Below are 249,093 nucleotides of genomic sequence, written 5' to 3'. Positions count from 1 at the left end.
ATTCTGATTTTACTCCAGACTTGAAAGGCAATAGGGGCAAGCAGCTGATCACAGCCGGTACGTGCTAATGAGTCCGTTCCGCAGAGGCTGACAAACTAAGGGGGCATCCAGACCGACTCCTGTAGCGGGCTGGTTACCACGGCAGTGAGAAGTAAACTCAAACCTGGAATCCTAAAAGCAAGTGCCAGTGTGAAGTCAGGCCGAGACAAAGTGCTTTTCCCAAGCATATTCTGACAGGATAGTGGACTGATAGTGTGGGGCACCCTGTGAAAAAGAAGTGAGTGAACTGCAGAGGCAAAACCGCAATTAGATCTGCCACTTGTGCAACTTGTTTTCAGCGCAGTGACTCACCTGGTTCACTTGGTCATGACATTATCTGCTAGTGGAAATTTTTGAGCTTACTCAAAGCAGTGGGAAATTCAGAGCAGCAGGCAGCTGAACCACATTTCCAGTTATTCTTATCCCGAGTTATTTTCTGCACTCTTTTGCAGGAGTCTCAGGAAGACAAGCTCTTTGCATCATGTTACAAGCAACAGACTCAAAACATTCCTATTTTACCATTTTCCACCTGAAAAACACAAACATTCTGCTGCAGTGCCTATCAGTGACCTTTAGAATTTCTACTCTGGAGCGGAGAGAAAGCACAGCAGCCACGAGAGGAACCAACCTGTGACTAATTTTGAGATACAAGAAGGGATTTAACTTGCATTTTTTCCCTTGGCACTCTGCGTTTCTAAGCTATGTCAATTTCTAGCAGCTCCAAGGCCTGCACTTCTCACCTGTTACTGCTGCAGCCGAGAGAGTGCGCTAGAAATGAACAGGGCCAATTCTCTAAAAGCTAGAGAAGAACTGAGAAAGAAAGGAGAATAAGAATGGAATGAGGTAACGGGGGTGGGTGGGGGAGGTGGATGTTGAATACTACAACAGGAAAATACTAAGCAAGGCACCTTATGTGAAAAGCTAAGTGGGGAAAAATACCATCAAATGAAGGGTAAATTAAACTTTAATAAATTCCCCTTTTTAAAGAGCACTGTGATCAACTCCACACAATACAGGGTATCAGTGCTCCCTTCTTTCTAAGTCTCAGATCAAATTCTTCCATGAGAACCACAAGACACACACCACAGGTGGCAAAAGGGAAGTCCCGAAGAGGAGGTCACGGTGGCTCCACCAGGATCCCAGAATGACCTGATACTTAGGATGTAGCTGATTTGGGTCCCCGGGACCAAAAATGACCCCTTGCTCCTGGCCTCAGCAGAATTTGCTTGCTACTTGTGTTAAGCAGGATCCCCTCATGCGGTGAGGATCGGGGTTAGACAGCAGCCCCTGGGCTGCAGCTCTGCTGCTGATTCAACACAGAGCTGTGGCTTCATCGCAGAGGACAGACACCTGAACTGTTTAGGAGACACCTGTGACTCAAGAACCATAGATGGTACCACTGCTAGCCATGACTCAATGCTCTTACAGTCTGACGTGCAGCCTGGAGGGGACTTTACCTTCAACTCTGAGAGAATCCCAGGTCTGGCTCTATGTAAAATCCAACAAAATGATCACATTTCCAGTTTCCATTTCAATGGCACATGGGCTTACTAAAAATATCGAGCCTACACTATATGTCTGCAGCACTTGTTTAATCAAAACAAATCCCAGACCAGTAGAAGCTAGAAGAGTAGCAAAGCAAGACACGAATATGCCTTTTAAATAGAAATTAATTACAGTTAACTGTGCCTCTAGAAGCACAGACACATAGAAGCAGAAATGGAAAGCAAGTGAGAGAGGAGATGGTCTTAAAACCCTTCAAAGAAAGGCAGAAAAATCAGCATTTGAAGGCTCATGCACCCCGCTGAACCCAGCAGGTGCCTCGGTAATGTATACATCAATAGCCAGCGGTAATTAACGGCAAACAGGATTACAAGCTATGTGAAACATTAGGTGTGCCAAGTGATTAACTTGAATTATCTGTTAATTCCTTCCAACTTCACAAAATAGCTGGACCCATTAAGATCAAAGGAGATAAACCAGCTACGTGACCCCGGTGATCTCCCCCTCTCTCTGGTTCCAGGCACAAATCCTGGGGCAGACGGGAACAGACCTTGGCACAGCGCTCCCCTGCAACCTGGGCTCATCTCTCCAGGAACAACTGAAGCCCAGGCTCCTAATCTAAGGCCGTCTCACTTTCCCTTACAGGAGAACTCACAGAACCCAGTGCCAGACCCTGAGCAGTATCCTGTAACGTCGGAGGGATTCTGTAGCTATTAATTCTTTAGCTGGGCCTGGGTGTTGGCACAAACCACGAACTGGCTACAGAGTCGTGAATCTTCAGTGTGATTTCTATTTGGTATCACTTTATGTTCAGTCACTTTTTCTGCTGAAACATTGCTCTTTTAAAGGTTGTGTTTCCCACTTTTACGTATGCCTTTCCTGGTTTGTGTTCGTTTGTTTGGCTAGCAAGGGTCTATCTTGCATTTATAGCATAAATATATTAATCATTCCCCTCAGCAAAAGACTTCTTGAAGTCTTGTCAGTGCGACTCCTATTTCTAGCTTGGTTCCAGTCAATCTCGTTACATGTGGCACAAAAGTGGCACTGTGCCTGTGGCTCTGGGGCTTCTCAGATTGCCCTTCTTTCACACAGAAAAAGAATTAAGATCACCCCCACCCTGCATGTCAGCTTTGCAGGTTTGACCCTGGTGCACAGCATGAAAAAAAGACTGCTCCAAACGATTTACAAAGCCACTCGGAATATTTTCATGTGAGAATTTTAAGCAGAAACATTCAAATCTTTTAAAAGTTGACTCAAGACAGACTGTCTGCTGCGTATTTACATAATTAATTGCACATAAATTCAGATTAATCCAGGTGGTTTGGCAGATTCCAGTTCATCCAAGTGAAGTAACCCCAGCATACTTCAAACGCCAGCCACAATTTGTTCAAATATGATTTAAAATACTAACCAGAGGCTTATAATTCAGTTGGGTCAAGTGAAGCACGCAGTTCGTTTCACCACCAAACTCTGCCTATTTAAACTGACAAGGCTATTTTGGTTGCTGCTCTGGGAGGCAGGCAGAGAGAGCTTTGCTGCAAGCACTTGGTGATCTTTAACTGGCACATTAACACTTACAACAGCAGTTATCAGGACAAAAGGGGCCGATACCACCCCAAGAGTGTGAGCTGGAGAATGAGAACCGGCTCCTAAAAATTAACAGAGCATTCACTCGCTTAATTGCACAGGAAAATAATTTCCATTCTCTGTGGTCAGTTCCTTGAAGGTATTTTTCATGTCCATCTTTGTGGCAGTTGAATAGCCTGAGAAATTTAACCTGTTGTACGAAAAAAAAGTGTTTCTGTTGTGCTGTGCTGTATTTTATTGGCTACACAACCCCACAGCCCGACCCCATGGATTCTTGTCTTCCTCTTCCATTATTCCCTACATATATGCCTTATTTCCGTCACCTCCGTGTCTCCTACCTTCCTTAGCCTTTTTTCTGTAGCTGATTTGTAAACCCTTAAGCTTTCACAAATGTGATGGCAACTGTCCCAGTACACTCACAGGGATTTTCCCGGACTCATCAGGCTCTAATCTTCTCGTGGTAAGAGCCAGAGTTATTTTGGCTGTAAAATGTCTAGCATGTTTTGGTTGCTAGGTAAACAATCCAGTGTGTACAGGACGCTAGGGTGAGCCATTCAGAACACAAGTATAGTTATCTGGTTAGTCGCTTCTTCACCCGGTCACACGGCAATGACTGCCACTTGTGAGATAAGGCTTTCACTGCCTCGCTTTACTGCCCAGGTGAAACCAGCAGAAGAATTTGACCTCAGTGTTTTATGTTGGCCTCTGATAGAATCACAGAGTTGTTCGAGTTAGAAAAGACCTCTAAGATCAGTGAGTCCAACCTTCAACCTAAGACCACCACTGCCATTAAGCCATGTCCCCAAGTGCCATGTTCACACGATCCATAGGTTCACTGGTTTCTTGAACACCTCCAGAGATGATGACTCCACCACCTCCCTGGGCAGCCTGTTGCAATGCCTGACCACACTTGCAGTAAAGACCCATCTCCGAAGAGCCAACCTAAACCTCTCCTGGCACAACCTGAGGCCATTCCTCTCATTCTACCACCATCAGCGCTGCATTAGCACAATGTATGGCACACGTGGCCATGCATTACTGTGGGTGTGAAGGACCTGCCAAAGGACCTGCCATAGAACCTGCTCCTGTGCAGAGTAATGCAAACACGAAGTAAAGCAATCGTTGCACACCTGGGAATGCTTCCCCTAACGCTACTGCAGACACCAAGCCTGCACCTGAGCTCTTGGACAGTGCCCTAGAGCCTCAGGCCGAGGGAACCTACCGCCACAATACTCGCCCAAGGCAGGGCTGTGAGTGGGAACATGCGGCGCACGCAGCGAACGCTGCCTTGCGGTCCACCGCGAGATGGGGAATAGCATCCCGGGCCGGGCAGGGCAGGAGCTCGCATGAGCAGCGAACCCTCCAGCATCCCGCTCAGCCTTCCACCAGCGGCATCTAACGCAACGCCCCGCGCTTTCCCTTCTCACGGCGCTCGGCGCTTTCTCCTCGCCGACGGGAGCTCCGCTGCCGCCAGCGACCCGTGCGGCTCCTCCCCCGACGGGGCTCCCCGCGCCGGGCTCCCGCCCCCGCCGAGCGGAGCCGGGTGGCGGTGGGCGGACGTGCTGCCCACGGCCGCGCTGGCAAGGCGGGCGCCGCGCGTCACGGCGGGGCGGGCCGAGCCGGGCCACTGGAGCCATAAATAGGGGCGAGAAGCGCCGTGGTGGCAGAGCTCTCTGGAGAGCTGCGGGGTGTGCACCGTCGCGGAGTCCCTCGCTGCTTCCCTCGCTCAGTGGCGGAGCGACCCGGAGCCAGAGCTGCTCGGCAGGACAGCCCGGGACAGCGCCGGCCCTCCGCTGCTCTCCGGCCGCAGCCCGGCACCCCCATGACTCTGAACCGCGGCGACAAGCTGCGCTACCTGGACAAGCGGCGCGGCACCATGCCCGTCTCCGTGCACCAGCAGCTGCACCGCCGGAGCATGCCGGTGGACGAGCGGGACCTGCGGGCTTCCCTGCCGCAGGGTGAGCTCTCCGGCTTGGTTCGCTGCACCTCGTACAACCCCGGCGAGCCGCAGCGGGAGAGCTGGGCCTCCGACTCCTCCGATTCCATCACCTCCTCGGGCAGCGACTCCGACAGCAGCCTCTACAAGGTGATCCTGCTGGGCGAGCACGGCGTCGGCAAGACCAGCCTGGCTCGCATCTTCGGCGGCGTGGAGGACTGCGCGGACGCGGAGGAGGCCGGTGAGGGCGCGGGGCACCTGCGGCTGCGCCCCGGCGAGGGGAAGCGCGGTCACAGTTCTGGGGATCCCGGTCGCGCCTCCTCGGGCAGCTCTTGCAGCCGCCCTTTTCCAGGCTGCCGGCAGGGATGCAGGAGAGTAACTTCTTTGTTGTGAACTTCTTTTCCCCTAGGAAATACATACGACAGATCGATTGTGGTTGACGGAGAAGAAGCTTCTCTCGTGGTGTTTGATATTTGGGAGCAGGTACTTGCAGATCTTTTTTTCTTTATGGTTTGGTCAGTGGTCTAAAAAGACCAATAGAAATGGTCGCACTGCTATTTCATGGCAATAGCTGTGGCTGCCTATTGCTTTGATCCGATCCTACTGCCTCTCCTCTCCTGCAATGCTTTTCCTGTAGCTAAGGCAGGTAATTAAAAAAACTGAATAGTGTTGGAGTGTGAATCCCTTAACGCTTAGAATAAGCAGCAGCTTTTGTGGCCTGAAATTGTGTTGAGGTTGGATGTTAGTAAAAATGTCTTTGCTGCAAGAGTGGTCAGGGATTGGCACAGGCTGCCCAGGGAGGTGGTGGAGTCACCATCCCTGGAGGTGTTCAGGAAACCTGTGGCCATGGCACTTGGGGACATGGTTTAGTGGCCATGATGGTGTTAGGTTGAGGGTTGGACTTGATGGCCTTGGAGGTCTTTTCCAATGGAAACAACTCTATGATTCTATGAGCAGCCCAGGGAACTGCTGTAAAATGAGAGATTCGCCATCTGATCAGCGCAGAGCTGGTATTATTTCTGGGAGCAATAGCAATCCTACCTACAGGGAAGTTGCTTTACTTGTGCTGACTCTTTGTAATGGAGTTTAAAAAACTACCTCGAAGGCACTTACAATAAGCAAATCATTAGTCAGTGCTGAGTAGATTTTTCAGTGCATTGTTGCCTTCTGTTCTAGGATGACAGCCAATGGCTTCAGAACCACTGTATGAAGATGGGAGATGCCTATATCATTGTGTATTCAGTGACAGACAAAGTCAGCTTTGAAAAGGCCTCTGAGCTACGAATCCAGCTCAGAAGAGCAAGGCAATCAGAAGACATTCCTATTATTCTTGTGGGCAACAAAAGCGACCTGGTGAGGTCCCGAGAAGTCTCAGTTGATGGTAAGAGACACTCTTCATTTACAGGAATGTCTGAATTATGAAGGGCTGTGGAGGGTCATGGCCAACAGAAATAGAATGGTTCTGATGTAGAAAAATGTATGATTTGAGGCACACTGGAGACATCAACCCAGCTGGTTTATACTGGAGCCACAAAAAGTAGTGGAAAGGATGGTGGGAGATGTGTGGCTGAGCAGAGCAATGCTCTGAACTGCAGTCCAGGAGAGGAAAATGCATCAGGGCTGCTGCTTTCTGTAGGACTGTGTTTTGGTCAGCACCAACTGAACAGGTCTAACTGTTCTGTGCAGCAGCAGCACTTGCTTGGCTCAAGATGTGACAGTTCAAGCTGTGTGTTTAAGGAACAGGAGTGCCCTGTCACAGAACCCAGGAAGCCTTTGGAAAGGGTGGTCCCATACAATCCTCTTCCTTCTGGAAGTGATTCCATCATGTTTGAGCTGAGCTAGTGGGAGCAGGCTCACACAATTTAGAGTCCTTTTGTATTTGTCCTCTGGGGTCGATCGGTGAGAATTTTCTCAGCTAGTTCCAGCTAGCATAACCAGAACACAGTAGCCACTGCCAACACCTCAGTATTCACTCATTGAAACCTTTGACGGTTTAGGTTTTGTTTTCTTTTGTTTTATTTCATTCTTTGCCCCTTTTTTTTTCTCATGGGCAAGAATGCTCTGAAGCATTGGTGCCTTGATGAGGAACCATCTCTGGTGGCCTGTTTTTGCCATGTTCCTTGTGGTAAATGCCTGCATAGGGAATTGACTGGAGTTCAGCAGGAGATGAGCACACTTTTTTCAGGCTAGTGGCAGTGCATGGTTGTCCTGTCACAGTCATGACATGACTACTTTGCTTAGCTTTGCTGTTAGTTACCACCAGCTGACCACAGAAATTTGCACTGCAGCCATGTCACAAGGTTAGGTGCTCACATTGGAGCACTAAGCATCTGGTACTGTGAATGCACTCCTAGGCAAATCCAGTGGTCTACAACTTCATGACCTCTAGCAGCCTGTTCAATGACTTGACCTTGTGGACTGTATCAACTTCACTTGTAGCTAGTGTGGAACACTCTCACTTGTTACAGTAAGGCAGAGGGTTTGTAACTGCTCATCTTCCACAAGAACTAATTTCTTCCCATCCCTCACACTGTTTCCTATCGAGCAGCAAGTATTTGTACAAGTGCCTCTTCTATATCAGCTTTAGGTCTCAAACAGTACTGGGATGGTCTGCCTAGAGTACTGTTGTTGCCTTGTATTCAATACCATTGAGCAAATGAGATTCCTGGCCATACCATCCCAAACTCAAGAACAGTAAGGGGGCAAAGCCATAAGTGCAAATGTGGAGTCTGGCTACCACGTAGCACAGCTGTCTTGTGGCATTGAAGGCACTTCCCTTACCTAAAGTCTGCTCTTGGTGTGGGGTTTTTTCTGCCAGTATCTATGAAGAGAAAATGTTCATTTCCACTCATCTCCCATTTTCTCTTTCCACCCAGAGGGACGGGCCTGTGCTGTTGTGTTTGACTGCAAGTTCATCGAGACCTCAGCTGCGCTTCATCATAATGTCAAGGACCTGTTTGAAGGGATTGTTCGGCAGATTCGGCTTCGCAAGGACAGTAAAGAAGACAATGCCAGGAGAATGGCCAACACAAAGAGAAGAGAAAGCATAGGCAAGAAGGCAAAGCGCTTCCTTGGGAGGATTGTGGCAAAGAACAACAAGAAGATGGCTTTCAAGGCAAAATCAAAGTCTTGCCATGACTTGTCTGTGCTTTAGAAGCTTTCAGCAGGGACAGATGTTGCACATGGGGATGAGCGAGCATTTGACTGTTGAGAAGCGTCTGGCTGCTCCTCATGGTGATAACAAGGACTTAGCAATCGAGACTCTCATTAATGCCTTAAGATGAGCAAGCAAGCCTGGGAGTTACACTACAATGACTGCTTCCTTGATGAACGGTTCCAGATTCAATGTTTGCTAGTAAATGAACTGATGTTAAATAGGTGGCTCGACATGGCCACGTTTTCACTGTGTACATATGCTGTAGATCCTCTTGTCCTGTGGCTAGCAGAGACTCCAAGCTGAAGGATGATGATGAGTATCACCACAGACTCCCTCTTTGCAGAGCAAAACCTAACCTTGTACGCAGGCTCGTACACCCTTTTTAGCTAACGCAAGCGACGGTCGATCTTTTTAACAGTGGGGAGGGGAGAGCAGAACCACACTAGCAGGGGAGAAAACAAAGTCTATATATAGTTAAACCCAGAGCAGATAGCGTTTTATGAAGTTAATTTGCACTTCCATTAACTGTTACTCAATTAATTTGGTACTTGTTTACATGCAGATTTTATAATAAAGTGTTATTTCCTGTTCTAACAAACTGTGCTTTCCTCAGAGTATGGAGCAATAAAGAGAGCAGTATTTTTGTACTGACCTTTTCTTTTTTCACTCTCCAAAACATGTTACACAGATTATGCAGATTTACATAGGAGGAAGCTCAAGAACAAGATGAATGAGGACTATCCAGTGCCCTTTTCTTTAGCAGACTCTTTAAGAGGTAGACCCTGCTTTTATGAACGCTGCTTCAACAGTTCCTCTTGGGAAGAAACACCGTAATCCCTCATACTGTTCACCTTCAGCCTGATTCTTGTCAGTTCTGACAGGAGCAGGCCTCTGTCTAATGTCCTTAGTTAAACAGACATCTTGTGTCTGTACAGTTAGATCAAGAACAGGCTGATAGAGTTGGGGCTGTTCAGCCTGGAGAAGGGAAGGCTCTGGAAAGACCTTACTGAAGCCTTTCAATATCTCAAGGGGGCCTACCAGGGAGTTGTAGGGGGACTTTGTCAAGGGCTTGTAGCGATAGCACAGGCCCCAGCCTTGGAGATACTCAAGGTCAGGCTGGACAAGGGGCAATGGCTTTAAACTGAAGGAGTGTAGATAGAGATTTCAGTGTGAGGGTGGTGAGTGACTGGGCAAGTTATGCAGAGAGGTTGTGGATGCCCCATCCCTGGAAGTGTTCAAGGCCAGGCCAGATGGGGCTTTGAGCAACTTGGCTAGTGGTCTCTAAGGTTGCTTCCAATCCAAGCCATTCTATGGGTCTGTGAAATTACTCTCTGGCTGGATGTCAGGAGTGTGTTGCCTTTAGAAGACAGAAGACAATGGGAGATTTTTTTTAGCTAATGTGTGCGTGAAGAAAGACAAGAAACACTTATGCAGTCTGACAGCAGCCTCTCATTTTTACCCTATAGTCAATTCTAAAATGGAAGTCTTTTGGCTGTGCAGTCTTGTTGCATGTGCTTTTCTGCCCTCTGACTATTCAGAGAGTTCTTGGATCTCTAACCTTTCTACCCAGTCGCATGTGGAAATTCTTGGAAGTCTGTCACATGGAAAACAAGGTAGGTGAAAGACCAGAGCAATGGGGAAGTTTCCATGAGTTTTGCAAATTACTAATGAAAACATTTTATTCATCAAATGAGCATTTCTCTGCAGGGCTTACAACTCACATGAAATTCAACAAGGAAATGAACAACCTGGTCTAGTGGGAGGTGTCCCTGCCCATGGCAGGGGCGTTGGAACTAGATGATCTTTATCACAGTGTCACAGTATCACTAAGGTTGGAAGAGACCTCAAAGATCATCGAGTCCAACCTGTCACCACAGACTTCATGACCAGACCATGGCACCAAGTGCCACATCCAGTCCCCTCTTGAACATCTCCAGGGACAATGGCTCCACCACCTCCCTGGGCAGCACATTCCAATGAGGAATGACTCCCTTGGTGAAGAACTTTCTCCTCACCTCCAGCCTAAACTTCCCCTGGCACAGCTTGAGACTGTGTCCTCTTGTTCTGGTGCTGATTGCCTGGGAGAAGAGACCAACCCCTTCCTGGCTACAACCAACTTTCAGGTAGTTGTAGAGAGCAATGAGGTCTCCCCTGAGCCTCCTCTTCTCCAGGCTAAGCAACCCCAGCTCCCTCAGCCTCTCCTCACAGGGCTGTGCTCAAGGGCCTCTCCCCAGCCTCATTGCCCTTCACTGGACACCTTCAAGTGTTTTGATGTCCTTCCTAAACTGAGGGGCCCAGAACTGGCCACAGGACTCAAGGTGTGGCCTAACCAATGCAGAGTACAGGGGCACAATGACTTCCCTGCTCCTGCTGGCCACACTATTCCTAATGCAGGCCAGGATGCCATTGGCCTTCTTGGCCACCTGGGCACACTGCTGGTGTGGTCCCTTACGGTCCCTTCCGACCCAAATGATGATTCTGTGAATCTATGAAAAGCTGTTTACAGAAAGAAAGAAAACCCAGAGCTCATTAGCCTTTATCGATGATCAGTATTTTCTATGTTTGCCTTGATACCCCACAGCTGATCCAAAGTTTTATGCTCAAGCTTCAGGGAATTAGTTGTAAATTGAATTCTTAGTTAAATTCTACTGATCCCAGCTTGGTTAGTAATTGGTTCATTTTTAATTACAAGATACATGATTAAGTAACACATCTTTATTATTTCACTCCCAAAGTAGTGTTCTGCCCTTCAGGTGTAAGATGGACTAAAGAGCATTTTCATTTTAACCAGACAGATTGGAGCTGGTTGAGTTTTAGTTTTATTTTTCTTGCTGGCTTGGCCTCTGAGCCCTCTAAACCCCCACTGCTCTCCCCTGTCCCTCCAGCCTTCAAAGTCAGCCCTGCACTCGTGAGCCTCTTGCCTGCTTTTCTGCTTCTCCAGTTCTTTTTGAATCCCTGTGCTGAGATATCTGCTAATTCAGTATGATTTTGAAGAGTGTGATGCAGAGTAGATGTCGAGCCCGGAAGAAAAAACCACAGACAAATTTTGACAGGAGTCTGGGTGCTGTGAACACTAAAGGCAAAGCAGTATTCTGGGTTGTAACCTCAGATCTCTCTTGGCTGAACCAAAAGTTTTAATATTCTCCTCATTAATAAAGGTCAGTACTTTGTTTTGAAGAGATTTTGAAGCATTCAGACACTCTAAACCTTCATTTTTGTGCTGGATGTGGAATGGGTGGTGGCAAGTATCAAAGATAAAATTATGCCTCTCAAATCACATTTGGGGTACTCTGAGTTTTCTAGGGTTTGGGGGTTTTGGGGTTTTTTTGTTTTCATTTTTTCCTTTGGGTGTCATATGAAGACTGACTGCACCTCTGCTGCAAGGACAAGTTGAGGAATCTGGGGTTGTCCAGCCTGGAGAAAAGAAGGCTCCAGGGAGACATTAACAGCAGCCTGCCAGTACCTGAAGGGGCTACAAGAAGGCCGCAGAGAGACTGTTTGCAAAGGCCTGCAGGGACAGGATGAGGGGCAGTGGCTTGAAATGAGAGAAGAGCAGACTTAGATTGGATGTGAGGACAAGTTCTGCACTATGAGGGTGGTGGAACAATGGAACAGGTTGCCCAGGGAGGTAGTTGAGGTCTCATCCCTGGAAGTACTCCAGGTGAGGCTCAACAGGGCTCTGAGCAGCCTGCTCCAGTGGTGGATATCCCTGCTGACTGCAGGGGGGTTGGACTGGCTGAGTTTTGGAGGCCACTTCCACCCCAAACCATTCTATGATTCCATGGTTCTATTTATGAAGCAAACCACCTCTGGCCTCACTGCTGAAACTGCAGGTGAGGGACAGAGTAGACAAACAGGACAGAAGCCCTGTAGGTCTAGATGCATCATATGATTTTTGACTGTCCCCTGATGCCAGCTGTTCCTTTCCCAAACTCTGCAGCCAAATGCAAAGGTTCTCAGGCTGGAGCAGAGGAAGGGAGAGCAATCTGAGGAAGAAAAACCTCAGCTGTACTAACTTATTGCTTCAAGAAGGAAAGGCAGCTTGGGCATTACTGACTTCAGCAAAGACCTGTGCCTGAGGAAGACTGAGTGAAAGACTTCTGAAGTGCTCAAGAAGGAGTTTGTCCTTGGTGGGAAACGACCTCAAACTCAAAGCACCACCCCCCCACTTCCTCCCCTCCCTGCTGCCCCTAGCAAGGGCTGGGTTTAATCCACTGATTGTAAAGCATTTTTTTAATAACAGCAGGCCAGAGGTTTAATTAAAACTCTACCTGGGAGTAGCTTAATCCTGCAAAATCCCATCCATTTCAGTAAATAAATCCTTGCTGAAGTTGGTTAACCAAAGCAGTACAGTTTAGGCAGGTTTTTGTACTCTTTCTTGAATTTGCCTGTTTCTGTGAGGAAAGCTGCTCACACCATTTAAATCTCTAAAACATTTTACATGACATTGAAAATGGCTTATTAAGGTCACTTGGTGAATAATAATGAAGAGCATGAACTGCATTCCACAAGGATGAACAGAAGAAAAAATAAATCCATCTGCAATTCCTCATACTGCTGACTTCATCCCTGTCTACATGGCAGGGAGGGCACAGCACCTTCAGTGCTAGACTCACAGCCAGCTTTAGAATTCCTTACTGACCTGAGCACTATCCATGCAAATAATGCCATTCAAATCACAGGATGGGGATGTCTTTTCTGGAGAGTCAGCAGATTTGAGCCCTGGTTTTGGAAACACTAACACATGCCTAATGTCAGCAGGCTACACTGAAGGTGTCAGGAGGAGTGAATAGTTAAAAGGCTGCTGGTTTGGAATTATCTTCTTGCTATACTGTGGGGAGAACAGAAATAGAAATAGCATTGTGAGAGTGTCTGTGTGATCTCATGAAAATGCATGGACTCTGTTCTGAAAACACAAGAATTGCAGGGCAATTTCTGTGGGACACCATCACTCTGTGGCAAACACACACACAAGCATAGAAGGGAGTCAATGGAACGGAACTTCACCTTGTCTGGAGCTTCTCTTCTCTCTGTCCACATGTTCTTTTTCTTCTTGTGCTCAAACATCAGATGCCATTCCTATCCCTTTGCAATACAGGAGAAGAGACCCAAGCACATCTCAGGCACTTTTAAGTCCCCAGTCCTAAACAAGCCACCCTAAAATGTCTGGTGCTTGGGTGGTTGGAGCATTGAGCTTAATCAGAAAAGACATTTCACTTGTCTTTTGGAATTCAGATTTAGTTGAGCAAGTTTATCTTGGACTATGGATGGATCTGGATCCAGTTGCTCTGGCTTCAAGAGTCATTGCTTGATGAGATTCCTTTTCACTCCCCTTCCACTACCCACTTTGTGGGTTTGTTCTGAGGCTGAGACTAAGAAAAAACTTGAATGCCTCTAAGAATCAAGTGGTAGGAAAAATTTTCCTGGCAAATATGAAGGGTTAAATGCTAGCCCTGATGAAGCCACAACGTTTTCCTTTAGCCCTGGCTGTAGCCAAGAGCTGTATTTCCTCTCTCATCAAAGATGTAGTAAGTTGAAACTGCACAAAAAGGAAAAGGAGTTCTATTTCAGGTGGGGTTTGTACCAATCAACCAACTGTGCTCAGAAAGCATTCCAAACCTGTACCTTGTAACCCATGTTTTGCACAAGAATGTTTGGACAGATGGATGCATTCAGACAGAGAAATTAAGGAAATGAACCCAGAAAAGGTTTCCTGATTATTTTTGTTTCCAGCATCCCAAGTATCTGAATGACTAAATGCAGAACTATGTTTCTATGTCTGGGAGGCAATTTAACAACAACAAAACTGTGGAAAAGTTTTTCATTTTATCTGATTAAAAATGGAGCAGAGGCCAGAGTGCCACAAAGGCATATGCTCCTGCCACACTTTGTGCTGCAGGAGAACTTCATTGAGTTCAAAGGAACAATGTTAATTCAAGAAATTAAAACTATGCTGGGAGAGATTTGGAGAGCTGACCTTCCCCAGCCTGCTCTCCCCAGCAGCTCTTTGCCAGAGGGTTCCTGTCCTGCACCCCGGGCACCTTGGCTGACCTAGCTCAAGCCACCAGGGAAGGTAGAGCTAAGCTAAGAGCTGGACACTCTTCACCCATATTTGAGAACAACAGTTTAAAGATCCACAGCAGAAGTCATGGAAGTTCTTTTATCACAGCTTTCAATAAGTAGGGCCCTCCTCTACAAGCTGCTGTGTATCAAAGAATGAGTCAGAACTAAAACTGCTAAACTGCTTGAAAAAAGGCAACTTTAATATTGCTCCTCCCCTGAGATGATTTAGATATGTGCTTGGGACTGCCTGCCTACAACTGAGAGTAGCATGTGCACCTGTTTGCAGAGCTCCTGCACTGCTGCCTAACTGTGGTACCAGGACATCCACTGTGCTCCTGCTCTGCTTTTTGTATCAACCAATATTGTTTTCCTCACAATGATTTATTTAAAAGACAGCAGGACAGTCCTGATAGATTAACATAGTGCCTAAGACTTACACAAAAATGAGGGAGATCAAACCCGTTCATCCACAGTTGGATTTTGTGGCTTTTTATCATGGGTGGCAATTAAATTCAGTTAATTGTTTTAATGCAGTTCATACCAGGGATGCAATGAAGCCAATCCTCTGACTCTGAGCCAGACAGCAGGCATAGCTGCCTTCAAACATCATCTTTCTGCATGTAATGTTTCACAGAATCATCTCATTTGTTTCACCATCACCTTTCAAGAAACATAAAGGTTGGCATACAGCTTGACTAAGTATCTTTAGATCCAACCTAGCTCTTTATTCCACCTATAGTACAGCCATTGGCTTTTCTTCAACGTCCTGCTTTGATAAAACTGCTACTTGCATTTCTCCCGAATCAATGAATTTCTCTTTTCCCCTAAAATCCTTTCCCCTTTTACAGGGCTATTTAAATGTCAGACTTCTGTTCCTCTGCTTGTGCCTGCAGAGCTACCACTGCTCTAGCTCATGGCTGAAGTGTTCCAGTGACTGGTCATGACAGCACCAACACTATCAGAAGCTCATCCTCCTCATTAAGGAATCTGTGTTACTGAGCTTCCTGACACATGCATCACTAGACAGCTCTGTTTGCTGGGCTCTTGACTGCTTTAAAACCTGACTATGGCTTTTGCAGTTAAAACTCATAGAATGGCTTAGGTTTGGAGAGACCTCAGTGTTTGAAGCATGCAACTGCCCAGCTGTATGTGCAGGGTTGAGTTTCTTTGCACTGAAATAGATATGAAAGGAATGTGCAGAAGTATTCATAGACATATTTGGAATATTGCTTGAAAAGCAACTGAAAGGATGCAAAACCCCCCCAGATAATCACCTGCTTGCTACCTGTAGGCAAAGAAAGCTTTAAGTCCATACTCTTGTCCTTGGGAAATTGCTAGCAGCCATAGTAAGACCTGGAGATCTCAACTAGGAGCCTGTCTTTTGTCTCCCCATTGGGGTATGAGTGACAGAAGTCCAGATAGGAGAGACAGAGGCAGCTTACCTCCACACCTCAGTTTGTTTCTTTCCCCTGTATTTTAAACATCTTATGTTTTCAACATATTTTAAATCCAAAAATCACACCCTCTATCAACAGCAGCTACTAGAGGTTTTGCTACACTCCACTAACACCAGGAGCATTAGAAAACATGCCTTCAAAATTGGCATTTGGGGAAGCTGAAGGTGAGCACTCAGAACTGAGCTCCATAACCATGGCACTAAAAGAACTGGAACAGGCTGCCCAGGGAAGCAGTTGAGGATATATATCACCCTGGAGATATTCAGGGTGAGGCTGGACAAGGCTCTGAACGACCTGCTCCTGTGGAGGATGCCCCTGTTCAGTGCAGGGGGGTTGGATTAGATGACCCTGGAGGGTCCCTTCCAACCCAGACCATTCTAGGATTGTATAAAAAAGGACAATGTATCAGTGGTGGCTGAAAATGCCTCCTCTGCAGCTCTCAGCAGACTCAGCAAGGTAACACCAACCTTCCTGGCTCTTTTCTAAAAAGGCACAGGGCTTTGTCTCCTCCTGCATTCAGAGCCAAAGGTTTGTCAGACCAGCTGTGCTAATGCTGGTAAGTGAGTTAAATGTTCCATTAAAACTACCCAAGGTATATTAATTACATGGTGTTTATGCCCCAAAAATGCAGAGATTATTTGCTGTCCCAGAGCAGAGCTATCAAAAGAGCAAGCACAGAATGCCTTCCCATCCCCAAAGATAATCACAACCATCCATGTGGGAAGGAGAGATACCATGCCTTACTCTTTGGGTTAGGGCATTCTTTTAATTTGCCATTTGGCATCATGAAGACAGTAAACAAAGAGAGAAAATATAGAAGCCATGTGACTTGCTTGTTCCATAGCCTTCTGCACGCTGCTGCCCCTGCAGACCTGCTTTCAGAGGGCAGGACAAAGCTGCCTGCTCACTGATGCTCGGGAAGAAATGTCAGGGAAGAGATAAGCAGGCTAAAAGGAGACTCTTTTAGAAACATGGACTGGTCTATCATTAGTTCCACAGATAACCTGTCCCACGTATTTCTGACCAGCAAATGGTATTGCTTGGCCAAATGTACAGTCAGAAGGAGACAGTACTCCAGTACGGAAGGAGGGGTGAGTTCAGGACCTTCACACTGGGGCAGATGCTTTGACCTTGTTAGGCTGCTGGTCTGCTCAACTCTTGATGTTAAAACGATTCTGCTTCTCAGAAAAATGGGGAAAATAAGTGAAAACCTTCAGGATGTATGTTGGAAATAGGAAGAAAATGAACTCCTGTCTTCCTGTGAGCGTTACGATGCCATGGGATGGCACATAAGGGCCAAAATCTTGACAACCCTCTGCTTTGCAGCAGAGGGCATGAACAGACTCACAGAATGCTTTGAGTTGGAAGGGACCTTCAAAGGCCATCCAGGTCAACCCTCCCACAGTGACCAGGGACATCCTCCACTAGATCATGTTGCTCAGAGCCTCACTGAGCCTGACCTTGAATGTTTCTGGGGATGAGGCTTCTCCCACCTCTCTGGGCAACCTGGGCCATTGTTTTCCCACCCTGAGCACAAACCCAAATGAATTCCTTCTATCCAGTCTGAATCTAGCCCCTTAGAGTTTAAAACCATTGCTCCTTGCCCTACCACTACAGACCCTACTAAGCACTCTGTCCTCATCTTTCTAATAAACCCTCTAAGTATTGAAAGACCAAAAAAGGTCTCCCTGAAGCCTCCAACCCACCAGAACAGGGCTGTTCTCAATCTCCTCATCCCCCAGCCTGTCTTGATACCAAGGATTGCCCTGACCCAGGTGCAGGACCTTGCACTTAGTTTGTGTGGGCCCAGTTCTTGAGCTTGTCCATTGTTCTGAAATCCCTTTGAACTGGGACTGGTGGCATCTGATGAGGTACTTTGTGATCACTGTTTTGGCACATGAACAGTGATGCTTCAACCACTAAACAGAGGGCATGGCATTCATGGGAACATTCTGGGAAGTTAAACTGAAGGGATTTGCCCAGCTCCAATGCCAAAGTGTCTCCAATGCAAATTAGCTCTGTGCCTGCTTGTGGTCTACCAATGTCAGAAAGCAGCAAAATCAGGTGCATCACATTTCACTTGTCAACCAGGTTTATAATGCAGAAGGGTGTATGTGGACCATCAAGGAAAAGAAGTGGGTTTAGACCACCTTATGGACACCAAAGACCTGAGTGGTGCCGGCTGAGATAACGTGCCATTTGCTTGAGGGGATGCTGCAAAGACATACTCAATCTCCAGGTCACCTTTACCTGCAAACATACATTCAAATGTTCTCTTCTCCCCCCCCTCCCCAGTATACTTTTTCAGCATGTTAACATATTTTTGGAAGTCCTCTTAGTCATATCTAAATGCATCCCAAAGGGATTTAATTTAGCCTGCAATTAATTTTCCTCTCCCCTACACAGCAAGTACAAATGGCATCAAAAGCTCCCACATGGAACAGGGAGTGTTTCAAAGGCAGCAAGAGATGTCAGGCAGACATGATGCAAGCAGCAACCAGCAGAGAACTTGACCTATTTGGTGCTATGTGCCTCTTACATTGTTATAAATCAGGAGTAGCTCCGCTGCACTCTGGGTGATTATGCTGGTGAAAGGAGGTGTAAGCCAGAGAATGAGAGCCTTGATTAGTTCCAAGAAGTCCTTTCTGTCTGAAAGACTGAGTTGTCTGCAGCACGGTGGTTGTCTCTTTTTTCTTTGTTTTGGCCTCTGCAGATTCTACACTACAGCACCTTGGGAGCCTGGGAAAAACACTGCCTGATGCACTGTGTGTGCCCACATGCTGCATCACCAGTAATGACAGGTTGGGCTCATTTGTATTTATTCTTTGTAGTGCAAAGAAAGGGCTTTGTGCTCCTGCAGTCACTGTGTGCTGCATCAAAGACTCTCCAAAGGCTGGGTCCAGACTGATGCAACAGCCAGGGAAGAATTTGGAAAGGGCAGCTAAAAAGCCAATACATATGGGCAGGGGATTAATAACATCTATAAAGACTGGGGGGGTTAAAGCCTTAAGGTGGAATTGTGTCAAACTGTGCACATTATTTTTACCTCAGTAGGAAAGCAAAGGGGAAAAGGAGCAAAAAGACTTAGGGAAGAGAATTACTCTCCTTTAAAAAGCTACTGCAACTGAAGTCATCTTGAATACTGCAGGAGAGAACTACAAAGGCTAAAGATCTGCTCCCTCCAAAGAGAACACCCAGCCTGAGAAGTTTTAGTCACCCCTTGGCTTGGGCTTCAATGGGCTGGCTCTGCAGTACCATCTCCTTGCTTAGACACTTTGCAAATGGCAACTGACACAGAGAAAAATCTCCTGGGAGCAGGACAGCAGAACATGACAACTCAAACAGCAGTCATGGAATGGATCAGGGAGGCAAAGCAATCTTGCCTGTTAAGAAGCTGACAAAGGTCACACTGCTCTGTTTAAAGAGATGTCATAGAATCACAGAATGGTTTGGAAAGTCTAGAAAGAAGGAGACTCCACAACCTCTTTGGCTGTCCCTCAATTGTCACAAATGTTCCAAAATAAGCAACAAACTCCAAAAAGAAAGATTCAGAGGAAGCCAGGTTTTTTTCCAGACTTACAGTCTGATATTGCTCCTCTAATGCCTGGAACACAGCTGTCAGGCTGGTTTTTCCAGGAGCAGTTTGACAGTGAGACACATCACCCATATGGATTGAACACCAGGCTTTCCTAACTTCTCTCTGCTGGCTGCTCTTACTTTTGTACTGGCATAGCAACCTGACCTCACCTCTAATACAAACCCCATAGCATCCTCTGCCTCCCTCGTGCCACCAGAGGAGCACATCTGTCCTCCTTCAGGAGCTCAGAGACATGCCTGTGGCTTCCAGGTATTGGTCACTACAGAATCAGTGCAGAAAGCAATACACCCTTCTACTCTTGGCATTGTAGACTCCAGTCAACAAGATCCCTTGTGTAGAGGAAGCAGGAAGGTAATTCAGCAAGGCTCTGGAACTAGAGGAAAGGTCCATCCAGAGCAATCTGGGAAGGGAGCCCAAGGATCATCTGGTCCACCCTTTCTAGGCACTAGTCTGGTTGAAGTGAGCTGGCCCAGCACCTGGCAAGCTGAGTCTTCAAACTGCCTTAAAATGTCTCTCAGAGAAGCCAGACAGAGCAAAAGGTAGGAGGTGGCCTGCAATTCATTGACAAATTGCTGGAGTTCTCAGGGGCCTGAGACTGTCCTCAGCCAAGAGACACTGGTCATCATGAGTCAACCTGACATCACCTCTGTCCAGCCTTAGACAACAGTGCCCACTCCACTGGCACTACGCTGGGGCCTAAGGATTTAGGAGCTGGTGTAGCTATGTTTGCTTGTCTGAATGAACCTCTTCACAAGGAGTCCCATGGAAAAGACAAAGGGTAAGGGATACAAGTTACTCTGGGAGATCCTGGTTGGACTCCAGAAGAAAATGTTTCCCCATGAGAACAATCAGACTTCGGAATCATCTCCCAAGGGAAGCAGTGGAGTCCCCTCCATTGGACAGTTTGAAGATGCAGCTTGGCAGGGTGAACATGTGACCAAATATATACTCATATAAAGTAATTAAGGTTGCAAAAGGCTTCTAACATCGTGAGGTTCAACCTTCTACCCAACACCTCCATGACCACTAGACCATGTTCCAAAGGGCCACATCTATTCATTTTTTTAACACCTCCAGGGATGGTGACTCCACCACCTCCTGGCCAGCCTGTTCCAATACCTGACCACTCTTGCAGCAAGGAAATTCTTCCTAATGCTCAATCTAAACCTGCCCTGGTGCAGCTTGAGGCCATTACCTCTTGTCCTGTCATTAGTTACTTGGGAGAAGAGGCCAACACCAGCCTCACTCCAACTTCTTTCCAGGTAGCTGTAGAGACCAATGAGGTCTCCTCTCACCATCCTCTACTTCAGACTAAACAATGCCAGCTCCCTCAGCCTCTCCTCAGAAGACCTTCTCTCCAATCCCCTCACCAGCTTCATCCAATCAGCTCAGACCAGATGAGATTCTCCTGCAGCCTTAAATCTACTTGGGGTAATTCCTTTGGATTAGGAGCACTGCCTTTGATACTGCCAACCTGGGTTTAATTTAGGTTTATGAATAATCCCATTAAATTCAGCCTTCTCTTGTGGATTTGCAGAAGCTCTGCCACGTGTGGAAAGCTGATTTGCTGTGTATAGCACATTGGAAAGCAAAAGGGAAATGTGTGTGGCCAGAGGCCAGTTCAAACTGGCAGATCAGGAAATGGATCTCAGGTATCTGATCTCCAAGTGACATCTGTGTGTTTCATGGACATGGATTTACCTGCCTGTGTCTTGGACTGACAGTCTTGTTTTTCTCCCTGCAAGGTTAAATGCCACACTTTCACATTCTTACCCCTGTGCACTCAGGAGTACCTCGAATCAGAGCTGCATTTCCCCAGCTCTTTGCTCCAGCCCTAACTGCCTGCTCAGCTCTCACTTCGAGCACTAACAGAAACACAGGGCTGCCCAATGAGGCTTTTCTGTTTATTGGAATTCCAAAGGGAATCCCTCAGGCATGCAAAAGGGGTAGGAAAAGGTCACTTAAAATAACAATCTTATTTTAAACATGGATGAGAGATTGCACTGTCTTTCCTCACAGCACAGGAGTGGTGCAGCGAGGGGACTGAGTCGCATGGCTGTATCCACATACTCTGGGAGTAAGGTCAGAGGGGTTAAGGGGCACAAAACCCAAAGAAAATCACCCAAGAAACACATTCATGCCAGCATAAACAGATGGGTGTTTAAATTAGAATGAGGGCTCCACAGTGGCTTTGCCCTGTTATTTTGAGGACTGCTGAGGCACTGTGCACATCCCTTCTGTAACAGTCGCCTTCTCTGTTCTCCTTGTTAGGAACTGTTTCGCACTCCTGGAGTCGAAAGGGTTTATGTCTTACAAAAACAACTGACAAGCTGTATTTCACCAGGACTATAGAGTCTAAACACAAGTGATTGTAGCTCCATTTGCAGCTACATTTCCATGGTAACAGGGGGAAAAAAACCCCAAAAGAAAAGATTGGTTATAATTTCTTTCAACACTTGCTGTCCATCCTTCCTCAGCCTATCGGGCATGGAAGTGTTTATTCTCTCCAACAGTACTGCAGGGATATTTTTAGCTTTCTTAATTCAATTTCATATTTAAATCAATATGAAAATGAGGTAAATTTCAGCCTGCCAAGGGATGTCAGGCAAACCCTTCACTGATTTGATTTGGCTTTGGCTTGTGATGCTGGAAAGCTTACACCACGTAGCAAGGAAATGCGTCCCAAAGTTCTACAAGAGCTTCATTATTCCATGGTTTCATTTCCATTTCATTGGTTAGCCTTTGGAATTTGTCTGATAGTAAATGCTGCTGTTGGTTTGCACTGTCTCATCACAAGTCTGAATAGCAACATAATTATATATTCAAAGGATGTCAAACCAGACTGAAAACCCAGACATATCCAAGTCCTGCAGTATTGCAGGAAGCAGGCATAAATGATCATCTCTTACAGTAACTGAGGCAGAGATTCATGAGGGCTGGTTAGTTAGGTGTTCATTCTTAAATAAAGCCAGTCAAAGTCAATAGAAACCAGTTCAGAGCCTACTGATGTCTGTCAGAAATGAAGCTCCAAGCTCATCATTTCTTGATTCCCAGCTGCCTTCTGTAGCTAGTAGACCATGCCTCAACAATTTTTGCTAGTACAAGTTGTTTAAGAAGCCTATTAAGGCAAAACACATTGGCAGAGTCTTCAACCACAGCTGCTTTAAGAGCAGATACAGTACCACAGCTAGATGCAAGAGCAATGCTGTCTCCAGTTTCATCCTCCAGAAAGAGTAACTGATAAAAAGGATGAAGTTATTTTGATAAGAACCAATTCTGGGCTCCCTGGTTCATTCTCAGGAAGGGGAAGGAGCTGGAATGACAGCACAAGGCCTTCTTAGTGAGCACCCAAAGTGCCTGGACAGCATTCTGAGCAGATGATTTTTAAAGGGCAGTTTCATTTCTATGCCTGCTTGCTCCTAACAGCAACCTTCTGGTAGCTGCCAGCAAAATTTTAATGGGAGGGACCTTTGCCCTTGAGCCTGAACCATTCCAATATAATTCTCTATATATCTTTTTAAATAAACTTGGAATATTTGCATTTAGATGAATGTTTTCCCCATGGCCTCAGGTTCAGTGGCAAAGCAGAGAGGTCCACTATTTAAGGGGAGTTCCCCTCAGGGTCTTTTTCTCAGTAGGTCCAGCTGGAAACATTTATGCAACACCAGAGCTTGACAGAGGTAAAGATAAGGAACAATCAGCCTGAAGTTGTGGTAGGAATTCTTCAACCAGTACTCAGAAGACTGCAGTCCGCAGGAGATTGTTAATACAGACTAAGGAAACCTCCCACATATGAAAGAATTGACAGGATTCGTAAAGAGAAAGGAAACCTCCCATAGATGAAAGAACAGGATCTTTAAAGATAAGACCAGAGGGGGGAAAAATCTTTTGCCTGCTAATAGAAGAAGGAAAGGCACTAGGCAGAGTCACTTGCCCAGATTCATGCAGGCAGCCTTATCCATTACTCTCCTCCCTTGAGGAATAAGTTTCTAATATCAGTTGCAGAATATAGTTCTGCCCATGGCAGGAGGGTTGGAACTGGATGATCCCTGAGGTCCCTTCCAACCCTGACAATTCTGTGATCTGATCTGAAGCATTAACTCCCTTTAGACTTTTACATCATTCTGTTCCTTTGTACTTCCTCCACAGTTACTTTCCTGAGACTAAACCTCCTGATCTTTCACTATGGAATTAGTCAGAATTTCCCCCCAACACCAGGGAAACCAGCTGCAAAGTCAGAGTGGAACCCCCAGCCTCTGGCCCACTGAGAACAGAAGCAGGTTGTGGGCCAAAGGTGCTGCAGGGAGACCTTTGAAGGCAGGGTGAGCATAGAAAGCAGTTTGGGCAGTCCTGTAGCAAGGTGGGTCTGGCTGCAGCACTGTTGAGCACATCTGTGCTTTAAATCCTGTGTGTCATGTCTTCTAATCAGGATCCCAGAATCCACCAGCCCATACCAAACAATATTAAGGAAGAACACCAAGCTGAATGTTGAGCTGGGTAGACGTACAGTAGAGAGCTCATTGTCAACACTGTCTGCTCCTGGGTTTGTGGATGTCCTTACTATGGTGCTACTGTCCCATTTTTCCAAAGGGATGTGCCAGAAAAGAGTTTACTGATGTTTCAGTGATGCAGGAACATATGGTCCTAGATATTTATAGAAAGAGCCCTGGGACTTCCATGGAACAGGAAAGCCCACAAGCTGCCATCTGGGATGCCAAAGTCTATTTTATGTCAGTGAGAACAGACTCTACCTTTGGGTAGAGTTCATGCAGTGAAGTCCTATTTGAAGATCTCTATAGACAAACCCTCATTTGAAATGCTCTAATCTGAAATCTGATCAATACCTGTCAGGAATTTACAAACAGAAAGTCATTTCAGCTCTCTTTTTGAGGTCTAGCTCATGGAAGACCTTTTCAGCTTCTGGACAAGGCTGACTACTTAGCTTATTTTGGTGATGCATCCCTTCCAAACCAGCCAGCAGTTCACAGCCTAGAGGCTGCATGGAGTAGCATAAGAGTTAATTTTCATGCCTCTCTCTAGCTGAAGACACATTTGGCAGAGGGGAAAAAAGAGGACTCTCTGTGTGTGTGCACAATAGCTGTCCACTATTGTATTCTCCTGTCCTCTTCTTGTGTCCCTTAGTTCTGCTAATAAAACAGCAGGCTTTGTGCAATCATAAAAACCCCTCCTGAAGAGTTTACGTAACACAAATTACAAGTAGCCAGTGCAGCTCAACACAGAACTTTCCCAGCTTAGCCCCTTGCACTTTCTACATCCTTATAATTTTCCCAAATACATATTTTTGGTGTGTGGAAGGGGAGTTGAATGTCACAGCGATGTTGCAGACCATAGCAGAGGTTTGATAGGAATGGAAATGTTTATGCCAAACTCTACTGTGAGTAATAATGAACACTCCAATCATATTACTTAAATGTTTGGGGTATTTGCATCAGTGTGAACTGTATCAGCATGAGATTCAGGGTTCCTGGTGGGAACAGGCTGCTGTACATGATCCACTTACGCTGCTGATAACAGTGATGGATGAGAATGACAACTTGCAAGCATTTGCCCAGGAGTTTTATCAGATGGCACTCAAGGAGAACAGAGCCAAATGTGAGAAGCTCCTCAGGCAGCAGCACAGGCTGTACAGTTATGACGAGTCCACCACAGGCCTGAGAAAGGAAAATCATTTACTTAGGACTCAGCTGCACCATGCTCACTCCAGGGAGAATCTTACCTTAGTGGCTGGCAAATGAAGCAATTAATTTGAAACCACTCTTTTGTATTTTCTTTTTTCCACAGAACTTGCAAGAGCACTTGAGAGATTCACAGGGTTTGATCTAGAAGAGGCATGATCACTACTAAAGCAACAACAAGCCTTTGAGGAAAAGGTTTAGGGATCAGCAGTGAGTAAAAAAAATTACTACAACTTTATGAAAGCCTTCCTTAATCTAATTTGACATGACTCTATAGCTACCTGAATGTTCACTATTCTCATGGCCTTCTGCTTTACCAGCTTGTTTTAGTTGTAGTCTTGTGAGACAAACTCATTATCACATTCTTCAGCTAATGTAGGTGAAACAAAAGTTGTCTCAAAGCACTGAAATGAAAAGCAATTGAATTAAATTCTAAACTACTTTTTTTCCTGACTAGTGGTAAAAACATATTCCTCATTAAAACAATCTTTTAAGCTGCTGTATTTGTGTGAGCTGTTTGGTTTTTTCAATTCCCTCTCATCTCAGTGTTTTTCCTGTTAGCAGGAGATGAGATCATCACAGCATAAGCAGAGAAAAGGGCAAAGACTAATAATTCTGAAATTGCTTATGTGATATTGAGTGAGGAGCCTCAGGCATCAAATGGCTTTTCATTTCATATTGGCAAAGAAACTCAAATGATAAGCAAAGAAATTGCAGTGATAACCTTGCAGGATCACAGTTTGAATGGCAGGGCTGGGAAGCACCACCAGCCTCCTTGCTCAAGCAGCAGCCCTTCTCAGTGGCTTTAGTACAGCAGCTTGTCCATTTTCCACAGGAAAGAGTAACTGCCAGCTTCATCTTCGTCACACTGCCCATCACCATGATTCACAGAATCACAGGATTGGCAGGGCTGGAAAGGACCTCAAGGATCATCTAGTTCCAAACCCCTGCCATGGGCAGGGACACCTCACACTAGATCAGGTTGCTCACAGCCACATCCAGCCTGGCTGCAAAAACCTCCAGGGATGAGGCTTCCGCCACCTCCCTGGGCAACCTGTGCCAGTGTTTCAACACCCTCATGGGGAAGAATTTCTTCCTAACACCCAGTCTGAATCCACTCACTTCTAGTTTTGCTCCATCCTCCCCCAGTCCTATCACTCCCTGACATCCAAACAAGTGATGCAGTGACAGCACCACTGCAGCTTCAGTGGCATGTGGATCTCTACAGGGGCTTTACAAACACCAATTGCACTCAGCCTGAAGTGACCAATTTGGCATAAAGATCCATTTTGCACAGAGTATCCACACACACACCAGAGATCATTTTAGATCTAAGACTGGTACAGAACATCACTTTCTGGACAGATCACTCAACCTTTGTTATCCTGACTTCCCCTGCAATCAGATTTAGAACAGATCTCTTGAATCCTAAGAGATTATCTCTTGCCAAATCTGCACCACTGCAGACTGGCAGCTTTTTCTTGCAATTTCAGTAGTTCTCTGTTGGGTTTAGAATAGCATGTGAGGGCTTACAGCTGAGATAAGCACAGGACAAGACACAGAAGTGATTCCAGGCTTCTTTGATAACTATCTGGCCCGTTAAGATGTTGTCATTCTTATTATAGAAGGTGCAATGCTTGATCTCAGAGGGGACAGATTAACACACCAGACTTGGAAACTTTACTCTAAGAGGTAGCTGCCAAAGGAGTGCTGACAGCTTGGAGAATTGCACTCTGGGGTATTGAATAATGCTCAGTTACTCAGCAGCTTCGTCACTTCCATATGTAGACAGCTGTGACAAGGGCGTAAAGGCAGATCTAACTTTGTTCCCACTGATGTCCATAATAAAAGTTGCACTAGTTTTACTAGGAGAAGAATCAGGCTAAAGCAGTCTGATTCTCACAAAGATTACTTCCTTGATTTGCAAATCTAATTAATCTTGCATAAATAGTGCTGGGAGGGAGGAATGGATTCATTGCAAGCACAGAACATTAGTATTTCTATGCAAAAATACTTTTGACACCTTCTTCTCGCTACTTTGCTGACTTTGGTTTTCCTCCTTGATTCAACACCTTCTCTCTGCTGCTTCCCCCTCTTCTCCCTCCTCTCCCTGCCCCCCCCGATTCACACAGCCAATATACCTTAAATTGTGATTCTAGGACTGCTAAAACATGGATAATACTTGGGACACATTGGCAAAACTCACAGCTCAGCTGGATTGTTGACCACTTGGACTTCTACATGTTACAACAGTGCTGTCAAAATAATATTAACTCATTCTAAATTTAACAAAAAAAGAGGGGGCAAAAATGTCCATCAGGCACTGTACATAGGTAGCATAGTGATTATCATAGCTTATACCAACCTATTTCCTGTTAAAAAGGGACATATTTCAAGATATAAAGCAGAAGTCCCTTTAAAAATGTATTGTGGTACTTAAATGGTTCAAAATTATGTTAGCATTGCAAAGGTGATATTTCTACCTAGGATCATTCACGGGTCAAAATGAGCTAACTTTACATTAAAACATCTGGGCTACAGAGAAAGATCTATGAAGGAGAAGGAGAAGGAGAAGGAGAAGGAGAAGGAGAAGGAGAAGGAGAAGGAGAAGGAGAAGGAGAAGGAGAAGGAGAAGGAGAAGGAGAAGGAGAAGGAGAAGGAGAAGGAGAAGGAGAAGGAGAAGGAGAAGGAGAAGGAGAAGGAGAAGGAGAAGGAGAAGGAGAAGGAGAAGGAGAAGGAGAAGGAGAAGGAGAAAAGAAAGTTTCATTTAAAAACAATAGGAAGCTCCATTAAAAAACCCACCCCCAATCCAGAGCAGCTATGAATTTTGTCATTCTGGGTTTCTCTGGAAACTGAAACCACAATCTCACAGTTTGTGTTTTCACCTCAGACATCAGACTAATTCAGCTAATAAATTCTAGGCAGCTGGTAGCAAACTGCAGAGCTAGAAATACACTTTCTAGCAGCAGATGCATGGGAAACTAATAGGAATGTCTGTGTGATTATTTTGGGGGGGGTTTGTAATTCCATTTTTATCCAGTCAGCACCGTCCATAGATTGCTCTTCCTGTGGTACCATATGACAAGGCAAGTATAATTAGCACTGAATTGCCTGAATATGATGCATTTTGACAAACTAAATTATATCCTCAACCATTTGCCAGTCTATGGACTAATCTTGTAGAGCACTCTTGTCTTTTGGTAAGAGAAGATCCAATAAGGATTATTTAGAAGCAGTCCAATCTGACCCAAAAACCTGAAGACTGAAGGTAAGCAGGGGTTCTGAAAATGCCTCCATGACTGAGCTGTGCTTTCACTGCTAGAAATGCTTTTTCTCCCTGACTATACAGCGAAGAACACAAGCCCTTCTGAGGTTTAAAAAGAAGAGAGAGAGAAACCAAACCAAACCAATGGAGAAAAGACACTTTGGCCTTACTGAAGGGGACCTCACCTAGAGTACTACGTCCAGCTCTGGAGCATTCAACAAGAAGGACATGGAGCTGATGGAGCAGGTCCAGAGAAGGCCACAAAGATGATCAGGGGGTGGAGCTCCTCCGCTGCAAGGACAGGCTGAGGGAGCTGGGGGTGTTCAGCCTGGAGAAGGGAAGGCTCCAGAGAGGCCTAACAGCAGCCTGCCAGTATCTGAAGGGGCTACAGGAAGGATGGAGAGAGACTGTTCCCAAAGGCCTGCAGGGACAGGCCCCATCCCTGGAGATACTCCAGGTGAGGCTGGACAAGGCCCTGGGCAGCCTGATCTAGCTGAGGATGTCCCTGCTGGCTGCGGGGGGTAGGAGCTGCCTTCCAGCCCAGCCCATTCTATGATTCTATACTAATCAAGTTTACCACTACACCTCACACAGAGTGTACTGGATTAAGCTTACCCCTCTTCAGTATTTTCTACCTCTTATTTAACTCACATATAATTACCTTACAGTAAGGACCACACATTCACAGGTGTGCAGTCAGAGATTGTTTTACCTGCCCTGTGTTTTAGCGAGGTTATTTACCATGTCTGGCAACTCATGATGAATATCTCAGGAAAAAAGTCTTAAAACCAATTCTATCACTTTACACTCCTTTTCTACCTAAGATAGAGACCTACAAAAAACCCCAACAAACCAAACAGACAGTAGACTACTGACAAAAAACCAGAACTCCTCTACTCAAACTTCCTGTATCACTTCTTCCACAATTAATTCTTTACTGAAGCACTTCCCTCCTCCTACTGTCACAGCCAAAGTGCCAGCCTCACTACTTACTTTTACCACATTAGCACCTAGGAATATGGTCTTCAGAGAGGACATTGTTATACTACTCCCCTGCAAAGACAGAATGGGACAAAAGCTCTCTGTTCCATGCAATCTAGAGCACCACTAAGTCTCTAGTAGAGTAAACGAGACACCATCATTGAGTGGGTTCTTGCAATATAGACATAAGAACAGGATGAAGCTCCAGGCTGGAGCTTTACATTTACTAGCAGTACTTACAACAAAGAATCATTTGGGTTGGAAAAGCCCTCTAAGATCATCCAGTCCAACCATCAATCCAACACCACCATGGCCATTAAACCATGTCCCAAATGTGCCATCTCCACACACTTCTTGAACAGCTCCAGGGATGGGGACTCCACCACCTCCCTGGGCAGCCTGTTCCAATCCCTGACCACTCTTGCAGGAAAGAATTTTTTCCCAATGTCTACCTAATGTCTACTTTTCTCCCCATGCCTGCTGGAATCACAGGCACCCATTAGCACTTTCCATGGAGCCAAAACAGTAGCAAAATGAAAGAAAAAAAAAATCTCAGTTAGTTGTAATTTTGTTTACTAGCTACGTCCAGTTCTCTATGAAAACCAGACATTTCCCTCTTTTCCTGCCTGGAAAAGCTCAGCACAATGTGATATAAAGCTACAGAAGGGGAAAAAAAGAAAAAAAAGGGGAAAATATATTTATTTATTTATTTAAATTAAATGATAATTAAATTGTCTCCTTCCTAAAATACAGCCTTAAGCTCTTGGCAATCAGTGTTTCTCCTCAACTTTAACAAAGTAATTTGGCTGTAATTGAAGTGGGAAGTGACCTTACAGAGTAAGTGAACAAAGAAGTCACTGCACGTGTGAAAATAACACGAATTATTTCTCCAGCCATCTCCACTGACAGAAAACAAGGTTGTTAAGACTTGGTCTTACATTCCTTATGCTAACCTTTTTCTCACTCCAGTGGGAATCCTGCTTGGTAAGGGCTGTGAAATGAGCTACAGGGATCCATTTTTCTCCAGCTTTGAGAGGTAACAATAGAAGTCATTAAAACACAGTGTGGCTTTTGTCCTGGGACCATATGAGTCACTAATAAATAAAGGCAATGAAAAAAAGGGGGAAAAATTATCTGTTAGTAATTGCCTAATGCAGCACATCCTTATTGGTTTACTTCTGTGTGAACCAGCCTTACCTTTCTGCTGACGTCAGTGAAGGGTGAAACCTCAGCTTCTTCCTGTCTTCCGTGGAAGTGCTAATAGTCCTAAGCAGGCAGCCATGTAAGTGATAATATCCTTCCAGTGAGGTCAGCTACAACAGTAGGTTTTTACTCACTGCATGTCAGAGGGAAAGCTAAGCTTCTGACTAAAGTGGCATAAAGTAAACCAGAATATTCCCAGCTAGTCCCACTGTGAGTTCTCAGTCAATAAGGGAACAGGTACAGACTTGGCCATTATCAACAAGCAGGGATTCTAGTACAGACTCTGTCCAAACCAGAAGTGGAAGGTGTTAATGCAGAGTCAGGCTTTAAAATTATTTGTTTAAATGTGAAAAGATTACGAAAGTAAGGAGCCTGGTATTGCCAGCTAAGAAGACATCTTGTCCTTAACACCTAGCACAACCTATTGCAGCCCAGCAGGGGCTCCAGGAAAGACTTTGAAGTGAAGCAAGAGGAATATGGCAACATTATATTTGAGGTACACAGCCTGAGCTCTTAAAACCTTGGGGAGAAAAAAAATGCAAACCAGTTTCAGTCTGGGAGTTTTGCTTCCTCGAGAGACAGCACTCTTCAAAGTCCTGAGAACTGGGGGTTACCTGCACTTCATGGGTCCCTCTGGGCTTTAATCTCTCTGCTCAGCTTGATGCCACTCTTGGATGCTGTCATCCCTTAGGGGCTCTCTCCCTTTCACATGATGAACATATCTAGGGAGCAGTGAGTAGAGCCACTCAGTTCCACTCCACCCCATCCAAAAGCATCTTGAGGAAGCAGTGGTGGAGAGGGCACATTAGCCCCTGGCGTTTTCATGTCTGCAGGTCCAGACACACTGAATCTGAAGGGGCTTCACATACTGCTAGTGGGAGGTAAGTGGCCAGAGTTTGAGAACTCTCAAATGGAGAGAAATGATTAAGCTGGTTTCAAAAAAATAGTAATTTTTAAAAATATATATAGCAAATACTAGTGTTGACTTAGGCAGATTCAACCTGACTCTCCTGAGTGCTTAGCTCCTTTGATTTCAAAGAGCTAGGCTCAAGTGTAGGTAATGTGAAGAGTTAATTCTTCATTTTCCCATAAACTGCCAGTTCTCTCCCAGTCAACAGATCAGTCACATTTCTGGAAACAAGTTCCATAGGGCAAATGCTCTCAACTCATCCTGCCACTGAAAGCTATAAAAATTCATTTCTGTGTCTCTGGGTGAGAGGTGGAGAGCTGCAAGCAGGGCAACAAGGGCAAGCCAAGTCCTCACAGTGTCTAACAGGGAGCCCCAGCACCCTGTTACCTGTTCTGTAGCCATTGGTCATGGAGCTGAGTTAAAGCAAAGAGGCACAGAGCAAGCACAAGCTCTGAGGTACCTGCTAGTAAAACTATGGCTGAACCAACGAGGGGACCAAGCAAATCACTGTTTTTTACTATTTCATCAACCTGTTCTGCAGAGGGACACAAACCCAGAGGTGACTGTGGGTAATGACAAATATCATCACCCAGGAGAGGCCACAGATCCAGAGTGCAGCGCAGGGGAGTGCTTCAGAGCAGGGCTGTGTGTGTTTGAACTGTGTTTATACAGAAGCCCTTGAAGAGTAATGATGATTACATTATTATAATCTGATTTTAAACCTTGGAGTTAAACACTGACTTTGGTTTAGGGGCTGGTAACCCATCAAAGTTACTCATCATTTTACTCTGTCTCTGCAATTCACTGGAGTTGGTGCACTGTCTTGACATAAGCCAGGCATGTCTGGAAGCCAGGCACCACATCCAAGACAGCTGGAAATTGAGGTGTCTGCCAAATTAGTGTTGCCCTTACTATTTCTGATCAGAGTTTTGCTTAGGTGAGAGATATTCATCCAAGTGCCTTACTATTCAGCCTGAAGAAGAGGAGGCTGAGAGGAAATCTCTGCTCTCTGCAGCCATGGAGGTGTTAGGCTGATGGTTGGACTTGATCTTAGAGGTCTTTTCCAACCTTAATGATTGTAGGATTTTTTTGTTTCTCTTTCTAAGGGATACTTTTCTGGAAAGGGTACAGGCTGGGTAGAGGGAATTCAGGTGTTTAATTGCATGTGAAGCTTTTAATCCTTAACTGTGACCTATTGACTAAAACAATACTAAAGCAGCTGAACTACTAAAAGTATAAACTACATCCAGAAATGAAGAAAAAAGGGTCCAAGGAAAAAAGAGGTCTCCAACCTTGGCTCTCCTCTGTATCTGTATCCTGCCTCAGTTTTCCCCTTTGGCAACCAAGGATAGCTCTACCTACTAATTCTCTGGAATGAGTGAAACATCCTCAAGTGCCACTCTTCTGACTTCTTGGAGCTAGTGTGGTGAAAATGCATCTTCCTTTCAACGATCTCATCATGTCTTCATTACTGCAGAGGCCACATGCCAAAAGCTCCACTGGCTCCATTTGCTATTTGCAGTACAAATTAGATGCTTAGCAGGAGAGAGCAATGCACACTTCAGAAAACCCACTGGGAACTGTGCCCTGGCCAAACAGGGGGAAGAGGAGATTTCCACTCCCAGGGAAATCTTGCACGTAAATCTGAGCCTGTGCCTGCTGCCTCCTTCTATCACCTGATACTAGGGAGAAGAGACCAACCCCCACCTGGCTCCAACCTCCTTTCAGGGAGTTGTGGAGAGCATTGAGCTCTCCCCTTATGTTACTTGTCCCCTTAAGTTACTTGCTGATTTCCAGTCAAAACTCTGTATCTGCTCTATAAACTCTTGGGAAGTTTCAGCATTATATTGAGAAACAAAACCCAATTACAACCAAATCCAAAGCAATTTGCATAAAGGTGTCCTGTTAAGAACTTTAATGTGAGAAATACATTGTGGCTAGGATCACTGATGTGCTGTGATAGCCCAGTGATATATTGCTGCTGTGCTATTAGTTATTAATTACACACATCTTCACATGCTTCACTGTCAGATAAACATAAAAGCAGACAAAATATCTGCAAGGAAAGCTAATGGGGAGATAATTTTGTTTCAAAGGACACGTGGCCTTTGCTTCCTTAACGATGCTGGAGAGGTGGTCAGATGAACACAGGAAAAGGAGCTGTGTGCAACAGCATCTGAAGGCTACCTTTTGAGGAGAGAGTATGGAAAAGATGTGGATGCTTTGAAAATGCCCAAGTGCCTTGTGGCCAGGCTCAGAATCTAGAGGTTTATTGACAGGGGATCAAACTGATATTTCATGCCTTCTGCAGAACTCGAAGTGGGCATGGCACTTGCTTAAGGAACAGCCAGGGTAAGAGTGAGAATGCTGCCCATGCTGTGAGTGCACCAGCCTAGAATTGGGATTAAAACTGAGGCAGGAAAGCAGTGAGATGCTCTGGTACCCTGCCAGTGAGCAAACAAGCACTGAAGAGCTAATACAGAATTTCTTTCAAGGCACACACTGCAACTCAAATGAATTTTTCTTTGCCGTGGCACAGCATCAGCACGAGAGCAGAGATCCTTTTCCAAGGAGATAAACCACAGCATAACTGGACAGACCAGAAGGGAAGAGCTCACCTTCTGCAGGCTATTGCCACCACAACCAAAAAAGGCTGGATTTGTTTTCTGCCAGTGCTCACAGTACAGCTTTTCCTGTGTCACCACATCTGTATGCTAAGTTTGTTAGCATTGATGTTTCCTTTCCTAGACTGTTTAGTACAGCTCCTTCCTTTTCAAGCCTCTTAATTCATCTTCATCCTGCCTAAGACACTGATTACTCTTCTCTCTGCCATTTCAGATATCCTGGATGTCTAAGTTCCAGGTAAAAGAGGTGGGCAAAAGATCTGCTTATTTTGAAGGCAACATGAAGATAGAGAGATCTGGCTTCAAATTGCTGTCCTTAGACTGAATTGTCACAATTGATCCTTCCTCTTGCCTAATATGAAATAATCTGTCAAGGAAACTCTTCTTTTGTGGTCACTCATTAGTGAAAGGCAGATAACCTGCACACTTGGACCTGTGGAGGGGATTCTGTGGCACAGGGTGGATACCTCAAGGGTTATTAGAAACCTGCTGTGATCCTGCAAGATTCAGTTGGTGACTACAACAGAGGAAATGTACTGTCAGCTGTCACAGCAGGGTGACAAAAATCCTGTGCTGTCACACAACCCAAATCTTCCCAGGCTTTAACAGCAGCATACCCTGCTTCCAAGATGCATGCATGGCAGCCTTGCTGAAACAGAAGAGCAACTGTCTAAGTTTTGTGCGTGTGTAGGGGACTGCCAACCAGGCAATCCAGTTCACACCTCAGAGAGCAAAACTTTCTTGTGGCTTTTCTTCCTCAAGAACTACTTTGAAATCAGCAGAGTGTAGGAAGCAATCAAATTCTGCAAAGCAGCAGGCTATTTCTAATGGCCAGAGCTGTTAGCTCCAGCAGAGCAGCACACAGACACCAGACATTTGTGGCTCTAGAAGCTGCTTCTCTGCAGTGATTCACACTTCAGTGACGTCACACCAATGTACCCAAAAAAACCTCTCCAAGTAAGCCGCACAGGAATGGTTCTTTTTCAGCCTGGCTGAATCACACCTAGCTGTGACAGCAGATGGGGAATCTACTCCTGCCATCGTGAATGAAAGAGCCATATGTGAAGGCAAGTGCTGGTGTTTAACCCCCCAGCAGAGGCACAGGAAGCTGTGGTGGACAGAGGCTGGCGCTCCCAGCACCCTGAGGCAGCCACAACTGCTGAATGGTAAATCACTGGCTGCATCAAGGAGGGCAAGGTCAACGAGATGATCACATTTCTTTAGAGATGATTCCAGTCAGAAGCAAATGGGATGATTCATTCCTATAAATAGTCTCAAGCACTCCAAAAGCCCAGGCCTGAACAGTTTGCAAATCAGGACAGGAAGTTGCTTAGCCTCTCATATGGAAAACCTTGATAGCTTCTACTGTTAGGCTTTAACACCTTTGCTTCAGGTTTGCTGGTGTCAGAGGTGGCATTGCCAGCCTGCCTCCAAGAGTGCACTGCCAATTTGGGTGTTGGGAACAGGATCATGCAGACACTGCCTTGTTGCTTTTACTAATCCTCAACTGCCTGCTTGAAATGTGAATCCCAGCCTGAGATTCAGAGGCCAGCAGTACATTACTCCTTCCATCATTTGTTCCTCTAGTCAAGGATGTCCTGGTATCAGGTGACAGAATGAGAGGAAATGCCCTGAAATTGTGCCAGGGGAGGGTTAGGTTGGATATCAGGAAAAATTTCCTTGCTGCAAGAGTGGTCAGGGATTGGAACAGGCTGCCCAGGGAGGTGGTGGAGTCACCATCTCTGGAAGTGTTCAAGAAATGTGTGGCCATGGCACCTGGGGGCATGGTCTAATAGCCACGGTAGTGTTGGGTTGAAGGTTGGACTTAATGACCTTGGAGGTCTTTCCCAGCCCAAACTAAGCTATGATTCTCTGAGCCTTTGAATATTTTTCTGTGCATTCCCTTTGGAAGAGATTTCTTAGGCACATCATTCAGATTTGGAATTTGAGAAATGCTAAGAGGAATTCTATGCACCAAACCGATTTAACAAAGGGGTTTGTGGGGGGGGGGGTGTGGGTGAGGCTAAAACTATGCACATTTCCTTAAATGAAGGTGAACCAATGCAGCAGTAAAAGGCATCCTATTGCTTCTGCTTCAGAATCTGCTTTGCAGACGTGACATGCTATCACCTGAGACATGAGTCACACAGACTTTGTGACATTGCTTTTTAGCACTGTTTTAATGACACAGCAGGGCCTGTGCTGCTTCTAAATCCCTGCTAACAAATCAGCAGACATCTGTGCATGCAGGTCAGGATGCACTCTTGCAAACTTGCTATTCTACACAAGACAGTGTTTTCCCTCCATGCACATCATCTACAGTTGACAGTTTTGCTCTTGGAAGTCTGCACTGATTGCCTGCAAGGAAAGGGGTTAGGAATTTTGATTACAAGACTTCAGTATTCATGGTTGGAAAGGTTCTCAAGGTCGTCTTTAGGTCAGGTCCAAACCCCTGCTCAAAGCAAGGCTGATTTCAGAGTCTGGTTTCTCAAGGCCTCTTCCAGTTGAGTTCTGAGTATCCTCAGGAATGGATTTGCCACAAATTTCTACCTAACAAAGACATTCTGCTTCCTAACATTATGAGGGTCTTCTAAGGCAGAATGGCTTGAATTGCCTTCCAAGATCATGACTGGTTCACATTCTCTGAAGATTTCATACAACACCTAAGGGCTCCTGACCTGAAACATTGTAGTCTACATGTTCCCTATGAACCTGCTTTGTTTCACATCTCTCCAAGTCAGCCCACTACTATAAAGGATGCCACTTTACCACATTAAAGTGTGTCACTGGTCACACAAAGATCTTCCTCCTCCCTCCCTTCAGAGAATTGTACTTTGCAGCACTGACTGCCTGCAGCCTCCTGTTAAGGCTGCCCCATGCATTCTCACTCTGCTATTTTTGCTTCCTTCTTGGTGCCAAAGCACACTTTCAGGAGAAGCAGCTTTATTGCTCTGACAAGACTGACATGAAAGCTATCTTGTGCCTTGTGCCAAGAACAAAACTCCTCATTTTGTTTTGCTGCTGAGTTGCATTTGGTAGCTTACCTGCACCTTCAGCAGGATATAGACAGCAAGTGATTTCCTTGTCCTTGTTTCTGTTTCAAGAAGAAACAACTGAAGAGAACAAAGATTGTTCAATACCATTTCCCTTTGCACCTCTAATCTGGATTAAGTGCAGTCAATGCCCCAACAGGACCCCATTCTAATTAGCTGCTTAGACACTGTATTTTAATGGGGGGGGGAATTGCATTTTACCAACAAAAACTGTTTGTGACAATTATTTCCTCAATCACTTTGTTAGCAAGCAGTTTCCTCATACTTGCTTCCATACCATAGACTCAAGTACACCTGGTGATTACTGGGTGAAAAAGCAGCTCCAGGATATCTGGAAGAAATTGCTGGCATAATGTCAAGGGTTTCCAACACAAGTATTCACTTTCAGAGAGGGGCTGCAGAAGACAAGTGAGTTTCTAAACAAGCAGAGAAGGAGAAATCAAAAGTCTGCTGTCTGTTGCTGGCTGTATCCTTGACACAGGAATAAGAGACTAAATCACAAAACTAAGAGAAAAATATGAGCTGTGAAAAACAGGTTCACATGAATAGCAAACTTTGTTTGACAGACTTAGTGACATTTATTTAAGGACTAAAGCAGAGGACACAGGAGGCTGAACAAAGTAGGAAATAACATAATTCACACCCAGGAAAAGACACCTGCTGCCTTGTAGCCTGATGGGCAACCAAGTGAAAGTAGGAACCATAACAACACTGAGCAAGTGGAAAAGGAGTCACAGGAAGAATATGGAATGAGTGATTAGGTGGACCTGCAAAAGCAGTTCTCAGCATTTGTATCTTATGAGTCTGAGGAAAGCAGCCCTCAGTTTACACTGTGGTGATCTTTGCCTCGGGCCTTGAAGGGCTCAGTTGCTGTACCTGCCATTGAGGAAGCTATGGCAGCTTAAAATAGAATTAAGAACAGATTGCCAACCTTTTGGTGGTTTGTTCTTTTCCTGCTGTTGTCAGTGACCTGCAAGATCCTTTTATAAGTATTGCTCACAAGTTTCTCCAGGCCCTTAATCACCAGTGTGGAAAGGCCAAGGACTGTTACTGCAGCAGCACTGCTGAAGAGAATTATTTCCACCCAGAGAAGAGGGCAGTGCCCTGCTTCGCTCTTCTGTTAGCCACATGGCAGCTGTGCAGAGCTTCCTTGAGTGTCCTTGGTTAAGACCTCAGGTCTGCTTCTGTTAAAGGTAATATTAAAGTGTCAAATAAGAAGGACTGACAGATAAGTTCATTACACTTTGAAGCTAGAGAATAGGATACTCCCTAGCCTCAACAACTGTTCAAGGCAGGCTGAGGATTGTCCATCTAAAATGTTATTTCCTACCTAATTTCCATAGTCTCTGTTCTTTATTTCCAGAATCTTGCTTATTAATGCTTGATTTCTCCACATCTAGAACAGTTCAGTTCACACAGACATGTGCCAACCCTGGAGTCTGCTCTCCCTTGTAGTCATCAACACCATGATGCCCAGAGCCCTGTCAAGCCTCACCTTGAATATCTCCAGGGATGAGGCCTCAATCACTTCTCTGGGCAACCTGTTGCAGTGTTCCACCACCCTCATAGTAAAGAACTTGCTCCTAACATCCAGTCTAAATCTGCTCTTCTCTATCAATCAGTTATCAATGAGTTAGGATGATAAAGAAAACACTGACAGAAGGCACAGCAGTTCCTCAGGGCCTGACCTCCAGTGAGGACCCATTAGCTTTGGTGACAATTTCATGAGTTCATGAGATACCTTCTGCATGAGGGTCCTGACCCTGTTGCCAGATCCTGCACGAACTGGAGACAGCTCAGTCTGCATGATGGCCTAATACACAACTGCCAGTTTAATGAGGTGGGGTTTTTTACCAGCTAATGCACTGCAGTGTGTTTTGGCTGAGCCCCTAAGATGTTTCCAAGGCTCCATTATATAAGGTCAGCAGGCACTCATTTTTAATTCATGATTCAGTAGGTGCTTGGGTTCAGTACTCCCTATAATGTTTTGATGTTTGCTATACAGATTGCTCCAGTGACTCATTTGTGTGTTGTTCTGCTTTGTTTGGAAAGGAATCATTCAGAGGGGGCTATTTTAAGGGCTGCTAAGTGGAACATCCCCAGTGTGAACACGGAAAGGATAAATGGAGCCATTTAATATTTATGCTGTGTTATTTTGCTGTGTCTCAGTCACGTAATATTAGATCACTTGAAAAGCTGTAGGATTAGAAACAGCACTAAAAGCAACAAAGTGTGGCAATAATTGACTGGTTAACACAGGTGGTGATTTAAAGATGAGAAATTCTTTACACTGAGGGAGGGGAGGCCCTGGAAAAGGTCACCCAGGGAGGCTGTGGATGTCCTCTCCCTGGAGGTATTCAAGGCCAGGTTGGATGAGGCCTTGAGCAACCTGGGCTGGTGGGAGGTGTCCCTGCCCATGGCACAGGGGGTTGGAACTGGATCATCTTTAAAATCCCTTCCAACCCAAAGCATTCTGTGAATCTGTGAAATTGTGCAGTGTTTTGTGTTTGCATTTACCTTGGTATCTTCTCTTTTGTCTCCATTTTAGAGAGGCAAGAAAAAACCAAAGACCCTGCCCACCTGAACCATTCTATGAATCTATGAATTCTAACACACTCACAGTGCTGGAAGTCTGCTGAAACAATGCAGAAATGGAGCAATACAAAAGTGAAGACCTTTACCCTCAGGTGATTTAATTGTTCCAAGTAGTTCCCTTATGTCCAGCAGTGTCTGGTATTGCCCCATATTAGGGTTAAACCTTCACTCTCAGAACTGAAACTTGGCTGCTAAGTATAAACTTGAGCCTAATCCAAGCTCTTGCTTCAAGAAATGTTGGTTTATACAGCTGATTGTGCTAAGTTGGGATGGAAAATGTTATTGCTGAAGAAGTTTCTTACTATTTTAAAGCAACTTTCCCATCTGTTTCTTTGTTATATCTCTCACTGCCACATTGCTGCTCATAACTAAAAATACTTTTAATATTATTTCCTTTCTACTGAAAGCAGCAGGTGAGACTGGTGAAGTGCTGAGGGGTTTGCACAGCTAGCATCCTGCATGCCCAAACACATACACAGGCAAGAGCAAGGCTAGGTGAAGAAACACAGGCAAAAATAACCTGTGAAGATGAAGCTGAAGTTAAACCAAACTCTTAGCTTGCTAATAAAGGTCTGCTGGAGCACTGAGAAAGACTCTGTGTGCTCCCAAAAGAGGGGGGTGCACCCACACCACCTGGTGTGACACTCAGTTATGTTACCTGCTTCCTCTTGGGACAGCAATGTGCCCAGGTGGCCAACATGGCCCATGGTATACTCAGGTGCACTAAGAGTGTGCCCAGAAGACTGAGGCTCTTCTGTATCCAGTTGTGGGCTCCCCAGTTCAAGAGGGACAGGGAACTGCTGCAGAGAGTTTAACAGAGAGCTACAAGGATGGTTAAGGGACTGAAGCATATCTCTTATGAGACCTGGGGCTCTGGAGAAGGCTGAGAGGGGACCTTATCAGTGTCTACAAACACCTGAAGGGTGGCTGTCAGGAGGATGGAGACAGTTTCTTTTCCATGATACCCAGGGACAGGATGAGGGGCAATGGGCCTAAACTCAGTCACAGGAAATTCCATCTCAAGGGATGCCACTCCTCTTTTCTGTTCAAGCAACAGATCCCAGAAAGCAGGAAAAGAAAAAGGGGATGTTTCACTCTAGTGCCATCTAAGTGAAAGGTAAGACTCCTCTCAACTGGGATGGAAGTGTGCTCAGGCCAGAGAGGATCAAGACAGTTCATTTGGTCTCCATGGCAGCCCAGTGCAGCAGAATTGTTCCCCCTGTTCCCACATAAGGTGCTTATTCTTAGAAAATAGCCTTGGGCCCCTGAGGAGCAAAGTGGCATTCCTGTGTGTGGCAGTCCAATAGAACATCCTGAGCCCACTATCTATGCATTCCTCCAGTCTGTGACTGACTGCACTGAGAAAAAACCAAAACCATTTCTGCAAAAACTTTTCACCCCTGCTTCCTCAAACAGAGATTTCTTCTCCTTATTCCCTTACTTCTTGCTGCCTGGAGAAGAGGAGGCTCAGGGGTGACCTCATTGCTCTCTACAACTACCTGAAAGGTGGTTGTAGCCAGGAAGGGGTTGGCCTCTTCTCCCAGGCAACCAGCACCAGAACAAGAGGACACAGTCTCAAGCTGTGCCAGGGGAGGTTTAGACTCGAGGTGAGGAGGAAGTTCTTCACCGAGTGAGTCATTCCTCATTGGGATGTGCTGCCCAGGGAGGTGGTGGAGTCGCAGTCCCTGGAGGCGTTCAAGAGGAGATTGGATGTGGCACTTGGTGCCATGGTCTAGTCATGGGGTCTGTGTTGATAGGTTGGACTCGATGATCCTCGAGGTCCTTTCCAACCTTAGTCATACTGTGATACTGTGAAAAAACCCTGCTGTGCTCTTTGTGCTCCATGGTCTACCACAAGTGGGAAATGAGGGCACTGGCTGTATGAGAAACTACTTCACCGAGCTGCAGATTTGTCTGCAAAGCCTTTTAGCTACTCTGCACCCACTGTGAATTTAAGGGACAAAGCAATTCAACAGTACCTGGTGCTCAGGGCTTATGAGTGCTGCTGTTCTACACACTGCAGCAGTCCAATAAAGTTTATTCAATATGGCAGTGAAATGACCCTTTGATTTTATCTGGTAAGAGCTCTGTAAGCTAAGCTGTGCACTGAAGTATTTCCCAAGTCACTCCTAAACTGCACCCAGGGCAGCAGCCTAAGAAATGAAGGCAGCTCACCTCTTATCCTCATCCTTAATAATGAAATCCAGTGAGAGGAAAGTTCTGCTGTTCCATACTGCTCTCTACAGCTATAAATCATCAAGAAGCAAACCACAAATAAGCATGACAATGGGAATTTTCTGGAGCCATGTACTAATCCAAAGGTTTACATGGCCAAGGAATCTTCCCTGTACTTGAAATCCCTGTGTGGGTGCCAGACTTCAGGCTTGTTCACACTTAGTCATGCAAGGCTCTGCCTTTCATCTGAACACCAGAAACACTTTTGTCTATCCTAACCTATTCCTTACAGTGAGGGTGGTGAGACACTGGCACAGGTTGCCCAGGGAGGCTGTGGATGCCTCCTCCCTGGAGGTGTTCTAGGCCAGGTTGGATGAGGCCTTGAGCAACCTGGGCTGGTAGAAGCCCTCTTGTCCTGTCACTAGACACCCTCATGAAAAGTCTGTCTGTAGTCTTCCTGGAGGATCCCTTCAGGTACTGAAAGCAGCTCTAAGGTCCCCTCAGAGTCTTCGCTTCTCCAGGCTGAACACCCCCAGCTCCCTCAGCCTGTGCTCACAGCAGAGCTGCTCCAGCCTTTGGATCATCTTTGTGGCCTCCTCTGGTCTCACTCCAGCAGCTCTGTGTCCTTCTGCTGGGGACACCAGAACTGGAGGCAGGATTGGAGGTGAGGTCTCAGCAGAGCAGAGCCAAGGGGCAGAATCCCCTCTCTTGCCCTCTGCCTACACTCCTCTGGCTGCAGCCCAGCACACAGCTGCCTCCTGGGCTGCGTGAGGGCACTGCTGGTTCATGGGGAACTGCTCCAACACCCCCAAGGCTCTTTCTTCAGAGCCACTCTCAACCCACCCTGCACCCAGCCTGTATATTGTAGATAGAGACCTTTGGAGAACACTGTTTTGTACAGATAGAATCTAAGAGACTTTGCTGACATTTTAAAAGTCTCCTCAGGAGCTGTTCAGGTCTCCTGTTCATTGTAGTCTTGCAAGGGCTTCTTTCCTTGCAAAGAGCACTACTGCAAGGATGTCAGTATATTTAGTTGCATAGCACAGCTTGGATTAAACAGGCAATGAGCAACAATCTAATTTGTCATGAAAGATCAAGAAAAAGGTAGGTAGGAAGTCAGTGGTAGGTAAGAAGCAAGTTAGGGTTTTATCATTCCCAAACCAAGATCCTTCCTGCACAAAATGTAAAGCACAGGGCCTCAGCTGGTGAACCTGACGAAACAGAGCTGATATTATCTGATGATATTTTCATGGCTCTAGATTTAAGTAAATCCCACTGATCAGCCCTGTGGCATTTGCTCTGGGCAGCCAGGTGCTGTTCATTCAAATGTAACAGGAGTCGCCTGAACTGCTTTACCAAAGCATTCCAGGACATTAGCATTCTGCTGCAGTCATTAAGGGGAAAGTCCTATTTTTAGCAGTCCAGAAAGCCTATTCTGCCAGAATTACCTTCCCATTCAAGCAGCAAGCAGTTAGGGCAGCTGAAATGGTATCTGCTGAGATCTCAAGCCTGACAGTTCAGATGTCAAATGTTTACAGTGACGTGCTGCTGACTTTGACAAGTCCTCTCAATCTCCCATACATCATTTTGAGCATTCTTGATGGAAATGAGCAATACTTACTCAGAGCCAGAAATAACACCAGCTAAAAAGGGGCCAAATGAGACAAGTTTCCAGTCCAAAAGCAGCTTAAAAATGAGCAATGAATGATTAAACAAACGAACCAAAAATGAGAATAGAGCCACCAGAGCACAAGGAATGTAAACACAAAGTGTATTTTTAAACCTTTTTCCATCCCCAGACTGGTGCAACACCTTAAATAAGGCAAATGTTTGCTCTGCAACTGAAGGAGAGGTTTGGAGGCATGAGCTTGATCCATTGCAATTGACACACAGATGTACCTGTAGTGCCAAATGCTGTTAGTCTAATCTGGGTGCACCAGTAGTGATCCATTAGTACCCAGCTGGTGGAGTTACAGCACATTCCTAGCCATACACATGGATGCATATTCCTGGCTCACCAGAAGCCAGCAGTGCCTTCATGCAGCCCAAATCATGTCCTGGGCTGCAGCCAGAAGAGTGTGGGCAGAGGGCAAGAGAGGGGATTCTGCCCCTTGGCTCTGCTCTGCTGAGACCTCACCTCCAATCCTGCCTCCAGTTCTGGTGTCCCCAGCAGAAGGACACAGAGCTGCTGAAGTGAGACCAGAGGAGGCCACAAAGACAACCCAAGGGGGCTGGAGCAGCTCTGCTGTGAGGACAGGCTGAGGGAGCTGGGGGTGTTCAGCCTGGAGAAGAGTGGAGAAGGTACCAGCAGGGACCTTCTAGCTACCTTTCAATAGCTGAAGGGATCCCCCAGGAAGGATGCAGAGGGACTTTTCCTGAGGGTGTCTAGAGACAGGCCAAGAGGGAATGGTTTGAAGCTGAGGGAGAGCAGGGTTAGACTGGAGCTGGGGAAGTATGAGGGTGGTGAGTCTATGGAACAGGTTGCCCAGGGAAGCTGTGGATGTCTCCTCCCTGGGGGTGTTCAAGGACAGGTTGGATGAGGCCTTGGGCATCTGAGTCTACTTGAGAGGTGTCCCTGCCCGTGGTGGGGAGGTTGGAGCAGATGATCTCTGAGGTCTTTTCCAACCTGAGCCATTCTCTGATTCTGTGATTATGAATACACCTACACAAACACAGATAAGTTCCAGTTTCACAAAGACATGATTAATTAGCCTACTAACTACACTCAAGTACAAACCTGTGGTAAGAAAATTCAGTCTCAACTCCTCTGACAAATGCAATGAAGAACTAGTGAAGGGCAGCAGAGAACCCTAGGAAACACCAGTAGTCAAAAGCAAATAATCAGACATCAAATTAGAGGCTAATGGATCCCCAGTGTAAAATCAGATTTACCTAACTGCTTTTGTTTTCAGTGCAGCTGCTTTTCTGGTCACAGTAGGATTAACAGGAAAGAAACAATTACTGCTTAAATGTGAGGGCTCAAAACCTGAGCAAACTTGAAACTGTAATCAGCAAAAGCCCCAACTCACTCATTGCAGTTTATAAATAGCACTTCAAGTCTGTCCTTTGGGATTTGCTATTCAAATGAGAAAGGAAGGAGGAATGTAAAAATCAATGTGAATATGCAGATGAAGAAATGAGAGACAGCACATTGGAGATCTTACACGAGCCTTAACTAAAGAAAACTTACAAAGCCAAGCCATCCTCTCCTAATGTCTTCATCTGTTAAGCTCCTGCTACAAGTAAACAGGAACAGCAACAGATGCTTTAATCCACTCTAAAATGTCCCAAACCAAGGCAGAGAGGTTACCTGCACCTCCTAGCCGTTGGACAGAGAGATATTGTTTTGCTGACCCACTTACAAAAACAAGATGAATTTTGGTTTAGATTTTAGGACAAAGCTGAGGATGATAGAAGCAAGGGCTGGCAATTGTCATCAGCCTCTGCTAGTGCAGTATCAGATCTCCAAAGGGAGTGATGCCAGTTAAGCCACCCACAATTTGTGCCTCCTCTTTTCTCCCAGTGGGTTCTGAATTCCCCCCAGTGTAGGTGGGAGTTCCCCCTCTGAGTCATAGGGTAGCCTGGCAGCCTTCCTGACTTCATCCCACCCACAGCTCCTCTCCCAGTGGGCGCTCCCTGAGCAACCTCTCTTACCAGGCAGAGCTGTCAGAGTTTCTCTGCCAACACTTGGTGCCTGCAGTGCCTTCATGGGTGTGAGGCCTCGCACAGGAAACACTCTGGCAGCTGGCTCCTTGCAGCTGTTCAGCAGCCCTTGCAAACAGGTGTGGACATGGCACTTCAGGACATGGTGGTCTTAGGTTGAAGGCTGGACTCAATGGTCTCTCCCAAGCTAAACAATTCTGTGATTGTATGGCTGTGTAGGCTTAGGCACTACAGCTATGGGTAACCTCCCCACACTGTAGAGACAAGGACCACACATCAAGTCCTAGGTCATTAACTTCAAGAGGTGATTCTTCTTATCCACACACCACAGCTGTATGGCTGTGGCTGGGAAGGCATCCCAGTGGAAAGCAGGATTTTGTGGAAGAAAGGAAGGATTTTGTGGAAGGAAGGCAGGATTTTGTGGAAGGAAGGAAGGAAGGAAGGATTTTGTGCTTAATGCTTCCCCATGTAGTGCACATCACTTTGTCCCCAGCAGCTGGTGGAATTAAGAGAAAGCCCCTGCCAGCTTAGCAGAGATGATAGGGGCTAAGGAGCTGCAGGGCTGTGACAGAGGCAGCTGGGTACAGTACATAGGCTGTGATACAGGAGCTCTTCATCTCTAGAGCCCTCCTTACAACACCTTTAACCAACAGCCAGGGATGGCAATGTTTGCTCTGTAAAAATTCACCTGGTCAAATGTTTGGATGCTGCAGGTCTTTGGGCAAGATGTTTCTTAGCAGTATTTCAGAAACAGCCCCAGCTTTTATTTACTCTCTAGCAGTCCATGTTAATTTGGCAAGTGCCATTACATAACAGCAAGTAATTACATGATTCCTTCATTACTAGCTGTGAGCAGAGACTGCTTCCACAGTGTGCTGAAATGTAGTTCTGAAGCTCTTCTCCATAGCTCTGAAGGGGAGATAAATGAGGACAAGTAGAGTGCCTAGATTAACAACAAAGGACAAATCCAGGCCCCTTCATTGAAGCCAAATGAGATAGTCAGTTGTAGGCCTTGACCTAATTCCAACTACTTCTTATTTTTCTTGTACTTTTTCAGTAAACTGAATTTTAACAATACCTGGGGCAGCCTTGTGGACAGGCTCTGTACTTCCTTTACACAGATGGGCCTTCAGAATTTATTCTTGCAAGCCATGGACAACTTCAGATGACCTCACAAGTTGCCACTAAATTTCTGGAACCACAATTTCATTCTCTGTCTGAAGAGGAAAACCTCCTGGTGATAAAAATAGGCCTCTTCCTCCCTTGTTTGAAATACTACAGGCTATAGCTGCTTGCAACCAACTCCAACAGTTACTGGCAGGACACGATTCTTAAACCATTTCTGCTTCCTTCTGGTTTTTACCTTTCCTTTTGCTTCCTTCCTTTTTTTACCTTTCCTTTTGCTTTCTTCCTTTTTTTAACTTTCCTTTTGCTTCCTTCCTTTTTTTAACTTTTCCTTTGCTTCCTTCCTTTTTAACTGCTGCACACAGGAAGAAGAGAAAGTGCAGCTTTAATCCTTCCTACCATCTGTAAGGTTCTAAGGGAATATCAATTCTTCCAAACCCAGGCTTGCAGCTGACAAACAGGAACTTCTGAGGAGCTGTTTGGGTAGAATGGGCAGTGACAGGACAGGCTTGAAGGCAGAATAACCTGATCTTTCTCTGAGATGGCATTTCCAGCAAGGCTTTTCACATAGGGGCCGACAACAAAGGGAAGCTTACCCTGATTCTTCTCCTGTCATAGGAGTTATTAATGTGACATCAAATACAATTTACCCATCTAATTGAAAGAACCCCCAAGAAATCAGTTCATAAGCATAAGAACATTTTTAGGCACACTTAGAGTAAGCACTTCTACCAGGTGTTAATTAGACTTCCAGGACTGGAAATAAATACAATCAGATCAAAGTTAGTAGGTCCAGAGCCTGATCAGAACAAACAGAAGCTGTGATCTCTAACTATTCCCTGTGGAAATACTTGGGGTGTCTTAATTTGACATGTCAGTATGGAAAGGAAAAATCCTCTGACTTATGACAGCAGTGAATGCATACTCCACAGTCAAAAGGTCTGGAAAATCTGTCCACTGCTTGAGGGGAAAGGAGACAGTGAAATCACATAGACTGTGAAGATCCATACAAATTAGATAAGCAAATTCTTATTTTTAGCATTTGCCCAAGAGCAAAGACAAGGGAACAGGACACAAACAACTCAGAAGGGAACAAACAGCCTAGGCTAATCCAGGGTATGCTCAAACAGGCAAGTTCCAGATGCAGGCTGCTCTCATAGAACTGAGGAGCAAGTAGCTCACATAGCTGAAGAAAAATGGTAATAGGCAGCCAGACTGGGAGGACAAACCTCATATTTCTGCCCCCAAATTGCCACTCCAGGAGTGACCTTGTAAAATGCCAACTACCTTTTGCTCAAAACTGAGGGCCAGAGCAAACCAAGGACTTCTTTTGCCCAGATTTATGAGAGTATCTTGCCACATAACTCTCATTAAACTTCCACAGAAGTCAGATGGGTGGCAGGAAGATAAATCCCTGAGTAATACCTGGCTTAGTTTGAAACCCAGCACCAAGGGTGCTTTTGGGTTTGTTTTTTTTAACTGCCTCAAGACGACTTATGGCTTTAGTTATCATTTTCCCTACTTTTCTGATAAAGGCATAAAGATAGCACAGCTCTGTAGCAGAGGGAATATGGAAATCAGTCTGGAGCTCGTTCACTCTAACATATTTTAAGCAAAAGGAATGAATAACACACATTTCCTCCTCCCTCCTCTGTCTTTACCAGAAAAGGAGATACCACCAATACATTCCTTCTCAAGGTAAAAAAAGGATGCCCTGCTCTGTTGTGTGAGTGATTCCTCAGGAGTGAAATCAGAGCTGTGGAACCTGAATGGACAGAGGATCCTCTCTGGCTGCAGCAAATGAAATTGCTTGTGATGCTGAGTGCAAGGCCCAGCTTGTCTCAATCGCTTCCCTAGGATACAGCTTCCTCTCAGCACGCAGCTCCCCAGATCCCCTTCTGCTTCCTCTCCCAAATTCTGCTGTAGCACTGCATTAGGAAGTCTGCTCCTGAGATCAAGTGCTTAGCTTTAGGAGCAGATCTGTCACTGAATCTGTCTTTGGAGGCCAGGCATAATTCCACACAGCTTGAAGCTCTTGTGGAATCTCTGGTAAAATACTATCATTGGATACTCACATTTCCAAACGGCTGCAAAAGCAGCTGGATAAGACTAGGCAGAAGCAAGCAGCATCTCAGGTTGTGTTGTTATGACCCCACCACTCCTTACTGGTTGGCAGGTGTCAGCCAGAAGGGGAAGAGGTCAGCTAGAAGGGGAAGAGGTCAGCTAGAAGGGGGGTTGTCCAGGTAAAGCTAACATTTCTTTGATCACCCATGTACTCTCTGGAGCCAAATAAGCCATTCCCTGTCCCAGACAGAGTACAACTGCAGTTCATATTCTGCCATATACAGGAGAGCATGGGATGTCCCTCCTATGCTGCAGGAGAATACAGCATATGTTCTCCTGGGAGCTTATCTTGTTTAAGACATGAGCAGGATTTGTTCATGCTACAAACTGAACTAAACTGTAATCCTTTCCACTGATTCAATTCTGTTAGTAAATAAGGACAGCAATCAGAGCTGCCATTAGCCTAGTGATGAGCATCCTCCACATGACTCTTCAGCATCTGTGTTCTAGTGAGCAATCCTGTGATTAAATGATCTCTCCACAGATAATCTCCTAATTTCTTCATGCTTATTTTCTCTGAAAAAAAACAATACATGCTGATCTGTAGCTTGAAGACCATACAATGAAGTGGAAGTTTAAAGCAAACCCACTTTTGCCTTGTGTTTTTCTAACTTCTATAAATTGCACTTCTGACTGCTGTTCTCTATTTGAGACAAAGATTTTTGTTAGGACAGGCAAAGAGACTTCCAAAATGTTATTGCTTCAGGCTAGGACTAGATGATCTTTGGAGGTCCCTTCCAACCCCCAACCACTCTGTGATTCCGTGAAAGGAGCAACTGTGAAGCAGTTCCACAGCTCATGATTATTCTCTTTAAAAACTGGTACACAAAGCTACCAACTGGAAATGAATAAAGGAAGAAACATTGCTCCTGTGGAAGAAAAAGTGAAGGAGTTAGAAATGGGAGTTAGAAATCATGCCTCTTCATTAACATCCTGGACTAAACCTGCAGTATCTCCAAACACATTGGGATTCAAGCATGTGGGAAACCCCAGAGAGTCACAGGCATCACAGATTGATTGAGAACACATTCTGTCAAGGCAATCTAAGCCCCTTCTGCCCAAGGTAACAGGCCCTGGGCATGGAGAAGAAACAGGAAGAGTAAAATGCCTTGGATCTAGCAAAGCTTTGGTCATTGTCTCATACAACATAAACAGAAAGGAGTGTCCTCTAGATGAAGCTGCTGTAGGGTGTGTGCAGGTCTGCTGGAAACTCTAATGAGATTGCAATCTTCAGTGATTCCTAGTGAAAGCTGCAGGGCTTATCAGGCTGGGTTCTGCAGCAGCCTGTCCCAGCCAAGTGCTGCTCGCTGTAGTGGCTTGCAAGATGGACTAGAAGCTGTGTTTAGTAAATCTGCAAGTGCTGGCATGCTGAGAGAGACCCTAGGTGCATGGATCAATCTGCAAAGCAGTCCAAGAAGAAATGCAAGTCGATAGCAGTAAGTGCTGTGCTGCTCCAAACAGAAAGAGAAGGGATGGGGAGTAAAGGATAAGGCAACATCAATGCTGAACCTGAGAGCCTCGGTGACTCACAGGCTGAACATGAGTCAACGCTGTCAGCGCAGCCACACAAACCCAGGAGATAGCATGCTGAGAAGTTCAAATGCAACTGTAGTCCAGAAGATGTGGGCAGTGGCTGGAACACATTTTGGGCCCCAGTTTTGGGGGCCATTCTTCAAGAAAGCTGTTGTTGAGATGAAGAAAATTCAGAGGGGGGCTCCAGAGAGAGGGCTCCAGGCAACTTCTGCTGTCTGTAGGTGTTCCAGAGGCACTGACAGAGAGAGATGGAAGGGAAAGTTCAGTCTGTAGCGTGGGAAGATTTTCTGGATCCAGCTCTTGCTCTCTTTCTGTTTTTTGACCTTTCCTGGATATTGATGGAAACCAGAATAAAGGTCCCCAAAAAATGAGTGATTAGATATAAAAACTGACCACTGCCTGACACTAGCATAAAATTAAGTGCCTGTCCTCTGCTAATTTTCCTGGGCTCCTCCAAAATGCTTTTTACCATTACAATGTCCTACCTAGGGACTTCCTTTCACAAATTCAAACAGAATTTGCTGTGACCTCTTCTGAGTTGAACAGCTTTCTGACACATTTTCATTAAGCCCCTGACTGACCCAAAGTGTATTTTGATGTAACATTTCTTCCTCTTCTGCCTCACAGGAAATCATTTTTGCTGATGTGGTTCACTGCAATATGCAGCATGCCTCGAGCTCTCACAAGCCTCTCACAGGATGACCTTTGAGGGTCCCTTCCAACCCACTGCATTCTGTGTGACCTTGTTTCAGGTGCATCTCGTAGGTAGAACAGAAGTGTAGGCAGCTGAGGTTTACTGCACACAAGCAGTGAGTTTCCTTCCTCAGTACCTCAGCCTGCCCTTCTTGTACTGTGGGGAATGTTTTCCTGCCTCTCAAAGGGGCTATGAAACTTCTGAAGGAGTGGGAGCTCATCAAAGCAGACACCTTGGGAAGGTCCAGCTGTGTGAAGTGGTTTGCCCCTATATGAGTTTCAGAAACGCTAAGGGAACTGAAAACTGTTCAAAAGCCTCTCAGCTGTTTAGGGAGTTGGGTTTTTTCTGAGCTCAGCTCCATCCCCTAGTGCTGTTTTAATATACCTTTGGTACTTTGGATCAAATTCAAAGCACTACAGCAATGAGTAAGAAAGAGAGTAATCTTCCTTCATTACTTACTGGAAGCAACAGGGAGAAAGGTTTCTGACACTACAGCCCCCATCTGGGTTTTTTTAATGAAATGGTAAGAAAAGAACAATCAGACTTCCCAACAGCGTGGTTTGGTCAAGGGGCTATTTGATGCTAGCTTTATGACCAGACAAACTGGGGTAACACAACATCAGTGGGACTTTCTGGTTTGAACAGAGGACATCTAAAGAGGAGGGCTGACTGCCCAGACTGAAGGGCTCAGGAGATTTGGCCAGTGCTCGTAATGGCTCTGCAGATCTTTCCTGGGGCTTCCAAACCCTCAAGCCAGTGAAGTATGTACAAAATTGGAAATCATACTCACTTAAGAGCCAACATTCACATCTCTTTTACTCCAGTCACTCTTTCCTAGTAGCTTAGAATTGTGCTTTGTGCACAAGCTCTCCTTCCTAGAGGCGGAATCTGCACAGGACTCGTTTGAAAGTGGCGCCTGATTCTCTGTGCACGGGAGCACAGCACTGAGCTGGGACAAAAATACCCAAAGTCCTCCCAATTGCAACCAGTTGGTTTCCAGTTAAGAAACCATTCCCAAACTTATTTCTGGAGTTGACATGTATCTTGTAGCACCATCCCAGAAAGCCAGAGCAGTCTAGCTCCCATCTGAGCAGTTTTGCAGCAAAGGCCTTGTGTTCCCACTCGAGCTGGACACATGCCCGAAAGCACCCAAGCATAGGGTGCAGTGGGATAAGGTCTGCTTTCAGGAATACCAACTGCCAGTAAACTCAAGAGGCCTATTAAAAATAGAAATAGTTAAGACAAGTGGTGTAGCCACACACAATTTTCCTGGCAGGAAAGAAAAGGGGTGCACTTGAGCTGTGACATAAATGTCAGGGTCAGAAGGATTCCCTCTACTGTCTGGGTCTCAGCACGAGGGGCTGCTTTGTAGTAATGGTTTAGCTGCATTTTACCTCTTTCACTGAGGAGGACAGAAACCCAGATTGATTTGCCTCTGCTCTTTCCTTAGTTTCACAATTCAGGCATTTCAGTGACACACTCAGAGAGCCAGGATATGGGAATGAGTTTCTGCTTCTCCATCTCCCTGTCACACTCCAGCCTGATCTTCACTTCAGCAGGGGTTAGGATGAGGTATTTTAATATATTGAAGCTCTGCAGAAACTAGGTAAGGAAGGCTGAGGGCTTCCCCCCCAAAAAAAACAGCTTACTGGGAATTAAGACTTTGCAATTATTTGATGACCTGACTGAGGAGCATTCACAGAGGAGAATGAGAAGGAATCAGCTTTCACAGAGTGAATAAAAAGATGCAAGCTATTTGTATTGCAGAGCTTTCCAAGGGGCCAGCAAAAGCAAGTTGTCCATAAGGATTCAGACAGATTCAAAAGAGCAGAGCTAAAGAAGACACAAATCCTGAGGAGATCACAGAAAGAGAGAAAGGCTTTTCCTCCAAAGTGCCCTCCAAACATTGCCCTGTGCAAAATGAAAAGTAAACAAGCAAGCAATCGAGCAGTCTGAAATCTGGATTGGACACTGGCTCCTGCATTGCAGTTGCATCCTCTCCCTGTTCCTGCCACCAGATCTGGTAAGACTCAGATAAGAAGCCTGAGGAGGAGTGGAGTCCTCCTTGCTAGGAGCTGCACCTCCTCTTAGGAAGTGGTGACTAAGAAGGTTGTAGTGGTTTTCACATGGCTCTTCCCTGTGCAAGACATAACCACCTCTCCTGTCAAAGGAGTGGCTGTGAATGACACACAGAAATAGGGTGAAGGGACAGTTGCCCACTTATTACATCCTCATTACTCTACATGTTGCAAAGGTTCAGCTCTCCTCAGTGCCAACAGGGACCCAATGGAGACCGTAACTCAGCACAGTGTCTCTCAGACCTTCTCAAACCATCAGTCTGACCTCAGTGTGGGGAGTATCTCAAACTAAAGATACAAACAGCCTGTTAAAAAGATTGAAACCAGTTACTCAGCAGAAGGGAAACCTCCTTCCTCCCCCTCTCTCTTTAGTCTTAAAAGTCACCTTGCACATTGCAGGAGGTTCCTCTGCCTAGCCGACAGCTTGGCAGCCCTGACAAGATCAGCTTGACTTTGGACGGAGGCTGGATCTGCGGCAGGCAGATAGCTACAATTTAAGTCACGCTTCCCCTCCATCCAGTGCTTGTTCTATTTATAGCACATTCCAGATTATGCAAGGATTCCCAGAACACTGCAGACTCCAGTTGAAAATTCTATCTGCATAGCATGGGCTATATCAAGCAATAGTTTTAAACCCCCATCCTTAGCAGAAGGAGCATCTTGCAGTGGTATTTATAGAAAAGCTGGGGTAGATCTGGCAAGCTCCCATCTAGTAATGAAGAGCAGCCACAGCTCCTTGGGGTTTCTTTGCCAGATCAGCTGGATAAATTGTGTCTTTTCAAAAAGCAAAAGGGTAATTGCACTAAAAAAGCCTGAAAAGCCAAGGCAAGTAGATCACTTGACTGAAAAGGGAGATTTGTCTGATGTTTGAGAGAGGATTTAACTTGGAAAATACGAGGGAATGTTTTAGAATGTGAAGGGTTTAGGGCAAGAATATCTGAATTTGTCAATATTGGGGTTGTTTAGCCTGGAGGAACCTCAGGGGAGACCTTACTGCTCTCTACAACTACCTGAAAGGAGGCTGTAGCCAGGTGGGGGTCAGTTTCTTCTCCCAGACAACCTGTGACAGAACAAGAGGACACAGTCTCAGGCTGTGCCAGGGGAGGTTTAGGCTGGATGTTAGGAAGAAATTCTCCACAGAAAGAGAGATTGGCCATTGGAATGTGCTGCCCAGGGAGGTGGTGGAGTCACCATCCCTGGAAGAGTTTAAAAAGAGACTGGATGAGGCATTCAGTGCCATGGTTTAATTGATTAGATGATGTTGGGTGAGAGGTTGGACTTGATCTCAGAGGTCTTTTCTAACCTGGTTAATTCCATGACTCTGTGAAGTACAGTGGCTCTCAGCAACCTGCTCTAGTTGAGATGTCCCTGCTTACTGCAGAAGGGATTGGACAAGATGACCTCTGCAGGTCCCTAGCACCCTAGACCACTCTGTGATTCTGTAACCTTGCTACCCACTCAGCTGAGTTCAGGCAGCTAGAATTAAATAGCTTCCCCTCAACCCCACCTTCTGTGCTTGCTTTAGGAACTGGGGGCTAGCAAAGATCCTTTACAAACTGATAATGCTGTGCCCCTGTCAGCAGAGCATTCAGGTCTTCGTACCCAAGTATCAGGTTGTGCAGTGCTGCAGTCCACTGAAAGCATAAACTAAATATGGGAAGAGAGGAAAGGAGGAAGGAGAGGATTCTTAGACCCAAGTGTAAGGTGGAGGGGCATCTGGGGGGTATTTCAGTGCAGTGACATCACCTATGCTCTTCATGTCATTTGAATTTTAATCTCTGAAGGGCTATTTTTCCATCAATGACCTATGGAAAGAAGGTGATGTGAGCTCCTCAGTTGTCTAATTATCCATCATGAATGGGCTGAGTGGCAACGTAAACCCTCGGCGTAACCTTAGAGTCAGAAAGCAGCCAGATTAGGCAGCTTCAATTACCCCAGAGCCTTCGCTCTAGCTCTCTCTTCTCATAGCCTTTCATTTTTAAATCAAACCCCTGCTCTCACATGTGAGTCTTTGCACATCCCTCCCTTGATACTGGAATAATTTCCCCAAGGTGTGAAGCAGGCTGTTTTTAGCTATCTGTTACAAAGTTAGCAGCGTTGCTATTCCTGCCGGGCACAGCGTGCGAGATCTATTCCCACACCAGCAGAGTATTTAGTAAGGTCATAAGGATGCCCAGTCCTTATCAAACACATTCCCTGGAAACTTGGCAGGGCTTGAACTTCACCAGAATTCAGGGGCAAATTAATGGTATTGGGTTGAGCCTGATCTACCTTTTTCAGTGCTCGAGCAGAAGGAGATTTGTATCACCAACCTGTCACAGAAAATTGAGTGTCAGCAGCATTCCAAGTCTAGGTTTGCTGGCAGTGAATTGAGTTGGAATTAATTTAATTCACTCACTTGGGTAGAATTGCTTTAGTTTTGCACTAGAAGCAGGCTGTGTTTACACTACCACAAGGAAAAAACCCTGAGCTTTTCCAGTTATTTTAAAGCTGATAACATCAAGGCTGGAGGCAAACGCAGAGTGACACACACAAGCACTGGATGCAAATACTTTCAGTCTTTACAAAGGATTTTGTGGAACCCAGAGAAACATAAGCAATAGAAGGGTGGCTCTAAATGGAGGCAGAACCCTGCAGAAAGGATGGACTTGGTCAGAGAGCTATGTCTCTGCTTCCAATAAGCCATGGGAAAGAGGCAAGTTCCATCCCTACTTTGTTTCTTGTTATTTTTCTGACATTTTCCTTAGCTGCTGTCCTGCAGAAAGTGTTTGTGCATGGCAGGCATGCTGCCAGGAAATTGAACACAACCAACCACTGAAGATCCTTGCAAAACTCTCAGTCTGTGTGATCACAGAAGGCTCTTCAACTTCTGCTGCCAAGTCTGACCAAACTGTGTTGAATAACACATCACAGTCAGTGGGAAAAGCTGGGATCTGCTGTGCTCATGAGGATCAAAAAGGACAGTGAGCAGGGAGAGCCTGGTTTGAAAGAAGAGGCTGGCTCTGTAAAAGCTTAAGAGGAAAAAGGATCAGGAGCAAAGTTACCTACTACCAGCAGCAAAAGCTTAACATAGTCTCAATAAAGGAATGAGAGGACTCTGATACCTCTGAGAATCCAAAAATGTGTGAAAAATTCAGGTGTGAAACTTGGAAAATACAAATGGCTTTGAGCTGGAGATTTAGACTGGAGATTAAGAAGAAATTCTTGACAGTGAGGGTGGGGAAACACTGGAACAGGGTGCCCAGGGAGGCTGTCGATGTCTCCTCCCTGGAGATGTTCAAGGCCAGGCTGGATGAGGCCTTGAGCAAGCTGGGCTGGTGGGAGGGGTCCCTGCCCATGGCAGGGGGTTGGAACTGGATGATCTTGAAGGTCCTTTCCAACCTAAATGTTCCCAGGATTCTCTGTATCCTGAAAGCAGAATCCAGAGCACATGCACTACGAGGCATTTGCTGTGACATCATCAGGTGGTTTTTGCCTGTTTGCTGTGCCTTGAGGCCTGCCCAAGTTTCCCAGTCTCAGCAAGAAATTGGGATTTTAAGATGGATAATTAATTTCAATGAGCAGGAAAAGGAGTAAGGCCTAGATCCTACCTCATACTACAGCTGTGCCAGGGGAAGTTCAGGTTGGACAGTAGGAAAAAGTTTTTTCTTGCAGGAGTAGTCTGGGACTGGAATAGGCTGCCCAAGGAGGTGGTGGAGTCACCATCCCTGGAGGTGTTCAAGAAACGTGGGCACATGGTTTAATGGCCATGGTGGTGTTGGCTTGATGGTTGGACTCGATCTTAGAGGGCTTTTCCAACCCAAACAATTCTATGACTCTATGAAACAGAGTCTAGGGTCATCAAGGGTCCCTTCTTACCCAGACATAGGGTGTTGGGCAACACACACTGTACAGCAGTGCCCAGGAAGCACAGCTGGCTGAGCTGCCAGCCTGCCCTCTGCTCTCTGTTATGCCTTCGCCCCAGCACACTGCTATGGCACCTTGCCATCTGCAGCACGCTCTGGCCAGAAGACAGCATTTGGATACAGCTGCACCTCACAAGTCCAGCAAAACAAACTGGCTCAGCCTGTTTGTCAGAATAAAGTCTTCTACCAAAGGATGCCCTCTGTTACAAGTTGGCAGTGCTGCAGAGGACAACCACACTTCAGAAACTTGCTTTCACATCCTGCTCCATCCGAGATTTCTTCTGTGACCTTGAACAAGTAATTGGGATGCCTGTGCTTTGGTTTGCTGCCTGAAAATTATTTGCCCGGGTTCTTGAGGGTAAGATTGCAGAGCCCTCCAGTGCAGCACTGCAGAGGGGCAGAAAAGTGAAGAGAGACAGAATTGTTATTTTTTGGACACAGAGCTCTCTACTTCAACGATCAGAAAACCCAACCACACCAGAGTTCAAGTATGGGGGCAAAACAGGCTGTGATAACAGAGAGCCTCCAAACCCTGCCCTTGGGTAATGAACATGTCTTCTGACACTTAACCCCTCCTGACTGATAAACAACGCAGCATCTTGTCCTTCCAGCCTACAGAAGGGTCAGCACACACACAGCCTTTCTGTGCCGCCCTGGCAAGCGCAGGACTTAGGAAGACTTCACCAAGAGCGATGCAGCTCTGCATTATATAATCATCCTTCTTGTTTTAAGAGACAAAGCTCTCAGACAGTCACCTTCCCTGGCTTGCCCCACGTGAGAGTCACAGTGCTCTTTGTGCAACGCTGCTCCTGGAGCTCACGCTTCACTAACTTTCTATCTGCCTTGATTGTAAGTGGCAGTGTCAACGCTCGGGCCCAAAATAAACCCTCCTGACGAACGACATGGATACTCCCCAGGCTTAGAGGCAGCTTTTTATAGCAACCCTTTGATTTCAGATACCAAACAGTTGCTATTTTTGGCACAGGGCTTGGGGAAACTTTTGTGATCTTTAGCCTACATGACTGCTTCTGCACACGCAGCTCAGGTGCTGGCGGTGGACTGTGGCTTTTCGTGAAGATTAGGAAATCTGTTCATTCTACTGGCTCTTTGCACAGCTGACCTAGAAACTGAGATTGTGCCATCACATGAGTTCTTCCAAGCGTTACTGGGGGGTTTAAGGACTTGGCACTTGCAGAAGTTCTAAGTTGCCTGCTAGTTTGATCCTTGGTGTAGCTAAAAAGAACTGAATTAACTGGAAATTAATTGTAATCATGGGATGACTTTGGTGCATTTTCTCACTGAATGACTTGGGGAGGATAATTATTTGGTTTATTTATTTCAAGAAGAGGATGTGGTGTTAATGACAGATGCCAAATTCACCCCATGGCAGATAGAAGTTCACTGTTTATTCATAGTGCAGATCAAAGATGTCCTTACCCAAGTGTATCACTTCAAAGTCATAACTTAGCTCGAACACAGCTCTACTGACCAGCTCTACTACCTACACAGGAGCTTCTACAATTGGATAACAATAACATTTTGGCAGCACCACCTGATTTAGTCCTTGCTTTGATCAAGGAAAAAAGTCAGGGTTAAGAATACTTTACCAATACTTGATAGCACTTGAGAAGTTAAGCCTGTGACTGGGCCCTTGTTGCTCCTCTAAATAACTATGCCCCTAAATACCAGTGCATTAAGGCTGCTTAAGGCTGCAAGCAGGCTGATTCCCACTTGTCCTATTTTAGCAGGCTATACTCAAGACATAATTTTTAAGACTAGCAAACGCAATTTCTTTGACAATTACTTTGAAAAGATTGAAAAGTCTGACCAGATTAGGCTCGAGGCCTGCACAGCAATTGCTGTGGCTGAACCCAGAGCTTTAGATACCCATCCCTTGTAGCAGTTCACTAACCTCAACATCCTCTGGTCCGTTAAGTAAAAACCCATCCCTTTAGACCTCTCCCCCCCTCTTCAAGGCATGCTAATCCAACCAGCAAATTGTTCCTCTCCCCCTGTAGGTAATCTCCCTCTCCTTTGACATTTGACCATTTAAAATGCTGAAAGAGAGACTGCACCAGGCAAATTTTGAGCACGTTTAGTCACAAATGTACCTCTATACTACAACACACAACACTGTGAAGAGAGAGTCTCAAGCTGCACCAGGGGAAGTTTAGGCTTGAGGTGAGGAGAAAGTTTTTCACTGAGAGAGTTTTTAGCCATTGGAATGTGCTGCCCAGGGAGGTGGTGGAGTCACCATCCCTGGAAGTGTTCAAGAGGGGACTGGACATGGCACTTGGTGTCACGGTTTAGTAGTCATGAGGTCTTGGGTGACAGGTTGGACTTGATCATCTTTGAGCTCTTTTCCAACCTTGTTGATTCTATGGCATCACCATGCCAGACACAGCTTTGCTGCTGTAGAGCTGGAAAACCTGCTGGGCATAAACTAACTCTGGCAGCAGAATCCTGTTTGGACATATCCTGTAGACCACACATTAGCTACCTTAAAACTTGGTCTAACGAGTGCTGTTTCATACTGTGCCTAGGACTTATCTGAGAGTTTGGGAACTCTTTGGGAAGCTTGGTTAATAGTTTCAGCAGGGTACATGCATTTTCCATTAGTTAGCCTACTTGAGATACTGAAAGAGTTCCATGTCCATGAATCTACTTCTCCACTTCAGCACCAAACGTTGCCAGAGGAGGCAGAACTGCCTCTTCCAGATGAGGAAGCTAGAGGTTAACTTTGTGTGAGCCTCACCGAGAGACAGCTTGGCACACCAGAAGTCAGCAGAAGCCACTTGTTTATCCCACAGTACACATTTCATATCCTTTCCTTAGTATGACCTATCCTAGTTTTTCCCTCCTTTCTCTCCTTCCAATATATGCTGCCTGGGCTCTCTTTTCCAGATGGCTTCTATCACCCTTAACAGTAACACCAAAATAGCCCACTGGTAATTTAAGCATTTAGAACCAATTAGCTACGGCTTTGCTTTCATCTCCTCAGCTCCAAACTTCTGTCTATCAGATCACATTGTTCCAGCTGAGATCCTAATGAACAGGAATTTCTCATTTTGGTGCCCCCTAAATTCTATTTATAGAGTCCTTTCCAACAGTGAACTCATCTGTTTGGAAAACAAGGTCTGACTGCTCAAAAATAAGTCCTAATGAGCCACGTCAGCATATACCAGATAGAGGTAGAGCTGAAAGAGGGAAATGAATACTTGAAGCTCATTTATGATTTATAAGTTGAGGGTTGCAATGGAAGTGGAACATAATAATGAACAATGGAAATACCTCTTGTGTGGAGGGTGAGGAAGAATGGAACTTCAGGCTTGAATAGGTTATTAATAGGTTATTGATCTAATCTATTTCTGCTACAAAAGAGAAAAGAGAGCAAAGTTCAGAACCTGGTCAGCAATAACCAGAACCATCAGCCAGCAGCCAAAATAGCCCTGCCCAGCTATAGGCACATGGATCTGTGAGCAGCAGAGTGGTGAGTATTGCACATCTGCACCAGCAGCTTGTTTGCAGATCCAAGGTACACCTCAGAGGTGTCACACTCTTGTATGTCCCAAACTTTCCAAGGAAAGGTCAGCTGGCTCTGGACCAAGTCCCAGGTTGTCACAGCAGTGAAATTTTGTGTGACCTCAAGGGAGAGCACAGCAGTGTGGTCTGTATTCCAGGCCAGGGAACCAAAAATCCCATCATTTTTTAGAGATGGACATTTTATTACTCCCTACTCTACCAGTTCCATTCACTGCCACAGGTCAGAGGATAATGACCATCAGAAGCAGGACACAGAACTGTTGGAGCAAACCCATGTAGGGCCACAAAGATCACACAGACTGGAGCTCCTCTGCTGTGAGGACAGGCTGAGGGAGTTTGGGTTCTTCAGCCTAGAGAAGAGAACATTCTGGGCAGACCTTAGAGCTGCCTTCCAACACCTGGAGGGGTCCTACAGAAAGGCTGCAGAGGGAATTTTCATGAGGGTGGCTAGAGACAGGACAGGGGGGAATGGTTTGAAGCGGAGGCAGAGCAGAGTTAGACTGGAGATGAGGAAGAAGTTCTTCAGTATGAAAATGCCTCCCGTGGCTGCTTCCTCCCTGGGGGTGTTCAAGGCCAGGTTGGGTGAGGCCTCAAGCAGCCAAGACTACTTGAGAGGTGTCCCTCAGCTCCAGGTTGGAGTAGATGATCTCTGAGGTCCCTTCCAACCTGAGCCATTCTAGGATTCTGTGATCTTACTGACTGCTGACTTCAGAGCTGATGGCTACAGCTGCACCAGTCCATACCTCTGAGGTTTTAAGGGAGTCTAAGGACAACCAGTCTGTGCTTTGGTGCAACACTGGCATTCTGCATCAAAGCCAGAAAGTGAGGTTCACCTGTTGCTACCTTCACTAGCTTGCATTCTTTCTGTTGCTCTGGTTGAACAGCAGGACTTTACAGTTCCTAACTGCTTCAAAAATGAAGTAATAGAGAATTCTTACCCTAAGCTGAAAAGGGATTTTTTTTTCATCCATAAGCAGAAAGTTGTTGAACTCCTTCAGCAGAAGTTTCAGGGCAGATTGTTTTCATCAGCAGGATGAATAAAAGATGAGTTGGCAGGTGAATAAGGTAGAGATATTTATAACCAGCGTTCACTGAAGATGACACTGGAATGCCTCTGAAAGCCTGACTGCAAACAGTCAAAAAATTCATTGCACTCCAGAAAAGGAAAGGAAGGTAACTGAGCATGCCCACCTTTATGTTAGGTGACTGGAAAACCACACAGAAACTGAAGTACAAGTGAAATTGAGAGCCCTTCTTCCTTTTGTAACACAGCTGGGGAAAGGCAGCAATATTGCATTGTTTTGTGGGTTTCACAGAGCCTTCCACACTCTGCTGCAGAGTGTCACCAGAGAAACATTTGGACTACTGACTACTTCAATCTGTTCTGCTGCAGCCAAGGATTTCAGAGACACTTGACAAGGCCATGACACAAACAAGGAATGTTTTCAGCACTGTTAGGCACATTAAAAAAATTAAATAGTTGGGGTCTGTAGGGAATTTCCTCTCTACTGTTGTCAGAATTTTAAAGACACAGCAATAATCTCTCAGTCATAACCACGGCTCTGCAAGTCAGCCAGAGGTCCTGTCTGCATGCCTTAGGAATCCACAGGAGACATCACAGCAATGAGAACCTCTGGCAAACCATCAGCTCCTCAGTGCATGGCAACACCAGAATTAGGGATGGATCCACAGCTCTCACTTGCTTTACATATGCTTGCAAACAGCAGAATCATGAGAGCATAGAACTGTTTCAGCTGGTAAAGACCTCTAAGATCATTGAGTCCAACCCCCCAGAGGTAACTGTTTTATTTGAACCCAGATGATACAACATGAGCCCAAACTCTGGAAGATTTGACTCTCTGAACATGTAGACAAAGGACTGCATTTAACTTTTGAGAGAGAAAGCAGAGCAAAGATCTGATTAGCAAATATATCCAAATGGGTTTGTGATCAGAACCTGACCCAAGTGTATGTGTCCATGGAAGATTAAGTCTGAAACCCAAACACTGCAGCTTTATTGTATCCTTTACTCATCTACGTGCAGAAAAAAGAACTACAGGTAAAGGGGGGGAGGAGGAGCAGAAGAAGCCAAAAAATCTCCACAACCTTCACCATTAAACAAACCAAAGTCTCATCTATTTCTCAAACCCTCACCCCACTCCAGAATCCCAGCTGGCAGCAAGGCTGCACCAAGCTCTCTCTGTGAACACCTAGGTCGAACAGTACATGTCCATCTCCTCCAGGAGCATTTCAGAGTCATTGCCAGACTCGAAGTTTGTCCAAATGAAAACAGTTTTACCTAACCCATAGCGTAGCCACCAGGCAGCTGTGGCCACCTGCAGCTTCTGAGCTGCATGACTACAGCAACTGGGCACTGCAGTGATGGTTGAGCAAAGACTTCCTCGGCTTAGGAAGCATCTTTAACTTGTGCGACTGAAGATTCTTCAGGAAGCTCACTCAGATGGGTGCCTCTTGGCTACACTTCCATGGTTTGGTACCTAGCAGAAAATGTATCCACTTAAGGTACTTAAGCCATTACAACTCGGGTTTAGCAAGTTAAAGTTAATCAAAGCCTTGCTCAGAACACCCAGTCGGAAGTAATAATAAATCATGTCGTATTTTTAAGCCTTGTTTAGGTGACTGGTGGGAGTTTCCAAGTTTCAACAGCACCTGCAATTGGTTAAGGACAGGCGGGTACCAGCGAGGCGATCCCACAGCTCTCCTGCTAAACTCAGCTGCCATCTTCTGGCCCACCTCGGCTCTGCAAGTGCAAAATGAAAGCAACGCACTGAAATGCGAACCTTGTTTGCACAGGAAAACCACCCCGGGACACTGGAGCAGGAAGCAGCGATGCAAGAGCCACCTAGGCGCAAAGACCATTTCAGAGAGCAGGAAGCAAAGCACGCTGAACACGAAAGGACCGTGTCAATGGCTCCACCAGCAGAGCCCAGCACGCCCCTGAGCTGACAGCAAGAGTAATAGAATAGAATAACAAACCAGGTTGGAAGAGACCTTCAAGATCATTGTGTCCAACCCATCAACCAATCCAACCCACCTAAACAACTAACCCATGGCACCAAGCACCCCATCAAGTCTCCTGCTGAACACCTCCAATGATGGTGACTCCACCACCTCTCTGGCCAGCCCATTCCAATGGGCAATCACTCTCTCTGTGTAGAACTTCCTCCTAACATCCAACCCAAACCTCCCCTGGCACAGCCTGAGACTGTGTGCTGCAGGTGTCTAATGCACCTCAGTAGCCTAGAGGCAGGGAGAACTATTTCCACCTCTCCTGACTGACTGAAGAAAAACACAAACAGTCTGAACTAACCAACCCACACTAGAGCAAGTCCAAAATGCTGGCAGAGTCATGAGCAGTATGCTTTATGATCTACTTACCTGCTGCCCAGGGCTCCAGGACCCTTGTGAGTGTTGCTTATTGACCACGTTTCCACCAGAGGGGAAACCCTCTGCACTTTTTGCTTTCAAATAGCTCACCAGAAGGCAAACCCTGGACTTTTATTCTCTCTCAGAAAAGACAAATGCTCAGCTGTTTGCTTAACCCAAAGAGAAACCATAATTACACTTCCTTTCCAAAACTGCTTGGCTCCCTGTCATCTTTCTCCTTCCAAGTTGTTAAAGAGCCTCAGTGAGAGCATTCTGAGAGTCTCTGACAGCACAGGCTCAAAGAAGGCCTCAAGCAGACACCCACCACTTGTTGGCTTGGTGCTGCAGTCGAGGTTAATAGCTGCAAAGTCACAGAGCAGCAACAAATGCAGGGAAGAAATAAGACTCTTACCTGACTGCCAAGTGCAGAGAGCTGACAGGAGCAGTTTGAACCAGTTCTGTAGGGCAAAGACAGAGCTTTAGTAAAATTTCAGGGGGCTCAATGGACAACAACACTTCTTTGAAGGTTAACCTCTCAACCACAGACAAAGATGAACAAACTTTTATTTTTTCCCCATGTTACAAAATGCTTTGACAGCACAAGAGAAACACATGCCTTAGGCTCTTCCTTTTCTACTTCCTACTGAAGTGTGCAGCCTGTGGCAGGGCAGTGCAGACACCACCAGGGGGGCCAGCTGGGATCTGACAAAATCACAAGCTGTGCACAGTCCCCTTTTCTATTCTCAGTGCAAAACCCCTCCTGACATTAACACAGGGCCTGACCCTCACTGTTGGCCTTTTTCTGGCCAATGAAAGCTCAGTCTCCACAGTGGCAGCCTCGAGAATGAGGACACACTTAAAAGTAAGTTGGACCCAAACAACCAGAATTTCAGCAACCTCTGTAAGGTTGTGGAGTCTCCACCTCTGGAGACATTCCAAACCCACCTGGATGTGTTCCTGTGTGACCTGCCCTACATGATCCTGCTCTGGCAGGGGGGTTGGACTGGATGATCTTTTGAGGTCTCTTCCAACCCCTAACATTAGCATACCTAAACTCTTCCTGCACTCCCTGCAACCGAGATCCAAGTGTCAGATTTCTTCAGGCAGACCTGTTTGGTTGAATCAAGGGGAACAGACCTGTTCATTTTATCTTAAACAGGGCCACCTGCCTCCAGGTTGAAAAACCCAACTTAAGAGCATATGACCTTTCCAGAACAGAGGGCTTTTAGGGATGCTTCCAGGGATTGCAGTCATAGTACTGAAGTCAGCCTTGAAGAGCCAAAAGCATGATGCTTAACACAGTTCTAGTTCCCCTCTAATCTTCAAAAGAGGTTATTTAAATGACTGGAAAAGTACACAAAAAACCCCAAATCCACACCTACTACCAGTTCATGGCTTGAGATCTCACCCTCTTAAGAAAAAGTGAAGTACTTTTTCAATCTGCCAAACTGTGGAAGGGTATCATTTCTAAGTGAAATTCAGAGGGAAAAACCCCACCAAACTGATAGCTCAGCTCAAGTGCATCCACACCGATGCAAGCAGCACGGGCAACAAACAGGAGGGATCACAGAAAACCACAGAATGTTGGGGGTTGAAAGAGACCTCCAAAGATCATCCAGTCCAAACCCCCTGCCAGAGCAGGATCACCTAGAGCAGGTCACACAGGAACACATCCAGGTGTGTTTGGAATGTCTCCAGAGAAGGAGACTCCACAGCCTCTCTGGGCAGCCTGCTCCAGGGCTCCAGCACACTCACAGTGAAAAAAAATTTTTCTGTTCCCATGGCACCTCCTCTGCCCCAGCCTGCAGGCAGTGCCCCTTAGCCTAGCACTGCGCACCCCTGAGCAGAGCCTGGCTCCGTCCTCCCTGCACATCTTTATCAACAGCAGTGAGGTCACCCTCAGGCTCCTCTGCTCCAAGCTCAAGAGCCCCAGAGCTCCCTCAGCCTGTCCTCACACAGAGGATGTTCCACTGGAGCTTTGTGGCTCTGTGCCAGACTCTTTCCAGCAGTTCCCTGAGTCCTTCCTGACCTGAGGGGCCCAGAACTGGACACAATATTGCAGATGCAGCTTCACCAGGACAGAGTAAATAGGGAGCAGAACCGCTCTTGACCACTCCACTTCTAACACACCTCAGGATGCTCAGTAAAGAAAAAAAAGGAAAAAAAATAAAGAAAGAAAAAAAGAAAAAAAAAAAAAAAAAAGAAAAAAAGGAAAAAAAAGAAAAAAGAAATCAGGAAAAATTTGTCTGCCAAGGGCAGGGGAAGGTTGAATATTTTCTTTATTGAATTCAATTACAGTGCTTCAATAGGATGCTTCCCCCCCCCCAAGAGCAGAGCCTTTCTTACACTCCATGCAGCTACAAGGATTATCCACCTCTCTATTTACTTGTACCAATCTTGCTGAAATTTGTCTTGTTTGCTCATCTGGAACGTTTTACCAGCAGGTCCCATGGAATCAGAACCAGCTCAGCAATCCTTAGCTCAGTCACATTTCAGGGAACTTGTATCAAAACATTTTTCTTCAGCCTGTACAGACCTGGAAACCCAGAAAACTTTCACCAAGCCTTGCTTCTAGGAAGTTATTTTCAAGATTAGTAAGTAACAAAAAAATTGAGGAACTTCCAGACCAATACACTGGCAGCAGCTTGACTCTCAGAGCAAACCAGTGATGGTTTCAGTGTTGAGGACAGCAGCAGTGCAGGGCTCTATTTACTGTTCCCATAGTAATTTTCAATGCTTTCAGAATTAAAATACACTACAGTCACTGTGATATCATCTCTGTACATCCTGGCAAGGTCTTCAGGCAGCGTCAGCATTGCAGCAAGTTTCTCTGGGTCCACCTCCCCGTACTCGTTGCTCCCAATTGCATGCCTTATTAAATGAGTGGCTATGTTCTGGTCCAGTGAGGTAGTGCCTCTGTTTTTCCTCTGGAGTAACAAGCTGTGCATATAACCCAAATTAACTGGTTTCTCAAAAGCCAGCTGTGGTTTCTGAACTTTAAGCTCCGTAAGGTGTCCAGCAACAAGGTCTACAACCTTCTCATTACTTAGCATCTCCCACAGTCCATCTGAAGCAATAACTAGGAACTTGTCCTTGCTTCTTAATTTGTGGTATGTGACTTCAGGCTCTGCAGTTAAGTAAGGGGGTGTGTAGTAGTTTGGAGGAACATACTGGTAAATATTTAAAGCCTCCACATCGCAGCTGTTCTCCAGAACGCTATGTTGCAACTCTTTACTCCACTTCAGTTGCACATCTCCAAAAGCTCTGGAGGGCATGAGAATCCCCAGCAACCTGTCATTCACAAACAGAGTTTTCTCCTCAGACCTAGGATGTTCTCTCTTCAGTCTCCTAATTTCAAATTCATCAAAGGCATTGTGGTCTCTGGTTAGAGGCAGAGTAGACCATGTTCCATCTTCTTCATGAACCCCCAGAATCGCTCTGCAGTCACCGGTGTTTGCGACATGCAGGTGGACACCGTCAACGTGAGCTACACAGGCGGTCGCGCCAGAGAAAGCTACCTGGAGGGCAACATTTCTCATCAACTCGTTTTCCTGGGGAGCCTGAACTTCCAGTGATATGTCTGAGTCCAGCCTCTTAAAAGCACATATCATGGCTTCTTCTAAACTAAACCCCGGCTCGCTGTCCAGGTCCAGCAAATGCTGCCAGTACACCCGCAGGCTCTCAAAGTACTGGGAAGTGATTTCCCGATACTCCACATCGTTTGGGTGCTTGTGCCAATGCAGAATGGGCAGAACGGGCTTCATGCCCTCCACAGCCAGCTCGATCTCCTCCAAGGTTTGCCGAGACATGAGGGAAACTGCTATGTAGTGAAGCAGCCTCTCGCTGACTGCCTGAGCACAGGCCGAGCCCGCGTGGCCGTCGAAGACGCCAAACATCATCCCTCTCGTCTGCACGCAAGTGGCTGCGCTTCGGCGGTCCTCGATGGGGCTGTTGGATGCCAGCTGGTTGCTTTCAAACCTCAACACTGAGTTTGCATTTTTACCATCCAGATCCAGAATCTTATGGGATAATTCACCTGCTCTGAGTATGTCATTGATCTGTGATGGAGACAGCTGGAAAGAGAAATGCTCCTCTTCGGTGGAAGTGTGCCGGAAAGCTTTTCTTAAGGGGAAAGCATCGCTGGAGCTGCAGCTCCCGGCAGGGCAGAGGCGAGACTTGGAGAGAAGCAGCTTCCATTTTATCTTGTTCCTATTTGGGACACAGATGGAGTACAAACGTCCTTTCCCCTGTAAAACAATGCTGTTTCTTGCTGAGCTTAAGATCCAGGATGACACAGTTCTTGACATCATAAGCAGCTCCACAAGTACGAGCACCTTCCTTCAGTCACACAGAATGTTCTTATGGCCTGGAATACAAGAACAGGAAATTCAGAAGGCTAACAGGAAGCCTCCTCTACAGCTACACAAGAGCAAGTCGAGAGCTCACAGAAACATTCAAAACTTCTATTTCCAGAAAGACCACTGCAGAGGAGCATCTTAAAAGTGATACAATTTCCATCACTTACTTATAACTTTAGGATAGAATCCTTCAGGTTGGAAAAGATCTCCAAGGTCATCAAGTACAACCTTCTACCCAAAACCTCCATGACCATGTCCCACAGTGCTACATTTTCTGAACACCTCCAGGGATGGTGCCTCCACCACCTCCCTGGGTAGAATAGAATAGACTAGACCAGACCAGACCGAGTTGGAAGAGACCTTCAAGATCATTGCATCCAACCTATCAACTAATCCAACCCACCTAATCAACTAAACCATGGCACCAAGCACCCCATCAAGTCTCTTCCTGAACACCTCCAGTGATGGTGACTCCACCACCTCCCCAGGCAGCCCATTCCACTCTCTCTGTATAGAACTTCTTCCTAACATCCAGCCTAAACCTCCCCTGGTGCAGCCTGAGACTGTGTCTTTTTGTTCTGGTGCTGGCTGCCTGGGAGAAGAGACCAACCTCTGCCTGTCTACAACCTCCCTTAAGGTAGTTGTAGAGAGCAAGAAGGTCACCCCTGAGTCTCCTCTTCTCCAGGCTAAGCAGCCCCAGCTCCCTCAGCCTCTCCTCACAGGGCTGTGTTCCAAACCCCTCACCAACTTCGTTGCCCTTCTCTGGGCTCGTTCTAGCAAGTCAACCTCCTTCCTAAACTGAGGGGCCCAGAACTGGACACAGGACTCGAGGTGTGGCCTAACCAGTGAAGTGCACAGGGGCAGAATGACCTCCCTGCTCCTGCTGGCCACACTGTTGCTGATGCAGGCCAGGATGCCATTGGCCCTCTTGGCTGCCTGGGCACACTGCAGGCTCATGTTCAGCCTACCATCGACCAGTACCCCCAGGTCCCTCTCTGCCTGGCTGCTCTCAGCCACTCTGACCCCAGCCTGTAGCACTGCATGGGGTTGCTGTGGCCAATGTGCAGAACCTGGCACTTGGATGTGTTCAATCTCATGCCCATCTGTCCAGCCTGTCCAGATCCCTCTGCAGAGCCTCTCCACCCTCCAGCAGATCAACTCCTGCCCCCAGCTTGGTGTCGTCAGCAAATTTACTGATGATGGACTCAATGCCCTCATCCATATCATCAATAAAGATGTTAAAGAGCACAGGGCCCAGCACTGATCCTTGGGGCACACCACTGGTGCCTGGCTGCCAGCTGGCTGTGGCACCATTCACCACCACTCTCTGGGCTCAGCCCTCCAGCCAGTTCCTAACCCATCACAGTGTGCTCCCGTCTATGCCAGGGGCTGACAGCTTGGCCAGCAGTTTGCTGTGGGGGACAGTGTCAAAGGCCTTGCTGAGGTCCAGGTAGACTACATCCACAGGCCTCCCCACATCCACCAGGCGGGTCACCTGATGATAGAAGGAGATCAGGTTGTCCAAATAGGACTGTCCCTCTTCAGTTAACCCATCAGAAAAACTGTTGTCTCTTTTCTAGGCATGTTTTTCCTCGTTGAGGCAAGACAAAGAATAAAAGACCTACTGATACAACCCAAGGACTGTACTGAAATCCCATTTGGATGACAAAAGCAGTGTGTCACAAAACATTTCTGGAATGCACTGCCCATGCTTCACACCAGAAGAGTAGACAAGCCACCACTCCAGCAAGGACCCCACCATGCTAATTCTGAGGAGAATGAGAGCCAGCAAATACAGAACAGTTCCACCTGCCCTCCTGGCATCAGCAGCAAAAAAGGCAAGGCCAGCTCATTGCTCAAGGCTCACCTACAGTCTCCTGGGACACTGACACCTCCCAACACAACTGACACCATTTGTTGTACTGCAGAGAGAATACAACCACAGCAAGGCTGATAGGAAGGCAGCTGATACTGGTAACTCCAGCACCAGCTAAATCCAAAAAGCACCAGCAGTGCAAGCCAAGCCTTCGTGTTTGCCAACCTTTCCCAGGCCATTTTCCATATTGCTTTCCTTCTTTCTCTTCCTGCCCTTCTGTGCCACATAAAACAATGACAACTTTCACGTTCTTGACTCAAAAAGCTGACATTAACAGTGCTCCAAACAAAATTACCCTGTTTACACCATCTAGCTGGCAAACACAGCACAGAGGTGGTCTTTATCCTAGCTGCAGTTGCCTCAAGCTATTTGTGTTCACCTAAGGTCAGGTAGCATCAATTAGTCCTGGAGTACATTTCTGAACCTGCCCTACTCACTGCCAGCCAGAACCATTTTCACATCCTCAGGTTCCTACCCAGCAGCAGTGTGCAGGTCCTGCCCAGAACACCCACTCACATCCACCACAAGCCCCATTACAATCCAGCAGCAATGCTAATAAAAGCAATGTGCTCAAGCCCATTATGTAAGCACCAATTATATAAACCTCATGTTCCCCACGTAGGAGGAGAGCTCCCCTACCCCTTCAGCACCAAAGGAGACACTTCCTCCTCAGGTGGATCACTGTAGTCACTGAAACCCCGCCTGCCCCCGCAGCACAGCCCCCTTGCTGCTGGGAGCACTGGAGAGGCACTCACAGCAAAAAGCACCCACTTTATCCAACAAAACAGCAGATATCCATTACATTATACAGACACCCCCCAAGTACAGCCCTCTACATCCTCACCTTCCCCTGGCTCACCCTTCCAACACTGCCCACACACACCGCCCCTGCCCGGCATGCCCCACAGTGACCCTGCACCCTGCCTGCCTGCCTCACAGCTCCCATCACACACACAGCCTGTACAGACCCCTATCACACCCCCGTCACACACACACACACACGACCCCCACACACACACCCTGCCTGCCTCACAGCTCCCCATCACACACACAGCCTGTACAGACCCCTGTCACACCCCCATCACCGCCCCAATCACACACACACACGACCCCCCCACACACCCCCTGCCTCACAGCTCCCCATCACACACACACACATATGACCCCCACACACACACCCTGCCTCACAGCTCCCCATCACACACACACACATATGACCCCCACACACACAGCCCCTGCCTCACAGCTCCCATCACACACACAGCCTGTACAGACCCCTATCACACCCCCATCACCGCCCCAATCACACACACACATATGACCCTCACACACCCCCTGCCTCACCCAGTCCCCACGCCCCTTACGACACACCAGCTCCCCCTTCCCCCGCTCCCGGCCCCTACCCTTCACGCACCCCTGAGGGCCTTTCCTCTCGCAGCCGCCCCACGCCCTTCCTGCCCCCAGGGCTCCGTCCTGCTGCTGCCGGGAGGGCTTCCCCTTAAGCAGGCTCGTCACGTCACGGTCGGCCCCGCGCTTTCTGCCCCTGTGACATCGCCCCCGGCCCGGCTCAGCCGCTGCCACAGCGGAAAGGCCGACAGTCACCGCCCAAGAGAGCCCCTGCGGCGCGGCGCTCCCTGGCGCTGCTCACCCGGAGGCAGCTGAAGCGTCTCCTTAGCAGCGGCGGTAGCGCTTGGGTTGTACTCTGTTGTCTTGTCCTGTCTTGTCCTGTCCTGTCCTGTCCTGTCCTCGCTCAGGCGGCTCCCGGGCACTCCCCAGCCGCAGCAGCCGCCACGCACCTCCCGCCACCCGCAGGTTCCGCACTGGCCGGCACAGCGCGGGCGGTGGCCGCTGATTGACAGCTCCACCACCCAACCCGCACCGCTGCTTGAAGAGCCGCCCTCGGCGCCCCGCCCCGCCCCTCCCGCCAGCCGCGCCGGGGGGCGGCCCACGGGTTCCCGTCAGGACACGGAGGGGCGGGAGTGGAGCGTGGGGCAGTGCCCGGCTTCCTGCCCGCCATCTTCTCATCCGCGCCTGCCTGTGCCCGCAGCAGCGCCTGTGCCCGCAGCAGGGCCTCTGTCCGCAGGCGAGGTGAGGCTCGCTGCGCAGCTGCCGCCGGGCTCAGCGCTGAGCAGATCCCCCGGGCGGGCCCTGGCGGCTCCCAGTGCCTCCGCTGCCCGCCCTCGGTTGGCTCACGGCGCGGGTGACGGCGCTGAGCTTCTCGCTTTCCCGCCTGTCATTAAGTAGGAAACAACGTGAACGATAAAAGCTAAGGCGTTGAGATCTGTAAGAGGGAAAAAAATCTGCAAGGTAATTTTTTTCCCATTCAGAAAGTTCAAAACACTCTTTTCTCCTGAGGGAGGGCCCTTGGGGTTTTGTTTGGGTGTTACTAATACAGTTGTACAGGCTGCCGAGCCGACGCCACCAGCTGGTGCGGCGCAAAGTCACAGGGTCACAGAACGGTAGGGGGGGAAGGGATGTCCGGAGATCTATCCCCGCGCCAAGGCAGGGTCACCGAGGGGAGGTCACACAGGAGCACGGCCAGGTAGGTTTGGAATGTCTCCAGGGATGGAGGCGCCACCACCTCTCTGGGCAGCCTGCTCCAGGGCTCTGTCACCCTTCAGTTAAGTTTCTCCTCATGATTAGGTGGAACTTCATATGTTGAAGTTTGTGCCCATCCTATCACTGGGCATCCCTGAAAAAAAACTTGGTCCCATCCTCCTCACACCCACCCTTTGAATATTGATCAGCACTGATGAGCTTCCCCCACGCAGTCTACTCTCGTCAGAGAGGTGTTCGAGTTCCCCAATCATCTTTGTAGCCCTTTTGAAAAGGAGAGGTCAAAGAAATTATGAAAAACTAAGGACTCATTTTTCTGTCTCCTGGGGTTTGGGGTTTTTTTGATTCACATGTCTGCTTGTCTTGGTTAAAATTTCTCCTGAGTGGTTTTATGCTGTATAACAAGGCAAGGAATGGGCCCAAAGTGCATGGTGGTTAATAAGTAGTTGTGCATCACCAGTTGGTTACTAAGCAGTCCTTGCTTTAACCCACAGTAGTGATTCTGCAAAAACAGAGGCTCTCGAGTCACAAGGCTTTGATATTGCCAGTGCATTTTTTTTTTTAATTATTCTGGGTTTTTTGGGTTTGTTTTCATTTTTTTGTGTACTGATGCATTTTTCTTTGCAATAATGCATTGCAGGTATCCCAGGTGAGACAAGTGGGTTCCCAGGTTACCTCAAGTGGAAGGATGTGCAATCATCTTAGTGAGTCTCAGCTTTCAGTTAGTTTCCTTGATTTATTAATATATTTAAACACAGTTTTATGTCAAATGGAAGACCAAACCAAAAAAAAAGAATGAAAGAAAAAGAGAAGGTTACCTTAAAGCAAACTGTCAGGACAGTATTATAGCACACATATAAAAAATCTTCAATATAACTGTTTCATTTATCTGACAAATGTGAACTGGGCGAGGTGACTCTGGCCCATCTTGGTGAATACAGATTGGGCTGGGCTTGAACACCTGGGTACCTTTCTGCTGGGAGCCTTTCACAGTGTCAGCTGCTGTTTACTGTATGTATTTTGCCCTGTGAGTGGTGTCACATATTCCTCTAGCTGAATACCGCACTTGGAATTTTCTCAAAAGGCAAGATAGCACCTTAGATGCAGAGATCTCCTCTTATAAACAAAGCATGAGACTGGGAGAAGTAAGTTCACTCTAGGCCTGTTAGAGTAATTTTCCTAGTTTGGTTACAGCAAATTCCAGTCTTTGACCCTCTTGCATAACCTCAACCAAATACTCAAATGCCAGCAAAGCAAACAAACTGCAAGAAACATCAGTCAACAGAGGTAAATGCAAAGAGCTGCAGGGAAAATGTCATCCCAGCTCTCCAACTTACTTAAACTGAAGCTGAGCAGTGTGTCTAGATATGAAGTTACAGGGGTTAAACTGATAATACAGTTTAAAGTGCTGCAGTTGGACTGGAGAAAAGGCCTCTCTAGTTGCTGTCACTGAGTCTGAAATACAGGTAGATAATTTTTAACAGGCATTGCTTACGAACTGGTTCAAGTTAAACTGAAATACCTGTTCTGTTAAGGCTCTGTACCACTTTATATTTCTTGGGGACAGCTTACAAGTGCAGGAAAGTCTACTGGCTTGGAGTGCAGTGGTCATGTGAGCAAGAGTAGTTATATTCCTTTCCTCTTCTTTCCACCTCTTTCCCTTCCAGCAGATGAACAGGCTGAGCTGACTCTGACTTTCTGCACTGAATATTCCCCTATAGTCATGTGAAATGAAAGACTCTGAGGGTTTGCATTACTGGTCACAGCTTGGAGTGAGGGGCTGAATATGTACTAAAATTCAAATGTCATGCAAGTAGCAGTGCAAATGGAACATCAGAGGTATAAATATTCTCTGCCTTACTGCCAGGCAAACTGGGAAGAGTTCTGTCCAAGTTGGTCATGTTTCAGCACTGTGTTGTGGTTTCCTGAGGGTAAGCGAGGAAAAAACTCGAGACCCCCATTTAGAGGTGGTGTGGAGCAGCATGCTTTGATACTCGGTGTCATTATTAAATGGTCAGTTTTGCATGCAGAAAGAATTCAGAGGAAGCCAGCTAACCTCAGGTTTTCAGGCTTCTCTCTTTTCTATTTACCCTTGAAATGCTCCCGTTTTCATCCCTGAAATGCTCCCTTTTTTATCTTTTTGACCTTTGAACGTCACCAAAAGCACCATCTGGTCACAAGGTACCTTGCAACACTTTCACCCTGGTGATTATATTTGGGTTGATTTAAACTCATTATGAAATGTATCATCATAAATCACTACTAGATCATATCAGCTAGACCACTGAAACTGCCTAAAACTGAAACATGAACTGGTTAGGGAGGGGAAAAAAAACAACCCATAATCCAAGTTAAACCTGAGCTATAGCTATGAAAGTAAAAAAGTTAAAGTAGAATGGAGACATGCTCTGCACACTGTCAGCGAGAAGAGGAACAAGGGACATGGAACTGAGTTTTTGATGTTTCATGTTTTGATCTTTCATAGGATCAAATTTTATCTGATAAAGGAGTTTGAAAGACTGTGCAGAGCTAGCACAGGCACTTCAAGTACACTCACCCAATACCTTTAAAAATAGTGAGGTCAGAGGCATGTCTTCTCATGTAGCATGCTGTGAATGAATTTGCCTTTAAAAGTTGTGTTAAGCATTGTGTCAATTAATTAATGCTGGTAAGAACTGGAAGCAGAGAGCCACTAGATGGCATATTTAGTCCAACTTTTACAGCTGTGCTATTTCAGCCACTGCCCTAAAGCCAAGGCCTCCTGTTCTCTCATGACAACTGTGATCCTATTGGGAGTTAAGCTAAGTCTTGCTGGGGCTGTTAGATTCACAGAAACGCAGGATGGTCGTGGTTGGAAAGGACCTCTGGAGATCAAGTCCAGTCCCCTGCCAAGGCAGGGTCACCTGGAGAAGGTTACACAGGAGCACATCCATGTGGGTTTGGAATGTCCCCAGACATAGACACTCCACCACCTCTCTGGGCAGCCTGCTCCAGTGCTTCATCACCCTTAAACTAAAGAAGTTCTTCCTCATGTTGAGATGGAATTTCCTATGTTCAAGTTTGTTTGCCTGTTACCCCCATCCTGTCATGGGTCATCACCGACCCATCCTCCTGACCCCCATCCTTTAGGTGTTGATCAGCATCGATGAGATTCCCCCTCAGTCTGCTCTTTTTGTTCCACAGAATTGGCAGGAAATAAGGACACGTGCTCGAGAATTAGAGTGACCTTGACAGGGCAGCTCTGCTGAGTAACGTTTGTGTGCAGAGCAAGAGAGCTTCTGAGTTTCTCTTGGAAACTGAACACCTTGGGGGATTCAGCAGGTAAAGCTCTTTACAATAGCTAAGCCTTTACAATAACCTTGTGAGCTAAATATTAGCCTGCTCTTGTTTGTGAGTAAACCACCCTTGAAGAAGCTTAGGGGCTGTGCTCAAGGTCACAGAATGGACACATCCTCTGGATGAAGACTTTTTGTTATTATTAAAAAGTGGTTAGAGCTGGGGAAAAACAGAAATGAGCTTTCTAGAACTGGGAAGGAAAAAATAGCCACCACACATACCCAAAACCCAAACAACTACCAGAAACTCCTATTTGTACCTGGATTACTCTACAGTAGCATAAGCAAGGGCTCTGGGAGACTGAAGGTAAACAATCAAAGCATTCCTTGAAGATAACAAACAGCATTTCTGTTAATGACTGTCCAAGAACACCAGTGTTGTAAGCAGAGAGGGATATGTCTATTCAAAAGAGAGAGATAAGAAGGATCCACACTTGATTTAAAATCTTTAATTGGTTAAAGAAATTCAGATGCATTAAATAGATTGGTTTTGCAAGACCAGTTTGTCTCACTAGCAAAGTTACATTCCCAAGAGCTAAAAACATTGCATTCTGTAGTGATGTTCTGTTTCCTTTAGTTTTTCTGTGTAAGAAGAATGTCCCAGCTAAACCAGTGTTGAATTAGCCCTCACAACATCCCCGTGAGGTAGGTCAGTGTTACCCTCACTTTATGTGGGAGGAAACAGAAGAACAGGAAGCTTTAGGTCAGTGTACCAGGAAAACAACTAGAGAGTTAGCCCTAGAATTCTACTCTGCCATTCCTTGTCCTCTGCTTCACATCTAGTGTCCTTCATAGAATGGTTTAGGTTGGAAGGGACCTTAGAGATCATCTACTCCAGCCTTCTGCCTTTCTGGAGATGGAGAGCACCTTAGCTGATGTTCTCCTTTCCCCCTCTGCTTTCCTTTATGTTGCACATCTTTGATTTCTCTCCAAGCTAGCAAAAAAACTGATCAGCATCACCAATTTGTACCTGAAGTACACCAGTGAAGCAAAACATTTGAAGCCCAGAATTAAAGCAACTGAAATACTGTGGGTAGTTGCAGATAACATCACTGTGTTTAGTACTGGAGACAAGTCAGAGCTGCAGAAGCAGTCACACTAACACATGGCTTTTCTAAATCAACTTTCTTCTGAAGAGGTAAAAGGACTCAGGCCTGCATCTGCAGGGAGCATCCCTGCCAGACTGCCCTAGGGAGGGGGTGATTTGTGCAGTGATGCATGTTCAGTGCAGTCAAGGTTTACCCACATCAGCTAGGTCCCTAAAGCAGACAAGGTACCTACTTTCTTTAGGTCAAAGGAGCTCATAGTGCAGAGCAAATCATTTAACTGAGGTAGGATCTGAACAACTGAGAACCACAAAACACATACCTGGGGTTGCTGGGGATGCTCTTCCCAACAGACCCAGCAAGAGCATTGCCGTTTGTGTGCTGCATGGGCTAAATGGATAGGTCCCCAGACAACTCTGCAGTGGAATGGCCTGTCTCTAAACAGCATTGACACTTGTTTTCAATTAGTATAAACCAGCATCTTAGAACAGGAAATGTAAAATATGTATCTGTCCTTACCTGCTTGAGGCAAGAACTTTTTTCCAATGCTGTTTGTGCACTTTGTGCATTGACAGACAGCAAGGATCCAGTGAGAGCAATCTCTGCATCAGACAGGGCTCAAAGGCTAACAAGAGATCAGTGCTTTCAGCTGGGATTCAGCTAATTTTTTCTTCATAACAGCTAGAATAGCACTGTGTTTTGGGCTCAGTGTGGGATGTGGTATGGGAAGAATGCTGATAATACACTGATGGCTTTTAGTTGTTGCTAACAGATCAAGGACTTCTTAACTTCCCTCGTCTTGGTAGTGTGCAGTTACACAAGGAGCTGGGAAGGAGCATGACCAGAGCAACAGCCCAGGTCCCCAGCAGAATATTCTATACCATACAACATCAGGCCAGTACACAGCTGGGGGTTGGCTGGGAAGCTGGGTATCTGCTCCAGGATCCCCATTTCTGGGGTTTTCTCCTCTGGGACCATTAACCAGGAATAGGCTAGGCCTCAGTCAGGAGCTGAGCAATTGCTTTGTGCAGCACTCCTTTGTATATTCCATTATTACTATTAATTATAATTACATTTTATTTCAATTACTAAATTGTTTTTATCTCAACCTATGAGTCTCCTTACCTCAGACCTTCCTGTTCTCTCCCTCAGCTTCACAGGGTGAGAGAGAGCAAGAGAGCAACAACGTGGCATGGTTTAAACCATAACAGTCAGCAAGGAAAAGTCCAATTTGTCCAAATTTCTTGGCTACTGTTCCATCCTGAGTTAGATAAGACAATGAGAAGCTGTGGCCATCAGTACTAGTAGATCATTACATAATTTCCCATTTCAGATTAAGTGGGATTTTAATTTCAGCTCAATTTTCAGAGTATCAGGTCTTGGAGAATACTCTGGCTTACTCAACTCTCCCTTATGTTAAAAAGCCCCCATTTCTCCAAGGAATGAGCATTCAAACAGCTCAGCAGATCGTCCCCCTCCGAGTGAAGCACTCCTGAATGGCTGTCTTGTGCGTTCCAGGAGCCATCTGAAGACCAGACGTTGTTTCGAGTCTCGGCTCTGGAAGCTCAGGGCCACTCGCAGCTTTCTTCAGGCCTTGAAGGAAGCTCGAACCACTCTGCCTTTAAGAGGCTGAGGAGGACGAAAATTATTCACCATTTGGATCCTTTGGTCTTCCTCAGTGGTGAAGAGGAGCATGCGGAATTTCTCCAGCTGTAAAGTCAGGGGAAATAATTCACTGCTCAGGGGCAATCCATTTTAATGACCTCCTAAAGGACTAAAGGATTAGGTCTGTTTAAACTTGCTAATAGAACAGGTTCAAGCAAAGATCCTAGAGAACACTGACAGAGGAAAACAGAAGCCCTGAGTATTGAACAAATAGGTTATTCACAGGCTAATGGTCTTTCAGCTGAGCCTCATTTTAAAACAGCCACTGCCTGTTTAGCCATGCTGAATCCTGCAGGAACTGAGTATCACAACTTTACCTGTTTCTCAGAAATTCTGATGGGTTCTTTCAGTACTACCCATGTCACACTCTCATTAAGGGGGGGTGTTGTCAAAGAGCCAAGGTATGTCCAATAATCTAGATTCAAAGGCAGGAGACATTTGGGGTTGAAGCTTCTAAACTGCGCTTTTGTTCCCTGGAAAAGAAAAGATGCCTGAGATTTAACATCCCATACCTAAGGACAAGAACACTGTCCAGAAAAGGGAGAAAAAACCAACTAAAGTAACATTAAAGAGGGAAGGAAAAGTCTAAAAAGGTTTAACTGCCTTATAACAGTTGTTATCCAAGAGTAGTATGAAAAGTGTGGTGCCTGCTGCTTTGACTTGTTCAAGGCTAGGCTCTACAGAAAAGGATTGTTTTGCTCAGTGTAAGAGCTGAGCCTGAAGGGTCACAGAGCTTTTGCTTTCAGATACTCTGGGAAAGGCAGAACCTCTGAAGCACCAGTGGGGTCAGCATAGTCTTGGAAGGCACCTGAGATAAGGCAAAAAATGTGGCAAGGTTGCCCAGAGGTTGTGGATGCCCCATCCCTGGAAGTGTTCAAGGTAAAGTTGGATGGAACTTAGAGCAACCTGGTCTAGTGGAAGGTGTCCCTGCCCATGGCAGAAGAGTTGAATCTAGATGATCTTTAAGGTCCCTTCCAACCCAAACCACCCTATGATTCTGTTCTGAGTAAGATGAATTTGGGGGGAAGAGCAGAAACCAACTCAAGGAGTGTTCTAATGATGGGGGGACTCATGGTGGCTGGCTTTCCATTTTTGCCTTAGACTTGTACACAAGTGGAGTTTTAAAGGATGTTCCAGAAATAATTACATATAAAAAAGCTTCAAACTTACTTTGAATTTTACCATGTACAAAGCATCAGTCAGTCTGTTCATATTGGCATGTTCTTTCCCAATCTGAAATAATGGAACAGACAGGTGAGACCAGCATGCCTGCAGTTGTAGCTGGTGTTTTCTTACCTGAATCTCAACATTCCTGCTTAAAATGACTTTTTGGAAGCAGTAACTGCTGTGAAACTTATCTGTTTGCCTCAAGCAGTACTTAAATGTGTGGCTTGCTTCTCAAACACTTGACAGCATCATGCTTTTCATCATGTAAACATGGCTATTTTTGTGATTCTTACCTCCAAGAAAACACCAACTACTGCCAAGCCATCTGGAGCTGCTGCTGCTTCTCCAAATGTTGCATATTTCCTGGCATTCCAGTGAACTAAGTGGAGCTTTAAAGAGAAATGACAGTGATGGTAGCTGTGAAGATAGTACCTGTTCACATGCCACAGCCTAAGTCATACAATGGCTTGAGTTGGAAGGGAGCTTAAAGATCATACAGCTCCAACCCCTCTGCCTTGGGCAGGGACACCTCCCGCAAGACCAGGCTGCTCAAAGCCTCTTCCAGCCTGGTCTTAAACACCTTCAGGAATGAGGTGTCCACAACCTGTGGGCAACCTGCTCCAGTGTCTCACCACCCTCTCAGTAAAGAGTTTCTTCCTAAAAAGAGGAAGGACCTCATGCTGCAGCAGGTGGATACCTGAAGGAAAGCTTGTGCTGGAGCAGGCCCTGGCCCCCTGGAGAAAAAAGAACCCATCCTGGAGCAAGTTTGCTGGCAGGAGTAGTGACCCCATAGGGACCCACAGTGGGGTACTCTGTTGCTGAAGGATTACACCCCATGGAAGGGACCCATGCTGGAACAGTTTGTGAAGAGCTGCACCCTGTGGGATGGACTCACATCAGGGTGTTTCATGGAGAACTGCAGTCCATGGGAGGAACCCCATGCTAGAGTAGGGAAAGAGTGTAAGGACTCCTCCCTTGGGGGAGGAACAGCAGAGCCTACATGTGAAGTGAGCACATACCACATTCCCCATCCCTCTGCCCCTCTGAGGATTCACTGGTAGGCTCCAGGACACTGCACTACTGCAGTATTTGGGATGGATTCTGCTGAGGGAGGCCTGGGCCTTGTCCTAGCTTTGTGGAACTTTCCCAAGAGCCCCCAGATGAGACCAATTTTAAACTACAGATAGCACCAGCACGATCACTTAGCTCTCCTTGAAGTCTGTGCTGACCTAACCACGGTGAGGAAGCAATCAGAGTGCCGAGGGACATGCAGTCCTCGCTGCAGAGTCATTTGCCAACAGCATTTGCGTAAATCAATCCCATCTGCAAAGCCAAGACCTTACCTCACAGGGAAAAGGTTTGCCATCCACTGTGTGCTCCGAGCCCTGGCTGTGCTTTGTCCCCCAGTGAAAGTGGAACTGCTTCAGCCGAAAGGGATTCTCAAAGGGACCACCGCTGATGGCTGGGCATTGAAAAACAAAAAGGGCAAAAGCTCAAACATTCTGCCTTCTGAGCTTCCCTTCTGCAGTAACAGCGAACCACTGCTGGCACAGTAATGAGCTGGGGGTTGGTCTCTTCTCCCTAGGATCAGGTGATTGGACAAGAGGAAATAGCCTGAAATTGTGCTAGGAGAGGGTTAGGTTGGAGATGAGGAAAAATTTCTTAGCTGCAAGAGTGGTCAGGGATTGGCACAGGCTGCCCAGGGAGGTGATGGAGTCCCCTGGAGGTGTTCAGGAAACCTGGGAACATGGCACCTGGGGATATAGTTTAATGTCCATGGTGGTGTTAGGTTGGCAGACTCACTGATCTTGGAGATCTTTTCCAACCCAAACATTTCTATGACTCTGTAAAAGCAGGGCACAAGCCAAGACAGTGCTTCCAGCTGTATTTAACAAACTCCTTGTAGGGTGAGGTGCTTACTGGGGCTGTGCTGTAACACTTTGGGAAATGCCCATCTGGTCATCCTCTCCAGTGCTGTAAACTTGGGCAGTCAGTTGTGCATTTCCTTGGAGTCATGCCAGAAGGGAAATTCTTTAAACAAAATGGTTGGTTGGCATTTTAAGCCCCAGCCCTTGTTTCAAAGGGTTGCTGGCACAGACAAGTCACTTCACAAAGTCACTTGTTCTAAGTATCTCATATCCAATATCCTCTTTAGCTAGAATCAATAAACACACCCAAACAGAAGACAAAAAATCAGCTGATGGGTTCAAGAACTGTTCAGAATGGGGTTTTTAAATGCACTCTTTCCATTTACCAGCTACTTTATCATCTCCATTTGAATGCTCTTCCCTGCCCTCAAGATGTAAAAGCAAGGTCTGCCATGGAAGTCAAATTATCAGAAGTAATCAATCACTTAAAGCATTTCTGCTCTCTGCCAAGGGCAGTATACAGCTGCAGAGAGTCCAACAGCCACAAGCTGCAGCCACCTCAGAATTATCTGGAGACACTGAGCTGCTAGGAGGCAGGTAGGAAAGAGGGAAACAGTTGAGGGTAATAGTGAGTGCTCCAGATACAACTTGGTGTAGTGACTATGAGTATAGTTACTGTATGCCCTGATCTCTGCTAATCCTCTTCTCTTCCCTATCCCTGTGGATGGAAACTAGGCAGTGAGCCAGCTGGCATGTGTGTTAGCATCTTTGATTTGGATGATGATGGAAAGAGGGCAGTGAGGAGTGTGCATACCTACTGTGCATGCTAGATGGGGTCTGGGAGTGCTGGGGAGATGCATGGGCTCCCTGTCTAGCAGCTGACAATCCCCATTTAAAAGGGGAAGGACTACAAACTTCTGCTCTTCCTGATGGAAAAGCCTTTCCTAATGCAGAGGCACTTTCCTGCTGTGCATTATTACTTGCTAGAGAGAGACTTAAGTGAAGATGAGAAACAGGAGGCTCCAGAGTACAAAATAAAGAGCTCTGGTCAGAGTCTTGCTCTAAGCATCATGTAAAACATACCCTACAGGATGTACTTCACTGTTTACTCTAAGTGTTCTCAGGGAGTCTGGAGGAGGCTGAGGGGAGACCTCATTGCTCTCTACAATGAGGTGGGGGTTGGTCTTTTCTCCCTAGTATCAGGTGGTACAAAGAGGGAATGGCCTGAAGCTGTGCTAGGGGAGGCTTAGGTTGGAGATTTGCAGAAAGTAATTTTTTCCTAGAGGGGTCAGGGGTTGGGACAGGCTGCCCAGGGAGGTGGAGGAATCACCATCCCTGGAGGTGTTGTAGAAACATGTGGACATAGCAGCTGGGGACACGATTTAATGGTGTTGGGTTGCTGGTTGGACTCCATCTTAGAGGTCTTTTCAACATGAACAATTTTGTCAGTCACAAAAGAGTACTCCAAGTTTGCAGGCTGAGTGTCACTCTCACCTGTCTTGTCATCAGTATCTTCAAACTCCACCATGACTGAATGGCCATTGTTGGAGATGCTGAGCGATGTACAGGATTCGTAGGAGATGACAAGCGGCGTCAGACTAGGGTCGTACACTGCTCTTGCAGAAACTATATCAATGGGTGACTGGCGGTTCCCCTGGGCAATGGGATAGGTTTTGTGCCACTCTGAAGGTCCTTCACAAGGAAAAAAGGAAAGCACCATTATTTTTTTCCTGCTATACACAAAACACAGGATTTCAGGAGGCTTGCAGTGAAGCTTGCTGAGCAGGAGGGACTTGAAAGGCTGGGATCTGAGGAGTTGATTTGAATTCTAAGCTGGTGAGGGGTGGGAGGCCTTCTGCTCTCCATTAACACTAGAACACTGCCCCACTTGTGCAAACCCAGCTACAACCCCATCCCCTTTGAACCTGGTTTAAAGCTCTGTGAATGAGCCAGAAACCTCTTCTGCCTGCCAGATCAGCGTTTCCCATGTTACCATCAGGTCTGCTGTCTTACAAAACCAGCCATGATCAAGGAACCCAAAGCCCTGCCTGCACCAGTCTCAGAGCCAGGTATTTAAGGATTGGATCCTTCTATTCCAGCCCATGTCATTGCCTGCAACTGGAAGGAGAGAAGAGAAAGCAACTCGTGCCTCGCTTTCGTCAAGGCCTTGTAGTCTCTCTCCATTGCCCTCAGACAACAGGATGCAGCTTCCTTCCCACTGTCTGGCAGCTCAGTAGTGGGTAACAGTCTGACAACCACACCAGGCTGGGGAGTTTCCTGGTGATATCCCTGACTGCAGCTCCAGGAAGACTACAGACTTCCCTATGGTGAGGGCCAACCCAGCATATTGGGCCCTCTATTCCCTTTAGAGATGAGTCTCCAACAACTACAGCTCTTCTTCCTTGTGGCAGAGGTTGTTCTATGGCTGGCAAGCCTATCTGACCATGCTAAGCCCTACTATAGGTTAGCTATCATCCACATCCCCATCAGACTGGCCACCTTCCAGCAGAGCCTCAGATCTAGTGCTCAGAGGCAGCTGGGGAGGCAAGGCAGGCAAGGTATCTGAAGATCTTCCAAGGTGGGTGCAGGTGTAAACACACTTGCCTACACTCCCCCAAAGGAACTGCATTTAATTCTTCCTGGGATAGATGGTGTAGAAGCTCCAGTGATTCAAATTAGATGCAGATGACTCAATCTCTTAGCTACTGACTAGGCAGTTATTTTTAAAACCATTTTATGCCTGCAGTAAATCTTTGAGGCAGCTTCATTCTTCACTCATGTCCACTATGGCATCTCTCTACTCCAGCTGAAGGGCACAGTGTGATAATGAACACTTTTGGACTTTCTGACCCCAAAAGAGTAGGAAGAAAGATCAGTTTAATAGCAGCTCTCTGCTGCCAGAGCTGGAACATTCTTCCCCTGTTTCACAAAACCTGCTCTGTAGCCAAAAATTCCTTATTCTGAAGAGGTTTTTTCCCCCTTCTTCTGTATGGCAGTGCAAGAAGCAATTAAATTCTTCTGCTGGTACATTAATTACCTATTAACAGCAACAATTTCAGACTCTCAAGAAGCACATTTTTAATTGCTACATTCTCTCACACTTTCACAAGGGGAAAGTTTTTTCCATCAGGCACAAGTATTTTTCCCTCCTTGAGGTTATGCAACAAAGCCAGTGATCTGTTGTGCTCTTGTTTGTCTTGGGCATCCTCTGAGGTGTTAAACTTACAAAACAGTTTTTCTCAGCTTGCCTATAAAGCAGATTTAGGATTTAAATGCTGTTACACAAGTCCAGGCAATACCATTTGTCTCTAATAAGCTTTGTAAGAGCATACCTGGGGTTGATGACTACTGCCCATCTCCCCAGACACAGATCGAGTGCCAACCAGCTCCTCTCAGCACTCAGTCTTGCTTTTGGACTCCCAGAAACTAAAATAGTTGCTGTTAAGAGGTAGACTGCCTCCTGAAGGTTATGCCAAAGACTCTTGCAGGACACTCAGCAGCTAAAATAATTGCTGGCAGAAGAGAGTCTCCTGAAAGTTCTGCAGAAGGTGGTCTCCTTGGAGCACATCAGTCACTCATCCACCCTCTGCAAAGGGCACCAGTGCTGTAAAACAGTGTTGTAGGAATCCTCCAATAGCTGCATGTGTCCTCTTACTCTGTGACATATTCTTGGAGGTGGGAAGCAAAGCAAGATGACTAAAAGAAAAACTGTCACATCAGAAAGCATAAATGGTTCTGCATGAGAGCTCTGATACTGATCTGCACAATTTATTGATGGTCCAGAAATACAGAACACAGACCTCCACTTCCATGGAAGCCTGGATATCACATTGCAGCAGCTGCACAGGATCAGATCTGCTGCTGCTTTACTAAAGCCTCTTTACATGAAAGAACGGCTTTTGGAGAGACAGACAGAGACAGCTCTTTTCATAGCAGCTTTTTGGAGTGGGACCTATCTATAACATCTGCAGCCCTGGAAAAAGCCCCAAACACTCAGCTCTGCTTCCCTCAGCTGAGGAGCATTGAGCACAGCACTGAAAGGCAGCAGCAGGCGTAAGTTTGTGCATCTTCTGGTGACACTTTCTCTGTGCTATTGATTATCAATCAAGCCATTAATTACCTGCTGTATATACTTGATGCTTGCAGACATCCTAACGCAGGTGGCTCTGCAGGGCTCAGGCAACAGCTCTAGAAAGAAAAGGAGTGGGAGAAGAGAGAGAGATGCAGCACGGAACTGCTGGAACCTACCGTCATCCTGCCCATATCCCCAACTGCGGTAGCCAGTCATGAGAGGGGAGCTGCACCCTGCCTTGCTCTCAGCTCCGACAGGGCTCTGCTGCTTACCTGCCTTTATAACGGCTCAGCGTGGGCTAGGGTCAGCCCCTTAAAGATACAGAGCAGCCACAGCAATTCCCGCAGGACAGGGAGAGCCTTCCTCCTGCTCCCAGCTTTGCTGCTGCTGGCTCCTTGCTCCTGCTCCTTCCTTTATTCACTAACTCAGCACAGGAGAAAGCAAATGGAGAACAGAGATAACTTCAGTCTCAGGACTTAGAGAGGAGCCAAGACTGTCCAGGTGGCATGGGGTTCAAACTAAGGAAGAGGAAGCATTTTCCCTTTCTACATCCCAAAGGGAGGAAGAGCAGCAGGGCAGAGTCTTGTGCAGATTGCAGTGGGAACTGTCCTGCTCACTTCTGTGTTTTATGAAACATCACTGCCTCTCTTCAACACTCTCTCCACCTATGAAAACTGAATTCTGTTCCCATCTGATTTGTAATTAAACCCAGTGCTGGGATGAGATGGGGAACACCCTCATCAAAGGAAAAAAATACTTGTGCTACTTTTAAACAAGGTAAAAACCACAGCTGAGGAGAAAGTCACAATGTGATTATTGTTTCTTTGTAAGTCTAAAGAAAAAGAAATCTAAAAAAGGTTTTAAAAAGACCAAAATAAAAGTGTTGTTATATTGGGGGGCAGAACACAGCACACTCTAGAGAAAGGAGCTGCCCTGTGGAGTTATCTGGCATGATCCAATAGTTGCCTGCACCTACTCAATGCATGAAGAAGCTGCAAGGAGCTACCAAATCTGCAGCTGTGAAATGCTTTAAGACATCTTTGTGGCAAGAAAAATGGTTCCTTGGTAGTCATTTTGTTAGATCTGAGGACATGCTGTCTGTTAAGGCTACAATTCCCAAATACACTGATTTTCACAAAGGCAACAGCACACCGAGACAGGGATTCTGCTCTTGTGCAATCAAGAACGTGGAAGGAAAAATTCAATTAAAGCATTTTATGCAACTGTTGTGTTATGTTATGCTATGCTATGATATGCTATGCTATGCTATGTTATGCTATGCTATGCTATGCTATGCTATGCTATGCTATGCTATGCTATGCTATGCTATGCTATGCTATGCTATGTTATGTTATGTTATGTTATGTTATGTTATGTTATGTTATGTTATGTTATGTTACTGCCTGGTTAAGAACTAATTTCCTTTTTTCAGGAGCTTGCTGTAGGACTCAGCTATAAAACCTTCGAGAGTCACTGATGCTATCACTCAGTAAGGGATGTAAAGGTGTCCACAGAGCAGTTCTGCAATTGCTCAGTCTTCTTCAGTCCTTGACAACTCAGCTTCTCCATTTCTTGCTGTGATCTGCCCAGGTCCCTGCTGAGGCCTGACATGGGCAGTGACTCTGCAGGTGTGTCCCTGGCCAAGCAGCCTGCACACAGGTCCTCAGGGGGACTCAAGGGTCGCAAGCAGCGCAGCAGTGCTGCTGTTGGTTCCAAACGCTTTGCTGCTCAGCAGGACAAAGGAGCTGTGAGAAGTTGTGATGCTTTGGTTCTTCTTCTTGAGTGGCTTTGTGCTGGCTTTGGAAATCAGGAAACCAGATGTAGACAGAGTTAGATGCAAATAGTCTAGAAAACTGTTCTGGATCAAGGGAAAAAGTACAAAAAATACCAAGTTAGCAGTCAAAAGAGAGGAATGGCAGAGACATTTTCTGTGGGACTTTTTACAAGGGTTTGTAGTGATTGATGGGGGGCAATGGATTGAAGCTGCAGGAGGGGAGACTTAGATTGGAGATTATGAAGAAATTCCTTACAGTGAGGGTGAGGAGACACTGAAACAGGTTGCCCAGGGAGGTTGTGGATGCCCCCTACCTAGATGTGTTCAAGGCCACGGTAGATGAGGCCTTGAGCAACCTGGACTAGTGGAAGGTGCCCCTGCTTTTGGCAGGGGGTTTGGAACCATATGATCTTTAATGTCCCTTCCAATCCAAACCATTCTGTGATTCTAAATTGCTGTACAAGAACTAGCCACTAGCTGTTAGAAAACTCCAAGTAAGATGGAATCATAGAATCATAGAAGGGCTTGGGGTGGAAGGGCCCTTAAAGATCATTCAGTTCATCAGGGACACATTCCACTGGACCAGGTTGCTCAAGGTCATGTCCAACCTGGCCTTGAACACTTCCAGTGTCAAATAGAAGTAGAGCATTTTAAGCTTTGCAGATCTGAGGAAACTGGATTTTTGGAACTCTGAGGCAAGTTGTCCCTATCATACAGATCTGGAATCCCTGGGAGGTGTTCACAGAAGGAGATGGCGTCACTTAAGGATAATGCTGTTGGTACACACGGTTGTCTCGCTGCAGAGGGGCAGAGCTGCATTGTAGATGTAAAATGAAAGAACAGTTACTTGTTTCCAGGGTGAATGGCTAAATGGCACTCTAAGTGTACTTGCTTAAGCAGCTTGGCAATTATCTTTGCTGAGCATCTTCAGCGATGCTGAGACAGATCTGAACGAGGTGTCATGTGCCTTCCTTAATGCCTATGAGTGTGTCTGATGTGTCACTGCCTGCTATCAGAAACATGGCAGCAATGCAATCAGTTTGGGTACAGACTGCTCACTCCAGAGCCTCTGAAGCACAATAGGTAGGAGTACATTAAATGTTAAAACATTCATCACTCCAGAGCTTGCCTACACCTCAGGCTCTCGAAAGAGTATCCTGTTTATGCAGGCAGCTCATCTCTCCTCTTACATTGTCGTTACTGATGCTGGCACTTTCCAAGTGGCAGCTCTGCTAAGGTGACCTCTGTTCTGTATGTGTGCAGCAAAGCCATTTAGAACGAACCCAGAAGCTGCACAAAAGCCCTTCCCCGGGGAAGCACAAACAGGGCGGTCTGCTGCCAGCTCTGAACGCTGGGAAGCAGTTGGGTGGCATTTCATTTGGAAAGTGACTGGTGATTGACAGGAGAATTTTCCAATTTTTACATTCCAGAGCTTTGCTTTGCAAGCACCCAAACGTGATGACTGCACGCCGAGATGCTCATGACTTCAGCGTAACTTCAAGAGCTGACAGTGGCAATTCTTCTCCCACTGCCAGACAGTGAGATTCATGAGATTTCGGAGGGGAAGAAGGGGGACTCTCTGGCTGGCCTCAGGGGGGTAAAAAGGGTCCTGATGCAAAGAAGGGATTGAGAAGAAAAGGCCCAAAAGACAATTTTGCAAGAGGAAAACTGTAATGAAATATGGGCCAAGAGGAAAGAAGGAATTTATCTGGAATGTTCTGGAGGTGTTTGAGGCTGGGTTGGATGAGGCTTTGGGCAACCAGGTCTAGTTGAGAGGTGTCCCTGCCCATAGCAGGAGGGCTGAAGGAGATGATCTCTGTAGTCCCTTCCTATCTAAGCCATTGTATGATTCCTGGGAAAGGGGGGCAAATGAAGGAACTGAGTGCCTGGCTCTCTAGGAGTTTCCCAGCCTTCACATGCCACTTCTTATTACTGCTTGACCTTGACTTCTAGAGCTATACACACGGCTGCTTTACACCAGAAACGGGGACTGTATTTTGGAACTGACATCATAATCCTTATCATTTATGGTTTGTCCAGTTGAAACTGGGTATTGGTAGCAGACAGCAAGAACAGAGCAAGGCATCTTCTGACTTTGATCAACAGAACATTCCTGCAGATATCACAACAGCCACTGAAGTTTGAAGAGAAGGAAGGATTTACTGTGACAGAGCTAACACAAAGCCTGAGGAAAATGAATTTTGGAGGAGATACTGTATATGGGAAAACAAAAACTGTATTGTATTACACGGTCCAGCAGCTATGTAGCAAGAATTTACTAAAGAGAAGCAGATTGCAATGATAACAGAGTAACAAATCAGCTGGAACAATACACACGGTTTAGGACCTCTCCTAAGTTGTTGAAACGTTGGGTGAGATATTTAAAGATAACACTGAACAGAACTAACTGCAGTAACATACACCACTTCTGCACAATGTATCCAAACTGGTTTTGTTCTGAGTGCAGGTATCTGCAGGGCTTGACTTGGACTGCTGTAAAATGCATCAAAGCTTCATAGCAGAAAGTGGGTTGAGAGATGAAGTCCACTTTCAGAACATAAATTCTGGGAATGGCATTGTATCATTAGAACGTGTCCCTGAAGGAAAATGTATCCTGTGGTTTTGTGGTTGTGACTCCTCTCAGCTTCACTCTGCCCAAATATAACAAGGTCTGCCTTGTCAGCACAAGTTTTTCCTTCTGTTTTCCAATTGCCATCTCAATTGCTTGTGACACTGACAGCAACACTTCTCACATCCCAACTCCCTGTCAACACAAATGCTTTCATCTTTTACACAAGACTGAAGCAACACACTTGAGTCACAGCATGCTTGGGGGAGAGTGGCTGGAAATTGCCCAGCAGAAAAAGACCTGGCGGTGCTGTTTGACAGCCAGCTGAAGATTAGCAGTGTGCTCGTGTAGCCAAGAAAGCCAACAGCATCCTGGCCGGGATCAGAAGTAGTGTGGCCAGCGGGAGTAGGGAAGTGGTCGTGCCCCTTGACTGAGCACTTGCGAAACTGCACCTTGAATGCTGGGTTAAAGCTGCGCCTTCAATGCTGGGTGCAGTTTTGGGCCCCTCACTCCAAGAAGGGCATTGAGGGGCTGGAGTGTGTCCAGAGAAGGGCAACAAAGCTGGGGAAGGGTCTGGGTAACAGCGCTGCTGAGAAGCAGCCATGGTTCTTTGACTCACAAAAGAATTATAGAATCATAAAGATTGGAAAAGATCTCTGCGATCATGGAGTTCAACCTTCCACCCAGCCCCACCATGGCCATTCAACCATGTCCCCAAGTGCCACGGCCCCACGTCTCCTGACCGCTTCCAGGCACGGCCACTCCACGCCCAGGCTCGGCCCCTCAGCGCCCCCCAGCGGCCCGGCGGCCCCGCGCATGCGCAGCGCCCGCGGCAGGGAGCGTGCGGCAATGGCGGAGCCGGGCCGGGCCAGCCTGAAGGAGCAGAGATACGACCGGCAGCTCAGGTAGCGCAGTGGGGCTGCCGCGGGCTGTCCGGGCTCCGTGGTGCTGCCGCCGGCCTGGCCGAGCGGGGAGCCGGTTGCCGCGGTGCCTTGCGCTGCTCCTCGCTGCAGGCCGGGCCCGAGCCGGCAGACCCTGGCAGTCCCGCGGCTCCGGGTGCCCGTGCCCGTGCCAGCCACCGGCCTCCTCCGCTGCCGCTTGTCAGGAGAGGCGCGGCGGCCGCGGCCTGGGGCTGCGCTATGCGGCCAGGGCCTCTCGCCGCCCCCGGCCGCACAGGCCTGCCCTGCGGGAGCCCGGTCCGAACCAGCCGGGCTGCTCGGGGGCAGCTTTGCCGGGCGGGAATATGCTGGCGCCGGGGAAAAAGGCTAAAAAGGCGGAAAAGGGCGAAGTTGAATGAGAGAAGCGCTGGCGCCGGAGCCTGTCGCCTCTTGAGTGTGGCAAGGGGTTCATCTTCACATGCTTCATACGTTCGAAAGCCTTAGCAGCTGCCGTGCTTTGCTGGGGCTCTGCCTGACTCGATTTTCTGTAGCTGAAGAGTCAAATTCCTGCCCCAAGTATTATTTTCTCTGTGTCTTAAATCCCAAGCTCATCAAGGCAGGCTGCCATCTGCTTGTACATTGCAGAGCCTTGTATGATAATTCTATGAAATCCATTTGCATATCAACCATAAAATATAAAAATGTGTTGTCTCTAACAAAACTTACAAAAAAGAGAGCACCCAGTTTTGCTGTGAAACTGTGAAAGGAGTGTTTTGACCCATGCCAGCTTTTAGGCAATGAACTATGTTAGAAAGAGGTGTGTGGTCCTACAGTGTAAAGATGGAGAAAATGCAATGTCAGTAAAATTGTGTTGCTCTTTAGGAAGCTTCAGGTTTGTCACAGTGATTTTCTTAAGGGAAGCTGCTTTTGGTTGCTGCTATTTAGCCCCTCGCAACAGTGAATGGGAAGCAGCATCCCAGCCTCCATCTGTGGTCAGTTGTTCTCCTGTCTTTATTTTGGCTTTGCAATAAAAGTCATTGCATAATGTTGTGGTTTTCATCCCAATATAGGTTGTGGGGTGACCATGGACAGGAAGCTTTAGAATCTGCCCATGTTTGTGTGATAAATGCAACAGCGACAGGCACTGAAATACTGAAAAACTTGGTGCTGCCAGGTAAGTAGATCTCTCTCTCCTCTGTGTTTTCTTTGTAATGCATCTGTTCATTTCATAATGCCTGCATATTCACAGTCTTGGTTTTTTCCCTGCCTCCAAGGTATTGGTTCGTTTACAATCGTTGATGGGAATCAGGTCTCTGGAGAAGATGTTGGCCACAAGTAGGTTTGTCACTTCTTTCTGATACAAATTGGGAACCAGCAGAGTTTCAGAAGTAGTTTCATCTCATCGTAGAATGGTTTGAGTTGGGTTGGACCTTTAAGATCATCCAGTTCCAGCCCCCTGCCATGAGCAGGGACTTCTCCCACCAGCCCAGGTTACTCAAGGCCTCATCCAGCCTGGCCTTGAACACCTCCAGGGAGAGAGCATCTACGCCCTCCCTGGGCAACCTGTTTGAGTGTCTCCCCACCCTCACTGTCAAGAATTTGTTCCTAGTCTCCAGTCTAAATCTGCCCTCATCCTGTCACTACAAACTATCACTCCTGTCACTGCTCATTGGCAGTACCTGTTCAGAAGGCCTATAAAGTTCCTAAAAGCCTTTGTGTTTCTCCAAATCTGTGGTGGTTTGGGATGTTTATGACATACACGTGGTGCCTGATCACGTGGACATTAACCTCTAATTTTCCATTGGTTTTTCAGTTGCTGGTTTGTGTCTTACAGGTCTGATTGCTTCTCAGTACAGAAACATGTGAAAATAAGTTGCTTACTGTAAGCTCCAGATATGGTAGTGCAAGATGTGCAAGACTTGCATGATTACATGTAGTTCCCCTCATGCTGGTGAGGAAAGTAACTTCTCATGAGCTTATTATTGTGAAACTGTGACTGATGGCTCTTCAGTAGCTTTCAGAGCTTTGAGAGGCTGTGTGCAGCAGCACAAAGGATAAGAAATTCTTTACATATCCTATTAAAAATATTATTAATTCCAGATTGTATTCTCTTATGGTGGACACCTGCAAATATCTGCCTCCTCACAGGGGTTACTTGAAGGGGAAGGCTATTCCATTACATGAAGAAACAAGTACTAATGGCTCTTTAATTATCCAAGTGAAAAAGAATCTGCAGTGTGATCCTGAGCAGCTGGCACGTCTTATTTTTCAGATTCGGTGCTCAGACATTGGAAAGTTTCCTTAAGAAAGTCATCAGGAGGGAAATAGAAGAGTGATGGGGAACAGAATAGCAGGTTTAAGAGGGAGTTTGGTTTGTTGTTGTACCAAGATAGGTTGGGGACTGACCTGTTGGAAGGCTGTGGTTAGTAGGTTGAGAGAATTTCTCCCCCTCTACTCTGCCTGGGTGCAGCTGCAGATGGAATATTGTGTCCAGTTCTGGGCCCTCAGTTCAAGAAGGACCTCAGGGAACTGCTTGAGAGAGGCCAGCGCCAAGCCACAAAGAGGATGAAGGCAGTGGAACATCTCCTGTGAGGACAGGCTGAGGGAACTGGAGCTCTTGAGCTTGGAGCAGAGGAGCCTGAGATGTGCAGGGCAGTGTTGGGAGAATGGAGCCAGGCTCTGCTCAGGGATGTCCAATTACAGGACAAAGGGCAGTGGGGGCAAGCTGGAGCAGAGGTGGTGCCAGGGGAACAGAAGGAAAAACTTTGTCACTGTGAGTGTGCTGGAGCCCTGGAGCAGGCTGCCCAGAGAGGTTGTGGATCTGGAGACTTTCCAAACCCACCTGTATTCGTTCCTGTGTGACCTGCCCTAGGTGACCCTGCTCTGGGAGAGGGGTTAGACTGGATGATCTTTGGAGGTCCCTTCCAACCCCTAACTTTTTGTGATTATGTGAGAGTGAGCAGCATCTGCACATGGAGCTTTAATGTTGTTTGTCTACAAAATTAAACTTCACCTGTAACTCTTTTTCTGCTTTGCTTTTCAGCTTCTTTCTCCAAAAAAGCCACATTGGTCAGGTGAGGAGGTAACAGAAATGGTACCTTTGGTGTATGGAACGCATGGTGGTGTGGTTTTCACTGCAAACATGGACACATGAAAACTTGGAGTAAATACTCAAATGTAGCATGATGAATAATGCTAAAGCCATGTATTTATAGATTTAAATCTTATTTATCCTGTGACAAAATTCCCTTTGCTAACATTTTGAGTTGCTCATAAGTGAGGAGATAAGCTTAATGCCAGCACAACTGGAAAATTAACAGGATATGGCTAAGAAAATCTTTAGAAGGCCAAAGTGGAAGAGAACTGTGGTTGAAGGAGTAAAGCTAAGAGAGTGGTGGATGTGGGGAGAAAATAATCACAGGATGTGTAGGTTTTGAGTACAAAATGTGTAGGTTTCTCCTGGAAATGAACAAATAGCTGTGATGTAGTTCTTGGGTTTTAAATTACGTTGCTAACAATCATCTGGAACCAGTGCCTGCTGTTGAGGGATTTTCTTCAGATAAGCGAGGCCTGGAATAAGAATCTCTAGTTTATGGTGAAGTCCCCTTTTTGTCTTCTCCCATTTTGGTCTTTTCCCTCCCTTTCTGGTCTGCCTTTTCCCTCCCTTTGTTTTTTGTTTAGCATGTGCTGTGCTGATACCCTACTCAAATCACCTCTCAAGAAGCTAAGCATTGTGTTGGTTGTTTTGAAACAGAACCGTGCCCAGAGTGCCACTGAGCTCTTGCAAGAGTTGAACAATGATGTTTCTGGAAACTTTGTGGAAGAGGTTTGTATTCCTTGATTAGTTGTGGTGCTTCTTGTTGAACAGTGTGACAGAAGTGTGAAGTGATAGCTCTGTGTTGCCTTTGTGATGTCGCAGGTAAGTAGCTTCATGAGAAAACAGCACTTGAGGGAGCAGTTACTTGCAGCAAGTCAATCCATGCATTTTTAGCATTATTTTATAACTTCTTCATCATCATTTTCTAGCTTTCACTTATCATTGGCTGTTGAACAGGCTTGCTGTGTATTCAGACATGTTCAGCATTTCCTGACATTTGAATGTTGTTTTTTCTTTACTCTTCAGAGTCCAGAACAACTTCTAGACAACGACCCTTCCTTTTTCAACCGGTTTAACTTGGTGGTTGCAACGCAGCTACCAGAGAGGTGAAGAATCTTCTCAAGTTGTTTGGTTTCAGTTGTAAGAGCAGATCTCAGCTGCAGGCATATTCTTGCAGGAGAATGCCTGGACAGGAGAACTCTGGCATTGTGAGGGAAGGCAGGAATGACTGCATTTTCCCATGGCCTTTTAATGTCAGTGCATCTCGGGCCCATGCCTGACTCCCAGGTGCTGTCTCCAGGTGTATTTGTCTGTGTCAAGTACTCTTTCTTGTACTGACAGTTGTTTCTGGTCCAAAATTGCTGTAACAAGTTTTGTTCTTTTGCAAACCCTTAAGAGATAAAAATGTCTCTGATACCTTCAGATTTTGGCAGGTGCATTTTATCCTTTGTATTTTAGCCACGTGTGTAATTCTATTGCCCATATAAAGGTTTTCAAGACCAGAAGTGACCTATTTAACTATTTTTTTCTAATCTTTGCCTGTTGAGAGGCTGTTTGCATGCAGTTGTGTTCTTTCACAACTCACTGAAGTTTGTTGTTTAGTTGATCTTTGCAACATTTGGGTGGGCAGAGCTAAATCTAAGTGAACTAGTGGATAAATTATTTTCTTACCTCGTGTAAACTCACACATAAAATGAATGGCTTTATGTGCTTGGAGTCATGACATACCAGAATTTTCTCTAGTGCAGACTCTCACTGGTGAACACTTCTTTCACAAGTGACTTGCACAAGAGTTAGCTTTAACCACTGTCCTCTTGTACAGCTGAAAAACAATAACCAAATGTTGTGTTACAGTACACTGCTGCGCCTGGCTCAGCTCCTCTGGAATTCTAACATCCCTCTGCTGGTCTGCAGGACATATGGACTGGTTGGGTACATGAGAGTTGTTATTAAAGAACATACAGGTTAGAGGGTGTTCTGAGACTTTCCCCCTCCCCTTTCCTCCTTTCTCCTTTAATATTAAGATGAATATGTAATATTCTGTTATTTCAGTCGAACCATAAAGGTTAGGAAAGTCCTCCAAGATATGGAGTCCAACCATTAACCTAACACTGCCAAGTTCACACAAAACATGTTCCTAAGCACCACATCGTCGCTTCCCTGAGCAGCCTGTTCCAACCTTGAAGCACACTTTGAGTGATTTTGTTGAGTCTTAGATATTTTGCACTTCATCACCAGGAGCATTCCTCAAAGAATGGAGGAAGCCATCCAGAGAGGTGTTGGAGTCTCTGTAGACTTTCAAAGCCCACCCAGAGGTGTTCCTTTGTGATCTGCTTTAGGTGATCCTACTCTGGTAGGAGGAGGTTGGAGTCCATGATCTCCAGAGGTGATTTCCAACCCCTACCATTCTGTGAATGCATAGAAACTATGGAGAAATGGTAAAACCGGAGATTGTTCTGACATTCAAATTAACTTACACAAAGCACTTCTTTAGAGAAACAAGCAGTTGATGGAGCAGGTGCTGCCCTGCCTTTGAGGTACAGCTGTACTTTGAAGGCTGGACATGGTGAAATTATTTTCACAGTTGTTGAATCTCATCCTGACAATACATTAGAAGATCTGAGGCTGGACAAACCATTTCCAGAGCTGAGGGAGCACATTCAGTCTTATGACTTGGATCATATGGACAAAAAGGTTGGTATGTGGTTTGTGCTGGGTGCTCTTAAGACAGATACACAGAACAGGGATTCTGTGGAAATGGTTCTTGGCAGATGACTTTTTTTGGTGCTGAGACTCAGCTGAGCAGAGGCACTGTGGAGTCAGTCACGAGACACTATTCTGGGCCCCCGTTCCAAATGGTGCTGCCTGTATTTAAACCTTAAGCAGGTGGGAGGGTCCTGGGAAGTAAGGAGTATTCTTGGCCAGCTTGATCTTTTGTAAGCTTGACTTTCCCTTCACTCCTCTTTTATTTTTATGATTTCCTACTGCTCTAGAGCTTTGCAGGCTGGTTGTTTGTGCCTGATGTAAGTTCCACTCCAGAAAAACAGTAGAGATCTTGGCTCAGCCACCCTTCCTTTAAATCAAGCAAAACCATTTAACAGTGTGGTTTATACTGGTTAGAGAATGTTAGATCTGAGTCAGAATCTGTGTTTTTACAATGCTGGAAGGGATATTAGGAGCTTACATTTAAGATAAGCTTTTCATTTGTCTCCTATTTTCATCTCAACTTGACAAAGATCTCTCTGCTGTTCCATTGCAGGACCACAGCCACACTCCATGGATTGTGATTGTAGCCAAGTATCTAACAAAATGGCTTAATGAGGTATATTGCAAAACTGGCTAAGTTATTGATGGACTATTATTGTGCTTTTTATTATTACTTTAGATTTGTATTTGCTAAACTAGATTACCTTAGAAATGTGTAATAAATAACCCAAGAGTTAATTACTATAAAAACCCCCAAACAAACAAACTGAAATACAAGTGAAGGAATGTGAACAGTGGCAAACTAGAGCTCAGCAGTCTGAACACAGTGAGGCCAGTAGTAACTATTGTAAAGACTCAATGCTTTTGTGTTTTTCCATTCAGCAAAGTGATCAATTGCCTAAGAGTTACAAAGAAAAAGAAGCCTTCAGACAGCTGATTCGGCAAGGTAATGTATTCCATGCGGCACAAACACAGAAGGCAGCATCTGAGAAACAGTCACAAGTTCTCTCAGGGCTGATTTATGAAAAACTGCTGGCACATACACTATGATCTTTCTGCTAAATAATTGGTTTATGTAGGTGTATCTTTAAATCCCAGATCTGCTAATAAATGCAGCTTGGCAGTGCTTCATAGGGTGCTGTTTAAGATCAAGAGTATGTTTTGATTTGGGTGGGAGAAGAGGCCTTGAGAGAAAGCCTTGTAGAAATTGTTGATATCTAACATGGAAAATATGACAAAGAGGAAAGCAAAGGGCTTTTGACACTGAAATTGTTAACTGCAAGTATTTGGTTGGTCAGCTGACCCAGGAAACTGCTGGCAGTCCCTGCAGCTCTAAATATCTAGCCTAGGGAGGGAGAAGGATTGTGCAGTTGCTGTTTCAATCTAACACCTCTTGCAGGTGCTAAAATGGATGAAACACTTTTAAGATCTAGAAATACATTCTCTTAAATGATTGGAGCTTTTGTTCAGTTTGTCCTCATGTGAAACTGGCCTGTCTGCAAATTGCTGCATGGTTCTGTCATCCTCATCCCCAGGTTGGCCAAGGGAAGTGATCAGGTCTGTGGCAATTATAAGTACCTTTGGTTAAGTTAGATTTTTAGCAGATTCCATTGTTTGGTCTGCCTTGCTGTGTGGGATCATAAGTGTTTGACAGAATAACCCAGTATAACATGACTGCAGATGGGAAGGAGACTCAAATTGCCTTTTCACCACCATCTGTGTTCATCTAGTGACTGTCACAGAGTCACTGAATGGGTTGGGTTGGAAGTCACCTTAAAGCTCATCTAGTTCCAGCCCTCTGTTGTAGGCAGGGGCACCTCCCACTAGCCCAGGTTGCTCAAGGCCTCATCCAGCCTGGCCTTGAACACCTCCAGGGAGGGGGCATCCACAGCCTCCCTGGGCAGCTTAACTCTTTCTCACAGAAATTAACTGGTGTCTATGATAAGTAACTTTAACATCACAGGAAAATTCATGGTGTGCAGAATGTCGTTAGATTTGTCAGTACACCTCGTTGCTAATTCATATTCATTGTGCCATGAACACATCCAAAAGCAGTCTGCTCTGTCAGCAAGACCTAGAAGATCTATCATTTGGGGGACCGTGTGTGTTTGATTGTGTTGGGGTTTTTTTCTTCACTAAGGTATCTTGAAGAATGAAAATGGGACCCCTGAGGATGAGGAAAACTTTGAGGAAGCTATAAAAAATGTGAACACAGCATTAAATACCACACAGGTAAAACAAACATTTCACAGAAACACAGAATGTCAGAGGTAGGAAGGGACCTTGAGAGATCATCCAGTCCAACCTTCCTGACAGAGCAGAATCACCTAGAGCAGGTCACACAGGAACACATCCAGACAGGTTTGGAATGTTTCCAGAGGAGGGACTCCACAACCTCTTTGGGCAACCTGCTCCAAGACTCCAGCACCCTCACAGTGGAGAAGTTTTTCCTTATGTTCATGTGGCACCTCCTCTGCTCCAGCTTGCAGTTAAGGAGTCAAAGCAGTCTCACTTTTGCAACCGCTCTTCATTGCTCTGGCATTTTTGCTGCTCTCCCTGCTGCAGGCAGGGTGGGCAGCTGGGGTTGGTAGTAACTTTTGCTGATGCTGCTACCAGTTTTTTGTAAATCTCCCCTGTAGAAAATGACAGTAAGCTGAGATTTTGATTTTGGCACATCTTGATGAGCAATATTGATGAGCAGTAGATGCCATCTTGATGAGCTATTGATGAGCAATATATGCCATCTTCTCAGGCAGTGCTGCTATTTGAAACATATCTGAGGAGCACTGACTGAGAGATTCAGAAGCTCTTGGTATGAAACTCTGAGATGTCTTAAGAGTTGGCTCACCTGTGTAAGGAGGTAATGCAAGAAATCAAAACCTAATTTTGATTGGGTTTTTTTTTTCATAGATTCCAAGATGCATTGAAGAGATTTTTAATGATGATTGCTGCATGAATCTCACAGAGCAGGTAATGTGTAACTAAGGGTAAGACTGAAATGCAGAAAAAGCATCACAAATAACATTTGACTACATGACTCTTGTGCATTTACAGTCACCCTCCTTCTGGATTTTGGCTCGAGCTGTGAAGGAATTTGTGGCAAACGAGGGGCAGGGAAGCTTGCCTGTCCGAGGCACCATTCCTGACATGATAGCAGATTCCAGTAAATATATCAAATTGCAAAATGTGTAAGTGACCTTTTGGGTTTTTAATAGTTACTAATGGCAGTAAAAGGTGATGGCCTCAGACCTCAGGAAGTGCATCAGTTCCTCTATTAAACATAACTGTCTGCTGTAGCAGGGTGAGGAGGGGTGTGGGAAGCACATTGTCACAGTATCGCAGTACGACAGTGTCACCAAGGTTGGAAGAGACCTCAAAGATCGTCAAGTCCAACCTGTCCCCACAGACCTCATGCAGCCTGGGGCTAGCTGCTCACCCTGCAGATGCTATCTGCTGTTTAGAGCCAGGGCCTAATCCTTCATGGCATCCCAGTTCCTGAAGGTAGGCAGTGGTCCCCTTTCTTAGTTTCAGATCTAGCGAAGACTTTCCTGTAGACAGTAGATCCCATAGCCCAGCTCCTGCTGTCCAAGGCAAATTTTGGTTAAACCAGAGCCTTGGTTGGTTTCCTTCAATGTGTATGTCAACCTGGTTACAGAAATTCTAGTTTCCTTGATATTCAATTCTAAAACCTTAATTCTAATTAATTAATGCCTTTTGAAGGGCTCCCTTGGCAGATAAGGAAGAGTTTGAATGAACATTAACTGCAGATTCCAAACAGCAGCAGTGTGGCTCAAGGTGGTATGAGAGTCATCTTGAACTTGCTGTTTCTGTGCATCCTGGACACCACAGTGTTAGCATCTGTGTGGTTGATTGCTTCCTCCTTTTTCTTTTAGTCTTTCAAATGAAGCCTAATATTCCATGATTCTATGATTCTGTGAAGCAGACTTTAAGTTTGCTGTCTGTGCAATTGCACTGTTGAATTGTTCAATCAGGAAAATACTGGTTCTACTAGATGTTGTTTCTCCATGGGTTCTGAAGCATAACCTCTGCTAGAAAAAGGGCCTTAATGGTGTTTACCAGTCAAACCTGTAATTTTAGAGGTGCATCCCTCAGAACTGTGACAAATAGCACTCAAAAGAGGAATGTAAAAATACAGATCTGTTACAGGTCTAAAAGAATTGGTTGCCTCATGGAAGTTACTGTGTAGTGACAGTAAAGCCAAGAACTTGTATCATTATTTATGTGTCATTATTCTCAATTCCAGTAAGTGTTCCAGGGGTTTAATTCACAGATAAAACAGTTCCCAAAAACGAGCTCGGAGAGGGGGCTCTATTAAATACTGTGTCCCTGAGATGTTTGCCTTGTCATGGCTCTTAACAAACTGATGTGCTATGGTGCAAGTACTGAAGTGCAGGAATCAGTGGAATACTGGGAGCTCAATGAAGGACATGTAGCTGCTGTTCTGAAACTACTTCATGTCCTCAGTGTTTGTAGTAGTGTGATGGGTTTCTAAGCCACACACTTAGTGAACAGCTCAGCCATGCCCAGCAGGCACACAGGGAGGTAATCAGGATATTCATTTGGCTTGTATTTAGTCTTTAAACCAAAAAGAAATGGTTCTCACTGTGGAGTTGATGGCTGTGTGCTGTAATTATTAAGACTTGTTTCTTGTGATCAGATACCGTGAGAAAGCGAAGAAGGATATAGCTGCTGTGGGGAACCATGCTGCCAAGCTGCTACAGTCCCTGGGCAAGGTAATTACAGCTGCTTGGCCAGTCTGACAGGAGAGAAATATTTTTACCCTGATGTTGTGTACAAAAATAGATCAGAGGAGACAGATAGCGAAAAGGGAACTCTTAATTACCTCATTCTCTTCAAAAGACTTAGATAAGTCTAATGAAATGTACCATCTGTGGTCTGGTTTATCTGTCACTTCTGGTTGGTTCGTGTCTAAAGACACACAGGGACACACATAGGTGCAATGGAAGATTTTTTAACAAGAACATCTTAATTGAAATACAAATGCTCTGGAATTACATGAATGAGTATATTCTCTCTTTTAGGCACCAGAATCTATTTCAGAGAGGGAATTAAAATTGCTTTGTGAGTATGCCTGGATTTTATTGCCGTGTTTATGCAATGATCAAATCATGATGAGCTCTTGCATGAGAATGTAGCTATTCATCAGTAACTCGGCCTCTGAGTGTTCCAAATAACTGCTTAGCATTTGCATCCCTCATCTTCAGTGGAAGTAACAGATGTTCAGCATCTCTCAATAATGAGTCTGTAAAGGGTGGCTTTTAAAAGATCTATTTTTTTCAATCCAAACAACAGGTAGCTGATGTCCTCTACTTTCTGTGATTAGCACTTAATCACTCTTGCCCATTCTGTGATACTGACTTCAGACTGCAGGCTCTGTAAACTTCTGGTAGTCTGAGAAGGTAAAACAGTGATGCAGTGAGTAGTACTGTTGATGGCATTTGAGGGTATGTCTGTTCTGGATGTGTACACATGTCCTTACAGCAGCCTGCCAAAGTCTCCCTGCAGCTGGAACAGTTTGCTGCAAGCACTTAGCCAAGAGCACATGGGCCCTGTGTCCATACATCCTGTGCTGGGAGCTTTGAAAACTTCACAGTCCCTCAGTTTAGAGCACCAGGCAGCAGCTGCACATTGGGTCATTTCATAGCAGTGATACTGGAGAAGGACCTTCTCCTACTCTCAGCTGTACTTGTTAGGGCATGAATTAAGAATATGTGAGACAGCAGCAGATGAAAAGAGCCCATGTTGCAGCGGGGGAGAGGACCATGTGAAGTTGCTGGCTGTGATTGGTGAATTGCTATAGAAGAGCTACACACGCCATGAGCTGTGACGTTCATGTGACAGATAGAGAATCATTAAATTGTTTGGATGGAAGAGCCCTCCAAGATAAAGTCCAACCATCAACCCACCACCACCATGGCCATTAAACCATGCCCCCAAGTGCCATGGCCACAGGTTTCTTGGAACACCTCCAGGGCTGGTGACTCCACCACCTCCCTGGGCAGCCTGTTCCAAGTGAGTTCCAGGGAGTTGTAGAGAGAAGTGAGGTCTCCCCTCAGCCTCCTCTTTGCCAGACTACATAGACCCAGTTCCCTGAGCCACTCCTCACCAGGCCTGTTTAGATTGTAGAAGTAAATAAGCACAGAGTATTTTCACTAAAATATTTCTAATCATAGCCCTAGAAGTCATTTCATGGATTTTATTACTGCACGCTACCAGAAGAAATAGAGAAGCGTTGAATGAAGGGATGCTAAGTTTTATTAAGTTTTCATGTTAGCACATGAGAGATGCAGACCTAAAGAGCTTTAGCAAGTGGGGAGGCATTCATGGGGGTAATTCTGTCCTTTCTGCTCACTCTGCTTAGGCAGCAACTCGGCTTTTCTCCGAGTAGTGCGATGTAGGTCTCTGTCAGAAGAATATGGTTTAAACACCTTTAACAAGGATGAAATCAGTGAGTACTCCTTTTTGGCACATTCTTCACTTGTATCTTCAACTTGAGATGGTTTTTGAGATCAAAAAGAATCTGTCTGTTACCTGTTCTGTTTTATTCTGCACCCCTGTGGTTTGGCATCAGCTAGAAATATGGGGGATTTAAGTTTAGAATGGTGAGTTCAGTTTGCCTTGGAAGGTTCACACATGGCCTTACAGATTGATGCATGCTCCAGGTTGTTTGGGTTTTTTCTTCTTGAAGGTTTTATTTTTGATAGCACATAAATAAAACATTGTTTTCTTCAAACTTCTATTTTCTGTGCTTCAGTTATTTCTGACAGAGCTGGAAAGATGCTTTCACCTGACCTAAGATATGAGAATAATTGCCTTGGCCCTTCTCCTTGTAGCTTCTCAGTACATGAACTAGCAAATAATTTCCTAAATATTACATTTTTTTTATTAAGCCTGCATAAATTAACCCCCCTGGAAATAATCATTTATCAAAGTTTGTATAAGCTTATACAAATCCTTCAAATGGTTTGGGCAAAATGTATATTCCCAATGTGTACATTCTGGCTATACATACACTTTGTAACAGTTACAATTAAAGTGAAAGCTTCTGGAATTAGATGTCATTATGTAATGAGATTTAAGTAGTAGTTAGTGTATAGAAAGACTCCTGAGCTGTATGCCAAGGAATTGAAGACCTGTTCCATAATTGCAGTATAATGTATGGAGCAGGCCTTTCAATCCACAGCATTATAGCTAAGGATTATCTGATTTAATGTTACAGTAGCTGTCAGAGTTGAAATGTATCTTCAGCAAGCAGCTGATGTGGAACATGTACAATATGGCTTTGTCATACCCTCTGGAGGCAAAACTCTTGACAGTTGACTCACTGACATTCTCAGCAGCAGATTGTTTTCATGAAGAGCTGTTTTGTACTGCAGAACTTAAACTTTTAAGCATGAGGAAAACACTTGATTTCTTGTAATTCAGAGCCTTTCTTTTCCAGTGTCACTTGTACCAGCTAACCAGCTCTCTTGCTGTTTGCAGTTTCCCATATGGATAACCCAGACAGTGAAGTGGTGCTGTACTTGATGCTGCGGGCTGTAGATAGGTTTTATAAGCAGCATGGTAGATACCCAGGTATGTTAATACCACAGTTACTGCATGCTCCTTTTGATGATGTTAAGATGCAAGTTAATTTAATACTATTTCTAAACTACAAGCAGAGCATTAGTTGTGGTTTTGCTTTCATACTAATACAACTTTAAGAATGTAAAAGTTCCTGAGAAGTTTTTCTCTTCAGGAATTTATCTGAATTGATACCACCAAGATGAGTAGCACCAAGAGAACATCAAATTATTATTAGTCTAGTATTAATTCATTCATTGGCTTAGAAACTTCAGTAAAATCAAATACTTAAGCTGCCATTTCAACCCATGAGCTTTGAATGTGGCATTACAGCTGTGACAAAACACTTCCTTTCCAGGTGTCTACAACTACCAGGTAGAAGATGACATTGGAAAACTGAAGTCATGCCTTACTGGTCTCTTACAAGAACATGGCTTGTCTGTGGTGGTGAAAGATGACTATGTTCATGAGTTGTAAGTATTTATATCTTCAGTGACACTTTGTCAGTAAGACTGAATTGAAAATACTAATTTTTCTCTTTGCTGTCCAGTTGTCGCTACGGAGCTGCTGAGCCACATTCTATTGCTGCCTTCATGGGAGGTAAGAAAATCACTGCATTGCCAAAGTCCCCACAAACCAGCCAACCTGCTCTACTTCATGCTGGAGTCGAATCTCCATTGCCTTAACTACTTTGTGCTGTCAGGGCAGACAACAGACTGTGTAAATGCAGACTGTGATTCTCCAGATGTGACCTCCTATGGTACACAGAAAAAGTGGATACAGCAGGGGTTTGCAGGCAGTAAAAGCAACCAATCAAAAAAATAACCTCAGTAGATCAATTTTAGTAGCTTAATCATGTTTAGAAATAAAATACTTGATGAAAGGGCCTTTGAGCTCTTAAAAGGAAAGGAGTCATGCAGTAATATTAACATCTTCCTTTAACACAAAGCACTTCAGTATCTATTAAATAGAAACAGCCTTGACTATTTAGCTTAATTCAACTTAAGGCCATTATCAGAACTAAATATGTCTTACTGGATGCTCAAAACTGATAACTCTGTTACCTTCTCAGTTTGGCTTAATGTGGTGCTGAAGATAATTACATATTAAGTACTCTGGATGTGGGCATTTATTTCTGATAAGTGAAATGTGGCACATTGAGTGCTTTAGAAGGATGTGTGCAGGTAAGTTCTGAAGAAGTTACAGAATATTTCCTCCTAGAGAACACAAAGGGATCAGAGTGAAGCAACCCTTTCATTTATTTTACATTTCAACACTTTTTTAACTTCTCAGTTTCATTTTAAGGGTTGGGCATGGCATGGGGCTGTCTGCTCACACATTCTTACTCTGTATGTACACAGAGAAACGTACATGCAGCAGAGTGTATGTAAAGCTGGCTTTTGAAGTAGCAGCTTTTTGAGCCTCTTTTCTACTGAAAAGTACTGAAAAGCATTTTTCCTCCTAGGAGTTGTAGCAGATGCTTCCAAAAGAATTGCAGTGAGTTGTAGATGAATAACAGGTTTTTACTGGGTTTTAAAATATGACCTGATAAGTACCTTCTGTTCTGTGTTTTCCAGGAGCTGCTGCCCAGGAGGTTATCAAAGTCATTACAGGGCAGTTTGTCATTTTTAATAACACCTATATTTACAACGGAATGTCACAGACTTCAGCGACTTTCCAGCTGTAGGGTAATGGTCTTGCATTTGTTGCCAGCAGGCACTGCTGCATCCTGTAAATAATGTGGTGTTCCGCAGCTGACAGGACTCTTGCGTGTTACCTGCGCATTAAAGTTCCTTTCTTTGTAACAATTTTAGCTTGTTTCTTTGCCTTTTTTTTTAAATTTAATTCCCTGAGGACAAATAAAATCCTGCCAAAGCCAGAAGCATTTGCTTTGTAAAAATCTAGAATGTTCTGAGTCAGCTTTGAAAGAAGAGCAGCAGCCTAAGTTGCATTGGGGGTTGGAACTAGATGATCTTTAAGGTCCCTTCCAACCCAAACCATTCTGTGAATCTGAAAGTTACCAAGTCCAACCTCCTCACCAGCAGCTGTCCAGCAGTGCATTTACAGACTGGTGTGCAGCAGAGCTGACTCTTTTCTGAAAGCTGCTCTGCAGCCTAAGGGGGGAAGGACTTCAAAAAGGTTGAAAGAAGCTAACCATGATGGTATGAGGATCTAACAAGACCTAGGGAAAGCTGTAGTGCTGTTTGAATTCAAGGACTGCCTTCAGTGAGGGGCCACTGGGGAAACTGGGATGGCGTAGTCTGGAGGAGGCTGAGGGAGATCTCATTGCTCTCTACAGCTCCCTGAAAGGAGGCGGGCGTGAGGTGGGGTCAGTCTTTGCTCTCTAGTATCAGGTGATGAAAGAAATGGCCTGAAATTGTGCCGGGGAGGTTTAGGTTGGATGTTAGGATGAAAATGCTTCGCTACAGGAGTGCTCCGAGATTGGAAGAGGGTGCCCAGGGAGGTGGAGGTGAGAAATGTGAGGACGTGACACTTGGGGATGGGGTTTAATGCCCATGGTGGTGTTGGGTTGAAGGTTGGACTCTGTGAGCTTGGAGATCTTTTCTAACCTCAACAATGACATGGTTCTGTGATACGAGGGAAAGAGCTTGTGTGCCTATGGACTCCATTCTTTCGTGTGTTCACTCTTTGTGTGTGGGAAAGGCAATGCAATGGCAAACAGTGAAAAGCATGGAAAGGCAGGGCTGTATGGAAAGCCAAGCGCTTTTCCCCTGGCCTTGACCCGGAGGCCGGCCAAGGTTCGGTGCCCTGGAGCCGAGGCGAGCCGGGCCCGGCGCTGCCTCCCGGCCTTGAGGCGGCTCCTGAGGGGGCCGCGCGCGGCGGCGGGGCGGGAAGGGCAGGGCGGGGCGCGGCGCGCGAGTGAGGGCAGCGGGGCCGCATCCTGCTGCTCAGGGCCTGGCACCGGCACCGCCGGACAGCCTCCTGCCGCTTCAGGCCCGCTACCGCGGCGCTGCCTCCTGCCTCAGGCTCGGGCAGGGCCCGGGACAGGTACCGCGGCGCCGCCTCCTGCAGCCTCAGCCCCGGGGCCGCCTTTGTGGCTCAGCAGAACCCGCTGCCAGATCAACAGGTAGCTCACCCGTGCCCTATTTCCCCTCCTCTCGATATTCCCCTCCCAAAACCTGGCAGGAGAGTGCTTGTGCTGGTTTGTCTGCTGTCCTTGAACAACCAACCAACCAGCTCTTACACGTTCTTTCTGCGTTGGGGATGATGTGGCGCTCAGAGTTTCTGCGAGTCCCGCGCTGACAGCGAGCCATGGATCACACACGGCTCCTGGGGGAGGGAGGGGGCAGGGCACAGCCCCACACAGCGCCGGGAGCCTCCGAAGGCCTGCTACAGTGTTTATCAAAAGCTGAGGGAGGAATGCTCCGCTGGTGGTGTGAATTCTGAGGTCAAGAGCACACCCACAGTCAGGCCTTCTTCTCACGGAGGGTTTCAGAAGGGAGAACCATCCCCAGGAGTGGCTGCTTCCATCCTGCGCTGGCTGTGTGGGGCCAGGTGGCAGCTCAGGCCTCGGCTGGGGACCATCAGCCTCCATGTGACCTCCCTACCCTGCCGTGTCTTTAATGCCAATGCTGCTGAATAAATGTGCCTGTACTTTTTTTTTTTTTTTCTTTTTTAAGGTGTTTTTCTTGAGATTTGAAGGGATGTTAGTAGGATATTTTCCACAAGGGATGTGGAAGAGAGAATCTGCTCCTCTACATGCAATATTTACCATAAGTCTGTTACAGTAAATCACAGAATCACAGAATTTTAGGGGTTGGAAGGAGCCTTGAATGATCATCAAGTCCAAACCCCATGCCAGAGCAGGATCACCTAGAGCAGGTCACACAGGAACACATCCAGGAAGGTTTTGAGAGCCTCCTGAGGAGACTCCACAGCCTCTCTGGGCAGCCTGCTCCAGGCTCCAGCACACTCACAGTGACAACGTTTTCCTTTCTGTTCCCCTGGCACCTCCTCTGCTCCAGCTTGCCCCCACTGCCCCTTGTCCTGTCATTGGACATCCCTGAGCAGAGCCTGGCTGTGTCCTCCCCACACTGCCCTGCACATCTTTATCAACAGCAATGAGGTCACCCCCCAGGCTCCCCTGCTCCAAGCTCAAGAGCCCCAGCTCCCTCAGCCTGTCCTCAGCAGGGAGAGGTTCCACTGCCTTCAGCAGCTTTGTGGCTCTGTGCTGGACTCTTTCAAGCAGTTGCTGAGGTCCTTGAACTGAGGGGCCCAGAACTGGATACAATATTCTAAATGTGGTCTCAGCAGGGCAGAATAAAAGGGGAGGAGAACCTCTCTTGACCTGCTGACCACAGCCCTTCTAATCTACCCCAGGATACCATTGGCCTTTTTGGCCAGAAGGGTGCATTGCTGGCTCATGGGCATCCTGTCCACCTGGACCCCACATCCTTTTTTCCCCACACTGCTCTCCAACAGACCAGCCTCCAACCTATCCTGATCCATGGGGTTGTTCTTTCCCAGATGCAAGACTCCACACCCTTGTCCTTGTTGGATTTCATTCAATTTCTCCCTGCTCAGCTCTCCAGCCTGTGCAGGACTTGCTGAATGGCAGCACAGCCTGAGGAGGTGTCAGCCACTGCTCCCAGTTTGGTGTCCCTTAATAGTTCCTGCTCATTTGTTTTGGTTTTGATCAATACAGATAAAACAACATAGTTATGGTTTAGACATGAGGAGGTTCTTTACTGTGAAGGTGGTGGAACACTAGAATAGGTTGTCCAGGGCGATGGCGGAGGCCACGTCCCTGAAGACATTTAAGATCAATCTTGATGGGGCCCTGAGCAACCTGATCGCATTGGGGATGTCCCTGCTTACGGCATGGCAGCTGGACTAGACAACCTTTAGAAGTCCCTTCTAAACCACTGCATTCAATGATTGGTGGCTGAGCAGCTGTAGGAGGCTGCATGTTTTATAGTGTATGTCAGACACACTTGATCCTCCACATAAGGTTACTTGGGGGTCTTACTGCCCTTTGTTGGCCCGTTGTGGCAACCTGTTTCAAAGAAAACTGGATCCCGTTTGTGGTGATCAATGGCACAGAGAGAGGTGTGGGTTTGTGCCCTGCAGCAGCAGGATGCAATCACCTGGTTTCTGCAAAGTGTTTCCTTTGAAAACATTATACCACAGTAGTTACAAAGGCAGTCTTACTCTAAACCACTGTACTTCCAAAGTAAACCTTTGCTGTACAAGAGCACGTTGCACTGTGTCAGATGATAGTGTAAAACCAGAAAGTTGGAGTGTTTCTATGAACAGTTGTATGCTACATATATTCTGAACACTGCCGATGTTAGCAGGAGAGAAAACACCTTTTCCTTGTGGTTGTAGAACACAAACAGCGATACAACAGAAATGGAACATCAGAAGGTGCAGAAAAAACAGTGTGGTAAGAGACCTAATATAATTTACCATTTACTGTCTCCAAGTGTTTCCAGACTGTGGTAGGGCTGTCATGGAGTGCTGAGCTGCTGGGGGAAATGTTCTCTTTCCTTGTTGCCAAACTTTGTGTTCCCGAAAGGTAAATCGACTGAGAAACTTACAAATAGTAAATAACACCACCACAAGCTCACCACTTTGGGCTGCTATTTACCCACTTTTTAATTGGATTTTAATTTCATCAAGACACCCTAAACCTTACAAGTTGTTAGAATATATAGTATTTGCTCTTACTGCCACACATAAGTACCAAGTAACCAGTTTTATCATACTCAGAGGATTAAGAAACAATTTTCAAAGCTATTTACCTGCCTAGAGTTGTAAGTGCCCAGAAAATGCTTTGTGTTCTCTTACTAACCTTACAACCTGATTTAAACCTGTAACAGCTGTAACTAAATCAAATCTTGTACAGGGAGTCTTGCTCCTTTCAATTTCCTGTTCGCTCTATAGAGTTCGAGCTGTGTTTTCACTCTGGTTCTGTGTTACACACTTAAATATACTTAACACACCTTGCAGCTGTGAATTTAATGCATCACATTTACTAACAGCTACTAGTATTTGAAGTTCAGAAAGACTGAAAGTGGGTTGTTACTTTAGCAAAGGAAATCAGGCTCAAAGAACAAACCACGGAGAGGAAAATGTATAGGTTCTGTTTGTTATTTACAGATGAATAGAAGAGGTGTAGCTCTGGTTTTGCTCATGGGGGTTTATCTTTAAAACACATACACATCCTACATTTTGGGGCAGGCTTATTGTAATACCGTTGTCCCAAAACTGGACATGTTGATTGGTGTTTGCACACTGGGTAAAGAACCTCCTCTTGGGACAACAACACTAAACAGATTCTCATAAACAAAAGATAAAAATGTACAGCAAGTTCTTTGGTGGTTTGTTCCTATAGATATGAAAACAGATCTGAACTTACTGCTTGAATGCCTTAAATATCAGATGGACTGTCCTGCATCTCAGAAGGAAGCTTTGATGACCATTTATTCCATTTGTCAACAAAACAGTAAGAACCATTTTTCCTTAGAGGCAGCACAACTGTCTCTTCACAATGTGTGTTAGGAATCTGGTTGTCACTGTAAAAAAAACACCCAACTACCTAAAGGATGTAAGGCTTGAGAAGTTACAAACTCTTGGAATTTCAATTTTGCAGAGAAACAAAAGCAGAAGCTTAATTTTCTTTCTTCTTTGTTCCAGGTGAAGCCAGTGAATATTTTCGAGAAATTGGTGGTTTGATGTTTATAAATGATCTGGCAAAGTCAAGTGCTCATTGCATAGTAAAGGAAGCAGCTTTATTTACCTTAGGAATGATAATAGAGAGTAATGGTAATGAGTAATACCACTTGCATTTCTGAGTCAGTTATCATCCCATCTTGCTCCTTCCCCTTGTGCTTTGTCTCCATTAGTCCTGTGTTTATTTTTAGGATCATGAATGGCTTGCTTGAGGGCTTAATGGTCTTTATTTTTGTGGTTTCAGTTTATTGTCAACAAACTTTATGTACTTCTGCATTGTTTGAAGACCTCACTTCATTTTTAATGAATAAGGATTCTGGTGTGAACTTGAAAAGAATGGCTGTTTATGTCATCCTAGTACTGGTTTCAAATAATAGTAAGTCGGCTTCGTTGTCCCTTTTCTCTGCTATGACATCACTTTTTGCTGTTTGCCAATCTGCAGTCCCAAAGGCTGGGACTTTTAGTAAAGTTAACTTATAAAGATGAATGACTGCATGTAACTGAACCTGAAGCATGTAAATAGATCATAGCTCACTGGGATTTCCTTGAATAGCACTTAGAAGTGGTTTAGTTCTATAAATGAAATTAAGTCAAAAAAATGAATAAAAGCAAAAACAGTAGTTCCTGACAACACACAGAGAAGCAGGTAGAGAAATGAAACATTTTTGCTAATGTATTTATGTGGTTTTATATATATTTATTTATTTTTTTAATCTCTATGCTTAGAGAATGGAAATTGAATGTATATATGTAAATTAAACTTGGCATGAAGACTTTCTCTCAAGTTGCCTGAATCTAGGAGTCCTCTGTGTGTTCTTTTTCAGAAAGTGGGCAAACCTATGTCAGAGACACAGGCTGCATTGGCCTTCTGCTACAGTTATTCAGGTAAACTAATAGTTGCAATTCAAACAGAAAAATGGTAACTAATTAGGCCCTAATTAGGTTTGCTTGACTATCTGGGACTCGTTTGCATTGTTCTTAACAGAACGACTCTTTCATCATCTGAGATAAATTTGCCAGATGAAGCTCCTAATCAGTGCTACCAGCTGTGGTCTTCGGTCTGCAGCACGCTCTGTGCCTGTGTTAACAACCCTCAGAACGGTGAGCTGTTCTTAAAACCATGGAAAAAAGCTAAAAGTAGTTCTCCCAAAGGGCAAGAATGTTCATTTGTGCTATTCATGTTGCATTCTGATTTGGGCTTATTTGGTTTTACTTTTCCAGAAGATAATCAAAACATTTGCTGTTCAGCTTTTCTGTATGCCAGAGAGTGGCTGGAAAGTTGCACAGAGCCCGAGATAGTTCGGCCTATTTGTTCATTTGTTGCTCTCACAGTTGCAAATAACTGTAAGTGCACCCCAAGCTTTAAATAGTTTTGGTTGCTTTATTTTTCCTAAGTTTAAGCCAATAGTTAAATTTTTGACACCTTTCCGTTAGTCTCTATGAATTTATTTGCTGTTCTTCCAACCTCTACTCTGAAAACCATATTCCCCCATCTTTACTTAGACTTCACTGTGCTTAAGTGCACAAATAGCCACAAAGTGCATTTGGTAAGGTCAGTAAAAACTATTTGGGGTTGAAAGTATTTTACAAATATAAGTCCTTATTACTTCTCTGAAAACAATGACTTAGGTAGGACTCAGGTGTGATGTTTGCTATTTGCATGCATGCACTAGAGCTCTGTGTTTCCTGTAACTACTTTGAAAGGCAGTTAATACATTTCTTGATGTTAATTTATATCCAACTTCAGTTTGTGGTATGGGTGGGAATGTAAGGATTGATACATGCACAGCAAATTTGTGGTGATTGATAATATGCTAAAATAGTTTGGAAATTGTATTAAGACACTTGTCTTTTTTCCCCCCCAATAAGCATATGTGCAGCAATACTTTGTTTCTGTTGGAGGATTGGACACATTAGCTAAAGTTCTGGTCAGACTGATGGACCATTCCTGTATGAGTTACTCGAGCACAAAACTTGCAGTAGTAATAACAAAGACTTTGGATGCCTGCATTGCTAATGACTGTGAGTGAAAAGTCTGTTGCCATTTTGTATATATGGTCATCTTAAGATGCAATTTGTAAAGCCTGGTTTTGGTGGAGAAGGGATATGAATGGATGGTAAAAGGAGGAAAGCTAAATACATGCCAGTTTATATTGCAGACATTGGATGTGTAGATGGGAAGTGAGTCAGTTCATCTGAGCTGGGCTCCTTTCCCATGGTTGCTCAAATGAACAGTGACATTGAAACTCTAGTGGAAATCACAAACAAGGTGCTGGATCTAGTTCAGTGTGAGTAAAGCTGAGAGCCGGGCACGGCAGTCTCCTCGGATCCTGGAGACAGCTGTGTTTCTATGGGCCTCTGCCTGAACTAGTAAGCTTTGGAAGCCTTTGGAGGCTTCAGAAACTGACATGGAACTGAGCAAATGTGGTATGTCTGCTTAACACAGCTTTACTGTCTGGATTGGGCTATCCTGATGAGGTGTGTGTGTATTCCATCAGAAGATTTTGAGAAACTTGAGCCTGATGATAAATCTGATTGTTTGGGTTAGAAAATGACTCTAAGATTATTCAGTTCAAGAGTGCCATGGCCATTAAACCACATTGCTATGTGCCATGTCCACGGGTTTCTGACCACCTACAGGAATGGTGACTCTACCACTTCCCTGGGCAGCCTGTTCCTATGTTATTATATTTGACACTTCTGCCTGAAGGGATTGCTATCAGAAATTAAAGACAGGTTTTAAATTGTGTCCCTGCCCTGATTCTGAGTCTGGCTTCAATGAAACTGGCACACAATAGGATTAGGTTTCATGGATGAACTTAGCAGTAGTGTTGACAATATTGGGAAGAGGAGGTTGTCCTAGCCTAGCTGTTTTTATGGCATACAGACTGTGTCGAATGTTATTCTACTCTTCCTTGCTCTGTTCTGGAACTGATAAAGGATGTGGAGAAACTCAGCAGAGGTTTACAAAACTATCACACTGCAGACCTTGGTTATCAGGTTTTCTACCACATCTCGCCTGAGATCAGACTCCAGAGCCGACACCAATGCCCCGATAGTTCGGCAAAGCAGAAAAACCGGTGGGCAGGGCTTTTCTGTCTCTTTTCCTTGCGACTCAGCCTGCCCCGCTCTAGGGCGGCACCTCTCCGGAGGCAGGCGTGCGAAGCACGGGCAGTGACACAGGCTCTGCGGGCTATTCAGTCACCCCTAGGGGGCGCCAGCCAACGGCGTGTGGCGCGGCACGAGAGGCGTGGTGCGGACGGTGGCGCCACAGTTTGCGCGGCAGTTCGAGGCGGGGAAGTGTGGTGCTGAGGAGGTCAGCCCCACTGCAGGATCAATGGTGTTTACTCCGCGGGTGGCGATGGCCTTCTCACGTGCTGCCCCCACCACAGCCGATGCAGTTACCCAGACACAGCTCGAGGGAAAGGACGCACTGATGTACGCATCAGGCTGCAGAGTGCGCTCAGGAGCTCGCTTGCACCTACGGGAGCTCTCCCACTCTGAAACACAACTCCAAAAGCAGGTGAGCAGGCTGAGAAGCATGAGAGAGTGTGAGCTGGAGAGAGACTGCTGGAGTCACACCTGCTTTCTGCACAGCAGGCTCAAACAACAGCAGGCTCAACTATCAGATCTCACACTAACGGAGGGTGAATGGAGATGTCCCTGCACGGCAAAGCAGGTGACTGCCCCTGCAGCCTCCCACGTGTTCCCACCGGTCCCTACATAACAGGTATGGCACTCTGGACAGCTAAACAGTGGCGAAGATAGAAATGCTCTCAAGGAGCTAATAAAGGTGAGGTAGTCAGCACCACATATTAAAACTGCCTCTACCAAGAAAAAGAGAAGGGTTGGTGGTGGTGATTCCTGGCTGAGAGGGGCAGAGAGTCCTATTTTCTGATGTAACCCAACCCCTGGGGAAGTCTGCTGCCTCTCTAGAGCCTGGGTTGGGGATATGGCAAGAAAGCCATAATGTGACCTATAGGTTATTGCCCATTAATGACCTTCCAGATGGGCAATGATGAACTAGAGAAAAAGAAAACTGAGGACTGTCCAGAGGGACTTAAGGGTGTTGGGTCAACTATCAGGGGAGTGGGAGCACAGGCCACTAGTGGTATGCCCCAGGATTCAGTACTGGGCCCTGTTCTCTTTAATAGCTTTATCAGTGATTTAAGTGAGGGGTTTGAGTGCACCCTCACTAAGTTTGCAGATGACACCAAACTGGGTGGCTGTGTTGATCTGCTAAAGGGTAAGGAAGCTCTATGATGGGATATGGACAGGTGAGACCCATGGGCCGATGTTAATTGTATGAAGTTCAACAAGGCCAACTGCCTGGTCCTCAATCTGGATCATAACAACCCTGTGACAAGTTAGAGACTTGGGCATGTGGGATTGGAAAGCTGCAATTTGGAAAGGGAGTGTTGGTTGATAGCTGATAGGAGTCAGCAGTGTGGTCAGGAAAGCCAGTGCCACCCTGGCTTATATAATAGGAACAGGGTGGCCAGCAGGAACAGGTAGCCAATCATCTCCCTGTACTGAGCACTGGTGAGGCCACATCTTGACTGTTGTGTTAGTTCTGGGCCACTCACTACAGGAGGGACATTGAGGAGCTGGAGCATGTCCAGAGAAGGGTAATGAGGCTCATGAAGGGCCTGGAGCAGCTGGCCTGTTGAGCAGTGTGTGAAGGAGCTGGGGTTTTTCAGTCTGGAGAAGAGGAGTCTAAGGGGGAGACCTCTGCTCTCTACAACTACCTGGAAGGGAGGTTAGAGTGAGGAGGAGGCAGTCTCTTCTGCTTGGTGGCAAGGGACAGGACTAGAGGAAATTGTTCCAAGCTCCACCAGAGGAGGTTCAGGCTGGATGTTAGGAAATACTTTTTCACAGAGAAGGTTTTCAAACATTGGAATAGTCTGCCCAGGACAGTGCTGGAGTCACCATCCCCGGGGGTCTTCAAGCAGTGTATGGACCTGGCACTTAGGGACATGGTTTTGTGCTGACTCTTCAGTGCTGGGTTGAGGGTTGGACTGGATGAGCTTGGAGGTCTCTTCCAACACTGCCCTTTCTCACAGACTGTGCTGCATGGAGATCACAGAAAACATTTTGTTGGATGTGGAGAGTAGCATGCACAGAGCTACTGCATATAGGAGGGGTGTGGTAATGTGAAGTGTGACATGAAAGAGAGAGGACTGAGCAGGCACAAAGCTTTGAAAGGTCTGTGGAGCTCCCCTGAGGAGCAGTGTTTTCTACTAATGATGCCTATATACTTGTTATCTTAACATGATAGCTGCCATGGGTGTTGTCTTGACAAAGTATCACACTGTGTCAGAGCTACTGAAGCTTCTGTCCAAGGACACTCTGGATACTGGAGAAAAAATCAGTATTATTCTAGCAATTGGACACTGTACTGAAGGTTGTGGTAAGAGTTTTTTCCTCTCTTTTCTTTCTATCAGTTTCTACTAAGTTCTCATACAGTAATCACTTTAATAGTGCTATTTCATCAAGACTGGAACAGCAGTGAACGTTAAATAATGAAATACAGAAACAAATGATCACTCTAATGGTCCATCTTTAAATGGTAAAACCTTTTAACAGGTAGTATCTTTAAGAGCTTAGAAAGAATAGACTATTATGCAAGCAACCAGAGCTGGGCTTGGGTATTACAGGACAAAATTCATTCAGACCTGGGATCTCCTACAATACTTACATCCCACATAAGTCTGTTTGAACTCTGTTTTAATGGCCCTTGCTATACACAGCTTCTGTTCACTGTTTACATGGCTGTTAGTCTTTTTAAAGCTATATAACAGTATTGGTTTTGAAGTAATGCAAGCAGTAGGTGATTCTGAAATGGTTTTGGCAGACTCCTCAGGGCTTTCCAAAGCAAATCTGGTGCAAATGTAACACTGAAGTTGGTGTTTTTCTGGTATGGGAAATTGTGACTTAAGGATCATTGTTTGTGCTGCTGCCTGCCTCATGTATCTTCAGAAACTCAAGAAAAAGAGATTATGTTCAAAAATCCTCATTGATTATCATCCTCTAAATGTCAATAACAAGTTCAATAGATCATAAATGTGGTGCTTTAACTTCATGAGGAATTCCTTGCACCAAAGCTCAGTGGAAGAGGGCTCTCAAGGAAAAAGCCAAGTAAACCAACAGAATGAAAGCTCTTCTTAAAATGTCAAGACTGACAAAATAATCATCATTCATCTTTTGATACCTATGTCTTACTAACTTTAGATGAGAACTCTCCTTAGAAAGAGGTCAGATATGAATACATATTGCAAATGAGATCACAAAAAATGTAGTGAACTGCATAGTTAAGGGGGAGGGAGGAACAGATCAGCTAGAGCAGGATTAAACTAACAATTAGCAGAACTCTAATAAAACCGTTCAGGTTTGGGTATTTCTGCATCTCAAGGCTTACACAAATGCTTACATTAGAAGTATGTAGCAGAAATAGAGAAGTCATAAGTCAAATAGTCTAGGTGACAAATTAGTTTGGAGCTCTGTCAGATAGTTTATCTCGGTGCTCCTTCAGATTTCTGACGGGAACCTGGAGTTGTGGTGCAACCATGCTGTGTGATCTAGAGTGCTTCTGCTGCCACCTGGGGAGTGGGTCCTTACAGCATGCCTGCATCCATAGTGGAAACCTCTTTTTCCCCAGAATTTCCTGAAAGCTGCTATTACTAGTTTCTAAAAGCACTGTAAGATTAAGTGTGCACGAAGCTGACATCAGTCTATTTTCCTTTACAACGCCCTATTTTAGAACAAAACCAGTGTGAACTGCTCCAGAACAATGGTCTGCCACTTATGATTCAGGTATTAACCGAGTCTCAGGATGAGGAACTAAACAAAGCTGCTACTTTTGTGCTGCAAAACTGCAAACAAATGAGTAAGCTTACTGTTGATGCTTTAAACGTTACAGAGCTGACTTCCATCGTTTAGGTTCTCTTGACTTGCTAAACGATTTTAACTGTAGCAGCTTTGTAATTCTGTGTACTACAGGAGATGTTTGGGGTTTTTACAGAGAAGTTGCTTATGTGGCACCGTGGACTGATTAGGCATGGACAGCATTCAGGCAGGAAAAACCCCCAAAATTAAGAATTCCAGTAATGCATTTGTGAAACCTGAATTTGTAGGACCAGTTTGTAGAAGCTTTCCTGTCTATAAATTATTTGTGACATATTAGCATTGTCATTCAACATGCAATTGCTACTCAGTTCCTGGGTATGTACATGGTGTAAGACACTATACCAGTAGAGAAATCAAGCTCTCCCTCACCATGACTACAATTATTTTGCAGCATTACTAAATGTTGATCTTTATTTTTAAAGTAGGGTGTACTTTGAAGTATCCTGTTTAAGGTTTTCTTTTTCATTAACTGTGTAGTACTACCAGTGAAACAGAAAGACATCTTTGTCCTTTGACCTCTAAAGCACTTGATTAGTAAAAGCCACCTACATTTCTGTCCTGACAACATAACCAAGAGTTTTGTGTGAGATAGAGGGGCTGTGGTGGTCTTTTCTTATGAAAGCATTTGTTGGCAACATGTGGAACGTTAATGTTGTTTTATATTTTATAAAGCTGAGCAGTTGTCCCTGAAAACAAACAATAACTCATTGCATGTGAACAATGCAGAGGAGCTGGAGGCACAAGTCAGAACGAGAAGCCTACAAAACTACTGGAAGAAAGCAAAAGAAATTTTACACAGAATAAGCTTGCTTGAAAAAGAACATGATGAGGTTGGCCCTTTTACCAAAGTAGGGTAAAACTAAGCAAATCTTTCCACAGTTTATGCTTAGGATAATTAAAATAAACAGTGGATGTGCCCCATCTACAGCTTTTACCATTACTCTGTCATGAAAAGGTAGAAGTATGCAGGGCAACCAGAGAATGCAGGCATCTGCACTTTTGTGAAGCATTTGAGTTTGTTTTGAACCAATATTTTCTAGAAAACTGATATCACTTAGGCTGGAGAAACAAAAGCTGGATTTAGTTTTCCTTGCTGAACATTTGAACTCTCTCCACTCATGCAATGCTAGTGAGGCACTGCTGTGATGGGATGGATGAGAATGGAAAATGTGAGGGTAAACTGCAGAAAAGCTGTTTCATGTTCTTGTGCTGTGTAACTGCTTGCTATCTCTGGGTGTGGAGCAGCAAGTTTCTCACTTATTTAGCTGACTCTTAAGTCTTTTAATTTCTAGATGTGCCTTGTAGCAAATCCATTGCTTCAGCCTGGGATTATCACTTAACTACCTCTTCAGCACTTTCAGCAGCCCTGCTGTCTTGTTGGCTCTCAACTCAGTCAGGGGTTTTTGAAGCTCCTGTGGAACTTGCTTTACTTTGAGTTAGACTGCTCTAACCTGGTTAGTCTTGTTCCTTGATCTACAAGACTTGTTTAGTCCCTAACCAGTATTTTTCAATACAGGAAAGAGAGCAAGGAGCAGTATTTGTAGACAGATCATCAGAAGCCAATACTGAAGAATCAAAATACCATCAAGTGAATCCTGACAATCAAAAAACTCCCATGAAAAGAATACAGAAACAAGTACGTTGTCCTCAGATGGCTTCTAAGTTGGATGATCAGCTTCCTGCTCCACCTGTAAATTCTTCTTCACTGAAAAATAGCATAGTGAACAGTATGGGTCCAGTAAACGTTTCTGCTAGGCCACGTGAGCAGAGTAATACTCCATCTGCAGCTAATAAATGGCAAACAGAAAGTCTCCTTCAGAGTCACACTCTGAGTAAAAATACTGCTTGTGTAAGAAACCAGCCTGTTCTTCAGGAAAGGTAAGTATCTTACATCTAAACAAAAGCACTAAGTTACTTCTCTTTAGTGGTTTCCATGTGTAATGTCAGCTTTTTAAATGCCCTGCTACTGGCTGTATCTTTGTCTCCTCGTGAGAAGACATAGCTCACTAGGGGATATTCTGTGGAAGCGTTTTTGCCATCTCAAGCTTTATAGGGGTGTTTTGGTTTTTCTTCCATGGATGGCAGGCTCCTGATAGACTGTGTAGAGAGCCTCTTGCAGGCCATGGTCTAATGCCTTCAACATAGTGATACTTTTTGCCTCAAAATTCAGCAGATCAGGTTGTGACCCATTGGTTTGGATGAAATGGCAAAGTTTTCTGTAGTGTGTGCTTCCTAGGAAGATAGCAGGTACACAACTGCTCTGCAAAAAAATTGGACTGCCCCCAAACCTAGGGGAAGAGGGAGGGGATGGGCTTTTCTCAGTTGCACCCTGTGGTAGGACAAGGGGCAATGGATATAAGCTACAGCACAGCAGGTTCCACCTCAACAATTTCACTGTGAGGGTCACAGAGCACTGTATCAGGCTCCCCAGAGAGATTGTGGAGTCTCCTTCTCTGGAGACTTTCAAGACCCATCTGAGTGCATTCCTCTGTGACCTGCAATAGATTTTATGGCCCTGCTCTGGCAGGGGGTTTGGACTCGATCTTCGGAGTTCCCTTCCAACCCCTAACATCCTGTGGTCCTGTGAAATGACTCTGAAAACCAGCATCCAGCATTCCAAAGGCTGGAACAGCCCTGCTGAGCAGCACTGCAAGGGTGCTGATCAGAGAACTCTGGCAAACTGGTTTCTGACACACAATGCTGGATTCTACAAGCCCAGTAACTGGGGATAATTAGAATGTTGGGGTTTTTTTTGAAGTTTATATATTTGCTGTGGATTTTGTTTTGCCTTTGGGATGTGTGTATTAATTTACAGGTAAATGTATATGGTGCAGGTTGATTGATCTGTTAATGTTTTGATCTTCCCAGTGAGCACGATCGAGGCACGACGCCAAAGCACACATCAGGTATGCAGAGCTAAACATCTTCAGTCCAGAAAGTTCTTAGAGTGTATGGAGGAGCCATGGTTTGGTTGCCAGGTGGTGTTAGATATTAGGTAATAAGTTGGACTTGATGATCTCTGAGGTCTTTTCCAACCTGGTTCATAATCTGTAATCTGTGATCTTCCTTCTTAGAGAGTTTCATTCTTAATGAGATTTCAATTAGTTTTATCTCCTTTTATCACTTTGTCAGATGTTGTGTGTCATTAGATGACAGAGTACACTGTGTTTCATGCACTTGAGCTCTTTACATAATGTGGGCATTTTATGTTGTGTACATGTTTTAAGCTCAGTCTGAATGTAATCCTTACTGAACAATGAAAGCCCTCGATAGAGAATGTGTAAGGTGCTGGGTTTGTTTGTACTTGTAAGTCTTGGGGGATAGAACCTGCAGGTGAGAGTCACTTTTGCCTGCAGCTGCTCCTCCATGTTGTAGCTACATCAACAAGTACTGCTCCTACATGATGAACACACATTTCACATACATGTTTTTCAGGTTTGCATTAATCTTAGTCTGATACATTTGTTCCAGAATTGGGATCTGTTAAATCTTTATTCCTAATAATTTACAATTATTAACCAGATTATGCCAGACCTGTACTTTATAGCTCATCAAGCTCTGCTGCAGGTTATACCTATTTAAATGGAGAATTATTATTACTTCACTGTGTCACATTTTTCAACACCTGATTCCAAACAGAAATAAAAGTTTGTAGGGTTTGGTTAGGCATTGTAGGTTTCCAGAGTTAGTTTGCTTACTTCAAGTTGAAGTAATATGCTTTGGGAGAGTGAAAAGGCACTGAATTAAATATTCATTCTAGACTTACACACACGTATGTGGGATCCATTTCACTGAAGGAATTCCATTTGTTCTGTAAAGGAAGCTTTAATAATCTGTAAACACAGAAAGCAATTTAACCTAGGGGTGCTGATTCATGTTTGCCACAGCAGAAGACAGGTTGCATTTTCTTAGTGGGCTTTTTACTTCCTCCTTTAGATGCCTATTTGCTCCACTCAGGGATGGCCAAGGAAGGAAAAAATACTTCCTCTACATCTGCACCCCATAAAATGGCAGAGTTAAGGTGTTTAGGTAAATATCATCTTGCATCTTTCTTAGACGAGTCTGTAAGAGAAACCTTAGAGTCATCAGTGCAGGAAGTGAACTGACAATGCAGAAATCTTGGATTACCAATTCTGTAGTTCTTAACTGCCTCCTTTCCTCGTTCTGCCCCTGAAATAAAATACTGAAATAAGGCTTTCAGATTCCAGTGTGGCTTGTGTATGTTTTCTTAATGTGAGTTTACTGACAGATTATACAACAGCTTAAGAGATGCCACACTGCATGGTAAAATGTGCAAAATGAGCTGAGAGCCCTTTCCTAACATGCCACTAATATTTTCACTTCTGTAGAGCATCTGTGCCTCATTTAGTGCTTCAGTACTTCTGGAAGTACTGTAGTATAGTACTTGAAGTGCAGTACAACTTGGTCCAGTTTGAAGAAGGTACCTGGAAGTGTAACCTCTTTTGAGATGTCTTTATGGAAAACTGGAGGTCAAATGGAGTGCAATAAAATGCTGGACTTCACGATGGCTTCTCTAATATTCATGTTTGCTCTCTCTAGAGTGTATATATTATATCTATTTTTTTGGTCCAGGTTGCAGAGCAGGAGGCCACTCCTTCAATAGTAAAACCTTCACCCAGCTGTTGCAAAGTTGTCCATACCAGTGTGACCATCACAAAGTCCTCCTGGAAGCTGAAGAAATCTATAGAAAGAAACTTCGCACAAGGGCTGATTGTAGTAGCAGTGGAAATGCATCTTCTGAGGGTAATAAAGGTTTCATTGTTAGGGCTTTTTTCAGTTGTAGCTATAGTTCTAAATCATATTTAAACTGTGAAACTTTTTTTGGTTGTCCTGCCCTTGTAAACTCACTCATTTAATTTTATTTAGCAATGGTTTATACTAAATAAGATCAGAACTGGCCACTTTTGTTTTGAAGATCATAGAATGGTTTGTGTTGGAAGGAACCCTCAGAGGTCATCCAGTCCAACCCCCCTGCAGTCAGCAGGGACAACGTCCATTAGATCAGGCTGCTCAGAGCCTTGTCAAGCCTGACCTTCCTTGTATCTGGTGTCTTTCCTGGCAGTGGAGATTTATCACTATCACAGGCTTCCATGAGACTGTGCTTTTTGCCAGAGTTAGTGAAGTACTCATAGAAGGGAATAGATTAAGTTGAAAGATGTGAATCTGCTGTAGTGGAAGGTGTCCCTGCCTTTAAGGTCCCTTCCAACCCAAACCATTCTGTGAGTCTGAGATTCACTGTATGATGACATAACAAGGTCATTTCATTCTAATGTTCTAAATCAAGCTCAGCCATCAGGAAATTATTTTTGATCTTCTATTTCCAAAAACAGATTCAGAAATTAACTTGACTGCCATGGATGTCTCAAAATTCCAACCCCCCACCCCGAACAACTTGATTTCAAAAGGTCCTTGCACTAATCTGTTACCTTGAGCAAGGAACCATTTTCCTGAAGCAAACCAAATTCTTCAGGTCTTTCTTCTAAGACCAGACAGCAGTATGGCTCCAAAGATGAGTCTGTTTAAATTACAATTCCTGAACCATTCTCTGTGTTCTGTGGTGTGTTGGGGTCTTTTGTTCATTCTTTTTTCCCTAGGATGCATAACATTTCATTGTTTGGGCGTTTTTTGTTTTGAGGTATTTCCACTCCAGTAAGAGAAAACACATTGAGTGCTTCAAGAGATGATCACAGCACAAATACCAGTTGGACTGCTGAATATAACTTGGTACCTACATATAAAAAGCGTGAGTAGTGCAGCTCAAAAGATGATTCTGTCTTGACTTACAATTCCTAAAGCACTAGCTGTGCTCTCTGGTGTGGGTTGGGTTTTTTTTAAGTGGCATAACATTTGGTTTTGGTTGGTTTTGTTTTTTTAGGGATTTCCACTCTAGTAAGAAAAAACACATCGGATACTTCAAAGAGAGATGAGGAGGATACAAATACGAGTTGGACTGCTGCCTATAACTTGGTACCGACATATAAAAAGTGTGAGTATTACCAGAAAATGGATTTGGTAACTAGTGTAGCTGAAAGATCAGGGTTTGCATTCTGGGCAGGGCACTGGGAAAAGCACCTCTGCTTGCTATCAGAGACAAATGGCTACAAATTCCACTTCTACCTTCAGTCCTAGCATTAGTGGTGTTTGAGTTAATGCCTACTGTTTGTTATTGCTTCCAAAGCATAAATAATCCTCATGTGTTAATGGTGAGAAAAGATCTCATGAAAATATTATCAAAGAAATATTTGCATAGTCAAGTTCAGTGAAGAAATTTTCCTTTACAATGCTAGGTTCAGCTTTCCAGTAGATTTTAGTTCAAACCTGACAGAATATGAAGAGAAGAATTTGAGGATCTCTGTTTTTGAGGGTGCAGCTCTCAAGCAGTTTTCCCCATTCTTGACACATCCTTATTCAGTGGTGCTGTCTGTGTAAGGGTGTGGAGCACTTCTGCTGCAGACACATTGGGGTGTTCAGTGGGGTTTTACTGAACCTTTTTCTCCAATTGTGCAGTAGCTTGTGCCTACATTTGCCTTGAGCTAGTCTCTTTTATCTCCATGTTCTAAAACTTAACACAGTCAGGGTGGGGAGACACTGGCACAGGTTGCCCAGGGGGGCTGTGGATGCCCCCTTGCTGGAGGTGTGCAAGGCCAGGCTGGATGAGGCCTTGAGCAAGCTGGGCTGGTGGGAGGTGTCCCTGCTCATGGCAGGGAGCTGGAACTAGATGATCTTTCAAGTCACTTCTAATCACAGATTCATAGAATGATCTGGAAGTTGTGCATCTACAGCTGCCTTGGTAACTTTTTTTTTTGGTCTTCATTTTATAGAGGCAAGAAACCACCAAAGACAATCAATAATGTCCTTGAAGAGTGTTTTGGCTTTTGTTGCAGAACATAGAGCAGCAGCATTTTTATCCACGAGGTATTGTCACAACAGTGCAAGCCCTGGGAGAAATTAGACTGGCTGTGACGTGTTTTTCAGTGATAACCTTCACTGATAGAGTTGTTATGCCTTGGATATTTAAATGGCATATTGTTTGATAAGGGTTTCCAAACCAAAAGAATGTTAACATAGTTATCAGAATCTTTATAATTCACGGTGGGTGTTTTGAACTTCAGTGTTCAGGAAGGTTAAATTATGTACCTCTTGATTGGAGTTGCCTTACAGTTCCTGTATGATAAATACCATTTGCAAGAAAAGGCTCTTTTGTTAAAATGAGTATTTTCTGTTGGAAAACTGCTGTGTGTTAATGTTCTGTCAATCTGTTTTCTCCTAATCAATGAAAGTTTAAAGCAGATATTTCTTGTGGGTTTAATGTGCTGTGTGTGCAAGAAACCTGTGACTGACACCAGCCAAGTGCATCACTGGGCACTGCTGCAGGGAGTGGGCAGTAGATGGAGACAGAAAGCTTGTGGGAAGGTCAGAACTTCTGGCTGTGGTGTGACTGTGTGGTTCTGCTGCATCAGCTCTTGGCTGCTGTGAGTGACACTTCTGGACCCTCATGAAATGTGGCTGGGTTGAACTACACAGAAGGCAGGTACTGATACATGGTAGCTTCTCTTCACAGCTGCGCAGTTTTGGCTGTATTGTTCGAACAAATGAGCAGAGCGCTCATTTCTTAAGGAACCTGTCAGTGACAGCTGTAGTACCGGCCTGCTGCTCTCACCCAGCCCCAGCTCTTTAAATGTCCCCAGGGAGCACCATTGAGCAGGGGGGGCAAACAGGGGGGGCAAACAGGGTGGAGCAGTTTGCAGAGCAGTTTGCACCGCAGTTCGCACAGGCAGGGTGAAATCTCTCCCAGCCCAAAGGTAACCACCAAGCTCAGCAGCAGGGAGGAAGCAAAACCACTCGCAGAAAGGGCACATCCTCTTCTGTGCTTGCTACAGGGGATGAATGAGCTTAGGTAGCTGCCTCAAGGGGCAGGGAGTGCCCCAGCCTCTCTGGAAGCTGCTGAAAGGGGAGAAAATTGTTGTGGGAGATGGGAGCAGGGAGCCCCTGTGCTTAGCCTGGGATTAGACCTAACAGCCAGGGCCTAGGCTGAGAAAGAGATAGACATGTGGAACCACACTGTGAGTGCCTGAGACATTCAGCACAAAACCATCAGAATCAAAGGAATGCGGCATCCTCCTCCGGATGTAGGTAGGGTCTCGAAAATAAGTTGTCAATGGAAGGAAGGCCCCAGGGGGGAGGCAAGAGAACCCTCTCCTTGCCTGCCGTGTCTCCCCGGCTCCCACTGTGCAGTAGGTGTAAGGCTCTAGAGGTAGAGGAGCAGTCGACAGACACTGTGCGTGTCGATTCAGCCGCACCGGAGGGGTCACAAACATCAACACGAACAACTTCCTGTAGGATTAGCACCATCTCCGAAGAAGGGTCCGGTAGGCCGGGCAGACTCTTCTCCTAGGGTAGTCTGTTGCCTCCCAGGAGCCCGGATGAGCCATATCAGCAGGAAATTCCCAAGCTGAGTGAGACGCTCAGACTACTACCCACTACTACTCCTCCCTCAGGGTGGTGAAGCAGCTCCGGGAGCTCGGCTGTGGCGGCAGCGCCCGCAGCTTGGCCGGCGGTGCCGGCAGAGCTCCGCTGCGGACAGGCAGCAGGGGGCGCTGCTGGCGGCGCCGCGCGCGCGGAAGGCCCCGCCCAGGGCGGGGAGCGCTGCCGTGGCTGCCCGGGCGCCGCCTGAGCGAAAGCGGCGCGGGAGTGGCCGGGCGAGGCGGAGCGGCCGGCAGGGGCGGCGGCCGGCGGCGGGCGGCAGCGGGGCCGGCGGCGCGGGGTGCCCGCACGGGCGGGCCGGGAGAGGGCGGAGCGGGGGTCCTCGTCGGGCCCGGGTGAGGTCACTCTTTGTGGCTCCAGTTGGCAAGATGGCGCCGGTGCTGGTGGAGAAGAAGCTGCTGGGGCCGGACGGGCCCGGCGGCGCCGAGCTCCCCAGCGAGGAGGAGGAGGGGCAGAACCTCTGGTGAGCGGCAGGGAGGTCGAGGGGGGCGGCTCCCGGGCTGCGACACTGCGGCGGCGGGGGCGAGCGGCTGCTCTCGGGCGTCCCGCGGCTGTCGCGGCGAGCTCTCCTTGCTCCGACCAGCGGCCTCGGCCCGCCCCGGGTGGGTGTGAGCCTCTGCCGGGCAGGGCCGGCGGCAGGCCCCGCTGACAGGAGCGGCAGGCCCCGCTGACAGGAGCGGCGGGCGGGGGCAGGAGCGGCGGGCGGGGGCAGGCCCACCCGGCGGCCGCCGTGCCAGGGCCGGTGAGCAATGCTGCCCCGGCCGGCCCGGGGGCGGGTTGTGGGAGCGTGAGGGGAGCCCCGCAGCCATCGGAGCACGGCTAGCATCACTGCCGGGGCGGGGGGCAGCGGGCGTGCGGAGCTCTGCGGGACGGCTCCAGCAGGCTGCCTTCCCCGGCCCTTAGTTCCGAGTCACGCTTTTAAAAACACCCATGATGGCAGAAGGAATTACGTATGGCAGTAATGGATTGTGGGAAGAGTTAGCTGGCGTTTGGAAAGTGATGCTTGGCAGGAATGGGACCTCTTCTAAGGGAGGGAAAACAAACGCTCCCGCATGGCTCAGAAACTGGCAAAGCTCTTCTCAGAAAGGTCGCGTTGTGCCAGGGGAGGTTTAGATTAGGTATCAGAAAACAGTTTCATTCCTGCAGGAGTGGCACAGGCTGCCCGGGGAGGTGGTGGAGTCACCATCCCCAGAGGTGTTCAAGAAACGTGTTGACATGGCACTCGGGGTCATGGCTTAATGACCACGGTGGTCTTGGGTTGAATATCGGACTCGATGATCTTAGAGGCCTTTTCCAACCCGAACAGTTCTGTGGTTTCACGGCAGCATCGCCTCCGGTTTGTAAATAGAAGGAGTGTCAGTGGATTGGCCCGCGCAGCCCTGCTGAGCTCATCAGCGCTGTCAGAGGGGCAGTGCCTGGGCTGGGTGTGCGCAGAGCGGCGCCTGTCAGCCTGACAGAGCTGTGCTGTCCTTCCAGGTCCTCCATACTGAGCGAAGTTTCCACTCGATCGAGATCTAAACTGCCCTCCGGCAAGAATATTCTTGTTTTTGGTAAGTAAGATATGCAAGCAGCTGGCTGATTTTTGTGTTTGAAACAGAGCTGTGGACACCCTGACCCGTCAGTTTGTGTGCATCCGCTTGTGTAAGGTCTACGGTGTTGCTCTCTCCGGGCTGATAGATTCACCTTGGCTTTGCTTGACACTCTTAGATTTATAACAGGTGTTTAAACAAATGGAATCTGATAGAGAATAATTAAATGTTTCACTCTTACTGTCATGGTGCAAGGTGTTGGACTTGATGATCTTAGAGGTCTTTTCCAACTGCAGCAGTTCTATGATTTATCTGGAGTAGTTAAACCCACACATCAGGGTGGTCCAGAGACATGTGAGGATGCTTCTGAGTGCTTCACTTTGCAGGAGAGATTTTCAAAGCATGGCCAAAATCAATTCTGAAAGTGTCTTCTCTCTTTTTCCCCTGTGAACTCTTACTTCAGAGCATGTTGAAAATCAATCCTGACAGTGTCTTTTTTCTCCCCTGTAAACGCTTGCTGGCAGGTGATGACGGTTCAGGTAAAACCACTCTTATGGCTAAGATACAGGGAGCAGAGCATGGCAAGAAAGGCAGAGGGCTGGAATACTTGTATCTGAATATCCACGATGAGGACAGAGATGGTAAGTTGTTTTGTGTGGTGTCTCTTTGCTGTAATGAAGCAGCTGATGTGCTTTTTGAAGCCTTTGTCTTGGGTTGCACCCAGGCAGCTGGTCCCAGCATTGTTCTGTGCATTTTAGAGGCTGTATCAGTTTCTCAGAAGCAAAATGCATTTCCCAGTGTGTTTTCCCTCTTGCCCTTCTTACAGCTTGACCTCTGTGTGAGGAACAAGGAGGCTTTGCAGCTTTCAGGATCCATTTGCTTCTAGGGTGTTGACTTCCAGCAGATAGATTGTCATTTGGTATGACTGCCTGATAACTGTAGGAAGTGATTCAGTTCTCACTATGGATTTCTGGGACAGGGCTTTGGAGTTTTTCCTGGGGGGGTTGTGTGCAGAATTTTGACTTTGAGTGAGATGTTTTGTTAGAGTTGAGTGAGTAAAGAACAGGACTTGAAAGTCAGAATCAGTACGTCATCTTCTCAAATCAGAGTGTGTCTCTATCTTTGTATCCAGTTCTGGGCCCTTCAGTTCAAGAAGGACTTCAGGGAATTGCTTGAAAGTCCAGCACAGAGTCACAAAGCTGCTGAAGGCAGTGGAACATCCTCTGTGTGAGGGCAGGCTGAGGGAGCTGGGGCTCTTGAGCTTGGAGCAGAGGAGCCTGAGGGTGACCTCATTGCTGTTGATAAAGATGTGCAGGGCAGTGTGGGGAGGACAGAGCCAGGCTCTGCTCAGGGATGTCCAATGACAGGACAAGGGGCAGTGGGGGCAAGCTGGAGCAGAGGAGGTGCCAGGGGAACAGAAGGGAAAACGTTGTCACTGTGAGTGTGCTGGAGCCTGGAGCAGGCTGCCCAGAGAGGTTGTGGAGTCTCCTTCTCTGGAGACATTCCAAACCCACCTGGATGTGTTCCTGTGTGACCTGCTCTAGGTGGTCCTGCTCTGGGAGGGGCATTGGATTGGATTGGATGATCTTTGGAGGTCTCTTTCAACCCCTAACATTCTGTGACTGTTGATGATTGCTCATCTCTGCTGTATGGGAGGGGGATGACAAGACACCATTTACAAGCAGGTTTAATGATCAGAGTACTCCTATTTTTAGGAAGATTAGGGACAGGAAGAGATGGGGAATGAGTTTATCCTTGCTTCTAAATCTGCCTCTGCTTGTCTCATTATGGGTAAACTGCTGGATCTCTATTAGTTGTCATCTTGAGAAGTGGGGACTGACAGCCTTCATATCCATGGCTTCCTCCTGAGTTTTCAGTTCAGAAGAGGGGAGCAGTCATGGTGGCTCATCCATGTTCCTGAAAAGGAAGGAACTGGGAAGGGCCTGTAAGGGTGTCTGGGAATGGAAAACGTACTGAAGGCTTGCACAAGTGATGAAGTACCATATGTGTCTGGTTGTTATGGAGATTGGTCTTGTGCTCCCAGGATACTAAACTGCCTTTGGATACTAAGTTAGGCACAGTGAAAGGATGAGGACATTGCCTCTGCCATCAGTGACCACCTAATCTTGGAGCTCCTGAAAGTCTTGTGCTGTATTTTTCAGTGCTGAGCCATTCTTGGCTTCCTGAGGTTCTGGGTGTAGGTGCTTTCTCACCGTGCTCCATCTTTAGTACTGCATGGATGCTGCAGGAGGGGAAGATCCTACAGCTGGCAGTGTGAAGCTGACCTGTGACATCCAGCTTCTTGCAGCATCACAGGAGGCAGCAGGCAAGCTGTTTTTCCTGGTGCTCTCCATCAAACCTCAGCTATGTACCTGCTTTGAAAGTAGTTTAGGGCTATACCTGAGTGTCTGGAAGTGCCAAGTATTTGAGGTGGGTTAGGAGCTCTTAGTAAGAACTCAGGCAGCACTAGGAGGCAAAAAGGGCCTTTTTGACTTCCAGACTCAGCTGGAGAATTCAGGTCTTCATGTATCCCGTTAATGGATGTGGTAGGATCTAATAATACATGCCTTCTTCCTTTCTGTCTCATTAGTGTCATCAGCAAGCAAAATAAATAGCAAAGTGGGTCAGGACCTCCCAGCAGGCAAAGATAACACTCCTCCCTCTCTAGGACAGGTTTGGGTTTGTTTCTTTAAGCTCTTTGTGTGCTCTCGATGTGTGTGTGCTCAGAGCTGTAATTTGGGAACAAAGCCTTTGTGATTGACGTGCAAGCCATAAAGAAACTCAAGAGAGGCATTCAGGAGCTTACCAGCACTTACTCCTCTCTGAGGGTATCTGCTTTTTGTTGTGGCCCAACCTATTTATGACCAACAAACCAGAAGGATTTCCAGCGGTGTCAAATCAACACTGGTAACTGAAGCTCTGTGGTGGAGTGAAAAGATCTTTTCAGCTTCTTTCCCAGGTGCCAAAAGATTTCTTTGCTGTCTTTGTCTTTTTCTTCATCATTTCAAAAGAGTTTATTCTGTTCTGGGGAAATATTTTGGTCACAGTGCTGAGTCATTGTCTACCTCCCTCTGGAAATCTATGGAGAAGCTTTTGTTGCTTCTTATCCCATCCCATTCCATCATTCCACACCCCCTCCTCCTCCCTCATTATGGGATATTTGCATCTGACTCCTCCTGCCTGTGAGGTAGAGTTGCTCTGGCTTGCTGGGTGCATCTCTGAGCTTCCAGTTCCTTTTGTCTTTCCCTAAGGAACAGATCAGTGACAAAACTGGTCAGGGGGTCAGGGTTTTTTGTGCACAGAAGTACCTCTCCTTTTGAGGACCCCAGGTGGCTAATACAGATGCCCACTGGCTTTTTGGTCCTCACTTGGTTTCCTGGCAGTGGCTGACAGCTGGCTTGGATGGCAGGCTGCACATCAGCACTGTGATGGTCATTGGCTGGTTCAGTTCTGCTGGATGTTGGCTGTTCACTGGAACCTGCAGAGCTTTAGTCCCCAGATCTACAAGTCCACTCCTGAATCTCTAACTGAATAATCTCCTTCCTAGGGTGCTGTGCTGATTTCAGCCTAGGCTCAGGCATTTGTTCAAGAAGAGGTTTGGGGACACCTGAGAAGCAATCCTGAGAGAGAGAATTCTCCTAGTTTATTAGCCCCAGGAGCAATATCCTTGGAGCATATGGCTCCTGCACACATGACCCCTTGGTTCAGCTGGAGGAAAGCACTTCAAGCACCAGTGTGAGGTTAACTGGGACTATTAAATGGCCTGAGGCTCTGAGAGCCCTCTCTCAGTGGGATTTCTCAGGGAGTGTGGCCAGTGTTAGTTTTTTACTTCTCTGATGAGCAGGTGTTCTGTGTCTCTGCTCTTGAGAGCTGAGAATATCAATTCATAGGAGGCAGGAGGGAGGCTTTAATTTTCTTAAAGGAGATACTGTCTTAGGGTGAAGTCAGTGGCTTTAAGCTGGAAGAGGGGAGATTTAGACTGGAGATTAGGAAAAAACTCTTACAGTGAGGGTGGGGAGGCACTGGAGCAGGCTGCCCAGGGAGGCTGTGAATGCCTGGAGGTGTTCAAGGCCAGGCTGGATGAGGCCCTGAGCAACCTGGGCTGGTGGGAGCTGTCCCTGCCCGTGGCAGGGGGGTGGAACTGGGTGATCCTTAAGGTCTCTTCCAACCCAAACCATTCTGGGATTCCATGATATTTCTAGAGCAGCTTTCAGAGCCTCTTGCAGGGATGGGGCAGAGTTGCAGTACAGCAAGACAGTGAGGCAAACAGCCTGGAGTGGCTTTGTAGCAATGCTGTTGGGTTAGGTGGGTGTTACAAACCCCTCAGACAGCTTTCAGCTGAGCTGCCTCACCTTACAGATGCAGTGCAGTTGTCTGGGCTGTGCCAAACGTGCCAGTGAAGCAGAACTGTTCTGGTGCTGTCTTCTTGCTTCTAACAGAATCAAGCAGCCTTGCTTCTTCTGCCTGGGCTTTGGACTGGCCTCAGTCATGTCATCTACATACTCCAGCTGAACTGGTTGCTCCAGATTGAGCCAAGTGCTGCTGCTCTGCTGGTTTCTAATGGGAAAATTGCCTTTTTTGCTTTAAAGTAGTTCTCTTAAATGATTTCCCCCTGTTTGGCTTCTCTGCAGAGCTTGGACAAGGAGTATGTAATAACCTCTGAGACCTTTTGAATAAATGCAGGAGCTGTAGTTGCAGTTCACAGAATCAACCCTCTGCAGTGCAAGCCATCCAGGCTGGGGAGTCTCTCTGGTGGCTAAAGGGGTAAGGCACTCCTGCCAGCATTTGGGAGTGTTAGCAGCTCTTTCAGTAGTCCTGCACAAGTAGCAGCTACTGTTCCAACAGCATCTGTTAACTGTTTGCTCTGTTTTGGTGCCTCTTGTCATAGCCACCAGGAAGGGCCCAGTTAATACTCTCATCATTTGGCTAACTAGGGGCTTGATGTGGTGCTGACAAAGGTGAATTTGCCATCCAGTCCTTGCCAAATTGTCAACAGCTGGGGCTGTAGTTTGAATGACTTTTCTATTAATGGCAGAGGTAAATCACACGCCATGCTGCATCAAGAGGAGTGTGGGCAGCAGGGCAAGAGGGCAAGACTCTGCTCTGCTGAGACCCCACCTGGAGTCCTGTGTCCAGTTCTGGTGTCCCCAGCATAAGAAGGACCCAGAGCTGTTGGAACGTGTTCAGGGGAGGCCACAAAGATGATGCAAGGGCTGGAGCACCTCTGCTATGAGGACAGGCTGAGGGAGCTGGGGGTGTGCAGCTTGGAGCAGAGAGACTCCAGGAGGACCTTAGAGCTGCCTCCCAGACCCTGAAGAGTTTGTTACTTGCTAAGGTGTGAGAGTCTTCTCTGTGATCAGAGCACTCACAGCAGGGCAGCCTGTGGGATTGCAGCTGAGGACTGTACCTTCTATGGGTAAAGTGTGTGCCTCAAGGAGAGAGTTGTGCAGAGCCACAGTTGGTGTCTGTTGATGGCCTTTAACACACAAAGCTGGCAGGATTTTCATTCCCTGCTGGATGTTTCATTCAGTCATTCTACCCAAAGCCTGATGAGAAGGGTAGTTTGTGTATCTCTGTATTCTTCTCCTTCCAGCATCCTCAGTCGAGTTCTTGCCTTTTATGCAGAGCTAGTGTTTTTCATCCTGATGGATTCTTGCCTAGCCTGAATGGTGATAGCCACAGTAACTGGATTCATCTTGTGAAGCTGAAAGACTGGGAGCACAAGGCAAGGAGATTCAGTGAGGCAGAGCAATTGTGCAGCTCAGTAGGAGTTTTGGAAGTCCAAGCTCTGCAGGGACTGTTTGCTGATCCATGCATTTCAGAATTCATGGATCCTGCGTGCACTACCTCTGGAGACCCTCTGTTCCCTCTGGGCAGCTGCAGTGGCATAGGGAGTGCTTTGGAAGATGTGCTAGGAAGAGTCTAGAAGATAGCAACAAGTGGAGTTGTTTCTCTCAGGAGGAATTTCTGAGGCTACTGTAGTTTTCTTTAACTCCTTTGTTCTCTTGTACATGGGAACAGAACTGGGTGCTCACAGTGCCTGAGCTGTCATTCCTGGGGGATGCTCCATTCTCAGTTGCTCCTGTTCTTCCCAAACTTCAAGTCTGGGGTAAAACTTCCCATGCCACCTGTCTATTCCAGCTGGCTTTTCCCACACAGCCCCACCTTGCACTTGGACAAAAAGTGTCCAGTCACTGGCAAAACACTGGGGGAGAGAAACCCCAGAGCTAGAGCAGCCAAGCATTTCAGAGCTCAGTCTGTGAGGAGCCTGCAAGTGGAGGCCAGTGTTCAGTCCGTGTGAGCCAAGAGCAAGTAGCACAGCTTTAAAGTTGGGTAGGTTGTAAGTTTCTCCTTCTACTCCTGTGCTAGAAACATAAGCTCCTTATTGCTTGTGTCTTGCTTGCAGCTTATTTCTGTTGTGAGATGTCTTTATTGTGTTAAACCAGCTTACATGTCCGAGGAACACCTAATGCTTCCCTGCTGGGCTCAGCTGCAGCCACCCCCGTTTGAACTTGGGGTTACCTATGGCAGATGGGCTCTGGCTTGACTGGGAATAGACATGTTTCTGAGGTCAGGAATGTTGCGCAGTATCTAACCCCTGTTGTGTCCTCTGCCTGCAGCAAAGCCAAAGAACAGAAAGTAGTTCTTAAATGAAAAGGTGTGGAACCAAGGGAAACTGCTGCTAAATGGAAGCTCTGCCAAGGGATGTAGGCATTTACATGTCAAAAGCAGCACTCAGGGGCTGCTGGTAGCTGGGCTGTGGCCTTCCATTTAACAGCACTCTACTATCTCTTCACTCCTAGACCAGCAGAGTTGCCATTTGTGGAGTTACAACTGGCCCTTGTCCTTTCAGATCACACTCGCTGTAACGTTTGGATCCTGGATGGAGACTTGTACCACAAAGGGCTGCTGAAGTTTGCAGTCTCTGCAGAGTCCCTGCAAGACACCATCGTAGTCTTTGTGGCAGATATGTCTAGACCTTGGACTGTTATGGAGTCTTTACAGAAATGGGCCAGTGTCTTGCAAGAACACATTGATAAGATGAAAATTCCTCCAGAAGAGATGAGAGACATGGAGCAGAAGTGTAAGTCTTTGGCCAGCCAGCCATGTTTGTGCCTGCTTGGGTTTGCTTGGGTTTGTGGTGTGCCTTTCTCTCTGCTTTGGGCTTTTGTTTGTTTGGTTGGTTTTGCTGGCTCTTGCAGCTTTGCTAATGACAAGTATCTTAGGTGAGTGTTTTAAGAATGGGTTGAGTAAGAATTACTTGGCATCTGATTTCTTCAGATGAGTGTTTTAAGAATGGGTTGGCTAAGAATTCCTTGGGATCTAATTCAAGTAGACTATTAGGGTTTAAAACAGCTCCTCCAGTTCTGCTGTGCTAAGGAAACAGCAGGTGAATTCATGATGTAAATCCCTTGGCATAAGAAGATTGTAATCCTTTGATTTTTCAACTGTAAAAAGAAACCCCTCCATACAGAGCCACATACTGAGACCCAGTGACAAAAGCCAGTACCCAGGTGAGCTGCCTGCTTTCCAGCTCCCACTCCCACACTGTGTTTGCTTTCCAGTGGGTCTCTTTGCCCTTGCATTCCATGAGGCTCAGGCTGTGATCCTGCTACATCTCCTGGTCTCTCACTACAGCCATTTCTGCCTTGTGACTTTAGGAATGTTGTATAAACTGACTTTCCTTCCTGGCACCTCTGGCCAGAAAGGACCTGGCACTGGCAAGCAGCAATCCCTGCAGCAGTGTTTCCTGCAGCTTCTTTCCTAAAGCAATTTTGAATGTTTCTTTAAAGTTTTTCCTGCTTTCTGTACCATGAGGGTGGCAGAAAACTGCATCAGGCTGCCCAAGAAGGTGGTTGAGGTCCATTCCTGGAGATACTCGAGGCCAGGCTCTGAGCAGCCTGATCTAGTGGAGGATGTCCCTGCTGACTGCAGCAGGGTTGGGCTGGATGACCTTTGGAGGCCCCTTCCAGCCCAGCCCATTCTGTGATTCTCTGATACTGCATGATTCAAAAATAACTTCAGTGGCCAAGACTTCAGCAGCATGCCTCCCTTCTCAGCTGGCCTGCATGGGCTGGTGGTTGGACTAGATCTCAGATGGCTTTTCCAACCCAATCAGTTCTGAGCCTGTGACTCTGCTGCCATCCTATGGCTGAGTGCTGAGCTTTGGTCCAGTATCAGCCTGCAGGTGAAACAGGGACCTTCAAGCTTCCTCCGCAGATCAGTGCTCCAGACCCTTCACCAGCTTCATTGCCCCCTTGTGACCCTCCATCAATAAAGATACACCAGCCAAGTTTTCCCTCCTAAACTCCTGCTGCCTGTGCTTCTTGAGGTAGGGAATGGAAAATCACTGTGTGGCAAGAGCCCAGCCCTGGCAGAACTGGGCCACTACAGCAGATTTGCAGAGCATGCAGTCAGGCATTGCAGCAGGGTGCAGAGTGAAGGGATGTGCTGAGTGCACTCCAGCCAAGCCCCACTGCAGCATGACACCAGCTTGCAGAACCACATTCCCTTGTGCTTGCTCCTAGACATGGGCCTGGCTGACTCCATGGTGCCTTCCCCAGCCATTGCCTGTGCCTCCACTGACCCATAGCTCCTGTTGACCCAGGAGAAACATTCTCTAGTCTTATCCCATGAGCATCCATGTAAAGTGCTGCTAGCTTGTTCCTTCTGCATTACTGCCAGTTTGCAGCAATCCATTTCTTAGCTCACCATTCTCAGTGGCATTGAACTTTGGACTGCTTGTCTTTGCTTTCAAGGGTTTCATGACCCTTCTCCACCCAGCCCTTTGTCTTGTGTTTGCTGTGTGAGATAGCAGCTCTTGGCTTTACTGGGTGGACTAGGCTAGGCTCCATCTGGTCTGTGAGAAGCTTTCCTTTGGCCTTCAAGAGCTTCCAGAACAGGAGGCAGGACACACACATGGAAGCAGCAGGCTGCCTTGAGAGAAATGGAATCATTCAGAGTATACCCAGAGCATTGTTTGCACTGACTCCTGTGACTGAGCTGCTCTGAAGCTAACAGCTTGGCTAGTGGGAATTGAGATGATTAATGTCAGTGCAAATACTCTAATTTAATCCAGCCTCAATTAGGAGGAATAGCTGTTTGAGAAACACATGTTGGAGTAATTATTTCAGGGAAGATCTAAACTTTGCCTCCCTGTTTATGACAGCAAAGCAGAGAAGACTTGTCAGGAAGCAAGTGTACTGGTAAAATGGCTAAAGCATTCATCTGCTCTGGAGCATCTGAAGCTGAAGAATTGAAGGTCAATAACATACTGCTCTGAAAATGGAGTAGTGTCCCATCCAATCTTAGTTAGGTTCAAATCCTCTGCTCCCCCCCCATATACAGCTGAGAAACTTCTTAAGATGAAAGAACACCTCACTGGAGGTGTTCAAGGACCTTAAGAACTCATCTGCTCCAACCTCCTGCCATGGGCAGGGAGACCTCTCAATGAGTCTCATCTGCTCCAGGCCTCATCCAACCTGGCCTTGAACACCTCCAGGCAGGAGGCATCCCCAACCTCTCTGAGCAGCCTATTGCAGAGTATCACCACCCTCATACTGAAGAACTTCCTAAACTCCAGTCTAACCCTGCTCTCCCTCAGCTCAAACCCATTTCCCCTTGGCCTGTCTCTAAACACCCTCATGAACAGTCCCTCTGCAGCCTTCCTGTAGGATCCCTTCAGGTCCCTCAGCATTTTCTCCTCTCCAGGCTCAACCCAGCTCTCTCAGCCTGTCCTCATAGCAGAGGTGCTGCAGCCCTTGGGCCATTTTTATGGCCCTCCTCTGGACTCCAACAGCTCCATGTCCTTCTTAGGATGGGACATCATCCAGTTCAGGAAGCTGCAGCGTTTGGCTGTCACTTCCACACCGCAGTTAATCAGTGCTCCGTGGCTGAGGGTTGTATCCTCACCAGGACAGTCAAGCCTAAGAATAATTACAGATGGCTTTCTTGGTGGTGCTTGGAGGCACTGCTCCTTTGAGGTGAATGATACATCTGTTGTTGTTGTAGTTGGCTTCCAGTAGCTTGTCTCAACAAGCAGCAAGATGAGAACAGCACAGTTCAGTGCAACCTTGCATTTGTTTGCTGTGTGAAATGCAAAAGGCTGCAGAAAAGACTTTACCTTAGTGAGCCACAGGATGCTTGGTTAGCAGAGGAGAGACTGTTCTGGCATGTCATCACCTGCTGAGAAAAAGTACTTTTAAACCCCTTTTGCTAGTTAAGTGCCCAGGAATGAGTTTGCTTGGTGCAGGCCAGTCATCAAAGCTACTTAGTGTGCAGAATGTGCAATGGAGTTTTGATTTCCAGCAGCTGGCGGAGGAGCAGTGCTGGGGAGAGGCACCTCTGGCAGCACTGAGGTTCCTTCTCCAGCAGAAGGCACTGCCTCCCTCAGCAGAGGCATTCCATTTATTTATTTATTATTGTTTAGTCTCCCTTGGCTCTTGGGCTATTGAATTGGTGGTTGGAATTCTCATGGCCTGTATTTGATGTGGTTTTTAAAAGCTTTTCCCTGAACTGGAGCTCTCTTGTTTGGTACAAGGATCACAGAGTTTTCTGCTTCAGATGACAGCTGGAGATTGTGCAGCACTGAGCAGGAGTGGGCTTTGCTGCTTTGTTCTCCCTGCCACATGCCCCTGCTCTTGCAGGAAGGGTTCCTGTTTTCAAAGCTGGAGTGACTGCTTTCTGCAAGATTCCTATCAGAAACTTCCCTGAGGTTTCACCACTTCCTAAACCTCAGAAGTATCAGGTGGCCTTCAGTACAGTTCAGTTCCTTCCCTCCACATGGATGGGGGTACTGAACAACACTCTCTTTGTGGCTCTGCTGGAGATGGGGAGCTTTTCCAAAGGGCTTCCCTTGCTGCTTCTGCAGGCAGCCTGCTGCCACTGGTTCTGACATAAAGATGCCTTCATGGTACCAAATCAGGGAGCCTTGCTTGCCTTTTTCCTTAGGGCTTCTCATGGCTGAGCAAGGAGGAGGCTTCACGTGAGGCTGGCATGGGAGAGAGCCCTGGGCCTTGGGAAGGACAGGGAGCTGCTTGGGGGAGTGCATTTTTTGTATGTCTAGCACTGGACTCCTGCAAGAGAAATGTGGAGTGACAGAAACCACAACTGAGTAGTGGTTTATAAGACAGCTCCAGCTTGGGTTCTTCTGTGTCCATGCACATAGTCACCATGCTTGCTTGCAGAGCTAGGTACAGCTTGCCCTGAGCACAGGCCATGTTGTAAACCACCTGGACATTGTCTGTTGTCAGCACCCCCAAAATGAGATGCATTGAGCTGAGGAATGAGTGTCTGTGCACACCACAGCTCCTGTGGATTATTTGTAATAGCTCCAAAGTACACTTGATTGACCTTGCTGGAGGAGGACTGTTGTGTCTGAAGGGGCAGCAAGGCTTCAGCTTGCATTCTGTTCTCATGCAGTGCCTCAGGGAACCCTTGAGATTTCTGCTTAGTCATGTTGGGCCTCAGTATGAAAGGGAAGAAACCCTTTCTAGTTAGTCACAGGTTAATTATGCTTTATAAAGGAGAATTAGTTCCTTTGTAGTGCCTTAAGAAGCTCTCTCTCTTAAAAGTTATAAAGGAGTTTCAAGAGTATGTAGAACCTGAAGAGGGCTACCAAGGATCACCACAGAGGAGAGGCCCTTCTTCTGGCCAAGAAGATGAACATGTTTCCTTGCCCCTTGGAGAAAACGTGCTGACTCACAACCTGGGCATTCCTGTGCTGGTAGTTTGTACAAAGGTGAGTCTCTGCTCTCTTTGCTGCTGTGGAAGACTTAAGTAGTTTAACTGCTTCAAAATTAATGAATGGTGAAGGGATTTATTTCCAAAGTAATGCTTCTGCCAGCAGGGTCAGGTTTTAATACTTCAGGAGGGTGATGACTGTATCAGTTACATGTTAGTTACTTTATCTTTTCACTTATTGGTGGCATTTTAAACCCAAAGCCTTGATGTGGCCTTGGGCAGCCAGTGGGAGGTGTCCCTGCTGACTGCAGGGGGTTGGACATGATGACCTTTGAGGGGTCCCTTCCAACCCAATGCAGTCTGTGAAGCTGTAAGTGCAATGTGTAATGCTAAGGCAGGCATTTAAAGATGTGCTGGGACTGAATTCCGGGGGGCTGTGTTTTTTCCCTCCCTCTCCTGCAGTGTGATGCAGTGAGTGTGCTGGAGAAGGAGCACGATTACAGAGAGGAGCACTTTGACTTCATCCAGTCACACATCCGCAGGTTCTGCTTACAGTGTATCCTTTGCTGTGCCGAGAGGCTCTGCTGGCATCTGCGAGCAGAGAGGCCAGTTGGCTGTGGAGTTGCACACGAGAGCTCATCTGAGACATTGCACTTGGAGACTGATTGGTATTTCGTTATTGACTGGGCAGCACTTCTTGCTTGAAGGGTCTTCTTACAAGGGCTTGTCGTGATGGGACCAGAGGGAATGGATTGAAGCCTGAGGAGGGGAGATTGAGATTGGAGATGAGTAAGAAATCCTTTCCAGTGAGGGTGGTGAGACACTGGAACAGGTTGCCTGGGGAGGCTGTGGCTGCCTCCTCCCTGGAGGTGTTCAAGGCCAGGTTGGATGAGGCCTTGAGCCACCTGGGATAGTGAAAGCCGTGGAACTAGACAAGCTTGAAGGTCCCTTCCAAGCCAAACCATTTTGTGACTGTGAAAATGTTGAGAGGTGTCAGAAACTTCAGAGCTTTAAGGCTGTGTGTGGGCTTGGGAGCTTTAGTTCCTTCATTAAAAATTTGGTTTGCATTTTTTCAGGTGGGTTTTCTTGGATTTCACCTCACAACTGGCAATTTCCATGTGAACCTGAGATCTTGGCTGTCTCAGGATTTTGACTTTGTCCAAGTTAAGTGCCTGGGAGGGTGGATACCTTCTGTGTATGTCAAGGAGCTGTTAAATTCCCTTCCTCTCCTTTAATACCACAAGTCTATAGCTTGTGCTTCAAACCACTTCTCCAAGTGGGGTCCAGTAGATCTCTGCCCACTAACTCCTGTTGTGGAATTCTTGCTCTCTGACATCATTTTCCTTAAAGAGAGAATCAGATGGGGCTGCCTTGATCTATACATCAGTTAAGGAGGAGAAGAACCTTGACCTGCTGTATAAGTACATTGTACATAAAACATACGGTTTTCAGTTTACCACCCCTGCCTTAGTGGTAGAGAAGGATGCAGTTTTTATGTAAGTTAATTGGAGAAGCTTTCAGATCGGTTTCTATTAAGCACTTCATGTAACATCTAAAAACAATTGGAATGGATTTCTGTTGTTCAGAAGCTTACTCTGAGTTTTCTGAAAGCCTGCATTGAAAGACCAAAGAACCCAGTGCATGGTACCTGGGTTGCTTGACTCAAAATCCAGCTTCTCAGGAGCTTTGGATTTCAGCTGAGAATTAGGTCTGGCCTGCAATGAAATTGCCTGAGTCAGGTAGAGGGCAGTACAGAAATGGTCTCTGTAGAAAGTGCTTTTTGTGACTGAAAAGGCAAAGTTTCCCTTCTTTTTATAGACCTGCTGGTTGGGACAATGAAAAGAAAATTGCCATTTTACATGAAAACTTCACAACAGTGAAACCAGATGATCCCTATGAAGACTTCATTGTAAAACCTCCTGTAAGAAAGGTGAGGAGGAGCAAACTGCTTACCAAGTGCTCATCTCTAGAGTAGAATGCCCACAGGCTGGCATCAGTGCCCTCAGGCTAGTCCTTTAATGACACCTTCTTGAATGTTACTGTAAGTGTGAAGGGAGGGGGGATTTTGGGGAAGAACAGCACCAAAACCCCCAAACTTGAGAGTGGTATTAAAGATTTGCCTCTCTTTTGATCTCCAAAACACAAACAGTGGGTTTGCTTCTGATAACCAACTGTTTTGTTCAACAGTTAGTCCATGATAAAGAACTGGCAGCAGAAGATGAACAAGTATTTCTTATGAAGCAGCAGGTAAGAGTGGGAGAAGAAAAAGAAGATTGATAAGTAAGATTTCACTTCAAGCTCTTCATGGTTACTGCCTTGAGTTTTTCATTGAAATCACTGGCTGGCCCCTTTGCAGCTTTGCAAAGTCAGATGTGCTTCTGAAAAAAGACTTCTTTCTTGATTTTAACCAATACAAGTAGAAGATCTGGCCACTTGCCTTGACAAGTTGAATGCCGTCTCCAGTTCTGGTGTCTCCAGCATAAGAAGGACACATAAGAAGGACACAGAGCTGTTGGAGTGGGTCCAGAGGAGGTCACAGAGACGATCCAAGGGCTGCAGCACCTCTGCTGTGAGGACAGGCTGAGGAAGGGTGTTCAGCCTGGAGAAGGGAAGACTCTGGGGGGGACCTTAGAGCTGACTTCCAATAGCTGAAGGAATCCTGCAAAAAGGCTGCAGAGGGACTTTTCATGAGGTGTTTAGAGACAGGCCAAGGGGGAATGGTTTGAAGCTGAGGGAGAGCAGGGTTAGACTGGACCTTAGGAAGAAACTCTTCAGTATGAGGGTGGTGAGACTTGTCCTTCACATCCAGTCTAAATCTGCTTTCCTCTCATTTCAAACCTTTGCCCCTCATCCTATCACAGTTGTCAGCTTCACTCTATTCCATGTTTCTTTTCTGAAGTGTATTTAATCCTCTTCATGTGTTGAATTTTTGCAGTCATTCCTTGCCAAACAGCCAGCAACGCCTACCAGAGCATCAGTAAGTATATCCAAGAGGGGAGAGGATGTGTCTTGGTCCTTTCTGGGGAGGAGGGAATGGTTCTAACCTATAGAGGGTTGTTGTGTAAATGTAAAACCCATCATCTCCCCACAGTGCAGAAAGCCATTTGTTACTATTTGTGTTTTAAGTGACAATAAAGTGTTGCTTAAAAATGACTTTATTCTAATTGACTATGGAAAGAGAAATATCTGATGAGTGCTGAACTACAACTTCCTGCAGCAAGTCACCCTTAGAGGCACCTGCCCAAAACACCTGGTGGTGCTTGCTTTGGTTTGTCCCCAGTGCGCTTCCACTACAGTGCTGATGTAAAGGTTTAAGAAAGAATCTGCATGTCATGTTCTGTCTGTTTGATACAACTGATCCATGTGAGTTCTGCTCTGATCTGTGTGCTTTGGGCTTCTTTTCAAGGAGTCTCCTGCAAGAGGCCCTGCAGGATCCCCAAGAACTCAAGGCAGAGCTGGTCCCACCAACGTACCCAGTGCCTCGCCAATAACATCAGTTAAGAAACCAGATCCAAATATTAAAAGTATGAATCAGCCTTTCACTGGTTTTATCATGTGCTATTTCTCTTTAAACCCCCAAATCTTCTTTTATAGACAGATTTTGGAATTCATTTACTAGTGGTTTAATAACAGGAATTAATTTACCTCAAAGCTTCAGGTTTGATTTTTCTTTTTCCTTTCTTTCTCCCCCCCTTTTTTTTTTGTAATTTCTACGACTTTTAATAGATTTCTCTTATTACTGAGCAGTCACACTTCAAATACTTAAAGAAATAAAGTTGCCTAAATACATTTATTGTGCACCAGTTGGATTAGTAGAGTGCAGACTGCTTTAAACTTCATAGACTCAGAGTGGTTTGGTTGGAAGGAGCTCTCAAGACCATCCAGTTCCAGCATGCTCTATTACACTCTGTTATCACTTGTTCTGGAATCCACAACAAACCCTGCTCTTCTACTAAACCCTCTCTAGAATGTCATTTCCTGTAGTGTATGAAAGACCTTGGAGGCCATAGAATCATTAAGGTTGGAAAAAACCTCTAAGATCAGCTCCAACATTGTACCCAACACCTCCATGCCCACCAGCCCATCTGACCGCAGTGACACCCTTTACCCTCTCTCAGCACCCAGATGGAGCTCCTGGGGGGCTTCTCTCCTCTCTGTGCATGAAGGAGGTGGATAGGGACAGTACTGTTTTTCATGGTGCACACTGCTGCCATCTGTACCTCACTTCCAGTGGTTAAAACACTCATCCAACCCTGGATCGTGCCTCATTGCTGTATCTCCAAGTCCTCCCTTGAGAAACTCGGTGTGGCATGAAGGGCTGCCCTAAAACGTCTGTGCAGTTTGTTACTACTCCTGCACACCTTTGCATGGCATATCCATGCTTAGTGTCTTGGCTTCTACATGGATTAAAACCCAGCCCATACAGATACTTAGATCAAAATAATGCTCCTCTGCCCCAGTTCAGAAGAGCAGTGATACTCTGAAAGAATGCAGAGTTCTAGTGTCTTGAAACTCACGTGATGGTTATTGCCTTGCTTGGCAAGAGAGTCCTCTAGGTACACCAGCCCCAGCTCTGCCATTTGCCAGCAGTAACCATTCTGTGTTCTCTCTTTGTTCTTCCTTTAGATAATGCTGCAAGTGAAGGTGTCTTGGCTACTTTCTTTAACAGTCTCTTGAGCAAAAAGACTGGCTCTCCTGGGAGTCCTGGTGCTGGAGGAGTGCAGAGTACAGCCAAGAAATCAGGTACTGGGCTTCTTGCTGCAGGCTGGTTAGCAATGTTTTAGTGGGCCCACACTGGTCTCACTGTTTGACAGCAAGTGACAGACCTTGACAGAGGACAGTGCTAAAATGTGCAGTCTAAGGACTAAACTACTGCAACTTCACAGCTCCAGAGCTTCTGCTGAGCCTGGAGAGAGCTTGATTCTCTGAGTGCAGTGGCACTGCTGGAATATAAATAACATCTGGATCTTGATTATGCTCAGAAAGTGCTCATTTCTTTTTTCTTGCTGTAGAATCCCTTCCTTCCTTGACACTTAACTGCTGCTTGAGGGAAGTGCAGTGTATTTACTGGGTGTGGACTGTGGCTTCCAGTCAAGCTGTTGAAATCTCTTGAGTTTTAAGTTCAGATGAATGACTTCTTATGACAGCTTGAGGTTATTGTCTCAATAACGATGTTTGTGATAACACCAATCAAATGGCTTTGCTCTGTGTGCACCACTGCCTGTGCTGCATGGGCAGGTGCTGCAATCTCTTGTCCATTTTCCATGCTGTCTAACTCAGGGGGGACCTTAGAGCTGCCTTCCAATAGCTGAAGGGATCCTCTGGGAAGGCTGCAGAAGGGCTTTTCGTTGGGGTGTCTAGAGACAGGACAAGGGGGAATGGTTTGAAGCAGAGGCAGAGCAGGGTTAGACTGATCTTAGGAAGAAGTTCTTCAGTACAAGGGTGGTGAGACTCTGGAATAAGTTGCCCAGGGAGGTTGTGGATGCTTCCTGCTTGGGGTGTTAAAGGCCAGGTTGGATGAGGCCTTGAGCAACTGAGTCCAGTTGGGAGGTGTCCCTGCCCATGGCAGGGAGGTTGGAGTAGGTGAGCTCAGAGGTCACTTCTGACCTGGGGCACTCTGTGATGGCTCTGTGAGTTTTAAATTGATTTAAAAATATATACTCTTAGGAATACTGTGGCTTACAACTGGAGCTTGCATCTCAAACCTTTACAGTGATTAAAGGTCACCTTTTTACCTTGCTTTTGTCTTTGTACTTTGGGGAAAAAAAAACACTTAACCCTCCAAGAGTCAAATCTTGCTGCCTTAATGTTTTCAGCATGTACCCTGGAAGAAATCCACCTAATATTTCACACACATTTGAGCTGGAAAACAGATGCTTGTTAAATTCTTTGGCTATGTGAGGAAGCTGTACATGGTTATATAATCTACTTTTTTGTGTGTCTAAAAATATATCTATATAATCTTAAATGCTTGTCTGCATTGGAATCTGTTGTTCCAGTTGTAGCCATTAATTGTCTGTGGGGTTTAGACTCTTCAGGAGGAGAGAATTAACCTGATGGTTCAGTTAGAGAACTGTGTGAAAGCTTTGAGTCTGATCTAAAAATGTAAGGTCCCTGGAATACTTGAGTGTGTCTGTTTCCAATTGAAGAAGGCCTTTGAAATGAGTGCTCTGAGATCTGACATGAATATGCAATTCACCTCCCCTTGGTAAGGCAAGCACTGGCTGCAGACACAACAGAGCTCTTCCTCTTAGCTGTTCAGTATGAAACCACAGCAAGCAGAAGTGTGGCAAATCAAATGGGGTTTTTACAGCAAGTGTCCCATGGACCTTGGAAAGCCAGGGGTTCAGATGTGGGTGTCAGACTCCTTGCTATCAGCATCAATTACAGGTTTGTGTAGCTGATTTTTTTTTTCTGATAGAAAATTGTAAATGTTTGCTTTTAAAATCATAGAAATCATTTGGGGTCATAGAATTGTTTGTGTTGGAAAAGACCTCTAAGATCATCAGGTCCAACTACACATCGAGTTCAGCCGTAGACTCCAACCAAATGTTAGTTGGTGTTGTGCTTTATGCTCAATGTAATTCACCATTTCCTCTCTGGGAGCTGAATCAAACCTTGCTATGGATCAGTCCACACATAGACATTGCTTTGCACTGTGTCAGGCCCTGTGTTCATCACATCACACAATTGATTGGCCTGCAAAAGCCCTCTGGGATCATCCAGCCCAACCATCAACCCAACACCACCATGGCTGCTAAACCATGTCCCCAAGTGCCATGGCCACATGTTTCTTGAACACGTCCAGGGGTGGGGACTCCACCACCTCCCTGGGCAGCCTGTTCCAACCTCTGGCTACTCTTGCAGCAAAGACTTTTTTCCTGGTATCCAGCCTCACCCTCCCCTGGCACAATTTCAGGCCATTTCCTCGTGTTCTGCCACCCAGTACTAGGGAGAAGAGACCAACCCCCACCTGGCTTCAGCCTCCCTTCAGGGAGCTGTAGGGAGCAGAGAGGTCTCCCCTCAGCCTCCTCTTCTCCAGGCTGAAGGACCCCAGTTCCCTCATCTGCTTCTCACCAGCCCTGTTCTCCAGACCCTTCCCCAGCTTCATTGCCCTTCTCTGGACCTGCTATGACGGAAAAGTGATCTTTAGGAAGACTTGGTGAAAACATTTCATTGCCTTTAGGTTGCTTTCACCTCTCGTTTCCTTTTCTCTTTAGGACAAAAGACAGTTCTGACAAACGTGCAGGAGGAGCTGGACAGGATGACTCGCAAGCCAGACTCGCTGGTAACAGCGAACTCTCCAACAGAGAACGAAGCCTGAGCGCGCCCGGCGGCCGCAGGTGTCGATGACCAAATAACTCTGTACATTGATCTGATCAGACCAGGAATCTTCTGCCATGGCAGATGCTACCAGTTTTCTTGGGGCAGGGGAAATGAGCTTACTACATCATTGCCTTGTCCCAGTCCAAAAGTGCACATTCAGGAAGTTTGCATTTAAAATCCCTCTGTATAAGATAACCATTTAGAGTTTATATAGGGCAGTTCTTTGGTTTGGGAGGTGAGCAGGTGCAGCTGCATTTCCTGTCCTGAAGAACACAGAGAAGCAAAATGGAGAGTCCTTATTAACTGCTACTGATGCACACAAGGCGAGAGAGAGGAATGCAATCCTCTTTGAGTTACTGGAATTGGCTACTTGTACATTTGCAAAAGCATTGTATTCTCAGAAGGGTGGTGGTGCAGGGGAGCATGAATTAGGTGAAAGAAGCCGAGGCAGGGAATGGAGCCCTAAAAAGGGAAACAGGTTTGGGACAGGGAGAAACGAGAATGTTGGACTGACTGGAGAGGAGCAATGTTGTTCAATCCTGTGGGTAAATAATCACTGTTTAAAAAGACTACTTTCCATTGGAGAATTGCAGGCCAACCACTAAGCATCATGGGCAATTTATTCTTCTTATAAATCTGGGTTTCGTTTTTAAGGAAGTCTGAGAGCATGGGATGCCCTTTCTGGTGTAGCTTACAAAGGGAGAGACTGTAACTTGTTTAGATCCAAGTGCCTGGCACAGTGTGTGATGTGTCTTTAGAAGGTGCTTGAACTTCTCGTGCACTGTAGTACAAACAGTCACTGTTTGGTTTTGTTTTACACTCAGTAGCTTGGTGACTTGTATTTAATTTTAACTCCTGTTTTCTGATAGCTTCTGCCTTTTGTTTTGGTTTTTGTAATGCCAAGAGGCTAGCCTATGAAGAGTGGTGGGTGTGAGGTCTCCTTTTCCCATAAGGAGACGTGCTAGAGAGCACTCTCAGTATTTTTGTTCTGACTTTGTGTAACTAAACACTAGCTCCCGAGCTGCGATGGATTCCTGCCTTACACCTGGGGAGGTTTTGACCAAAACCTTTCGAGGCCCCACTCCCAGCCCCACCTGCTGCGGGTGCAGCCGACTCCAGCCCGAGGGGAGCCTAGCAATCATGAATGTCTACAGCACGGACAGGACTCCAGCCCTTGGTTTGGATTTTCTTTCAGGGCAGCGTTTCGTTCGGCAGGGTCGGTTGTGGCTGTCCCCCCTGCTCTGCCCATGGTCGCGCTGAACCGTGGCTGTGCAGAAGCGAAGCTCTGGTGACTGAGATGGCACTTTGATTTCCTAGACTGTATGCTTGTCTTACATGTCCACACTAACAGAAGTGAAAAATGCCCAAGCATATTCTGTGCTCTTAATGCTGAAGGGAAAAAACCACAAGGGGAATTACACAGAGTTTACTTTTCCTTGCTATGAACTCGTTGTACTAAACCTGATGTCTGGATGTAACTTCCCTCATCTATATTGTTGCTGAAACATACAGAACTAGACTGACCACTAACACACTACTGGAGGTGAACTTCAGACCCTGTGTCACATCGAGAGGCTGTTCTTGTCTGTCTAAATGTTCTCTAGAAAGCTAAGAGTACTTCCTTGCCTCTTTGACAAACACTAACACGACTGTGGTTTGTGCCAGGTTTTTTTAATGCTAGCTTTTCTTTTGTACTTTTGTTTGGTAACTAAACGGTATGCTCTGAAGTTCTCTAGGTAGCAGGTAGGCTGAGACTCTGGCTGGTTGATGGGAGTGTGGAGCTGCTTCCTGGTGTGAGGAAGTAATTACACACTGAGAATGGAGATGCAAAACCCACCAGGAGAACTGCAAAAGTGTGTGATTGGAATGGGATGGAGCTCGAAAACCTCAGTCTGAAACTGCAGTTTTTGGTCATCTAATAAGCACTTTCTTTAGCAGTATGGCTAAACCTTAACCATTTAAGTACTTTCCAGCTGTATAACAATGTTACATAGACTAAAACTGATCCAAACTGGTGGTGTACAGTAACTCCCCAGCTTTGCAGGAAGATGCTTCTGACAAAACAGAAACAGCTTTCCTGTTTGTAACTGCAAGCGAATGCTCCTAGTTTCTTGGAAGGAAGCTGTAAGTAATGTAGCATCCTGTGGTTGCCAAAGTCTGTCAACTTTGGTGAGCTGCACAGTTGTTATCCTGGTGTCTTCGAGCATTGGAACCAAAGGCGAAATTGCAAACAGCCTTTTACATTTTCAAGTGGAACTTCATTTTCCTTTGCAGATACACTTGTATGGTAGACTGTTGAAACTATTATATGACTATATTTATATGCATTCTAGTGACTGCATCTACTGTTCATGTTTAAACTAAGAAAACAAACAGATGAAAGCATTCAACTTGAAGCAAATAGAGCAAGTTTGAAAGATTGGGCCCTCCATAAAAATGCTGTGGTTATGCTGCTTGATTTTAAGTTGCACTTTTGGGGTTTTTGGTTGGGTTTTTTTTGTTTGTTTGGGGTTTTTGTTTGGTTTTTTTTTACTATTGGCATTTAAAATTACTCTTTAAACTGACCAGAATTTCCTGTTTTTATTTAACTCCATTGAAAGTGACTGCTCTGTACATCACAAACCTAACAATATCCATGCTGTAAATGAAAAGTTCACTGTCCTGTATACTAAGTTGATTGGTTCTTTATTTTTTTCCCCCCAACTTTAAACAATTAGGACTGCAAATGTATGACACAACCCTTAGTCCAGTTGTATGGCTTTAACCAGGTGCAGTATGCAGTCATGTGGAACCTTGCTTTTTAGTGCTGGCAAAATGAGGACGTCTCTAATTACTGGCTTCAATAAACACGAATCCAGACTGCTTTCTGCTGGTGCTGCTTTGTTGTTTTTCAGAGCCTCCCCGTCCAGAGCTGTTCCTGTGGCAGAAAATAGTAGTGAGAAAGAAGTTGTTTTGTACAGTTGTTACTCCTTGATGACGGCATCCTGGAAAAGTGCTTTGCTCTGAAAAGTGAAGTGAAGCAAGCTTGGACTTGCACGTGGAGAGTCGAGGTGGTGAGACTCTGACACAGGTTGCCTAGGGAGGTTTTGGCTGCCCCCTCAGTGGAGGTGTTCAAGGCCAGGCTGGATGAGGCCTTGAGCAGCCTGGCTGGTGGGAGGTGTCCCTGCCCATGGCAGGGGTTTTTGGAAAAGTGTTGGGTTAGCCTTTGATACAGCTAGGAGATTGGGGTTCCTCAGTGAGCATGCAGTGTGGGGGTGTTAGGAAGCTGAGCTGTCAGACACAGGCTTATTTTCCTTGCCCCAGAACTGGCTTGTCAGTAGGCAGCTACAGACAGCAACTGCTAACTGGCTGTCTTGGGATGTCACCTTTGAGCTGCACAGAAGCACAACACAGCCATGAAGGGAATGCTCTCATACTTTAAGTATTTCTAGCACGGTTTCCTCTGCTTCTGCAGTTGTGCTCTAGCCTCAAAAGTAACTAGCAACGTCTCCCTCCCCCTCAAAAATAACTGGCATCCTTGGGCCCACTTCAGTGACAGAGAGCTGACTTAATACCAGCTGCATGAAAATGAGTGGCTTGGTGGAGAGGATAAATCCCAGCGTTTCCTCTGCTCTAGGTGAGGATTGCCAAGGAAGTTTGGCTGGCTCAGAGCAAAGCCAGGCCAAACAAAAATCTGTCGGTCTGCACACATGGAGCCTGGCGCAGCGCTCGCTTCCTCTTGCTGCAGCAGTAGTTGGAGGACATAAATAGGAGCTAAGCCTGCTGTGTGTGAAAAGGGACCCTGGGGAGGGTGCTGGGTCACTGGGCTCAGTGGGAGGGGTGAGGTGGGGAAGGTAGGAGGAGAAGACACAAGTCTGCAAGGAATCAGGATTTATTAGTTCCGCTCTGTATGGCTTTGTAGAGCTGGGGCCATCTGCCTGCCTTGAGTTTATAGCCAGGGATGGAGGACTTGAAATTATTTTTCCTGTCTTAAATAAAAAAGAGAAGACAGGGGGAAAAAAGCCCAAAGCTTCCCTTGCATGTAGCAGAGCCATGTAACTACTGCAGTACTGTGCTAGGGAAGGAGCCAGAGCAGCTGGATGTAAAGCTCTGTCGTGTGGAGGAATGAAGTGCTGCTGAAAACGAGGCACAGAGCCCTGGGACTGTTTTCATGTTAGCAATAAGCTGCAAGTAAAACAAATTCCGGAGGCCAGTGTAAAACTGGACTTTGTTAAGGCTTCCCCAGCAGCAGCAGGGCAAGGTTGCTGCCTGCTCTGGTTATGTAACAACAGCCCCAGTCTTAGAGCAGTTGAGGTCAGTTGTTTTCACTGGCCCATTGCATCCATGGAAAGAAAGAATGCAGTGAGTCCACCTCGGCTTGGGCTTGAGTGGGTTTTGTATTATTTATTTAAGCCTGCTAAGGGGCCTTTAAAACTTTGCTTATAGAACATAGTTTAGACCATGTTTTCATCCTCCCCTTCAGCTTCCCCCCTCCTCAGAACTTCAGCTCTCTCCCTCCCAATGCCCTGCTGCACTCTCTGTGGCTGGGCAGCATGACCATGCCCACCCCCTCGGAGGCAGCCAGGTTTTGCTGACCTTCTGCTCTAGCCCTGTGTTTTTATGGCATTATTGGAAGAAGACTACATTTTTTTTACTCAGCTCAGGCTTCTTCCCCCCACTCTGTTCCCTGAACAAATGTAGTGCCATGAATAAAATAAACACTGCTGTCAGTCTCTCTGCATATTTTTCACTGTGCTTCATTATACAGGATTCCTTCAAAAGAAACATAAGCCACAGCCTTGGCTGGTTCCCAGCACCAGTAAAGGGTCTGCTGGCACTTTTCTGAGGAATATGAGGCTTGGCTGCCTTTTTTGTAATAGAAATTAATTTCACTTCCCTGCTATGTAGAAAGTCTGCTGCCCTTCAGCCCAGCTGGGGCTGTAAGGAAGCCCCCTCTGGTGCTTGTAGGTTCCACAGGTCCTCAGAAGGCTTTTTTAACTTCTCATTGTCAATAGCAGGTGAAGTTGTGTTCATAAGTCTGCAAGGCAAGGGTCTGGCTCGCTGCACTGGCAGGGTCTGGCTCGCTGCACTGGCAAGGGTCTGGCTCGCTGCACTGGCAAGGGTCTGGCTCACTGCAGGGTCTGGCTCACTGCAGGGTCTGGCTCACTGCAGGGTCTGGCTCGCTGCGCTGGCAAGGGTCTGGCTCGCTGCACTGGCAGGGTCTGGCTCGCTGCACTGGCAGGGTCTGGCTCACTGCACTGGCAAGGCTCTGGCTCGCTGCACTGGCAAGGGTCTGGCTCGCTGCACTGGCAAGGCTCTGGCTCACTGCAGGGTCTGGCTCACTGCAGGGTCTGGCTCACTGCAGGGTCTGGCTCGCTGCGCTGGCAAGGGTCTGGCTCGCTGCACTGGCAGGGTCTGGCTCGCTGCACTGGCAGGGTCTGGCTCACTGCACTGGCAAGGCTCTGGCTCGCTGCACTGGCAAGGGTCTGGCTCGCTGCACTGGCAAGGCTCTGGCTCGCTGCACTGGCAAGGGTCTGGCTCGCTGCACTGGCAGGGTCTGGCTCGCTGCACTGGCAGGGTCTGGCTCGCTGCACTGGCAGGGTCTGGCTCGCTGCACTGGCAGGGTCTGGCTTGCTGCACTGGCAGGGTCTGGCTCGCTGCCCTGGCAAGGGTCTGGCTCGCTGCACTGGCAGGGTCTGGCTCGCTGCACTGGCAGGGTCTGGCTCGCTGCAGGGTCTGGCTCACTGCACTGGCAGGGTCTAGCTCGCTGCAGGGTCTGGCTCACTGCAGGGTCTGGCTCACTGCACTGGCACGGTCTGGCTCGCTGCACTGGCAGGGTCTGGCTCACTGCAGGGTCTGGCTCACTGCACTGGCAAGGGTCTGGCTCGCTGCACTGGCAGGGTCTGGCTCGCTGCACTGGCAAGGGTCTGGCTCACTGCACTGGCAGGGTCTGGCTCGCTGCACTGGCAGGGTCTGGCTCACTGCAGGGTCTGGCTCACTGCACTGGCAGGGTCTGGCTCGCTGCACTGGCAGGGTCTAGCTCACTGCAGGGTCTGGCTCACTGCACTGGCAAGGGTCTGGCTCGCTGCACTGGCAGGGTCTGGCTTGCTGCACTGGCAAGGGTCTGGCTCACTGCACTGGCAGGGTCTGGCTCGCTGCACTGGCAGGGTCTGGCTCGCTGCACTGGCAGGGTCTGGCTCGCTGCAGGGTCTAGCTCACTGCACGGTCTGGCTTGTCGCGCTGGCAAGGGTCTGGCTCGCTGCAGGGTCTAGCTCACTGCAGGGTCTGGCTCACTGCACTGGCAGGGTCTAGCTCACTGCACGGTCTGGCTCACTGCAGGGTCTGGCTCACCGCACTGGCAGGGTCTAGCTCACTGCAGGGTCTGGCTCACTGCACTGGTAGGGTCTAGCTCACTGCAGGGTCTGGCTCACTGCACTGGCAGGGTCTAGCTCGCTGCATTGGCAGTGTTGCCTCTTGGGTTTTGTTTTGGAGAATGTTTTCCTGACTGTGGTGTTGACATTCCAGCAGGAACACTTTGCCTGTCCCCTTAAAGGTGACACTAACTCCATACAGCTCCTTGGGACAGGTTCTTTGGTAACTTCCAGCTGCTGCTGCCTTCTGGTCCCAGCTGTGAGACCTGGTGGCTGTCCCAGGGTGCCCATATTGGGGCAATCTGTCCCACAAGCATAGGAGGCTTGTGGGGCTTGTAGGGCTGTTCTGTTTGTTTTTCCAGAGCATAAAGGCTGGGATGGAGGTGAAGGTGTTGAAAGCATGCATGGGCTGATGCTGCAGTGTAACAGGTAGCTTACAGCATGACTGGAGGGTAGGAACAGGATTCACAAACACTTTCTAGTACTGGAGCTGTGCCAGATGAAAAGCCAAGAATCGCTGGCTGTGCTGTGCCAGCCTGTGGCCAAAGTACCCTGCCCAAGCTGACAGATTTGGGAAGCAGGCACTGTGCTGCCTGTCAGACTTCTGGATGTTCAGTGGCAGAAGCTTTTAGAGGTTGCCCTGCAAGTGAGGCTGTTTTCCTGTCTCCATGCTCCTCTTGGTATTCCTTTGAAAGGGTTGTGCTGAGGAATTTACTTCTGGTTCTGAGGTACTTCATGTTGGGTGGCCTTACCCTGCAAGATCCCCCTTCAGCTGTGGTTGGCCCTGGTGAAGCAGGAATGGTGGCACTGTTCAGCTGCAGTTACCCTCTGCCACTCAGAGACACCTGACTGCACGGCTCTCCACCATCCCCTCCAATTTTCCATGTCAGGACTTGCAGCTTATTCCTAGCTCTGACTCAGCAAAGTTGTTTGCCTGCTTCCCATGCTGCTCATGGCTACAGGCTCAAAGTGAGCATGCCACGCTCCCACACCCTGAGAATGGACAACTTACTGCCCTGAAGCACTGCAAACTACCAGATGTTTTCCCAAGCCAAGGTTTTTATTAGCTCTTCAGGGTGGGGTTTACTCTGTTGATTTTTTTTTTTTTCCCCAACTGAAAAGTTGAGAAAAAAGCTGCAGCATTTTTTATGTTGAGAAATTCAAGGAGGAAAAAGCCTCCCTCTCTGATGCCAGAGTTAAACTCTAATCACTGCTCAGCTCTCTTGGAATTTGGCAGCACCCCAGTGCTCCTTCCCTGCGCTAGGTCATGTGGAAATACCAAAGCACTCTCTTAAAGAGCCTCTCAGCTCTTTTCAGGTGCTTGCACAGAGGTAGCTTTCCTGGTAGGACTCTTAATACCTCTCACACCCTGAGCTACGTTGAAGCACCATTTGTAATAAACCCCACTCAGATCTACACATTTTTTTTCTGTTTATTATATAAACATTAGAATCCTTTGTGTTAAAACTCCACAGATGCAGCTTTAAGAGGCTGGGTTTAAGCTGAGGTTCCTGTTCAGCACAGGCTTCACTCTGGAAAATAAAACTGAACTGTGCCTAATGAGGTGAACCCCCAAGGAGTTTCCAGGTTTGTTAAAGGCTGCCTGAAAGCTGAGATGAAAATTGAGAGATGAGGGTTGTGGTGCCCAGTCTGATGGCTGATAACATTCAGGGATCTCTTTCTGCTACGTTTTTACACCTAAATCAGCAGTTGGTTTTAACGTATCACTGTCCTGGGGGTTCCTTCTGATGGGGAATTCAACATCTGTCAAAGCTGGGCTGTTCTGTGAAAATGCAGATCCTTGATCATGTCATTATCATGTCTAGGAACTGCATCCTTGGACTTCCTCCCCTCTGTGCCGCTGCTTCAGCTTCTTTTCACTGCTCAGTCATATTTTAGCTGGATCTGAAGCCCTCTTTGATGGATTCTGTGACCAGATTAGCTTGACACCCTGGCGGTGTCGAGTGGTGATCACTGACCTGGTTCCCCATTTCCTGCTCTTGGTCTGCAGCCACACAGTGTCAGGCTCTGCTTGAGGAGCTCAGGAATGTGTGAAAACAAAGTTCTCTGGAAGCAGCAAGCTCTGCCTTGGAGGGGGCAGTGCCCTTGTCACTGGAGCAGGGCTTTTATTTACACATTCAGTGGAGACTTTTTTTATCCTTCAAGTGCTAGGGACCAGGCTGAAAAGGTGCCATATCAGGCCAGAATGTGTGTAAAGGATTCCTTTGTTCACTGCTGGCAGCAACCTCAGAAGCCCTTGCCAAGCCTGTCCAGCCCACCCACCCATCCAGGAGGATGCCAGAAAATCCCAGAGTATGGCTTGGTACTGGCACTGGGCCATCCCCAACAAGGGGAGTGCTGGCTGCACAGAGCATGGTGCCAAAGGGGACAGCATGGCTCTGGGTGCCTGAGGAGCTGCCTGGGGTGCCTGTAAAACCATGGTCAGTGGTGCTGTCAGCATGCTGGCTGAGAAAATGGATTCATGGAATCCATTAGGTTAGGTTGGAAGGGATCTTAGAGATCATCCAGTTCCAACCCCCTGCCATGGGCAGGGACTCCTCCCACCAGCCCAGGCCTCATCCAGCCTGGCCTTGACCAGGGTGTGCCAGAGATGCTATTGAAAATGCTCCAGTTGGCTGCCTGCTGTCAATGATGTCTGAGGTTAACCAAGCAATGACTGTTTAGGGTAGACAACCTGAGCCTTTCTTCCAGGGTTCCTGGTGTGCTCTCTAAGTCTGTCTCTTCTTAGGCTCTATTTATACAGAGGCCAAAGAAAAGAAGAAAAAGTCTCTTGCAATTAAAAATCACATGGTCCTGGGCAGAATCCTAGGAAAGATTAAAGAGCTTGAGGAGAACTGAAAGGGAAAGGTTAAACAAAAGCCAAAGATGACTGGCAAAGAAATCACAAGGTTCATAATCTACAGTGGTCATGGAAAACAGCAAAAATGCAGTGGTAAGAAAGACTCTTGGAGGCTAGAGAATGTTAGGGAGTGGAAGGGACCTCTGGAGATCAAGTTCAACCCCCCTGCTATGGCAGGTTCACCTAGAGCAGGTTGCACAGGAATACATCCCGCTGGGTTTGGAATGAGCAAGAGCAGGGATCTGGCTGCTAGAGATGGCAGGTCCCAGGAGGCCAGGCTTGGGTCTGTGGTGCACAGCAAGCTGGCTCTGGCTCTGTGTCAAAACCCCTACGGCTGCCTTTGGTCCCCCTCTGTTTGCCAGCTCAAGTTGCAGTTTCTCCTCGCTTGCGGTGACGTTGCAAGAGACAAAGTGTCCGCAAAGAGCCACTCGGAGCCTGCTGAAACCAACCGTTTGCTTGGGAAGCTTCACTCCTTCAGCCTGCGATTCACACGGTTTCTGACGCTCCCGGAAAGATGCCCTGGAGTGTTCCGATGCTCCGGCTCCCGCGGTGCGGTGTCCTAACAGCTCGGGAGTGGAACCGAGCAGGGGGAACCGCGGCTCTGCCTCGAAGGTTTAACCTCGGGTTAGGGACACGGCGCGGTGCCGGTGCCGTTGGTTCTCTCGGTGTTAGCGCTATCAGCGATGCGCTTTACAACCCTCAGCCAGACAGCCTTACGACGACAGACCGCTAATGCCTTCTCGACTGCCAAAGCGTCAGGAGCCAACAAAGCCATCTAGCAGACGGCTCCTGCCGAGCGCCGTGACCCGCCGGCCACCCCCGCCGGCCCCGGCCGAGGCTCGGCGCCGGCCTCGGGGCGGGGAACCCGCCGGCGGGCCGGGGGCAGGTGCCTGCCCCTGCCTGGTCGGGCGACCGGTGGGCAGCCGGCCCAGGGGCGGGGACGCTGCCGGGGGCAGGTGCCGGCCGCGGGGGCGGAGCGGCTCCGGGCCGGTGGAGGCACCGCCCGGCTGTGGCGGCGCCCTCTGGGGCGGGTTCTCTCCGCCCTTTCCGCTGAGCGCGAGGGGAGGAGCGGCGGCGGTGGCGGCGGCAGCAGCGTTCTCAGTCGGAGCCGAGCCGCCCCTACCCTGCTGGGGCCGGGGAGCGAAGCGCGGCTGGCCACGCCGCGGCGGGCTGAAGCCGAAAGCCGGCCCAGGCGCGCTGCGGGACACGGCGGCTCCCGCGCCCCTCTGTGGGGCCAGGGCGCCCCCGAGCGGCGGGGCGTGGAGCCGCTGTCCCTTGGCTGCTCCCGCGCGGGGCCGGGGCCCAGCACCATGCTGCTGCCGCCGTCCCTTCTGCGCCCCTCCGCCTGACGAGCACCGGGACGAGTCATGCAGCCGGCGCTCCGGTAGGTGAGCGCGGCTCTGCTTGGGCCGGAGCTCCGCGGCCAGCCCCTCAGCAGCGCGGCGGCACCGGCACCATGAGGAACGGCGATGACCTGGAGGGCTTCGACGGCGAGGCGTCCAGCACCTCCATGATCTCGGGGGCTAGCAGCCCCTACCAGCCCACCACAGAGCCCGTCAGCCAGCGCCGCGGCTTGGGCGGCCTCCGCTGCGACCTGGACTACCTGCGGGGCACCTTCGGCAGGATCAAGCTGGCCGAGGTGGTAGGTACCGCGAGCAGGGAGCGGGCCCGCCGCCGCCTGCGCTCGGGAGAGTCTCCCCGGTGGGCTCCTTCCCCGTACGGGTGCGGGCGGGGAGCGGTCGAAGGCGCTCCCGCCCCGCCGGCCGGGCGGCGAGGTGCTTACCTGCGGGCGCGGCGCCTGGCGGCGGCCCAGCCGTCCTCCATTTCAGGCAGCCGGGGGGCCCGGGGCCGCGTCGGCCCGGCGCGGGAAGGGGAGGCTCGGTTCGGCCCGGGAGCTGCCGGCCCGGGAGCTGCCGGCCCGGCTCCCGCCGCTGCCGCCTCGCGTGGCGGGAGGCGCGTGCCGGCTCGCGCCCCTCAGGTAGCGCGGCTTGGCCGTGCAGCGGGGAGCGGCCCCGGCCGAGGCCTCCGTGACAGGAGCTCGCGCGCGTGTCCGGCCCTGCCGGCTGACCCCAGGGCAGGGCTTTACCTCAGCGCGCTTGCCGGCTCCCGCCTGTGCCCTTAGGTCGCAGTGACAGCAACGCTCCATCGTCGCTGGCTTTGTACAGGTTAAAAGCGCCAAAGGTAACTTCTCGGCACGTCGGTGCTCGATTCGAATCCTCGGTGCTTGCGGCTGTGGCGGAGTGGCCTCGGCCAGGCAGTGGGGAGCGGTGCGGCTGGGGCTGCAGGCAGGTGGCAGCGGCCCGGGTGCCGCCCGCGGGGCCTGCTGGGTCTGTGGCGGGTCCCTTGTCCCCCGGTGAGGGCCGCGACGCAGGGGGAAGCCAGCTGAAGTGTCCAGGTGAGGAGCTGCAGGCGCAGCTTGTCCCCGGGGCACCGCTCAGGGGCCTGCGAAGGGCTTCCGTTTGCCTTTAGCAGGCTGAGGCACCCTTAGGTGTGCAGAGTGAGAGAACCAGAACCTTGGGAAATAACCCCCGAGCAAAACACCGCCAGCAGCGGGCCCGGGTGTCAGGCGAGCCAGCGGCATCCTGGCCTGGGTCAGGAACAGTGTGGCCAGCAGGAGCAGGGAGGTCGTTCTGCCCTGTGCTCAGCACTGGTCAGGCCACACCTTGAGTCCTGTGTCCAGTTCTGGGCCCCTCAAGTCAAGAGAGATGCTGAGGCACTGGAAGGTGTCCAGAGAAGGGCAATGAAACTGCTGAGGGGCCTGGAGCACAGCCCTGTGAGGAGAGGCTGAGGGAGCTGGGGTTGCTTAGCCTGGAGGAGGCTCAGGGGAGACCTCACTGCTGTCTACAGCTACCTGAAGGGAGGTTGTAGCCAGGTGAGGGTCGGTCTGTTCTCCCAGGCAAGCAGCATGAGGGGACACAGCCTCAAGCTGTGCCAGGGGAGGTTCAGGCTGGGTATTAGGAAGAAGTTCTCCACAGAGGGAATGATTTGCCTTTGGAATGTGCTGCCCAGGGAGGTGGTGGAGTCGCTGTCCCTGGAGATCTGCAAGCAAAGCCTGGCTGAGGCACTTAGTGCCATGGTCTGGTTAGTTGGATGGGGCTGGGTGCTAGGTTGGACTGGATGATCTTGGAGGTCTCTTCCACCCTGGTTGATTCGATGTTTTTCTGATCTGGAGTAGAGTGTAAGTGTTCATGTGCAGCTAAACTGTTCAGCCTGACGGCTCTTTGCAAGTTCCAGAGCACCACAGCAGCTGAGGGTGTAGGAACACCCAAGGGGTTTGTGCTGTTGTGTTGATGATGCTGTTTGTGTGAGCTGCTTGCCAAGTCCCTTGGGTATTAATGGATTTTTAAATCAGCAAGTGTAGTCTTCAGGCTATTGAAAAATGGGCATTTTAGGAAAAAGGCAGCAAACTTGGGAGTTTGAAGTCATTTTTTATAGGCTGCTACAAGTTATTTTCCGTCAGCTCTTTGAGGACTGTGATGGCAGAAGTGTTTTAATGTTTCATCTATAGAACTACAGTGTTTCAAACCACTGCTGGTTACTGCAAGACTAAGCTTGCTCCTGCTGGTTTTGTGTCAAATACATTCAAAGGGTCCAAGGTTCAACAGCCATGCAGGTTTACAGAGGACTGTAGTGATAAATCTATGAGCATTTTTTACCAATACCAAGTAAAAACGTCTAGGATTTGCAGGGGTGATTTGTTCTCTTCAGTGTAGAACAGAACCTGGTCTGCAAGTGGTAATTGATGAGTGTGTTACCTGAGTAGTGTAACAACAAGGAGTAGCTGCATTTGCATTGTGTGTTCTCAGGATTAGAGCCAAAGGATCTGTCATCGCTGAACTGCATCTACCTGTCTCTGAGCTGTTGAAAGCTGCCTGTGTGGCAGAAATCTTGGGATGGTGTTGCCTCATATGCTGAAATAATCTGCCCTCAGGATTTTTGTTTCTCTCCCTGCTGCTGATCCTTTCTGTAGTACTCTAATAACTGTGGCAGGGCACACAAAAAGCCTGTCATTCAAACGGGTGATTACTGATCACCAGTCAGCAAATCCTTTGTTAAACTCTGGCTGGCTTGGAACAAGTTTCAAGGTTACAGGGAGTACACCTTAACTTTTTTGGTCCTGTAGGGAAAGGTGGAGGGGAAGCCCACACCGCTGGAGTCACAGATGAGGGAAGTGCTGTGTTTGTTGAGCAAAGAGGCCACCACTTCACAGAAGGCAGCAGGTTGGAAGGGACCCACAGGGGTCATCTTGTCCAGACCCCTGCAGTGAGTTCCCCTCCAACTAGATCAGGTTGCTCAGGGCCCCATGGAGTTTGACCTTGAATGTCTGCGGGGATGTGGTCTCTACCACATCTCTGGGCAACCTGTTCCAGCTTCCAAGTCATGGTTAGGAAGACAAATGAGTGTTCTCAGGGGAGCTGAGGGATGTTTTATGGCTTTTGAATGAGAGTGAACTGAGCCATTGCACGTGGTTCCTGTGGAGAGTATGAATCCAGTGCATCAGAAGTTAACAAGAAAAATAGGATGGAAGCCTATGGACCATCTGGACATGTTTGTTTTCTGCACAGTTGTGCTCTAAAGAAGCTCCAACTCATAGTAATGAGAAGGTTTTAGAGGAGAAAGGAGGAGAATGAGATAAAAATGAGCTTGTTCATTTTAGTATTTGTAGGGTCTGGAAAAACAGATTGTCTTCTCAGGAGTGGCTGAGGGAACTGGGGTGGTTCAGCCTGGAGACAAGGAGGTTGAGGGGAGACCTTCTCCCTCTCTATAACTCCCTGAAAGGATGCTGGAGCCAGGTGGGGGTTGGTCTCTTCTCCATGGTAATAAGTGCTGGGATGAGAGGAAATGGCCTTAGGTTGCACCATGGGAGGTTTAGGTTGGAAGTTAGAAGAAACCTTAAAGAGTTCTCAACCACAGGAACAGGCTGCTCAGGGAGGTGGTTGAGCCCCCCCGCCCCTGGAGGTGTTTAAAAGAGGCAGAGATGTGCTGAGGGACATGGTTTAGCACCCCGACTTGGGAGAGCTGGAGAATGATTGGACTGGATGAGCTTAAAGGTCTCCTCCAACTGAAACAGTTCTGTGACTTCTAGAGCAGACTATGGAATTTTGCAAACTGATGGAAAACTGAGCAGCTTTGGAAAAGGAAGGAGAGCCAGAGAGCACAATCCCCAGTGCACTTCATTTGCTTATTTGCCAAGTGCAATTATTTTAATTAGAATGCTTAGTGATGCCTTCCAAAATTCCTGGAGCAACCCGAATGTATCCAAGTACACAGGACATAACTCTAGCTCTTGAAAACCAGGAGGAGCTCCACACAGGAAATCCTGAAGAAAACCAAGACATAGACAAGTATTGGTGAAGATAAAAGGTCTCTAAATATATTCTAGTGGGGGGGAAAAAAAAGGCTGCAGGAAAGATCACAATGTTTGTACTTCCGAATTTGTCTTCAATTACACACCTGATTGGCAGGCAAAATTATCAGCTGCAGACAAACAGTGCTGGCTTCTCTAATCTGCAGCTGAAGGTTGGTGGTGCTGAGGATGAGGGCTAACTGTTGAGCCTTGTGGCTGGAGTGGCTCTTCTGCCAAATTTCCATCTTTGGAAAAAAGCAGAAACAGTAGGGAATGGAGAAATAAAAACAACCCCAAGTGACTGCAAGCAGGTGATAGTCGGGCTGCTCTGTTGAGTCACTGTCCCTGGAGGTGTTCAAGAGGGGATTGGACGTGGCACTTGGTGCCATGGTCTAGTCATGAGGTCTGTGGTGACAGGTTGGACTGGATGGTCTTTGAGGTCTCTTCCAACCTTGGTGGTACTGTGATAACATTTGTCTTTGTTGATTCAGAATGTTGCTAGAGGGGTTGTTACAAGCTAGACAACAGTCTGGCATTTTAGGGCTGTAACACCTCTCCTAAAAAGATGGGCTGAAGGATCTGGGGTTGTTCAGCCTGGAGAAGGCTCCAGGGAGACCTAATAGCAGCCTGCCAGTACCTGAAGGGGGCTACAAGAAGGCTTTAGAGGGACTGTTGGCAAGGGCCTGCAGGGACAGGACGAGGGGCAATGGTTTGAAATGAGAGCAGAGCAGATTTAGATTGGATGGGAGGAACAAGCTCTGCACCATGAGAATGGTGGAACACTGCAATAGGTTGCCCAGGGAGATAGTTGTGTCCCCATCCCTGATTCAAGGTCAGGCTCAGCAAGGCTCTGAAAAACCTGATCTGGTGGCAGATGTCCCTGTTGTCTGCAGGGGGGTTGGTCTGGGTGACCTTTGGAGGGTCCTTCCAACCCAAACCATTCTGTGGCTCTGTATTTAAGGTGAAGTTGCACAGTTCTGTGGTGCATACATCTGCCTGTAATGGTCAGCAGTATTCAATATGAAGAATAGTGAGAAAGCAATAAAAAGGACCCATGTGGAACAGCTTAGTGTTGAAGCCATTTTCCTCTTTTTGAAGGTTTTATTGCCAGGTAAGTGAGCTTTTCAGAAAGTAGCTTTTGCCTGTCTCTCACTGCTCTGTTGCAAGAGTCACCTGCCTGTTTGTTTGCATCTGTGAGGAAACATCTGCTGTGAGTGCTGCTGGAGCTGTGACCCTCTGGTAAAGAAGTTTGGAGGAAGGTGGTGGGTGTTGGACCGTATCAGCAAAGGAGTTTTCAGGGCTACTGGGCTGGCTGAGATGTACCTGCTGGAAGGTCATCAGGCAGGTGGGCAGTGAACAGTGAAGGGAAATGCATGAGGTGGAGGGAAGGCTCAGTGGTATGGTACTCTCATGTTGGGTTTTGTGCCTTGTTTTAAACTGAGGGTTCAAAATTGAAATGGGAGTCAGGGGAAGCCAGCACTCTTGTGTACTTACCAGTGAAGTGCTTTGCCTTTGGGGAGGTTGAAATCTAGGTGGAAATTATCTTGGCTGACTTGCCAGCACTTGGATGGAGCAGTACCTTGCCATACAGCAGATGTGAGAGATGAGATAGCTGTCCCTGGAGACCAGAGCAGAAGGGCTCTTTAGAGTTTATTTTCATTGCTCTCTGGCATGGTTTAATGTTTCTCATGCTTTTGGGGGCTGTAGGATCTCCCATGGAGGTTATTGTACAATACTCAAATAGCCTTAGAGCATTTCCCTGTGGACTTTCTTGAATGATTTGTTCCATTTTAGTACTTTTCCCCATTCCCTTGAATTTTCCAAGGAGAGTTTCTCCTTTTCTGAGTGCGCTTTGAATAAAGGTGTTTGCTGTGTGAGGAACCCCATAGCTAAGAGACAGGCTGCTTAGCAGGCACCACATCTTTGCTGGAAATTCTTTCACTCTATGAGGCTGTCTGGGGTTTTTTGCCTCTCATTTTTTGCTTCAGCTTACTAAATGCATTTGTATTTGGCCTTGATTGTTAGAATTTTGCACCTTCAAGGGTCTTGCTACTGTTAATGTTGAGTGTAGAGACTTATGTCCCCATTCAACTCCCATGGTGAATCATGGCTGCTTGTTAGCTGCTTTGGGGTTTCTTTGGGAACTGAAGCTTCAGGTAGGTTGTCATCAGGCCACCAGGTGAGTCATGAGGAATCCAGGCAGGATCCTATTGGGGCCTAGTGATTCTCACTGGGATCCTGGCAGGTAGTTGATTTAAAGTACAGTACATTGCCTTTAACAGCTGGGACAATTACAGTTGCTATGACATTAGCAGCAGGTAGGAATGGAGCAGGAAGCTCCTAGAGCAACCTGCTGTGTCAGAAAACCCTTATCACACACCAGCTTAAGAGGGAATGGCCCTTGTGGTGGTTGGTGATGGCCTCCATGGCTCAGACAGCCCTAGGCTTTCTTTTCTTCGTGTGTCTGTTCCAAATGCTACAAAAATCCATCAGAGACCGCTGTTAAAGCAGATAATGCCTGTGCTTGGGAGGTCTCTGAGCTGGAAGTTGCTGATGAGTGTACTGGGAAGTATCAGTGCATGCTGGCTCTCGTCTGCTTCTCTATAGCATATGCTATTGCCTGTCAGTGCAGGCAAGATCTTGAGCTAGATGAAATCTGGTGGGAATAGCAGTTCATATGTTCACAATTTTCAGAATGCAAAGCTCCATCTTCACTGGGGGAGAGTAGCTTAATGTTGGGAAAAGTTGTTCTGTGGCTTTACTGTCATTCTGCATTTCCAGATCCACAGACTGGTTAAGGCCAGGGCTACAGTCAAATTCTTTGCTATCAGGATCTATTGCAATGAAGAAAGCAAAACTCTACCAGCCTGCAGTAGAAGCCTGCATGGGGAGTAAGACTGCTGAGAATTCTCATTGTTAATTATGCTAAAAAATTAGAGCAATATCATTTGTGTTCTGTGGAGTAAGTTAATTGCTCTCTCTTAGAATCCAGTTGGAAACTATTATGAGGTGTTCAGTAATCTCGTATTTAATTATCACTGCCTTCAGCTCAGCATCTCATTCCCATCACTTCGGGGATTAGAGGCAGTTCCCAAGCTTCCACCTCAGTCTGGCATGTCTAACCCCTCCACAGATTGGGTTGGAAGGGACCCTCAAAGCTTGTCATGTCCAACTCCCCTGCAGTCAGCAGGGACACCTCCAACTAGATCAGGCTGCCCAGGGCCACACTGAGTCTGAACTTGAATATCTCCAGGGATGAGGCATCAACCACATACCTGGGCAGCCTGTTCCAGTGTTTCCCTGCTCCTCTCTCCCTGGGTGTCTCTGCAGCACCCCGTGCATCTGCCCCCTGATATGCTGTGCTCATGGGCAGTCAGAGCAGGGCCTGCAGGTTGTTCTCTTGATGGTAAGGTCATTCTGTGGTGGTCAGCTTCTGACATAAAGCATTGGGTGGTCTCTGAAGCAGAGCGCAGCAGGAGACGTGAGCCTTCTAAGGCAGCTTCAGTGTCACAGGCAGCCCTGTACCTGGTGTTTTTTTTCTATGAATTATAGTTTTACCTTAGAATCAGCTTTTGTTCCCTTGGGTTGCACTTTGAGGTGTGGAAACCTTCCTCATATCTGGTATGGACTTAATTCTAGTAGATTGATAGCCACATGTCCTTGTGTTACCATTGCTCCCTGTCCCTGCTCAGCCAGCCTTCACCTTGCTGCTCAAGGCAAGGCACAATTGATTTGCACTCTGCATGTAAGGGGGGCTCTCTGCTCCTGGGCTCCTCCCTGCATCGTCCCTGCCTGAAGGAATTGTTTCTCGGGGGGGTGTGTGTGTATACAACCTGAGCACTGGGTAATCTTTCATGCCAGCCTGTATGGAGACAGGTCACTTTGCAAGCCCCTCTGCTATTGCACCCTAGGACTGCATCAGTAATTCACAGTCAGTCTGTGATTACCTTTCTCTTCTATTCTTTTATAATTCCAAAGCAGGTGTGAGTTGATACAAGAAATCCTTGTCACCTTTTGTGCTGATTGAACTTCCAATCTCAGTGGTGTTTTCAGCTGCTTGTTCAGAAGATGCAGGAATTGTGTGAGTACTGGTGGTCTGTGGCATTTGGTCTTGCCAAAAGCCTGTCAGAACATCCTGTTAAAAGGATCAAGTTTGCAATGCACAAATATGCTTAGAAACCCTTTTTAGGTGAGCTGTGGCCCTTCAGTGTCTCTGCAACTTGATCTCTTTTTTGGAGAGATTTCTCTTGAAAGCTGCAGATCTGTGTTGCCACTTGGGGGTTATTTTTATACTGACATTTACCATAGAGGGAAGAGTGATGAGAACTGGTTTAGCTTTGCTTTTTATTACCTCTGTGCAACTAAAGGAGAGGCTGTGGTTGTCTTCCCACAGGAAGGTGCATGGGTCTTGGTCTCTCTCATGGTGTCTCTTCACTGCCATCTGGCCATGGGCTGGTGTCCTCATGTTAGCAAGCTCCAAATGCTTCTTAAATATTTCTCTCTAGGATGGTGGGTTGTTTAAAATTCTGCTTTCAGCAGAGATTTCTATGCTGTGTAATCAGTATGCTCTATTTGTTTTCCTCCAGTTATGAACCAGTGCCCTGATGATGGCTACCCTGCACTAGTTGCAGGTGCTGCAGTAAGAAATGGAGTTCTCATGGTATGGTTTGAAAAGCTACCTTGTATTGGCATCTCTTTTTGTTGATGAGCCTCCCTAATGATTTAATTACCATCTTGAGACCAGAAAACAAGGAGAAGGACTGTTCATAAAATAGATGGCCATGGCCCTTTGGGGCATGGTTTAATGGCCATGGTGGGGTTAGGCTGAGGGGTGGACTTGACCTTAGAGAGGTTTTTTCCAGCCAGAACAGTTCTGTGATTCTGTGCCTAGCAATGGCAGAGGTGGTGCTTTCCTTGCAACAGGAGCAGTCCAGGAAGAATCTGTTCTTTCTGATGCAAGGAGAGGCATCACTTTAGCAAATCAACTTTCACACCTTTTGACAGTTGTCATCTTGTGCTCAAAATTGTCAGAAATATGTGCCTTGATTCTAGGTCTCAACAATGAATTCTGTATGCCTGGAGCACTAGGTGCACCATGAACAGGCACCTTAACAGTGGGGTCAGCTGCTGTTACTTTGTGATGGAGCTACTTTGTCATGCCTGAAAGGTGGCTTCAGGGAAGCAGAGTCACTTTTAATGTTTTAGTATCACTGTGTGCAAATTGAGCTGAGAACTAGAACCCTGAGTATCACATTTCTGACATGAACTGTACTGAGGGCTTTGGCATTTCATGCTGTAGCTTGTGAAAGGATCTGATGCATTTTCACCAAAACAAGTGTCTTCAGCATTGCCTGCACCTCACCTTGTTTCAGAGTGTCACTTGATATTCAGCTGCTGATGCTTGAATGACCTCTTGTTCATGATACTGCTTTCAAGTGCTCAGCTTGCAGGTGAGCTGCACTTGTTTGTCACAACTCCTTTCATCCCAGTATGGCTAAAAAGCACAGCATCTGGGCTGGGCCAGTCCCAGGCACAAATCCAGGCTGGGTGCAGAGTGGGTTTAGAGTGGCTCTGAAGAAGACAACTTGGGGGTGTTGGTTGATGAGAGGCTTCCCAGGGGCCAGCATACAGCCCAGAAGGCAGCTGTGTGCTGGGCTGAATCCAGAGGAGTGTGGCCAGCAGGGCAAGGGAGGGGATTCTGCTCCTTAACTCTGCTCTGCTGAGACCCCGCCTCCAGTTCTGGTGTCCCCAGCATGAGAAGGACAAGGGGAAATGGTTTGAAGCTGAGGGGGAGAGTAGGTTTAGACATGGAGAAGTTCTTCAGTACAAGGGTGGTGAGACTGGAGGTTGTGGATGTCTCCTCTGCAGGGGCGTTCAAGGCCAGGTTGGATGAGGCCTTGAGCAATGAGTTGAGAGTCATCCCTGCCCATGGTGGGAGGGCTGGAGTAGCTATCTCTGAGGTCCCTTCCAACATGAGCCATTCCATGGTTCTACTTTCAGGGTGTTCAGCTGATGGTGGCAGTTCAATGGGAACCACCACGGAGAAGCACAGGCCCTGCTGCCAGAGTCTTGGGGCTCTTGTGTTGTTAACAGCATTTTATAGCCCTCTGTTTGCAGCCTGCCAAGTTTGTTTGCAGTCCTCAGGCGGAGCTGTTCCTGAGTTATAAAATCCTGAGTAGGTGGCTTTGCAGTGATGCAATGGAAGCTTGTGGGCTATTTTCAGTTGGAGTTGCAGTACTACTGTACAATGCTTCTGAGACAGCCCAAACAGCAAGGCTTGAAGGCTTGGTGCATTCCCCAGTACAGCTGGCAGTGCTCTTTAATGTGCTGGCCTCCATCTCTTCTCTTAATGCTCTGTTTTACCAGGGTGTCTAGACTCTTTTGCCTTTTAAGGCATGGCATCTAAGAGAGCCTTCAGACTGCAATCTTGGGAACGTTGGGATTGTGAGGACATTTTGCACCATTTCCTTTAAACAAAAACAAACCCCAAAAACCTTTTTAATGGATTCCCTAGGACTACTTTAAGTCCTTGATTGTTTTCTCATTAAAATTCCTTTCTTGTTTTAGTATTTGTGGGATGTTTGATGTTTACTCATAATTTGGATTAGTTGGGGTTTGGAAGGATGTAGACTGATTCTGATAGTCTTAAAAAAGAACTTTCAGTTTTAAAAATAGCCTGACAGGCTACTTGAACAGGAGGCTGCATGGAGCAGATACTTGCAAGTTTTACCAGCATGCCTGTACTTCTTAACACCAACTTTCCCCTATCTTTGGATAGATCTACAGTACTGTGTTTCAATGTTGTTTTGACTAGCCAGGTTTCTGACACAGGTTAGCCTATAGATGTGAAAGGGAACACAAAGCCAGGTCAGTAGTGATTTTTCTCTTCCTTTTTTTAAGAGCTGAGTAGAGAATTGTAAGTGAAGCAGTAGCCAATTATGTTTTTACTTTGTTTAAAACTCATACAAACACAGCCTCAGGAACTTGCTCTGTTCCAGCAGAGAGCCCCTGTGTGTGTGCCATACAGAGCTCATGTGCAATATAGGGTAGCTGTGTTGAGCCATTTTGTTTAAATAGCAAAGACAGGAGAAGTCAGGAGATCTTACAGCTTGACTTACTAGGAGGTACTGGGAATGGAGAGGATGCTGGATCCTTGCTGGAAGTTTGGCCCTGGGAAATTAGACAGTGTACAGAAAGGTGCTGCTTCTGGATGTGTTCTCTTGATCCTGCAGAGTTCTTATACTAATGAATGACAGCACAGAACTAGTGACTTCTACTGGCACTAGTAGATTGTCTTTAAGATAAACAAGAGCTCCCAATGGTTTTTAAGGAAGCTAAGTTGCATCTTCCCTGTTCTCGGTGACTGAAAGTGAGTAACTAAACTTTCTTGAAGCCAGCTGTTAAACTAGCTTGTTTTTTTTCCCCTGCAGTCAGCTTTTACTCTGTGTTGCTGCTGTAGTAAAGCTTGCACAAGTAGGACTAGCAGCAGATGAGACTAATGGAAAAATATTTTTTCCTCCCTACTCCCACCCTTCTGCCCCCACTATGTGCAGCTGGCAGTGGCTCAGGAAGATGCAGAGGATGTGTCTACAAAATGTAGTGCAGCACTGAAGAAATGTCTGCTGTTTTTCTGACCTAGATTTCCTTAGCTGTTGTAAGAGCATGCTATGCAAATGCTACTCGGATTGGGATAAAATGGGACTCCAAGAAACATAGCTGAGTAGTTTCACTGTTTAAGAATTTCCACTCTTCACTTATGTGCATGATTTCATTATGGTTTTTACCAGCACTCCAGAGTGCTGGTCTGAATCCTGCTGTAGAGGTGTGGCAGTGGTTAGTCTGTAGGAGATGCCTTTGCTTTGTGAGGTGCCCCTCTGCTCCTCTGGTGTAGACATGGGTGTGCAGAGGCTTGGTCAAGTGGGTGTTGAGCATGTTCCTGTCTGACCTTTGTGAGTTGCAGCTGCTTCTGAGGAACCTGCCATGTCTTGCAGCAGGCAGTACAGCTGGAGAAACTGGCTTGTGATGGTTGGGAATTGGAAGGAGAGAGAGATGGCTGTGAAAAGAGCTGCTTGCAGGTGTCTGGCAAAAGCAGCGACACAGTGAATGGGAAGATTAAGCCTCTGATGTTAGGATATGGTGAAAAGGCAGGAGAAGACCCTTCCTCCTCTAGTCCAGTGTTGTATGTCCACTCACTGAAGCCATTGGCACCATTCAGTCTACTACAGATACAGAACAAGCCTTTCCGTTTCTGAGCGGTTCAGTTCACTGGGTTGCACAGCAATGAAGCGATTAATCCAGCCTGTAAATGGCAGAGTTAGACATTTATAACTCTGCATGTTGGGATCTTGCTTGTTATTGACTTGTAGAACCTGTTGCTTATGAAAATACTTGAATTATGATACACATGAATGGTAGTTCCTGGGGGCTGGAAGCACAGGTTTCTGTGGAAAGAAACTGGGGGCGAGAAACTGGTTACTTTTTGCTGTTCTGTTTGCCTTTGTTTAAAGTGTGGCTCTGTCTGATCTTCAGATGATGAAGATGAGCTGCTACAGGATGGAGCTGCTACAGAACTATTGATGGGTACTTGTTTATAGGACAGGTGCCATGTTACACTCCTTTGTCATCTCATCTGGAAGCCGTGTTTGAATCTCATTCAGGTTCCTCTGAGGCAATGTAGCATGCCTGAAAGATCCTTGCAATGTGCCTTGGCTTCAGATTGTGTTCAGTAGTTTTGGGTCATCTGCTTGGGTAAAACCTGAAACACACCCAAATTAGAGTGGTTGGTTGGTTTGTTTTGTATGGTTTGTTTTGTTTTTTGTCGTGTTAGGAAGATGATTCTGTTTTGGTTGGGTGTGAGTAAATAAATTGCAGAGTCTGGCATGAGCCACATGGGAATTGTGCAAACCAGGGCTTCACAACTGTCTGCGTGTTCAGTTACTACTTCAAATGCTAAAATGGGTTTACTTTGAGGGCAGTGTAAATGTAACATGAAAAACAATCTTTAATTATTTAGGAGTAACAAGAAGAAGCAGGTTTGGTTTGGTGTTCTGTTGGGGTGGTGTTTTTTCTTCTTAAAAAAAACCCCAAACCATAAAATACTTCTGTAGTGTGAAATACTGTTTGTGTAATGGCATTTGGTCTGGAATTGGTTATGCATTTACCTAGCAGATGAGAATGTTGGTGGTATGGGTTTGTCCAAGCAATAAGCAAAACACTGCTAATGCATAGCTAGCAGGAAATAGGGCACTGCTTCACGTCTGCAGCGTTTTTCCATTCTAGATCCTATGATTAAATTCACTTTTAAAATTGATGCCTTTCAATTGCAGCCAATTGAGAGTCTCTTCTGTTCAGCTTAGTTCAATCCAGTTAAGTACTTGGGTTTGTTTTGGGCTTTTTTTAAGAGTAAGTGTTAATTTTACTGTTCTTTGTTTCAAAGCAGCTATCATTCTGCTGTTAACTAAGTGTGGAGTACCCTGGTTTTTAAATGTGACCCTTTCTCATAATATGCCATCAGAAAGTGTCTGACCTCAGAAATATGCTCTGTAGTTAGAACTGATCTTTATGCCTAAGTGGAGAAAGGGAAGTCAGCAGTAGCTGAATCTTTCAAGGATTATTGAAGACTGCTGGAGGTGACAAAAGATCAGCTGATGTAGTGGAGATCTAACCATATTTAAGGCACTGAAGTCTTGCCACATTACAGCCAAAAGGGAACTAAGAAATAGTGGAAACATAAGGGTTGCAGCAACATGGAAAACTCCAGAGGTGCAGTGAAGAGCTGAAATTTAAATGTTCTGCTAGAATTTCTGTCCTCACCACCCAAAGCCAGGTTGAATTCAGAGGTCTGGTTGAGTTCTGGTTTTACTCAATGTTGTGTTTTTGTACCATTAGAGCACAATTTTGTTTATCCAGGGTGCTGAATCACTGGTGCTTCTCAAACTTCCCCCTCTGGTGAGCGTTGCTTTCCTCAGTTTTCTGGCCTGTGAGAAGTTAATTTGTGATTGAAGGCTCCTTGCAGTCATTACCAGAGTTAATAGCACATTTCTTCCAGCCTTAAGGATGCAGACTAGGAACAGGAGGGAAATCAGTCATTCTTCTGCTTAGGGTAAAAGATGGTTTCCTGCTGGAGAAGCAGGGCTATGTTTAAGCCATATGATCCCAAATATTCCTGTCTGTGCCAGCTGTTTCAGATGTGGGAAATGCATGTGCTTTGCAAGGAATGAGACCTACTTGGTTTCATACATTAAATTGGGACTGCTGGGCCAACTAAATGAGAACAATAAATCTAGATGTTAATTCAAGAAAGTTTATAATGGCTTCAGAAACTCCAAGTAGTGTAAAAGCCATTGATTTCTTCTGTATCTTGTGTGTGTGTATTCTGCTGTACCATTAATTTAAACAGTCTGGATGTAAGAATGTCTTGGTAGTATGACATTCTTCCTGAAATTCTGTGGGTATTTTTCAGGCAGGAAAAATGCTGACCATGTTGTGGTTTTTTTGGAAATCATCTGTAATTATGTCATTTAACCACACAATAAGGCTTTCTGTGGTAACATTTTAGATAAACAGGAAAGCCCTTTTTTTCCCCCCCTCTTTTCACTTTGTTTTCATTGCAGAGCTGTCTTCTTTATTTTTAGTGCCGTCGTTTGATTATTTTCCTCAAAAACAACCAACAACCAAACCAACACAACATCTTCTGACAGGAAAAGGACACCATTAGCAAACTCCTCAAAAGTTCTCTTTCAGCACTGTTGCCTGTGGTGGCACATTGTCTCCCTTTTGGGGGCATTCAGGGGGTTGATGTAAATGCAAGCCATTTACATAGCCCTCAGGCAGATGATTTCTTCATCAAGGGCCCTTCTCCAGGGGAATCTACAGGAAAGTTGAGATGGATACGGTGATGGCAGGAGGCAAATGTGGCTAAATTAAAGGACATTGGATCCCAGTCTGGAGTCTCTCTTTTAGGACTTAAATGGCCCCAAATTGTGGTCTCTTCATCCCCTTCCAGAGAGGGGCTGCTGCTTCCCTCTGAATGGAGCCTTTATGTGGGGGTTCAGTGCTGTTCAACAGCAGTGCAGCAGCCTGCCTCTGTATTGCTCTGAAGTTTATTAATTATGAATTCTGAGCTTTGGAGTATATAAATAACATGTGATGGTGAGAGCTCATTGCTCCAAGTGCCTCTTCACTACCTAATTTATTTCTAAATGCTCCATGCAAGAAACTCTTTCATCATTCTTGAGCACTGACTGCTAAGATGGGTGCATTTAGCTTTGAAGAAGCAATGCTGTCTGGTATGGAGAAGAATCAGAGTGAGATTTTGATCAGCAGAACAGACTGGAGATGCCAAGAACCAGTTCTCAGATTCACAGAATGGTTTGGGTTGGGAGGGACCTTAAAGATCATCTAGTTCCAACCCCTCTGGCATTGGCAGGGACACCTCCCAGTAGACAATTGTCCAGTGCAGTGATTGTTGTCAGATTTTTTGGCTCCCTCAGCCTCATGTTGGTTACACAAGTCACAGCTGTCCATATTGTTAGCAAATGAACCTGATAATGTTTGGGCTTGTACTACAGTAGTACAGAATCACTGCTTTTAAAAGAATACTGTTTTTGAAGTGTCACATTTCAGATACTGTGGCTAGAGCAATGGGGAGTTTATTGGAACAGCTGAAAAGGAAAGTTTTGCCAGCAATGCTTGAGCCTGCTTGAAATGGCTAAGACTGGAATATATTTTTCTGAAGAGCTTTACTTTTTTCTAAGAAAATTGTGTTTGATGTTATCTGCAGTTGTGAGGCTTGTGTTCAGGGCAAATGTGAGCTCCACTACATGAGCAGCTCACCGTGAGCCAGCAGTGTGTCCTGGGCTGCAGCAAGGAGAGTATGGCCAGCAGTGCAAGAGAGGGGTCTAGAGCTGAGTCTAGTTGAGGCATCCCTGCCCATGGTGGGGAGGTTGGAGCAGATGATCTTTAAGGTCCCTTCCAACCTGAGCCATTCTAGGATTTTGTGAATTCAAAAGACATCTTGGTAGAGTTAACACAAAAGATTGGACGTGGGATTGGGATTGGATGTGGCACTTGGTGCCATGGTCTAGTCATGAGGTCTGTGGTGACAGCTTGGACTTGATGATCTTTGATGTCTCTTCCAACCTTGGTGATACTGTGAAAAGTAGACTCTTCATCCTTCAAAGTCTGTCAAATAGACAAAACTGAAATGCACAAACACTGCACATCAGTGTGTGCTCCCATTTAATACCATCAGCTAGCACTGATCAGCTGCCTCAGATGCACAGCTCATAGGCAGGTCTGAGTTTCAAACTGATTCCTGTTTGAGTGGTTAAAAAGAAAGAAAAGGTTGCATGGATGAGTTCAGTTTTGTTTGGGTTTTTGCTTGCTTAAAGTTTTTTAAGTTCTCCATGGCAAACAAGGAAGGCTTTTAGAGTGTTTTGCTTTGGATTTCAAGACAGCAACCTTCCCTCCCTCCCTCCCACCCACTTACATTTTTTAGAAATAGATCACTTTTATTTTTTTTGCTCTGATGCAAAATTGTAATGACATTGTAGCAAGGCCCTGCAATTGGAGGATGAAGAAACTGGGGGGAGAGCCTTCCCAGAGTTAAATATTCCATCACTTGAAGGGTTTGCACTAGCAAAACTTAAGTTTAAAAGATTGACAGAAGCCACAACACAAATGAATTCAGTTAAACTTCTCTTGGCCAGTTTCAGTGATGATTTGCAGGTACACTTTTTATGTTTCAACCCTGACTTTGTTGTTGCCTCCTACTACAACCCCAGCAAAATGAAGAACCAGGATGTTAAAGGAAGCTTTGGTCACTAACATCAGCAGTAATTTTAAGTAAAGGACTCGTCCAACCTGGCCTTGAATACCTCCAGGGAGGAGGCAGCCACAGTCTTCCTGGGCAGCCTGTTCCAGCATCTCACCACCCTCATACTGAAGAACTTCTTCCTAAGATCCAGTCTAACTGTACTCTCCCTCAGCTCAAACCATTCCCCCTTGCCCTGTTTCTAGACACTCTCATGAAAAGTCCCTCTGCAGCCTTCTTGTAGGATCTCTCCAGGTATTGGAAGGCAGCTCTAAGGTCCCCCTGGAGTCTTCTCCAGGCTGAACACCCCTGGCTCCTTCAGCCTGCCTTTGCAGCAGAGGTTCTCTAGCCCTTGGATCATCTTTATGGCCTCCCCTGGACTCATTCCAATAGCTCTGTATCCTCCTTGTACTGGGGACACCAGACATGGAGGCATTATTGGAGTTGGGGTCTCAGCAGAGCAGGGTAAAGGGGCAGAATCACCATGATCAACCCTTAGTTTGCAGCACCAGCAGTGGTTTCCTTCTCCTGTCAGCAGCTTGGCTTATTCTAAGGGAATGCTCAAATATGTCTTTATATGAAATACAGTACCCTGATGATAAAACCCCATGAAAATGCAGGCTTTTATGGAGGCTGATAAAGATGCTGAATCTATTCTGGTTTGAATTGATGTAGAGCTCAAAGTGGTGGAGATGTTCAAAGAACAGCTTCATTGAAATGTCTTTCCCAGTCACACTGCATTGATGCTGTGGTACTGAGCTTGAGGTCGTCCAGACAGACACATGCATTCCATCTGCAGGCTTTGGAACAGCAGACCAGGAGCTGTTTCAGAAGATGAAATGAACTGCTTGAGGTGCTGTCTGCATCTGGAGCCAGTGGCCTGTCGGGCTTCCCTGCCTTTCTGGGTGTCTCAGGCACTCTGATGTGAGGCTGCTGTACTTGTGCGGAGGTGCAGGGTGTTGGACAGCAGACAGCCAGAAGGTCTTGCGCTCGCTTGCTTTTGTTTTTGCTCCTCAGACAGTGCCCTGCTCTAAACCAAAATCACACATTCCTCAGTGTAAACTGATCGTGTTCCCAATGGAAATTTCAGGAATACTTGTGGCTACTTTCAAACTGTGGAAATCTATTTATATTTTTTCCACTTGTTTTTCTTCCTAGGTTTTGGCACTGATTGCATTCATCTGCATAGAGACCATCATGGAATGCTCCCCTTGCGAAGGCCTTTATTTCTTTGAGTTTGTGAGCTGCAGTGCATTGGTGGTGACTGGAGTTCTGTTGCTTATGTTCAGTCTAAATCTTCACACGAGAATACCACAGATCAACTGGAATCTTACTGTAAGTTCAGACCAATCCTCACTCTCCTCAAATAAATCTGCTGTTAAATCTGCTCCTTGAACTTTGCTTTCTGCCCTTGCTTAAGACGGAGTGTGAGGGTTCTTTATGCTAAGTAAAGGAGATGTTTTACTGAGATTTAGTTTGAATGCTAACAGCAGAATGAGCTTTGAAATGTAGCAGGATTCAACCACACTAAATAGAAGGAAAACTGTCTTCTGGTAGATTCTCTTTGGAAGGAAAAACTTGCTGCTAATGCCAGCAATTACTGTTTGTGGATGAAGTGGATAAAGCTGCAGCCTGTAGTTACTTAACTTTGACAGATGCTGTGTTTACAGTAGCCCCTTGTTCTCTCTCAAGGTTTAGTTTTTCCCCCCCTGTGTTAGAACAGCCATGCTACATACATTTTCTTACCCAGATGAATACTGTCTTGGGGCAGCAGTGTAAGAAGTGATGTGCTCTCTGTGAAGATCAGGTGTGTTGAATTGCTTGCCCCAACTGTTGAATGTTGACTGGCAGTGCTTGGTGTAGCCTCCAAGAGGAGGGCTTTCAGGAAGGGAACTGCTGGCAGTGCACATTCCTTCTCTACAAGTCTCTTTCCATGCTGCATTGTGAGTTAATCTTTCGGATTGGGTTGCATAAACACAGGGCACAAAATCAACATAAGTCACTCTAGCAAATCTGTCAGCTTCAAGGACAATATTTACATCAACTCTTTGGAGTAGTACCGATAGATATGTGCCTATGTTCTGGTTTGGTTTAGGACAGGACTTTTGTAAGGACTGTTGGAGGCCAGGCTCAGAGGGTTTGAGACTTCTGCATCACTTTTTATTTTCTCTATGTATTTTTAAAAGTGTAATGTATGAATGTTGCTGTTTGGACATTTGCAGTGGTTGCTTTTAAGCCTAAATGACTTGTCTGAAGTGAGATTGAATGTGGAATTAGAAGATCCCTTGTACCCTGGGGATGCATGATTGAACTCTTCCTAGGAATGCTTGGTAAATAGATTTGATGGACTGAGAACTGAGATAGGAAACTGGGGTGGGAGAGATCCAGGTGGCTTGCAAAACAAAACCCAGTAGAACCACTGGAGTGTTACCAGATTGTCTCGCCTTTGCTCCTTTTGTCTCCTTGCTGGTGATGTCACCACTTACCTCAGTGGCAAGCTGCAGAGAGAAGGTAGTCCCTGTTGCCATTTTGGCTGTTCAGGGAGCATTGCAGCAGCAGCCTGACAGCTGATACCAGGAACTAAAGACCCTCTTTTCATACCCCAGTTTTGTGCATGCTGGTAGGTACTTCACACACACTTGTTATGCTCTTGTGCGTCCTGAGTGTCACACAAAACGTGACGGTCACATCACACCAGCAGAACCAAGACTTTCTCAAGAGGCCCCAGAGTGGTATGCATGGTGCTCATGACAGAGCTGTTCTGCCTCTGGAAGAGTCAATTCACTGGCTTTGCATACCTTTGGTTCTGGATGTCTGTACCTTTTTGTTCCATTGTTGACACTCCCCTGCCCCCTGTGGCACGCTCCTGCTGCCTGCCAGAGCACTTTGACAATGTATTGAACATACTTTAAGTGCAGAAGCCTGAAAGCAACTCCCTAGAGGCCTTTCCCCACTAAATCATGCAGGAGATCCCAGTGTGTAACTGGTGGGACCCTTCACCCTCTCTGATTTCTGGCATTTGAGAAGAACTGCTGCTTTGAGTGCCAGTGGTACTTGTCTGCATGGCTCTCTGCTAGAGGTCCCGAGAGAAGAGGGTTTACAGCTCCAGCCGGCTCTAGTGTGGTTTGTTTGATCTGTTTGCTTGTTGGTTTGTCGTAGGTGTTCTGGTTTTGTGGTTGCAGAGGAGGACTCCCGGGGTGCTGGTGGATGAGAAGCTGACCAACAGACTTTCTGAAGGCTTTAGGAGGTGGTGACTCCTGCTGGTGTATAAATTCATTAATACACATGATTGAAAAAGAAAATCCGGAAGGCTTAGTAATGGATGCTTCCCTTGTGAGAAGCCTCAGACTTTGCTGTGAGTGGCTGGGTGAGGAGAGGTGATTGTTACAGTGCTTGGAAGAGTTCAGAGGTCTTAAATTTAGGAAGAAGTCTTTAAACACAGCACTCACACAGACTTCCTAGGAAGCATTTGAAACCATTTGCTTTCAGAGGATCCTACAGGTTAGAAAGCACCAAGCCATCAGCTGCTGTTGTCCAACACAGGATTGCTTCCTAAAGGAACTTGATTGGAATTCCTCTTCTTTCTCCTGTATTGTGGATATATTGTCTGGTGTCTACCCTCCCTGGTTGGAATGACAAAGAGCAGCTAACAGATAGGTAAATTGACTTCATTTTGTGAAAGATGTATTTTTAGCTGTCTGGGGAAAAGAGGCTTTGTTTTGTCCTAATTAGAGACTTGCCAACAATTTTCACATTTTCCTGAGGGAAACAGGGAAGAAACAGGGAGATGGTGAGAGAAAACTTGTTGGGAAGAGGCAGGGTTGTAATAGGCAGGTGAAGGGACAGTCACTTGGCTGTGCTGTGCAGCACTGTCAATGTTATGCAAAAATGCAAAAGCTGGGGAACCTGTCAGTGGAAATTTCCATTTCCTTTATACTTCCCAGCTCAAAAGGGAGCCTGTTCTACAAGGAGCCCAGCAAGTGGCACAGGGGAATGAAGAGCAAACTACAGCAGAGATTCCTGCCTGCCTGATGAGCTGCTGCTGTGAAATGTTTGGTTTCAGAGTTAGCTAATAACTGAGTGTTTGCTATCATTTTGTTTGGCAAAATTATCCTTTAAACCAAAAAAAGAGAAGAATTCATCATCTGCATCTTGTGTGATCTACAGGGAGAGCTTAAGATACTGCAGCCAAAGTGGGTGCATGACACACTTGTGCAGTGCCCCCTGGAAACAGGGTGGGGGGAGGACAGGACAGAAATGTGTGCATTAACTTTGGTGTTCTGGTAAATTTGCATCTGGGTTCCCAGGCTCTCTGACAATTCCTCCCCCTGCAGAGTGGAGCAACCCTCACGCCGCAGGACCTTTTTGCCAGGGCTGACACCTGAGATGACTTGAGCAGGAAGGGAAAAGATGGCAAATAGCTGAGAATACTGGAATTGAAAAGAAACTATTTATTTGACATTCTGTACAGCGAGGGGGGTGAGACATTGGAATGTGTTGCCCAGGGAGGTCGTGGATGCCCCCTCCCTGGAGGTGTTGAAGGCCAGGTTGGATGAGGCCTTGAGCAGCCTGGGCTGGGGGGAGGTGTCCCTGCCCATGGCAGGGGGTTGGAGCCGAATGACCTTTAAGATCCCTTCCAACCCAACCCATTCTGTCATTCCATGAACTGAGCACAGAACACATTCTAATCAGTATTCTGCCAGCTTATTAGCTTGGAGTTAGTCCCAGGGAAGCACTGCTACAGGGAGGAAGCATGAGGAGCCAGGTGTCTCTCTTAGAAAACAAAGAGAAGTTTTCACACAGCACAGAACACAGCCACTGATTTCATCATCTCTGCAGGGCTGGGATTTTCTTCACTTGTTGCAGTGATGAAATTGTGTGCAAGCAACTGATACTGGAATTAGTTGGCAGAAAATGTGATGTGGTGCCAGAATGAGAAACTGTCTTGTTCCAGCCTTGGCTCTGAAGAGTGTAATTACAAAGCTGTAGTTCATCAAAGTCCTGCACAGGGCAATCTTTTGTAAATTTACTTTTTTCCCTTTTTGCTCCTTAAGGACATCTTGGTTTTCTTTGGCTTGCTTGGCTGTTGAATGAGAAATGAAACTATCCTTCACGTTAGTGTTTACTGCTGTCAGAATAGCAATAGCTGGTAAGGAGAAAAATGAGTATTTTATAAATCAAAATAAAAGGTCAGATTTCCTGTGGGCTGCTGCTCTTCTGGGACAGTTCTGGTGGAAATGATGCTTTATTCTGTAAGAAACACAAATGTTAAATACAAGAAATCTTGCATGGTTTGGTATTTCCTGCTGTTAAGGTCTGTTGCTTTGTGACACTGACTGCTGGTCCTGTGTGTGCAGCGCTGCTCATGGCAAAACCCAGGGAAAGCAGCGAGGAGCATCAGAGAGAACCGAGGGGGAGACAGGCAGGGGATCTTCAAGGAACCCAAATGAAGTGGAGATTGTGGAAGCATTCCCTGAGGAACTTGATTTGCCTTTACAGCAGAGTTGCTGTGTCTAGCAGAGCTTGTATTCCAACTCAGAAATAATTAGAAATTAAATCACTTGATGTGCCCCTGGGCAGCCTGAGCTACTTGGAGGAGTCCCTTCTGAGCAGGACAGAACTGAGCTGCTGGTGGCATTAGCAAATCCATGTCCTTGGATACTCGGCTTTGGACTTACAGGAGCACTGGTGGCTGAACAGAGTAACTTGCAAGTAACCAGAAGTCAGTCTCTTGAAATGATTTTGGAAGGGAGCAAGGGAGCAGCAGCAGCCTGGAGGGGATGTGACTGAGCGCATAGATGTTGTTGTGTGTTATGGCTGGCAGCTCTGTGCAGTGTTTTATGGCACAGCACCCTGTCTCATGAGGCTGCTGTCATTTCAGCAGAGATTCCTTTGTGTGATGTGGTTTTTACTTTGTCTATAAATATAATAGCAGGAACTTCAGCTGCATCAGGGCCCGGGTTGAAATGGTTCATCTTCTTTCAATTAGTTTCTTCTTTTTCTTGTCACCATTATTCCTTTTCCCTTACGTGGGAAAAAAGCTACCTTATTTCAGGGAGTGTCCTTCACTTCTGGGGTTCTTGCTGTAGTTCCTTCTGGTTTGCTTCTGCTCTGATTTAATCCCAATCCATTGTGTTTTTGCTGCTCTTGCCTTTCTGCTCCAAGAATAAGTGCCAACACTTGGGTTAGAACCCTCCATCTGTGATGTTACTGTTAGCTGTATGACAGTGTTATTGGTGTCATTGCTCTCAGAAGCCAGATCATCTGATCAGTGGATATGAAAGACTGTGTCAGTCTCAGCTTTTTAAGAAACCAACTTTATTCTATGAATAGAAATCAATTGCATTAAAAGTATGTGCCCCTGGGGTGTGGCTGAGCATATGTTCTAAAGTGTCTGCTTGAAGCATCCATCCATGCAATCAATGTTACAGCATCTGTGTGTTCTCACAGTTAAGTGGCTCTTAGCCAGAGAAGCAGGACAGGACATGCACTGTTCTGCAGTGAAGCCTCTAAGAGCTGGTAGAAAAATTGGTGACTGTTACCTGGGCAGTGCCAGGAGCACTCTTGTGATGTGACAGAGCAAGGGGTGCCTGCAGTGCTCAGCTTGGATATTTAGGTTACTTCAGCATGGAAGAGATTTCCCCGCTGAGACTTCTGCTGATCAATACTTCAAGGGTGGGTGTCAGGACGATGGGACCAGTCTGTTTTCAGTGGTGCCCAGTGACAAGACAAGGGGTAACAGTCGCAAATGTGAACATCAGAAGCTCCATCTAAACATGAGGAGGAAGTTATTTAAGGGTGACAGCACTGAAGCAGGCTGCCCAAGAGGGCTGGTAGAGTATCCATTTCTGGAGCCACTCCAAAGCCTCCTAGACATGTTCCTATGTGACCTTCTCTAGGTGACCCTGCCTTGGACTCAATCTCCAGAGGTCCCTTCCAGGCCCTGCCATTCTGTGTGATCAGTTGAGGTAGAACAGCTTTACTCCTTGCTTCTGCTGACAGTACTTTTGTAATAAGCCCAACAGGAATGGAGGTGACACATCCAGAATCTGCAGTGGTGCTCCGTGTGTTCATGCTGTGTGACTTGGTTCTCAGAGTGAGGAGCACATATGCTGTGCTTCCTCTGCAATCAGCTTTGCCTCCCTCTGAGTAAGTGGCAAACTGCACAGGAAGTGGGGCAGTAGTGCTGTGGTTCTTGTTCTGACCATCTTCTGCTTCATCACTTGTAATAAAGGCAAGCAAAGAATCATTGTTGAGTCATGCTAATGAATTTATTCTTTTTATTAGGATCTGGTCAACACTGGACTCAGCACTTTCTTCTTTTTCATTGCCTCTGTAGTACTTGCTGCTTTAAACCATAAAACTGGAGCAGAAATTGCTGCTGTGGTAAGAATTTAAACTTTATATGTGACTTTGTAAACTTCATGCATGACTCTTCTCTTCTATTAAAACTAAGACTGACTTCCCTCGTGTTCATTGAATACTCCTCTTTCCTTTGCCATCACAATTTACTTCTGATTTTATAGCTGGCTCTGAGGTAATTCTGATTTTCAAACTATTGCCGTCTTGAGTTGTTTGTCTTAAGGCTTGAGCAAGAACAAAGAGAAAAATGACTTGGAGAACACTTCAGCAGCTGAACTTGCCTTGCTCCTTTTTTCTATAGCTAGCTTAGATGATTCTGCTCTGTATTGCAAGCCTACACAAAAAAAAAATAGAGCCAAATATCCACAAGGAGTTGGAGCTTTGTACCCATAATTTGCTGAATTCTTGCTCCTTACAGAGTCCAGCAGTGCTTCAAGATTTTTGTATCTACAACAGGCGAGTCAGGCAAATAATTTTGTGCTTGAGTTGGCAACCTTTCTTCTTTCACATCTGGACACTGAAAATCAAAGAATCCTAGAATGGTTTGGATTGGAAGAGACTCTTAAAGATCATCCAGTTCCAACTCTTCCCTCCTATGGGCAGGGACACCTCCCACCAGCCCAGGTTGCTCAAGGTCTCATACAGCCTGGCCTTGAGCACCTCCAGGGAGGGGACATCCACAGCCTCCCTTGGGCAACCTGTTGCAATGTCTCCCCATCCTCACTGTAAAGAATTTCTTCCTAATCTCCCCTCTCCCAACTCAAATCCATTCCCTCTCACCCTTGTAAAGAAAGTCCCTTGCTAGCTTTCTTGTAGCCCCCTTCAGGCACTGGAAGGTTGCTATGAGGTCTCCCTGGAGCGTTCTCTTCTCCAGGCTGAATGACCCCAGTTCTCTCAGCCTGTCCCCATAGGGTTAGTGCTCCAGAATCCCAGAACTCTTCTGCAGAAGCATACAGGAAGAACCCCAAATGAGCTCCTTCTGCAGGCTGGGTGTCTGGCCTGGGTGTCTGTTCTCTTGCCAGTGCTTCACTGTTGTGTGCACCCTGAGGAATGAGCTGCATTCTTCTCCACAAGAGCTTCCTCCATTGAAGTTGCCTTGCCGGGTTCATTTGTCATGTTTGTAGTCAGAGAACTCCTTCTGCAATCGTTGGTCTTGGTTGCTTTTGCAGATCTTTAGCTGCTTGCAGAAGAAAACATCAGTTTTCCAGGCCGCGATCGTTTGTCAGTGCAAATAAAGGCGAACCCCCGGCTTCTGAGGATTGTATTGTGAAACGGCTATTGTTCTTGTCTCCAACGCTGCCTCTGACAGTTCTTTCTGCTTCTTGCAGATCTTTGGTTTCTTGGCAATGGCAGTGTATGCTGTGAACACTTACTTAGCTGTTAAAAAGTGGCGGATGAGCAGCAGGCAGCAAAGCAGTCGTCAGAGCAGCGACTACATCCGAGCTCGGACAGAGTCCAGAGAGGTGGATCACCGCCCCGAGATCCAGCGGCTCGACGCGTGACAGCCACCTCCACCTGCAGCTGCGACGAACTGCTCAGCTCCCTGGGGCAACAAAGGGGTTTGGGCTTGGCTTGGTTTTTTTTTTTTTAGCTTTATTTAAAGAAGAAAAGGAAGATCAGATGGTGGTAAAGAATGCCCAGCCCTGCATCTGTGCAGCAATGCCTTGAGTCAGAAGCTGTTCTCATGTTGTTGGTCAATGGAAAGCAGGATCCCTTTAAGCTGTTCATATATATACACATATATTATATAGCTTATATAATATATATATATGGTTTGAAGACTTGGTTTGGACTAACTGCACGGTACTTTCCTTCCCTCTCCCAAGTGCAAGCTCTTAATGTACCTGTTCCACCACAAAGTGTGTTCAGAAACGTGTTCTGCCACTCCTCCGTCATCTGTCACAAACACTAAGACCAGCACTACATTGCTTGGTTAATCTAGCAAAGAAATCCACCCAAACCCAATTTAATACAAGTGAAAAGGAAGTGAGGTGCAAATAGCAATAACTTTAGCCATATCTTGTGTCCAACAAGCTCTGTATCCATCCTCAAGCAGTGCAGCTTGAGCCACCCCTGCAAGATCTGCTGAAGCTTCCCTGTTGGTGCATTTCCAGAGTTGAAATGGACAACAATTTCCCATTCTTTGTTTGATGGCTGTAGAGCAGAGGTAATTCCCCTATGGGTTGTTCTGAAATTGCCATATTCAATTCATGCTTTAGTGTGGCCAGCCTTGAACTTTGTGTGCAAAGCAAACATTCCCTGCAAGGTCACCAGAATGCACCCAGTGCAAGTTCATGGTCATCTGCTGATGTTGGGGCACCTTTTATTTCCCATCTGAAATGGGAAAATGAATACATTTGGGAGGCAGGGTGGAGAAAAGGGGCTTGAGGGACACAGTAGGGAAAGAAGGGATTATTATCCAGTACACTTGCATTCCAGTCATGGCTTTCTTCTTTTTTCCTTTGTTGTTGTTTTAAGGTTCAACCTTGCTGAGAAGCCTTAGGGGTAAGCAAGAACTAGCCAGAAAAAAAAAAGATGATGTGCTTATAAAGTGTTTCTGAAGCTGCAATACCTTGATTCATGTAAGAGAACTGTTTTCCTGTTTGGAAAGTTGGTTGTTTCTGCTAAAATCAGAACTGTTGGTAGTAGGTAAAACTGATCTTTAAATTGCTATTTTTTTAAATGGGTGTTTAGTCAGTTATTCCCCCCCAGTATTTTAGCTAACTGCAGTTCTCCTTTTAATTGTACTTCCACTGAAGGGAAGGATATTTTGTGTACTTCTGCAGTAATCAGATAATGTCATAATGTAGTTAAGATGTCCATTGATATTTGGTTTGGGGGTTTGATAGGTTTTTATGTGCAGAATCCATTCTTTGGCTTGCACCTTACATGGAGAATGTGTATGGGAGTAGCTCTCTAGAGCTGAATCCCCTTCTGGTGTCAGCTGGTGAAATCTTTGCAACCAGCACAACTGTGCCCCATGAATGCCTGAATTTATCTCACCTTTGGCCACGTTGTGTTGTACTCTTGGGTGAATGAGAGCAGTTAACTGATGGCGGTACCTTGCAGACAGGTCACTTCTAAACAAGTTTTAAACTAACAAAAGATCAATAGAGATACCCGGGGTAGTGACAGGTGTGAGCATAATGCTGCAACGCTGGAGGCAAGCACCAGAATTCTGCCTGACAAAAGCCATGTCTCTTTGCTTTCAGTTAACTGATGTCCACAGTGCATTCCTCCTTAGTGGCTAGGAGATTAAGATTCAGAGAGAGTTCTTAATGAACACTTGCATTTTGTAAGTGAAGGATGGTTTGCCACTTGCTGTAGTAACATTTTATTGTCCTTCATTGAAAGTTAATGCCACAGGGAGCAGCAGCTTCAGAAAGCTCAACCCACCTAAGCCACACTCTAGTGCTGGCTTTAGAAGATGCACATCTGCTCGAGGTGGTGTCTCAGCAGGGCTGCTGTGCAGTGCAGGAAAAGCAGATGACCATTCTGTGTCCAGTGCAGTATGAGGTAAAGTTTACTATTGCAAGTACAGCAGTTGTTACAGCCCTGCTATTTCTCAGCACCCTGCCTGCTCTTGGCAGAGTGTGGGGAGGATCTGTAGATACTGTCAGTTATTTAAAGACCCTTTTAATTGTGAACTGGCATTAAAGCAGTTGAGAGTGAAAAAGTTAAAGGTTGTTTAAAACCCACCCAAACACATTCATAGATTCATAGAATGGGTTGGGTTAGAAGAGACCTCACAGATCATCCAGTTCCAACCCCCCTGTGCCATGAGCAGACCTCCCACTAGCCCAGGTTGCTCAAGATCCCATCCAACCTGGCCTTGAGCACCTCCAGCGAGGGGACATCCATGACTTCCCTGGGCAACCTGTTCCAGAAATACAACAAAACCAAACTAAAACCCAAACCAAATGAGCCAATGACAAAATGCTCAACCACCACAACTACACTTCCACACCAAAAAGACCCAAACAGGTCCCCCAGCTCCTATAGGGAATATTGTCCTCCAGGAGATCCATGCTTTCAGAGTGGAGCCCTCACCTTAGATCAAGACACAGAAGTTAGGTGATGTATGGAGGAGGCTTCTTGTAGGGAGTGTGTCCTGTTTGCTGGTTCATGACAAGGTCTGGAGAGGGCTGCCCTTATTTATTTACCCCATGGCTTGAGCTGAGCACAGCTTTCAGTGCAGAATTCCAAAATCAGATACTTTGTAAACCAGAACAATGTAAATTTATAATTTCCTTCTTTTGGGGATCAAAGAGAATTTTAGTTTTGTACAGTCTCTACTTCCTAAACCTCTAAGTGAAGCATTTATTGCTCTGCAGAGATGTGATTTACTCTTTGAATGATACAGAAGGGAATCGAGTAGCTGTGAGACAACTGAGCATCGTGTGATACATGCATGGTTGCATTTAGTGTTTAATCCCCCTCCAGCTGAATTCTCCCTGGTGTCTTGAGGAGCTGGGAATGTTTCAAGACTGTTATCCAACTTGCAGTCATTATTTAAAAAGAAAAATGTAGAGAAAGAAACGAGGGTAGAACATTTAACTTTAATGTAAACCTTGATTCAGTCAGGTGGAATTGCTTCTCCCAGGCAGTAAGTCTCAGTTGTAATTGCTGAGCAAGCAGAGGTTATTTCTGTCTCCCGAGAGTACTGTTTAGCTTCATAAAGGGACTCAAATGCCACTGTAAGTACAACTAAATTCAAACTGAACATTTGGACCTTGTAGGAATGGGATGCTTGAATCCTCAGTGGTTCTGCTTAGCCTTCTTTCATCAGACTAAGCCCCCAGGTCCCAGGTGTTCCTGCATGTAGAAATGAAGGTAGACTCTGCACCGTATGCACAGACATCAGAAGATGAATGAAAGCATGAGGTGTGATTGGAGCAGCAGCACTGTTGTTTGGTTTTGGAAGAGGATAGGTGCTCAGCCTTAGTTTACCATACATTGCTGCAGGGATGTGCAAGCATGAAGGAATTAAAGCACTCAAAGCCAAAATGAAGCCACAGAGATGATTCAAGGGCTGCAGCACCTCTGCTGTGAGGATAGGCTGAGGGAGCTGGGGTTGTTCAGCCTGGAGAAGAGAAGACTCTGGGGGGACCTTAAATCTGATTTCTAATAGCTGAAAAGATCCTAGAAGAAGGCTGCACAGAGACCTTTCATGAGGGTGCCTAGGGGACAGGCCAAGGGGGAATGGTTTGAATCTGAGGCAGAGCAGGGTTAGACTGGAGCTGAGGAAGAAGTTCTTCAGCAGGAGGGTGGTGAGACTCTGGAACAGACTACTCAGGAAGGCTGTGGATGCCTCCTCCCTGGGGCTGTTCACAGCTAGGTTGCATGAGGACTTGAGCAGCTGAGTCTAGGTGAGAAGTGTCCCTGCCCATGGCAGGAGGTTGGAGCAGATGATCACTGAGGTCCCTTCCAACCTCAGCCATTCTATGGTTTTATGACATCTGCACTTTGAGGGAAGAAGAGAAACACCTTGAATCAGCAGTAAAAGTAAGTGTAGAAGTGTTCATGCCTAAATCCAGGGCTGTGGAATAGTACAGCTGAAGTGCTGTTAGTGGTGCAGCTCAAAAGCTGAGGTGTGATGACAGGTTGGTATGAGTCTCAGCTGCAGTGTAGGCATTGATTTACAGATGCAGGACATGGATGCTTGCATCAGAAGGGCTCTGTGTCTAGAAGGAAGGATGGTTTCAGACAAATTCCTGCTCCCACTGAACTGGGCAAAGCTGTCATGTAGCATTTCTGACAACTGTGCTGTCAGTTCTTATTTGTAGCATCAAATGGATTGTTTGGAGGGCCACCAAAGCTCAGAGAGACCCTGCAGGTAGAGATGTTCTGTGTATGAATTTTAGTAGCAACAGAAGAGTTTACAAACTAAGGTGAAATAGGCAGAAAACCCAGCAGAATGCTGGGAAACACTTTGTAGACATTCTGCCATAGTCCTCTCCTTAACAGAGGGAGTAAGGTACAAAATGAGTTTCTCCAGATAGTCAGGAGGACTCTGAGTGCCACTTCAGAGCTTTTCCTAGTGTGTTATTTTCTGTTGGCCACTTGACCACCTGGCTAGATCAGTGTGACAGTGTCAGAGTGGGTGGTGCTGTCCAACCTGAAAGGGTTCCTTTAGTAGTTCTGTTCTTCTTTTTCCCTGGTCTGTTTACAATGTCTGCAATTTAGCCATTTGTATTCTAACAGTCCTCCTGCAGCTCTGCTGGCACTGTGATATCTGATAGCCTTTACATTTACACTCTGCAACACAACCTGACTTTTTGGATGTGCAGCTTGCTAAAGTGTTCTTAGGTATGCCCAGAAAGGACAGTTGTCTGTTTCTCATGAGTGTGATGATGTGACTTCAGCTCCCCAGGGTGCCAGTGCCCCTCTGGGTGTGCTGGCTGCTGGCTGAGCTAGGGGAATTTGCCTTTTTTAATCTCTACGGGTTGAGAAGTATTTTTTTACAACTAGGCAGAGCTACTCCTTTTTTAAATGATACTTGGCAGACAGAAGCTATTTAATTTTATATGCAGTATACAGAGTGACCTTGATTGACATATTTATAACTTAGAGCTTTTTTGGTGTGTTTGTCTGTAGACTTCCCAGGGAGCGTGTGGAAACACCGACTGGCATTTCGGGAAGGGTGTGGGAACTGCCTTCAGGAATGCAGAGTGAGGGCACAGGAGCACTTGCAAAGGCAGTGGCCAGATTATCTAACAGTAGCTGGGCTTTCTCTTCTGGGTGGGTTGGGGCTGGTCCCTACAGCTGTTTTACTAAGGTCTGGATGCGAGTAGCAGAACAAAGCCTGACCGTCTGCCTCTGCTGAGCGGCACAGGCTGCTGGTGAGAGGATGGGAAATGGCAGGGGATTGTCTCTGGTTTGCTGTGGACAAAGGTCTCAGTAGGCATGTTTAATGAAAACCTTCATGTGTTTGACAGAAAACACTCGCTCTTAACTAGGCTGATTTGTCACTCTTGGTAACCTTTCAAGCCCCAAAGTAGACTTGTCTGAATAGTTATAGTGGTGTGAGATTTTTCCTGATGTCCCCAGGTTCAGGTGGTTCTGGCCAGCACCCTTTTCCTACAAGAGTTGATACCTTTGTTTTTTCTACTGTTTGTACTTTAATTGTGAATGTTGACTGCTTCCTGCTCGTTGGATATTGTGGAGGGAGAGCATATCCTGGCACTCCAGCTCATCCAGCTCTAACTCACCCATCACAGGTCTGGAGTAAGAAAATACTTTGATTTATATATTGTGGCAAATTTATTCCATTTTAAAAGGATTTCTCTACTTTTAAGACACATTTATGGTATAAGAGAACAAATCACTTAGCTAATCATTTATCTCTTGTCTAGACTTTTCTCCTGTGTTAGTGTCCCTTGGAAACTATTTGTATATGTTGAAGTTTGTTAAGGGTTCAGGAACCCCCAGTAAAATAGTAAAGTATGTATTTATTTCTCACACTGCTCAGTTTGGCTTTGCAAGTTGACACTTGGTATGGCTGCTTTTTTTCATTTTTAGTTTTCCTTCACAGAATTGTAAACAAATGCTGAAAAACTGCTTCACCTAGGGTGCCTTCCATGTGTGGTGTCAAGACTCGTTGCTCACAAAGCAGAGGTGTGAAAGTTCTCAAGGAGAAACACTATTTTTGTATCGTGGGTCAGGAGAGCTGCTCTGGTCTCATTGTGCTTTGTCTCCACTGATCCCAGCTCTGTGGGTGCTGCAGTCATCCCCCTGCCCTTTTTGTGCACTAGAGAGTTAAATCTCATCCTCTGACAAATCAAAGGATTGTAGCATTTTTGCTCTGCCTTCAGCTGCTGCCTGAGAGATGGAGCTGAAGCTGGTGGAAGCTAGGAGGTGTTCCAGATTTCTTTGCTTGAGGCTTATGGATGGAGATGCTCAGTGGAGGAAATCTGTAGCCTTGTTGCTGTTTCTGTTAAAGCACAGCAGGCCTACCCTAAACATTTTGATTCTAGCTTATAATTTATGGTGTCTGAGGAGGTCTGAAAGACTTTATCCCTCAGGGATATAGGCCCTACACCAGCAGATTTTTAACTGCCAAGGCTCAGGGGTACCAGAGAGAATTCCATCCTGGGCTGAGCAAAGGCAGTGCAATTTGCCTTTTCTGCTGTGAAATGCCCTTGGTGTTTTGCTGTTGAAGGAAGAAAAATGGTGATGTTTTGCCAAGGAGAATTGTCCAAGCATACCCTGAGTGCAGAACCTGACTCTTCCTGTTGCTCAGGCAGAATTTTGCCTGAGTAAGGACGTAGGGGACTGCAGATCAGGTGCTCTCTCCTCACCAAATCCTGATCAGGAGTATCCCAAGCCAGCAAATGCAGGTGGTGCAGCCTCAAAACAATGTGACAGGACTTTCTTTGGGAAGTTCTCAAACTGCATCCAGGACCAGCTGATGAGGTGGATGCTGTCTGTAGCAGCACCTACCAGCTGTGATCACTGTCTGCTCAGTATGCTCAGCTCCAGCTTCCATCTCCCAGCTCTGTAGGTGAAAGTTGTGCTGTTCACATTAATCAATTCCAAAGGCAGAGCAGCTCTACAAGAACATGGAACCCCCAAGCTGGTTTCACACCAGAAATGATTTTTCCAGTCTCTTGTGTGCTTCTTTTCTCTTGTGTTCATGCTAAACAGAACCCATAAGCTGAAGAGTTGTCTGGCAGTGGAGGAAGCAGCCTTGGGTTTGAAATCCATCCTGTTGCAGCATAATTTCAGTGGTGTATTTATCAGTTCTAAATCTCATTTTGTTTTTCCAGTCTTTTGTATATGGGCACAATACCTTTTGTACATTGTTTATTTTCTAATGTAGTTGTCTTCCTTCCTTTTTTTCTTTTCTCTCTGAGATTTGAAGATTTGAGCTCTCTGGATTTTCATGGTACTCTTCTGATCATGTCTTCGTAGTGGTAAAAGTCTGTATTTTTGTATGTAGGGAAAATGGTAGTTTTCTAACACTTATCTTGATCAATATGATATGGAATCATTTGTGAAGGACTTCCTGTTTAATAAATGGACATGAAAGTATGGAAACATTCTCTTCATTTCTAAAGGCAACACAGCAGCTCATTATACCAAGTGCTGTGGGCAGGCAGTTGACAATCCAGCAAGTGCCCTTCCTAAATGCACTCTCTAAGCAAGACCCTGCCATGGGGGTTGAAAGAGGTTCTCTTCCCCTCTACTCTGTCCTGCTGATGCCACATCTGGAATATTGTGTCCAGTTCTGGGCCCCTCAGGTCAAGAAAGACCTCAGTGAATTCCTGGAAAGACTCCAGCACAGAGCCACAAAGCTGCTGAAGGCAGTGGAACATCCTCTGTGTGAGGACAGGCTGAGGCACCTGGGGCTCTTGAGCTTGGAGCAGAGGAGTTGGAGCCTCATTGCTGTTGATAAAGATGTGCAGGGCAGTGTGGGGAGGACAGAGCCAGGCTCTGCTCAGGGATGTCCAATGACAGGTCAAGGGGCAGTGGGGGCAAGCTGGAGCAGAGGAGGTGCCAGGAGGACAGAAGGGAAACTTCATCACTGTGAGTGTGCTGGAGCCCTGGAGCAGGCTGCCCAGAGAGGTTGTGGAGTCTCCTCTGGAGACATTCCAGACCTGCCTGGATGTGTTCCTGTGTGATCTGCTCTAGGTGGATCTGCTCTGGCAAGTGGGTTGGACTGGATGATCTTTGGAGGTCCCTTCCAAGCCCTAAAATGCTGTGATTCTGTGTTAACAGACTCCTCAGGGGCTATCAGCCCTGCCCTGCCACAGGAGTTTGAGACAATAGAGGGCTGGGCTGGGCTGCCACAATCCCTAGCAAGTCACATTTCATAGATGTAGAAGTTAATGAACAACCAGGTAGGTTGTAAATGAGCAGCCACATAGAAGAGTCCTTGCTGGGGAGGCTCTATGTAGCAGAGAGCAGATGGAGCTGCTTTGTTGCCAAAGTGGCTGTGGTGGGATTGCTCTTGTGGAAATGCCTCCATCTGCTCTGCTGTGAGGGGCTGAAATGCAGAGTCCTGTGGTTTGCAGCATCAGGTACTGGGCTGAAGGGGAGTTTTGCAGTCAGTGGGTAATGCTCTGCCACCTCATGGGCTGGAGGTTGCAAGTCCTGCTGATGCAGTTGGAATTGTTGGTCTCTGGGAGTTGTTAAGGGTGGGAACTGTGGAAGTGTCCAGAGGGTTGAATGGGTGTTGTGGAAAGATGTGGCAGTGGGGATGATGCTCCTGAAGCATTGCTTAGGGACTAGGTGTGTGGAGCTAGACAGAGGCTGTGGTACTGTTGATGTGTTGTGGAAGACTCCACTGAGTCACATCCTGGGACACCTTCTCTGCTACAATGTGGCCAGGCTCATTTTGCCTCTGTGGTAGAATCTGAGCCCCTGTGGTGTGGATCCATTAGCCCTGCTTAGTGGTCAGGCCTTAGTGTACCTGATGCTGTTACAGTCCAAGGGTTAAAGTGCTTGTGTGGTGTATCCTGGGCTGCAGGTACCCCAGCACTGCTGCTCTTTTGCTCTTGTCAAATGAGGAAGAACAACCAACCAAAAGAAGAAAAAAAAAACCCAAACACCCCCCCCCATATCCCCTCAAAAACCAACCCAGAAAAACAATTGAACAACCCAAGCAGGCTTTTCCTCTGCCCCTCTGAGCTCAGTGCAGTATTGCTGGCAGGAGACAAACTATAGACTGAATCAGTCCCCTCCAAATCAGAACTGGCTTGATGTATTTGTAGTCCAATTCTCTTCTGTTCACAGGACACAGCAGTGTGTTTTGTTATAATCATGGGAACAGGCCCTCTTAAATAAAAGGCTGGAATCTTACACAGGTACTTGACCCAGGGAGCAAACAGCTTAGAAATAAATGAGACCATCAAATTCTTGAATGCTAATAACAGAACACTCTGGACAGGCAATTTACTGCCTGCCTGCTGAAGAGTTTTTGAAGCAACTAATAAGCACTTTGCTGCTTCTGTTGATTTTTAGTATCCCAATGTGAAAAAGAAATTACTAACCCCCCCGGCAGATCTGAGAGTACAGCATGCCTAAAGGCATTGCTGCTGACAGTGTTATTGAATAGACAACTGAGCCAAGGAAGAGCCCTGCATCTCCAGTGTCTACTGAATGTGCTGCAGCCAATTCATGGAATGGCTTGGCAGTGACCTCAGTGAACAGCTGCTCCAACCTCCTGCTATGGACAGGGACACCTCTCAACTAGACTCAAGGCCTCATCCAGCCTGGCTGTGAACACCCCCAGGGAGGAGGCATCCACAGCCTCCCTAGGAAACTTGTTCCAGAGTCTCACCACTCTCTTATTGAAGAACTTCTTCCTCAGCTCCAGTCTAACCCTGCTCTGCCACAGCTCCAAACCTTTCCCCCTTGTCCTGTCTTCAGACACCCTCAGGAAAAGTCCCTCTGCAGCCTTCCTGGAGGATCCCTTCAGCTGTTGGAAGGCAGCTCTGAGGTCCCCTTGGAGGCTTCTCCAGGCTGAACACCCCCAGCTCCCTCAGCCTGTGCTCACAGCAGAGCTGCTGCAGCCCATGGATCATCTTTGTGGCTTCATTGTGGCTTCATGTGCTTCAATTCTTCCATGTGCCTAGGATGAAGTTCCTCCTTGCAAGATGTGCAAGAATGAGTGATGGGTCTTCAGTGCTGGCTCTGTGCTGTTGTCCACCTCCCCACCACACAGCATCCTGCCTGATGGAGTTCTTCAAATCCTGTTACTCTGGTCAGAGGCAAGGCAGTAAACCCAAGTCTCAAAATAAAGACACCCAACACTTCTATTAAAAGAGGTTTATTCCATCATGGTTTCTAAATATTAACCATGCACTAGTTTGCAGCTGTGACATGCAGTACATACTTGAATGAAAACAAAGAGAAATACAAACCAATGGAATACAAAACTGAGCCCAGGTCCCCTGGCATCACAGTGCCTGTCAGTACAATATGACAATAGAGAAGCAAAAAAGGTGGAATTTCAGAGAGGAAAAGCTCCCTAGAGCTCTGCCTTAAAAAAGCAAAGCTGATTTGTCACATTTCAAAGCAACCATTTGGTTTGCTCTTATTCCTTCAGTAGGAGCTGCCTGTAGACAACTCTGAAGCTGGCCAGCACCTTCCCAAGCACCTGCTCGCTGTGACAAGGAACTGGGCTCTGCCCTTAGCAGCCAGCTGCTGGCAGGGAACTGGAGCCCAAGGGTAATTCTGCCTTTGTTGTTCTGCTGCTACATTCTGCTCTGATGTCAGTTGCTGTTTGCTGAGGCCTGTTCTGGTGCTCTGGGGCTTTTTGGAAGTGTCTCCAGGTTCCCTTGGAACAGGCCTGCCTGATGCTGTGCACAAGGAGCATGCCCTGCCTTTGCCAAGCAGTTTGTGTTTAGAGGTGGACACAAAGAGTTCAAGGTAGGTTGTGGTACCCATCAAAATACCTTCTTGTAAATTCAGAAGGCTTTGTCACCAGAATACTAAACCATGAGCCTGGAGGTGTTCAGGCAATGGTATGGACATGGCACCTGGGGCCATGGTTTGATGGCCATGGTGCTGTTGGGTGGATGGCTGGAGTTGATGATTCAGATTGCATCAGGTTGGAAGGGACCCTCAAAGATCATCTTGTCCAACCCCCCTGCAGTGAGCAGGGACACCTCCAGCTAGACCAGGCTGCCCAGGTCTTTTCCAACTGGAACAACTCTCTGAAACATCCTTCTGGGGGAAAAACCCCAAATTAATCAAACCAAATCAAAATGCAGAAAGGCCCCAAAGCAGGGGGCTGGGAACATGAATTGCCTTGCAGCCATTCTTTAGTTTAGAGGTTGTGTTTTGCCTTTTCACAGTGGGAAGGATGTGGTGCCCTCCTGGGGCCCAGGTATCCTGAGTCTTACAGAAACAGCTCTGTTTTGTGAACCCAGCACTACTCCTCCTTCTGCACCAGGGTTTACAACACAGAGCAGGAGACAGTGCTGCCTTGTGCACAGAGTCTGCAGGCTTTGCCGGGCAGATGCTGTTAGCTGCTGTTTGGCAAACCTTCCTTGCCTGTATCTGCAAACAGGGGCAAGGGCTTCCATGCAAATGGCAGGAAGGGGTCTGCTGAGATGATGCTCTGCCTCCTGTCTGGGATGGAAATTGCAGAAGATGGGATGTGAGCCCATCCAAGCAGCTTAAAGAAGTGATAGTGAATGATGAACCAGCACAGTGTGGCACAATGACACTCTTGAGGTTTGTTCTTGCTGCAGGCTTCCAGTTGTCACATTTTCTTGTTGCAGGTAGGCAGGAGATGTAAATGTATCAAACCCAACATTTTAGCTACAACCTACACCTTCAGTGCTTGAGAGTGGAACAGTCAGACTTCAGATACAGAAATACTGTTAGTTAAGAAAAATACAAAGTGGAGGCACTCCAAGCCTCTCTTCTTTGGCACAGCAAGCAGTATAAAAGCTCTAAGTGTTAAAAGATTTGGAATGAAGAAAGCATATTAAAGGCTCTACTTAATGTGTCTAAATACCACATCCCTGTGGACTCAGGACCTTGTGCTGAGTGAGGAGGGACAACTGAGAACTGAGATGTGCTGTTGGGCTACAGAGTTCTGGGGCAGGCTGACCTACTGCAGAATCTGTAGTTCTGAGGAGTGTCTGATGATGGCACTGAGAATTGCCTGCTGTTCCATATCACTGCCCTGTCTGTGCTTTGGTGATTCCACAGACAGTGAGGTGGAAAGAGGATACTGAGGCTGAAGTGAGGGAGATGTTTCAGCTGGCAGTGCATTCAGCAGAGGAAAGTGCTTGATCATCTTCCCTTCACACATGGCTGGTCTTTGGTTCTTCAGTCTGAGTCAGAATCAGAGTTCTCATCTGCAATTTGAAACAAGGAACTACAGTGAGAACTGGAAACCTCGATGCCAGCTTTGCCTCTTGCTGGGTGCTGCCCTTCAGCAGGTGTCTGCTTCAAAGGTCCTGGCATGTCTGAGAAAGGGCTTGTGAAATGACAGCTCCTATGCACAGGAGGGAGCTTGAAATGCTTTCAAAGGATTTGAGAAATGCTGCTGAGAGGCACTTCAGCATAGACAGAAGAAGTTGCAGAGAGATGATTGCTAGCATGAGCAGCAAGAGGAAGGCTGCTGAAGACATCCTGCCTGCCTGCTGAGGACATCCTTCCTTCCTGGACCAGAATGTTGCTGTGTGCTGTGGGTCACGGCTCTGCACTGCTCTGCAAGCCAGCAGCTTCCAGATGTTAAGAAATCTCAGCAGGGCTATGGGGGTTCAGTGAGCAGCTTCAGAATTCTGCATAGTGGTGGGCAAAAGCAAAGTAGCCAAGAAGAGAAACTGCTCCTAGGGAGTGAGTGCTTCTGCTGCCCCGTGAAGGATCAAGCTGAGAAGAAAATCTCCTGCTGGGTGGAGAATTTTACCTACCTTCTGACTTGTGCCCTTCAGGGGCATCAGAACTGCCTTGCTTGAGGAAAGTCACCAGGTCATTGAAGGTTAGGTAGAAATCAATGGCATACACGATGGTGGCCACAAACCCAAACACCTAAAGTGGCAGAAGAACTCTTTAACAACAGGTCCTGGCTGTCAACGACAACCCAAAATATAAGTCTGACACAAGAAACCTTCTGAAAGAAAACTTGGCCTTGATTGTTGCTTTGGTTTGTGTCTTTCTAGACAGACAGGGAAGGGAAATGTCTTTGTGACCCACTGGCATCAACTAAATGACAGCTGACCTGGAAGAGTGGAGCCCTGCAGTTGCTCTGCTCAGGCCTTCCCCAAGCTACATCCCTCTCTGGTTCTGTGCATGTTCTGAGCATCAGCATTGCCCTGTGCTGCAAGAGAACATAACCTGCACCTCACCATCCCAGGGCATCTCTTTGCCAGCAAGCCAACAGCTCCGTTTCTCAGGAAATACTGGTTTCCAAGGAGATGTGTCTATTTCAGAGTGACCCAGGCCAAGGGAAAATGCTTCTGGAGTTACCTGTTTGGAGCCCCAGCAGCAGCAGCAGCCTAGCACAGGTAGGTTTTCAGGCTGGGAAGCTAGAGGAGATGCTGTGTGGGATTGCTCCAGAGCTAAATGGAGTGATAAAGGCTAAGGCAAGGTCTTTGCTCTGACACTGTGTATGCCTTGGGATGGTTTGCTGAGGGGTGCTGGCTACCACTCTTGGGTATTGTTCCTACCTGCAAATTTTATCTTGCATGCATCATTGCTGCTTAGTCAGGCTGCAGCTGGAGAGGCTGGTGTCTTATTGCTGCACACAAAGTCCTGACAGCTAAGGCTCTCTCCTGGGCAGGCCTTATGCTGGGGGGTAAGATGACCCTGCTCCTTTCAGCTCATCCAAGTAAAGTTAAGCACTAGAGGCAGGAGGCTGAAATTACTTACCTGAGACTTTCCTTGGTATAGTTTCAGCTTTGATTTCTTTTAGTATTATTATTATTTTCCCCTCCATTTAAGGATCATTATGTTCTTTGCAGGAACAAAAAACTTTATCCAGAAGAAACTGTTTCCCCACGAGCACAGTCAGACATTGGAATCATCTCCCCAGGGAGGCAGTGGTGTCCCCTACATTGGGCAGTTGTAGACTCAGCTTGCCAGGGTGCTGGACCAGCTCACTGCAACTCCACTATCACCTAGAAAGGTTGGAGCAGGTGATCCTTGGGGTCTTCCAACCTGGCATTCTGTGACTCTATGGTCTTCCCTGGCCAGCCAGTGAAATCAAAAAGCACAACAGGTGCCCTCCCTTAGTAGTAAACACTGAGCAGCACTGTTAGGATGCAAACTCCTTGATTCAGACCCTGTGGTTCGAAACAAGTGACCAGTTCTTTCTGGCTTTAGGCAAATCCAGCTCTCAGTTAACTGAAGAAACTTCTGCTCCTTGCAGTGGGGTCAGAATGGAATTGTTTCTGAGGTACATCTGCATGCAGTTCACCAAAACACTGAGGTGGAAGGCTTGGGTCTACTTACCCCTGCTGCTTTGGATGCTCCATCGCTGTATTTGGAGACAGCAGCAATGGAAATGGCAAAGTAAATGATGGCAGCAGAGACACAGCGCAGGAAGTCCTGCAAAACAGGCAGAGTTGTGTCCTCAGCTTAGTCAGGGGACCCAGCACACACACTCCTCCAAAAGCCAGTTCACAAATGACCTCTGAAAGCCTTTGGTGTTGCTACAGCCTGGTGTGCTGTAGTGGCTGAGTTGTTCCTCTGGGAATAGGAGGGGTGGCCAGAACCTTGGCACAGGCTCTGACAGATGTTGGGGTAAATCCTACTTCTGACAGGCTTGTGTCAGGCAGGGTGAGAAGGGCTGTCTTCTGGGACATGTACCTTGCAGTGCTTGGAAGTTTCATGGAGGAACTTTTGAAGTGCTTTAAGTCTGTAAGCAGAACCTCTGCTGCACCCAGGGCTCTAGAGCAACAAACCAGTTCCCATGTGCTTGTCTCTACAGAGCAGCAGGCCTGTCTGTAGGAACTCCTCATTTAGGAACCAAACACTTTGGTTGGTGTTTAAGACCATGGTTTGTACTTGGTGTGACCACCTGAACTCCCAACAGTCAGCCTGAAGTGAAGGTCAGGCATTGGAACAGGCTGCCCAGGGAGGTGGTGGAGCCACCAGCCCTGGAGGTGCACAAGAAAGGTGTGAACATGGCACCTGGGGCCATGGTTTGATGGCCATGGTTGTGTTGACTGCTGGACCTGATGATCATAGAGGGCTTTTCTGACCCAAACAATTCTGTGATTCTCCCTGTTGCTGTCACTAAGATGTGTGCAGCTGGGCTGGGCCTGCAGCTGGGCTGGGCCTGCAGCTGGGCTGGGCAGGGGCCATGCCCTGGGACAGAGGGCAGGGGGGTGTGCTGGAGCACCTCTGCACTGCCTTAGTAAAGAAAGAGCTGTGATCCCCAGGGCATGCCTTAGTCCTGGCATCTTTACCTCTGCTCACAACTAGATCTTCTGCCTTTTTAGAGCAGAGAGATAAGATCTTGCCTCAAAACCCAAGTCCTCCAAGAAGCTGGAGCCTTGTGAAGTCAGGACAAGGTCAGTTATCATGGTTCTGCTAGAATGTGTTAATGGCATAATAACAGAAGTGCTTTTCTTGGCTCTGTTCTGGAATCAGACACATGGAAAAGACAGCAAAGTGGTGGCACTGAGGTTTCCAGCGGGAAACCATCCACAGTGCCATAGCCACTGCTAGTGTGTTATCCACCAGTGGCCTTGCTACTGCTATTTTTGTCCATGGAGAGCTCCAATTCAAATGGTACTGTGACAAACCACTCCTGGCCTGTGCTGGAAGAGAATCCAGAGGGCTCAGATGTGCCTTGTTTGGGAAGTGTTTGTGTTGCTGGACAGATGTTCCCTTCCCAATGTCTCTTTGAAGCAACAGAGCCATCCTGTGGCCCTTTGTGAGCATGGGCAAGAGCTGCAGGGCTTCCCAGTCAGGACTGCGTCTCAACACCACTGACCTGAGGAGCTCAGCAGACTTTGGCAGACAGGTGATTACTTAAGGCAATACTGAGGAGCCCCCAGCTGGGGTCAGGTTTAGTTGGGCTGATGGTAAGCTGTGTGATGAGGAAAGGCTGAGAGCCCTGTGGCTGTTGAGTCTGGAGAAGAGAAGGCTGAGAGGAGAGCTCATGAATGTTTACAAACATCTGAGGAATGGATGTCAGGAAGGTGCTAGTTGCAGCGGTGTCCTGTGATGGGACAAGGTACAGTGGTACAAACTGGAACACAGGAGGTTCCACCTCAACATAAGGAGAAACTTCTCTACTGTGAGTGTGCTGGAGCCCTGGAGCAGGCTGCTGGAGGCCTGGAGCAGGCTGCCCAGAGAGGCTGTGGAGTCTCCTCCTCTGGAGACATTCAAAACCCTCCTGGATGTGTTCTGTCTGACCTGCCCTGGGTGGCCCTGCTCTGGCAGAGGGGATGGACTGGGTGCTATCTGGAGGTCTCTTCCAACCCCTAACATTCTCTGTTTCTGTGATGCTGCCTGCTTCTGAAGCTCCAGCACTGAGCCCTTTGCCAGGAACTGGGCATCAGTTCTGTGCTTTTACTAAAGCCATGCTGTCTGTCAGCACCAAGCCAGATGTGGCACAGCACAGCTTAGAGAGCTTTGCCACCTTCTGCATCAGAGGCTACAAGCACAAGTCTCTAATTAAGGGCTGAAGCTGTTAACAGCTTGAACTCCTGTATTTTGCTCATGTTCACAGATTCCTAGAATGGTTTGGGTTGGAAGGGACTTCAAAGGTCATCCAGTTCCAACCCCTGCCAGGGGCAGGGACACCTCCCACCAGCCCAGGTTGCTCAAGGCCTCATCCAGCCTGGCCTTGAACACCTCCAGGAAGGTGTTCATCCACCACCTCCCTGGGCAACCTGTTGCAGTGTCTGCCCACCCTCACTGCGAAGGATTTGCTCCTAACCCCCAGTGTGAATGCTGTCCTGCAGAGGCCAGCAGCAGTCTGTGCTGTGTGCTGCCGGCTGGGGGCGGTGGGGCAGAGCTCACTTACCGCCAGCGGCCAGTGCAGGCCTTTGAACTTCTCATGCAGCTTGGAGGCGTAGGCAAAGAACAGAAACAGCGCCAGCAGAAACTCGAGGAGGGGTGCCATCATGAAAGAGGCAGCCAGGGATGCAATGTAGCAGATAAAGATGATAAATGACAGCACCTAGAGTAAAGGGAAAACTCTTGTTATTGGCTTGGAGCAGCAGAGCCTCAGGCAGCTGAGCAGCTGTGGAGCTGTGTGCTCCTGTCCCTGAGGCTGGGCCATCAGTGCTTGGGCCACAGGAATTCTCTTTAGCTGGAATAAATCTCAAGTGATGGTGTTTATTTCCATGCCTGTGGAATTGACTTGCTGGAGAGCTCAGCAGATTTGCAGCTCCTGGAGCCAGTCATTTGCTCTGGATTGCAAACTGTTCTGACAGCATAAAGCTGAACGTGGAGTGGGACACTACTGGCAGAAGCATGAACTGTTAGGTGAAGCCAAGAGCCTTTGTCCTCTGTCACCACCAGGTTTATGGTAATCCAAGGTTCCTGTGTGGTTTGAAACACAGCACAGTGCCCAAGCCCCTGCTGTAACAGCTTGGGGTGCAAACAGAAACTTGTTGTGGCAGGAGCTGGGGCTCCCATGGGATCCCTGCTGGTGCAAGGGAAGGTGCAGAAGAGATGAAAGCATTCCAGTTTGCCAGCTGTGTCTGATCTGGAGAAGCTGGCATCTGGGGAAATAGTGTTTGTCTGTCTTAGAGTCTCGTTAACAGGGCAGCTACCTGTGCAAACAGCCCTTTGCAAGACGTCCCTTGACTGCAATGGATTATTGGTGACAGTGAAAGGGGAAGGATCTGACATGAAGTGTGATGATGGAGCTCCAGTCAAGCATCAGTCCTCATTTTGGAGGCATTCAGAGACTGAAAAGGCCCAAGGAATCACACAATCATTTTGGGTGGGAAAGACCTTTAAGATCAAGTCCAACCATTCCTTAACTCTGCTACTGGCTGTGTGGTGGCTTTGAGGTAGATTTTCATGCCAGATCTGCTGGGTCACTTGGGGACAGCCCTGTGTAAGGCAGGAGCCCACAGAGCTGTCAGGTTTGACAAGGTTTCTCATTTCTATTTGATGTAGACAGCTGGAGTGCAGAGACTCCCTGAGCAACAGTGGATTCTGAGAGTGAGCAAACCTCTGCTCTGAGCATTTCATTGCAGTGGCACTCACTGTAGCATTTGCTGTCATCTAAAACTGTGGCTCCTTCACAGGTTTACCTCTCCTCCCCCACTACAAACACTGATGTACCAGCCTGGGACCAAAAGTTGTGAACACCTCCTCACCTTTTCCAGCCTTCATGACTTTGAAACATCTGGGAAACTGAAAGCTGCTCAGAAAACCTCAACAGACTTAAACCCAACCTTCAGGATTCCTCCTGAGCCCTCTAAAGACCATCAAATGCTCCACTGCACATCACACTTGTTCTGCACCTTTCTTTCCCCTAAAGCTCTGTGTGTTCAGAAGTGATCTCAGAGAAAGGTCAAGCAATGGCATCTTGCAGGTTTTCTGACAGCCCTGTGATAAAAAAGCCCTAAACAGCTAAAGAGGAAGTTTGTGAGGCTCAATGCTGTTGCAAGTTCATTTCTAGCACTTTCAGACTCACCAACTGCAGCTTGTGGCAGCAAACAAACCAACCTCAGTGGTTTATCAGTTCTGTCTGTGCTTACACGGGGAGTTCTTTTTCCCTTGGGATTACATCCTGGGCACTGATAGCAGCCAGGAGCCTGAGCTGTTCCTGCCCTGCTGTTGAACTGCCAGTGTCATGGTTGCCAGCTTCCCTGTGGAGGAAGATTTGGGTGCAGAAAGCTCTGCTGGAGCAAAGAGAGAACGGGATCCCTTCATAGCCTGGCAGTGGTAAGATGATAAAAAGTCCTGGCAGAAGCAGCAGCCTGGGTTTTGGGGGTTTTGGGGTTTTTTACTGAGCACCTTTTTTATGGGAGTGGGAGAGTACATAAAAGAGAAGGAAGTGTTGCACATTACTCTTTAAAAGGCAGTTCTTTGGTATTGTGTTTCCAAAAGTACTTTTCCCCATGCAATTATTACCTAATATTGTGCTGCTGGACTTTCCAGGCTGGCCAGGCTCTACCAAGGGATCCTTCAGCACACAACCAGCTTGCAATGCAAAGTCTGAAGGAGTTAGTTGCAGTGTTTGGAGAGCACTGTGCTGCTTGGGGAGGGAGGGCTGCTGAAGGGCTGAGCTGATGGCAGGGGTGGAGGCAGTGCTGAGTCTCCTGTGCAGGGAGGACAGCCCCGCTGCAGCTGTCTGACACCACAGCATGCTGCAGCATGCCCCAGTGCCCTCTGCTCCCTGCAGCCAGGTGCCTGCTCCATGGCACAGGTGTGCTGAAGCAGTTGTAGAAGTGGCTAGTGGTGATCTCTGTTGGACAAGAGTGCTTTTAGTTAGTGTTTGTTGGCAGAGGGAAAGCAGATCACTGCCTGGGCTCTGCTGTTCAGTCACTTCTCTGTCCTGCTGGTCGTGGAGCTGACGTTGCTGGTTCCCCTCGGATTGCCTTCTGATTACAGAGCCAGGGGAAGGCACAGGGGGCTTCTTCCAAGGAGGCCTTACACAGAGCAGCTGGAGGTTTCAGTTATGAAGGTCAGTTCAGAGAAGACTGAAAAGACAGGAGAGAGGAAAAGAAGAGAAAACCAGGCATGGTGATGTTTACATCCTTTGTGCCACCGGCACAACCTTCTGCAGAACAGCTTTGCATTGACCACAGCTGAGTTAGAAACATAAGGGAGTGTCACTGCATGCTGGTGGCAGGGCACTAAGGAGATAGCAGTTAAAGCAGACACCAGGACCAACACAAAAGCTTGACTAAAACAGCTGGGCTGAGCAGCAGAATGCATAAGCATGGAGCTTGCCAGGACAAGCTCTGGTGGCAGCTGTGACATTGGCTGTTAAATGCTCCCAACACAGGGCAGAGGGAGCATTTTTAAGAGCGGAAAAGATCATAGGTGGGGGTTGGACTGGATGACCTTTAGAGGTCCCTTCCAACAAGGATGATTCTATGCTGACCTTCAAGACAGCAACCTAAGTATTTAGGAAAAGTGAGTAGCTTAAGAGAAGAGTTACAACATGTGGACAAAATAATGGTATGGGGAGAGAATAGGAAGGGAAAAGAGAAAGTCAGAGACAGAATAGTGATTAGCAAGTGGAGGAACCAGACAGTGAGGATAAAGAGGATCAAGAGAGACAGCAAAGCTCATCCATGTCCTTGATGTTACAGCTGCTTTGTGGGTCTGTAGCTATCCCCAGGTAGGATAAAAAATTCATAGGGCAGGAAGATCAAAGGGAAAATGAGCAGGGGAGGAACTTGCCCCTCTGAATAAAATTTGAGATGATAATTAATTAAGCTTCTAGCAGTAACTGGCTTCATCACCAGCCTGACTTGTTCTAGAGGAAGCACTAGCATGCTCAGGCTGGCAGCCCACAGAGCAGCTCAAATGCTGGCATGAAGAGTACAGCCCAGTGCTGTGGAGATCCACACTCCCTCCACAACACAAGGTGTGAAATGTGATTTTGGAAAGTGGCTGCAGCAGCTTCCCCCAGCCTGACCAAAGCACCTCTGGCCTGCAGCGCTGAGCTCCTGGAGCAGCTGCCTCTGCCACCTTCCCTGGCAGGCCTGGAGCTGTGCTGTGGGCACTAGTGCTCCCAGCCACCTCCAGCAGGGCTAGGGAAGGGGACAGGCTGTGAGGGTGGCGGCTGTCTTCACTTAGAAATGCTAGAGAGAAATTCTTTATGCTGAGGGTGGGGAGACACTGGCACAGGTTGCCCAGGGAGGCTGTGGATGTCCCCTCACTGGAGGTGTTCAAGGCCAGGCTGGATGAGGCCTGGAGCAGCCTGGGCTGGTGGAAGGTGTCCCTGCCCATGGCAGGGGATTAGACCTGGATGATCTTGAAGGTCCCTTCCAACCCAACTCTGTGACCCTGAATGTACAGAGTCTGAGTGGTCTGCTGTAACTTAGGGCTGCTGAACAACATCATTTGCCAGCTGCTTCTAGTGGGCAAACCTCTTAATTGAGATTACTTCCAGTCACTGGGCTGAGGGAGCTGCTGGAGCCAACTTGTGTTCCCTTTCTGCCACAGCCACAAAAAGAGAAGTGTAACCATCTCCGTGGTCAAGATGTGGCTGCGAGCTGCTGCTTTGCCTTCAGCCTGTGGTGGTTTGGGAATAGTGACTGCAGGCCTACAGGCAGCTCCCATAGCCAGCAGAGAGCTCTGATCTACCTGCAGAGAAGCCAAGTGTTTGCAGGGCCCTAAAGCCTGAGCAATAAAGTGCACTTCTCATGACTTGCCAAGCTGCTGAGTAATAATGTGAGAGAGGCCTTTGGTGAGGCTAATGAGAACCTCATTTTTTGTGAACACAAGACACTACCCCATGAACATTCTCCATTCATGCAGAATCCAGCCCCACCCCACCCCTCTGCTGTGGCAGAGAAAAAACCCCAAACATTTGAGACCACAAATACAAAGCTAAATCTGGGGCACAGATTTAAACTGGGAGAGCTTTAACGTGGGACTCAGCTGCAATGAGTTTTCAACTGCTTTTAATGTTTTTAAAGGAGGAAACTGCTGGGTGTCTTGAATGGCCCTTTCCCAGCCTCAGAGCTAATTTGACTGGGTTTGGAGCAACCAGCACCGGGGCTTGTGCCAGGGGAGGGTTAGGCTGGAGATTAAGAACAGTGTCTTTGCTGCAAGAGTGGTCAGGGATTGGCACAGGCTGCCCAGGGAGGTGGTGGAGTCCGCAGCCCTGGAGGTGTTCTAGAAAGGTGTGGCCATGGCACCTGGGGACATAGGTTAGTGGCCATGGTGGTGTTGGGTCGAGGGTTGGTTGGAGGCTCTCAGAGGTCTCTCCCAACCTTGCTGGCTGTCTGGTTTGGCACTGCATTTTTCTGACAGGACTGATTCTAAAGCCTGTGTTGTCTTCAATGATTTCATCTGGCAAAGGTGAGAAAACTGGAGAGAAACTACTGCTGCCTCCCCTCTGCCAGGAAATGACATCCTGAACACGTGGGCTGGCCTGCAAGGAGCCCTCAGAGAGCTTTGCTGCAGCTTCAGCAGATGGGGTTTTAAAGCTGCTTCCAGCCAGCCAAACCCTCAGGAGGCCCAGAGCGGCCTGAGGAAGGACAAATCCCTGTTTTGTTCAAGACAGGGCTGTTTTTATTACTCCAAGGAGGAGCAATTAGTACTTCTCTATGACAACAAAAGGGTGAGTCTGATCCCATGACCAGCACAGTATTACTCAAAATGTCATCATTTGGAGAGCTTGAAAAGCCAGGCTCTCTGGAAGTCACAACTTACTGGCTGTGAGCTCGTGAAAATCACCTCTGGTGTGTTACAGCATGCAGCAAAGCCAGGTGCCCGAGGGAGCACAGCAGCTGGGCTTTGCTATCTCCTTACTCTGGGGGTAAAGTACAGCTGCTGTGAGGGGTGGGAGGGGGCCTGCAAGTTTTACAGCAGTTTTGCTGTCTGCCACAGGGCAGTGGCCACAGCCCAGAGAAGGGCTGCTCAGGGAGCCTGACAGTGCTGCCTCCTGACAGTGCTGCCTCCTGACAGTGCTGCCTCCTGACAGTGCTGCCTCCTGCCAGTTCCTTCCCCTTTTTCTTGCTTTAATTTCCTTGTTTCCTTCTCAGAGCTGGCACAGTGGATAGCTAGAAACACATCTGGACAGAGCTGTGATTGCTGGTTGGAGTTGTCTCGCTGTTTGCCTGCCTGCTGTCAGAACTCCCACTAGAATTACAGAGATCTTGGGGTTTAAATTCCTGCTCATTTCCAGTACAACTGATGTTGAAGGTCTCATTTCAGTCAACTGCCCTCCTCTTACAATGTGCCTTGAATGTCAAATGCTCATTCCCCAGGAGGGGAAGCTTTCTCTTCCTCTACCCAGGGGGACACCAAAAATTGAAGTTTTGTGATCACTGCCACCAGCCCTGACCTCAGAATCCTAGAAGGGCTTAGCTTGGAAGGGACCTTGGAGGTCATCTTCTCCAACCCCTTTGCCACAGGCAGGGACACCTCTCAAGTAGACTTGGTTGTCAAAGGCATCATCCTGTCTAGCCTTGAACACCTCCAGGTAATAGCAGTGAGCAAGGGTGCCCCTCTCTGAGGTCTGGGCTGGGCACAGCTTTCAGCATCCTTGGGACTGAGGCTGAGATCATGGTCCCCTAGCTCGTGTCACACATAATCCAGGAGCAGGACCTTTCCTGCTCACCCAGGTGTGCCCCATGCCCTTAGAAGGTGCAGAGGGGGCAGCAGTGGTCACTGGATTCATGCTGCGAAGGGGTTTAAACAAAATCAAAGCACTTTTGAAACGGATGGGGGTTCCAGCTCAAGGGGAACACAGCTACGGTGCTGGAAGCCCAGCCTGAGGAGTGCCTTGGTTTATGAGCCTGCTCTGCTGCCCGCAATCGATTGAAGGTCCAGCCCTGAGGTTCACCCATGGAGGTGGGGCTGTTCCCTGGCTCCCCCTCCGCTCCCACCGCGCCGCGATGGGGCAGAGCAATACCACCGCGCGGTGTCCTCAGCTTAGGGCGGGGAGAGCTGTTCCTCTTCGCTCCGCTTCTGCTCCGGAGGTGACCAGGACGTTACGGGGGACCCCCGGCCTCAGCAGCAGCTCTGTCCCTGCTTGTCCCCACCGCCCCCCAGTTCCCAGGTCCCCTGGCCCTTACCGCCTCGGCGAGCAGCAGCTGGCCCTTGCGGGAGCGGAGCAGCTCCGGGGGCGGCAGGAGCGAGCGCAGGCCGGGCGGCGGCGCGGCCCCCGCGGGCTCCTCCATGGCTGCGGCGGCTCGGGCGGCCGCGGGCTGGCGCGGAGCGGGGCCGGCGCGGGCTGGGGGTGGGTTTTTGGTGAAGGAGGGAAGCGGAAATCGTGACACTGCGGAAACGTGAAAAAAAGTTTCAGCATCCCTAAATCTGGGGGGTGGGGGCCGAGCGCTCAGCGCGGCCCCCAGGGGGTGTGGGGCGCCCCGCGGCTGCCCGCAACAGCAGCCTGGGGGGGGGGGGGAAGGGGTTCCCTCAGGGGCAGAGGGTCTCAGCGAGCCGCTCCGCGCCTCTGCCCCGCACAGCTCCCGCCGTCCGGGCAGCAGCAGCCCCAGCCGGCCCGGGAGCGCTCCTCTGCCTCCCAAAGGGAGCCGCCCCGGTAACCCTGCCCGCCCTCCATCCTTTCGCTGCCGCCCCTCTGTCAGCCTTGAACTCTCCCATCGCGGGCTGCTCGCTTGGGACATTGAGGGTGGTTCAGAGGGCACTGAACTTCACCGCTGGCTCTCTGAGCTCTAGAACTCAGAGGCTGAAGGGTTTGAAGTGGCTTCTAAAGCTGCTTTATTTCCCTATCTTCATTGCACCGCAGTCCTGTGCTGATGGCGTTACCCTAGCGGGGCAGTGCCGTTGTTCTCGGCACTTTCCGAACGTGACAATGAACATCCAGGGAACAGAATGCCTCCAGCAATCAGGCACTGCCATGGCATGAGGAGTCAGCAGCCAGGATGCTGATCTGTGGCATCAGGAACACAAAGAGGGGTGGAAAAAAAGCACTCCTGAGGATTTGTACTGGCATATCAAATCAATTCACTTTAAGTACACTTAAATAAATAACGATGAACAATGCAGTTAAGCCTAGTTGTATGTTGTTACTATTAGAGAAAAGGCGGCAAATATGAAATTAATTCAGACAGGTGAAAAGGGAGTCAAGTTTAGAAAAACCAGGACAACTTTCTGTGAAGCTCGGAGTGGTGAAATTGCAGCACTGAAACTACACTTGTGACCGTAAGAACACCTAAACAAGTACCCAAGGGCACAGGAAATGCCGGAGTGAACACGTTCACACGTTCTTGACAAGAGAGCAGTCAAACAGTTGCCACTGGACTTGCGCTGTTAGCAAGGTGGTAATCTTATTCTGCAGCAGTATTGCTTCCTCTGGAGCCATCAGATCTAATCCGGGAAACAAGAACTGCATCGACAACACAGAGAACACACAGCATGAGACCAAACACCTACAAAGGTAATCAGCAGGTCAGTTTCCCCATGCAGTCTCTACAGACTCATCTTCCACTCCTCAAAGCAGCACCCAACACATCTTCCTAACTTGTCTGTTGCCTTCTAAATGCAGATGTGATGAGAGAGCTGATGAATCAAATAGCATCCATATTTAAAGCCCATCAGCTGCTTTGTCTGATGTTTGTGTGGAGCCTTGGAGTGGCATGTTCTTGAAAGCTAAGCTTTATGCCAGACAAAGCTTTTATCCTAAATGAAAGCCAGAAACTGTCTCTTTAAGACTGCCTAATTAATGGTATTGGCCTGGAGAAAAGTCCGTGTCTGTCCTGCCTAGCAGGAAAAGAACAGTGCTCCTCTCCTCTGGAGCCCTGAAGGGGAAATACCTTCCGAAGTGGAAAAAAAATTGTGTATAAGTATTTAAAAAATATGCAACTTCAGGCAGACAGCTGGAAAAATGTCTCTGCAGAACAGCCACGGAGGGAACTTGCTCAGCTCCTGCCCTTCAGCCCAGTCCCACACGCACGCAAGTTGAGCAGTGTTACTTAAGGCAAGGGAGCCCGGGCTCCTTGTTCTGTCCTCTGCTTCTCCACTGCTGGAGTGTTTCTGAGAGTAAAAGGGAGGGTGTGAGTGCTAGCAGAACACTGTGCTGCTAAACAGCGGTGTGTACACTCCGAGTAGCTGTGGGCAGTGAGCCGACGGCGGCATCAGCAGTGTTTCCACACCTGTGGTCTTGCGAGTGTCCGTGCTCCGGTCACAGGACGCTCTGCGGGAAATGCTTATGCAGTTGTGGAGCGGCGTGTGCCGCCCTGTCCGTGGTCAGTGCTGCCACCGTGTGGTTAATTATCGGTACTGCAGCTGTGCAGCGGCGTGTGCCCACTGCCCTTGGTTAGTGGTGCCACCGTGTGGTTAATTATCGGTACTGCAGCTGTGCAGCGGCGTGTGCCGCCCTGCCCTTGGTTAGTGGTGCCACCGTGTGGTTAATTATCGGTACTGCAGCTGTGCAGCGGTGTGTGCCGCCCTGCCCGTGATTCGTGCTGCCACCGTGTGGTTAATTATCGGTACCGCAGCTGTGCAGCGGCGTGTGCCTCCCTGTCCGTGGTTAGTGCTGCCACCATGTGGTTAATTATCGGTACCGCAGCTGTGCAGCGGCGTGTGCCTCCCTGTCCGTGGTATAATGCTGCCACCGTGTGGTTAATTATCGGTACTACAGTGGTGCAGCGGCGTGTGCCGCCCTGCCCTTGGTTAGTGCTGCCACCGTGTGGTTAATTATCGGTACTGCAGCTGTGCAGCGGCGTGTGCCGCCCTGCCCTTGGTTAGTGGTGCCACCGTGTGGTTAATTATCGGTACTGCAGCTGTGCAGCGGCGTGTGCCGCCCTGCCCTTGGTTAGTGGTGCCACCGTGTGGTTAATTATCGGTACTGCAGCTGTGCAGCGGCGTGTGCCGCCCCGTTAGTCCTCGGTACTGATGCCTCGTTCTGAATGCTTGAGCAGTCTTTGGAGGACGGGGTTGGAGAGGGGGCGGGGAGAGATTAAAAGCAATTTAAAGTTGTAGTAATGTGAGGAGGCTCTCTAGTATAAAAAGGATTTCAGACGATCGAAACCCGTGCTGCAACGGGGCCGGCGTGTTCTTAGCGAGCATGTAGCGAGGGTCTGGGGCCTTCTTAAGGGGGTTGCGGGCCTTGGGCCCGCGGGTGCGGACTGCTTGTCCCGCGGAGTACCGCGCAGGCCCGTCCGGCACAGCCCCGCCCCGCCGTTTGGCCTGGGGGCCCCTGAGGGGAGAAGCCGCAGCGGGGGGGGTCGCCGGGTGGAGGGGAACGGGGGTTGCCCCGCCTGTGAATGGGCTGGTGCTGGGGGCGAGCAGGGACCATGTTCGGGGGGGGGGGGTGTGTGTCCGTGTCTGGAAGCCAGTAAAGGGGGCGTCTGGGTACATTTACAGCGGATCTGGGGGTGTCAGTGTGGGATTTGGGGGCATCTAAAGGGCTCTGAGGTCATACAGAGGCGTCTGGGGGGGCTCTGGGGGATCCCTTCGGTCTCTGTCGGGTCCCAACAGTGCCTGGGCTCTTCTATGGCGTTGCTGGATTCTCACGCTCACTGCTGCCGCCTTGTGGGCATGGAGAGGTACTGCTTGCTGCCACCTGCTGATAGGAGGTCTGAGTGGCCTCGAAAAGGGGTTTGGAGGCAATTAAAAGCCACCTGGGTGCACCTGAAGGGCTTTTGAGGATGACAAAAGGGGTCTGGGAGTACCAAAAGGGCTTTTGGGGACATCTAAGGTAGTCTAGGGGGCATCTAAAGTGGTGGGGAGAGATCTATGAGCATCTAGAGGGGTTTTGGGGGCCTCTAAAAGGGTCTGGGGACATTAAAATGGGCTGGGGAATATGGAATGGGGTATTGTGGGTATCTAAATTGGTCTGGGATCCTCTAGAGGTTCCCTTGGGGGCTTCTGAGGGGGTCTCTGGGGGGGGGGGGGTGCTGTGTGTCTCAGTGAGGTTTTGGGGTCTCTGTGGAGTCCCTGTTGTGTCTGGGGTCTTCTAAAGGATTGGTAGCAATCCAGCCCTCTGTTTTGGTGGCTACAGGGCAGTAGGTAGCTGCAGACTGGTGCCTCACATCCCACAGCTCTTGGCCAAGCAGGAAGCCCAGGGGATGGCAATGTGCTGGGTTAAAGGAGGAGGCTGCCTGCGAGGTGGCTTGTGCTGCTTGGTTTGTCGTGCAGGAAGGGCTCTCTTTCCCTTTATTTTTTACATGTTTTAACTCTTTTTCCCCTTTTTAGGGAGTCTGTTGCTTTGCCTGAATGCAAGGTGCAGATTTGTATTCAGCCTCAGCCACAAACCCTGCCCCTGGGGGATGCTTCCTACCAGAGTGTGGAGCTGTTGGGAACCCAATTCCTCAGTGCAAGTGGAAAAGGGAGGCAAAAAGGGCTGTGGGATAAGGTGCTGTGAAGTGCCAGCCTTGGGGGCTAACATCCTAACTCCCACCCCTTTACCCTGTGAGTAACTGAGACCTGTTCTTTGTTTTCCCTTTACTCTTTACAGATGGACACTTTGTTGACCAAGCAAGCTGAGCAGCCAAGAGCAGCAGGGTCGGCACAAGGGCTGGAGCTGCCGCAGGGAATCCGTCAGCGGCGAGGGTGGCGATGGTGCAGCCTTGCCCTGCAGCCTCGCAGGGGGAATCTCCTTTTGCTTGGCTTGTGCAGGACCCAGGTAGGGGTTTAAGCTCTGTCAGAAGGGAAAGGTGAAAAGTACATTGTTCAGTCAAAGCCTTTAGCTAGCAGCTGAAGTGTCTGTCAAAAGTACTCCAATAGAGCAGTTAGGCAAGCAGAAAGCCTCTCATGAACATAATGGAGGTGGCAAAAAGACTTCCCTTGTTTCCTTTGTGGAATGCTTTTGTTTGTCCCCTGACACTGGGAGATTCTGTGTTCCTTTTTGCACAGGCAGAGGGTGAGGCTGTGCTCAGCACCTGGGGAGGCCACAGCTGCCCCAGAGAAGCCGTGCTCCTGGCAGTTTTCTCTCCATTTGGATCAGGACAAAGGTAAAGCCATTTCTCTGTATTACAGCTACAGCTAGTGCTGAGACCAAAGAATGTTTTGTTTCTAAAGCCACTGCTTTTCTGCAAGTATTCCCCTGGGCTCCTCAGCTGCTCAGAACACGGCTCCAGTGCTGGGCTAATGTCACCTTTCCAGTGCCATCCCAATGGCTGCCTGCCCAGGAGTGCCAGGACTCTTACTGGAACTCTCGGCCAGGATTCCTGTTTGTCTCTCTTTTTCCAGCGTCCTGATAAGGACTTGTACTGACACAGGTGCAGAAAGCTGAAACCATCCAATGCTTTAATTTATTAGAGCAACAGACAGAAGAGATTTGTGACTGCCAGTGATGCAGACAGTTTATTGGCATGAGAAGTTCCAGGACAGCTGCCACCTGGATGAAGCAGAGGAGAGGAGGCTCCGTGCTGCTCTCTTTGCATCTCAGACACATTTTACCTCAGATACCATTTTATCCTCCTGAAGCAACTGCAGCACACTGTGGTGCTCCAGTGCTCTACAGCTTACCCTGAAAGCTAATTCTTAGACTTTTAAAGAGCAGAAAGACAGCCAAGTTTTCTCTGTCTAGGTGGAGCAGACTCCCAATTCCCTTAACACCTCCCACAGATGCATTCTGCAAAGCCAACACACACTCTTAGAGACATTTTAGAGTACAGCTGGATGAAGGTGCAACACAAGCCACCCAGTACTTCTTTCTCTACAGTAACAAGCACCAACTGCTCAGGAGTACTCAAGATACATAAGTTGTTCTAAAATGTCTCAGAGCCCTCTCATCTGATCAACTGATTTGCTGAATCCTTGTGTGAGAAAGAGAAGGAACCTTTCCCAGGGAATGTGAGAGGATTTCCTTCCCCCTGGAGTGGACAACAGCTCACAGGCACCCAGGGCTGCTCAAGAAGCCTGCCAGATGCCAGGCTCTGCAGGCCACAGCTTCCTGCAGCAACAACAGACCATTTGGACAGCAGTGACATTCAGTAACCTGTCCTTTCAGAGTGTGCTGCAAATGAGAAGCAACAGCTCTCCGCTGCTTCAGTTGGAAAGTGGAGTGTACATTAAATACATCCCAGAAGTGAAACAGAATTTAACCCCCCCAAAACATACACATACTAAAATGCCTTTCACAGGAAACACAGCCTCAACCTTTAACTCAGCACATGCTGCAATTCCCTGGCACTGCTGGGCTCTTTCCTCCATTTCCACCATTTAATAACCAAGAATTAAATGCTTGACTCCACTACTAAAAGCTCCATCTGTGCCAGTCTGCTCACACAAGTTCTCTTCAAAATGACAGCCCTGACCAGAAAGCAGCATGTTCTGCTGAAGGTCTGAACTGGCTTGGCCACCACACCAGTGAGACTCAGACAGCTTTTATTTGTTGCTACCCACTTAGTGACAAGAGCTACAACAACTTCTCTACAGGAAGATTCCATGATGGAGATCTCAGCTACAGCAGCACTGATCAGTCTCACTAGGGCAGAGGCTACTCCCTGTAACCCAAAACTCCCTTCAGTTCTCATTACCTCACACCCTGATCTTTCCATCCTTTGCAAGCATCAGGACTTTTAAAGCCCCACGAAAAGCTCTGTGTTACTCTCCTTGGCAGATAGGCACAGGGGAGCCACAGCAACCTCTGCATCTGGAAACAAAACCCAGTATCAAAAGCCTGCTGTGTCTTGTCTGGCCAAACTCTTCAACCTGAATATGCAAAAGGCTTTGGTGACAAAACTGCCCTTCCAGAGCACAGGAGTTAGAAGCTTTGCAATTACTAGCACAACATTCCTCCTTTGGGATTGTCACTTACAAAAGAGATCTAAGAAATGAATGTTTCCTTTCATCTACTCAAGTTTGATGGCTTAAACAGCAAGAATTAAACGTGGGCATCACTGGAAAATGAAACCTGTCCACCAGATCAAGATCCCAGAGGTGATGAGAACAACATTTTAAGGACATTCCTCAGCCTTATTAACTCTCACAAGCTGTGGGAAAGACTCACCCACAAGGTTCATTACTCATCCATCCCAAATAATTACAAGTTTAAATTAGATCATAATCAGGTTTTGAATTGTCAGCTGAAAAAACCACGACTCTCAGATCTAGCTTTATCAGGGGGGCACTGGCAAGTATCTGCAGATAGAATTACTGCCAACCTAGCTCTGCATGCAGCTACTTGAAGCATGCATGTAAAGCATTTGTTGTGAAATGTGCAGTTTACATCATCACAAGTCATCCATTCCACTGCTGGTTATGTTGAAGGTACTGCTGTAAAGCCAGTACATGGAAAAGAACCAGAAGGAGAAGACTTCTGCTATGTAGCTCAGCAGCTCCTTTGGGAGTTTGCACTGTTCCAGGCTGCCTGATTACATTTTCAGTGAGAGGAAGAGTCTGGCACACAAGCACAAACACACCCCCGACCTGAGTGCAAGGCAGTGCAGAGCTCAACCAGGTACTTCCTTGATTCTGTTCATTTCATGGCAATGACATTTGAAACAAGGAAATCCAGTCATGCCCTAAGCAGCAAATCCTTCTAGGACACGTTTAAATCACATCAACTGCTAAAAAAGCAGCAGCAGCACATGTGTGTTTGCACCCTGCACTGAAGCTTGCTGCATCACACCACCCTGTCCTCATACTGTTCACATAAAGCTATTAATGGCAGTCTGTTTCCAGCAGGCCTGCAGGAATGCAACCATAGCAGCACCTTAAACCAAACATGAAGGAGAAAGCTTGCAGGGCCCAGAACATCAACATTTTGGGGTGAATGTATGTGGATCATGTTTAAAAGCCAGCATCTCAGAAACAAAAGCAAAGGATGCTGTGCAACCTTACTGATAAAAGCAAGGACATGGGGTTCACCTCCAAGTGGTCAGCTCAGCTGAGCACCCCATGTTAATCCAGACTGCATTAGTCTGAAAAGCCCCAGCACCCTAAGATCCCAAATCCTCCTAACAGACATCTCCCAAAACACAAATTCAGATCTGACTGAGCAGGTGAGAGCACAGGTTAGCAGGGTAAGGAGTTGCAACAGTGGAAGGCAGTCCTCTCTCTCTGTTCTGTTGCCTCTGCACAATGAAGGTACCTCTGACTAACAGGGAAATTCAGCCTTTTGCACTTGTGCCTTGGAATAAGAAACTGTAAGCAGTATGAGTTGTGTACATTAAGGTACAGACACAAATTGCTCAAACCTAGAGGAGGTCTCACAAAGCTTGCTTTATAACTCTGTAATTTACAGCTGCAAATATGTATGTTAAGATCTCATGTCCATTGGGAGTGACAGTTTTTTAGCACAAACAGCTTTGCATAGCTAAGAACATGTAGTGTTAGTGAACACCAGCTTTACACTAGCAGTTTCTCTAGGCTGACACACAGAACCAGAGGATTGCTCCCTACCCCAAGCAGAAAGGAGAGTATTAGCAGAAAGAGATGCAAGTAAAGCCAAGGCTAGAAGAAAAATACATCAACTGCCATACAAACTTTCAGTGTTGTGACAAGCAAATAGGGAAGGTAACAAGAGACCTCTCACTTCCAGCTGTTTGGTGCTTAAGTTCTCACAGAACACATGTGCCAAATTTGCTCTGTTTTATTTGTTTGGGGTTTTGTATACTCAAGAAGAGCTCAAGTCAAGCTACAAACTACTGATTTTAGAGTAGCACTACACAGGCATTCAGCTGAAGGCTCAGCAGACACAGGGTCACAGACTGAAGCAGGAAATGCAGAGAGTCCATGTCACATTAGTACCACTTCCAGGTAAACATTTCTGCTAAGCAGCTGATGTTACTTTTGTATAGCAGCTCAGTGGACACAAGAGAGAGTTAACAAAGAAGTCACTGACCAATACTTACAATAGAGACAGTGCCTTGAAAATCAAATCAGAGACAAACTGCAGAAAAAGGGAGACAAGTATCATGTCAGCACTACCAGAAATAGCTCTGGCTGGAGTTGAAAACAACAGCCAAAGGAGGAAATGAGCCTTTTACAAGAACTTGCTCAAAAGCATTGCTGCAAAGCTGAAGAATTGGTAACATTAAGTAACATCACTACTTCAGGTCAGCTCTCATCAGGTTCACTGTGGGACTCAGCAAGCTCTGAAGTCCGGTTGCATTCTCTGTATTTTCACACAAGTATTTATTGAATCCAAGGTGAGTGACAGAGGGCAGCAACATGGCACCCAAATGCATTGCTAAAGTTATGAGTAATTCACAGAGGCTCAGAGTCCTGAAGACAGAAGTTAATTTGGGTCAGAAGCAGCCATTTAGTAACTTCCCAGCACTGCCCTTGCAACACACAACGTCGTGACACACTGCTGTTCAGGCTTTAATGGAAAGGAATGGCATTTGCATGTCCAGGTAAAACACACAAAGCTCATAAATACCTTTAATTACAAAGTACAATAAATACCAGTTACATTGTAAGATTGTGTCCACACAAACCTTAGGTTGTTTCTGATAGTCACTGATGTTAAGAGCTTTGGTTTACACTGTAAGAACCTGCCAATTCTCATTCTGAGCTGTGAAGTACTTTCAAAGTTCTTCAAATGCTAGCTGGTCTCTCAGATGGCTACAATTCAAAGCCTCCTGCTCCTCATCACCTTTCTCTTACAGAGAGAAGACTGACCTTCTAAATCCAGAGGTAATGCACAGTGTCTCACTCCTGCATTCTAAAAACACAGTTTTCCCCAGCCGGATTTGTAGTAACTGCTTCCCTTTCCTGTGTCAGTAGGCAACTTACACATGGGAGAGAGACACAAATGTATGAGGAAATGTCCTCTGGGATTCCAGCCAGGGGCAAGAAAGGAGGTACAAAATTATTGCAACAGAATAAATTAACCTAACTTTGTCATTTATCTTATTTCCCCCATTTCCAAGGAGGCAGAGGAGCACGAATCAATCATGTTCAGAAGAAACTGAATCACAAGTGGTGCCTTCCTTCTCCTAACATAGCCCTCCCTTAAGATCAGAACTCTAGGCACTGTGAAACCTGGGAGGGCTTCCCCAAAGCAGAACCACTGTACTCCTGGGGGGGAACTGCAACATTCCTTTCTGCAGTTTCCTCAGGCAAAGACTGGAAGTGTCTGAACTCACACCTAGAAATGCTGAAAAACTGAAGAGGCAGCACAGCTGTGGTTCCAGGAGATGTTCAGGAGGAAAAGATGAGTTTGGGGGTTGATCTAGTTAGATTGCTACCAGCAGAACTAGAGCCGCTTGCCGTGTCAGCGTCAGGTGGCAATTGGGGGAGTGGTAGAAGAGACACAAAACCCCCAACCAAACCAGTACTGCTCATTTTCAACAAAACAAGCTAGCTGCAATGGATGAGTAACTTAACTCCCACATCCTTGAGGATATGAAGCACAAAGCACAGCAAGTCTTCAAGAACTAAGGCTTGGATGTACATTTCCTGATGGCTGCCTAGGAAATACGCAGCCAATACCTCTCCGCTCACAGTGGAGGAGGAAAGTCTGTTACAGGCCCAGGAATTTGACACAAAGGTTTTACCTTTTCATTTAAGGTAGAAGAAACTAAAGCCTGTCCAGGACAAAACCAGAGGCCTACATTTTGCAGCTACAAGAGATAAAAATTGCTTAAGGCCAAATTCCCACATACATTCACAGTTGGAGTAGGTGGTTTTTTTGTCTGCATGCAAATGAAAAATATTGCAAACAGTGAGGGGCAAAATGAACAGAGGAAAAGAAACAGCAAGCCAAGGTGTTTCTTCTCTGAAAACACAAGGTTGTCTGCATTTGACTACACCCAGAAAACCTCTCAAAGCTGCAGAACCAAAGGCTACAGATCCATGTGCAAAACCAAGAAAGGGTTTCTGTGAACTCATCTCCCAGCTCTGTGGCACAGATTCCAGTTGGGTTTGGAAGTGATAATTCCAAGAACTGGAGCCTGGGTGAATGAGCATTTTAGAGAATCACATTCCCTGTTTACAAAGATTTCTGTTAGGATGAAAGAGGTAACATTTCCCAACTTGTGTCTTAAAGCTAGGAGAATTTCAGTGAAAACAAATGATTCCAGTCTTTGAGGCACACACATCATACATTTATGTCTTACAGACAGAAATAATTCAAGCAAATCCCTCACAAAGACTCTAAAATGTTAGTCCCATTTATAACACCAGCTACAAGGATGACATACTAACTCTCCCGATGCTTATGTATTCCAAGTCCTTTTCCTACCCTTCAAAGAGCACTGATGTCATTCAGGGGGACAAAAGAAAAGAAAGCACTACTTTCTACACTTTCAAAACAATAAATATACTCAACAATTCAAGAGCCTGTGTCTAGAGGGCTGGACAGGGATTTGGCAAATACCAACTGATGCAGAGAGAGAAAGAGCTGTGAAGGCATAAAGAGAAGACAATACAGCTTATCATGTTCATGCTGGATTTAAAACACAAGCTACTAAAAAAAGTAAACAGAAGTAGCTTATACTAATAGAATCCTCCCCTGTAAGTTCAGGGAAGTATCTGAATTGTACAGGCCAGAGTTTTGGTCCAGCACATTGGAACCTACATGTAAGCCAGAAACAGAGAGATGTATATGTACATATATATATATAGAGAGAGAGAGAACAACTTCAAAAGTTCTTCTCTTTGAATGAAAGCAGTATCACCTTTGTGGAGAAGTTTGAGGGGAAGAAGACATAGGCACCACATAGATCTTTTTTAAGGTTCAAATGTACATGAACATATTACAGTCCCCCACTCCCCCCTGTTTATACACACATAGCTTATATGAAGTTACATATTCAAGAGTACCTTCAGCATGGAAAGTCTCTTAGGCCAACTGCTCACAATAGTTACATTCAATAATGTGAAGTGGCTAACTTGGACAAGTCATCTCTCCCACCCCAATAAGTTAATTTCAAACCACAGGAACCAGTTATATTTATAATACTCAATGGCTGGGCTTATCAGAGCTCTGAAACAAGGAGCACAGCTCTTCACAGGTCTGTGTTTCTACTGAACTGAACTGGGACTCCATGGTATTCCAGGCTAAGTCAGCCAGAAGAAAGTCATCCATTGCTGTCTGTGTCTCATTGCTGGTAAGGAATAAACTCCCTAAATTCTCAAAGCAGCTGTCCATAGTCTGTGTTTCAGCACTGCTGAGCTGGACTTTGCTTTCAAGAGTCTGAGCAGGTATGGTTTTAGTAGATGGGTATACTTCTGTCTGGGTTTCTGTATCAGAGGAATCAGTACTCATAGAGAAACTAGACTGCTTCAGAATACTTCCTAAAGGCAGATGGGTATTAGTGTCCAAAAAGAAATTCAAGTCTGTCTGTGTCTGTGTATCAAACATCTCCAGACCTAAGAAGTTAGAATTTCCTCGGCAGCTATACGATTGTGTGGCACTATCTGAAAGTAGGAAGTCAGTCTGAGTCTCAATGTCCAGTGACTCCAAAACTGGCTCAGAGTTCAAGGTACCAAGCTCACTCTCTTCAGTCTGAGTTTGGATATTGGATGCTGAAAAGAACTCTTCAATGTCAAAATCTATTCCTGTGCTCTGCGACGGACCAGAGGGCAGCTGAGTGTCAGCATTAGAACTTGTCTCAGACAGAAGGCCACGGTTATCCAGAGTCTGGCCAGGCATGTTTCCTGAAAAGATGTTTTCTAGATCACTTAGTAGGTCCATTGTCTGGGTTTGATTATCCATTGTATTTTGAGGTGGAAGTATATTAGTCTGTGTATTGAAGCCAATAAGGGATTCAGACTTCCCTGCATCCTGGCTCAGGCTCTTGCTGTTACTCCTTTGCAGCAAGGTTTGATCTAGGTTTGCAGGCATTAAATTGTTTTCTGGAAGTTCAATGGGAGTGGAAACATTGTAAGATGAATGAACATTGTCAAAGATGTCAGTGCACATTACTGCCTGGTCCATTTGCACCCTTCCATCAATAGAGTCCTGTGTCCTACTGGTTTGAGTCTCTCTGGAAATGCCACACGTTGGAAAACAAACCTGGCTAAAAGCATCAGTCTGAGCAGCTATGGATGAAGTCAGTTTGGAAGCAGGCAGCAGCGTCTGTGTTTGTACACTGATGGGCAATGAGACCTGTGAACTGAATGACAGATCTGTCTGAGAGCAAGAGGAGACAGAGGAATTGGGAGTCCAGGCTGCAGCTGGCACAAAGCTCTGTGAAATACAAGATAAATCAGTCTGTATATTGATTGAAGAAATTTTGTTCTTGTGACAGCCATTCCCCAGCTCATGTCCTGTGTTATTTGGTGTAACTTTATCCAACTCAACTTGCACACCAGTACTTACTGGTTCATGATCACCAGAGTTTGTCACTTTTGAAACAGGCATGCTATCTTTAAATACAAGTGTTTCTGCCTCCAGTGCTGGAATCAGAATTCCTATGGATTGAGGCAGTAAATGAACAGTACTTACAACTGAACCTTGATTATCAACAGCCACTACAGCAGGTTTGACAGAAGAGTCTGTTGCAGAGACATAGACAGGCAAGGGGGCAAGCTGCATCACTGGAAGTTTAACCAAAGCCACCTTGGGCTTTGGCAAAAGCATCTTCGGTGTACATTTTGGCTGCATTTGGCTCGTGCAGTTCGAGCGGCAAGAGCTTTCGAGGGAGGCCACTGGCTTCACTTCAGAGGACTCCAGTTCCTGAGTGCCAGGGTTATTACTGTGTGTACTGATGAGTGCTTCGTTTGCTTTCTCTGCCAACTGCTGATTATGTATGGAGGTTTCCATTTTCCTTTTCTTACTAGGAGGATCCCTGTGAACATGAGATCAATAATTTATTCTCCTTTCAATCACAAAACATCTGCTTTCCATTCTTTTGAGTCACTGCACTGAAAACAGGGACTGAAGTCACAGATGAGGTTGGATATGAGAAGACAAGTAATCTTGATTAAAACATAGAAAGGCTCCACAAAGTTCAATTTTGTTACATTTCATTCCTCACTCTTTCCACTTTAAAAAGGCAGGAAGGTCACCTCTTTTATGAAGACCTATTTCTAAGTGGAGGTAGGAGTTTAGGTGGTTTCTTTCCCCTTGTACATTAAGCACTCTGATTTGAAGACATTTAATTAGTTACTCTTATGCTAACTAAGATTGAGCATTGAAAGGACAGTGGTTCTTAATGTGCAGGTGAAGGAAACTTCATGGAAACTGAAGATACAGTTAGCAGTCCTTCACACAAAACTTAATTTTGCAGCAGTGGAATCTCCAAGACAGGCAGCCTGGAGCCTCAGGAAACAGACTGCCCTTTATGAAACATGTGGACACGTGAAGACAGCTACACAAACAAACATGCATATATAGGCATGGAAAAAAACCAGTAAAAAATAAAAAGGAATGCACTAATACTTGAAAAGATTAATAGACTATGAAGGAAAATAAACTGAACTGCATCCCACACCAGTTAGCACCTATAAACATTTCCAAATCATCTCTGCTCTCACGGAACTGTAGGAGCAGATGCAACAAGCACGACAAGCACTTACACCATGCAGGGCAGTGCCAGCAGTACCTTTTGGGTTGTATTTAGGGAAACCTGATCTTATTAAGTACACAATCAATAACTGCCTTCAACAAAACAGAAACTACCACAAGCAGCAGAACAAAGAAACTGCAAACTGCTTTACAGCTGACACAACATGAGCCTGTTTCCAATGGAACCTGACAGAAAGGAGACAAGAAGCCAGTACATGGGAAATAGAGGACATGGTTATGGATATACACATCATTGTTTAACTGCTTTGCTTTTACCTGTGTTCTGCAGGAATTTCATGGCCAGTCCTGTAAATGTGAGACAGCAGTGCTGTTCTGCTGGCGTAAGGACACCCACAAGTGCATTGGAAAGTCTTGCCACAGACTTCTATGTGCCGCTTCAGATACCATTCTGTACCATAGGAGTTACTACACTTATCACACTTGTGCTTCTTTTCAGCATGCATTTTCATAAAGTGCTGGAACACACAATGAAAAGGAAACATTACCTGTCAGCTGAGATAAGACAGCAAACCATGTTTAGGGGAGACAAGACTTGCATTAGTTTTAGGTGTTAAATAGCACTGAAGAGTAGAATTAACATTTTTCTTGTTGAGGTCTTACTAGGAGTAATTAACAAACACAAAGAAATCAAGAGAAAGACATTAAAGTTTGTAACTCTGCTTGTGCTATGTGCATCTGAAAACAGAGCAAACAGAATAAACCAAAGCATCACAAACATTTGTGTGTCCCAGTGCTATCGGAGGTTTCCTACAGGCATTAATACATCTATAGATGAATCTTGCCAAAGAGTGTACTAAGTAGATGTTGCAACACGTGCACAGAGGAGCTACAGTTGGGTAAATACACTCAAGGCAAACAGGCCAACTTCAGAGCAAACAGCAGAACTTTTCCTTTTTGTTTATGGTACCAAGTGCCAGCCAGTCACCTGCTGGGGCTCAGCCCAACTGAACATACCCGAAGGCAAACGTGCACGGCCTTGGGAGTAAAGACAACGATGACTACACCAGCACGAAAAGGATACTTCAGGAAATAGCAATACCTGTTTTACAAGAGAAAATTGGGAAAATGGTCTGTTTGGTCCTCTAGGGCAGCCTTCAATAGGACAGCAGTAGAATTTCTGTGAAGTTTTCAAACCCTTCCTTATCGGTGCATTACGTTTTCCATCCTGAAAAACAGGCAGTTGAGACGTTGACGATTCGGCAAGTGTGCAAGTCAAAGACAACATTCCAAATGTTCATCAGCTTTGGCTCACTGCACTTCACCTCAGTGAGCTGAAGGCACTTTCTTAAGTTTAAATGGGGTTTTCACCTACGTGGATGCCACTGTGCAAATATACCATCAAAATTACCAAGTGGAATTACCTCAAGCTCTACAGAGTCCTGGGACTGTGCTATTTACTTTTACCCAGATACTCACTGCCCCAAGCCAATTACAACTGCCAAAAAGCTTTCCCTACAGATACTACACTCTGCTGCCAACTCAGTGTGGTTTTTACTTGTTAGTAGCAGAGTCTGCTTCAAGCTCCACTAAAATTAGTCACACGCTGTGTAACACAACACTTCCCTGACACTGGCATTCTGTTGGCTCTATTTAGAATTTACTCGTAATAAAACGAAGGATGTCGAGTACACTGCCACTTATTGCAGGTAAAAAGCCAAATTTCCCTTCAGTCTGTGAACCTAACAAATGATGTGCTCTTCTTGAGCCTCCAACCCTTGTGACTGGCATACCTGTGCTTGCCATGTGATCGCTGACCACACAATGCACACAAGAGGAGAAAGCGACACAGCTTGCCCTGTGGGACTCTCAACAGGACGTATAAAAGGGACACACTGATCAGATGTCTGGGTTGTTAAACCACACAGAATTTACTCCTGTTGAGAACACAGCCATGGAAACCAGACAAGATGCATCCGTCTAGACACAGCCTATCTACGAGTCTCAGTAGAAACATCAGACATCTGTGTTTAAGCAAAAAAGTGAAAATGAACTATTGCAAATTTGATGCTCAGAGCAGCTGTGAGTCTCCTTATGTCCCGAGACTGAGTGGGAGGCCAATCAAGCCTGCAGAGTCAGTTAACAGTAGCCCAAAGGCACCCCCAAGGTGACTACTCAGGCAAGAATGACTGGCCCATGCCCTGTTTGAGCTCTGCCCCGATCTTCCTCAGCATGATGATGCTGACAGTAAGCACAGTAAGGGGTGGAACGCTGATTAGTGTACTGGTCACTCCCTTCCTTCAGTCCCTAACCACCTTCTTCGGGCAAATCTCCAGCTGCTCTGTGTTGACACAGATTAGACCAAACATAAAGTGTCCACAAAGCACAACATTCTTCCCGTGTGAAGCAAACAGAAAGTATGCACCACAGCTGCCAGGACACAAAGGGTTTCACTGCTCACGCCCCTGCTTCTTACCTATCTAGAGTTAGTCATAGCCAAACAACTCTGTTCTGAAGTACTTGGGCCTGGGTTTTGAAGCATTCCTTTCATCTGCACTTCAGGAATACCAAGAAGCAGATGAGTGAAACACTTCACTGACTTTGCTTTTCCTCACACCATCTCTCAATCTAGCACACTTTGTGTAAAACATAATCCCTTCAAGCAATATTTCAGTTATATTTCCAGATGCTCAACATCATTGTTCAGCTGCCAGTTCACCAAGAAGATCAGGAATAATTCTCTAAGAAGGGAATTTTCATCTCCTGTTTTAATCTTCTAAGCATTTTTATGTACAGCAGTTTGCCCCATGGACAAACCATTCATAAAGAGGCCTGTTTTATCTCTGCTGGGCAAGTACTGTGATTATTTTTGCATCTCCTAGAGCCACTGCCCGAAACAGGAACATGACTCAAAGAAACCCAGTTGTTCCAGCCCCACTACACCCAATTACATTTTTTAACCCCAATTTACCCAGAAATACTTTGACCAGATGCCAGTCTCAAAGTCCTCAGGTGAAAAAGAGATTTGCCTTTAAGACAAAGCTATGTCTAGTCTCTCCCACTGCAGATGAAATCAATGTGCTCTCCCTGGCTCCTGCACGCACTCAGCACACAAGCTCACAGCTGCAAGGACTATCTGCTGGACCTGAGTGAACCCCTGCAACTTCTGCTACAACTGCCTTCACGTACCATGTGAGAGAGAACAACACAGAGCTGTTAGTGCAGGAGGAAATCAACTGAAGCAACCAGAGACAGGAGATGGCAAGTATTCCTTTTACTGCTACTACCTTTTGTTCATCACAAATGATCATCTGCAACGCACGCCTGATTCTGTAATTCACAAACCAAGGTTATTTATTGCCTGCCCACTGGAGCTGCATTTCCAGCATACAGCTATGAATGCCCTGCTTGAAGTTCTCCAGGCACACGATTTATCCTCAGACACTTGGCAGTATGATTTTGAGAGAAGCAGAGACATCTTTCTGCAGGGCCCACACTTGAACGCACACTGGCTGAACTGGGGCTCTCCTCCTCTCAGCACCTGCTGCCTTTTCCCAGGAGTACCACGATAATGAGAGCTTGTTTCCAAAGTGGTATCCACCTAGGGTTTTTTTTTGGCTCACAGACATTTTTAAACACCAAACAAAACCCCCAGTACAAAAGCACTTGGATCGTGATGACTTGCCAACTGCTATGGGTAGGAAACGCTGTGTGTTTGCACAGCACTCAATGAGTGAGGCTCTAGTGTCTTAGAGCAGAAGGAAACCACAAGCAAATGAAATAACAGAAACAGAAACCGCCTTAGTAATGTTTAATGCCGGTACAAAGCCGCTTGTTTTCTAGGGGCAATGTTAGTGACGTTCTCGATACGACCAGCACACGCGCAGGTACTAGCATGCTCTTCTTACTTGGGGAAAGGTTAACTCAACGAGGCACACTTACTCCCCTTTGGAATCGCCCACCCCCTAGTCTTGCTACACTTCACAGTTCGCCCCAGCGAAGCCAAGCACTGCCGTGGCCCCCCTGGGCCGCAGGCCCCCGAGGGGCCTCGCCTTCCCGCCCAGCAGGGCAGCTCCCCTCACCCGCCGCAGTGGGCGGGGGCCGGCGGCCTGCGGCTCGGGGCGACTATTCGCAGCGGGACAGGGGCGGGAGAAGGCCCAGGCGCCAGAGTGGCGGGGCGAGATCGGACCTCCGGCAGGAACCCGCGCTGGCCTCGGGGGCTTCGGGTCGCAGCAGAAGAAAGAGCTGCGCCATTACAGAGTCCCCACAGAGCGAGGTGAGGGGTAGGGCGACCCCCCTCACCGCAGCCCCCGCGGCGTTCATCAGCAGGGAGGCGCCCGGCCGGGCAACGAGTCCGGCTTCGCCTCACCGCGCAGCGGGCCCGAGTCAGGGCGGCGGCGGTACCTGGACCGGGTGGGCCTTGCTGAGGTGCATGTTGAGGGCCGGGCTGTTAGGCAGGACCTTGCCGCAACCGGGCACCGTGCACAGGATGTTGGTCCTCACTTGGGACAGCTCTGTCACCGAGGGCCGCACCAGCTCGCCGGCGGGCGGCAGGTCCCCTAGGGGCACAGCCGCTGGGGCCGGGGGCCGCCCCAACCCCCCGCCACGCCGCCCGGCTGCAGCCGCCGCCATGTTGCTGTCAGCTGCTCGGCCCCGCACTTCCGGGGGCGGCCGCCAATAGGCATCGCCACTACTGAATATTCAGCAGGCGCGGGGCCTGACCCCGCCCCCTGCGCCAGCGTCGGGCCGAGAGCAGCCGCGCAGGGAAAGGGGGAACGCTTCTCCGCGAATAGAAACGAGTCAGGATGCAGACGCGAAGGAACACGTGAAGCTAGCGCCTGTGCGAAAACACTTCTACCAGCCTTGGCTCGTCACCCCTTCAGGGGAGGATGAGACTGCAGCATCTCCTCTGCCCAGGAGACAGTGGCCACTTCTGTACTTGTGTAGAGATGCACTTTAAAGAACCAAGGATGCCATACAGAGACTTCCCCCTAAAGCTTGGCCACCCAAGGGAAAAAAATGTATGATGCCATGAGGTGGAGAAGAGTTAGGTGATGCACATAGCTCCCAGGATGCACCGAGATCTTGTGTTCATTGCACAGCCCCTGTCCTCTCACCTGCAGTGTTAATGCTGCTAGGGATTAACAAATAGATGCCTGCGTGCCTGGAAATGCTGCAGAGTTCGTGGAAGTGTCCTGGTTACAGGAATTTAGAGAGAGAAGATGAAATGTGTATTTGAATATCTGACCAACTTTTCAGTTGTTCAGAGGAGATAGAGACCGCCTTTCCCAGAAAGAAAGAGGCAGAAGCAGGCAAAGGAGCAGATCCAAAATACTTTACCTTCATAATAAATGATCATCTCAGGCATTTCAAGTTATTTGGGAAAGAGCATTAGGAAGACACTGCACAGAGTGAAACGCACCCTGGAATGTTAATGGTTCTGACCCATAGAAGACTCTCTGAGGGTATGCTTGGAGCCAACTCAATGTCTATCACATTTTGTGCGTCACAGAACCTGGAATTGTTTCAGAATCCTGACATTATGGTAAATATTTTGGCAAACTAAAACTTAAATCACAGAGGTGGAAAGATAGCACTAGCAGATAGTCATAACCAGACCTCTTTTCCCATGCAAGTTACACAGAGATGCTGAAAAACAGCATACTAATGTTTGGGTTGCTCTAAGTAACACTTCTAAGTCAGGCCAAACAAGCTTCTATGAGAAGACTTCATTCACACATTTATTTACAGTTTGTAAAACAAAATCATTCCCATACAACCTCTCAAAACATTTGCACTGTGTAGTAATGAAGACTGGCTCTGCACATTGCCATACCTAAAGTGAATCAGAAATTCCATGTACTTGAAGCATACACAAAAAGATTCCAGGTAACAGAATTAAAAAAGAAACACCTGTACACTGACTCAGTCTTCAGAGAGACTCCACCTCAAAATTAAAAATGATGCAGCAAATGACAGAAAATATGATCAACAATTACAATTTACCAGCTCTGAAAGACTCCCGTGTAAAGCTGTTGTTGCTGTCTTGATTCTCCAAACTTTATGTCCCCAGGTACAAAACCAGCAGTAGCAAAGATTACAAAAGGATCAAATCTCAGTTGAGATATTCTAAAACATGGACTTCCTCACAATCTGTATTTCAAGAGTCCCTTCCCTATGCCCTGTAATGGCCTTTGAGTCTAATCTTCATCTACTAAGTGAAAAACATGCCTGACCTGCACGAAGGTAGTCCTACTTACTTGAGTGGGACTAATCACATGTTCCAAGTGGGACACCTAATCTGTTGTGCTGCTGAGCTGAAGCCCAAATAAGGCAGGCAGTTACAATACCTTAGCCATCTACAGCTATGGTAGGAAACTGCACAGCTACGTCTGCCTTACTGTTGCTTTAAGCTTTAGCTAGTGTTAACTTCACAAATGCTATGAAGAATGCAGTTAAGAGCAGTCATCACATTTAAATGTGAAATAACCACAGCCTCTGTTTAAACTTGCAAAGAAGGGGCTTTTATTATTTAAGGAAAGAGCTAACTCTTCTGTAAAAGACACATGGGAAGAAATGATTCAGAAAACACTTTAAAAGATCATCCAAGGGGAAGTTATTTTAAAAAGATCTTGTTCTACATTCTCTGATGGCCTATATTAATGCCAGTAATAAATGGAGTTGTGTATTTCTGTGAATCAGTTTTAAATTAAGGGCTTACAAAGCTTCCTGGGAAGAAACCTTTTTTCTCTTTAATTTTGAAATTATTCCTAGCCTTTTGTGTTATACATGTAAGCAGTGGTGAAAGTGGTGCATCGGCCAGACCTGGAGGGAGAGACAGATAATTATAGCTTAACTCAACCAGTAGTTACCTTTCACAACTGCTGTAACACTAAAACCCAGCCTGAATATCCCTACAACCAACAGTTCTCAAGAACAAAGTGGTGTGAATTCAGACCTGAGTTTTTATAGTGGTAACATTTTTATTCTACTCAATTGCAGTGTATTTCTAACCCAACTCTGAAGAGTCTCCCTCATGTGAGATACAAACACAATGCAAGATGACAAAACTATTTCACTGTGGATTTTTTCCTCTGCTTTATAGAGTTGGAACACTTACCTGCTGGTGCCAAGGATCTCAGTGATTCTAAAAGATGTGGACTAGAAAACTTGACCAGACATCTGAATGGTTCTTTTTTATCCAAAACTTCCATTTTAGGATCACTTTTAAACATAGTCTCCAGCTGTTAACACAAAATTAACCAGGCAGTATAAGCAAGGAATCTGTTTCTCATGTTAACACGATCCCAGCTGGAGGAGTACTTCAGTAAAATCAAGAGTGCCACCATGCGGTAAAGCTTTCTGCTGAAAGAGGCAGCTTGTTCGAGTAACATCACAAAACACTAAGCATCTCTCATATTTCAAATGCATCTGTTCATCACTTTAAAATCTGTGGTACATCTCCCAAGAAGTTACATTATAGGTACTGTGAGCTTCACTGTACTTCAAATAACCCTGACTTCTCCTGCTGCAGCACACTGCTGCTGCGTAAGCCTTCATTACAAAAACAAGTCCACATGCTTAGCTCACAAGGTTGAAAGACTGAGATGTGATCTAGTAGTCTGACCAAATCAGTGCAAATCTGTTGCTTAAAGATGCTGTTAACTAATTTAAAATATTCCTTCTAAAGTTGAAAACAATCTACTGTTTCTTCAGTTTGCAATTTCATGTAGCTACATCCACACAGTATCATAGTATCAGTCAGGGCTGGGAGGGACCACGAGGATCATCTAGTTCCAACCCCCCTGCCATGGGCAGGGACACCCCACACTAGATCAGGCTGGCCAGAGCCTCATCCAGCCTGCTCTTAAAACATGACAATAAAACCCCCCAAATTTGTTGCATTTACTACCTTATATTGTGCAAATTCAAGTTGTGGTTGGGGACCATCACCAAAAATCTCCCAAGTCACTCTCTGTATTCTTTCTTTCTCACTTCTGTTTTCTTGAATTATCCTTAAATCTGCTGCAGAGAGAAAACAGGAGGACAGCTGTGAGCTTATACAAAACTGTTTTCCTGATGAGGTCATTGTTCCAGGGAAAATCTGAAAATGATTCATCACAACCTTTTTTTCCCATAAGATGTTTGTCTCCATCACTTGTATTTTCAATTCTTACCAAGAGAAAAACCCAAGCTACTATGAAAGAAGATAGTGGGCAATCTGTACTTTTGGTTTCCTAACTGTGCAATGACAGTGCCAGGGAAACTTACTTCTAGAGACAGCAAGTGTTATGGCACCCCACCAGGAATGGATAATATAGTGTGGGTGCAACCTAGGTACACTGCCTAATACAAATCTCATTTCAGAAGCCAGTAGTAACCACTTTTGAACTTCTGCCTCACTGAAAATATACATACCACTTTCTGGTTCTCCATTCCTTTCTTGTAGAGGCCTTGGACAATAAGTTTGGAAGTTCTAAATGGAGAAAAACAGTAACATTCAGTTCACTTCCACTTTCAGGAGCTGTACTTGAAAAGAATCACAGAGTGGTAGGGGTTGGGATGTACTTTCCAGATTTCTTTGTATTTCTCAAAGAGAACAGTCTTACAATTTTGGACAATAACTGCAAGTCAGAAAGTCCAGCATTATTCTGAGGAAAGGATGCTCATCCTATATTTGTGTCCATTTCCCTATTAACAAGTTTTCCATGGACAAGCAGAGTAAGTGCCCATTCTAAACCCCTTCAACTCATTGCTCTGTGTTAAAAAGTCCTAGAACTGAATTGTTCATGTAATTTTTAGACTGAATGTAACTCTGAGGAACAGCAGAGTGGGTGGGAGGGATACCAAGTAATTACATCCTCATCGTTACCTTAATCAAAGGCTGTCCACCACAGTAGCTCAGTATTATTCTAACTTGATGGTCTCTTGGAAGAGGTGAATTTGCCCCCCTGCTTGGGGGTGAGAACTAGGCCTGAAACAAAAAGCAAGGCTTATCTTAGGATGTACTTGTGAATGGCTCACCTGGTTATATCTCTTAAACACAATATCTTTAAGGGAGTTTAAAGAATGGCTTCGAAGCTCCATTTCCTGGATGCCATGGTAACTGGAAGCAACAACCAGGGCCTTTAAATAAAAATTGAAATAGTTTTAAACATTACTATTAGTTATCACTGTTTATAATACAGTAAAAGTATGGCATTTCTAGACATGGCAATGCTTGCTTCAAGGTAAACAACTGGCCTTTAACTAGCAGCATTCTCATGTCTGAAAAAATGTTGAATAGGCTGTTATTAAGCTTAAGTTAGTATTTAAAAGCAGTCATAGGATTAGCCAGCTAAGCCCTGTAAGCCCTTATCAGCTGAAAAATAAACAGATTAATAAAATAATTAATCTATTAGTATAGAATTCTGCCAAATAACAGGGAAAAGTGAAAGACTACCAATGCTGGCCACCATGAGTTGATAGAAGATGTCTTTTAAAACTAATTAGTAGCATTCCCTGAGGAGCTCTTACATTTAGTTCTTGAAGCTCTGTGTCGACCTACACATCAACTTCTTTGAGACAATTTGTCTGAATACTGTTCTAACACTTGGTTAGGAAATTAGAACAATTCAAGGCCAGCAGAAATCTCAATTAACTGCATTCATTCATGATGCACAAATCCAAAGGTCACAAACCCTGGGTTTTTACCCCATTTTTATCATGGGCTAAGGGAAAAAGTGATTATGTAAATTAGCTCATTAAAATAAATGATAAATCTTCATCCTCTTAAAAGCCAGCACAGTTACAGCTCAGCATAACTGCTGTGAAATGAGGGTCCAGGCAGTTTTATTCTGTACCTGACACAGCAGAGGCATGTTGCTTTTAAGCACTGAAGCAGAAACGAAGACATAGGGAGTCTGTGAATGGTACACAACGTAGCTGGGCTTGTATTGGTTTGGTTTTGTATATGGTGTCCCCCAGGCAATCCTAATCCAGATTGCATTATCCTCATATTCTCTGAAATTGATGGTAACCTAAGCAGAAAGAGAAAGAAAAGCTTTGACTTAGCAGCAGCTGCCCAGAAAGATTGTTACCTCTTAACCCTGTGATCACAGGACCCAGCCATAATTTAGTACTTCACTGAATAAGAAACAAATCCCTCCAGTGTGGTTGGGATTGATTTAAATCAAAATTTCCACAGAAAATTTACAACCCCACAAATTGGGAAAAAAACCAACCAATAAAACCACCACCAAAACACAACAAACAACCCCCTTCAAACTCTTAACATTACTTTTTTTCTGTTGATGAACATTTTCTTCTGAAAGGTGAAAATAACAACTTATTACAGTAGTCTGTATGCTCACTTCTGACAAAAACCCCACCAAAACACAAACCCCAAACCAACCCAAAAAATCCCAAACAACCACCACTAAGAAAAAAAAATAAATCACCAAAACCCCCAAACCCCCAACAACAAAACCACCACCAAAAGAAACAAACCAACCAACCCCAACCACCCACCAAACACTGCAAAAACTCTCTGTTTAGATGGAGGGCTAGTGGCAGCAGCCCATATCATCCACTATTTGAGAAACTACATTTTTGCTCAGCTTTTTATTTTATACCTAAATATAATACTTAATATGACTCAAGAGCACAGGATCAGAAAGTTGAAGATCACCTTTCCTGTTCTTGTAAATTCACCCCTTGGCAACTTCTTTTTACCTTGACTCTCTGGCTGTCAGGAAAATGGGAAGACTTCCTGTAAAGACTCAACCCCTCCTTTTGGCTGAGGCACAGGTAGCCAAGCTTTTAGTCCAGCTGGTAATAAACTGTTTAAATTGCTGGACCAACATCACTTCTCAAAGTTCATTAAAAAGAATAAATACTGCAAAGCTTTGTTATGATATGAACTGCTATGATCCGTTAGTCTGATTTGTATTTGTTGCCCTCTGCTGTTGTCAGAATCCTTTGTGGGTCAAGAAGTGACACAGCTAACCAGCCAGATGTGTTTTCTGTTACCTTGCTTAAATGAAGCTGGGGAGCTGAAGCAAGAAAAGGCTTCTGCAAATTGCTTAGTAAATAAGTGAGACGATAGCATTTGCTTTGCTTTTGCCTTTCTTGCTGTGTAGTCTAGAAACTGCTTCTTGTTGTTGACTGTGGTCAACAAAATACCAGGGCCAAATTCTCACAGCCATCATAAAATACAGTTCCAAAACTAGAATTAAGAAGACATGGACACAGTTTTGCTACTAATCTAATTCAGTAACTTCTTTGTCCTGTTTACTGGCTACACTGAATTCCCTATATGTTTGATTCAATATTTCTTGTTTGTGTGTTGTTACTGGGTAACAGGACAAAGCAGTATCAACTTACCTAGGCAACAACTACACCCAAACTGGGAAAAGATTTGACTGAAACCACAAACCAGCTGCCTTTCTTGAAGCCTGGCATATTTTAAGGCAAACTTCACATTTTGTTTCATTCCAACATACATGTAGAGTTGCTAGAACAGATATGCAATTCGTTTCATATTTTACATGCAGGTCCTACCATACCCATGAGAATAGTTCCATTTACTTTTTTATGCAGACTTCAAGAAAAAGAAGATCTCACTACAGTAATGCAAAATAATAATAATAATAATCATCATCATCTACTGACACCAGAGCCATGTAACATAAGCAGAGTGGATTTGTTCTTACATTTTCCAAGGCTGACAGAAGTCGTCTTTTAAATCTTTTCTTGAAACTTTGTAGATCAAAAATTTCTGGCTCTTCCCCTGTCACACAAGGAAAGAAATGAGAATTGCCCTTACAAGAACTAGCTCAGAGTTGTTTTCAGCTCTGCTGCAAACAAAATTAAGCAGAAAAAAAAAAATGAAGTTGCACAGGGAGAGCTGCCTATGAAATTTGAGCCTTGTTATTGCTTTAGAGAGAAAAGGTTAATATTTAGTTGGTAGTTGCTAATTTCTAGTAATTGCTTGAGAAGTTAATAGAAAGCATTTTAATAACAAAAGCATCAACACTGAAAAATCTATACTAGGGTGATGCATTGCACTCTCTACTGAAAGAAATCCATAGTAGACTGTATTTGTGTTTAAAACATATGAGAAGAGACAGCAAACTGCTGAAAATGATGAAATGACAAAGACATTTTACCTGTTTTCTGCATTTGGTAAACACTCCACACTCTCTTGTTTGGGTAGATGTGGTTGTCTAAGAAAAATAGTAATTGCTCTATAAAACAGCATATTGTGAAATGGTAATTAAAGGCTCACATAATTTCACAATACTGTCACGACCAGCTTATTAAAAATAATTAAACAAAAATTAACCAAACAAAAGTCTTAAACTAGAGCTCATAGCAAACCTGAATGAAACCCAGGGGGTTTATTAGAAGAGATGGAAAAAAGATACTGTAATCCTACTAAGCAACTAATAGAAGGTATCTCTGAGGCTCAGTGTATAATGAAGGGTTTTATCTAAAATGATCAAAGCTCAGCCTAAGTGCAGACTGTTAAATCCTTGAGATTTAAACTATTACATAAGCAAGTTGTGAATTATTATTGGAGTTCTACCTGGAGCACACACTGACAGTCTTGTCTCTGTCTCTCTGTTGGAGCACTGATTGTTAATGTTCAGTGCACACCGAAGACAAACATCTCCCTGCTGCATATGGCCTACCACAGTTTACATCTAGTGAGATCTCCACAGAAGCAAACATGCTTTTGCTAATCTTGAGCTTTTATGTTTATTAGAAGGGTCAGTCCTAGTATGATTCATCATCTAAAATCTAATCTGCTTGTGCCAAATGCATCTGCAGCTCACTAAGACAATTGATATGTAATGAAGAGTCACTCAGAAAAAAAAACCAAACACCAAAGATATCAGCTTTTGTCTTTTTTTTTTTCCTCTTACTTACAAATGATGTCCAGGACAGCTGCTTGCTTTATGTCTGCAGAATTTTCCTGAAAAGAATTACAGTACATGGTGAACTGCCTAGAATGATCTATCACACCGTTTAGTGAGCGAAAAGTCTCAGCATTGCTACTTTAAAGGGCATTGCACTGAAGTCTGCAGCATGTGCACTCTCCCTGGACACCACACTTCGTCCCAATGTCCACACTCTACAGTTCTGAGAAATCAGTAACAAAAGCCACCTAAGCAAGGTTTAAGTGTTCATCTGCAGAGGCTGTTAATACCACCCATACTCAACAAAGTTAATGTGCACTATGTAATGAGTAGGCATCAGAACCAGTGCCTTTATTTTACCATTTAGAAACACACCCATCTTTTAAGGGTCTACAGCTCAAAACATGTACTTCCATACTTACTAAGGGTCTATCATGCACCCCATCAGAGGAAACTGATGGTATTACCAACTCAACTTTACATTTTCAAGGACTACAAACTGCCATTTGATGCTGTATTACGGCCAAAGAAAATTAATTTCTTCCTGTTTTTCTGCGGGTTCTTCCACACGCGTTCTGTATGCGCGGCACGGCAGTTCCCGAAGGCAACGATTACCTCACAGAGGTGAACAACTTCTTGGGAAATGTTGTCCTTTGTCTGGTGGAAGTTTATGGTTTGCAGCTGCGCCTCGGAGAGGAAGCCCCATTTCTGTAGCACTGATTTGATTTCATCTCGGGGGATTCTCAGGACAGTCCTTCGGATGTACTCAGCAATGGTCTCATCCATTGCGAAGCCGCCTGAAAACCAGAAACGTCAAAGCTGAGACCAGAGCACAGGCGGGCTCAGGAGATTTGCTGCCTTGGGCAAGGTGTACGAAGCTGTGTCTGGGTACCTTGGCGTCAGTCCTAAACACGGCACTACCACAGATTCCAGAGGTACCAACGACAGCAACTTAAAACGCTTCCTACAACGGTTTTTCCTTAAGCTCTCGGCAGCTTACCTCAGAGAGTCCTGGTGCGAGCTTCTGGAGAAGAATGGGTGCGCTGGCCCTCGTCCAGGGCTGTTACTCCCTGTCCGGCCCAATGGGTATCCAGAGGGCCTTAGGCAGCTGGGACAGGGACGAAGGGACCCAGGGACCTATGCACCCGCGCAGCCCCCGCTCCACCCGCCGGGCCGGGGCGCGCGCGCCAGCCCTCGCGTGTCTTCCTGCCGCCCGCCGCGCATCCCGCCAACCACCGCCCGCCTTTCGAAGCGCCCAATCAGACTGGGCAGGTGCTCGGGATGTCCAATCGCAAACCGCTCCCGCCTCTTTCCTCGCTGCGCCTGGCGCTGGCGCTCTGAGGGCTTCTCCTGCGGCTTCCGGTCAGGCCTGCCTGGGTCACCCTCATCCCCTCCCGCCCTTGTGTGGTTGGGTGTCGCTCATGGTGCTAGCCCTGTCAGGCTGGGCTCGTTCTCTGGGGACTGGAGTAAGTGCGAGGATGGCTGAGAGGGGAGGCTTTGGCCAGACCCCGGCGGGCGGCGTTGTTCTTTTCCATCCCTAAGGGGAAAAAAGGGGCATGTGGGGAAGTCGCCCCTCCGCCCTATTGCCGCCTTTCCTCCCCACAGCCTGGCTCAGGGGGAGCTGCTCGGGGCCGGCTTCTGGGACTCTCTTCACCTTGCATCCTTCAGCGCTCAAGGAGAGCTTCCAAAAGGGGTGTTCTAAGTGGGAAGATGGGGCTCTCCATTGCGACGGCCGTAAGCTTGCTTTTCCTTGTGTCTGTATCCCGTCACTACTTTAAGGACTCCTGGGAGCACAGAGGAGCTGCAGACTGAAAATAGCGCGGGTTAGTTCAGTGGGCCTCTTGCGTGCCTGTTGATAACGGCGTAGGGGCCCCTGCCGCCTGCCAGGAGCACTGCTGACTGTCTGCCGAGTGGGATGTGCCTTTCTGGAGCAGGTCTCGCTGCTCGAGGGATGCGATCGCTTCCATCGGGGAGCACGATCCTCTTGATCCCTTTTTCCTCAGAAGGGGAAAAGCAGTTCCACAGTAAGCAAGAAAATTCTGCTAGCAACACTAAATTCATAGTGTTTTTATCTGCTTGATCTGGAAATGAACGCATTAGGAACGAAGCCCCCTCTGGTGGGTGCGGCCGAAGTACAGCAGCAGCTTGCAAAACAGGAATTTGGCGACAGCACCTCATCTGAAATTGTCTTAGGAAGAGAATGGTGCAGGTTTAATCCTTTCTTTCATCGTTGTCCCCCAAACATAGGAATGTTGAGCATGAAGCTAATCAGTGAGACTAAAGCAATCTGATTTAGTTGTCCTTCTGCACCAGGGAACTGGATAATTCATATTTATGGGAGATGCTGAGAAAAGAAGGAACTACCCTAGGCTCCTAACGTGCCGGTCTTATGCTTCACATGGGAAGAAATGGGAATGTATCGAACCCTTTCTCCACACTGTTAGGTCCTTTGGCTGCCATTTCCCCCAAGTTTTAAGTTGGGGGTGAGCCTCACTTGGTGATAATTCACGTGTTGATTCCTGTTAGGAAATACTTAGCAGTTTGAAATGCTTGGTGTGCAGAATTGCTTGTGCAAGGAATCACCTTGCAGGTATTTTTTCTAAATAAAAAATGACAGCATTGGAAATGCAATGTTGCTGTCAGGGAATTTCTAACTTCAGGCTCTTGATTATTTTTTTAAATAAATCTGCTCTTCTGCTGACCATTTTTGTGGAACCCAGTGAAATATGTCAGAGTTCACCTAAATACTTCTCTCCAAATACTTCAGATATTTATATTTGCTTGGCATTTTTGCCTCCTAATGCAATTATTGTGTTTTCTTAATGTTGTTACTCTACTTTACTGCTAGCATTTTTTCTGCACCAATTGCATGTTTACCTTGACATTCCTTATCCAGCTTTTCTTTTAGTAGTTTTCTCAGTGCAATTTATATTGTTTAGTCTCTTTTTTTCCTGCAATCTCCCTCCTCTCTCCCCTGTATTTATTCATATTTAGATTTCCTTATGAGCTACCACCTACATAAAATTCTGTCCACGCAGACTTCAATTCTGGTGGGGTGGCAACTTCCTATTAAATTAGAGCATTATTAAAAAGAAACTGAGGAAACTGCTAGCTCATCCTGTCCTTTTTTCATATGTTTTTGTTACTCTTGACACTTTTTCATCTGTCAGAGCCGTTGCCCTCCAGCAAAAAGACTTTAGCCTTCTCTCATCATTTATAGAGCATGTTCTGACCTGACATTCCTAAACATAAATATAATACTGAGCACTGATAACACTGTTCAGTGATGAACTTCAGAAGTACTTAGAGGCTCCAGGAAGGCCTTCCATGACACTGTAAGATGTTTTGCTACTTTAATCCATCATAGCCTACCTGAGCAGAGTACTGTATCTGGTAACTGAACTTGAAAGCTGAATTTCAGGAGTACTGATCTATGAACGGGTGTGACAGTTAGCACCTGTGATTTGTAGCATCTGTCCTGCAAGAGGTGCCATTGGAAAAGTCATTTCAGTCATTAGAAGGCTTCTAATTAATAAAGTGCCCTGTCGACTCTTTGTGGCGCACTGATAGCTTTCATCTACTTTATATAATTTTGTAAACAGTGGCAGTGATTACTAATCTTAATTCAGAAATAATCTTTCCTTGAAATGCTGCCTCTGACTTTCTGGCCTGTGCTGACGTGCATGCCATCTATGTCACTGGGGTCTTGCTTCCTGCTTCGGAGGCAGCTGGCTCAGGTGGCAGTTTCCGGAAGAGCAGTCAGAGGCTGAATGATGAACAGATTTAATAATCAGCTGGGTTCACACATGGTCAAGGAACATGCAGTCTCTGAGCAGGTCACCCTCTTGAGGGAATGCTAACTCTACTGCTATCAAAAAAGATCTACTGATAAATATAAAACATTTTGACTGCAATCAAAAGCTGGTGGCAGTAACTCAGCAGGGTTCTTAATCACTTTTCTGTTACAGTCGTGCTCCTGCTGGAGGTTCATTTGTTAATTTGTTCAATAGAATGCTTAAGCAAGTTGTAGTTGCCACCTTCTTCTATTCTAAGAGCATACATAGTATAATAGGAGGTTTCCAGATAATGTGGAGGAAGGTTTTTTTTTAAGTTAGTTACAATGTGTCTGCAACACTGTAGAATCACAGAATGTATTCTCATGGGTGCCAAAAGGCTTTAAAATGCCTTTGGATTCTTGTGGGAATGTAACTGTTGTTAACCTGAAGGTACAACAGGATATATTGGGTAAATGAGTGTGTCTGTCTCTTTGAGCCAATGTGCTACTCGAGTGGCTGCCAGCAGTGCAATGAAGATTGTGATTTTTGAAACGGTAAAATCTGGCCACTGGCTGTTAGTCTTTAGCTTCTCTATTTAGTTGGCGTGTTCAACCAGTGATGGCTACTTAGTACCAGTTGCAGTGGTATTTACCTGATGTACTGCAGCTACGCAGGTCATCTCTTTGGGAGGAAGTGGAATGACAAAGTAAATAAAAACCATCTCTTTAATTCATTTGCATTATGGCTCATACAAGTAGAATTTTGTCAAGGGGCACCCAGTTGTCTTGTTACCAGCTGGACTTTTCTTCTTCCCCTCCCTGGTGAAGTCATCTTCCACATCAAAGCTGTCACCTTTCTTCAGTGACTCTCATATGATGTTTTCATCCTTTTCAACAAAAGATCTTGAAAAATACTTCTAGGAATATGTATCTCTATCTGCATATAAAATGGGAGGTAATATAAAAAATTATTTCTAGAATGAAGTTGGCCCCCGAGCACCCTGCAGATAAGTAGCTGGGGGTCCTGGATGATGGGAAGTTAAAACATGATCTGGCAGTGCACCCTTGCGGCAACACCAGCTAACAGCATGCTGGGCTGCGTTAGAGGTGGAATCAGCAGGTCAAGGGAAATTGTTAGTATTTCCCCTCTCCCTGGCAGTCTTGAGGCCACCTCTGAAATACTGTCTTCATCTTTGGGTCCACAGTCTTACAGTGATGACAAAAAAATGAGTCCAGCAAAGGGGAAACTAAGGGTCAGGTGGACAGCACAGCTGGTGTATGCAGCAAGGTTAAGGGAGCCAGGCTGCTTTAGTGTTCAGAAGAGAGGACTCGAGGGAAACTGAAATGCTGTCTTCCACTACCTGAAAGAGTGGGGCATTCCTACAGAAAACAGATCCAGGTGCTTTTCAGAAGAGCACAGTGAAAGGGCAAGAGGCAATAATGTGAAGTTGCAAGAAGAGACATTCCAATTAGGCAGAGTTAAAAACCATCCTTACTGTTTTAAGCAATTCAAGTATTGGGTTTTGAACAATCATGAATGCTTTGGATCAAGCTTTGTTTTAAAGCTTGTAGATAACTAAAAAAGATGCCAGTTCTCAGAGTGCTGTAATGAAATACCATTGTGCTTCTGTAATGAAATACCATTGTGCTTCCTGTTCTGATCCATCTTTGTAGAGGCTAGAAAGACAGTTTATGTTTACTTGGCTCTTTTAAAGCTGGAAAGAAGAAATCTGAAATGGGAAGATGAGAAGATAATCTGCAGTTCAGGAAACATTAATGCTCTTAGGGAGTCCCTGAAAATCAAAATCCCAAATACATTCTGATGTCCATGGTAAAAAAGAATGTAACTTCCAGTTAACACCCAGGCTGTGTAGGAGAACAGAACTGTTTTTAATTGCTTTGTGTAATACACATATTCAGCTGCATTTTGATCCAAGTAATTTTTTGGTGGTTGTTAAAATCATATCGTGTGCTGATACCTTAAGTCATTAACTCAAACTTTCTGGTTATATTTTCATATTTTAATGTTGGCAGGTGGAAGATTTCTCAGATTATTGTCCTGGCACTACTAAAATTATCCCTATCTAAAGATGCATCCAGACCTGTCTCCTCATTTGCACACTGAAGAATGTAACCTTATTATCAGTCTGCTCAAGAAGTGTCACAAGGAGGTAAGAAGTTTTGAGCAGAGAAAAGAGTGTTGTGGGTTGGGGAAATGAGTGTCAGATAAATTAGTGAGAATATTAATATGATCATAGAGAGAAAAGCCTCCTCTAGGCAAAACAGCCATGAAATGTAGCTAGTAGGTTTTCTCTGAAGAGGTAACTGACAACTGTGTGTAAGACTTTGCCAGTGATTTCATTAGGAATTAAAACGTGCCTTAAAATTTCCTGTCCTACAGTTTGATGAGTATGGACTGATTTTAAGAACTGTGATAACTTCTGCACCTTTCACTAGTGTGTGCCCCTCAAAAAACAATACTAAAAGCAACTTCAAATGTCCTCTTTTTGTAAATTCATAGTATTTTCATGTTCCAGCTGTCCACTGGGCAGATGCTTCAGTCTGTAAGAGGTGGGTTGCCAGGATCCAGGCATGCTGCACCCCTTACATTCAGAGCTTGGAGAGCTAAATGACATTTACTGGTTGACTTCAATCTTCTTAGCAGGCACCTACCTAAGGATGTAAAATACCAAATTGTCTTCAGGCTTCTCCAGGCTCTTTGATGCTTGAAGAAGATCAAATCTTCATCTCACTCATTTAAAAGTATCTTTAAAACACTGCACTCTCATATGCCTCTAGATGGGAGCTGCCTGCAGTATTGTTGCAGTATTGTTAATTACTTTTCTTAGCATCTCATATACTCTAAAGAGGTGTTCTGTACAGATGTAGTTCTGTATCAGTGCATAAAAAGTTCAATTTCATAGTTTCCACTGAGACAAAATTCTGATTTCCTACTTGAAGGTAATGGTTGACTGCTTTTTTGTTTTGGTTTATTTTTATAATAAAAATAAATGTTAATATACAAGTATGATAGGATTTTTGTTTAATGTAGTTTATTGGACTGCCTGGAGTTTAAGAGGGAACTGAGACTAAAAAGTGTACTTGAATTCCCTGTCAGCAAGAGATTCAAAGGAATCTACTGCCAGTTTGCCTTGTGAAGGGTCTAGGAGCAGCAATAATGCAGTCATGCAGAGGATTATATTCTGGTTTTGTTTGAAGGTGATCTTCACATGAAGAATTCCTTTTGTCACCCTGTCCTCAGCTGAGAGGGTATTTATGCTAGCAGTCTCAGAACAGAAAAGATGCAGATGACCTCTCTTACATTCAGTTGAAAGGAAGCAAAACCTTTTCGTTCAAAATTCAAAGGCAGTGTACTGAAATATTCTTTTTAAATTGCAGTCACTGAAATCTGTAAGGTCAGTGATCTTCATCAGTTATCAGGGACTACCTGCTGTTTTGTTGCAATGCCAAGATGCCCTAATAAGAGCCTTCATCCACAATTTAAATTAATATTGCTCAGGATGAAAAGCATTAATCTTTAATTGGGTGTCCTGTGTGTACCTTTCACACAAGTCAGGTTGATTCACTTTATTCCTAATCTAGAACCTGTCCATATCAAGTTATTTCATCTACTGAGGGAAGGTTAATGAGATTCTGATTTTATGTCATTATTTTGATTTGCTCTTTTGTGGTGGGGGGTTGGTTGGTTTGCTTGTGTGTTGTTGTTTTTTTCAACAACTCCAGTCTGCTGCCAAGTGCCTGCTTGAAAGAGACATTTTTATAGGTGGTAGCTGAAAGAAACACATATTGTAATCTTATCACCGTAATAGGAGTAATAAGTATTTTTGATAAACTGATTCTATTTTTCCCTCATAATCTGAGCCACAATGTGACACCTTAGTAATCTGGCTAAATAAATGCAGATTCAACTCACTGTATGCACTAGTAACAGTGAAGTTAGCTTGAAATGTGAGCACTCACCTTGAAATTTACCCTGCAGGTATGGCAATAGAATACAAAATTAAATCTGTATTAGTTAAAATGAAAACATTGTAAAAGCAAGATTAGCTTGCAGTAAAGTGACCATTATCACATGCAACTCTTCGCTGTCATCTGATGCCCTTTACAAAGCAGAGACGTATAAACAAGCTAATTATAGCACTGCTATGGCTAAGTGTTTGTCATAATCTTTATTAGCTCACTCCTACTTTCAATCATCTTCTATTGGCTGAAATCTTGTTGACTGAATTCTTAAAAGTGCTCCTGTGTTGCTTGTATAAATCCACCAAGCTGCTCATCAGCTGCAGAAATGCACATAGGTTTCCTGTGGGGTGACTTCATTCGCGTCTGGTTTGTTCTTCAGTCTTCTTTCTTTAAAATTAATTGGTTTCAGCAAGATGGGAATTGTTCCTATTCATTGTATGGCTGTCAATACCTGCTAAAACCTCCACTCCTTTAGGTCTTCTGAATTACTTGGGTGTTCTGCTATGAGATGCAGTGGGATGGTAGTGAGCATCACTGAAAAGTTGTCCTTTTAGAAGAAAACATTCTGAGGGTGATTTCATGGCTGACAATATGCAATTGCTTCAGGAAGTCCTGTCTGAAAGGACAGAATTTTATGGTGAATAGCATCAGGGTAGTTGGGGAATGCCTTCAGGAGGACAATGCCTGCAGTTTTTCAGAAACTAAGTAACACTTAAGGTATGAAGAAGGCCCACAGCTGAGCTGGGTTATAAAGATGGTAAATGAATTTTATTTATTAGCCTCAAGATCTGGAGAAACTTAATCCCTTGGGTTTTTTTATACTGGTAGATATATAAATCTAGTGCTTGCATCTTTTGGACAAACACCATGTTCTTCATGTAGTTAGGATGATGGAGTTGAAGTCCTTTGACTTTTTAGGTCATGAAGAAATAACGGGAAATAGAGAACAGAGGACGTTGCCTGCAGGATGCCTGCAGATCCCCCTGCACCTTCCTATATCACAGGCTGAGGTTCAGAATATTTAGCTTTAGTATGTCATTGAAGCTAGTGTGACTGAAAGCTGTAAGACTGATTCCTGAATCAATAAACTGTATGTTCCACATTTAGACTTCCTAGCTTTAGCTTAAGTATCCTATTTTAGTCTGGTTATACAACACGGTGAGTACCTTCCCCTTTCGGCAAGGCGAGGGTGGTTCAAATGGGCTTCAGGGGTGGCTGTCACTTAACTGCTCAGTCAAAAAGGTACTAAACATCATTTTCCACAAAGAGAGAAACGCAAAAGAAGACTAGGATATGTTTCAAAAACAAGTGACTTGTTGGAAGGAAGAAACCTTTGAATTGTAATTCATTTTTTGTTTCCCTAACTTAACCAGCACAACATTTTGAAGTTTTTTGGCCATTGCAATGATATCGACCGAGAGATGCGAAAGTGTTTGAAGAAAGAGGTAAGAAACAAAGGAGTTAAATGGTTAATAAAATAAAAACTCCATGTGTTAGAAACAGAATTGCTTTGCACTGAGTAGCACAAATTGATAACTAGGCCTTGAGATGTAAACACATTCTGGGAGTGGGCATTTGAGACCAAATTTCAGCTTCTTCTGATCAGTTTGTCAGGTAAAATCTGGCTCCAACAAATGGCACGGTCTATTTTTGGATATATAAAACCAGGCAAACAGACATTTAACCAAACAAATATTGCAAAGAGGAACTGGCACAGATTTCCTCTGGTTTATTCTTGTTTTATTTTTTCATTAGTGGTATTCACACAGATTGGAATATAAAGCAATAATAGTCACTTCTGCATGAGTAACATTTATTCCTGAAATTACTTGATGGGAGCTAAATGAAATACTGCTGCTTAGAAGCTACTCATTGCCGTGCTACTTCTGCAGATAGGAAGGAATGGAAGAGTCCAGGAGATGAAACAGATCAAATAGGAAGTGGACATGTTTTTAGAAGAGTATCAACTGGCCTTTATATTTGTGGTGGTTACACATAACTGCACTTTGCACACATCTTTTAACTTGAAATTGTGCTGGCTAATTTTGTCATAAATTTCACAGTTGTGCCTCGTATATGAAACTTAAGTGCATGATAACCAGAGCAGCTTGGCCCCCCTGTTATTCCCCTGTCAATCTATTGGAAATCAATTTCATCTGTTTGTGTCAAATACCTTTATTTTTATTTTCCCCTTGTAAAAATTGTAGCACAGATACAGAAAACAATGAAGCTTACTTTTCCTTTGTGCCATTGAAGCATTTACATTGAAAGGAGTTCTTGATGGGGTGAAACCACAACACTGTATTTCCTTCTTAAAACATATCTGCATTGAAATGCCATAACTAGAAAGCCCCTGAAAGGCTGTTAACAAGTATGGAATAGGTACAGATGTAGCTTTTAAAGATCACTATTGTCATTCTACCTGAAAACATGGATGGGCTAATGAAAACTTAACTATTGCCATGGGAAAAAGTTAAGCATTCTGTAAATGTTAAGTAATGTTTTAGGCCATTATTTCAGTTATAAACCAGTCAGTCTAATGAATGAAAAGCTGAAAATCCTTTCCAAAATCAATCTCCTCAGGAGATTATTACATTAGAGAACTGAGTATTTGTGGGTTACTTGGGTTTTATTCTTGATACCAGCTATTAAAAAAATTGAACAAATATCTGCTCTACCTGAAGGTCAAGGATAATTTGCTTCTCCTGAAACACAAGGTTGGGCATTGATATTTAACTTTTCATTTCCTCTAGCTATTATTTTTTCTTTTTGCCTCCAAGGAAAGAGGCTCTTCAGTCCTTGGGCTTTTCCTGGCACAGGGGCATAGCTGAAAGTATGGTCTTCTTCTGCATGTATCTAAGCTGTGAAGGCTTTCTTGATTCCATTTCACCAAGGAGTCTCATCTCTGCTGGGTTTTTTTAAACCATAACACCCTCTGCTCCCTACCCTGAAATTCCTTACCCTCATTCAGCCCAAATTTGCCTGTGTTCCTTTCATCTTGGTATACCACCTTATCTGTGCACACAATTAATGACCAGGATCAAAAATAGACCAAGTCTGTGATGACAAATTCATGTTTCAGAAGGCAGACACACTTACATTAATCAGTATCTTCTAAAAGGGAAGAAGCCTGCCCTGTGCTCTGGAATAACACCAGTGTCACTTTTCTTCCTAGTTCCTGTGTGAAGTGTAGCTGTTGTACATAGGATGATTGTAAGATGGTTAAGTTCCTCCATAAGATCACTGAATCTTCTTTATGATAATGTTCTGATATCCTTAGCTTAATATCCCCAAAGTCAGAAACATGTATTTTAATCAAATGTTAATTTCAAAGTAAAGATGAACCAATATATAGATAGTAACTAGAACTGCATTTCTGATGCATCCACCAAAGATACCCTCTCTGCTCCTGTGTAATAAATACTTTCTATACTTCTAGGTTTTACTTGTCTGTGTGGTGATAGCAGCTGATCTCTTCATTTCCCTGTCTTCCAGTATGAAGCAAACAGGATCAGGAACCGGGAGGTGCGCCGCAGGATAATTAACGCTCACAAAAACCCGGAGAAATGAGCTCAGAAATGTAGCTGGACAGCTGTATCTCAACAGGGACACTTGGTTGAACATTGACAGAATACTTCTTGCCCATCACCAGCGCTCAGCCTGTGGTTTGTGAAATGGTGAAAAAAATAAATGTGCTTAATATATAGTCATTCCCAGCAAGGTAGTGTGGAAAACATAAATACAATAAATCATCACTCACAACATACTGTCACCTCTATGAGAAAAATACTGTGGCACCTCTTTGTTCTGACAATGTTTTGTTAGGATTGTTAAGTAATGAGGAATAAGGGTGTGTAGATCATTGTGTATTCAGTGCTACAACATTCCCTACAGAATCACAGAATGTTAGGGGTTGGAAGTGACCTCAAAAGATCATCCAGTCCAATGCTCTTGCCAGAGCAGGGTCACCTAGAACAGGTCACACAGGAATGCATCCAGGGGGGTTTGGAATGTCTCCACACAGGAGACTCCCCAACCTCTCTGGGCAGCCTCTTCCAGTGTTCTGTCACCCTCACAAAGTTTTCCCTTCTGTCTACATGAAACCTGGTATGCTTCAACTTGCACTACTTTGTCCTTGACTTATCATTAGACATCACTGATAAGAGCCTGGTTCTGTCCTCCTGACACTCACCTTTCACATCTTTATAAACATTAATGAGGTCACCCCCTCAGTCTCCTCCAAGCTAAAGACCCCCAGCTCCCTCAGCCCTTCCTCAATAGGGAGATGTTCCACTCCCTTTAGCATCTTTGTGGCTCTGCCATGGACTCTTTCAAGCAGTTCCCTGAGGTCCTTCCTGAACTGAGTGGCCCAGAACTGGATACAATATTCCAGGTGTGGCTTCACAGGACAGAGAAGAAAGGAAGGAGGACCTCTCCTGACCTGCTGATCACAACCCTTTTAGTACACCCTAGGATGCCACTGACCTCCTTGGCCAGAAGGGCACATTGCTGGCTCACTGCTACCTTGTGCTGAGCTCCATTTATGTCTTTGTGCAGTTTCAGATCTTGTTTTTTGCCTTTTTCACTGTTGCAGAAGACTGAATGACTTTTCAATTGCTCTTCACAGTGTTGTTGTAGCATTGCTTAAATGAATTAGCAAAAAGAAATGTTAAACAGATACAGCTTGAAATGGGAAATTGCCTATCAAGTAACAATTGGAATTCTAGTATTTTTATTGCAGCTACAATGCTGAAACTGCTGTCTTCCACTGAGAAGATGAAATGTATGTACAGTGCAGACTGTGGTAAGACAATTTGTGCATCGTACCCAAGGCAAGTGGCTTTAGGAATTCAGAGTGGAACGTTTCCAGGGATTTGCAAAGCTTCGTCTTGATTTTTGTTGAGCGCAATCAGTGTGTGCTGAGTGATTTTCAAAGAGGAGTGTTGCCAAAAATACAAGTTGAATAGTTCTTCCACATACTCTGGTACAAAGACAAAGTCTTTGTTGAAGGAAAACTCCCACTGATGTGAAAGGAAGAGTAACTGGCCTTTCAGTTAGAAAGTCAACTAGTATTGTGCTAACCGAATTGCCTTACAAGCCGACAGGAGCTGTCTGTTTACTGCAGGAAGTCCTCAGCAAGTCTCTGAATTCAGAAGATTTGATATTAAAATATGCTGGTTTGTGCAGTGGTAGATCTGCTGTTTTGTGTGTCTTCTGCTTAGAGTCACCTTATTCTGAAACAGCTCTTGCCTAGCAACAAAAGATTATTTTAAAATATATATTTTATTGAGCTAAATATACAAAGCATCTTTGGGAAAAAGATTGCCTGTTCTGCAATGAATTCTATGGTTTGTTGCAAGTAGCATTGCTGACAGTCTTGAAATTAGTACATGCACCTGGTTTGGGAAGAATGCTGCATTTTGTGATCTGTTTTGAATTACAGTAATTTCACTTAATTTGCAGTGCTTTGATGGACTCAGTTTAATTGGTAAGACCTAACCACAAATGTTTGCAGGGAAAGCTCCAAGACAAACTGAAGCAGTGGTTTCTGCATCTTTGGACATGCTGTCTGCTTTCTTGGAACAAGTCAATGATGCATTATTTGAATTAAATACTTGAGTGGTTGGAAGTGGTGCAGTCTTTTTATTGGCACTCTTTAGAATATTTTTGAAGAGTACTTTGTAATTGAAAATCCCTAACTGGGAAATCTGCATCCTTTATCCTTCTTCCATTTGTGGTGACAAAATCTACTTCAGACAAGATCTTAAATAGGATTTGATGATGTTTGTAACCTTTAAGTAAATAGAGAATTGGCCTAGAGATTAGGTTGAGAAGCTGATATCTGAGTGCAGAAGCACTGATGCTTTTCTTTCTTTCATCAGCTTCTGCAAGACCACATCTTTCGCTAGAATAGCAACAGAGTAAGAATCCAAGAGCCACTTAACACAGCTCAGTCAGAATCATGTTTGCAAAGATCAATGTGCTTAATGAATGAAAGACCAAATGGCAAGTACAGTTTTTTATTGCTACTTTGAACTAAATTTAGCAAATCTATTTTGCAAATAAACTTTGTTTACCTAGTGGAAATCTGATCATGTTCATCCTTCTGTTTCTCTTTGCTAATTGCCCACTATTAGTGTGGTATGTGATTACCCATTGATTCCTGTGGTTTTGTTCCTTTTTGTTTGAGAGGGATTATGTTGCTGTTTTGCTCTTGAAGCTGAGAAACACTGGTGTAATAATATTTATGATTTGTCTTGCAGAGGGTAAGGGTGAAATGGTAAATGTGGGATTTTTTGTTTCCTGAAGTAGTTGAGTGATGAGTAGGGGACACGTTCGGTGAAATAAACCTTATCTATGAGGACTTTGCAGACAGTTTATTGAAATGTCACTCGCATATGGAAGGCTTTCCCCCATTGTTCCTCCTGAAGGAGAGCAAGTTTTAGAGAGAAGGCAAAAAGAAATCTAATGGAATTTTGTGTTGCATTGTGTGAGAAGTTCTTGGGCACTTCACATGGGAAAATGAATATGGGGAAAATATACACAGAGAGGGCAGCTGGCAGCTATGACAGACATGAAGAAACAGGAAAAGCCAGCAAGGGTGGGGAATGGCAAATTGCAAGGACTAGAACTAGCAAGAGGAAGAAACCTCCATCAAAGTCCAAGGTGGCCCTGTAGAACTGATTCATGGCTCTGATGGTACACTGGTTATTCAAAACAGTTGGGTCATTGCTCACAAACACAGGGATGAACTGATGGGAATTTTATAGGTCTGCATAGCCTCCTTGGGATGTACTCAAAAATAACCCTGTAAGAAATGCAGTCTTCTCATCAGTCCTCCCAGTTAAGGGAAGGGGTTTGAAAGGGCTGACAGAATAAGGAAATCAATAAATGGTTGAGGGAGTGGTGTCATAGACAGGGCTTTGGCTATCTAATCCACCATCCTAGTTTTAACTCAGCTGGCAGCTGAGTCCTGGCAGTCCACTTACAACAGAGAGGTCTCACTCTAGTTGGTAACACAAGGAATTATGGCAGAGGCATTTGTTGCAGGTAAAACCCATGTAGTTTCTTGACCCTGTGGTGGAACCTCAATTCACTTGAGCTGATGGTTGGTGCAGTTTGGGTGATGACTGAAGTCATGTGAATTTTCTAGCCACTTGCTGATACCCAGCTGGTACAGTTGGCTAACTGCTCA

General features: G+C 46.3%; 11 protein-coding genes across 21 annotated transcripts; 6 read left to right on the top strand and 5 right to left on the bottom strand.

Annotated features, from left to right (window-relative positions):
• The first annotated feature begins 4,797 nt into the window (after window positions 1-4,797).
• RRAD (RRAD, Ras related glycolysis inhibitor and calcium channel regulator) lies at window positions 4,798-8,869 on the top strand. Its single transcript, XM_068161650.1, has 4 exons — window positions 4,798-5,306; window positions 5,475-5,548; window positions 6,242-6,446; window positions 7,942-8,869. Exons 1-4 carry the CDS (start codon window positions 4,952-4,954, stop codon window positions 8,217-8,219), a joined length of 912 nt encoding a protein of 303 aa, XP_068017751.1. The 5' UTR covers window positions 4,798-4,951; the 3' UTR covers window positions 8,220-8,869.
• A 57,299-nt stretch (window positions 8,870-66,168) lies between these two features.
• On the bottom strand, window positions 66,169-71,972 carry PDP2 (pyruvate dehydrogenase phosphatase catalytic subunit 2). Of its 2 annotated transcripts, none has more exons than XM_068161648.1 (2): window positions 71,777-71,972; window positions 66,169-68,260 (listed from the first exon to the last, which is right to left on the bottom strand). In XM_068161648.1, the coding sequence occupies exon 2, from the start codon at window positions 68,202-68,204 to the stop codon at window positions 66,600-66,602; it is 1,605 nt and encodes a 534-aa protein (XP_068017749.1). In that variant the 5' UTR covers window positions 68,205-68,260; window positions 71,777-71,972; the 3' UTR covers window positions 66,169-66,599. The 2 variants fall into 2 exon arrangements, with proteins under 2 accessions (XP_068017749.1, XP_068017750.1); XM_068161649.1 differs by lacking the exon at window positions 71,777-71,972 and adding an exon at window positions 71,543-71,768.
• Window positions 71,973-72,239: 267 nt separating this feature from the next.
• Window positions 72,240-106,274, top strand: NAE1 (NEDD8 activating enzyme E1 subunit 1). 2 transcript variants are annotated; one of them, XM_068161645.1, is made up of 21 exons: window positions 72,240-72,435; window positions 73,325-73,388; window positions 92,129-92,232; window positions 92,333-92,397; window positions 94,102-94,132; window positions 94,813-94,884; window positions 95,182-95,261; window positions 96,010-96,119; window positions 96,740-96,849; window positions 97,415-97,477; window positions 97,744-97,807; window positions 99,002-99,093; window positions 99,772-99,831; window positions 99,916-100,049; window positions 101,540-101,615; window positions 101,925-101,964; window positions 103,265-103,351; window positions 104,386-104,478; window positions 104,825-104,939; window positions 105,017-105,066; window positions 106,044-106,274. In XM_068161645.1, the coding sequence occupies exons 4-21, from the start codon at window positions 92,357-92,359 to the stop codon at window positions 106,151-106,153; spliced, it is 1,428 nt and encodes a 475-aa protein (XP_068017746.1). In that variant the 5' UTR covers window positions 72,240-72,435; window positions 73,325-73,388; window positions 92,129-92,232; window positions 92,333-92,356; the 3' UTR covers window positions 106,154-106,274. The 2 variants fall into 2 exon arrangements, with proteins under 2 accessions (XP_068017746.1, XP_068017745.1); XM_068161644.1 differs by lacking the exons at window positions 72,240-72,435; window positions 73,325-73,388 and adding an exon at window positions 91,015-91,085 and having other exon boundaries at window positions 92,333-92,393.
• CA7 (carbonic anhydrase 7) lies at window positions 76,186-86,084 on the bottom strand. Its single transcript, XM_068161647.1, has 7 exons — window positions 86,014-86,084; window positions 83,260-83,457; window positions 81,241-81,359; window positions 80,191-80,286; window positions 79,901-79,963; window positions 79,048-79,203; window positions 76,186-78,775 (listed from the first exon to the last, which is right to left on the bottom strand). The coding sequence occupies exons 1-7, from the start codon at window positions 86,051-86,053 to the stop codon at window positions 78,653-78,655; spliced, it is 795 nt and encodes a 264-aa protein (XP_068017748.1). The 5' UTR covers window positions 86,054-86,084; the 3' UTR covers window positions 76,186-78,652.
• A 1,214-nt stretch (window positions 106,275-107,488) lies between the features above and the next one.
• TERB1 (telomere repeat binding bouquet formation protein 1) lies at window positions 107,489-125,444 on the top strand. The gene is made up of 19 exons (XM_068161602.1): window positions 107,489-107,554; window positions 109,816-109,873; window positions 110,825-110,935; window positions 111,127-111,255; window positions 111,407-111,538; window positions 111,987-112,047; window positions 112,148-112,263; window positions 112,384-112,506; window positions 113,032-113,184; window positions 116,441-116,572; window positions 117,923-118,048; window positions 118,741-118,898; window positions 119,585-119,946; window positions 120,937-120,974; window positions 122,005-122,097; window positions 122,662-122,832; window positions 123,725-123,832; window positions 123,965-124,075; window positions 124,911-125,444. Coding segments are annotated over exons 2-19 (2,160 nt in total). The 5' UTR covers window positions 107,489-107,554; window positions 109,816-109,839; the 3' UTR covers window positions 124,913-125,444.
• Window positions 125,445-126,856: 1,412 nt separating this feature from the next.
• On the top strand, window positions 126,857-149,974 carry DYNC1LI2 (dynein cytoplasmic 1 light intermediate chain 2). Of its 2 annotated transcripts, XM_068161643.1 has the most exons (13): window positions 126,857-127,036; window positions 128,050-128,123; window positions 128,627-128,743; window positions 134,956-135,186; window positions 139,676-139,842; window positions 140,247-140,340; window positions 141,145-141,280; window positions 141,603-141,714; window positions 141,972-142,031; window positions 142,720-142,761; window positions 143,191-143,308; window positions 144,411-144,527; window positions 147,005-149,974. In XM_068161643.1, exons 1-13 carry the CDS (start codon window positions 126,942-126,944, stop codon window positions 147,106-147,108), a joined length of 1,467 nt encoding a protein of 488 aa, XP_068017744.1. In that variant the 5' UTR covers window positions 126,857-126,941; the 3' UTR covers window positions 147,109-149,974. The 2 variants fall into 2 exon arrangements, with proteins under 2 accessions (XP_068017744.1, XP_068017743.1); XM_068161642.1 differs by lacking the exons at window positions 126,857-127,036; window positions 128,050-128,123; window positions 128,627-128,743 and adding an exon at window positions 134,736-134,760 and having other exon boundaries at window positions 134,906-135,186.
• Window positions 149,975-157,415: 7,441 nt separating this feature from the next.
• On the top strand, window positions 157,416-211,525 carry CMTM4 (CKLF like MARVEL transmembrane domain containing 4). 3 transcript variants are annotated; one of them, XM_068161638.1, is made up of 4 exons: window positions 157,422-157,962; window positions 175,640-175,816; window positions 181,769-181,867; window positions 183,172-190,876. In XM_068161638.1, exons 1-4 carry the CDS (start codon window positions 157,777-157,779, stop codon window positions 183,343-183,345), a joined length of 636 nt encoding a protein of 211 aa, XP_068017739.1. In that variant the 5' UTR covers window positions 157,422-157,776; the 3' UTR covers window positions 183,346-190,876. The 3 variants fall into 3 exon arrangements, with proteins under 3 accessions (XP_068017740.1, XP_068017741.1, XP_068017739.1); XM_068161639.1 differs by lacking the exons at window positions 181,769-181,867; window positions 183,172-190,876 and adding an exon at window positions 211,329-211,525 and having other exon boundaries at window positions 157,416-157,962; XM_068161640.1 differs by lacking the exon at window positions 181,769-181,867 and having other exon boundaries at window positions 157,418-157,962.
• CMTM3 (CKLF like MARVEL transmembrane domain containing 3) lies at window positions 193,601-207,264 on the bottom strand. The gene is made up of 5 exons (XM_068161641.1): window positions 206,983-207,264; window positions 200,286-200,441; window positions 197,759-197,854; window positions 196,219-196,336; window positions 193,601-195,660 (listed from the first exon to the last, which is right to left on the bottom strand). Exons 1-5 carry the CDS (start codon window positions 207,085-207,087, stop codon window positions 195,632-195,634), a joined length of 504 nt encoding a protein of 167 aa, XP_068017742.1. The 5' UTR covers window positions 207,088-207,264; the 3' UTR covers window positions 193,601-195,631.
• Window positions 211,526-216,132: 4,607 nt separating the features above from the next.
• ATMIN (ATM interactor) lies at window positions 216,133-225,875 on the bottom strand. Its single transcript, XM_068161636.1, has 4 exons — window positions 225,642-225,875; window positions 222,340-222,465; window positions 221,556-221,755; window positions 216,133-220,560 (listed from the first exon to the last, which is right to left on the bottom strand). The coding sequence occupies exons 1-4, from the start codon at window positions 225,867-225,869 to the stop codon at window positions 218,730-218,732; spliced, it is 2,385 nt and encodes a 794-aa protein (XP_068017737.1). The 5' UTR covers window positions 225,870-225,875; the 3' UTR covers window positions 216,133-218,729.
• A 715-nt stretch (window positions 225,876-226,590) lies between these two features.
• CENPN (centromere protein N) lies at window positions 226,591-235,337 on the bottom strand. 2 transcript variants are annotated; one of them, XM_068161630.1, is made up of 11 exons: window positions 235,140-235,337; window positions 234,755-234,936; window positions 234,150-234,195; window positions 233,387-233,443; window positions 232,931-233,007; window positions 231,080-231,256; window positions 230,262-230,363; window positions 229,656-229,713; window positions 229,150-229,259; window positions 228,358-228,481; window positions 226,591-228,062 (listed from the first exon to the last, which is right to left on the bottom strand). In XM_068161630.1, the coding sequence occupies exons 2-11, from the start codon at window positions 234,923-234,925 to the stop codon at window positions 227,947-227,949; spliced, it is 1,038 nt and encodes a 345-aa protein (XP_068017731.1). In that variant the 5' UTR covers window positions 234,926-234,936; window positions 235,140-235,337; the 3' UTR covers window positions 226,591-227,946. The 2 variants fall into 2 exon arrangements, with proteins under 2 accessions (XP_068017731.1, XP_068017730.1); XM_068161629.1 differs by having other exon boundaries at window positions 226,592-228,062; window positions 229,150-229,262; window positions 235,140-235,334.
• A 134-nt stretch (window positions 235,338-235,471) lies between these two features.
• On the top strand, window positions 235,472-247,985 carry CMC2 (C-X9-C motif containing 2). Of its 5 annotated transcripts, none has more exons than XM_068161633.1 (4): window positions 235,472-235,873; window positions 239,949-240,085; window positions 243,272-243,343; window positions 245,338-247,985. In XM_068161633.1, the coding sequence occupies exons 2-4, from the start codon at window positions 240,005-240,007 to the stop codon at window positions 245,437-245,439; spliced, it is 255 nt and encodes an 84-aa protein (XP_068017734.1). In that variant the 5' UTR covers window positions 235,472-235,873; window positions 239,949-240,004; the 3' UTR covers window positions 245,440-247,985. The 5 variants fall into 5 exon arrangements, with proteins under 5 accessions (XP_068017734.1, XP_068017733.1, XP_068017732.1 ...); XM_068161632.1 differs by having other exon boundaries at window positions 235,473-235,605; XM_068161631.1 differs by having other exon boundaries at window positions 235,473-235,962.
• Window positions 247,986-249,093: the final 1,108 nt, after the last annotated feature.

Source organism: Melanerpes formicivorus, unplaced genomic scaffold (assembly GCF_026170545.1).
Source record: "Melanerpes formicivorus ecotype bairdi unplaced genomic scaffold, bMelFor1.0.p_v2 SCAF_59, whole genome shotgun sequence".
Classification (NCBI taxonomy): domain Eukaryota; kingdom Metazoa; phylum Chordata; class Aves; order Piciformes; family Picidae; genus Melanerpes; species Melanerpes formicivorus.
Note: the sequence above shows the minus strand (reverse complement) of the source record. Positions and strands in the feature narration are given on the sequence as shown.

Excerpts from the sequence above, each read along its gene's own strand:
- RRAD (XM_068161650.1), top strand. The coding sequence starts at position 4,952 with ATGACTCTGAACCGCGGCGACAAGCTGCGCTACCTGGACAAGCGGCGC. Across the intron at positions 5,307-5,474 it reads CGCGGACGCGGAGGAGGCCG|GAAATACATACGACAGATCG; the intron begins GTGAGGGCGCGG and ends CTTTTCCCCTAG. Across the intron at positions 5,549-6,241 it reads TGTTTGATATTTGGGAGCAG|GATGACAGCCAATGGCTTCA; the intron begins GTACTTGCAGAT and ends CTTCTGTTCTAG.
- PDP2 (XM_068161648.1), bottom strand. The coding sequence starts at position 68,204 with ATGATGTCAAGAACTGTGTCATCCTGGATCTTAAGCTCAGCAAGAAAC.
- CA7 (XM_068161647.1), bottom strand. The coding sequence starts at position 86,053 with ATGACTGGCTACCGCAGTTGGGGATATGGGCAGGATGACG. Across the intron at positions 83,458-86,013 it reads GGGATATGGGCAGGATGACG|GACCTTCAGAGTGGCACAAA; the intron begins GTAGGTTCCAGC and ends TTCCTTGTGAAG. Across the intron at positions 79,964-80,190 it reads TAGTTGGTGTTTTCTTGGAG|ATTGGGAAAGAACATGCCAA; the intron begins GTAAGAATCACA and ends CCATTATTTCAG.
- NAE1 (XM_068161644.1), top strand. The coding sequence starts at position 91,030 with ATGGCGGAGCCGGGCCGGGCCAGCCTGAAGGAGCAGAGATACGACCGG. Across the intron at positions 101,616-101,924 it reads TGCTACAGTCCCTGGGCAAG|GCACCAGAATCTATTTCAGA; the intron begins GTAATTACAGCT and ends TCTCTCTTTTAG. Across the intron at positions 104,940-105,016 it reads GATGACTATGTTCATGAGTT|TTGTCGCTACGGAGCTGCTG; the intron begins GTAAGTATTTAT and ends TTTGCTGTCCAG.
- TERB1 (XM_068161602.1), top strand. The coding sequence starts at position 109,840 with ATGGAACATCAGAAGGTGCAGAAAAAACAGTGTG. Across the intron at positions 120,975-122,004 it reads GACGCCAAAGCACACATCAG|ATGCCTATTTGCTCCACTCA; the intron begins GTATGCAGAGCT and ends TTCCTCCTTTAG. Across the intron at positions 122,833-123,724 it reads TGGAAATGCATCTTCTGAGG|GTATTTCCACTCCAGTAAGA; the intron begins GTAATAAAGGTT and ends TTTTGTTTTGAG.
- DYNC1LI2 (XM_068161643.1), top strand. The coding sequence starts at position 126,942 with ATGGCGCCGGTGCTGGTGGAGAAGAAGCTGCTGGGGCCGGACGGGCCC. Across the intron at positions 141,281-141,602 it reads GAGAAGGATGCAGTTTTTAT|ACCTGCTGGTTGGGACAATG; the intron begins GTAAGTTAATTG and ends TTCTTTTTATAG. Across the intron at positions 141,715-141,971 it reads TAAAACCTCCTGTAAGAAAG|TTAGTCCATGATAAAGAACT; the intron begins GTGAGGAGGAGC and ends TTTGTTCAACAG.
- CMTM4 (XM_068161638.1), top strand. The coding sequence starts at position 157,777 with ATGAGGAACGGCGATGACCTGGAGGGCTTCGACGGCGAGGCGTCCAGC. Across the intron at positions 175,817-181,768 it reads AGATCAACTGGAATCTTACT|GATCTGGTCAACACTGGACT; the intron begins GTAAGTTCAGAC and ends TCTTTTTATTAG. Across the intron at positions 181,868-183,171 it reads GAGCAGAAATTGCTGCTGTG|ATCTTTGGTTTCTTGGCAAT; the intron begins GTAAGAATTTAA and ends TGCTTCTTGCAG.
- CMTM3 (XM_068161641.1), bottom strand. The coding sequence starts at position 207,087 with ATGGAGGAGCCCGCGGGGGCCGCGCCGCCGCCCGGCCTGCGCTCGCTC. Across the intron at positions 200,442-206,982 it reads AGCTGCTGCTCGCCGAGGCG|GTGCTGTCATTTATCATCTT; the intron begins GTAAGGGCCAGG and ends CCTTTACTCTAG. Across the intron at positions 196,337-197,758 it reads GAGCATCCAAAGCAGCAGGG|GTGTTTGGGTTTGTGGCCAC; the intron begins GTAAGTAGACCC and ends CTGCCACTTTAG.
- ATMIN (XM_068161636.1), bottom strand. The coding sequence starts at position 225,869 with ATGGCGGCGGCTGCAGCCGGGCGGCGTGGCGGGGGGTTGGGGCGGCCC. Across the intron at positions 222,466-225,641 it reads GCAAGGCCCACCCGGTCCAG|GATGGAAAACGTAATGCACC; the intron begins GTACCGCCGCCG and ends CCTGTTTTTCAG. Across the intron at positions 220,561-221,555 it reads GAAATTCCTGCAGAACACAG|GGATCCTCCTAGTAAGAAAA; the intron begins GTAAAAGCAAAG and ends TCATGTTCACAG.
- CENPN (XM_068161629.1), bottom strand. The coding sequence starts at position 234,925 with ATGGATGAGACCATTGCTGAGTACATCCGAAGGACTGTCCTGAGAATC. Across the intron at positions 234,196-234,754 it reads AAGTTGTTCACCTCTGTGAG|GAAAATTCTGCAGACATAAA; the intron begins GTAATCGTTGCC and ends AATTCTTTTCAG. Across the intron at positions 231,257-232,930 it reads TTCTGTCAGCCTTGGAAAAT|GTTACCATCAATTTCAGAGA; the intron begins GTAAGAACAAAT and ends CTTTCTGCTTAG.
- CMC2 (XM_068161633.1), top strand. The coding sequence starts at position 240,005 with ATGCATCCAGACCTGTCTCCTCATTTGCACACTGAAGAATGTAACCTT. Across the intron at positions 240,086-243,271 it reads TCAAGAAGTGTCACAAGGAG|CACAACATTTTGAAGTTTTT; the intron begins GTAAGAAGTTTT and ends TAACTTAACCAG. Across the intron at positions 243,344-245,337 it reads GAAAGTGTTTGAAGAAAGAG|GTTTTACTTGTCTGTGTGGT; the intron begins GTAAGAAACAAA and ends CTATACTTCTAG.